The sequence below is a fragment of the Peromyscus californicus genome, unplaced genomic scaffold (genome assembly GCF_007827085.1).
Source record: "Peromyscus californicus insignis strain IS unplaced genomic scaffold, ASM782708v3 Scaffold_8__1_contigs__length_139910024, whole genome shotgun sequence".
Lineage (NCBI taxonomy): Eukaryota > Metazoa > Chordata > Mammalia > Rodentia > Cricetidae > Peromyscus > Peromyscus californicus.
In genome coordinates, this window is record NW_026294606.1 from 95654233 (window position 1) to 95942590 (window position 288358).

Here is a 288358-nt window from a genome sequence, read left to right on the forward strand (position 1 = left end):
AGACCACAGAGCATGCCAGGGCCATCTCCCTGCCCTGCTCCCAGGGTTTTCCATAGGGGCAGCCACTATATCTCCATGGCTGTACTGAGAGTCTTCTCCATGGAGAAGGGAGGGCTTAAACAACTAGCTGGCTGTCAAGAGCAAAGCAGTCATCAGACATGGTGGTTCCCACCTGTAATCTTAAGCTGAGGCGGGAAGGTGGTGGGTTCAAGACCATCCTTGGATTTGAGTGAGACCCTGTCAATAAACAAAGAAACAACAACAACCAGTGAAAATCCCTACCAACCAACCCACATGGGTCCACACTCATGAGCACATCCATGTGCATTCAACTCCTCTCTGAACATGCAGCCTTTTATGATGCCTTCAGAGTCTCCAGTTTGGGGCATTCTTTCTAATTAAGAGTGCTTGTACTTGAAGCCTTGTTCTCACATGCTTTCTTTAAAAAGAAAAAAGGAAGGAAAGAAGGAAGGAAGGAGGAAAGAGAGGAAGGGAGGGAGGGGGAAGGGAGAGAGAGGGGAGGGAAAGGAAGGGAGAGAGGGAGGGAGGGAAGAAAGAAGGAAGGAATACAGTTCTATTTAAAGTTCACCCTTAGGCTGATGGGATAGTTTAGTGAATTGCATTCACTTGCAGCTTAGTTCAGTCCCTGGAACCCACAAAGGAAGAAGAGAACTGACTACTGAAAGCTGTCCTCTAACCTACACACACACACACACACACACACACACACACACACACACACACACACACACTCACACACACTCATACACACAATTAAAAACTTAAAATTGATTCTCTTAAAGTGTGCAATTTGGTAGCTTTTAGAATATCTACGGGGTTGCACAGCCACCACAGTCTATTTTGAGAATGTTGGCCACACCAAAAAACGTCTCATAGGTTGGTTTAATGTCCTGTGCCCTTCCTTCCCTCTTTGCCCAGGTGGCCACCATTGATCTTCTTTTTGTTTGTGTGCTTTTGTGGGGTGTATCTGTGTGCTGGAGTACATGAAAAGGTCAGAGGACAACTCCTGTAAGTCAGTTTTCTTATTCTATCATGTGGATTCCAGGGACCAAACTCAGGCCAACAGGCTTGAGGTCAGTGCCTACTTGAGCCAGCTCATTGGCCATTCTTTCTGTTGGAATGGATTTGTCTCTTCCACCCATTTTCTCCAAGGGGTTCACACAGTCTATGATGCTTTGCTTTTCATCTACCTTCTTTCACTTGGTATAATGCTTCTGAGGTCCATCCACAAGGTAGCATGGTCATAATTTTACTCTTTTTTTAGTATATGCTAAGGATTTGTGCCAGGTGGCCCCGGCATGTTTAGAAGGCACAGAAGGCCCTGCCACAGGTGCCACCACCCACCCTTCATGCAGTTGAGCATGGTGGGATGCTCTTTGTCTTGCCCCCTCCCTCTGTCAGCTTTACACCAAGGCTCCATTGAGTAAATAACTCCAGGAAATCGTGCCCATCTTTCATCTGTCCCATGGTGTCAATGACAAGGATGCTAGATGCTGATCGGGGGGTTTATAAAACATTCAGAATTCAACAAAGAAATGCAATGCATAAATGCAAAGAGAGAGCGGTAATTCTTGCATTACACTGCTCCAGAGACTTCAGGAAGATGGACTGTGTTGCCATCTATTGCTTTCAAGCTCTCTAGTAGGTCAAGTATGTGCATATATCTAATGACAAAGCCCCGGGGCCACATTCCCCCGCTTTAAATGGGATAAGAGTTGCACAGGACAGTGTCAGTGATAGTGATTATGGGTTCTCTAGGTTTTATTATTAGTTTTCAATAAGTCAGCAGCACTGTGTGCTTGCTGTATACCTAGTCCTGGGATAGATGCTTTCCAGACATTCTCTTTTAATCCTTCTCCAAAGCCCATCATCAGCTCTGACATCAGATGCATTTGTTGGATGAGTAAACTGATGCTCTGAAAAGGGACGTCACACGCAGAGTTGGCAAACATAGAAGCTGGTCCTATGGTGGCCTGTCCCAGCACCCCCTGGATGCTCTGAGAAAAGCCACTGACATGTGTTGTCCCAGATCTAGGCTTGTTGGGAGCTGCTGCCTCTTGTGGCCTCCCCTCCTTCTTGGGCTCCAGCCCCCTACATTAGGGCTTATTATTTGGCATCAATCAACTCCCCAATTACATGAATGCCAGTGCCACGAACACTTGTAATTAAAACTGGGACGGATATCCTGCATGTCTGCCCCCTTCCCCACTCCTCTTTGTCCTGCTGTGGTATTATTGGAGAGAGAATGAGCACTCGTGGAAACAGATGCTTACAGAATATAATGGGGCTCGGCTCCTCAGAGAGCAGGCTGTAAGAGGGCACAGGGAGCAAACTTAAAGGAGACAGCTTTATTATTATTTACTCATGGCCGGAGCATGACAGAAGTAACAGGGAAGCCAAAGGTCTCAGTCATGACAGGGACTTGCCTGGCATGCTGTAGATGATTAAGGTCCTTCTGTCCCCACGTCTGCCCCACAGACTCAGCATCAGCTTTTCCCACCTGCCACATTCTTCGCACACTTGTCACCAAGTGTACCTGAAGTTGATCCTGGCTGGCAGCTCTGTCCCCAGCCCTGAGAACCCCACCTCTCACCTTCCATTCACCAGCAGAAGTGATGGCTTGGTACTCCCTGGCCTCTGCTTTGGGGCTTCCCTCTGCTGGAAGAATGTTTGTCCGTCTAGCCTTCTTTGTCCCTTGTCTACCACTCTTGTAGTGATCCTCAAAGTAGGGTGGTCGTAACGGCTGTCATTTGTCCAGCATTTACTGGGGAATGCAAAGGGATCTACCCGGGCCATCACCCTCAGAGCATGAGGAACACTGGGGCAAGGGTTGGACCCAGGTGACCTGATATCAGAAAACTGTCATTCTTCTTATAACTAGTGTCGACTTTTCTGGCCACTTTATCATGATGGCATCAACACAACCTAGAGCAGGTCCCTCATCTGAGCATCTGTGGATGGGACTCTGGGTATCTCGGATAGCCAAGATGCTAGATTATTCTTCTCTACTGTCCCTCTAAATTAAAATTTGCCTTTCCCTTGTTTAGGACACAAGCTGTCAAAACATTACAGGTGTCTGAGAGTGTGCTCCTTTCCTGTCTGTGGCTGTTATAACACACTCTGACCAAAAGCAGCTTAGAGGAGGAAAGGATTGATTTGGCTTACACTTCCAGGTCACTGTCCATCATTGAGGGAGCCAGGGAAAGGGCTCAAGCAGGAACCTGATGCAGAAACCATGGAGGAATGCTGTTTGCTAGCTCTATTTCTGGCTCACTTAAGCTCATGCCCAGCTAATTCCTTAAGTCCAGAACCATCTGCCCAGTGAATGGTGCCATCCACAGTTGGCTGGTCCTACCATATCAATTAACAATCTAGACAGTCCCTCATAGGCATGCCCACAGTCAACCAGATAAAAAAATATTACTCAATTGAGACTCCTGTTTTTTTCTTCAGGTGATCTTATACTGTGTCAAGTTGACAGTTAATGCTAAGTAAGACAGTGAATTTGTCATCATGAAATCATGGATAGCTTCCTCTTACAGCCAGTAATCTCAAAATATCATTGTTACCTATTTCATTGATAATAATAGATCCACCACTAACCAACTCTCTCTCTCTCTCTCTCTCTCTCTCTCTCTCTCTCTCTCTCTCTCTGTCTGTCTGTCTCGTGTGTGTGTGTGTGTGTGTGTGTGTGTGTGTGTGTGTGTGTGTGTGTGTGTGTGTGACAGAACATGTGTAGAGATCAGACAACTTGCTGGAGCTGGCTCTTTCCTTCCACCCTGTTGGTCTCAGGACTGGAACTTACTGATCATGGGTTTTCAAATGTTGATGACCAAATGATGATACAGCTAGCACCCTTTGTGAGCTTGTGTGCTCTATTTTATGCAGTCAAGACACTATTCTGAAGAACGAACTCGGTACAAAAATGGTGGAGATCCTCAGAATAGCGTGAGACTCTCCAGAGCAGAGCAGAGACCCTGTGCCTGTTATCTTCTGGAGCTCAGTTATTCCAAGCATGCCAGACAAGCCAGGCAGAACACCAGAAAAGCTCAGATTGCACATAGAACTGAAGATAGCGCTGCACTGTCTTTAAAGGTATATCACTCACTCATTCACTCTTCATTCATTCACTCATTCATTCATTCATTAACTGATTCGTAATAGGGGCCTTATAATTGCAAAGTGCTGGGCCAACACTCCAGATGTGGCTCTGAACGAACGGAGCAAGTACTCGTCAGCTGCCCTCCTGGCAAATGGCCTTTGCAGCTTCCACTCTCCCCTGATCTTCTAGTCATACTTCGGAACTTGGGGTGACCTATTTAGCGATCCACGATTCAGCGTCAAGAATCCCCTTCGAGTCCTGCCAAGCTAAGCTCATTAACACAGCCCTTCACTTTCATAAACAGTGTGTCTTCTGCTCTTTATACTTTTGTGACAGAACTAAGCGCTGCAGCTCCAAAGTGGCCACTTACGTTCGGGGACATTCCATCTTGGCGGACCCACAGGAGGGTGCCCTTGGTGTGTGGGAAGAGCCTGAAGCAGTGCCTTTCCCTCATACCTGCACAGAGTGCTGTCCTGCACACAGGATTTGATTTGTCCTTCCCTATCTGTTGTGTCACTGTCCTATTTTACATCTATTTGCCTGGGATGTCTCTTGTCTATCTCCCTCTTCCCACCCAGCAAAATTGAACAAGGACACATAATAAATATAATGGGAACTGCAGCTGACGCTGACCGGCCGCTTCTTCTGTATTGTCTTTTAAATTGGTGAATATATTTATAATCAGTGCGATTAATCACTTTAGCAACCATGGGGCTGGGGCTTGCCATCACCCTTACCTTAAAGACGAGGAAACTGAGGCACTAAGAGGTGGCTCATGGAGACACAGCCAGCCAGTGACTGAGCCTGGATTCACACTCAGTGGTTAAGACAGGACACTACACACACAACGGCAAGGACACTTCAAATGCCACTTCTCAAGGTATCTTCTTTATTGCTCTGGCAGCCTTCTCTGTCCTGTCTCCCCAGCCCTGGACCAGGTGCTGCTCTCCTTGTCTCCCTGGCTGATGCTACACTGATCATAATCTTTCTGCCTATTTTTTCTTCCTTCACCATCAGGCTATTGTAAAGCGCTGTCCCCAGAACTGAGCTAGCAGGTGATGGATGTTCATGACCTGTCCAGTGAGCTGCAACTCAGTGAGGGAAGAAAGGTGGGAGGGGGTACCACCTGGCAGATGAAGCATGCTTGCAGGAGTTAGTGGAGCAGTCCAACTTGAAGGCTGTCGAATCCTGTGTGCTTGAGTACTAGTTATTACGTATTGGCACACCCATGAGACAGAGGAGAAGACTGAAGTTCAGAGAAGCAGCTTAAATGGCCTGAAATCCTAAGTGAGGTCAAGGTAGAACTGGGTTTTGAACCTGATACGGAAATTCAACTTGGATCTTCATAACATGGCTTTTTCCTTTCCATTACGCCACTATCCAGGGACTGGAGATCTGTCCTTCATGGAGCACCAAAAGAGCTTGAAGTCCAAGTTTCCTTACTTATTGAAGACACATAAGAAGCAGTTTGACAAATATGGAGAACACCAATTCCTTTGTTTTTGTTTTTGTTTTTTTCTCCTAAAATGCCCTATTGTCTTGCGCTAGTCTTAGCTTTTTATTTTATTTTTATTTTTTAATTATGTGTGGATCTGACTGTGAATTTGTGCACGTGAATGCAGTACCCATGGAGGCCAGAAGACGGTGTTGGATAACCTGGTGCTGGAGTTACAGTCAGCTGTAAGCCCCCTGATGTGAGTGTGGGGAACTAAATTTAGGTTCTCTATAAGAACAACAGGTGATGTTACCATGGAGCCATTTCTATTAAGCCATACTCCAGCCTTTGATATTTCCGCTCCTCATATTTTCATAATGAGCCTTGCATCTGTGGGAAACCAAAAGCTGAAGCATTAGACTTAGCACATAACCATTTACTCAGAGAGAGGGGAGACCTTGGTTTAAGGTGCCTGTGGCTTGGGAAGTTCTGCTTGGTTTCATGAGGAAGAGATGACTTACTTTGATCAGGTGAACATTATACATTTGAGACAATCTCTCTGGCTTTGATAGACATGACCTCGATTCTGACAATTATCTATTTAATTGGATCAATACAGACAGCTTACTCCCCCAAACCACTGATTCAATTAATCAGACCATTGTCAAATCTTTACTCCTCTTGGGGTCTGCGTAGACACAGACCAAGTGGCAATTTCTCCCAAGATAGGCACTCAAGTCAATAGTCCCCTTTTGGATGAAGTATCTGATTGCTCACAAATTACACAAATCACATCGATTGCTGACAGATCACAATGTTTATGGAACACTATTTGGCTTTGGTTGTAGAGGATGGCTAGTATTTAATTAATGACTGTCAGATATAATATACACCATTTTAATGACCAGAAAACAGTTGCCTGCTGATTTTATGCAATAGAACAAATATTTTGCAACTAGCATTAGTGAGGATAGAATCAGTGGGGACACTATCACAGACCATAAATTGTCATTGTCATATTTAACTTGGAACATTCTTGGAAGCCATGATAATTCTAACTCCTACAGAATTTGTTTCTCTTTTTATTTTTGCTTTGACTACCAGGAAACTCAGATATCTCTTTAGTGTAAAACTATTAATTTACTTTATGCCAGGACTTGTGAAATATGCACTTTATTTTATCTGTTTTTTATTTTTGTATGTAGTATTACTGCTTTGTTGCATAATAACCATAAGGGCTAGATGCCAGCCAACTAGGGCCTACAGACCAAATCTAACCCTCCAGTTTGTCTTTGCAAAGCTCATGGGTTTAGGATAACTCTCCATGGTTTACTATGCCAACATGAAAAGATAGAAATATTTACATAGAAACTTGCCATGGCAATGGATTCGATGGCTTTAATGGTTTTTATTTTACCAAAACAATAATTTTACCACAGAAGCAAACTAAGAATTTAAGTTTTTGACATACAAAATCCCATTTTGGTTTCCATAACTAGTTTCATTAGAACACAGCTATGACCATCGACTGGTGTGTTATCCACAGCTATTTTTGTAATACAAGAGCAGAGTTGGCTTGTTGGCTAGTTCCAACAACTACATCTACAATAGACCATAATGTCTGAAGTATTTACCATGTGGCTCTTTAGAGAAACAGCTAGCTAACATGTGTTAGGCTATCTCCAGTGTTTGTAGACCTTGGGATGGGCTGGTCAGATAACTAGACAACACAGAGAAACATGGATCTACCCAGTCTGTGGTTAATGTCAGTGCATACCTTATTCTTCCTGATTAAGCTCTGGTGGCGATATTATGCAGGGGATCCAGGGGATCCAAACTCTGGTGTTTTTTTTTTTTTTTTTTTGAGCGAAGAGTGCTGCTTTAGAAGAAATATACAGCCTACTGGGTCCACTTTCAGGAGACTGAGTATAGCTGCTTTGCTTTCCCCCTAAACCTCCAAGGGAAAGGGTTGGGCCTACTGATCTAGAAGGGCATGCCTTAAGCCTTGAAACAGAAGCAATGGGGCAGGATGCCACGCTAATAAAGAAGCAAGTAAATGGTAACAAAAAAACTGTAGGAAAATGAGCATCTGCTGAGCTCAGATATGAAGATGGAGCATGGCAGATCCATCCAGACCAGAGGTGGGAGAGCCAATTTTAGAACAAAAAAAAATGTGAAGAGGCAAAGATTATGGATGTTCCTGAAGCTTGTGTTCTTGACCTAAAAGTTCCTTAAAGAGCAGGAGGTAACACTGTCATCTAAGAATAACAGGAGGGGGATGAGAAAACGAGAGAGGGACACAATGAACTACTCAAGTTCCTGCTCACCAGTGAATACAAGGTGGGCAGAGGACTGGCAGTAACAGAGAACACCTAGACAAGACAGCACCTCTCTGTTTCCCTGTGAGAGGACAGCTGAACAGTAGTTTCCATTGATATGGGGGGAGGGATTTCAGAAACCGTCTGAAGTTTCCAGAAAATCCTTTCTTTCCAAACATGCAGGGCCTTTGGAAAGCAACTACTAGCTTCATCAGAGGATGGAAAAGACAGTATGGAATTGAGAAACACGTGTCGGGCAGGTAAGAAACAGGAGTGTGTTTCCAACTGGGGCTACCGATGTAAATATCCAAACTGACAAGTGGCTGTGGGCAGTGCCAGCTCTCCTCCTGGAAGTAGCATGTCACTGGCAGAAAGGGAAAGAAATGGGCATCTCCTACATGGTACACCCTCGGGTTCTTGATTCTATGACAACCCTGAAGGAAAAGATTGTCTAATCTGCAAAAAAAAGGTCGGGGGGGGCAGGACAAGATAAGGCAGATGGCTACAGGAAAGTCACATGACTAGAGAAATACTTTGCTGCTCAATTCCTCTGACTCCAGAGTCTCAGTAAGAACAAAGGCCTTGTGGAGTTGGAGCCTCACATGCCCCGTTTGCTATTCACTCTCTAGTACCCAGGACTGGACCTAGAACACAGTGAGAATTCAACAATCAAATAGCAAGTCATGGACTAATGGATAAAAGTCCCAGTGACCTCCAAATGTAAGGGACAGAGATTCAGGAAGAAAGCAGCCTGTCTTAGTTAGGGTTTCTATTGATGAGATGAAACACCATGACCAAAAACCAAATTGGGAGGAAAGGGTTTAATTGGCTCACACTTCAGCATTGCTGTTCATCACTGAAGGAAGTTAGGACAGGAACTCAAACAGGGCAGGATCCCAGAGACCATGGAGGGGAGCTGCTTATTGGCTTGCTTCACATAGCTTGCTCAGCTCCCCTTCTTATAGAACCTAGGACGGCACCACCCACCACGGACTGGGCCCTCCCCCATGGATCATTAAGTGAGACAATGCCTTACAGCTAGATCTCATGGAGGCATTTCCTCAACTGAGGCTCCTTCCTCTCTGATGACTCTAGCTTGTGTCAAGTTGACACACAAAACCAGCTAGGACACAGCCCCTCATGAGTCACAACTGACCATTCACTTTCAGCTTGTCCTCTGTCAGCTGGATGCATCTTTCTCTGGCACCTCATGGAACATTCTTGTCTGGGTGCAACCACACTTGTTACGGGAACTTTCCTGAGGACCCATGAACAAATGTCTATTCATCAGATAGGACACTGACAGTAGACATAAGTAAAGATACAATGAAAGTCCCGCTTGTTGAACCAATCTTATTGGGCTTACTTACAGGAGCATGGGTGAGTCCAAACAGTTGCATCACCCCAAGGTCTCATTCCACTATGGATAATGACTTCATGGAAACTGTATCATGGAGTCCCACTTTCAATTAACCTTTGGCTTCCATGGTCCTCTAGCATCTCCCATGATCACTTGTAGTGGGAAGGGCCAGGGGGAAGTAGTGGCTACAATTCTAGGCAAGGGTCCTATGACCTTCCTCTTCCTCCTGCCATAACAGTGTCAAAACTCCATTACTATTACCATGGACCTAACTATCACTGTATTGTTTACCTCAATTAGTTGCTATGGCTACCAGGACATGATAATCTCTACTCCAAATGGCAATGGGTTATTACGTTAGACTGCGAGGAATAAAGCCATACTTCAACCATTAGTATTCACGGAATGAATGCTCACTGAAGCAGAGGATAACCACTAAGTGCCTGGACAAGAGAAGTAGATAAATATACATTGGACAAAAGGGGGCAAGAGACAGGAGTTAGAGTCTAGACTTGACAAAACCAGGCTGGAAGCACTCGCCAGCCCTGTACTCTGCAGAAAGGGCTTTATTTTTGCACCCTGGTCTGACCATCCATAGAACCGGGCATTCTATACCTGCCTTGAAGAAATGCTGCTATAAATCACTATTGGTAATACCTGCAAAGAAGGGGGAATTTGGTGGATGCTCCAAAAGCAGTAACAAGGATTGGGTTGTTTTTGTCAAGTCTGGTGATGCCCCCGGTAAAAACATTACCCAAAACTGGAAAAAAAAAAATCTCAGAAAGGTTTGCAGCGACTGCTGTAGTTGCGTGAACCAAATGCAGCCACATTTACATTTTCATACCATGGAAAATTGAGGGGACGACACAGGAAAACACAGACATCTTGAGAAAATTTAAAGGCTCCAAAGTGTTTTTCCATTCAGGGACAATAGAAAACAGGAAAACATTAATAACGTGTCCGTGCCTGGCTGCTGGCGGAACACTCCCCAGGAAAGTATATTTTGATATAAATCAGAAGCTGGGCACAGCGTGCTCTAGCCCAATGTGTTGTAACCACCCCTCCTACGATCCCATCTCAGCAAGATGTTGAAAAGCTTTCAAACTTGACAAAACCCAGGCCCTTCCTTAAATAGCACTACCCCTTCGCAGGGAGGGAGGGAGCTCCCTGCCAGCTCACAGACCCAAGGCCCGCTCAGGGGAGGAGAGAAGGAGACTGGAAGATGGCTCAGCTCCCCAGCGGCTCTGGAGAATTGTCAGTCTCTAAATTACTGCCGGAGAAGTGTCGCATGCCAACCGCCAGAAAGACAGGAGGAAGAAAAGCAGAACCTGGGAGTGAGTGGAGCCTCCTCTGGTCCCTTCCAGGGAGGGGGTCCCTCTAGTGATCTTGTTAGTCACTAGACCCAGAGACAGAATGAAAACCTGTGATTACAAACATCTGAGAGCAAGGCACTGGGTGAATAAAGAGTTGGGTGAGGGTACCCTTCCCTATGTAAGAGGCAATTTGACTTTAAATAAACAAACGAACGAACAAACAAACAAACAAACAAACAAATAAATAAATAAATAAATAAATAAATAAGAAGCAATGGGATAATAAACTTAACAAATGAACTTGCAATGGCTTTGCTCCTGGAAGCTCCCTGCTGACTTCAAGTTGGTTCTCCAAGTTTCTGGGTACATTAACACATCCCTGAGATGCAAGCCCAGATCCACGAAGACCTCAAGTGCTGGTACAAGACTTAATCCTTGGTGACTGGGGTGACAGTACCAAGTCCTGATAAGGTACAGTATAGTAAGTAGTGTCCTGGTTTGTAGACACATTGGCATGCAAGCCCCTTGTCACGGATGTTTGAGCCTTGAGTGTGTTGATGGGTGGTTCTTCCAGAAGAGCTCACAGAAAAAGTGAAAGGAAACAGGGAAAACTCCCGAGAAGACGAAAGAGTTCCTAGAAGTGAGCAGGGACCAGCTGCGTTGGGGGATGCTGTTCTCTGGAGGTGAGGCACACTGATGCAGGATGCTCCTCGCCCCAGCAGAGCCTGACTGTAGATCAGAGCCTACAAGGATGGGCATCTGGCTTTTCTTTGAAGTGAGAGCTTCTCACTCTCACTCCCATTCAAGGATATTGGAAAAGTCCCCTCTGTTCCCCTCAGGCACACAACCCACACAGAATTTGAGCCTGGGGATTCGAGACCCGAGAGGGTCTGAAACAAGAGATAGAGGGAAGAGTGTTTGGTGGAGGGAGGCTGGTGTGTTCCAATGTCTGCCTTCAGCTGGGCTGATGGAATGGCTGAGTCTGCCACAGACTGGGGAGGAGAGATGCTGCGGGGCAGGAAGGAAGGGAGCTGAAGGAAAGGGCAGCCGGAGTCGAACACCTGCTGTGTTCTTTGGTGCTGGCTTGCCTCCAGGAAAGGAAAAGTGCTGGTGAACAAAGTTAGTAGACCTTGAAACCCTTTGCAGGTTCCACTCCTCCTGCCTAGAAGTGCTCTGACCAACCATAACCACCTCTCAGCCTAGTGTCCCTTGCTCCAGGTCCACCCCGACAGCCCTCATGCAGCCTGTTGAGCTGTGAGTGAAATCCAGTTTCAACCCTCTTTCCCACTGCATGCTGTTCCTTCCATCCCCACCCAGTTGGACCTATGCCTCAGTTTCTTCTTCCAGTCGCTGTGACAAAACTCTGGCAAAAGCCACTGGAGAGAGAAAGGATTTATTCAGTTTGCAGTTTCAGGTTACACCCTATTGTGGCAGTGAAGCCCAGATGGCAAGACTTGGAAGCAGTTGGTCACATGACATCTCCAGGGAGAAGAGGAGAACGTTGAATGCATGCAAGTACTCACTTCCCCTCTCTATACAGCAGTCCAGGATTCCAGTCAGAGAATGGCGACGCCTACCTGGTGGGCAGGTCTTCCCATCTCAACACAAGATAATCCCCCACAGGTATGCCCACAGGCCCATCTCTCAGGTCATTCTTGGTTCAGGTCCTATCTACTTGACAACTAATATTAACTATCACAAACTAGGACTGAGCCTCCCTCATAAGATAACATAGCAACTACTCACTCAAAGAGGACACTAGACATCTGTCCCCCACCCCTGGAGTGCCTACTGGGTGAACAGAGTGAATGGGTATCTTCTGTGTGCACAGTCACCTTCTTAGCTTACCCAGGGTTGCCATGTGTACATTTTTCTCTTAGCCTGAGCTGTAGTCTAGCTGGAATCTTAGAACTCATGAGTGATATGGACTGGATAGAGTCCCACAAAAATCTCTGCCTAGATAGAACTTCAGAATGTGACCCCATTTGGAAATGGGGTCTTTGTGATATAATCAGCTGAGGTGAGATAAGGTTATTATACCAAATTGCTATGGTCCTAATTCCAATAACTAGTGTCATTTTAAGAGTACCTTATAGAGACACGGCAGTGGTGGAAGGGAAGATAATGTGTGCAGAAGCAGAAGTTGGAGTGTTGTTTCAGGTCGGAATCATCAAGGGTGGGCAGGAAATGCCAAAGGGCCCTTGCGCAAACAAGGGTGGAATCTGCCCCAGAACTTTCCAAGAAAGGATGGCCAGGCAAATGCTTTGAACTGCAACAAGGAACCTCTCAGACTATGGGAGAATACAGCCTGCTGCTTTGAGTCACCTAGTTCATGACCTCATGTCACAGAAGCCATAGGACACTGATATCTGCCACCATCCTTTGCTGCCAGCTCCTGGTTCCTGTGACTTGGCCTGTAAATGCAGGCAGTTGAGTCTGAGGTCCAGCTCTGCCCAGGTAGCAGCAAGGATCTGTGGACTTTGGTATGGGATAGGCTCTTGGGAACGTTAGCTAGAGATGGCTTAGAAAAATAGAGAGCAAGGTCAAAGACTGTATCCAAAGCCAAGGTGAGTGAACAGGGAAGGCAGGGCAGGCCCTGAGCCTTGCTGAGTCCTCTCTGTTCCATCGCGGGGTCAGATGTGGAAAGAAAGGCCAGTGTGTGCTTCTTCCCTCCATTTCTCCTAAACTTTTATGAAATGTAAGTGAGTGTGGAACTGCAATGCCTCTCTGAAATCCAAGGGGGGGCCCTTAACATCACAAAGGGCAGAATTAAGCTGTGAAATTAACTCCCCCAAAATATAAATAATAAATTCTCTCATTGGTGCCCAGCCCCAGCCAACATAAGGAAAACCTGAGTCCCTGCTGAGCCTTTTTATTACTTGAGGTATATGGAGTCTCTAATTTAGGGCTAAATATAAAACTAAAGCACACACAGCTGGACTTTCAAGTACTTTCAAAGCACATTTAATACCTTCCCGCGAAACTTCCAGAATCTGAGCAGCCCTCGCTTTGCAGCAGAGTAAACAGAAGTCGGGTGGACCTAACCTAACGTATGGGGTTCAGAAGGATAGTTAAGAGGGGTGGGGGACACACAGGCTGAGGGCCCACAGCCATCAGAATGCTGACCCATGCTCACCGGCACATGGTGTCCTTGGCCTTGTGGGCTATAATAGAAACCAGTAGAGCTTGGTGGAAGAGGGAGGTGGGGGGAGAGTGCCAAGGAAGGGCTGCCTTTTAACCACAGCTCCGTCTGCCCCTATGTGCTTTTCAGCGTGGTTCCTATACTCCCGAGCCAATGGAAAATGAGAAAGAGCGAAGGTGGACTGGCAGACATGAATGGATTCTCTGTTACCCGGGGAATTCTTCTTGAGGAATCCAGGGTACTGGTTTATGATTTTGTATTGCCAGAGACCTTAATTGATTTGCTAATGAGCCCTGAAGTCTCAGACTTCTGTTTTCGAAATGTGGTTTTAGGTAAATCCTATGTTATAACTGAGATATTAAATGTTGTCCGAAAGGCTCTTGTATTGAAGGTGTGGTTCCAATACAATGCTCAGAAGTGGAGCTCTTGGAAGATGATTGGGCCATAAGGACTCCGGCCTAAACACTGGGTTAATCCTTCGACAGATTCCAAGTTTGACAACACTATGGGGAAGTAATAGAGACTAGGAGGTTAGACCTGCGTGGGGGAGGCCGATATTAGGGAGCAGGCTTGGAGGGACAGACCTTGTCTCCAACCCCTTCTCAGCACTCCTTGTCTGGCTGCTTCCTGACCTCTCTGGAGAGGGCAGCTTGCCTCCTCCATGCCCTGATCCTGAGACAGCAGCCAAAAGCTAATGGACACATTCTGGGATAGCACAGGGAACAAATCAAACAAGATCAAAGTCCTTGTCTGTTGGAATTGTCTGTTACGGAGAGATGAATGATGAAGAGCATAGCTATCCAGATACCTACAAAATGCAGCTACGGGTTTGTCAATATACTTCCCACCAGGGGGTAGAGTCTGTGTCCCCTGTCTTTACTCATAGTGTGCCTGGGACGAATAATAGAGCAGAATAAGGCCACCTGCGTCTCCTCTTAAGGCAAGTGGAAGTGACTTTCTGTGATGTCTAAGGTCAGATCAGAAAAGACCTTGCCATGTCAGCTATGTGGTATATGTCGCATAAGATCCAACCTCTCTGAGACCACCATGCTAGAGAAACCACAGATGGAGCCCCCACGGGGCCACTCACTCTGCCATTCCACACAGACACTGGGAAAAGTAATGGTAGGCCAGCCCACCCGCCAGTCACTCACTGGCCTCTACCCACGGCCAACAAACTGAGAGATGAGACAAGGCCAGCTCTATCCAAAAAAAAAAAAAAAATTGAGCCAGAAAATGGTGGGATTTAATAAAAGAGTGGTTGCTTTCTGCCGGCAGCACATGGGGTACTTTGGAACTGGGAAACAGATAAATGACAGGGGCCAGACCTGAGTGATGATGGGATAAAATGAAACCATATACACTACATTCCTAGCACAGAGCCAGCGCTCAGCGGATGTCAGATCACGTCCCGTTCCCTGTGACAATAGACTTTGATTGCCTTTCAGTTTCGCTGCCTATTTTTATACTGTGCGACGCTAAATCATAAATTACAAACAGCTTAGCAGCCTCTGGTTCTTACCAAGCACTCTGGCTTTTATTGGGCTCTCAAAGTTAGAGAGAGACACACACGTGTAAATCGGAGCAGCTCCTCTGCTCTCCTCCTCCGGGGGCTCTGGAAGGAGGTTCTTCAGCGGGAATGTCCTAGGTTCTGAATGTGCTTTGGGGCCCGGCAGCAGCGGCAGGTACACTATGGTGAACTGGGGAGGCTTTCTGCCAGGAAGTTTGTAAGCGATCTTCTTTCCTAAGTATCAGTTTTCTTTCCTAAGCGGCATAGATTTGTGAGCTGCAGTGTGTTCCTGCAGGAAGGAGGGAAGCAGCCTCCCTTGGCAAGTCTCGCCATGAAGTTATTTCTCAGATCCACATCTAGAGAATTGGTTGTATAACTTGGTGATTGCCAGGAAGCATTTGGGAGCCAGATGGGCCTTGGCATGAACCCTGGCTTTTTTCCTTCCAGATGGAGAGAACTTGGGCAGATTTTTGTATTGCTAAAAATCCTCAGTTTACACCTTTGAGAAATGGGAATAATCACAGTGCCTTCCAGTAGTGCACTTGTGAAGCCTCAATTAAGTAAACATGTGAGGCCCCACTCGAAGGCAGAGCTCACAATAATTTTTCTACCAACGCTCTCCTCATCACTGGAGTCTGCCCTGGTGAAGGTTGTTGGATTTGGCACATGAAAACATAAGACGCCTGGTGAAATTAGAATTTCAGATACACAACAAACAGCATGGTGGTATGTGCTAGACACTCTGGAAGCACGGTGAGCTGACACTGAACATATTTGTGACTTTTCATAAAGCAAAATTTTCCCTGTTTCCCTACACCCTCCTCTGCCAGATGATCATCAGTGATGTTGGCAATGAAAACCAATCTTTTTGCCGTCTGAATGTGTAGGTCACCCAAGATCTGGTGAACGCAAGCTCACATCTCTGTTTTCTCATCTTTAATGCAAACCCCCACCTTCCCTCTTCCTTCCTCCAGCCTCCAGCCTGATTCTGAACCCCTGGTAATGAACATTAGCTGGGGGATGCTCTGGAAAAGACGAGCTGGGGAAGTTTCTCTGGATCCCCACTGCTGCAGTTATTACATAAGCAGCTCCCTACAGCAGCAGCATGAGGTTCGCAGTGGAGAAGCCTCCATTTGTACCCTTTCCAGCTTCCTCCAGTGCAGCTACCCCCTCCCTCCTTCCACATGCCCTCCCCTTCTCTTCTCTCTCTTCATGCCTGAGGTCTGGCTCCACTGGAAGCCACCCCCCCACACACACACACACTACTCGCTCATTTTTTTTCCACGTAATATACTGCAGTTTATTACATAAGTGATTTATTGCATGCGTCTTAATGTATAAGGGGCAAAAGTTGTTTAAAATAAATCCAACTGAGAGGATAATCTCTGTGGGCAAAATGTACTTGGACTTAATTTCTCTACTGGGTATTATACACTATATAATTGCCTTAAACAGAAGCTGCACACACAAATTTAGCTTGGCACCGATATCTGGCTACACAGAACACTCAAGTTACACGCTGGGTTTTGCTACAAATCCTTTTGCTCCCCCGGAAGGAACTCAACAGCATCCCTTAAAGAAATATTCAGCCTGCCTATCCTGCTGAGATTGGGGGTGGGGTAGGAGAGCAGCTCACGGAGGCGTGGATGGAGGGGTGGGGTGGGGGGGACTTTGTCTTGGAGAGAAAACAAGGCTGCCAGCTTATCTCTAGGCAGATCTGTTCCTGGGATTCCACAGCTCCCTCACTGGCCCTGGACATGGGATATGCACTTAATTAAAGTTGATGGTGGCTTGCCCTTCTTTCTCCTACAGATTAATTAATTAATGTATTCATTGACTCCTTCATGCATTTATTCATTCTACAAATGCTCTCTGAGCTGCTCTTGGGCCCCTGGGTGGTGGTGGGTCCTAGGAATATCAGAGTAAGCCGAACACTGTTCATGGCCACACCTAATAGAGAGACAGGCAGTAATTAAGCTGTCCTACCACACACCATAAGTGTGGCATGACAAACAGTGACAGTGACAAGAAGCATAGGTACATGGTACTCTGAGAGCCTGTAGAAGACAGAGAAGCATTCCAAGGGAGTGGCTTTTAGTGGGTATATTAGTCAGCTATTGCTGCTGTGACAAATAAACCCAAACTTAGACACTTAAAGCAATTCCACTCCTTATAATTGTGGAGGTGAGAAGTTTAAATGTATCCTTAAATCCATGTGTCAGTGATGCTGGTTCCTTCTAGAAGGCATAGGGAAGAATTTTATCATGGCTTTTTTTTTTCCTTTAGAAGTTACTGACTGAAAAAGAAAAAGTTACTGGCCTTTCTTAGCACATGCCCCTTCCTCCATCTGCAAAGCAGGTCTAGCCAAATCCTTCGCCTATGCAACTCCCTCTGATTCTTCAGCATCTCCATTCCTCACTGTAGGAAACTGATGATAAAACTGGGCCCACCAGATCATCGAGAATCATCTCCCAAGTTTGCTCCCAACGTCAGCCGATGAGCAACCTTAGTTTCACCTGTAACTTCAATTTCGTTTTCTATGTAACTTAAGATATTTATAGGATCTGGGCTTATGACACAGACATTTTTGGGAGCCATTATTCTGCCTACCACAGACAGGACATAAAGAGCGAGAAGGAAGATGGGGATTATGACAGGCAGAAGTGGAACCTTGTGGGGTACGGTGTTGACAATGAGTTGATAAGACACACCTGGGAACCCAAGCTAATGGGGTTGAAGAAGTGGAAAAAGAACTAACCCTGGAGAGCTGCGTTAGCCATATGAAGGGTCTGTCCCTTGCTCCAAAAGGCTGATGAAATGAACCATTTAAATATTTCAATTGAGGGATAAGACACTCAGATTTACTAAGCCGAAAGAGGACAGATGTAATTGCTCTATTACTCACTAAAGGAAGGAAAAGCACTGCCAATTAAAACATGGTATATGACATTGGTGGAAGCACACCTGTAATCTGAGTACTCAGGAGGCAGAGGCAGGAGGATCCTAAGTTAGAGGTCAGCCTTGGTTACATAATGACATTCTCTCTTAAAAACGAATGGCCAGCCCATTGCTTTCTCATTGCTGTGATCAAATACCTACCAAGAAGCAACTTAAGGAGGTGGGCGTGGGTTATTTTCCCTTACAGTTTAAGGGTGCTGTCCACCATAGCAGCGAAGCCATGTCAGCACAAGTCTAAAGTGGCTGATCACATTGCACCTACAGGAAGCACAGAGAGATGAATCCAGATACTCGGCTCACTTTCTCCATTTGGGGCAGCTTGAGGCCCCAGCCCATGAAATGATGCTACCCATATTTAGGACGGGGTCTCCACACTTCAGATAACCAAGTCTAGCTACTCCATCATGGACATGCTCAGAAGTTTGTCTCCTAGGTGACTCTAGAATCTCTCAAGTTGCAGTGTGTATTAACCACATAGCCGGGAATGTAGCTCAGTGGTAGGGTGCTGCTTGCCCAGTGCAGGCAAGGGTCTGAGTTTTATTCCCTGCACAGGGGTGGGGGGTTGGGGAGGTGGAGGGGATACAAGATGCTTTTATATTGCTTAGAATTTGTGGTTTATACTTATTCCAAGATCTCTTTTGGACTGAGAGCTTTGGTTTTACTATAGATAGCTCTTATGCATACAGTAAAAATATAAGTGAAAATAGGAGTGTGGAAAAAGTGATTACGGCATTCCTAAAATTTCTCCACCTTCAAAGTCCTCTATCCCCAGAATAACTGTAACTCTGAATCATCAAAGCCCAAGAGTCTGCAGGCATGGTTTTATTTTATTTTTTTTTTCTTTGCACCATCAGGGGCCATGGAGGTATGGTCTTTCCTAGAAGAATTCTGCAAATATGTGAAGCAAGCTAATTTTGATTAACCCTTCCAGAATCAAAATTTCTAGTCCATGGAACTTTCCGGAATAAAAGCTCTAGGTCACCAGACCTATCTGCCTGTCTCTTCCAATGACCATTTAACTCCTAGAAGGCTGAAGACTCTGGTATTATCTCCGAGACTTTCTTGCAAGCTGCTGACACTTTCGCTGTAAGTTTCCCAGCAGGCTCTTTGCTTGTTTTCATAATGCACAGACAGGGACAAAGCTTGGCATCACCCCTGCCTGTCTAAGGATGACTTCCGGAAATGCTCACATTTCAGAGATGCCAACAGGGAAGGATTTTAAGATGCACCTGAAGGCTAAAGATCAGACATATGTGTTCCAACAGTCATCCATTCAAGCAAGACTGTTTCACACACTGGAAGTTGCAAATATAACTTATTTACTTACTCTCCCTGAGGTCTGTGATGACCACATTGCTGCATGCATCAGAATCAGCTAGTTCTTGCCAAAACATTAGGGGTTTGACTATTATTATCATTATCATACCCATTGTACATACGGAGAAACTGAGGCTTGGATAGATCTATGAACTTGTCTACCATTAGATCACCAGGTGGGAGAAACCAGATGTGAACTCAGAATGAGTACTGATAGGTTCAAGCATTCCTCTTTCTTTCTGTCTCAGTTTCTCATTGGAGAAGAAGTCCTTAAAACTCTTCCAGTCCAAAGTTCCTTTCACAAACGTGTGTAGTACCAGCTGTGTAGACAGCAGACTCTGCTCTGGGCCCCAGGACAGAAATGTGGGGGAAAAAAAAAGCAAATAACAACAACAAAAAAAAAAAACCTGACAATTTCACTGAAAACCCTGAGTCTAAATAAGGAGGCAGAGGCTAGCTCATAGGACCAAAGAGGGTAAACATATACTCCAAGTATGTTTCGGGGTACAAGCCGAGGAAGAAAATCCCCCATTTTACTCATATTATGCAATTTTCTTTTTCAAGAATTTTGGAGGCTCAACATTAGCCTGCAAAACATTCAGACATTCTCAGGAAGGGAGCATGAAATCTGCATAGAAAATCTATTCTGGTCCTCAGCCCATTTTCAGTTGGTCTTTATAGTTGCTACCTCCCTCAAGCCTGCCCAAGCATCATCTTCTAGGGGAGCAAGAGAAAAGGGGTGGGGGTGGGTTAAGTACATATCCAAAATACATTTGGCTTCTTGGTGTGATTAATAACATAGGTTTATTAATAAGCACCACTGCATACACACACAAGTCTTTGGGTTAAAATTAAGAAGGAAAAAAAATGAAAGAGTTCAAAGAAGATAAAATTATGGTGTGTGTGTGTGTGTGTGTGTGTGTGTGTGTGTGTGTGTGTGTGTGTGGTGGGGGTAGACTTGCTTGCCATGCATGAGATCTTGGATTCTACCCCTAAAACCAAAATAAATAAAATTAAATTAAAATAAAAACAAAAACCTAGAGTTAAATCCCAGGGTATCTGGAACTACAAGGCTATATGGAGATAATGGTGAATCTGATTAAAAAAGAAAAAAAATCTGTAGGCTGTCACCAGGATAGGGATAAAAATCCACACTGTAGATCTCTCTGATTAGCTCCATACACATAGCAGGTACATAATCACAAAGCTGATACCGGGGTGGGTTCTCATGAGATAATTTTATCTATGAAAGTTCTTCCTAGGAACATTCGTTTTAGAATCATTTAAAATTTTATTTCGGTTGGCTTTGGCAGCCTGCTGCAGAGGTATCCTCCTCCACTTCCTCCTCTGCCTCCTTCCCGAAAGCAGGAGCCCCTCCCCACAAGCTCACAAGCCACTTGAACATATGTCTACATGGAAGAGCATTAGATTGTTAAAGCAGATGGTGGAATGCTTCAGAATCTGACAGCCTGCTCTGACGGCACTATCAGCAGACAGGGCTTGCCAGGGACTCGCATTGCAGGGAAGAGCTGCCAGGGAGAACAGATCTTTGCTTCACCCTCCAAGGTGCAGGGAGGGCTTATGTTTGAAAACAAGCAAAGTGTGCAGTCTCTCTCTCTCTCTCTCTCTCTCTCTCTCTCTCTCTCTCTCTCTCTCTCTCTCTCTCTCTCTCTCAACAGCAAATGAGGATGCAGCTCGGCAGCATTTATGCACATGTGTTGTAGGCTGGGGAAATATTTTGCGAGCCATGGTTTTATAAACAGTACTAAGCTGGGTGTTTTCCATCAGAGGCAGGTGGGAAGTCGGAGAGGAGGCAGTTGGGAGAATTCCAGAGTAGCCTGTTTCTGTAGGCTTTCACGTCCTTTCTTCAGTCTGTGTTTCCCAAGCTGTCCCTGTATATTTGGGGGCCATCATCTCATACTGTCCCTTGTCCTATAAAAAGGTATAGATGGGGAGAGAGAAGAACCAGTGATTCAGGCTGCTTGCCCACAGGTCTGGCTCTAGGCTAAACGCTTGACTGATGCGCCTGCCTGTGGAAACTCACCGAAACAGTCTTGCACATGGTAAAACTGGGGGTCAAGTATAAAGAAAAACTGAGCCAAAGCAGGTGAGCCTGGGTGGGGACAGAACTGTGCCCCATGGTTGATGCCTCTCTTCTCTGCCGGCTGCTTTATGACACAGTAGAAACACCATCCACAAAGCAACATCCACCTTTCCTGGAGCATCCGGCTGCAAGGGAGCCTGGCTCACTTCTTCTGTTTTCAAGGTTACTTCATCTTCAGTGTTTCTAAATGGAGATTCTATGCAAAGAAGATGAGTCTCAGGAAAGAAAAACAAACAAACAAACAATGTCTGAGCTGACTTCCATAGAAGGATTCACATTTTGCCAAAAATAACTTTGGAGATCTGGCTTTTGGGTCACTCTCTTCTCTTCCTCCTGAGAAGTGAAAATACCATCCCTTGGCGAGCCCAGGTTTCGCTCTGTGCTGGTCTCCACCTCCCTTCCAGTCACAGAAATATCCTTTAATAAATTAATGGAGCTGTCACTGGCACACAAATGCAAAATCATTCTGAAGTGGTCCCATCTGAGGTCATACCATCCACAAAAACAATCTATGGCTGGCATTTTCTAATTCCTTCAGGCCACCATGGGTGGGTCTCCTTTACACTTGCAATGGTGCCCCCTTTCAATTTGCATTTAAAAGACAGTAAATTGCAGGCTCCATAAACATTTTCATAGTGATTTATTGAAGACTAGAATGTCACTGGTGCTCTTCACACTTAACCAGGCCTGAGAATCAAATGCTGGCTGTCTATGGCATCTCTCCGTCCCCATCAGCCCTGTGAGGACAAGCCAGTCTGCAAAGTATCTTTTCTTTTTCCCTTTCCTCTCCTTTTTCCTTGTCCCTTCTCCCTTTCTCCCTTCTTTCCTTCGCCTTGCCTGCTTTTTGTGGAACTAGGTGCCATATTTATTTTGCAATTACAAGGAAGCACATTTCCCGTCACCAGATCCCAACTTTCAGCACTGGACTTTTCAAAGAACTAGGTTTTTACCAAAGAGCACAGTGGACAAGCCATTCTTTATCACAGCTGGGGGAAAATAAAACAAAGAGGTGAAGGAAGGAAGGGAGGGAGGAAAAAAGGAGGGAGGGAGGAAGGGGGAGGGAGGGAGGGAGGAAGGAAGGGCTTTCTTTTCCTCTTCCCAGTCTGTGCCCTGCCCCCTGGAAAGGGTCCTCCACCACAGTGGTAGGCTACAGGCAGGAGCCGCCAGGGACCTCCAGGGACCTCCGTCTCCGATGCTAAATCCTCAGAGCAAGGACTGGGCACCTGCAGTAGAACCTGTGATTTGGAAATAATGCTAGCAAAGTGGATCTGGGGTCAGAAAGCATTTGTGCTACTTCCCCGCCAGCTAAGTCACAAAAGGAGGTGCAGAGCCAAGACACGCTGTTTATCTAAGGGCACAGCGGATGCCTTGGCATCCTTCACCCTTTTTACCGGAGGGGGTGGGGGGTTGGGGGGCGGCACCGGGAACCTTCTGGGCACATTGTGTAGAAAGGAAAAGGAGAGGGGCTGAGGGAAAGAAAAGGAAGAAAAGGCTCTGCACCTCATCTGCCCTTCCAGTGTCCAGAAGGGAGTATTTCTTTCCATCTTTTTCACATTATAATAATGGCTTTGCGGCTTCTGAAAGGAGTCCCAGTATAAGCGCAAATGTTGCATGACCACGGAGAAACCCTGGTCTTTGTCGCACCAGTGAAAGTCCTTCTCTGCCTGCGTCTCCCTGCCATTAACTGAGATGAAATGAGTTTTTCCCCCTTTTGATTCCGCCCCCCACTGCCTATTACAGTGTGACGCGATTGGGCTTCCCGGCCCATTATTTCATGGAGGGTTCTTTTTATTCTGGTTTGGGAGTTCGCGCCTGCAAGGTTATCTGCACACAAAGCAACGCCTCACTCTGTGCATTCATTTTTTTTTTTTCCTTTCTGAAATCTGATCTCAGTGATAGGAGCAAGAGCATTGGCATTGCGTTTGTCAGATAAGTAGCTAGGTGCCGGAGTCGTAATTTTTGTGACTTCAGTCAGGGCTCCCGGTTAAAATATGTCAACCGATAAAAATGTAAGCTTTATAAAAAACAACCTTTGCATTAACAGTGCTGTCCTAGTGCCTTAAAAAAAAAAAGGAGAAGAAGAAGAAGAAGATTATGCCCCCCTTCTGGGGAGAGGCACCTCCCCAAATTCAGATGTCTGTTTCCTGATGTGTTTCTTAACGGTTCTTTTTGAATGGGTTGCCACTCCAGGGCCACCTTTCAGTTCGCTGGGAGGGAAAAACAAGAGACTGAGAGGGAGAAATGGTTGTCGAGACTAAGAGGGAGAAACGGTTGTAGCGCAGCTTGCCTGAAAGGGCACTGAGGAATCCCCATCCCCTGCTTTATCCTACGTTATTAGGAAATAATTCCCGATCATAATAAGTAAATAAATCAAATCCTAAATGGGGCTCCGGCTTGAAGCAGAGTTGAAGAATCTTAGGACAAATGTCTAGAGGGCACCATAGTGGCATCCCCATGTTTATAGAGACAGGGCCGAGCTGCCAGCTTACTCGGGGAACAATGCTTTACTGTGCCCACGTGAGAAGCGGTTAACTACAACCTCAATAATGTCTGTGTCCCTTGCACATGAGAGGAACACAAGAGGCCAGCTGGCTCCACGATGGACTTTGGGCTGCTCTCTGGTTCTTATGCCATCAAAGCCATCCCCACCCATGGGCAAAGCCACCTTGAGCCACGCTGGCGAGCTTGTTACATAAATATTAACAGGAGGCAGATTGCTGGAGCGGCTGTGTGTTTCTTTTCCCACTGGTGGCAGCCACACAAAGCCACCAGTGACAAAACTAAGCAGCGCAGGCTCACTCAGGAGCCGAGTGCCAAGGCGAGCAGGGAGCAAGGTCCTGTCCCCATCCCTGTTCGAGGGCCTGTACACCCAGGCCTGCAGCTGATAACACTGGAATAGTCCTCCTTTGAGAACCACGGTTCCCGCCTGCTGATTAGTCATTTATCACACCTGGCAGCATGGCCGAACTATAATTACTCTTCTCTTATCCTACGGCACTGTCATGTCCGAGAGGAGAGGTGCGGCAGAGTCCCCAGTTAATGACACATTACCCTCTTGACAAGCACTTAAAGGTTTTATTGTAAATATTCAAGATATAAAACATCCGAGATTCCCTTTTTAATTATAAAAAGCAATTTCATGGCCTCCCTTCCCCAACCCGCCCGCCCCCCACCCCCACCCCACACCTCCCCAAATAGTAAAGTTTCCGCCTCCCTTATCCTCTGCTTACTGCAAACAAACTGATGTCCTTTTGTCACGTAAACTCATTGCTACAAGTTAACTCGGTATCTCTACGCAATTATCAGACATATTGCCTATGAAATTGGTAATTTAAACACACATCACATTTCCACAAAAGTTAAATTTCCGCCCCGAAAGAAGGGGAAAATGTGCATTTATATGAAAAATTATATATGAAAAAAAAAAAAAGCCTAAAACGCAGCATAAATAGTCTGGATTTCCTCATCGGAAAGCGAAGGGGTGGGGAATCATGGCATCATTTTTATTTTTTTTTTAAAAGATGAGCCTCTAACTGAAGTAAAAATTATATGCATATATTTTTTATAAACTAAAAAATTGGAAATTTGTGGGTCGTTAAATCCTGATTGCCTACTTATAAGGTTTGGGGAGAAAGCCAATGTAGCATCCAGCCATGCCCAGGGCTATTTCTGTAGCTCAAGGAGGGTGCGGCAGATGCTTCCCTCAGGGAGAGAGAGCCCTGGCAGGCTGCTCCATCTTGCCACCTTCCTGCTAGTATTTATGAGACCATCTTTCTGCTGAGCCAACCTTCAGTTAGCTTTCAGGCTACCATGGACCCACTTCCATCCGGGGATTAGGACGGAAGGATGGGAAGGGGTGGCGAGCCAGCGGTAATTAAATCTTTCCTTCTGACAGAGGGAAATTAAATGCACCTACCCACTCACACACATATCCTCAGCCCCCACCACAGATACTAACACACATATACTCACCTCACCACGCACACATACATATCCTCACCCCCCCCCCCCACACACACACATATGCACACACAAATGAGCTCACTGGAGCCAAACTTGTTCTGACTGCCCACCCTCTAACACACACACACACACACACACACACACACACACACACACACACACACAGTTCCCAAGTATACATTGCTTTAGGCTGTGTATGTGGACAGGGATGCAGGGATGGATGGAGGTTCAAGAGTGCTGGGTTCTATGTGGTGCTCTGACTGATGAACTGTATGGACAATGGCAGAAGGCTACAGGAGTATGCAGTCTTTAAGTTTTCTCTGCTCTATAAATCCTTAGGGTTGGTCTCTCTCCTCAAGCCAGCTACTCATGTACTCCTTGCTTCCGGCACCCTTCATCCGATGGTCTTCCAGATGCTTTAAAGTTCAAGAGCATCTCCCTCCCAGATGCAGGAAAGTCTTTGCTCAAAGGTCCGTGGGATGGTGAAGCACAGTCTAGGGCTAGGAATCAGAACTTCTAGAAATGCTGGGAATACAGAGTAGCAAGACTCACAAAGGTATATATACAGCAGCCAACACAAGTGTACACTGTGGAATCAACCCCTCTTGAGCACTAGCTTGGCGGGGCTGGGGGTGGGGAGCTCGCCCTTCACTTTCAGAGAGGAGGTCTTCTGAGAAGTAGGGCAAGGACAAGAATAACAAGGAGATGATAATTTGCCAGCAAGGTGCAAAGAAAAGCTTCAGCCTTGCACAAAGACCCTAAAACTGGAAACCAGGGGGGATGTGGTAGGCTGCTGTCACCTCAAAGAACACTGTGCAGATGAGGGAGCTGGCCGTGCAGAAAAATGGAGAGAGCAAAGGTATGCAAAGACAAGCATACCAGAATCTTCCAAGTTTGGGGCCGGCATTCACACAGGCTGCGTGTTCGCTGTGGAGGTCTCAATGATAGGTGGTCCATTTTACTGCTGAATCTTCAGTGTCTAACATGCACAAGATACTTGAGTTTCAGGGATGAATTCATGCCTGAATTCAGAAGGAAGGCTCTAGGAGGTGAGCAGGGAAAGAAAAATCCCTCGAGGTCAGTAGGCTGTTATTAATATTATCAGCCCAGGTCTAGACTCAGCCAGTAGCAGAGGGTAACGCCACTCCATGGGCTGGGGATCCTGGCTCAGAACTAAAAGGAGAAAGCAAGCTAAGAGCCCGCCTTCATGGCTCTGCTGTCCCTTCCTGCCACCGTGGCTTTCTCACTACCAATGGAGTGCACACTTAACCCGTGAGACAAAATAAATCGTCCATTCCTTAAGTTGCTTTTGTAGGGTACTATCACTGCAATGAGAAGTGATGGTTTACACTACACACACACACACACACACACACACACACACACACACACACACACACACACACTCAAGCGCCCACTGAGAAGTACTGACAGGAATGTTACTAGGTGAGAACAAGGGAAAGTCGGTAGGGCCCCGTACGAACATGAACCTGAAGTGGGTGACGACAGGAAGACAGACACATGACCACTGCCGCTGAAGTCTGCCGAGTGCTCACACGGATGAGGTCGTGAGTCCAGCCCTTTGGAGGAGGCCAAGCTCTCCATCTCCATCTTGTTGGACTTTCTGCTCACCACTCAGGGGTGTTGACCCACACTTTACATTTTACAAAGGAGGAGACTCTGAGAGGTAGCAGAACAGGGTAGGTGGAGGACCCCAGATTCCACACAGACTCTACAATCCACATCCATCCACTCCACAAGCGGAGGACTGGAAACAAACCGGAGACCTTGCTTAGACAGTGGCTAGGATTCCTCTAACTTTCTCTCTGACTTTGCCTCCCAGGGCTGAATCACAACCACTGCTTCGGCCCCAGTCCTTCCCTTCACTTTTCCCTCACAGTGTCTCGAGACTCTTTGGGAAGCCAGCTGAGGGCTGCCATGGTTTTGCCTGTCCCCAGAGCACCCTTCCCTTCAAAGGCACTTTAAAAATCAAATGAAATAACCAAGATCTGAACATGCTGCCCTTCCTGGGGTGTTGGTCTAGAGACAAGCTCGCTCTGGAGACATGTTCCTCTTACTCGGCTTGGCGCCTCCTTCTCTTGAGGGAAAGCTGCTCACATTGTGTTCATCGGCTGTCATTTCTGTTTGTTTAATAGATGCCAAGTGAGCATGGGGAGGAAAGTCAGAAAGCCTGCAGCAGAGACGCATTGAGACAGTAGAGGAGTCCTGAAGATGTGCCACCGAGTGGTCCTTCATTTCTCTTTCTCTCTCCCATTCTTCCTTCTTTTCCATCTCTTCCCTTCCCTCACTCTCTTTTTTTTCTTTCACTTCATTCTGCTGCATTCTACCCGCTCACTCACTAAACTGTCCTACAACTTGGGTGGTGACAGAATTCCCCTGGGGCTCTGGGGGCTCCCCAGTGTCAACAAAGAGCTGCTGTCAGTGTGATGTGCTGTTTTGTGTTGATAAACTGCAAGCCACTGAGTCTGTAATAACACAGCTGTGGACCTTTAGTGTCTCAGGATTCTAGAAACCCACTGAAGCTAGACCTTGACTGTGTGCCCAGAACTACGTTGTCCAGAGGCACATGGAGGGGTGCCATGGGACCCAGGGCTGGGAATCAAAGTGCAGTGAGGCTCCATGGGATGAAGAGACTGGAGGACCGGAGGCACTTGGTCTGAGCGACCTTCCCTCTCAATATCTCGACTTCTTCACACACCTGCCGCATTATTCTCCTCCCTTCTGGGCAGCTTCCTGTTTGCAGGTTGTTTCTGTCCCTCCCACTTCCTTGAGTAGAGTCCAAAATTACTGCCTAAATCCCAGCTCTAAGACTTCTCAGTTTCAGTGTTTGTCCCTAACTGCTGATCTTTCTCTTAATTTCTCATTTTAATTTCTCCACGAGAGTTAAACACACTGCCCTCACCCCGGACACTTGCCCGATAAAAGAGGCACTATACTGTGGGCAAGGAGACCCAGACAGGGAACAGGTGAGGGCCAGGTGGCCCAGTGATCACTGTGAGGCTTTCCCAATAGCACCAGGGGTCACTCTATTTCAGGGATCCACGGAAGTGGAGGAGACCGTGGTGGACATATACGGAGCATGAAGTATCTGACTTAAGACTGAAGTCAGCCAACTGAAAACAGTACCTTCAGGTTTAACTAGAATTCTTTGAGATACGGAAAAGAGAAGGGTGGTCAGCACTGTGCAAGATCGACACTACTCTTCATTTGTTACGAAAGTGGAAGAGAGAAAAGGAGGGTCCAGTATCTACAGAAGCTCAAGCACGCTGAGAATGCTGCTAACAGGTTCCCTAAAGATCACTGTTAGTTCTTCAGGTGGGGTGGGTACCAGAGTCACTGAAGTCCCTAAAATTGCTTCCTGCCTCCTTCTCTCTGTGAAGATTCAAGTCTTCTTAGCATTGGGGAGACCTCAGGTCTTGTTTCTGATTAAAAATAAAGTCATTTTGCCACAGCTGGAAAGAAACAGGGCATCTGCCTTGCCCAGTCCCTTTGAGACAATGAAACATTGGTACCCTCCTATCAGCAGTCTGCTCCTGTGATGGGGAAGAAGGACAGTGACAGGCAAGGAGCAGGTCACAGACTGTGAGAGGCCTCTCTCTTTGGGAAGAAACTTACCCCCCAATGACTATGTTGGAATATAACATCTCCCCAACCATCTCCTCTTCATTCTTGGGTAACCTGCTCTATGCCCAAGAAAGCTAACCAATAGGAACAACGGCATTGATGACTACAGGCATTGATGACTACCTCTCAACTGTGGTGGTAGTTAGTGAGGGCTGTTTATTTCCCCCGGAACACTCTGGTGAGAGAGTACCAAGGAAAGTGAATTTAAGTCCTCAACCAAAAACTGCAGACCCCTGGTGGCTTCTACTGGCTAAAAGCCCTCAACTTCCTGAAGAACCTGACACAGATTGTTCAGGATGGTGACAGGCACCCGATCATTTGCCTGGAAAATTCACTTTCTTTTGAATTTATGGTTTCTCTACACCCTACCTTGACCTTCACAAATATTCTCTCCATTATTGAAGTGTGCTGAAATCCCCATGTGCCTTGCCTGCTGGAACTACCACAGAGGGAGATGAGGAGAGGCAGGATTTAGCTTCTGGCCTCACTGTCACCTTGCTCCAAGCACCAGACCCCCACAGTGCTGCACACACTGTTTAAACAAGGGAAAATCCTGTTGGAAAGTTTTGGAAAGTACGTTTGTAAAAAGTTGGATGATCCCAACAGCCTGAGAGGAAAGGAATAGCAGAGTCTGGGCTGATACACAGCAAGTCGCTCACTAACACAAAATGAATTCGCTTTTCTTTGCCTCTGGTTGAGCAGAGTCGGACCCAGAACTAAAGACTTATGCAGTGTCAAGGCAAAAAAAAAAAATTAAAAAAAAAAGACATCATGAAACATGAGGGACCACATGAAAAAGTCCTTGAAGAAGTCTTTTTCAATTGTCCCCAGCCCACATGTTTTATAGGACAGTCTAACTTTCAGTAAAACAAGGAATTTAAAAATGGAGGCGCTTTCGATGTTATAACCCATTTATCTCAACACTTTCCAAATATGCTTGAGCAAGCAAAGTTAGAGGCAAGGGCTCCAGAGTGACCATACAGAAATAATGTGACTTCACTTAAAAAGGTACGTGTGTGTGTGTGTGTGTGTGTGTGTGTGTGTGTGTGTGTGTGTGTGTGTGTGGTGTGGTGCTGGGTGTCTTCTTCAACTACTCTCCAATATAGTGTGTGAAACAAAGTCTCTCATGAACCTGGAGCTCACTGACTTGGGTAGACTGGCTGCCGAGCAGGCCACAAAGATCCTTGTGCCTTTTCCTGCCCAGCGGCACTAGGGTTAAGATGCCTGCCACTGAGCCCAGCTTTTTACATGGGGTCTGGAGATCTGAAGTCAGGTCCTCACGCTTGCACAGCAGACGTTTTACCAAGTGAGCCCTCGCTCCAACTTCTTACAAAGCATCTTTGGGGCTGGAAAGACAGCCCAGTGGGTAAGAGCATCTGCTGTGTATGCATGAGAACCTGGCTGTGAATCCCTACAACCCATGTAAAATGGCTAGGGAGGGCCACACAGGCCTGCAACCTCGGTGTTGGGAGGCAGCGGCAGGAGGATCACTGGGGTTGGCTTGGTCCCTGGCCTAGCTCCAGATTCTATGACACTCCGTCTCAAAACATAAAGTGAAAAGTAATTGAGGAAGATGCCCAGCATTGACCTCTGGCCTCCACACACACATGTATACATGTACACATACACTCACCCATACATAAACACACATGACAGAGTGGTGCCTTAAAATCTGTAATGACAGAAAGCGACAGTGTGGGGCTTTCAGCATGTACCCCAACCTTGACCTCTCAGGACCCTATATTAATGAGGTGTCTGGAGTCACGTTCCTAGTTGACTCACAGTTTATTCTCACAGTTTAGAAGTCACTTACACAAAACCATGACAGAAAACCTCCAAAATGGTAAAATCAGCATAGCCCCAACTTATTTAGGGGATCATGGGCCTGGAGTCTAAAAAGAGCTGCCAGATCGTGTCCGCTAATTGTTCTTGTGGTACACAGACAATATACCAGAGATGTGCCTTTCTGGGACTAGATGTCAGGGATGTGTACTCCTGGTGACTTTCAGAACTGCAGTCCTCCAAACCCCTCTGCCTATGGCTTCTTGTAAAACTGATTAACTAGTTTCAATAAGTTTCTCTATCACCCCATGTTGAAAATTGCAAGTGTCCTGCATATGTAAAAATATCAACATTTGACTCATCTCACTTAGGGAAATGCTGACAGAGCCAGGAGGAGGAGGGAGGTGGGGCTCCTGTCCCTGAGCCTGCCCCAGCTGATTGTGACATCCCCCCTCCCCCTGTGCCCATGTTCCCATACGATGTAGAACAAGCCTGTATTACATATCCTTGTGACCCTGGGATGTCTTGCAAATTCACTCGGCAAGGAGAATTGGAGGTCAGCATGATGCATTGTGGGCTCTGAGCCATGACCCTTTGCCACAGCATCACATTCCTGGTCCAGTCAAGGTCTTTGTCTCCTCTAAGAGATCCTGGTTGATTGAACAGGACGAGGCAGTCAGTTGGAACTCTGGCACTGGCTGTAACTTCTGCACTCCAGCTAGAGAGAGTGGTCAGCATTCTGAAGGGAGATTCCTGGGAAATCGGAGGCTCCTGTTCTGATCTCAGTCTACTCCTGGCAAGGGGAGATCTGGACCAGCTCTGATGTCAAATGATTAGTGGCATGGGGCCCCTGACATGGTTATTAGCCTTGTGGTTGTTGACAAGCCACATCTGAGACAACGCTACCCAGTGCCCTGTGTGCCGGTGACACAGACTTAGAGACTCGACTGTTTCCTCTTTCCTGACATAATGGGCCATGACAGAGTGACAGGAGAGAGTGTTTGCATTTGTGCCCATTAAAACCTTGAGGAAATGGAGGTCTCTCCAGAATTTAGCCCTGGGAGGGATCACATGCAGATGTCAGGCAGCCTCTGTTGCAGCTGTGGTTGCTGCTAAAATAGTGACAAAGTCTGAAACCTGGACACCAGAGCATGGCTCCTGAGAAATGGTGATGGGGGGGGGGGGCGGGTCAGAGACTCAGTGACCCCTGGACCTGAGCTAGGGCTGCTTTTTTTTTTTAATCAAATGTCAGCCAGTATCTTCTTATAATGTCAAACAAATTTCACTATTGGAACCCTAATGAGCCACCAGTAAAAAGTAGGAATTGTTCCCTTCCCCATCCCCCGTGACCTCTTTTCCTTACCTTTCTCTTTCCCTTCCATACTCAGCACATACTCAGTCCTCCAAATGCCAGGGACTGATCCTCAGACATGACTGCAGAAATCAGAGAGGCTGGGCCAGCGACACCTGATCCCTTCCAAGGAAGGGAAGAGATGAAAGATGGATGAGACCTCACATCGTCTTTGTTTAAAGATCCCCGAAGGGTTGCTTTGTGCGATGTTAAGTAAACCAGTGGAGACAAGATGGGTGTAGGGGCACAAGCCTGTAAACCAGAGCTCAGAAGGCAAATGACAGGAGGATCAACACAAGTTCAAGGCTGACATTGGCCTGCAGAGAGTTTCAGGCCAACCACAGCAAAATAGTGAGATCTTGTCTCAAAACAAAACAAAACTCCAAGGCAAACAAACACCAAGCAAGACAGAAACACTGATTTGGCTGAGGAGAAACAGACAATGTCATTGATTCTCTGCCTAGGATTCTCACACAGGGCAGATGTTAAGGAACAAAGCTGCAGTGTTCAGTCTGCTGTCTGTTTTCATAAAGTTTTATCAACACATGCCACATTCATTCATTGACATATTGTTGCAGCATCTTTTGTATTATAATAGGCAAGTTGAGCAATTGTAATGGAAATCATATAATGAAATGGTGGTGGTGGTGGTGGCGGCGGCGGCGGCGGCGGCGGCGGCGGCGGCGGCGGCGGCGGCGGCAGCGGCGGCAGCGCACACCTTTAATCCCAGCACTCGGGAGGCAGAGGCAGGCAGATCTCTCTCTGTGAGTTTGAGGCCAGCCTGGTCTAAAAAGCGAGTTCCAGGAAAGGCGCAAAGCTACACAGAGAAACCCTGTCTCGAAAAACTAAAATAAATAAAACAGATCCCTGACACAGAGGGCCCTTGGTGTGGGGTGAAGTAGGGCTCAGATAGAGTTTTGATTGCTGGTGAAGTTCAAGCCATACAGTGATTTTGGCAAGTGTGGATCAAGAGCAGGAGTCATGTGACCACACCAGACTTAGAAACAAAAGGCAACAGATAGTTCTCTAAAACATTAGCAGATCTCTCTCTAAAACCTTAGAGCCAGGTATGGTGATGTACCCCTGCAATCAGTGCTCAGGAGGCTGAGGCTGGGGAACAGTGGGTTTGGGACCGACCCTATCTGAAAAAAGGAAGAGGCAGAGGGACAGGGACAGGAAGAGGAGGAAGAAGAAGACAGGGAAAAAGAGGAGGAGGGAGAGGAAGAAGGGAGAAAGACAAGGAGGAGGGAGAGGAAGAGGGGGAGGGAGAGGAGAGGAGGAACAGGAAGAGTAGGGATACTTTACCAATTTTGCCTTTCCATATTTGATAAGACAATGTCACCCAAAACAAGAGAAAAATCTCAAATTCAGAGGCGTTATCCCTGACCAAAGGGAGATCTGGTCTACACCATGATCTAGGCCAGCTCCACCTACAATTTAGTAATGTGATCATGCAAAGCTCAAAACAAGCTGTTCTCTGAGTCACAGAGACATGCTGAGATCCCAGCTTGCCTGACCGACCCCAAACCACTACCTTCTCTGATTGTAATCTCATGGTCTTCTCTATGCTGAAAAGGAACGCACACGATACTCATTCAACCCTAACTGATAAACACACAGTACCATACACTTCCTGGGATGGTCACCCTAACAAGAATTGATGCAACTTAGGAAAGGTACCATGGAAGGAAGCTAAGGCCAGAAGGGGTAGACCCTGGTTCCAGGCTTTCCTTCCTTTCTAGCTTGTTAGTTGTCCCTGGATCCACTACCAACCTCCAGCCAAAGACTTCCCAGTAATGAAAGGGGTCAATGGTTTGGGTATGTGAAGTCTAACCCTTGGCTCTTTCTGATTCTGTGATTTGTGAAGGAATTCTTAGTGGTAGAGCTTGATACACCCATAGAAAAAGAGGTTCTAGGACGCCTCTGTCAGTCCATAACAGAAGGAAAGTCCACATCAACGTCGTATGCAAGTTAAAGACAGCAACAATAAATACTTCACAAAGAAAAACAAAGGAATACTTCATGCGGCCTCCAAAAGAGAACCCATAGCTCCACTCACTACTTCTCCAATTACAAATGGTTTTACAAGAAATCTGCTCAGGCTCATTTTATTAGTTTGGGCTGTTCACAAATAGCACTTGTTCACAATATCACCACAGAGAACCTGAAATCTGCTTAAACTAATTTAGCCAACACAGGACAGAGAAAGAGAAGCTCAGGACCTGGTATTCATTTGAGGGACACAATATACATACATATATATATATATATATATATATATATATATATATATATATATATATCAGAAGAGAATACGCTGGAAACCACTATTTGCGAATGCAAACTTCTTTAGGGTTTGGATTCAAAAGCACTCCTTCTCGTGACTAAACAAACATACATATCTGAGGAGCTTGGTCTAAAATATTAACAGTCTTTCTGCACCAGAGATATTAGTCCTTGCCTCCCTCTCTGCCTTGGTTCTGTCAGGAAGCCACGGAGCATACATCCACAGTGCCTAGCTAACCATGTAATTGAGAACTCCCCATTCTCTTCACTGTGGGAATCTGTCAGTTAAAGTCTAAGGATACATACACGCCGCTATGAAAATGAACTTACACAAATCTGTCTGTGGATCAGGAGGGGCTGGGATGCAAGCCGACATTTTGCTACTTAATTGGCTGGGGCCAGCTTACCAGTGCACGTGTGTGTTTGGGCGCTGGTGTGCTGTATTATATGACTCTTCTTGACAGACCTATTTAGTGAGGAGGAGGTGTTTTTTCCCCCTAGATAATTGCTCAAAATCACACTTTCAAAGTCAGAGTGATTCAAACTTGCCTGTCTGTATTTTGCAAACACACTCGGAAGGAATGCAAATATATCCTATTTCTCATTCGATGCACAAGTTTGGTTTTTTTTATTTCTCCCCTTCCTTGAGCAATGAAGGAGAAGGAATTCAAATACCCCAGAGTTCAGCCCATCCCTAGTGTGATTTACATGGACCAGATCTTTCAGAGAGTGTTTTAAACGCAGTGCAAGCCCAGCTGCTTCACTAAGAGCTGTTGAAAGAGACTCTGCCAGTCAAACAAAACACTGGGGTCCTAAATGTCCTTTTGCTAGGTAACTTGTTAGACATTAGTAGGGTTGGAGGTTATTGAGGATGGAGCCCTCCAGTGCTCCTATGTCCCTGGCAACACACACTAAGTTTTTAAATACAATATTAAGGTACCTCAACATGTCCTTCTACTCCCTTTCTGGCCATCCCCTCCTGTCCTAATCTACTCAATCCAATCAATGCTGCCTGTTAGGATGCTGACTGATCTTGTTGGATTGTTCCGGGTAACCACAGATACTCTGAGTTCATGAGTGCAACAGCCAAGATGTGCCCCAAAGACAGCAGTTCATGGCACTCTTCCATTCTTCCCCCTTCCTTTCAGTAGCCACACTTTCCCTTTGTCCTTGGTAACACTTTGGGTGTCTCCCTAGCAGAACAGGCCCTGTGGTAACCAAATCCTCAGAATGTTTAAGTGGGGGTTCTCTTTTTTCCTTTGGATGGCACCTGGCAGAGTGGATAGAGAAAGGGCATCTTCATCAGCCCATCTTCACATGTCCCCTAAAAAAATGATCTCTTCCCCCATAGGGGAGGAGCCACTTCTTCTCTATGAAAAGGACATTGCTGCAGATTTACATGACACTCAGCCGGGAAATCATCTGGACCATGGTAGGTGCTGCACAGCCAGCAGCCTGCTTTGTCACTGATTCCCTTGACTGTGCACTCAAGACCTCTGTTGGCATATTGTTTTCTTTTTGTATTTTCAAATATCCATGTAGAAAGCCTAAGACAGTGGATGCAGGCATTAACAAGATCAGAAACATCCTAACAAGAGAGTTAAGATAAGAAAGAAGCCATTGAAGGTGGCGGACACAACCAGGTTACCACGACGACCCACATACATTTTAGATGTCAGCAAAGCTCTGTAACGCAGGGACCCCACAGTTGGGACTCATCTCAAGACCAAGACACCGGAAGAGGGTTAATGAGGATTCTAAGGTCTAGACGGTACTTTGGACTAACACCAAAAAATAACCCCATGACAAAGAGAACTGAAACCATTCTAGGGATATTGCTGGGGTAAAACTCAGCAGTGAAAGAGTTCACCAGGAATAAAGAAATTAACACTGTAAAGGATATCAGCCACAGTGACACATGGCCTCGGTGTCTCCATCTAAAGTGGAGCTAATGTGACCTAGCACACAATAAAGGTTTACAACTGGAGGGCTGGAAGTATGAGGGATACTGTGGTCCTGTGTGCATTTGGGATGAGGATCAGGAAATCAGGAATTACCCCACAGTACCTCCTCCAGGTGGCAACCCTGTTTGGAATGCAATTCTATTTTCCAGTCGGGACAGTTAGTGCAGCTTCCCAAGATAAGAAAGGAAATCCCAGACCAACAGAGTTCCCCAAAGGTTCTTGGATATCTTGCATTTCAGGTGTGATGGCACACACTCTTAGAGAGGGTACTATCCAAAGCCTTTGAGAGGTTTTTGTTTGTTTGTTTGTTTTGTCAAAAGTTTTTCCTGTCAGTTTCTCCCTTCCAGGCAGGGAAGACCTGTGTACGACTTCACAGGTACCTCAGCCAACTCCAACTGATTTAAGGAGGAAAAAAATCTCTGCCCCGACCCTAACACAGTTCTGCGCAAAAGCTGGCAGAGACCCCTTGTCTAATATAGGGCCTTAGCATCCAAGCAACTCAAAAGAGAGTGTCCCCAGCCACCTGCCCTGGAACAGACGTCTATTCTTATCTTGTCATTGACGGTGGTATGCTAGTAATGGTAGTTTTTACTTCGAAGCAAAACAATGCCCAACTAATATGACAGGAAAAGAACAAGACTAGAAATAAATGAACAAATGAATTCCACACAGAGGGCGCTGCTGGGAATGTGAATAGTTTGTTACACTTCTGTCTGTTTTCTCCTTTGTCCTTCATATGCTCCACAATGACATGTACTTTTTTTTTTTTTTTAAGCAAGGAGACTCCATGCTTAGAGAACAAAGCAGAGGAGCTGCACTCTGCACCTCCTTTTCAGGGTATCCGCGTTAGAAGGTGCAAGGGAAGCTGCTCCAAGAACGGGAATGGAGCAAGGCTCTAGAGCAAACATACGGGAGAACCAGAGTGAGGGGCAGGCTTCTGGAGCTGATCTCTACCCACACTCTGCCTTTTGCGTGGCTTGGGGCTGGGGCAGAAATAAGTGAGCCCCAAGGCGTTCTGAGGCCATAACTAACCAGGCAAATCAATGCCATCTGGAGGAATCCAGGGTCTTCACAGGACCCTGCAAGGGTGTCTTCTTCTCCAAGAGAGGTCACAGAGATTTCAGAGCCTGCCCCATTCTCTCTCTCCTATGCCCTCCTCTTCCTCCAGATCTCTACTTCTTGAACTCCTGGGTTAGAGTATATCTTGTTGGGGGAGGAAGGGAGTTTCAAACAAATACTAGACTCGAAGACCTGCAAAGGGAACAGAGTCAACACTTTTCGGACTAAAGGAGACAGAGCAGCTTCCTAGAACTACACGGAGGCAGCACAGATAGGGCCCTTGACAAGAGCATGAGTCTTAGGTCACAGCTGACTGTCTCTGGTCAGATGACATTTCTCCAATGAGCTGACACGCTAGATACAAAAATAGAGTAAACAGAAAAGGGGGACAGATGTCAGCCAAGCCCTTCATTGCTGGTTGTACAGAGGTCCTGGGCAGGGATGGAAGCGACCACACATCTTAGATGATTCAGCCAAGCTGCTGTTCTTCACTTTCCATTTAAAGCAAGCATGAAGGAAGCCCAGTGAGACTGATTCCATGGGGTGGGGGGGTGGGGGTGGCATTTGAAATAGCAGTTCTGGTAGAAAGACCTAGTATAGACAAGACCAAGTATTATCTGTTAAGCTCGGGTGTTTTTTTTTTTTTTTTTTCTGTTATTTGGTTTTGGTGTCACATTAATCCAAGGGCCCATCTTCTCCTCTCTGGTACAGATGTTAAAGCTTGGAAATGGGTAGCCAGGCTGCTTCTGGGTTGAAGCTCCATGAAGGAGACCCGGATGGAACTGCAATGGCCAAGTTTGTGCTTCTCTTCCACACCATGACTCTCCTGCCCTGCTTCCTGGGTTCCTTCAGAAATGACTTACTCAGTTGTCCTCTCAAGCTCTACCAGAGTATGCTGGGTGGCTCCATTAGTCACAGACCCACACATGTCACATGCTCCGGATCTGAGATTCTGACCGCACAACCTGAATGCTAGGAGTGGGTGAGGACCCGGGGTACCAAGAGCAAAAGTTGCCGCTTTGGTTCTCATTTCAAAACTACTTGAAAATGAAGAACAGAAAGAGGTAGGTGTGTTTCACAGATGCTGCTGAGATTAAAGGGTACACGGAGTTTTGCAAGGACAAAAGCCTGTATTCACTCATCCGTGCAGTCATCCGCTCATGGGTGCATTCCTTCAACCAAGAAATAACTGTTGTCTATACTGTGCCAAGAAGTGGGGGGGGGCATGCAAAGGTGTACAATGAAGAGGTGATGTTAAGTCCACACAAATGGAATAATACAGTTTTTGATGTTACAGGACCTGAGGAGGGGCACTAACCAAATCTACTGTGGGAAGGTTGTGGCATCCTCATGAAGAGTCTTCATAAAATTTCTAAGCACTGTGGGCTAATGGGTCGGAGGGTGCCAGTGACGGCAGAGGGTTGGGGGACAGGGACACATATGGCAGCTGGCAAAGTTGGAAGAGAAGATTGAGTCCTTAGACCAAGGTCCTGCTGGGCCTGAGGGGCCACCTGTCTTGTCTATTCACCCCCCCCCCCATGGCTGCCAGATAGCTTTATGGCAGAAGTCCAGCACTATATACCCTAGCTCGGAAGCTCAGTAGGCTCCATGCTGCCTGCATACAAAGCCTTTGTTTGAGCTAGGCATTCCACTTCTAGAGCAATCAACACTGCCTTTTAGGATGTGTGGACAAACAACTGTACTCCTATAATTTATAAAGCACAGACATGAAGCTAGCGCATAAAGAGAAGAGATGCCAGAAATCCCTGCAGCATTCTGATTTCCTGTGTGGCAGAAGTAAGGGAACCATGTGTAGAAGGCTCCTGGGAATGGGAGGCAACAGACAATGAGAGTTTGGAGAACCCTCTATGTCAGAGGCCCTTCATCAGAGCATCCCCCGATGGGCCTGATCCTTTGTTGAGAGAAATTGCTCTGTGTACTATAGGATGGGCCCTGGATGCCCTGAGCACCCCAGTCCCCTTGCTCCATTCCAGAGCTGTGACCACCCACAATGTCTCCTGTTATTGCTAAATGTCCTCTGAGGGTGGGTGGAGGGAAACAAAACAGGCTCCATTTGAGCACCCGTGGTCAGGGTTATACATGTTTGCAGAGCATTCACTGTTAGGAAGTTCAAAACCATTGGGTTTTCAGTGGGTGCAGTGTGTGTGTGTGTGTGTGTGTGTGTGTGTGTGTGTGTGTGTGTGTGTGTGTGTGTGTGTACGTGTATACACACACACACGTACGTGCGCACACGATGCAAGCTTGTGCACATGTGTGTGGGGAGGTGTGAATGCACATGAACAGACATGTAAGAAGACAAGAGGGGGAAGTCAGGTGTCCTCTCTGTCACTCTGTTTTATCCCTTGAGACTGATGCTCTCACTGAATCTGAAAAATAGAAAAGGTTCCTCACTTTTTCAACTGGACTGGAAGGCCAGTAGGTCCCAGTGATCATCCTCCCTCTGCCCTCTCAGCTCAGTAGCCTTATCTGGCTTTGAAATGGGTGCTGGGAATCCCAACTTACAGCTTCATGCTTGCAAAGCAAGCACTCTTACCCACTGAACCACTTGCCATGCCCAATCAGAGTTAGTCTAGAGTAGGACCATGGAACCACAAAGGTAGCGGTCCAATGATGCCACTGTTAGAGGTCTGATCACACTTAGTAAAGGTCTCTCCAGAAAATGGAAAGGCTTTGAGTGCCCATTCCACAAACCTGACCATCTCTGTGTGTCCAGAGGGGCCTCGTGGATTTCAATGAGTCACTGGTGGAATCTGATGTGTGTTTCACAGCCTCTCGGGGCCTTGGATGAAAGAGATGTCAGGGTAGTAATTTGTCTCTGCTTCCAGCCTCAGAATCTTCCAACCTAAACATCCCATCCTGAAGAGGGAAGAGCTTAGGATGCCATATTGTAGCTCAAGTGGGGGTCTGGGGGTCTGATCACGTGGTAGCTTACACATCATATTATCGACCCACAGAACACTGTGCCCTACTCTTTGGGCTGGACCATCATATCACCACAGTCCCTAAATTTCAGTAATATCTAAGCTTGCTCTAAATAAAAACCAAAGCAAACTGTTCATGAATCGCCTGTGTATCACGTGGTTTTATTTAAACATATATGGAGAGGGGAGAGTGTACCTTGGCTTATGATTTTACCCACTAGGGGGTCACTGCATCATCCTCAATCTGGTTCTGGAAAATGAGGCTACACATCCGAGTGGAGCCAGCCTCTGAGGAAGCCCTCCTTTCCTAAGAATCTGCAGAAGCCGGAGCCTGTGCGGGGAAGGAGGAGAAGAGAAGGAACGAGACAGAAGGGAAGGAAAGGGACAGAAGGGGATATAGGGCTAGAGACTTTGCTCCGTTGGCAGAGTGCTTGTCTGTGGTACAAAGTCCTGGGTTGCTCATGCCTACAATGCCAGTATTCGTGGGCAGGAGATACACAAGGAGTTCAAGGCCAGCGGGGCTACAGGATACTGTCACCGAAAGAGAAGAGGAAAGAGGGGAGGAGGGAAAGCACTTCCTACGTTCCATCCATCAACACAGTGCTACAGTTGTTTGAAGAAAGCGGCACACTTCAAGGACATTTAAGAGTTCCTTTTAAGTTTGTTCATTATTTCCTGGCTCTATTTTTGTTGCTGCTGCTGCTGCTGTTGTTGTTGTTTTGTTTTGTTTTCTTCAAAAGTGAGGCTACTTCTAGAAGAATTCTATTTTTCTTCCCGTTATCACCTTCCTGGTCTACCCAGCCAGCCGCTTCCACCAGGGAAGCCAGCACCAAACGCCACCGTGACAGCCAGACTTTCTGCACAGCGGCTTAATTACTCATTATGAGATCCCATCAACAGGAGCTCCGGTCTGTGGTTTTGTAATAAGGGCTGTTATCTTTCCTAAGACTTTCAACTCCTTCACTAAGGGACTGTGGCAGAGATGTCCGCCACCCCACTTTCCACGGGAAGGGAGCGAAAGGATTTTAATGTGCGAATCTGATGCCATTAACAATGCCGACAGCTGTTTAATCCCAGTAGAAATAACAGCTGAGTCCCAACTGCAGGAAAAATAATTAACTCTTCAGTGGGTTCGGAGGAAGAGATCTTACGAATCAATTATGGAGCCCCATCCTTACCTGTGGTTTTTGTCAATTATTCAGCCATTCGGTCGGGGAGACTCCGTGGCTAATAAAATGACAGGAGGCCCTTGAAGCCAAAGAGACTTGTTAAGTCCAGAGAACAGATTTATTAAATGGGCCTGTTCAAAGTTCGCCATTAATTAAACTAAAGAACCATTTTTTCCCTAGGTTTTCCCTGAATCACAGGGCATAATGAACTAAGGGAAAGGGGACATGATAAAGTGAGAGATGTTGGTGACCTGCTGCCAGGGAGGAGAGCGGAGCTGGAAGCGAAAGAAAAAAACAGGTTCTGTAGCTGAAACAGAAACACATGGCGGGACTGGAGGCAGCGTGGTCCTTTAGGACACGTGCTATTTAATTTAGACGAACCATGTAGACACCTGCCGACAACAGTCAGTCACTTGGCTCCTCCAGTGATGAGCAGCCAGCCACTCTTTGAGGTACAAGTTCCCTTGCCCGCCCCCCCCCCCCCCAGTTTGCTGACATCCTTCCGGTGAGTATCTCCATTGCTTTTAATTTCTAAAATATTATAGATATAAATATGTCTGATTAAGACCCAGCTTTGAAATATGTGGCACTCACTTAGCGGCTCCCAGATAATAAAGCGCTCCTGGATCCTCTCCATTCATTTATAATGTGAGACTCCCGGCAGATGTCTTAAGCATCCAACGGTATAAACAGCAGCATTACACGCATTTAAATATGGCTCTTTGTCTGAATGCCCCTCTCCCTAGTGCGGCAGCTGATGACCCCTGGGGAGCTGCGTATCATCTGGAAATGACACTGTTTTGCCACATGACATGGCTTTGCCACCTGCCCAAGCCTCCTTCCCTCTGGGACATGGGGGGACAACAACCTGTTCTCTCCAGAGAGGTCTGAGGCTGCTGACTGGGGGAGGGAGGGTGAGAAGAGACCATTCTCAGTTAAACTGACAGGTGGCAGGAGAAGGTCCCCTGTCAACAGCAGGTGAGCCCTGGTGGAGCTTCATGAAGCATCTGCTGTACCTGTGCTATCATCCCCATTGCATTGATGGGAAAACTGAGGTCCTGAGTGGAGAAACGGGCTGGCTGTGTCTTCCCTGTGTTCTACTTAAATGCAATTGGGTAGATATGCCTGTAAAATCATTGGCTAAGCTTCTAAATCCAAATTCACAATGGAAGACTAACATGCAATGCCTGAACTTGACACAAAGAATCCCAGGGAACATTCTATGGAGAGTTTTGGATCAATATCTATTTTTTTCCTGTTCTTCAAGGAATCATTTACTCCATTTGATATGGGGACTTGTGATGATTAATTTTCATGACCAACTTGACAGATTTAGAATCACCCAAAAGTGTGTCTATGGAGGTTGTTTCCAGAGAGGTTCTAAGGAAAACCCACCCTGAGTGTCAGCAACACCATCTGATGTGCTGGGATCCAAGACTGAACGAAAAGGCCGCAAGCTGAGCACCAGCATCATCCTTTACTATGACACAAAGTGACCCTAAGCCTCTTGCTTCTTCATCCCATGCTTTCCCTGCCAGGAAGACATATTTGGATCCTCAAACAAGAAACCCTTCCACCCTTAAGTTGCTTCTGTCAATTAGTTTGCCACAGCAACACGTAAAGTAACTCATACATGACTTGATCACGGGGGCTCTTTCCTTCTCATGCTCACAGATTCATCACCTGAGCACGTTATTAAACAGTCTTCTTCTTGGCCACACCAATCAGCCTCTGGATAAAGTCTGAGCAAGAAGTCAGCTTTGGTTTTGACCTATGAAGTACCTAAGCAACATTCTAGAACTTGCCAGTGGAACTAATACCAAACCACTAGGACCAGACGCATGGAGGCTGTGAACTCCTGACCCCCTCACCCCCCATACACACACACACACACACACACACACACACACACACACACACACAGAGTAATAAACGGTTTCTGAGCCACACTGTGAAACAAAGGCTCCAAATGGGGAGGAGAGGAGAGGAGAGGATCTAACAGTTGAGCCCCTCCCCAGGTTCCCAGGAGTCCATCTGGTCAGATAATCTTCTTTCTTGCTTCAAACTTAAGAGTACAAGAAAACCAAGTTGGGAAGAAGGCTCCGTAGGTGAAGGTCCTTGCCGCCAAGCCTGAGGGCCTACTTTGATCCCTGAGTCCCACATAGTGGAAGGAGAGAACTGACTCACCTCTCTGCATATTCGCTGTGATAGTTACATGTACGCTCCATGTACACACATGTGCACATGCATACACACACACAATAAATAAATAAATAGAAACTAAAAATTTAAAATAGGGAAAGGACTGGGTAGTTCAACTTTTATTGATTCTTTGTGGATTTCACATCATGCATTCCGATCCCACTTCTCTCCCTGTCCCCTTGAATCTGCCCTCTGCCCTTGCAACTTCCCCCAAAACAAAACCAAATTTAAAAGAAAAACCAAAACCCAAACAAAACAAAGAGACAAAAACAAAAACACACACACACACAGAGAAGAATCTTGTCGTGGAAGCTGTCGTGTGGCCCGTTGAGACACACAGTTTACCCTTTAGTCTGGTCATCTTTACTTGCAAGTGTTCATTGCCTTCACCCACAAAGGGGTTATGTGACAAACATTCCAAGTCCCTTCTTATGGTAATACTGCGCTCTGCAAATGGCTGGGATCCAATCCAATTGAACATAATAAAACGAAACAATCTGGGAGCTATCTCCAATAGCTTTCATCTTCACCATACTAATGATTTCAAAAGCAATGAGCAGAGCTGAAAAAGGAGGATGAAAGAAATAAGCATGATACACTCTGCCTGGCTGGTCATCAGCCTCTACAGCTGGGGTGTGTGCCTGCTGTTGGTGCCCTGAACTTTTCCACAGGGCCTTAAGAAAAAGGTGGCCCAATGACTTTGGTGCTAGACTTTACACAGGAAATTGAGACAGTCTGGTGATGCCCATATGCATGTTAACTAGGACAAAGAGTAGAATCCCAGAAGATTGGTCTGTGACATTGGTGAGGGCTTGCTGGGGAACTGTTTGATCACATCCGGGACCCAGCTTCCCTGAGTATCAGCTACGAGGACTTCTGCCCATCTGCTCACTGGGTTCAGAATTCAGAACATGTGATTCCTGTCTGGGGTTGGAGGTCATCATCCCCTAAGTTAGGAGAGGGCTTCGAGAATAGTGTTGGGCAAGTCTGGAAGTCACGTACTTGTGCATTCATTTGTTCATTCATTCATTCCTGCACATTGATCCTGCCCTACAGGTTATGCACTAGAAACAGAGATAAGTAAGTTCCACACCTTGATCTTAGAGAACTCAGAAGAGTAGAAAGGTCCATAGTCACAAACAACGTTTAATGGCTTAGACTGTGTGCTAAGTAAAAAGGGAGGTCAGAGAATTGAATCAGTCTAGGGAGAGAAGGTTCTAGATCACTGGGCTTCTTCCTCCTCTTAGGCTAGCTAGTACACCCCAGCGCACTGCGATATGGCTTCTCAGAGAACTCCTACCATGTCGCCCCTTCCCTCTTTTACAAGCTCACAGCTGGGGGCCTCTTGGGCAGATCCTGACTGAGCCTGGTGACCCTTTATTAGATCTTAGTGATCTTCAGTGTGACTCTAGTCCTGGCTTTGTCCCTCTGTTCGGTTGACTTTGAAAGCCTGGACAGCTCAGGGGAGGGACAACAGACATCATCTATCAGTTGCCTTTGAAAGCCTGACTAGGTAAAGACAGGGGAGGGTGGACAGTACCCATCATCTGCTCGGAGCTGCGGGTGTTCGGGTGGAGCAGAACTGAGGACATAGATTTAACTCTTTCCTTCCAAATCCCTCTAGGCATTGGTGGACCTCTCCAGAGACACAGGTGAACAGAAAGAAACACATACCATGTATCTCAGGGCTGGCGAGTCACTATGGGAAAGTTCTAGGAGGGGAGGGTGAAAAGAGTGGATTTGGAAGGAAGGTTTTGAGTGCCTGGTGTATTCCACAGACCTTCCAGTGAAGATAATAATGCCAGCTAATACTTTTTTTAAATATATGCACAGTTACTGAGTCCTCCTTCTATGCCAGACCCACTGCTGGGAATTCATGCAGTCCTCAAAACAACTCCATGACAGGGGCACCCTCGTTTTCTCCACTTGAGAGCCTTGGAAGTAGAGGCACAAAGCAGTTCATGTCCACAAGGGCAGGTAAGTAGTTCACAGGATCTGAACCTGGACTACCATTTTCTGTGAAAACAACGTTGTGATGCACTTAAGGCCCTTTAACAAGTCTACCCTCTTTTATTTAGTATTCCAAGTTTTGAAAACCTGATCTTGGGATATAATTAAAGAGTATATATTTATCAATCTAAGCATTGGCACACCCGTTTAGCCTTACTTTAGGAAAAAAAAAAAGACAGAAGCAAATGAAATTTTCAATAAAAATGGAATAGTTAAAAACAAACAAACAAAAAAACAAGACATAGACAAGTGTGTAGAGATGGTTCAGGAGTTAAGAACACTGCCTGCTCTTACAGAGGGCCCAGTTTCAACCCCCATGGGTACATGGCAGCTCACAACCATCTGTAACTCTAGTTCTGGATGATATGACTCCCTCTTCTGGCTACTGTGGGAACTGCAAGCATGTGATGCAGGCAAAACACCCATACACACAGAGTAAAAACAAATCAAACTTAAAAATAAACAAACAAGGAAACAAAAACAAACAAAAATTTAGGCATAGAACACAATGTTGAGGTGTAGCCTGTGGCCTCAGCTATTCCAGAGTCTGAGGCAGAAGTATTAGAAATTCTAGGCCCTGAATAAAGAGAAATAGTTCAGCTAGACACAGCTCAGTGGTAGAGCCCTTGCTTAGTATATGTAAGGCCTTGAGTCCTATCCCAGTAGGTCAAAAAATAAGCAATAATAATATACCTAAACGAAAAGAATAAGGACTAGCCTTCACTAAAAAAGAACCTCATGCCAGGTGTGGTGGCTTATATCTGAGGCAGGAGGACTGCTATGAGTTTAAGGTTAGCCTGGGCTATATAGTAAGTTTCAGCCCAGTTCGAGCTGCAGAATCTGACCCCACCTTAAAAACAAACAAGGGTTGGAGAGATGACCCAGCAGGTAACGGCACTTGCTTCCAAGCCTTAGGACCCAAGTTTGATTTCCTGGTATTCACATCATGAGGAAAAAAACAAAAAGAAAAACAAAAATCATGTGCCATGCCCCATCTCAATAAATAGATAAAATAAATAAACAAATAAGTAAAACAAACAAAACAAGGTAGCTCATGAAGTACAATAATATCTTGAAACTATTATCAAACAAAATAGAAATTGCTATAGAGCAAAATTTAAGTATGTTTAGATGTCAGGTTCAGTGTGTATTATGAGAAAAAAAAGGGGAGAAGAAGTAACATTTGACATTTTCCATTTGGTTCTATTCCATGTAACCATGAGCAATTTGCTTTGGGTGTGCCTGTATTTTCTTCTAGCCCACAGTCTCTTAACGCAGTGCATCAAGAAAACTCAGCTGGTTCTGTTTTTTCTTCTGATTCTTCTGAGATATTACACGTGGAAAAATATGTTCTCTTTGTGGGTTTAACATCTCAGTTGAGCAGAGAATGCTGGGTATTTTCGCTCATGGAAAAGAAAAGAAGCCAAGTGAGAAAAAGCATTCAATTCTCCAACCTAATCACACAATGTATCCATCCAGAGTTGATGAGGCAGGCAGATCTCCCTGCAGATAACCTTTCCATACCTGTTCTCAGGCTCAGAACTAAATCACAGCTCCTCCCTCCTCCAGCTCTATTTTACAGCCATCGGATTCCAAATTAGATCACCTGCTTCATCCAATTGTATGAACCACAGCCATGCTGTTCGAGAAAACCTGATGGTGTTCATCTAGGGACTGCTCCTATGCCCACAATAGGATCAAACAAATGATCAATAAGCTTCTAAATTATGACATTAGTGATGGAAGAAACAGGAACAGGGTCCCTGTTTGTAGAGGGAGCTGCTTAGCTAGGATCACTTCACAGTGTGACCAGGATGATGCCTCAACAGAGAATCAGAATTTCGCGGCAGCACTGGAGTAGGCATCATGGCTTCTTCTATGGACAACAGCCTAAGAGTCTTTTTCTGGGAAGCGCAGACTGTAAATCTGAATGGGCAGGTATTTTATCAGGCATTTTAAAATCCATTCAGTGATCAACAGTAATTTAATCCTTTTTTATTTATTATTACTCTGTGTGTGTGTGTGTGTGTGTGTGTGTGTGTGTGTGTGTGTGTGTGTGTGTAAATGCAGGCACATGCACTTACATGTTCAAAGAACAACTTACAGTAGTCTGTTCTTTCCTTCCACCTTGGAGTCTGGGGAGCAAACTCAGGTTGTCAGGCTTGCTCAGCAAGTGTTTACACCCAGTAAGCCATCTTGAGGGCTCATCAACAGTGATTTTTTTTAACATTCTTATGATTGTCTTTGTGTTACTGGTGGATATTTTTGAGGTTCCTAAAGGCTCCAACTACTAAAAGGCAAAGATGGAATTGGAAAGTAAGACCCAAATGAAACCCAATTCAGGGGAATCCCATGAGGGTGTCTGGCTTTGGGAAAACATCCATCACCCAGGGCTGGTCCAAGTTCCCTATGATCTTAGGCAAATGGACTTCTTTGAGGTTAAGTTTCCGAATCTCAAAACACAAGTGACAACACATAGTTATGAGTTTGATACTTAGTGCAATATCTGGTACAACGTCCAGACTCAATAAACGTTGGCTCTTAATAGATTGAACATTTCATCGCTGTAGTTATTGGGGGAAAGTGTACATCCTAGTACAACCACCACAGGCAAAGATTTGAGTGTGGGCCGATAGTGCAATCACAATCTGCCTGCCTTAGTGTTCAGAAGTGAAGCGACTACTGTCTGTGATGGACTTTGAAAGGAAGGTGGATTGATGGGTGAAGAGAGGGATGGATAAGTGGGCAGAGACGCAGGGAGAAAGAAACATTATTTACAGAATGTAGGTGGTGTGCCTGTAATATATAGTGCTTTCAGCTTGTGTGCATGAGTAAAGTATTTCACAGTAACAGACTGTTGGGAGAATGGCATACTACATGGTGATAAAGAATGAAATACTGTGGGAGAGTCCTGTAACAGGGTGGTAATAAACAGAAGCAGTAAGGGAGTAAATAAGTTGTGCCATTGGATTCCATTTATCTGACACTCAAGGTCAGAATTTGATGATCTATGGAGCTGGGGAGATAACTCAGCAGTTAAGAGCTCTTGCTGTTCTTAGGGAGGACCTAAGTTTGGTTCCCAGCACCCATGCTGGGCAGCTCACAACAGGCTGCAGCTCTAGCTGTAGGGGACCTGACACCCTCCTCTGGACTCCATAGGCACCTGCATTCTTATGCATGCACACACATATAAAGATTTAAAACCTGAATTTTAAAATAATAATAATTTTAAAAAGATAGTCTAGAAATTAGAATAGTTACTAGCTCTTCATGGTGATGAGCCTTCTTGCTGAGAAAGAGATACGAGAGAGCCTCCTGGAGTGCTGGCAGCACCCCATGCCTAGATCTAGGGATGTGTTTACATGGGTACATTAGTACATCAACACCTCACTGAACTGTGCATCTAATGTGAGTACCTCACCCTAGGTAAGGTACATCTCTGTGTAAATTCTGACTCAAAAAGCTCACATTTTCTGAATGCCCTTCTCTTTCTGTACCAGGCATTCTTTCTAGGCACTTTCTGATGCAGTCACTTGGAAAATCATTTCAGAGAACTGTCTGACAGAATACATTATTTAAGCCTTTAAATGCAATGAGCAGCAGTCTTACTTTCTTAGAAAATGGCTGTCATCTTTTGAGGGTAGGCTTGGCCTGAAAGGCAGTCGTGAATGGATGACACCTACTCAGCCTCCTGGCCTCGGCCTGTAGCCCCAGAGTTTTTTCACCATTTCTTTATGATCAGGTTCCCTCCAACAAACAAAAAATATGTCTGCCTAATCCCAAGCCTCCACCCTCTGGGGTGAGACTGTGTCATCAGGATGCAGAGAGGCCAACGCTAACATGCTGCACACAGATGTCCTTATCAAAGGTTTGCCTTCCCTTTCCTGTTCCAGAAGACAGCTCAGTTTAGAGGGTAAATCTTTCTTGTTCCCCTTTCCCAAGTTTCTCCTTGACCTGACCAATGGGTCACAATTGCCTCAGGAGCATCCTGGGAGATGGTCCTGTTGGTGGATATAAGAGTTGTCTCTGACCACAAACACCTGGTTTCTGGGTCTACTCGAATCCCACCTGACTTGCTTCGGTACATATTTGAAAACAGAACCTTCTAAATACAGGCAGTGTAGAATCATGAGATGGTATCTGCTACATCAGCTCGGGAAGTAGACATAGCCGTGAGATAAGAGTAGAGACGGAAGGCAGAAGACTGCGTGTGGTACCAGGAGAACTTGGGGGCACTTTTCAAAATGCAAAGCTTCCTTTCTCCTCTCTAGACACACAGAATCCAAATATCTGGGAGCAAGCTCTAGAACACGGTTATTTTTAAAAAGCTTATGCTGGGCATTGTCTTGTATATAAAAAGCTGCAGGATTTGAGCTGGAAAGGTGGCTCAGCAGTTATGAGTACTAGTGCTTTTTAGAGGACCAGAGTTTGGTTCCCAGACAACCATTCACCACCACCTGTGCTCTAGCCCCAGGAGATCCAACATCTTTTTTCTTCTGTGGACACTCACAGACACATCTGCATAAAGACTTACACATACACACACATGCACACTAATGAAACTAAAATGAATCTTTTTAGTTTTAGTTTCAGGATCAAGGACTGTTTGTAAAGAGCTCCTTTAGGAAAATAGGTTTTTCATTTGTTTCTTTATCCTCCCTCTCCATCAACCCACTCCTCCACCATCCACTTATCCATATACCCACCTACCACACATCTAGGTATGACTTACTCATCCATGCACCTATCGATGTATCCATCCATCCATGCTCCCATACACATACCCACCATGCATACATATATCCATGTACCTATACATACATCTATCTGTACATCTGTTCATCTGCATATTCATCTATCCATCCATGTATCCGTCTATACATTCATCTATCCATCCATGTGTTCATCTATGCACCTGTCCATCCACATAGTCATCCTTCCATATGTCTGTACATGTATCCACCTGCCCATCCATATATTCTTGCATCTATCCATATATCCATCTACCTATTCACCCATCTGTGCATCCATCAATCCCATAACCATATAACTACTTAATATTATTTGTCTGCTATCCCAGAGACTGCATTTCCTTTGCTGCTCAAAAAATAAATAAATCCCTCTATCTCAAGTAATTTTGCAGCAACCATACCAAATTATCCATATTCACCTATATAATCGTCAACTCAGTTATATTACTATCATTAAAACAACTCAGAACACTTATAATAGTCATTTCTTCCACTGGTCTCAGTAACTTATCCAAGCCTGTTGCCTGATATCAGCATCCCTACACAAAAGATAGCTAGGACCTTAGGAGAGAATGATTCCTTGATACCACAGAATGCTTGACTTGAGACTCTTTTTTCAGGGAATGTGTACCTTTAATAGGGAACACCTGAGTCCCTAGAGTCTGCAGGTCAGCCAGCACAGATCTATGGAGCTGATTACTTTCTGAGACGGCCAATTACAAGTGAGTAATTTCTTTCCCCCAAGATACTCTCTGGAGAATACACTATAGATTCTTCTGTTTCCAGGAAGCTGAGAGGATTTGGGTACCAAAGCAAACCCCATCCATTGTGAAGTTCTTTGAACATAAAGCCTTCCAGAGAGCTCTGCTTGTATGGAACAACAATAACCAGAGAGGCAAGGATTCAACAAAAGACAGTGGTGGGTTAACAAAAAGAAAGAAAACAAATGAGGCAGCCTGATAGACAAGAACTCAAACCCAGACACATTCTTTTGGGGTTGACTTCTGTAGATCTCTACCACAGAGCCACTCAATCCAGTAACTCAGGAAAAGTTTGTGACTATTGTGCCATATAGAATTTCCCTGTTTATTTCTTTGTCTCTCCAGACCATAAGATCTGGAAAGAAAAAGGCATTTCTTTCTTCCTTACCACTGGATCTGATCCAGGTGTGAATCAAGCAGTCTCTGCTAGATCATGGCTGTACTTTCTCCATTGTGATAAATGCAACAGCATGAAACAGTTGTAGCAGTCTCCAGTGACCTTAACCCAAAGCTAGTGATGCTTTCCATATGGGACAGCCTCCTTTCATTTATGGGGAGACCCTGGTTAAAACAAGTGGATCACAAAATAAAGATGAAATCCAAACAAAAACACATAAAAGTGGGATGGAGACTTGGTAGGAAGGGTTGGTGGGGATGAAAGGGGTGTAAGAGATGCTGATGAGGATGAGTGTGACTAGAATGTAATATATACATTATGTTATTGTCAAAACTCAATTTTTTAAATGTCTGGGCATGGTGATGAATTCTTGTAATCTCAGCACTGGGGAGGTGGAGACAAGAGGACCCTTGGGGTTTGCAGTACAGCCAGCCTCGCCTAACTGGGTGAGCTCCAGTCCAAAAGAGACTGTCTCAAAGAATAAGGTGAACTGAATGACACCTCTGGCTTTCACTACATGTGTACATATGTGCACCTCTGCACATATGCACCCCCCCACACACAAAATGTCTGACCCACCATGTACCACACCCATTATTGGTAGCCCTTCCTTTTTCCACTTGTCTTGGATTCATTACTGTGTGTATCTGACCTTTTTATATGATGTTTGTACAGGGTTTCATCAGTTTCATGACATCTACTGTGTTGTTTTACAAATCTTGTTCGGCTCTTCCATCTGCACCCTGGAAATCTGCCTTTATATCACTAAGAGAATATCAGCACTGTTTCTGACATGATTGCAGTGGATAGAAGGGTATGTTGATAGATAAATAGATGGATGGACCGACAGAAGGATATATGGGCAGGTGGATAGTTGAATGGATGAGCAGATGGAAAGATAATTGGATAGATGAATGGATAGATGGGTGAGTGAAAAGATGGATAGATGGAATGAGTGGATAAATAATTGAAAAGATAGATGAATAAATGGATTAATGGGTAGGTGGATGGGTAAATATACAGACGGATGGATGGATGGATAGATGGATGGACGGACGGACGGACAGTGGGTGGACGGATGGGTCATTGAAAAGATGTGTATATGGCTAACTTCTTCACAATTTCCATCATAACACCTGAAGTGCTTCATTATTCATATCTTGTCAAATGTCTGTCTCCCTTAGTAGACTTCAAGTTCCATCAGACAGAGATCTTCTCTTGTCTGCCTTTGCTTCTGAGGGCCCTGCACAGCAGTTGGCAGCACCAGATGGCAAGTAGAGCAGCAGCATAAAATACAGGTTTTGAGAAAAAAAAAATGAATTTGCTTCAGTACTCGATTTTGTAAGGATTTCCCAGTAACAAGAAGACCGAGAACCTTGAAGCAGAGGTGCTCTGTCCCTATGTTACTTTCATACTGTCCAAAGAACTAGCTAGTGGAAGTCCTGATAAAACTTCTGACTGGAAGACGGCTTCACTGATCTCAAGGAAAAGTCAGCAGAGGAGCATTTTTAAAATAGTTGGGCTATTTCAAAACGGGCTTGCCATCTGGAACCTTCTCTTCCCACAGACGAGAAGATCAAGAAGTAATAGACACTTTAGGGTTCTGAACCCTCCACTCCTACCACCCAGTCTGGAGTTCTTTCCACTGTGGTATGTGGGACCTGTAGAACTGGATGTAATGAGTACACTTCTCTTTTGAATCAAGACATTCAAAAAATGATTGTGTGTGTATGTGTGTGTGCATGTGTGTGTGCATGTGTGGTGTATGTGCATTTGTCCATACACGGATATGCGAGCCTGTGCACATGCTCATGAGCACGTGTAGAAGTCAGAGGAGGATCTTGGGTGTCCTGCTCTATCACCTACAGCCTTATTCACTTGAGACAGGGTCTCTTGGGGAATCTAGAGCTAGGCTGCTGAAGAGCAAACCCCAGCTATCCACCCATATCTACACACACACACTCAGCACTGGAAGATGTTACAAGCACAAGAATGGCTAAATTTGGCCTTTTATGTGGGCTACAGGGATTTGAAATCAGGTCTTCATGCTTGTACAGTCAGTACTCCTACCCACCGACCCCCCCTTCCCACCCAGAAGGAGATCTTTGTTATTATATAGGCCTTTCCAGTTTGTAGATCCTACCCCAACCACGACCAGAACGTTCTAATCAAACTATTCCAAGTGGCATGGATGAGCTGGTATTTTTCATTTAAATAACTAGATCCTGATGGCACCAGCAGACATCATATGCTTTTTATTTGTGTTGTTGAGAATGCCAAAGGATGACTAGTAAATCCTTGGCTGTGCTAGTCCTGGTGTGGGAATGGACCGCCATGTTTAAAGAGAGATAAGTGCAGGACTACTGTAAAAACAGACCACCATTCCAGTTACTCAGGGAACTACAAGATGCCATGGCTTCCCAAACTGGCAAAAAATAAAATAAAGTAAAATACCTACCTGCTATGAATTGTAGTAAAGTGTGTTTTTAAATTATTTCAGAACCATAAAACCTCTCCATAGAGAGTGCTTTGAAACTGCAAATTAAATATAGAATGTCTATGAGCTGTAGCCATTTTTACAGTTAGTCTATATTTCCATGGGGGTTTGTACCATCTTTTTTTTTTTTGTCTAGTTACACTAGTTAATAATGCAGGGAATTTGCAGTAATAGAGTAAATGTTATTTTGATGACACTATCTGATTAAATTAAAGATGACATTAAAAAGACCATTTCAATAAAGAACCGAATTCTCCAGAAGTAACTGGGGCTCAGTGTTTTCAGTCAGCTAGTCTGGCAGGCTGAAAAGGACCAAACAGAATTTCTTTCACCGTGTGACTGATGAGGTAAGTTAAGGAAGGATGGGACTAAAGAATATATGGGAGGCTATGAAAGGCTTGGAGTCCAAGATCCGGGCAATCTTAGAGAACTGAGAGAGGCATGCCTCTTGAACAGCATCTGTGGCCTGGGAAAAAATGTAGAGGTGCATGGGGGGAAAATGAAAGCGAGAGGAGAGGGCACTGAGATTGGCAGTGGAATGTGCTGATGTGGTGACACTGTGCAGAGCAGTTGCACAAACAAAAAAGAGAGAGGATTAGTCATGTCCCTGCAGCCCACCCACCACCCACCCATCACCACCATCATCACCATCACCATCACCACCACCACCACCATCACCACCACCATCTTCTTTGCAGATTCTCCAACAAGTGAGTGCACTGACAGCCCCATGTAGGGAGAGGTTTTGAGATTCAAGTCTTAATGATTTTCCCCTTGGGGTCTTCATTCATAGGATACTTGCCAAATACAAATGTTTTTCCTGAGTGAGAAGTTCATCTACATAAATCAAGTGGCTGCTTGAAAATCCCTTGATTTAAGCTCTTAGAGATGGGATCTATCTGAAGAGATGTTCCTGGGCAACGTGACTGAGTTGTGAATTGTGGGCATTTTAGCCAGGAGAATATTCAAGATGGAAGCTGCAGAGTGGAAGAGGATCCTAGTTGCCACTGAAATACCTGCTCTGGTGTCTCAGCCTCAAAGACAGATGACATCTCTATTGCTGTGGCAGGCCACTGGCCGTTGACGTGTCCGAACCCAATGCACTCATATTTGGAGAAAGGAGGTAGAAAGAAGTAGTAAGAGAGAGAGAGAGAGCAGCTCATGATAATGAAATGTTCCTGTGATCACAAAAGGCCATGGCTAGGTGTTGTACATATTGTGCACAGGGGACAGTGGTGTGACTTGGAGGAAAGTCACATGCCCCACCCCACCTCAGTAAATATTGTGTCTTAGAGTGTCCCTTCCTCACAGTGCAACTTCCATGGTGTGTTCGACTCTCTGAGCACAAGCATGCAGTATCTATTATCTTCCCTGCAGTAAATCATGTAGAGACAACGCATGATATAAAATGCCACCACCAGGCAAGTCTATTAAATAAGCGTATGGACAATAGACATGTGGACCTGGAATCCTCAAACCTGCACAGAGCCCTCCAGGAACAAGCAAAGTCACCCTGGCTCAAAATGGGCAGGTGCCTGGAGCATCTCGGCTATTTAGACGACACAGCAAGCTGTTTTCAGGAGGCAACTCAGTTCCCAGAATTTTGAGTGGCTTGAACCTACAGACTTGGAGTTCTCCTCCTTAAAGTTCCCCAAACCATCAAACCCAGGAGACAACCTCTCTCTTTGCCTCACCTTTTCCTCCTTACAAAGCAGAGGCAGTAACTGATAGACACCCGACTTCTTACTGGTGGTAACACTTTGGAAATGCAAAGTGTGAGAGGAACTGTGGATGCATATGCTGAGAAATGAACTGTTGTGGGACAGGGATGTAGCTCTTCAGGTAGAGTACTTGCCTAGCAAGCAGGGCCACTAGGTTCAACCCTTGCATGCATGATATATACATATATGTATATATGTACCAGGCATGGGGAGGTGGAGGTAGGAAGATCAGAAACTCAAGGTCATCCTCAGCTACATAGAGGGTTTAAGGCCCTATCTCAAGAAAACAAAACAAAATTAAGCTTCGATTGTGTTAGGTAAGCGTTCTATCACCTAGCCTGAAAATCAAATTTACAACAGTGTAGTCCTATTGTATGATAACGATATAGGATATGATTGATGATATCATACATCACAGAAGATAACATGCCACTGCACATGTGTGAAGACCACAGGGCATATAGCACTGAGGGTCACCCAGATGTAAGCAACAGGCTTGGGGTGGTAAGGAGGCAGCAGTACAGGTTCCTAGGTGAACACAAACACACCACTCTGAATGAGGAGTTTGAAGAGCCGAAGATGGGAAGGCAAGAAAGTTGCCTTTGGGAAAATTTAGGCTTTCCAAATAGTTTTATGCTGAACCTAAAACTACTCCCCCTGAAAAAAAAAATTAACCTGGCTCTGATTCAATTGTTTTAACTAATGTGCGTGTATGCCATGTGTGTGCAGGTACCTGCAGAAACCAAAGGAGGAAGTTTGATCGCATAGAGCTGGAGTTACGAGCAGCTGTGAGCCACCCAGCATGGGTATTTTCTCTAGAAGAACACACAGTGCTCTTCAACTTCGAGCCATCTCTTCCGTCCCCAATTCTGACACTTTAAAAAAATTTAATAAAAAGGAAATTATAAAAAGTGGAGGCAAAAATGTCCAGTTTGACGGGCAGCCTGTTGTCCCCATTTAAGACAAACTGTTCAGTCTTGGCTTTGATTCACATTCACCCATTGCAATAAAAACAGAATCTCTCTTGGGACTCTAACTCTGTACCCCTCATTTGCTACGTGTGACCTGGATGTCACAGCACACCTGCCCCACCTTCTCCCATGATCCTTTGGGCAGATTTTACTCACACTGCATGTCCAGTTGTAAAGAGCATTTATCTCAGATCCTGAGGGACACAGGTGGCTCATCTGGGGAACATTATGTGAGCCCCAGGGCTCTGTCCGATCTGTCTTTGACATATGAAGTCTCTCCTCTGGTCGATCACAAATGCAATGTCTCCCTTTACATTCAGGAAAACCCAATACAACCTTGGACTCTCACTTCTCTATAGAGCATTTTGTCCACGAAAAGGCGAAGTGATCAAGTATCTAGACTTTCTGCACTTCTTTGTGTGTTTTATTATGGTACCATCACAACTCTTGTCTCTCCTGCAGGGTCATGTGCCTTTGCTTCTAGACACAGAAGTCAGTGAGGTCTGGTCTGTATCGTGTCTGCCCTTATTTCCAGTTGCAGTCATGGCCTTGGCACTTTGATGGTGCCTCACAAGTACATACATATGGGAACTTGGACATTTAGGTGACTATACTATTTGTGGCAAGCCATTAGAATATCATTGCAGATAGTCAGTAAAATATAAAATTTTACCATTTATCTACCTATATATCATTGATCCAGACAGGCAGCCACCCATCAAACCTTGAATCCATTTATCTGGCTACCCATCCATTCAACTAGCCCACTATCCATCAATCCATCCATCCATCCATCCATCCATCCATCCATCCATCCACCCATCCATCCATCCATCCATCCATCCATGTATTCCTTCATCTGACCATCCATTCAACTCTCCAACTATCCATCTATTCATCCACCCAGACATCCACATATTCATTCATCTAACCATCCATCCATCCACTCACTCACCCATACATACATATATCCATTCATCTGACCAACTAGCCATTCAACTATATAATTACCCATCTGTTAAGCTATCCATACTTTCACGTATTCATTCATCTAACCATCCATCTATTCATCTATCTATCCATGTATCAATTCATCTGGCCAACCAGCCATTCAACTATCCATCTACCAACTTACCCATCCATGTATCTCTTCATTTAACCATCCTTCCACCCATGCATACATCCCAAAATTATGCAGTCCTACCTGTTCTGGTAGGCCTTTTTATGGGATTTTTTTGGAAAAGAAAATAAGAATAGAAAACGAGCAAGACATGGTCCTTGCCTTGCCTTATGTCACTGCTTAAATAGGATAAATAACGAATGAAAGCAAGGACCGTATGTTGTCCATCTTTTTGTCCCCCACAGCATCTTGCATAGGGACCCCCATTCAGAAGCAATCAGTAAATGACTGCTGAATTAATGCATAAGAACAACTATTCTATAAGGCAATGAGAGAAAAGTGTCAAATAAATACAACAGACAAAAGGCTACAGAAGAGTGGGGGTTGGGTGGATCATGTCCAGCTGGGTACTTCAGGGCAGGTGAAATCTGAGCTGAGATGGAAGGAGAGGGCTGGCTCAGATGAGAAACAAGGAGATGATAGCAGGCCTCCCCAGAAAGTGTGCATGCATCCATGCGTGCAGTCTCTGCCCATGGAGATGCTAGCCACAGAGCCGGGAGCCCCTCTATAAGTGTTTGTTTTGAAGTGTGGTACCCGCTGGGCTGAGCTGGGCATTAAGGCAACAGAGAATGGAACACAGTCTCTGGCCTCATTGAGTCTCCTGGGGCAACATCTCTGGAGGAAGCTGATGGCAAAGCGTAGGGTGAGAAAGATGATGTGTTCATGTGTTGCCATAAAACAGCAATTTAAACTGCAGAGAATGAGGCAGAGGTCCTAAAGGGACCATTGATGAATAGCTTTCTAATTTGACGAGGTTTGAATGTGTGTTTGCAATTAGCCAGCACCCATTTGCATACAATTAGTGTGCAAAGCCCTTAAAAAGAGTTTGTTCTCTAAAGTAGGTTAAACATATCCCCACCTCCTCCACTGCCATCGGGCCTGCACTATTGATTTCTTTCATACATCTCCTGTGCTCCATAGGCCAAAGATAGTCTTCAGGCAGGTCAAGTGCTGAGGGTGACACACATCTGGCACTTCCCCTGCACAGGCAGAACCAAGGCTGGACTTTCCGGAGGCCCTAAAGAAGGCAGTTCTAGCATCAGCTAACTGTATACAGGTCAGATTCACAACTACTACTGACAACTCCTGTGGAGGACCAGGGAAATCCAAAACCACAAAGCAAAGTCGGGGGTGATGGCCGCTGGCATCACATCGCTTTTATAAAGTGCTGTGTAATCCAGGGATCTCATGATCCCGGCTCAGGTTCATCTTTGCTTCCTGCTTCCCTCTGTAGAATTACTCCAGGAGCCTGAGCCAGTGCCTGGGGAGCATGGCCTTATATCCCCTCATTTACTCATTTAATACAGATCTGTCGCCTGCTAAGCCCTCTGTCGGCTCTAAGGATCCATCGGTGATCACGTGTCCTATGGAGACAGCTATCTGGTGGGGAGGATCACTGATAAATAAACATAAAAATAAAGACATAACTGAAGCTTTTGCATGGCTGCCCAGAGGAAAAGCTTTCTACCATGTGAGCTTGTAGGAGAATACCGAGAATGAATGGATGGGAGTGAGTAGGGTAGCAGCATGTTCATAGTCCCAGAGGCAGGGGGTGAGAAGAAAAGTTCAGCTGCTGAAAGCAGGCCAGTGTGGGAGGAGGGCAGGGAGTGAAAGTGAGAGGGCACCAGAAATGAGACTGAGGAGCCGGGTGGGGTGAGCTCACTAGGCGGAGAGGTCAGAGGCTGTGCTCCAGAGTCCGTTTCTCTTAAGAGCAGTGCAGAAGCATTCGCGTGGTTTAACTGGGGGGTGGGAAAGTGAGAATCGTGCACTGACACATGAATCTGAAAGAGAGCACCGAGGCCACAGTTTGAAAATGGAACGGGAGCTGGCTCCCCTGAGTCATGCATGGCACATAGAAGATTTGGAATGATGATGGGTGGGACATGTCACAGTTGAGATTTCTCATGCTAGATGTGAAGACACAAAGCTTTTACCACCCCTCATGAAAGCCTTGAACTTGTCTTCTTGCCTCCCAGGGTGATCTGGGGCAGAGGGGGCAGTACACTGGCAAGAGACCACACCTCCACCTCAGTGCTTTGTATGGATGGAGTTAAAGTGAGGCTTGGAAGGGGATATTCAGAGACTAGAATGTGTTCATCTGTGAAATTAAACGTAGTTCTTGATGACATGCTGCACTGTGTGCTGGGCTTAGTCAAAAGCAATAATTAGGCTGAGTATGACTGTGAACATGCTCATAACCAAATAAGCAATTCCAGTGAGTGAGCAGGGCTGTTCCTTTTGGGAGGGGCTGGCAGGGGACAACAAAGAACAAGATGTATGGGGAGACAGGCGAGGTAGGCAGAGGGCTGGCTGGGCTCGCCCCACCCACGGAGGGCCCTGCCCCAGCGTGTGTACCAGCATGCTCAGTCGGTTACTATAACATTTACATTCCACTTAGCACAACTATCCCATTATGACTGTCCCCTCATAGTGGGACAGAGTTTGGGCACAGTGGTGAAGCTAGGATGCTTCTTTTTCTTTTTCTTTTTCTTTTGTTGTTGCTTTGTTTATTGTGGTATGGGAGACCACTGAACTCAGGGCCTTACGCCTGCTAGCCAAGTGCCCTACCACTGAGCTACATCCTCAGTACTTAAAAACAAAATCCTATTTTCTTTTTCTTTTGAGACATTATCTCACTGAGTTCCAAGGCAGGGCTTGAACTTGAAATCCTCCTGCCTCACCCTCTTGAGTAGCTGAGATGACAGGGCTGTGCCATTATGGCTGGCTCTCAGGTGAGTTTTCTGCTGAGGGACAAAGCCCAAGATATCTTTTATCTGGGGAAGGGGCTTCTTGGAAAGAGGAAAGAATCCATTTTCCAGCTCTTCCAGGTTATCTGAAGGCGCTAGTTCATGGCTTCAGTGCGGAGGCCCCCATCTTCTCCACAGCTTTAGGATGAAGGCACTAGCTTCCCTCTGGCTGTCCACCAGAGCCAGGACTCAGATTCTAGCCCATGCTTGCATTCTTGGCCCAAGTACCCCTCAAAGTCAGCAACCCTGTAGCAGATTTTCTTGTACATAATCTCTCTCTCACCTTGTCATAGCTCTGGCTATGATTTGACTTCCTCTGAAATCCTACTGTTTGGCCCACTGTCTTAAGTTCAGCTGAGCAGTTAACTTAGTTATATTTGCAAAGGTTTTTTTCTATGCTATATAACACAAGCCTATGGAACACCAGGGGAGAAAGTTACAGGCAAAAGGTCATCAACCTCAGGTCTCCAAAGTGGCTCTCCTGATAGAAGGTGTTGGGATCTCTTCTAGAGTGGGGACCCCTAGATTGAGAATGCCCCCAATAAACAGGCTGTAATGCACCCTGGGAGAGATGGCAAGAAAGAGTACGGACATTAATATAGCAGGTAACAGAAGTGTTGGAGCATCCTGGGATCTTTCAGGAGCTAGCATATTTCAGGAACCAAGGGCCTTCACTCATGAGAGAATTCCTTTTTCTCCATCTAGCCACCCAGCAAAGACAATGCGTCCTAAGAACTGTTAGGTAGTGAGTGCCATGAGCAACACTCTAGAAACTTCTAAAGGGAGCTGGGCAGCTCTCTGGTGAGAAGTGAATGAGTAAGCCTCATGCCTCTGTTTCAATGCAGGCCAGGTGAGCAGACATGGTTCTCTGAATTTCTCAGGAATCAAAGCTCAGCGAGAGGGAGGGAGGCAAGGTGACAAGGTCACAGGGCTACATGGGTGGCCCTGACCTCTACTGGAAAGGTGGAGCTCAACTCTGCTTTACACTAACCCCTCCCCCCACTTCTGCCTTTGACTCTTCACAAAATGTCCTTGGACCAACAACCTCAGAAATAATGATTTAATTATCGGTGTTTTCTCAATGACATAATTAAATATCCACAGTGAGGTAAATGAACCTGAACTTGTTCGGAGGATGCTTATGCACCACCTTGGAAGCTTTTTTTTTTTTTTTTTAATTCAGCTTTTGGCTGTTATGGATCTAAAATTAGGTTTCCAATTTAGGTCCCAGAGGCAAGAGGTACAAATGGCTATAAATAGCATGGAGGTGGCACACTGTCTTTGGGGTGCTTCTTTAGGAGCTAAGGACATGCAATCACTGCATTGAACAATGCAAGGACTCTCCTTTGGTTGATGAGCCAGGGTCACCGGATTGTGCAGTGTGAGGTGAGCGGGGCGCCACTGGGGACTGAACTGAAACCCCGCCCCAACAGGCAACTCTGCAGCTTGTGGGAAGGCCAATCCAAGCTCACACTGCACCCCAGCCTTATCACCATGCCCCTGCAAGCAGGAAGACACCCCCCTCCTTTAATCTCCTTTCATTTCCAAAGCTAGAGGCACCTGCTCTGTAACACGTATCGAGGGGCATTTTAAAAAAGTGGGGGATCGGGGTGAAGCTAACGACAGTTTCCCTGCCTTTAGTGCTTCAGGCAGTAACACAAAGTTAAAAGTCTAAGTGGCTCAAGAAAATACAACATTTAGCAAGCTTCCAGTTGTATTGTCCTAATTTATGTCGCGGCCCTGCTGTTTTCTGTTTGTTAGTTTTTTCTTTTTCTTTGGGGGACTTTTAAAAATCCCTTTTGAGTGGACGACTACTAATGTGTTTTCTTCCTTGTTTCCCCCCAATAGGGCTTATTGAGTAGGAAGACTTTTTTTTTAGAATCTCTCTTTTTCGTTGTTAATTTACTCTGTCGTGGGGGTGAACACAGGACAAGAGGAAGACACTGCTTCCTAAGCCAGGTTAATGCATGTGGTACTGCAGACAACAAAGCCACCTGGTGTTTTCTTCCTCTGAGTTTTCCAGGAAGGAGAAGCGTGCTGTTCACTTCCCTGAGGTCCCCGGCCACTGCAGCTATTGGGTCACAGTCTGGCCTTGGATCCAGTTACTCTGGGACTCATGATTATGTCCTATCAAGCCCTCTACACATGTGGCCCTCCTGATGAACACACCAAGCAGCTTCACGCTTGCCTTGTGTTTGCATCCTGTAAGACACTAACTATGGCCCTGACTCTTGTCCTTCAGGAGGAGAAGGCAGGTAGAGAAGAGAGGGGGAGGAAAGGAGGGAGGAAGGGAGGGAGAGGGACAGGAAGAGAATATGAGACCCACATGTGGGTGGGTGGAAGGCCTTTCTCCCCCTTTCTCCCTTGGCTTGGGTAAGTGTTCAGAATGAATTTTCCAGGGACAGACAAGATGGCTCAGTGGTTAAAGGTACTTGCCACTAAGCCTGAGGACCCGGGTTGGATCCCCAGGAGCCACTTGCTAGATTGAGAGAACAGACCTCCAGTTGTCTCCAACCTCCACACATGCACACAAGTGCACACACACATGCACATGAGTGCGCACACGCGCGCGCGCGCGCACACACACACACACACACACACACACATACACACACACAAGTCAATGTAATTCAAAGAAAGAATGAGTTTCTCTCCAGCAAGGAAGTTCTAGACCCTTCAAAATGAGAAAGGACAACAAGCTGAATTGTCTCTCCATTCTTAGAGGAGGAAGTGAAAAGTACAACTCATTTGAAGAATTTCTTGAAGCATTGTTGTACTTGAGTAAATCAATTATATCGCTGTACATTCTTAGGGCACGGCTTCATTTATTCTGTTCTGTTGCTCTTTTCAGTTCCCCAAGAAGCTCGTGAGAAAGGTGAGGTAGATATTAAGTAGCCCAGAGGAATGGATGAGAAAATTAATACCAAGTGAGACAAAAATCATATGTTCAAGGTCATGAGAGATATTAAATTAAAAGCCAGGCTTGACTCCGAATCCCATGGCTCTGAGCTGAGGCCCTCTCTGAGCCAGAGGCAGCGTCTGTGTTCTGACAACAGAATGCACGGAGAATGAGCCCTGAAGAATGGGAACACTCCGGCTATTGGAAAGTAGTAAGTAAAATAAGTCAAAGAGATTGTGGGACAGCGGAGGGGGGAAGGACAAAGGTTTACAGGAAGGGTCGAAATTTTTCAACTTGAAAAGAATCCTTAGAAGTGAAAACCAACTGTTAGCCTCAACAGGGACCAAACCAAGCAGACAGAAGTCCCTCACCGTGCTGTGGACCCAGCCGAATTACTGGGGTCAAAATCCCTACTTCTATCCTTGGGTCCATGACCGTTTAATGATATCGGTCAGGCCAAGGGCCTATTTTATAAGCATCAGAGGTATCCTAAGGTATCCTCAGATGACCCTCCCTGGATAATGTGACTTGCAAGCCCCACATACTGACACGTTCTCCATCAGGCCATCGGATCGGTGGCCTACCATCATTTCTAAATTGGGAAAAAGTCACTGAATTCAGGTTACTTCTTCTACGAGCTTTTCTTGACCTGGGACCTCAACCGTGGGATTTAAAATTAATCCCTTCCGGGTAAATGGACAGGAATGCTTGGATAGATCTCTCAATTTCTAGCTCACGTTCACTTGTACAGAGATGCTTTAAAAAAAAAATCTCAACAAGGAGAAATCTTCCCTTTGTGTCTTGGGGGTGACCATCAGGCTCAGTCAATCAAGTTCAAGGTTATATGGGTGGTTACCAAATTTGATTTGGCTGCAAAAATAAATCAGAGACAAATGGTAATGTGGCTTTTGTAGGCAACATTACAGGTGTAAGTTGTTGCAACCTCTGTCCCCATCACCTAGTTATAAACTGACCTCATTCATTGACGCAACACATATCTTGAGCATCCTGAAGTGAAAGTAGTGTCTTTCTTTAAGGAGTTAATAGTCAAGCAGTGGAATGACTATAACTCAGTATGACAGGATGGAAGATGTGGATGCTGAGTGAGGAGAGGACAGTCTCGATGATGGGGTCCAAGTCTGTCTGGACAGGGGAGGTAGAGAAGATGCCTGAGAGGGTGGTTTCTTTGTATTACATCATAAGAGACAAAAACCAATCCAAATGCAACAACAATGTATTCCAAGGCTGACAGTAACACAGCCAAAGAGAAATGCAGGAGGGATGCTCAGAAGTCAATAGGGTCCTATTTGGTTTCCTGGAAATGCCGCCCCCCCCCCCCCCCCCCCCCCCCCGCCGTGCCCAAATCTTGCTGAGCTTTTAAAAATCTCAGCCTGGGGACCTAGGAACAGACCCTCCCCAATAGAAAATCCAGAACTCTGAAAGTACTGTGGACATCATCCCCAAGGTGTAGGTCTCAGGAATTCTGGGTCCCCGTGGTGGGGACATCATCTCCAGGAACCTGTGTTGTGTGTTCAGAAGTGCAACGTTCACCTCTTTTGGACCATCAGGGAGCCATTTCACCCACTAGGTAATGATCTCTGGTGGGAAAGAACTTGCCTTCAAATGGGTCTGCCTTGAACCGCTGGCCCCAACCCCATGCTAACACTTCTCTCTGTTCAGAGATTCTTCACTGCTCTTGATTTGTCCAGATATGCCCGAGGCATTAGCAGAGAGCCATTTCCTTTCAGTCTGTCTTTGTATCAGGGTCAATTCGATAGGGTGAGACCAGCAGAGCTAAGCTGCTCTGATGAAGCCTGTGAGCATGCGACCGAGAGGTCCTAGTGACTCCTCTAGGCTGCTGGTTCTCACAATGGCTTCTCCTTGTGTCTTTTTGTTCATCGTTCCCAGCCCTGGTGCACAGACACAGATAGAGCACTCACAGACACATAGATAGATGGGTCACAAATAACAGCATAATCTTGACATCAAAGAGACTAGGGTTTCGATACTGGGTTGGTTTTTTTCTAGTTTAATTCACTTTATTATCCTTATCCAGAAAGTGGGTATAATAATGCCTAACTCAGAGACTGTTTTGCAAAATAAAATAGGAAAAAAAAAGGAGGGGACTTATTTATAGAGCATAAAGTTCAATGTATTCCCAGCACTTGGGGAGACTGAACAGGGGGACAGGGGAACCTCAATTTCAAGGACAGTCTAGACTAAAACATCGAGACCCTATCTTAAAATTAAAACAAATAAAAAACCAAAACTACACTGAGAAACCCTGTCTCAAAAAACCAAAAAAAAAAGACATATCTAAGTGCATGCCACTCAGAAAACACTCTATAAATGGTAACTATTCTTTGTTTTAAACTCTTACTGTGTGATTTCCCTTGATATGTTATCTAGATCCTTTATAATTTTTAGGGGTGTGTGTGTGTGTGTGTGTGTGTGTGTGTGTGTGTGTGTGTGAGAGAGAGAGAGAGAGAGAGAGAGAGAAATAGAGAGAGAAAGAGAAAGAGAATACACAAAGACCAAGGAGGATGTCATCTCCTTATCCCTTTGAAACAGGATCTGGCAATGAATCTGGAACAAAGCTGACAGCATGTGAGCCCCAGTGATCCTCCTGTCACCACTCCCCATAGTGTTCTGGTTACAGGCACATGTGCCTCACCTACTGTTTTATGTGGGTGCTGGGGATTTGAATTCAAGTCCTCCTACCTCTGCAGTAAATGATATTATCCACAGAGCCATCTATTTACTAGCTCTAGCTCACTTTTTGTAGCAATTTTGAAGAGCTGCTACCACCGTCTTCATTACCAAATTGGAAACAGAATTAAAGGAATAAGGTAATGTAAGCACAGGGTTGACACTGAAGCTGGTCTGAAACAACCCGAAAGACTATGCTAATGCGTAGTTGCAAATGGACATCTCATTTCCCTTGGTGAGAGGAGTGAATGGACAGGCAGAAAAAAAGACAGCAAAGAACACCTTCTAAGAGCCGTTCATGACCTGGGACCTCAGCCACCAGCTTTGGAATTAATCCCTTCCAGGCAAGCAGAGAGAATTGAAGTGTGTGAACAGATCTCTCACTTTCTAGATCTCACTTGCCTGCACAGTGATACCTCCAAAAATCTCAAAGAGAGGTTCTCCATTTATGCTTTTAAATGACCATTAAGTTCAATTAATCAAATTTGAGGTCATTGTAAGCATTCACTCTTTTTTTTAATCTTCTCCTGACACATATATAAGAAAAAAAAAAAACCCATGTCTTCAACTATCTGAGATAGAGCTATTTTTAAAAATGTAACCTATTTAGCTGGGCATGGTACTCATGTCTGAAATCCCAGCACTATGAAGCTGAGGCAGGAGGACTGCTCTGTTTGAGGCTAGATTTGGGTATAGAGCGAGTTCCTGTCTCAAAATAAATAAATAGTAAAGTATTTTCCTCAGGTGTCTGATATAATATATTTTGGCATGCTGTTAACTAATTCTTTCTTAATTCAAAGACAGAAAGACTAGGGGTGGGAGAGACACCAATTTTTCTTCTTTATTGCTATTGTCTTTGAGGAAATTGACCATTGTCCTCCGGCTGTTCTCCAGAGTATGAAAGGAGCCTAGAGAATGGACCACATCCTTAATCAGACAGGACTGAGGCCCTGCAGTCTTTCCTACCAAGGGGAAATTTTTCATCCTGGGCTGGCAGAACTGGGAACAAGTGGGGTGACTTAAGGAACCGAGTGCTTTATGGAAGCTGACTACCATCATGGGGGACTTTAATGATGTAAAGGGCACACGGAGAAGGATCCACTTTGTCTCTTCATGCAGATCAGATCCGGGTACCGGAAAGGAAGGAAGGCCCATGTTACAAATGCAACCATGAATGACGTGGCTGCAGGTGTGTTACAGGACAGTTCTCCATAGGCCACTGGCTGACAGAGGAAAGGCTAGCTCAGCTAGCTAGCACTCCAACCACTTGCTTTCCAGCTTTTCATCACTCACCTACTTTATCTTAATACAGCACAAGGATTAAGGTGAAAATTAGCGCCCCCCCCCAAAAAAAACCCTAAAGACAAAAAAACAAACAAACAAAAATCATTAAACTTGTGCCATAACTAATTAAATAAGCAAAAAGAAAACCAAGATTAAAAAACCAAAACCCAGCAGTAAAAAAAAAAAAAAAACAAAAAAACCCAGTCCTTGGCTTCTACGAAGTACTCTTCTATTTGGTTATAATTCTTCTTCTTCTGCAATTTTACCATAAGGGGATTAATTGCCTTTTCAAACCCAGGGAAGGCAACCTGACCATTCTCCTCCTCCGCAATGCTGGGGGGTTGCAAATACACGCTATGGCAGGAAGAACGAACGCTGGGTTTCTGAGCACTCGCCCATGATTTATGAAAGGTGTACCTCACTGTGGGAAGATAATGCCATTTGAAATGGTCCATTTCATAAATCTATCCCCCGGTCCCCAGCTACATCCAGGACTCCTGTGAACTCCTGAATCCAATAATGTTTTCATACTCTATTGATGAGAGAGAGGGAGAGAGGGAAGGAGGGGGGAGAGGGAGAGAGACACAGAGAGACTGTGTTTGGAGGAGTTACATGCCCTTACATGGAGCAGCCGCTAATGCTCCGCTCTATCTCCAGGGCTTTCTGTGGCAATGGTCACAGAGCTTCCAAAGCGGAGAAACTTGAATAAACAAAATGAAGAAATAATCAACACGTGCAGCATCCCTGATGTCCTTTTGCCGCTAGTGGCATTAATTACAGCCTGGGCTCCGTCCTCCAGCAACAGCACAACCCAGTGTTTCGCCTGAAGTCGCTCTCTAGCACATGAGAGATTTATCCTTTGGAACTGGTGTATTTCCTATTCATTCATGCATCAGTTCAGAATATCTGCTTGTTCATGTAACTGCAAAAAGAGGATTCTCTGCCAAATGTGATGGCAGAGGCAGGCAGGGACCAATCATAAACCAGTGAAATTCATGGTCGTGAGTCTTTCTGGTCATAAGAAGATGGTGATATATATGCAGCCATGCCAGGCAGGTTCCAGAAGGCCCTTCTGAAATACAAGCAGGGGACAGAAGCAGCTTCTTTGGGGTCCAATGAAATGGACAGCACCAACATGAAGACAGACTACAAATGTGTGTGTCATGTGACTTACTAGAAGAGAGCCACATGTGACACAGGCATCAGCTCCTCACCAACGACGCTGAGGGACAAGACAAAAGACATAGGACATTAACACACAGCCCCTAGGAGGCATGCATAGTGAGAGGGAAAGAAATTAAAGACTGGGCAAGAAATGTTTTATGATCTTTTTTTTTTTTTTTTTTTTGGTTTTTTGAGACAGGGTTTCTCTGTGTAGCTTTGCGCCTTTCCTGGATCTTGCGCTGTAGACCAGGCTGGCCTCGAACTCACAGAGATCCGCCTGCCTCTGCCTCCCGAGTGCTGGGATTAAAGGCGTGCGCCACCACCGCCCGGCGATCATTTTTTTAAAAAATTGGCCTAGATGCCCATCACCTGATGAATGGATGCTGGCTGTGTGATACATTTACACAACAGACTTTTATTCAGATGCAAGGAAAAATAACATTATGGAATTTGCAGGAAAATTGATGGAACCAGAATAGATGATCCTGAGTGAGGTGACATAGGCCCGGAAAGACAAACATTGCCTGTTCTCCCTGACCCCCACTGAATCATTTCAGGTTTGACTATTAAACTTGGAATGTGTGTACGGACTCGGAAGGGGGGAAAGGGACCATGGAGGGCAGGGAGGAGAGGCTCTTTAAGTGCACAAGGGTGGCAGAACATGTCATCTGAAAACAGGGAGGGAGGGAATACCCAGGTGTGAAAAGGTTTTTACAGAGACGGAAGTGGGAAGCGGGCGGAAAAAAGAGCATGCGGTTGGCGGTACCCGAAATTAAGGAAGTATGAAGAAGCCACATCGAAACCTACAGAGATTATAAATGAACTGGAAACTGTAACTTGAAAAGGGTTTGAATAGAGGTACCCTGCATGGGAGGGATACTGTTGATTCTAGAAGTCATGGGTTATTGAACAAAGAAAAAAATCTCACTGGGGAGGATTGACACCCCGGGAGAACCCCCACATTCCTACCCATCAGACACAGATGGACTAGAAAGCAGGTGAAAGCTGGGATACGGGATACAAATGATGCAAAAATATGAATCTGAAAAACTCCCAACACGGGATTTCCATCCAGATATTCTGGAATTTGCATATTTTGACTTGTATTTAAAAAGCAGTTTCAAGGTCAGCTTCAGTTGAGAAACACTGAGCTAAGGTGGGAAGGCGCCCCATTAAAAGTCCAGCAGTATTTTGCATATTTATTTCCTTTCTTCTATAGTGAGTGATGACGACTCATAAATCAAAAAAATCAGGGTAAACAAATACCATAGAGGTTATTTTATACAGAATGTACACTCCCTATTCTACCTATTTATACACACAAACATTTCTATTACTTGGATTTATAAAGTGTGTAATACATGCATGAATGCTTTAAAATCTGCATCTATTTACATAGGATAGAAAGAAGTATATTATTGTCCCAAGTCTCCAAAGACCATGGCCCAAATAAAATGACGACCACCTCAAAAGCATTTTTGTATACTGGGATGGAAGTAATTTTACTTTTAAAAGCTTCAAGCATGTCACACACACACACACACACACACACACACACACACACACACACACACACAAAGCTGGGAGTCTATACAAACATATATACATACATACATACATACATACATACATACATACATACATACACACAACTTCCTCCCAGTTACATAGATTCCATGGTCTAACCATGAATTTCCTAAGCAGATGGAGGTAGTTGAATTGGGTAACCCTCAGCCTTTCTAATAAGACAAGGAACTTCTAGCAACAGTGTGTCCAGATCTCAAAATCAATAACTATACCTCAATGTTAAACAGGTCATCAGGTCCAGGTCACCTGATGGGCAAATAGGAAGTGAGACAGACTGTCACAAATTTGGAATGAGCTGCAATGAGATTTGGAAAATTGAAGTCACCCTTCAAGGGGGCTGCATCACCTGGAAATAGAGATTTTCCCAGTAGACATGGGTATTCCCTATGAATGAATGGACCACTATGCCCAGAAACGGCTTTTAATATTTACAGTATTTCAGACTCCTGCAATTAGCCAACCTGAACCCTCGGATATTGAGTATCTAGTGGCCCAGGTCCACCCAGACAACTACCAAGAAAGAAGCCTTTGAGGGTTTTTACTTCCTGACATACTTCATAAGATGATGATATTGCAGGACATATGATTCAAAGTCCCAGGGTCTGAGTGGGATCCCAAGCTGGCTGCCTAGCCTTGATAAGGCCACTTACCCTTCCACAGTGACCATGAGACAACATGACCTCAGGAAAGAGCTTATTAAAATCTTGTGTGTGTGTGTGTGTGTGTGTGTGTGTGTGTGTGTGTGTGTGTGTGTGTGTGTGTATAGGTATGTATGTGTCTGTGTATTTTTGTATGTGTGTGTGTCTGTGTGTTTGTGCGTTTGTGTGTTCTGTGTGTGTGTGTCTGTGTGCACGTGTGTGTGTGTGTGTGTGTGTGTGTGTGTGTGTGTGTGTGTGTGTGTGACTAAGGGTACATGGGTGCTACGGCATGGTATGCAGGTCCAAGACAATCTCAGGTGTCGGTCCTCCCTTTATACCTTGTTGGAAGCAGGCTCAGTTTGATGTCCACTGCTGCATATGCCAGAGGCTCAGTCCCATGAGCTTCCAGCCATTCTCCTGTCTCTGCCTCCCACATCACCACAGGAGCAGTGGAATTATAGACATGCATTACCATGACTGGGCTTTTCAACTTCTCATTCTATATATTATTATTTTGTATGTGTGTGTATGATGTGGGTGTGGGTGTGGACACACGTGTACCACACTGTGCTTGTGGAGTCAGAGGAGAACTTTCTGGAATCAGTTTTCTCCAGTGTAAGTTCTGGAGATGGAACTGAGGCTATTAGGCTTTCAGACACTCACTTTTATTCTCTGGGCCATCTCTTCCCACACCCCACCCTGTTTCCAGATTTTGGATGGGTTCACGGGATTTGAACTCAGGTGCTCATGATTAAGCACTGTACCCATTGAGCTGTCTGCAAAGGCCAGGAGAAAGCTCTGGGGTTTAAAGCATAGACAAAATGCTTAACATAGTGCTGGGCATATGAAAAAGCCTAAAATAAAAATGTATGTTTAGCACCTCCATTTAATTTGTACAAGGACAGAAAACACAACCCTCAAATAAAAGAATCTTACTGATACTATATTTTTATATATGCATCAAATCAGTACGATGGAAAACATTGGCACATTAATAATTCAGAGTATTATTCTGGTAACTGTGTAGTAAATTTGAAATGCCATTAAATAAAAAGTTCTCTCCTGCCTGCCTCCCTGCCCCCAAAGACCCCATATACCATCTCTCTTGCTCTTTTCTTTAAGTTTACTTTTTAACACAGGACCTTGAAAGGAAGCCCAGACTAGCCTGGAACTCACAATCTTCCTGCCTCCACCTCCTGAGTGCTGGGATTACTGGTGTGTGCCATACCTGACTCACACATTCCCTCTTGATGGATACTTGATATAGCAATTATGGTTTTTTTTTTTTTAACAAAAATAGTAGTAGAGGGGATTATAACAGGCCTGCTGTGGAGTTCCTATAGTTTAAACTTGTATTTCCAAATCATTTTTCAGGATCAGGTTGAGTACATATTGTACCAAACATAAATGACCATTATTTTAAAAATCTAAATGGATTACTAATAGATTAATATGCTTTTTTAAAAAAAATCCTCACAAGATTGAGCTGTGAGCAGAACTCTTTCCCTCTCAGCTTCCATTTAGCACGTGACACCCTGTAACACTTACGTTAGAGAGTTACAGAAATTTGAAATTGTATATGATCCTGACAGTGATGGATGAGAAACATACCCCAGCCATACCTCCAACAGTAGCCCCGACTTTTTCTTAACTCAGGGTTGATCTGCTGCAGCCATCTGCTGCAGACTGTAACTGCCGAACTGTTGTCAGAATTCTCTCCTTGGCTAGGATGAGGGGACTTCCAAACCGGGAGGGAAAAGAACCCCCCAGACTCGGTCTGAAACTTATGTGGTCTATGGACCTTGCCCAGAGTACACCAGCCGGGAATTCAGATTCCTACTAAACAGCAGATTAACATCCAAGCACGGGCTGCTTCTGCTGCTGCTGCTGGCTCCTGTTCATGTCTTCATCTGTTCACTGTGTGATGAAGCCCACGGATCGCCCATTTCAATACTTAGCACTCTAATCAGGGGCTGGAGAGATGGCTCAGTGGTTTAAGAGCACTGGCTGCTCTTCCAGAGGACCCAAGTTCAATTCCCAGCACCCACATAGCAGCTCACAACTGTCTGTAACTCCAGTTCCAGGGGATCTGGCATACTCACACAGACATACATGTAAGCAAAACACTATAGCACATAAAATAAAAATAAATATATTTAAAAAAATAAAAAAGAACTCTAATCTATGCTGACGAGATGGTCTTCAGACCGTTTGGGATCATTCAGGAGAGGCTCTGGGAAAACTCATTCTTTAGATTGGTTTGTGGTTGTTGTTGCTGAGGTGTGTGTGTAGGTGGGTGTGGTGGTGTGTATGTGTAGGTGGGGAGTGGTTAGGTGTGCCTGTGTTTGTTTTGAAGCAAGATCTCTATTCCAAGCTCACCTCCTGCCATGAAACAGACAATGACCTTGAACTTCCTCCTGCCTCTACCTCTCGATGCTGGCAACACAGATGTTTACCACCATGCCTGGTTTATGTGATGCTTGGGGTCAAACCAGACCTTCCCAAGTGTGCTTCAAACACTCTCCCAAATGAACGATATCCGCAGTCCCTAAACATGTTTCCCATGGGAGTAAGTGCTCCCTGGAAAAACTCATGCCTTTGGCTCCCAAGCCCTCATCCTCCAACCCCATTTTCTATATTGTAGAAAGTCTTAGCTGACTCTAAGTGAGTCTACAAATCTGATGTGTGGGCATGATATCTCACTCAGAGGGACAGGAGCAGGGCTCAGCTCCCACCATGTTCTTCTGCTGGATGACTTTAGGTAACTCACATCTGTCCTCCAGTCAAGAGGGCTGGACCGGGTGACCTCCAAATGCCTCTTGGCATCTCACCTTGTATACTTGTGCTCTGGGAGGGGCCTGGGGCCAGACTGAGTCACTTCCCTTCTGGGAAGGTCCCTCCTAGAAGCCAGTACTTCCTGGGCTATGAATGACAGGTGGGGTGGGCTCTCTGTGATGTGGACAAGTGTGTTTAATTGCACTGGGTCTTCCTGTGGAGGGACTTCACCCTGGTGACCACAGCTGCCGGCTTCTCTTTCAGGGAAGTCAGCAATTCCAGTCTCCTTGGTTGGCACCTCTTGAGAACCACACCAGGAGCATTTCGAGGACAGCATTTTCTTTGGCAGGTGTGCCTGCAGGCAGGGCCCACTTCAAGGATGTCAGGAGCAGGGAAACGGCATCTGGGATCTATCTGTGGTTGTTGGTTTGCACATTTGGAGGGTGAGGTACAGAAGAACTGCTTTACACAGCGTGTTCTTACCCAGGCATAGGCCGAGTCTATATGAAGAAAAACACCAGGCTGGAAAAATAACCCAAAAGGCACCTGGGATGGGTCACCAAGTGGTCAGTTAAGAAACAGCTGGGTAGGTACACCCAGATACCTTCTGACAAGTTTCCATACTTGTGCTTTCTGAGCAGGTCAGAGGAAGGGCTGCCCCTGTTTGAAAGGCTGTGGTCCAAGCCCCCAGGCCTATGAACAACACTGGCTGGAAGTATTCTCAATCTCTGTCTGAGTGCATGTTTGTCTATGAACCTTTTCTGTATATTGTCCAACGGGGCAAACTCAAACCCTTGTCCTTCTGCATTCCAGCCAGACCCACCAATAATGCCACATCTGCAGATTCCACACCAGATTCAATCTAGTTACCTTAATACCTGCTTCTATGTGACCACAGGTCTCCCAAACTTGAAGACCTTGCAATCATAACCTTTGGCTTCTCCCTTTTGTTCTCAAAGCACAAGGCCAGTCACACACAGCTGTTGAGCAGAAGGGGTCCAGATCAGCAAAGCATTCTGGGTATAGCTGGGTTTCCAGTTCTGGCTGAAAGTTCTAGGTGTGTCATTCATCTCACCCTAGCATTTCCCAGTATGACAAGTGCCCACTCATCTCCACTCTCAGAAGAAAAGGCAACTTCCCTAGTTCCCAGAGCATGCAGGGCTGGGTCCCTATCCCCATGGTCTTGCCATTTCCCCCTTCTTCTGAAGTAAAGACAGCTTGTGGTGTGCACCATCACCCTTCTGAGAGTGTTGACTCCTTATGGGCAATGACAGAATCTTTCAAGGTGTTTTTTTTTTTCCATTAAAGTCTATTAGATTTGTAGTTACCACATACCACACACACTTACTATGTAAAACAATTCATGATGGTTTCCTTACATGATATCCACATGAACTACAGGAAGTTTATATTATATTACTATCCTTACTATCCTTATTTTATAGAGAGGAAAGCAGAGGCTGCTGGGGCTTGTCCATATTTGTAATGCTACCAATTGCTATGGGCCCAGAGTTAACTGAATGCAAGACCTGCACTCCATTTATCTGCTACTCAGCTTGCCTCTGACTCAATGCCTGACATAGCAACGAGGCTTGTTCCACAAAGATGTGTGAGGTAGGTGCCTTGGTGGTACAACAGAACTTTCTAGAGCTTTTCAGTGAATGCTTTTCCTTCACTTTTTCCTCATTTTCTTCATCATTGTTTGTCCCGATAAATCTACTCAATAAGTATCCTAATTTGCTTTCTGTTGCCGTGATAAAATACTGACCCAAACCAGCCCAATGGGGAAAGAGTTTATCTGGCTTACGTGACCTGATCATAGTCTATCACTGAGGGGAATTGGGGCAGGAAGTCAAGGAGGAGCAGACAAGAGCCATGAAGTAAAGCTGCTTATCGGCATCCTCCCTTTCCCACCCCCCACCCCCGCCAGCCATTTGCTTTCAATTCTGCCCAAGCTGTTCATAGAGGTGGCCTGTGGGTCTCACCTCCCAGGGAAGAGCACATAGGCTGCGAAAGTCTAGGGAGAGGAGGCTCCATCTACACAGGGACGCCATCACTCACACTGGTGCTTTCGGATCACTCACACTCCTGCTGAGACTCCCTTGCCCATGCTCTGTTGCAAGCAGGTCCAGTGAACCCATTGGTTCCCTCGGAGTGAGAGTTGGTTTGTCTCTGGGACCTTAGGAGGGAGGGCGAGATACTTTGCAACACTAGTCCTTCTTGGGTTATATCATTTGAAGTCAGGGTCCCATCAACTCTGCCAGATCCTAGGCTGTTTCCTCCTATTTTCTTTCCATGAGCTTGGTTCTGCTGTTTTTCTTTCTTCTTTTCCTTTTCTTGTATTTATTTGGGTTTTCGTTTCCTTTTACAGTAGTGGAGACTGAACCGAGGGTGTCACATTATTAGGCAAGCACTCAATTACTGAACCTTAGCCTTCTTGTATGGTGATATTTTATTTGTATTAAAATGTTATTTGTATGTTAATAAATAAAGTTGCCCGGGAGTCAGAGCTATTAGCAAGCCATAGGAAAGCAGGGCAGTGGTGGCGTACGCTTGTAATCCCAGCACTTGGTAGGCAGAGCTGGGTAAGTCTCTGTGTGTTCAGGGATACAGCCAGTATTGGATACACATGCCTTTAATTTCAATACTAATCATAGAAAACCTGGAGGTCTATACAGACAGGCCGTGACGAGGCGGTCATGTGGTTGGGTTTACAACCAATGAGAAGGCAGAACAGGAACTCTATATAAAGACTTTAACACAGGGGTAGCTCTGGTTCCGAGAGGTAGGACCACCGCAGGAGGAAGGGTAAGGTTTTAGCTCTTAGCTCTGACCTCTTGGCTTTCTTCTTTGCATTGGTTCTGTGTTTCTTATTTAATAAGAAGGTTGGTTACATCTACATTCTTGTTCCTATTTATTTTAAGATGAGGTCTTAGGAAGTTGCTAGGACCGGCCTTGAACTCACTCAGTAGGCCAGGCTGCCCTTGAACTTGTGACCTGCACATGTGCACCTCCCTGGTTGTTGGGATCACAGGCCTGCGTCACCAAGCCTGGCTTTCTAGCTGTTTTTTCCATGGTGGCTCTTCCAAGAACCCCAACAAGCAGTCCCTGCTGGCTTTTCTGCACCCTCCAACCTCCTCTCACCCCTGGAAATGGAAATGGCGTCTGGCACTCTTACCCTCCCTTCCTCCGTTAGGCTCAATAAATATTTTTGGAAGATAGTGACTCAGGAATGGCGGTCTCAGAAACCGGATCGTGCTTGGATACGATGCCAGGGTACCCCCTCCCCCAGCCGCTCCTTAGCATTGGAAATAGATTTTTTAAGCAGTGTTATATAGCAGTTCCTCTTCCAGATCCTCCTTTCCTTTTCTTTAGTAATGTCCATATAAATCACCGTTATAAAAATAAGGCAAGCAGAAGGAAAAATATGCAGTACCTAGAAACTGAAAATTCAAGTATTTGCTTTTTATGGGACACTTGAGGCTCTTAAAAAGGAGAAGTGCTAGAAAACTTAAATACAAAAAAATCACTGTATGATAGCATAAAAGCCCAACAGAACTGAATAGTTTATGAAAATAATTTGAATATTTACACTTCAATTTATGGTCTGAAAATCATCCTTGGACCACGTTCTTATTTTTAAATGGATTTTTCGAGAGAGTGTTAAATACGTTCTGATTATTTTGACACGGTGCCTACTCGGATATTCTGCGCAATGATTTGAAAGCCAAAAGGAAATTCCTTAAAAATCTAATGTAACTCTACGAGAATGTACATCTTATATATACAATGAGGCATACATGTATAAGCATATGGGGTTTATAACAAACATCTTTACTTAAAGGAGTCCTTGGAGCTGTTATTATTGTTAGGGAAAATAATAGTAAATTTAACTCAAATGAAGCAGTGAGCTGAAATACACCATAATTCTCTTGACAGGGAAGCTTGGGTTCAAATTCATATCTTCTCATTTTCTAAGACTGAGTTTTGCATGATGGCTTAAAGCATGCTTTATCCCTGGCACTACAGCAACACAGAAGCGCGGCCCATAAAAGTATTGATGAAACAGAGTCGGGTCTACCAAGCACTTTCATTTTGCCTTTTCTGTCATTGACTTTTCCCAGTAAGTCAGAGAGGATCTTCCACTCAGACTTTCCTTCATGCCACCTTTAGGAAGTGTATTGACATCAGTCACTCCCACTAAAGCATCAAATATCTAAGAAGTCAGTCTTCTGGCAAGAATAGAGAAAGCGCAATCCCGAACCCTTTGTTTCTAAACTCAAGGAGTTAACAAAACACAAATATGGAGAACAGGTAAATACACAGGGACAAAGAAAGGGCTTTTGAAGGCCAGGAAAGCACAGTATCCAGGATCTGCAATGGTGATTTCTTGTTTGTTTGTTTTTATTTAAGAACTTTAACGAGATCTCAACACACACAAGACCTTTGGTTTAGTCTGAAGCACAAATCTTAGCAACTCAATCTTAGCAATAGGGGCAGCTGAGGATGTGTGAGGGTGTGGGTAAAAGAATCCACTCAGGAGGTAACCCAGACCCAGAAAGACAAACATGGTATGTGCTCACTTATGAGTAGATATTAGCTCTAAAGTAAAAGATCATCATGCTATGGTCCACAGAACCAGAGAGGCTAAGTAACAAGAAGGGCTTAAGGGAAGGATGTAAGAATAGACTTCTTGGGTGGACTGGGAGTGGGTGGGGGTGAGAAGAGGAGGCATCAAGTGTCAGGGGGAAATACTGGGAGAAACGACTGGAAATAGAGGACACCTCAGGGATGAGTGGAAACCTAGTGCAATGGAAACTCCATGGAATCGACAAGAGTAACCCTAGCAAAGACTCCTCGTGATGGAAGACACAGAGCCATCTTCTGTAACCAGGCAAGGTCTCAAGTGGAAGGATCGGGACACCAACCCAGCCACAAAACCTTCCACCTACAGCTTGTCCTGCCTGCAGAGTGTTCTGGGACTGGAGCCTAGCAGAATCCTCATCAAAGAGATCAGAGAGACTTCATTCAGCAACTGACGGGAGCAGATGCAGAGTCCCACAGCCAAACATTAGGCTGAGCTCTGGAAGTCCTGCAGAGGAGGGGAAGGAAGGATCAGAGGAACCAGAGGGGCCAGGGACACCGCAAGAACAGGGCCCACAGAATCAATTGACTAGGACTCATGAGGCCTTGCTGAGATCAGGGAGTCTGTAGGGGTCTGACCTAGATCCTCTGCATATATGTTATGACCGAGCAACTTGGTGTTCTTGTAGGATTCCTAACAGTGGGAATAGGGGCGGTTGCTGACTCTTTTGCCTGCTTACGGGACCCTTTTCCTCCTACTGGGTTGCCTCATCCAGCCTTGATTTAAGCATTTGTGCCTGGTCTTACAGCAGCATATTATGCAGTGTTTGGTTGATGACCCTGGGAGGTCTGCTCTTTTCTGAGGGGAGATGGAGGAAGGGCGGATCTGGGGGAGAGGGGAAGTAGGGGAGAGAGACTGGGGGAAGGGAGGGAGGGGAATCTACGGTTGGGATGGAATATATGAGAGAATTAAAAAAAAGGAATCTACTCACTCACTACCCATTAAAGTTAGAAAGAAATACAGATAGGAAGAGAAATTCCTATTTCATCTGCCTTCTAAAGAAAGACGTCAATCCAAAGAGCCGCAAGGCCAAGTGCCCCACAACAGGCCATGAGATGAAACTGAAAGTCAGGAATGAAAGATACAAGCCTGGCACCAAGGAAGCACAGGGAGGTGCTCGATCGAGCCTGGCAACCACGCTTTCCTTTCCATCCTCCCCTCTGATTGGGATGTAAAGGAAAGCACAGCACTGTAAATGGGAGGTCACCTAACGCCGCTCACGGCACTGTGATGATCTACTGGGCGACTCCCAAGATCGAATATCCATCTCCTTCTCTATTGTAGCCACAGCTATGAACATTTACAGGGCAGACTGGGGTCTACGTGCTGGGGCAGTCAGGGGAGAGGGCAGAATCTCTGCCCCAGGGAAGTGACAAAGAGACCTGGAGACAGACACGTGTTATAACAACAGAATAAAATTGGCTGACCGTCTCTTTTGTGGCCAATACATTGCTGAGCCCTGGCATGTCATATCACAGGTAATGCTGGTAGCTACCCACCAACTGTGTCCTTGGGGTTATTTCTCCTGATTCACAAACAAAGTAAAAAAGCTATGGGAAATTAAAGCCTTGGCCAAGGCCGCCCAGACACAAGACACCTAAAACTGTTCTGCTGGAAGCAGGTGTCAAGGCTTAAACTCCAATGATTTCTAGGTCACAATAACAACCATCCGAGCACAGAAAATCCTGCTCAAAATTAAACCCATATTCCTTCCTCAAAACAAGGCTCATTTCATGAAGGAGAGAAACATAGGCTTTGGTGTTGGTCTTCGTGACATCTTCATACTCCCCCAGCTAGCTGGAGACAAAGTAAGAACTGGTACTTAGATGCTAGACCCTGGCTTTTGCCAGCAACTCGGGCTGCCTCCACCAAGTCTTTCAAAAGCCAAACCAAGTTGCACAAGAGCATGTGACAGGCACTGGCCATGCAGGCACATGTTGCTGGGTGTGTCAGCCTCAGCCCCTGTAGAAAACAGGAACCTGCCACCCACTTTGGCATCATGGAAAAGCCCCCCTTGTATGGGGTTGTTTCCTCAACCCTGGTTGCTGCCATCTAGTGGCAACAGGGATATGCCTTGATGGTTAGGCCTAAAGAGGCCTTGGTCACATGGCACATCTTACAGAGGTGAATACCATACTTACTTTTTAGAAACAAACACTGACAGCCCAATGTACATTAAAGCCACCGGAGGTAATTTGTACATTAAGACCTGTGTCCATATGACAGTGCAAAATCCCGTGATAAAGTGGTATCAAAAAGATGTTCTGGCTTGGCAAGTGGGTACCACAAGTGTGAGGTCCTGAGTCTGGATCCTAACGTGTCATTGAAAGCTGGGTGTGGTGGGTTGTGTCTCTAATCCTGGCTCTCTTACTGTGAGATGGGAGACAAAGACAGGAGAATCCCCTACACCATGAAAAACAAGGGACTCTCAAAGTTAACTGAAGTGACTGATACCCAAGGCTGTCTGACCTCTATATGCAGGCTCTGGCATGCATGTACCCTCCCTACACAGACACACAGACACACAGACACACAGACACACACACACACACACACACACAGAGAGACAGAGACAGAGAGACAGAGAGAGGGACTTACACATATATGTCCTATTAAAGGGGCATATAAACTGATGATAATATATAGGGAACCCTATGGAATGACCTGGTTTTTTTTTTTTTGGTTTTTCGAGACAGGGTCTCTCTGTGTAGCTTTGCGCCTTTCCTGGGACTCGCTTGGTAGCCCAGGCTGGCCTCGAACTCACAGAGATCCACCTGGCTCTGCCTCCCGAGTGCTGGGATTAAAGGCGTGCGCCACCACCGCCCGGCCGGAATGACCTGGTTTTAAGCTTACTCAGTGGTGACAGTAGTGGTGGTGGTGGTGGCGGCGGCGGCGGCGGTGATGGTGGTGGTGGTGGTAGTGATGGTGGTGGTGGTAGTAATGGTGGTGGTGGTGATGGTGATGGTGGTGGTGGTGGTGATGGTGATGGTGGTGGTGGTAGCGATGGTGATGATGATTGTAGGAGTGGTTGTAGGGATGGTGGTAGCAATACACCCTAACATTTTAGGGTAAGATTGGCCACTGAAGAAACACCAACAATTAGGCTTAGGGCGAAGAACGTTTTGTCATATGGTATCACCTGTCCTGGAGGCCGAGACCAGCTCTGTGGCAATCAAACAATCAACCATGCCTAGGAGATGAGGTCTCAGTAAAGACTCTGGACCCTGGGATTTGGTGGCCTTCCATGGCTAGCGGCCCTCCACGGGGCTGTCACACACATCAATACCAGGATGACACTTTGTCTAGCCTCACAGAAGGGGACAGTGGCAGCTGAGTATCTGCTGTCCTGTCTTCTGCCTCCTGTGTCTCCTTCACTGAGTAATTGTTGCTGGTGCCCTTCTTGCCCTGCAGTAAACTACGATCAAGCACTTAGCAGTTTCCAGTTAACCTTATTAGTCTTTCTAGCAAATTATTAAACATGAGGTTAGTTTGAGGATCCCTCCAAATATGCCTTTGGTGTCAGAAATGAGGACAGTGTTAAGGCTTGCATCCTCTAATGAGGCTGTCCCCTCCCTCTGCAGAATACTACTGAAAGTCTAGACCTGCACTCCACTTACTAAAACTGTCAGTATCTGAAAAAACATTCACCGGGACGCCACTTCTGATGGTTACTTCCTACTGTCTGCCTCATTAGATCAAGAAACACCTGGGGATGTAGCACAGTAGGTAGAACGCTCACCTAGCACGCAGGAGACCCTGGACTTCATCCCCAGCATGGCCTAAACTAGGTGTGGTGGCATATACATGTAATCCTAGCACTTGGGAAGTAGAGACAGGAAGGAGGGGAGTTTGAGGCCAGCCTGGGTTAGATAAGACCCTATCTTGAAAAGTAAAGGAAGGGTGAGACAGAGGGAAGGGATGGGGAGGGGAGGGGAGAGGAGTCTTCATGGCATTAATGAGGCACACCTTTGGCTTTTCCAGGGGTCTGATGAGAAGGAAGACCCACACAGATGTGGGTGGCATCACTCTGTGGGCTGGGATTCTAGACTAAAAAGAAAAATGCCAACTGAGCCCTGGCATTCCCTTTTTCTGTTCCCCATCAACACCACCATGGACCAAGCTACACCCACTGCCCTACCTTCCCCAACGATGGATCATATCCCTCTGAACTGTGAGCCCAAATAAAGCCTCCTCCCTGAAATTACCTCCGGTCAGGTATTGGGTCCCAGCAACAAGAAAGGTAACCCGCCGGGCGGTGGTGGCGCACGCCTTTAATCCCAGCACTCGGGAGGCAGAGCCAGGCGGATCTCTGTGAGTTCGAGGCCAGCCTGGTGTACAGCGCAAGATCCAGGAAAGGCGCAAAGCTACACAGAGAAACCCTGTCTCGAAAAACCAAAAAAAAAAAAAAGAAAGGTAACCCATACACCCTCCTTCTTGTGCCCACCCCTGACCTTGGCAGATAGATCCCACTTTCACGGTCCATGCCACCCCCCACTCTTCTTTTCCTCATCAGAGAAAGGAGGATCGGAGCTGCTCCGACCACGTGACAAAGTCATTACTACGGTACTCGATTAAGATAATGACTGTGAAAACTCTGTGGAAGTGGTCACTTCAGTTCTAATTACAAGACACTCAAGCCACTGTTACTATTACTTTAGACTTTAAATGCCTTTAGAATTACACATACTCTTCATTTTCTCATCCTTCTGTGGGCTGAGGAAACCCGATCTTGACTCCATTGGCAGGTGCCGGGCTTATGTCAGGGAGAACTTTCATTAGCAGGTGATTTGAGTGAGGGGGAAGGAATGGTAACACAAACGGGGGGGGCCTTTTGACGGGGCTGTATCTGTTCTGGCACAGCGCGCTTTCCAGGCTAATGTCTTTTCAAACAGCTCTGTTTTTGCCTGCAGACTTGAATACCCTCATTACAGTGTTTGAAAAAAAAGTTCCCTTATGTTTTTTTAAAGAGCGCCATTCTTCAAAAAGATGTCAAGGAGTTCTCTTTCTCCCCTCTGCTACAAGGTGTAATGTAGAGATAAGCACAAAATCTGGTTGGAAATGTCACCTATATTGGGACTGGGGAAAGCTTCAGATCTTGCAAACAGCTAGGTGGCGAGAGGGGTTTTGTCCTCCCTGGCTGCTGGGATTTGGAGGAAAGTACCCCCACGTATTATTCACAGGCACCGAGAACAGCCTGAAAGTCAATTATGGTGGTTTAGAAAAAAATTGGAATCATTTGTTCACAGAGTTCATGGGAGTTCTGAACGAGTCCCCGGCCGTCCTCACGACAGCCAAAGCCAGGTCTTTTGGAAAACATTTTATTTTCATGCTCAGCGTAATAAGAAGAGAAAAGTCGTGTTTTGCAGATGAAATGGGGCTGATAATGAAAAGTAGGTCACACTTTCTCTGTGTCTCCATCTCTTTAACTTTCCCTAAAAGACAAAGGAGAGTTTGGAAGACTTGAAGCAAGCAGGCCAGGCACCCGACCGGGTGCTCTCCGCACTCGGAATAAAAAAAAAAAAACAAAAAAAACAAAAAAAACTAGGAGCATATTTACTACGCAGGGCTGACATTTCATGAGAGCAAAGGACCTGGAAACTGAAATTGCTGTCTGGAGGGTTGCATGAAGAGGAGGGCAAGAACAGGCAGTCCACCTTCCAGCATTTGGAGTCAACCGAAAGCATAGTTACCAGCCATGACCTTAGGCCCTGGGGCAGCAAGACCTGTCTTCCTATTGGGGGAGGTGACACTGTTGGTATGTGACTGCTTACTTTGCTACTACATGGAAGGATTATACATCCCTGATTAGAAGGGGCTGAGGGCAGTGGTTTGAATGAGATGTGTTCCTCACAGACTATAGATGGCATTGGAATGCTAGGTCCCCAGTTGGTAGCACTGTTTGGGGAGGTTTAGTGGACATGGCCTTATTGGAGGAAGTGTGTCACTGGAGGTAGGATTTGAAGACTTGCTTCCTGTTCCTACCACCATGCCTTTGTTCCACAATCATTATCCCTCTGGAACAGTCAGCCCAAATAAACCCTTCCTTCTTGAAGTTGCTTTGGTCATGGTGTTTCATCACAATAATGGAAAAGTAATTAATACACCTACATACTTCCTTGGACCAATCAAATAAAGCTGAAATGACAAGTGCCCCTTCTAGAAAGATAGCTGAAAAACTTGCTTTTTGACTCTCCTCCTCCCTTTCCTTTCTCCCTCTCCCTGTATTCCTCCTTCATTCTTCCTCTGTTCTTCCATCCTTCTCTCTGTTCCCTTCCTTCCAAGCTGCCTTAAGGTGAACAGCGTTGCTCTGCTACCCAGTCCCACCACTTGATGCTGTGCCTCACCACAAACCCACAGCAAAATACTGCAAAATGAGGTCTCGGCAACCCTGAACCAAAAGAATTTCTTCATTTAGTATGGAGGTGCACCCCTTTAATCTCAGCACTCAGGAGGCAGAGGCAGGTGAGTCTCTACGGGTTCGAGGTCAGCCTGGTCTACAGAGTTCTAGGCCAGCCAGGACTACACAGTGAGATCCTGTTTCTAAAAAGATAGAAATGTCGCCGGGCGGTGGTGGCGCACGCCTTTAATCCCAGCACTCGGGAGGCAGAGCCAGGCGGATCTCTGTGAGTTCGAGGCCAGCCTGGTCTCCAAAGCGAGTTCCAGGAAAGGAGCAAAGCTACACAGAGAAACCCTGTCTCGAAAAACAAACAAAAAAACAAAAAAAGAAACAAAAAAAAAAAAAGATAGAAATGTCAACTCCTGTAGGTTGTTTGTCTCAGGCATCTTGTCACAGGCACAGAAAGTTGACAAACACACCAAGTCACATGGACTCACAGGAAAAGACGGTCTTCAACATTCAGATGTAGTGTAGAATTGATTGTTATAAGATCGTGTCAGTGCCAAGGAGGCACATCTGAGGGATGAAAAAAGGGAAGCTGGGTCCTGATCATTTATCCCCCAGAACAATCTTTGCCTGGTCCTCATTACAACTATTTTCCAGTTAATCCTATTTGGATGGGCTTCCTTCCATTTGCACTCAAAAGTGTTTGATACTATCATGTGCATATGGTGGAAAGTGGGAAACTCTTTTCTTGACCCTGGGCTATTAAAACTGGATAACATGGCCCAGGATTGAGGAGAGATTTCACTTAGAGCCTATAGAATCCATGACTACTTTGATTCATTTTCAGATCTGAGATGAACATGGCTGGCCTTGCCTTCCCTCTAACAGACTCTCTGGGACAGTTCAGTTAATATCTGTTGTCCCAGCACATGTGTCAATGTCTTGTCACTCTCAGAACTACGCAGGGTGGGATGGGATAATAGGACATCAGGTCATTCTCCGGTTAGGCCCCCTTTACAAAGATTGTTACTCTCCTTGAGAGCAGAACTCTCCAAATTCTTCTCAGAGATAACCATGGCTAATTATAACCCACAAATAATCTGCTCTTTCCAGTCTTCCCATGCTTGACTTTTGAGGGATTAATCATTGCTTTTGGTTGAACTGGGCTCTCGATGGCTGGGTATTATTGTTTATCTAAAGGAAACCCCTATGAAATGGGGCCTCCATCCATCATAGCTCCCGGAGTAGAAAGAACTGATTAACACTTCCTGGCCTGCAAACTTGTTTGTTAACACGGGGCTTCCTCTCGACTGTCACTGCAAGGCCTTCAGAGTGCAATGTGTTTAGGATTGGGCTGACGAGCTGTTTTATCAAGATGGGACAGTTATCTTTGCAGTGTGTGCAGAGCACTGGGAATCCAACCTCCTCTGTAAACACAACGATAACATCATGTCTGCACACTCCCAGAAGACAATGGGTCCAGATTCCCTTTTCCTAATTGGGATTTGAAACAATAGGTGGGAAATAGGAGACCCTGCTATCATTATCTATTGGCCTTCATTTCTGGGCATTGACTGAGCTTAGGCTGTTGTGTGTGTGTGTGTGTGTGTGTGTGTGTGAAGAAACAGCAAATTAAAATTCAGCCTTCTTCCATTTTTCTTCCTTGAATGTTAATCTTGTTATAAAGCTCAGGTGACAGAGATTAAACATAGGGAGTAGAAGATGAGAGAGTTATAAACAGTTGTGAACAGGATCAGCTTTGCTTTCAAAATTACTTAATAAGCAAAGGCTTGAACAAGACAGAAAGTTGAAAAAGAAATGTTAACGGGGGAGGGTGGTCAGGAAGAGAATCTAGGGCTGGAGGTATGGGACAATGCTTGCCTAACATATATGGAACACTTGCTTTCACCCCAACATCATAAACAACAACAATAATTATAATGGAAAAGGAAGAGACATAGACATTTCTCCCAAAAGGTGATGAACTATTTGTCTTGAATCCATGAATTCACATCTTTGGATTTCTTCTTTCTCACAGGAACCATCAACATCAAAGTGCCATTTTAAAAATCTGAAGTGCTCAGTACTTTGATAACATTTGATGTCATGATCTACAGGGTGTAGCATTTGCAAAGGTCAGAGTAGGTGCATTGGTGGGCATGTTCAAGGGAACAGAGCTGTGAGGAACCATAAGCCATTTCACGTCAATTTCCACTACTGTTATCATTTTTGAATGGAGAATTGTCCCTTTGGAACCTCAGCTAGTACACAACTCTTTTTTCTCATGGGATTCAACCAGGCAAAATGATCACCATGTGACTAAATTCTGTGTGATGACTACAGAGGTTCTGTATGTGCTGGAAAATTCCCCATTCATACAACTCAAACCATGTGAGTAGATGATGGTAATGGAAGAAAGGTGGAGGAAAATGGAAAGCAGTATTTTATCTGCATTGTAAGTCTGAGCTGTCACTGAACCTCTAGGGATCCAAATGAGTGGACATCCATTTTCCCCAGAGCCTCTCTCTAAGCCTCACAGGAGCCCAGGTTAACATGGTCATTCTTTGTGTGTCTGGTTTGAGCCACAATCTTATCACCTGATACCTTCATTTGATTCTACCTGGTTTCCCCCTCATACTTGGCACCTAGCACAGCTCCTGGCACACTGGGCACTCAGTGTATCTCAGTTAAACCATAGATAGAAGATTCTAATTCCATTACTCAGAAATCTTCTTCACTGAAAAGGAAAAAAAAAATTACACTAAAGTAGAACTATTGAAAAAGTAAAGTGGGGGCTGGAGAGATGGCTCAGCAGTTAAGAGCACTCATCGCTCTTCCAGAGGACCCAGCTCTGGTTCCCAGGATCTACATGATAGCTCACAACTGTCTATAACTTCAGTTCTAGGAGGGTCTGATGCCCTCTTCTGGCCTCCATGGGCACTGCACTCACATGGTACACATAAACATATGCATTAAAATACTCATACACATAAAATAGAAATAAATATTTGGGACGAAAGTAAAATGTGCAAGCTGAAACTCCTTCATTCACAAATCCATTCACATGTTCATTCAATCATCAACAAATATTTAGGAAGCTCCTATACATCAGGCACCATTCTAACTGCTGAAGATCAGGAGTAGACAGGACAGGTGAGGTTGTTACTTCCCTGCAGATTATGTTGTTGGATTACTCAAACAATAAGCAAGCAATAAATGAACCACAGATGTATGGATAGGATTAGGCAATGGCAAATTTTGGGCAGAGAAATAAAATCGCCATTAGGTTGAGAAAGTGTGGCTACTTTGGACAAAAAGGCCAATGTGAACTCCACCGAAGGAACATAATCCATATGGTAGAAAAATGGGATCACACTTCATTCACTCTGGGCAGGGTTTGATCTTCATTCTGACCAGCAATGTGGTTGAATTTACTGCTATAAGTATCTGCTCAAAATATCAATAAGAACACAGATAATAAGAGAATATCAGTTTCTGTGACGTGGTTCAAGATTATCATGTACTCCACAACCAGTATTTATTTTTTCTCTTTCTTCTTGTTCAGTGTGTGTGCATGTGTATGTGTGCGTGTGTGTGTGCGTGTGTGCATGTCCATACATGCATACATATGGAGTCCAGAGGTAAGCCACAGGTGTCTTCCTCAGTTGCTTTCCACCCTACTTTTAAAATTTTGTATTTATTATTGTTATTAGAATTGTGTGTGTGATGTGTGCATGCCACATGTACATATCGGGTTCAGAGAAGAGCTCTGTGGAATCCGTTTTCTCCCTCCACATTTATGTGGGTCCCAGAGATGGAATTCAAGTTGAATGGCTTGTGTAGCAAGAGCGTTTACTTGCTGAGCCATCTCATTGGCTGCCATCTTGCTTTTTGAGTCTCCCACTGAACTTGAAGCTGATCAGCTGCTCCACCATGCCTGGCTTTTCTTTTATAACCTGAGTTCTGGGGATGAAACTTGGGTCTTCACGCTTGCATGATAAGCACTTTACGTACCGACTGAGTCATCTCCCCAGCCCCAGAACTAGTCTATCTGATTAACGCTTGGCTTTGCTCTGCAGTGGCTCTATCACTCTGTATCTTATTATCTTGTAGCCCTTCCGTCTTTAACCTTCAGCTTCCAATGTCATGATAGCCCTCAGCATCTGGCCTGTAGGAGCAGGGAAGGGAGCTATACAGGGCTGAAGTTTATAAGTCAGTCTCACCCAACATTTCATTAGCCTGAACTTGGTCATGTGACCATGACGAACAGAAGAAGTTGGAAAAGGTAATCCAGGAAAAAGCAGGCTTGGGGATGGTGATGTTTCTAGGTCTGTCCATACGAACAGCAGCAAGAAAACTTGTGAGGAGGGCAATGAGAAGCCTTCCCGCTTCAAGTTCAGAGTTTCAGTCCTTAGATTGCATCGGCTACAGAAACCACACGATCTGATCTATCTGTTCTGACTGGGTGGGAGGCAGAAGGTTGGATGTGGCAAGCAAAAGCTAGCTGCTGAAGCCCAATGGGTTAATTCACTAAAGGGAAAGCCCCAGACATGGTGTGCTCTCAGCGCCTGAGACGGAAGGCTAACTGTCCTTCTGGGGTGCTGAGTTCTTTGTGGAGCCCTCAGAAGGGACCCCATGACCTTTCGGGGTTTCTCACTGCCCTGATCTCTGCTTAATGGATAGCATTTTCCAAGCCGATGGTGTATTAAAGGTACAGAATCTGACCAATGATAATACATCTGACCTCTTGAGGCAAAACCTTGTACATCTTACTCTCTTATTGGCCAATTACATAACTTGACTAGAAGTTGGCTTTAGAGAACCAATTTCACCATTACCTAATCACAAGGAAAGACCGTAAAGTTTTATGAAACCCGAAGAGACTGCCTTTTACAGAGGTGAACTTAAACGAAAATTAAAGGGGACATAAAATGGTAAGAAATGGAATTCCACAAGGTGTTTCCCCTGGACTGCAATCCTAAATTACAGGGTTGGGGAAATAATCTTACTGGTTATATCTTCCAAGGGAATGGAGGGAAGAGGAGAGAACCAACATTGTACAATCTCTGACAACACAATGAACAGACTCCTCATAGGGGGGTCAACAAAAGACGGGGAAGAAAAGCCCTCTATCCATCACCTCCTGATCACATGACCCTGGGCAAGTTCACTAACCCTCAGATCTGCACCATACAGACCATGACAGTGACCTCTCCAAGAGTCATTGTACAGATGCAAGTAGACTGTACTGTGAGGGTTAATCTTGATTGTCAACTTGACTGATTCTAGAATCAACTAAAAGGGAAGATGATGGGCATTCCTGTGAGGGATTTCCTTGATCAGATTATTTGGGGGAAGACTCACCCTAAATGTGGGCAATGTCTTCCAGGGGCAGTCCAGATAAAGGGGAGATGAAAAGAGAAACTTTGCTTTTTGCCTGCTGGCCTTCACTCTCCCTGGTAAATCCATCTATCCCGGTGCTGCTGTTGCATTTCTTCACTGATATTAGAACCCACTTCTCCAGGATTCCAACACAAACTAAAGACCAACAGCTCTCCAGGAAACCCTCGGGCCTTAAGCACCAGATTGGGACTGATGAGACATCTGGCCTCACGGATTGAGAAATTCCCAGATTCTTGACTCTCCAGTATGAGGTAGCCATTTTTAGACTGCCCAGGTTGTATTGTGTCAGCCAATAAAATAAATCCTCTCTCTTCCTCCCCACCCCCACCCTTGCCCAGAACTCTGACAAATACACACACCAAAGGTGCTCTCACACACTGTACCTGGCTTACAGTGAGACTGCAGTTCAAGTGGTCATTATCCCTCCTGTAAATTAGTTTTAAAAGATTCAGGGAAAAAAAAAAACCTTGGGGGATTTGTTCAGTTTCTATAAACAAGAACTGAAGTTAACTGTGGGCTGTTGTGTGCCAACACCTGTGATAGTGCCCTCTCCATTCCACGGATGAGGAGGTTGAAGTTCAAGGACAACAGAAAACTTGCCTGAAGAAACAATGCATGATGGCCATCGCCGGATTCAGAATCTGGTTGTTACGGCTCTGAAGGCTAGCAAGCCTTCAACACACCATGGCCAGGGCTTTTCGGTGTATGGTGCATTGACCAGGCTGTCATAATCAGCCATCATATGGGTGGCTGGTTCTGTTTACTGCCTCAGAATCCCCCAGAGGTGGGGGCTGGTGATCTGAATCCACAACCAGCATCGCTTGTGACTCTTTCACATCCTGAGCTAGGTAGGGGCTGCCTAAGGCTGGACTTTGTCTTACCCCACAGTGAGGAGAACACTCCTGAGTCTTCCTGCCTGCATATACCAAGAGCTGCCTCTTTCCTTTCATGTTTCTCATCCAACTCTCCCTCTGTCCTTCAACCATTGTAATTTCTGACACCTTTGTGCCTCTGCAGGAGGTAGAGGTTGCCCAATGTTAGCCAGCAAGAGAAATAAAAGATTACTTCTCCACTCCTAATAAAACATGAAGATACAAGGGACTGGCGGGATGGCTCAGTAGTTAAGAGCTCTTGCAGAGTACTTGGGTTTGGTTCCAAGCACCCACATCAGGTGGCTTACAACTGCCTGTAACCCCAGTCCCAGGGGAATCTCATGCCTCTGGCCTCTGAAGGCACTTACAGTCACATGCACACACATATACATAATTTACTTTTTAAAACTTAAAATTGAGGATACATTTTACAAATAATGTAATTTGTTGTAAAGGTGATCCATGCTGTGGAATGGGAACATGTTCCCATTATATTTGCCTCGAAAATACTATGCTGCTCTGGACTTAACTTCAAAGCCAGAGACTTGTTATCTCCAGACAAAGAAGGGAGAAATATTTGCAGAAATACAAAGGGTGATTACATTTATGAATAACAACAACAATAATAGCATAAATTCCTGACATGGGTTTTTTGGACTATTAAAGCAAGTGCATCTATATCTGCAAATTTTGATATTACTATCAAGTCAAAATGATACTGCATCCCTGGATGTATAAAGAAGATGAAAGTTAGAAATATCATTTCAATGAGAACAGAATCTTATTTATCAATGAATGTTTTGGTTCTTCCCATGCACTGTGTCTTTTACCAAGCAGCACTTAGCATTTCCTCCACAGCCACTGACTTGGACGTGGATGACATGGCCAATGCCTATTTGCCGGACTACATCTGGAGTAAACGAACCCATGGAACAACCTTATTCACACTCACAATAAGATGCAGGAGTTTGAAAACTGAGCTATCTGACCCTGGCAAGAGGCATGCTGGTGGAGTGGAGAGAGGCAGATGTCACATGACCTTGTGCCCAGATTTCTGAAGGTGAGCTGGCATTTAAGTGGAATGCCATTTCAAGGACACCTCCATGTGCAGCTGAGTTCTTCTTGGGGCTAATGGAGAGGCTGAGTAAGCGTTAAAACCAGCTACGAGGCAGATGATAGAGCCCTCATTATGACACTCATGTAATAGCATGGCTGGTCCCTCTCCTTGTTTCTGTGGGGCTTATGGTCCATAAAGTTTAATAACAGTCTCAACAGCCAAAAAGTGAATGCACAATGCTCGAAGGCCACTCGTTCAGAGAGGATCAGGAGCTTTAATTTCTTCTTCTTCTTGACATTTCATCATATACATATCCCTGTCTGTCATTGTTGGCCACACATTGTTAGCCACATGGCACAAGAGAAAAAGAAAATATTCTGCTGGTTCTTAAATAGAAAAATCAGCCCATACTTAGCTTTACCCTGGCTTAAAGCTTTGAGGAAGCAAAAGTTATGAAGCTCCGTTGCCCTGCAATTTGGGTACCATAAACATCTATGATATACTAGGGACTGATGTGAATAGCTAGACAACGGAACAAACCCCCAATTCCTTCCTCTGGTTTTCAAAGCTGTGAGCTGCTCCCAGCCCCCTTGCCTTCCCTGTCTGCTTACTGTGGTCAGGACCTCCAGTGCCTTGTAATAGGTGAATGCACCAACACTGGTCCTGCTAAGGAATTGGTATCTCTGGTACATCTTTTGGGTTCTTCTCTCTCCCAGAGATGGCTTCCATTTCATCTTCTGTTTAAATAGGATCTCTTCAGAGAAGCTCTTGGGTCTTAACTGAAATTACACACCTCCTGTTACTCTTTGATAACAAAGGACAGGGAGCCTGACATTTTGTACCTAGATAATAATGAATAGATCACCCTAGTGATACAAGGGATCAGGAGAACTCAGCACATGACTAAGAGTTAAAGGGACTTCCACACTTTAATAGTGGTACACACAGCGAAGGAAAGTTGAAATGACAGCCCACAGATCTACTCAGGGCTTGGCAGAGCCAAGCAACTAGGCTTCAAGAGAATTCCAGGTGGGTCTTCTGGGAGGGCTAGGATGGAGGTGTGGGGTACACAACAGCTAAGTAAAAGGAAATCCCTATGAGGCTCATTTACATATCGAAGAGCTCTTCCTGCTGGGCTGCCTTTGCTCTGAACAAAGTCTACTCTTTCAGAGCCTGGAGGCTTTCCTCTGGGGCTAAATTCTGAAGCCACTCTTACTTCTCCTTGGTATCTATATAAGAGCACCTATTACCAAAAGCCACCAGATCACTCATCTCTTTGGAGGCTTCCTAGGAACCAACTGTCCTAAAGTGAGTTGAGTTTTTCACAGGAGTCCTGGGATTAGGGACTTCTATGGGACTCTCTTAAAATCGCTGTTTACCCAGAGAACAGACACATTGGAGTCTATGGGATTCATTCATTGATTCATTCATCTGTTCATACATCCATCTATTTTCCACTCAACCTACAAACACCGAATGAATCATTCACTACTTAGTGCCTATGGAAAAGCTGTTTCTCCTTAATGGCACTTTGATCTTTTAACATGTGGCTGGCCTCTCCAACAGGTTTAGACAATTTAGACAATCTGGGAGATGCATTTGATGGAACCACTGTTAGAAATTCAGAACCCCTTTGGCCCAGCCTTCTAAGAACTTCTTTGTAAAATGAGGTTCATGAATAGGATTCTGCTCTTGCATTCTGGTGGCTCACATCTTATATGTGTGGAGGGGTGGAGGTGGGAGGAAGAGGCTCCCTTTCATATCTTGTATGTGTGTGGAAGGGTATGGTTGGGATGTAGATTATCGTTATCAATAGCTTTCCACCTTATTTTGTGAGATAAGGTCTCTCTGAACAGGGAACTCACTGTCCACCCAGCACTGAGATAACAGGTGCACACAGCTGTGCCAGGTTTTTACAAGGATGCTAGGGATCCAAACTTGGGTCTTCAAGCACTTCTCTAACAGGTCCATCTCCCCAGCCCCTCCACCCTATTTTCTGAGACATTATCTTTCACTGAACCTGGAACTTGCCAATTCAGGTAGATTAGCTGGCCAACAAGCTCCATGGACCCCCTATCCCCACTTCCCTCAACAATGGGATTCCAGGCCCACATAGCCCTGTCTGTGTTTTCATATAATGTTGGAGCTCAAGCTCAGGTCCTCAAGAGCAGGTGATAAGCAAGCACTTTACCAACTCAGCCATCTCCCTAGCCACAGGCAACAAAATCTTGAAAGTTGGCTATGTACGTATTATCACTGGAAGAACTCTTGGGGCAAGGGGACGTCAGTCTTCATCTGTCTTAGGTTTCTTTTGATAGACAAGAACTTTCCTAACTTTGATTTCCTTCTGGTAGTAAGTGAGTATGTGTAGCACCCATACCCAAAATGAGGATGCAATTTTCTTCTCATGCCCAAGGCAGCATCTTGGTACAACTCCTCAAATCAGATCAGTCCCAGGTCAGGATCACTAAAGACAGTGAGCATCAACCATCACAAGTTCTAGGTAACAAAGGGGGTGTCCAGTTTTGAAAGAAAGAAAACGTGAGGTATTTTTTTTAAGAGAGATTTTTTTTTTAAAAGTTGCTCCCACATCCTACTTAACTGTTCAGGATTCAGTGGCATAAGACCAAAAGTAACTAAACAACACTTATCAACCTCAAGATACAAACCCCTGAAATTTCAGAAAATAGTTTAATTCAATGGCATAGAGCCGGGTTGACAAGATGTCCTGATTCACATCCAGTGCCCCAGTGTCATCTCTTCCACTATCTTTCCTATACCTAAGAGGCCCCAGTTTAGATAAACAATCACATGGGCACTCTCATAACAATGTAAACGCCTACGATTGTCATTTTTCTCTTTGCTATGACAAAAATACCCATCAAGAGCAACTTAAGGAAGGAAAGTTTTACTTTGGCTCACAGTGTGAGGACACAGTCCACAGTTACAGCTCAGCTACATAGGGAGTGAGTCAGTTGAGCATCAGTACACACACATACACATACACAAACACTCTAACATTTCAAGTAGTTTGTGTATACATTGTTGTATGTGCATGTTTGTGGGTTTGCACCATATGTTGCAACATGTATATGGAGGTCATAGCACAACTTGTGGGAGTTAAATTTTTCCTTTTATCACATGTGTTCTGGGGATCAAATTCAGGTCATCAGGCTCGGCATCAAGTACTTTTACCCACTGAACCATCTCAACAACACTAAATTTCTCCTTTTTATTTCAATCTAGGACCCCAGATCATAGAATGGTACCACCAACATGCGGGGTGGGGAGGCACTTTCCACCCCAATTAGCATAAACTTGAAAATTCCTCACAGACCTGCCCAGCCGTTTACCTCCTTGGTGTCCAAGCAACAAGCAAAATAATCAATATAGATGTTCATGCCAATAATAATAGTAAGAGATAGGAATGTTTTTAGCAATGATTGGCTACCTACAGGGTGGTACGTGAAGTCTGAACATTCAAACAACCCTGTGTGGGTCAGTGACATTAATGCCTTTTACTGCCAAGGTAGAAGAGACATAGAGAGGAAAAATAAAACTGAGAAATACAAAGTTCTGTCCAGGAATTTGACCAGAGCTCAAAGAGTGACTAATGTTGAACTGACACCACTTTCTCACTATGCTCACATTTCAGAAACCCACTGCTTTTGAAAAAGGTATCTATGTTAAGACATAAAAATCTTCCATTTCAAAGGTGCTTATCAAAACAAGGAGCTAGAAGAGAGCTCAGTTGGCAAAGTGCTTGTTTTGTAAGCATGAAGGATCTGGGTTTGATGCCCAGAAAGAAAAGTAAAAGTGGGCATGGTGGCTCATGAGCATTTATAAGCCCAGCGCTGGGGGTGGAGCAAGGATCCCAGAGGCTCCCTGGACAGCCATCCTAACCTAATTGGTAAGAGGCCAGTGAGAAACCCTGTCTCAAGAAACAAGTTGGAGGGTGCCTGAGGGTGACATTCAAGGTTCAAGGTTGACCTCTGGCCTTCACACACACACACACACACACACACACACACACACACACACACACGCACGCACGCACACACACACACACACACACACACACACACACACACACACACACACAGTGGGTTCTCAATGTATGTTCACATAATGAACCTTTATCAAATTCTGGACTCTCATCATGATTGGACCATTCAGAAATTCACGGGTGATACATCCATAGGAACAACCTCAAGAAGCCCCATCTCCACTAGTGAGAGCCAGTGCACAGACCCTAGAATGTGAATCTCTGACCCTGGGCAGAATCTCTCATGGCTTTGCTCATCACTGCTTCATGGCAGAAATAGTCCCATCCTTTCTGGCTTTTCCCTCATACTTAGAAGGGAAGCTAAAAATAGGTGGGGAGGAGGGAAAGAATCATGCCAATCAAGACGGTGCTAGGAAGCGGAGGATGCATCAGATGAAGTTTTGTTTCTAAAGGATGATGGATCTCTACTAGGGAAAGAGGTATCTTTTCCCACCCAGCAGGAACTACTCAGCCTGCACTGATGCTTTCATTATGGTCTGTGGGCTTTAGCTCAAGAGAACAGAAGAATTTTTTGTCCCGGGGAAGCTCTGGTCTGGGCCTCTGCAGCAGTCATAGGGAATGGCCTGAGTTGCTGTAGTCTACCAAGCTGTCTGGTGTTTTGAAATGCTTCACCCTGGCTTTCCACTGACCTCTCAGCCTTTGCTGATCTTCCCAGCCCCACGTGGAGCTGTAGGATACAAAGGGATTCAGTGGGAAGAGAAAAAGTCACCAGGCACTGTCCTTGAGGTAATTAATCAGCGGTGACTCTTTACCAGGGGAATAATAAGATGCAGAATACATTCTGTCCCTGTAATATCACCTATGTAGTGGAGAGGCTGCTCCGACAAAGACACGGAGGGATTTGGCGGGGCCTTGCTGTAAAGTGAGAATGCCGGGCTGTGGACACCATTGCACAAAAGATCGCTTCAAACAAGACCTGGTCTGCTGCCAAACTGCCCAATTCTCTAGGAAAGTGGTCCTTCCCAAGTTCACTGTGGTTCTGAAATAGTCTGCTTTTCAGCTCTGAATCTGCTGCAGTGAGCTTTACAGCAGAAGGTGGCCTTGGCATACTCCTGGTGATCAGTGGTCCCTGTCACTTCTCCTCTCTCCTGTTTGCTAAAGCTTCAGTATAGAAAGCCCCACACCTCGGCCCAGGGTTGGGACCTCTCATCCTCCAAGGGAGGTCCTCACAGTTCACTTGAGGTGTCCTCTGATTATGGGTCACACAAGTGAGAATTGGTCATCCTTTCTCTGTACCAGACATCAACAGAATTAGAATGTACCTGGATGTTAAGAACACTGACTACCAGATAGATAGAAATCTGAGGTGAGGCAGGGGAGGAAGAGAAGAAGAGAGGGGGAGGGAGAGGAGAAAAAGGAGGAAGAAGGGGAGAAGAAAGAGGAAGGGGAAGAAGAAAGGGAAGAGTAGGAGGAAGAGGAAGGAGGTAAGAAAGAAGGAGAGTAGGAGGGAGAGGAGAAAACAGAAGGGAGAGAGACCAATAAAGGGATGGGGAAAGGAAAAGAAAAGGAAAGAATTCAAGCCCAAACTCAGCCCTCACCAAAACTCATCTCTGTAGCATCCATATTCTGCAGCTTGTTGGACACTCTGAGACATTGCTTACTATTACTGCCCATGCAAATCCAAACTCTCCGACCTTCCACTCTCTCACAAACTTTTGATTTCTTGCCAAGCTGTTTCTTCCACTCTATCTCCTCATCCTGAGGCTCTTTCCATCCTGTCTAGGGGATGGGGGATGGCACTGTGAAGATGGACTCTGAGGACCTGCTTGAAGGAGAAAGGCGTCCATGCATAGGAGCTTTGGGATGTGAGCAAATGCCAAAGAAAGGCTTTCTGAGAGCCTAGAGGAACGGGTCACCCTGCCGGATGCATTCTTCAAAGCCTCAGCAGAATGCTCACTGAAACCTGGGTACCCTTCTAGACAGATCAGCACTGGGCTCCTTGGGAAGGAATGCTGAAGAGACCATGGGGTGGAGCTGTGTTATAGCCATTGCCCCCAGGAAAAGCTGTCCTTTAAAAATAAAAATGCTTCTGATTAAAAGTCTAACTTTTAGAATCCCACCACTAAGTGAGGCTGTAAAGGCAGCATCCAGGGAAGCTAATGCTGATACAGTTGTTTAAATGATTCCCTTAATTCAAAATGAAAAGCAGCACTCACCAACTATCTCACCTGATGAGTAATAGACTGCTAAAGCCACCGAAGAGAAGAGGTAGACGGGAGAAATAACTACTGGATTCCATGATGGTCTTGTTTGTGGACTAGTTACAGATAAACTGCAGGCCACAAGATATCTCCTGGGTCCCTCAGATGGGAAATTCTATTGGGAAAATTCCATAAGAAGCAGAGAATTTTGATTTTTTTCTTTTGAGATCGAGGGAAGGTCTTCAAATATTGTTTTGCTAAAAGAAGATCTCACTGTGCATGGGTTGTACAGACACATGTTTGTGTTTGTGCCAGTGTAGATTCATTGTGTGTATCTATGTGTATGAATGTTCACGTGTGTACCTGTTCAGATACACATGTGTGTGCATGTTTATGTGTGTGCCAATATAGATGCATGTGTTTATATGTGTGTGTGAGGTTTACGTGTGTGCTAGTGTAGATAGATGCATGTGTGTATGCATGCATGTTCATGTGTGTGGTGTACATGAATGTGGGGGTGGTCATAGAAAATACCAATTGTTGTTCCTCGGCCACCATCTGCCCATCTTTTGAGATAAGGTCCTAATTGGCCTGGATCTCTCCATCTAGGCTAGTCTGGCTAGCCAGTGAAGTCCAGAGATCCACCTGTCTCCATCTCCCCAGTACTGGGATTATATGCATGTTGACATTCCAGCTTTTTTTTTTCCCCCCTTAACCTAGATTCTAGGTACCAAACTCAGGTTCTCATGCTTGCAAGCCAAAAGCCAGCTCTCTCGCCCAAACAATCTCATTATAAGAAAAAATAGACATAAATACAAATTGCTTGGGTGCCCAGTGTATTGCCTGTCTAATTTTAGATAATATCAAAGCTCATTCCTGAACGACAGATCCTTTGGTTTACAGCACAATCTTGGTTGTGTTTGGTGTCCAGAGAAAGTTAGCCAGCCACTTTCCATTCTTGAGTCTCAGCGGACCCGGAACAGAGGTGAGGGCTTTAATCTCCCCATAAACAGACGTGTGCATCTGCTTCATACCCTCCACTGGCAAAAATGGTAAAGGGTTTGTCACTGACTTTTTTTAATTAAAAAAATAGTAATAAAGGGATAAAATGGAGAGTAAACAGCAATGTCTTCTTCAGAAAAGAGATGAAATAGAGAAAGAAACTGAGGGAAGAAAAGATGGGAGTAGACAGAAACACAAAACAAAACAGAGGGTGGAGGCCGAAGACTGCACAGCTCCATTTTGGTAACCCAAAGAGGGAATATAAGCTTAAAGTCCTGAATTTAACAAACCTAATTATCAAGGCTTAATTAGTACCAAGGGTACAGCTCTGTGGAACACCTGCAGACTTAATTTATGTCCTGACAGGGAGGAACAAGTGTTAATGGGCTGTATTTATGTTAATACCTGAACCTTAGGAGCCCGTGGAACAAAACAGACTGTGTGCTGGTTTTTCAAAGCTACAGAACAAATATAAAAGATTTTCATCTTAATGCTAGTCTGCATGCAATTCTTTGGGGATCACACAGATCTACTTAAACTTTTAGAACTAGTCCACGGAAAAAGCAGAGCTGTTCAGGGTCTTTGTCAAAGTCTCGGGAGATCAACCCACAGATGAGAAGTTACATCTTGTCTTCAATGCATGGAGTGGAGAACTAGGCTAATATTGACAGTGTTTGTGGTGTTTTTAAAGATAATTATTGTTTAAAATTATGTGTGTGTGTGTGTGTGTGTGTGTGTGTGTGTGTGTGTGTGTGTGTGTGTGTGTGCAGGTGCCCTCTGAGGCCAGAAGAGAGACTAAGATTCTGGGGAGCTGGAGTTACCGGCAGGCAGTTGTGAGCTGTCTGACATGAGAGCTGGGAAATGAACTCAGGGCCTCTGCAAGTGCAGTACACACTCTTAAGTGCTGAGCCATCTCTCCAGCCCCAAATGGTGTTTTTCATGAAGTATTCAAGGTAAACACTATTGTTCCTATGAACATGGTAGGATTAAAATGATGGCTGGCATGGACAGAGAGATTGTCATATGTCCACCAACATGTTGAGGTGTTTGCAGACATGCTCTAGTTTACAGATGAAGAAACCAAGAGAGACAGGACAGAAGAATGTTCCCCAGGCCAGGCATCCAGGCAGTCTAAAGATGTAGAATATCACTTCCATCACAAACCTTATGACCTATGAGTCCAACTCCCTCAAATACACACCACAATAATAACAATGATCACAATAATCAGAATATTAAAAATACTTGTAAACGCTTATTTAAAATAGGTCTCAGCAAATTAGAAATCAGTGTAAAATGCTCACAGTAAAGAACATGTACACACACACACACACACAAAAAAAAAAAAAACCCTATTATTTGCATCATAGATAATGGAGAAACTCCTGTTAAGGCAATGATACTCCTCTCATCATGCATCGTCAGCATCATCCTAAGAGTATTAAAAAAGGAAACAAAAGCTGTCAAGTTGAAAAAGTAAAACTACATTCAGAGATGTGGAAATATCCTCTGTAGAAAGAAGCTAATAGCCAGATGGGGTGGCGCATGCCTCTAATCCTAGCACTCAGGAGGCAGAGGCAAGTGGAGCTCTGTGAGTTCAAGGCCAGCCTGGGCTACAGAGCGAGATCCAGGACAGGCTCCAAAGCTACACAGAGATGGCTCAGTGGTTAAGAGCACTTGCTGCTCTTACAGAGAACCAAAGTTTGGTTCCGAACACCCAAGGCAGGTGGCTCACAATTCCTTGTAGCTCTAGCTCCAGAGGATCCAATGCAGACTCTAGCCTGCACAGGCACTGTACTCTTGTGCACATACCCCACATAAGCATACATATACATAATTTTTTAGATTTTTTAAAAATAGGACAAAAGTTAAACATTTGACAATGGATAAAACAAAAAAAAAAATGTATATAAGACCCACCCCATTTCAAACTTGTAAGACATCATTGAAGCATATAAGTATAAAAAACACATGTATATGGGAAAGGGGTGTGTGTGTGTGTGTGTGTGTGTGTGTGTGTGTGCGCGCGCGCGCGCGCGCGCGCGCGCGCACATACACACAGGCTGAGACACTTAATATTGTTAGGTTGTCAATCATCCTCAAGTTAATCAATAGATTCAATTCTATACCAAGTAAAATCCAAGCAGGCATTTTAAAAAATTAATGGGGAAGTTGATCCTAAAATTTATGTAGGGAAACAAAGTATCTAAAAGAGTCAAAACAGCCAGGCAGTGGTGTCGCACGCCTTTAATCCCAGCACTCAGGAGGCAGAGGCAGGAGGATCTCTGTGAGTTCTAGGCCAGCCTGGGCTACAGAGTGAGTTCCAGGAAAGTCGCAAAGCTACACAGAGAAACCCTGTCTTGAAACACCAAATAAAATAAAATAAAATAGTCAAAACAATCTTACAACAAAAAGTAAAGTTGGGGTCTTTATATTAGCCAGCTTCAAAATTGACTATAAAGATACATGATGCAGTAGTCACAGGTATAAGAAAAGAAAAAACAATTGGATCGAAGGAGTACAACAGAGAAGTCAGAAATGGACCCAGGTCTACATAACCAATTGACTTTTGACAGAGGTGCTAAGGAAATTCAAAAAGGGGGAAATTAGACTCTGAACAAATAGCATTGAATCCACATGGGAAGAAATACAAACCTTTACACTTTACCTCACACCATACACAAAGATGAATCTAAGATGAGAAATAGGAATAAATGCAAAATCTGAACTCATGAAGCTTCTAGAAGGAAACTGAAAAAAAATCTCTGTTACCTTGGGATTGGCAAGGAGTTCTTAGAAAAATTAAACAAAGACACTGACAATAGAAAGAGAGGAGGAATTTGGTGTCATCAAAATTTAAGACAAAATACAACATTAGAGAAGACTGAATACAAAAGGCAGGTAAGGAAAAACCACAGAATGCCCAAGAGGCTTGTCTCTCCAATGTGTATAATTTCTACAGCCTAGTGTTAAAAAGAAAACCCAACTTTAAAAAAATGTTCAAATAAATGAATAGATATTCCACAGCAAGAACAAATGAGTGGAATGGCCGGTGAGATTGGGGCGGTGGGGGGAAGCATTAGTCATCAGGAAAATGCAAAATAGACCAAGCAAAAGAGAGCATCTCACACCTACTGCCAAGGCTATAATTAAAAGGCTGAAATTTCCAAGTATCAATGAGGATGTGAAGCAATGTGACTTCTCACACAGTTCCAGAAGGAGCTGAAAATGGTTCAACCACTTTAGACTACTGCTTGGTGGCACCTTAACTGAACACCCTGAGAGCCAACAATCCTCCACCTGGGTATAAATAAAAAAGAGGTATTGTACTGTACCAAAGAGACATCTATGGCCCTTGTTTACTGCAGCACTATTTAAACAGCTTTGATATGCAATCCAGGTGAGGTGAATCATGGATAAAGAATATGTGGTTCCTACACACAGTGGCTTATCAGTCAGCCATGAAACAAAATGGGGGGAGGCTGAGAGATGGCTTGGAATCTCTAAACTATAATAGGAGTCTGTCATTTGGGACAAAATGGATGTGACAGGAGGGCACTGTGTTAAGTGAAATAAGCCAGAAACAGGAAGGCAAATGCTATATTATTTCTACTCAGATGTAGAAATAAAAACCAGCAGATTTGAAGGAAGTAAACAGTAGAATAGTGGTAGGAAAATAGGAAGGCTAAGAAGGAGGCATAGAGGGAAGGTTATGAGTAGAAGACAATGGGTACACAGATGAGTGTGTTCCGATATCTATATAGAACTGAAGGGCAATAGCAGTTCACATTAATTAATTGTATAATTTATGAGAAACTGGAAGAAAGGAGTTTGAGGTTCCCAACACAAGGAGATGATAACTGAGCCAGCAGTGATGGCACATGCCTTTAATCCCAGCACTCAGGAGGCAAAGGCAGGTGGATCTCTGTGAGTTCAAGGCCAGCCTGGTTTACAGAATGAGTTCTAGGTTAGCGTGGGCTATGTAAAGACACCCTATCTGAAAAAGAAAAAAGAAAAGAAAAGAATGGTAAGTGTTTAAAGAACAAGAATGCTCATGGTTCTGATCTGATCACTGCACAATGATCACATAGATCACATAATCACACAGTGGCGCTGGAGAGATGGCTTGGTGGTTAAGAGCACTTGTTGCTCATGCAAAGGACCCAGTCTAGTTTCCAGCAGCCACATAGAGAAGGTTACAACCATCTGTAACTCTAGCTCCAGGGGCATCAATGCCCTCTTCTGGCTTCTGCAGGAACCTGTGTGTTATGGGTGTGATCTTGCTGGGACCATACCCAGAGCACATATACACACATAAGTAAAAAATAAGATAAATATTTTTTAAAGTATATTACACTGTGTCCCATGAATATGTGCAAGCATGTGTCAATTAAGTTTGCACTTTGTGCAAGACTATTTATGGAAACAGAAATATCCCAATTTTTATCAATAGGTGACTGGTTAATTAAATTTTAGCACCGTTTTCCAAAGGAAGAGTATTCCAAACTGGAAAAGAGAGGTATTAATGCATAAACCAATGTGCATGAGTTTCAGAAACATGTTAGTTGTTAAATAAAACAACAACAAAAAAATCCAGAAACAAAAGGTAGATACACCTTGCATTAAATGGCGTTTCAGAACAGGTAAGGCCATGGTGGGGACATGATGGATGCAGGAGCAGTGTTTGCCTCTGAGGGCATAAGGATATATTGGAAAATAAACTCAATCACTTATGGGGAGATAGAATGTTGTATATCTGAGGAAGGGTGATGAGCACACAAGTGTATGGACATGTTTGCCCAAGACTAGGGAACTGTTTCTTTTAAAATGTTAATTCTGTGGTAGGTAAATTATACTTTAATAGCGTATGTATATGTGTACACATATAAATATTCTCTCATCACTCATACAAAAATACAAACACCTGCTTGTAAGAGAGTTTATTTCACTGATGAGTTTTAGTCTATCAACTGTTGTTTGCTTGTTTATTTGTTTATTTCCAGGATCACACCCAGAGCCTTATACAAGGAAGTAAAACTTAAATTAGTGAAGGAGAGAGACCTTTCACATTAGGGGTAAAATCCAACCCACAAAAGTCCTCAGCAGTTTCATGTTAAGGTGACTTTAAGAAATTGCTTATGTTGGTACACACTTTTAATACCAGCACTAGGGAAGCAGAGGCAGGTGGATCTCTATGAGTTTGAGGCCAGCCTGCTCTACAAAGTGCATTCCAGGACAGCCAAGGCTGTTACACAGAAAAGTCCTGTCTCAAAAGAAAAAAAATAAAACAAACAAACAAGACAAATACCAAACAAAAAAGAAATAGCTTATTTTTGAATGTTTACAAAATATTTATTTATTTTTCTGTGTATGTGTGTGTCTATGTGAGATAATGTATACCATGTGAGTGCAAGCACCTGAGGAGACCAGAAGAAGGCATGAGATCCCCTAGAACTCGAGTTATATATAGGTGGTTGTGAGCTCCCATGTGGGTGCTGGAAACAGAACCCAGAATCTGCGTCCTCTACAAGAGCAGACAATACTCTGAACTGTTGAACCACCTCTCCAGCCCCTGAAGTTGTTTATGAATTCTGGTCTGAGTGTATCCAGCTTTGAAGAGAGAGATTGGGCTTAGGATTCAAAGGTTACCATCTTGGTTTCTCTTCTCATTAGCTGTGTGACCTTGGGCAAGTTAATCATCATGAAGTGCACTGGTTTTGTCGGTAGGGGATGTTCTGGGTTCAGTGAAGGGCTCGGCTTTTTTTTTTTTTTTTCTTCATCATCAGTCCATTTCTGACACTTTGTAAACATTGCTTGGCTTTGGGACAAAAATCACTTAAACGTTTATCCAAACTCCTGCTTCTGAAGATGACTAAGAGACTGTGTGAGAACAACCAAAACCATTCGATGACTTTCCTTTTTAATGAGTAAGTGGATTCTGGAAATACTTAATTATTTTAAAAACCTAATTTAGAACACATTCTTTTTGCCAGCAGTAGTTGACCTGGGGCACTAAGTTACAGTTGAGTCCAAATTCATAAGATTACTACTTTCTTGGAGAGACTGCTCGGGTAACACACATGAAATACTGGCATTCTTCTGAGCTGCAGCTGTATGTGGGGATGTCTGTAGATCATGTACAATTAGATTCTATGAGTCAACCAGCCTGTCCTTCAAAAGAAAAATCTTATTTTTGTTAGACACTCAGAATTCACCAGAACCATACTGTATGTAAATTTGTATTTCCCCATTGATCTGACCAGTGTATATTTTAAAGATCAGTGGGTAGTCTAGTAGCAGCAGAAACCAAATCCATAACGACAATAATTTCCTGGGGGGGGGTTTACACTACCAAACTGATCAGGCTCTCGATGGAACACCACTATCCAATTCTTAAGGTGAATAGGCCTTGGCCTGTACTCTGTGCAAGTTACATGATAAGTGCAAGTCAGAAGCTGGGCCCCTGTCATGCTGGGAGGTACGGCAGACAAGAGTTTGGGCTCTTTTAGAAAGTGACACACCAATCCTCTTCCGTGAACCCTTGCGTGTTCAGGTTACCAGGAATCAGCAAGGAAGATGCTACCATATATAGAAACTTGGGTCCTTTACTCCGTTGAGAAAGGAAAAGAAACCCACAGAAAGTTAAGGGAAACCCACTGGTGACTGGGCAGGTCTTATTTGTCTTAATAGGATGAGCGTGAGTTCTTGTGAGGGTTCCCAAGTTGACAACGCTACGGACTCTAAAGTGTGGTTTGCAAAAACGGATATTACACATTAACATATCTAGCAACTACCCTCACTATGGAAACCTTTACAGAAATCATTGAGCTTGCTTTCCTAACCCTGCAACCAAGGTAAGACACACACAGGGTTCTCGTAAACTGGTGCCCGGAGTGATGGGAAGTTGGGGCTCCGCAGGCCACAAGTGGGGATGCGTGGGACCTTGCTCTGGCTTCCACACACTTCTTCGTGGAAGTGCCTAGGTGGATCTGCTGGAACCTGGGTGGGTGTGCAGAATTGGTCCAGTCATCAGATAATTTCTGATTGAAAATTCTGAGAAGTAAGCAATATGCCAAGTTCAGTTAGTCACGGGGTTTCTCAAAAAGCTGCAGTGCAAAAAAAAAAAAAAAAAAAAAAAGCAAAGCCCATTTGGGGGTCACGAGGTCAGTCTTATGTGTTAGAACCCTCCGGGTTCAGGTTGAGTCCTGACTTTTCGCCCAACCTTCCCTCCAATGAGGCTCCCTTCCCTGTGACTCTGTTTCCCACAGCCTCATGCCAGCCCAAGGCACACTGAGAAGCCTGAGCAGGAGGGTTGGTTTCTGGACACATTTAAAAAATTGTGAAATGGAAGAGAAAAAAAGAAAAGAAAAACAAAACAAAAAACAGTGATGCTCATTAAAAATTTAGAACAAAGCTGGATGGAGATGGCCACAAGGAATTAGGGGAGCAGAGAGCCAATGTTAAAAGCCCATAGTTCTAACCAGTGGAAACTAAGCACGGGCAGCAATTAAAATGTGGGGTTGGGGTTAGAGCTCAGTTAGCTCTCAGAGTGCTTGTCTGGTATGCAGGAGGCCCTGGGGTTGATTCCCAGGACTGCATAAGCCAGGCTTGGTGGCAGTACAGGCGGGCAATCCCAGCACTTGGAAAGTAGAGACAGGAGGATCAGGAGGAGTTCAAGGTCATCATGACTACATAGTGCGTTCAAGACAAGTCTGGAATACTTGAGACCCTATCTCTAAAATAATGAAGAAGAAGAAGAAGAAGAAGAAGAAGAAGAAGAAGAAGAAGAAGAAGAAGAAGAAGAAGAAGAAGAAGAAGAAGAAGAAGATGATGGTGATGATTTAAACAAACAATTGCTCAGGGATTTATGATATACATACCAGACACCACTGAAAATTAGAAATTTTGATGTCCAAAGTACATTTAGGGGACACTATCCCTTTTTCTATTGCAGTAAAGAAAAGAAAAAAGACTGAATTCCAAATAGTCCCATGAACTCAACACTGTAAGAGTGCTGGTGGTGGTGATAGTGTTGTTTGGAGGGAACTGGTGTGTAACTTTTTTGTTTTTCTGAGACAGAGTTTTATTACGTTGCCCAGGTTGGTCTTGGACTATTGACCTGAAGAAATCACTGCCTCAGCCTTCAGAGTAGCTGAGTCTACAGGTATGCCCTGGTCAAGCTTCTGTGAAACTTTAAAATTAAAATTATAATAATAATAAGGCTAATTGCGGAAATGAAGGTAAACATTAAAAATTGCCACACAAAGGAAATTATTCTGCAGCGTTGGGTGGGGGAGGGAACTCAGAACAGGTTACACATACCGCTCATCCGGTGACAGATATGTCAAGGAAACTAGTGTGCGTCAACTCAAAAGACCCACCTAAACAAAGCCTGCTGCTCTGTCTTGGAAAACAGCAGGCGTGACTTCAGCTTCCTCTTACCTGTGTGAACCAAAAGTGTGAAGGAGAAGGTGAAAGAACCCTCCTGATTGGGAAGTAACTTAGAAGGGGCATTTTCGAGAACAAGAAAAATGGAAGTCGCTAAGTGCTAGGCAGCCTCCCTTAGAGAATAGCAGGGAGTCCCAGAGGAAAGAATGAGAGAGAGAGAGAGAGAGAGAGAGAGAGAGAGAGAGAGAGAGAGAGAGAGAGAGAGAGAACAAGCAATCAGGACAGGACAATATATAGAATACAAAGTGAAGGCAAAACACACAGGGAAATGGCAGGCGTGTGGGAAGCAGGGCAAGGGGGCAGAGTTGAGAGATGAGTGGGTGGGAGGTAAACTCTCTGTTTCTGCCATGGCTGGCTGGCTGGCTGTCTGGAGACAGTTTTCTAAGAAACAACAGATTTTTTTTTTAATTTTTTAAAAAAAGATGATCCAGACTAGCTAAAAATAAAGGGCACATGTTGATGGGAACCTGATGTGAGTGTCTCACAAACCCAGACTCTCACAAGAGAGACAGGCAAGAGGATTGGGACTTGTCCTCCTCAAGAACTGGTCTAGGCCAAGAGGGACTCAGGTTCTGATGGTCCCGGTCTCAGGTGGGACACAGCTGAGGTATGAGGTGTCCATCATACCGGTGAGCCTTGCCTGCCTGGGTAACCATTGTTCACCATCAAAAGACGACCCCTGATTCCAGACGCTTCTTTGGTCTTGAGCTCTGGGCTTCTTCCTGTTACCCTGTTTATGTTTTTGAGGTAGGGTCTCACATATTCTAGGCTATGTAGCTGAGAATGACCTTGAACTTCTGATCACCCTGCCTCCATCTCCTGACTACACTGCCACACTCAGTGTGGATGGTACCAGAGATGTAACCCAGGGCTTTGTGCATGCTTCGCAAGCACTCTAAGAACTGAGCGACATCGCCAGCCCCTTCCTAATGTCCCTCTTGTGGGGAGGAATGGAGGGTTATGGGAACTGGAGAACAGACATGACATCTTGCCACACTGTGAACTCAATCACAGGAGTGAACATTCAGAAATGCATGAAGCCAGCATGCTCAAGCAACAGAGCCCATCCCAGAGGGTCCAGACCATGTGTGACAAAGCGGAAAACAGCCCCCACAGTATCGGAATCCCTTGCCCCGAGTATCTTGGGCTCACTGACTGGGCTGTTTGGTTTGGGGCAGGGGAGATTATGTTCTTCTAGTCAGCATCTCAAAGCACCAAACAAGGAGGGCAGAAGCCACTTACAGTTCAGCAGTTTGGAGCACCGGCTGCTCTTCCAGAGGACCAGGGTTCAGATTCTAGCACCTACATCGTGGCTCACAACAGTCTGTAACTCTAGTTCTAATGCATCAATGCCCTCCCCTGGCCTCTGCAGGAACATAGTGTACTTAGAAACACAGAGGCAGCCGTTCCCACACATAAAACAAAAATAAACCCTTACACAAATCCAGGGAAAGATGTTTTGGCAGAAGACAATGTTGCTTGGCTCCCCGGGCTTCTGTTGTGAGTCACATAGGCCCGGTGACCTGTTGAAATCCACCATTCCCAATGACAGAAGAGCCACTCCTGGAACGTCTACTGTCCCCAGATGAAACCGTCTGTTTCCTTCTTAGACAACAAGCTTACCATAGGAAGCTCCCTGTCAGACTCAGACTCCTACATCCCTGCTGCTCTCCTCTGTGCACAGGTGTGTGTGTGTGTATGTGTGCGTGTGCATGTGCGTGTGCGCGTGTGTGTGTGTGTGTGTGTGTGTGTGTGTGTGTGTGTGTGTGTGCATGCTCATGAGAGGGCCTCTGTTTTATCTTGTGATCCATTCTAGCCCTTACTTGGCCACCTGAATGATCTGTTTCTGGAATCAGACAAAAGCCTGGGCTGGTAATGGATGACTTAACCTTTTCCTTCTGGCCCCTGAAACCCCTACTATTCAGTGGCCTGGATTTTTCAGCGCTTAGTGACACACAAAGAATTATCATGGAAGAGAAAGCTTTGATGTAAGCGACATTGTTTAAACAGAACTGGAAGACACAGATGGAGCGAGGAAAGGAATCACAGAAAGGTTTACCCGATTTCAGGCCTCCATTTCCCACCCTCTCTTCTCTCCTTCCTTCTTCCCTCTCTCCCTGTCCTTCCTTCCTTCCTTCCTTCCTCCTTTCCTTCCTTACTTGTTCCTTCCTTCCATTCCCCCCCCACACTTCCCCCTTCTCTCCCTTCCTTTTTATTCTCTCTAAAATCCTCACTGCTTACCTATGTTAGATTAGGATTTCTCAAGTCACTTAAGACCTCCCTTCGCCAAGCGTGGTGGTGTCTAAGAATCAACGGAAACACAATCAGGAGAACCCAAGGCGGGTTGTTCGTTTATTAGGACTGAAGAAATAAAATAGAGTGTTAGTTAGTGGTTCCCCAGCCCCTGCCTTCATCTGTAAATCTCTACTGGGGCATCTCAGTGTCCTTAGAAAACTGCCCAGCAGTGGACTCAGAGTCCTTGTCATCTTTCAAGATCCGAGAGTCTTTCTTGACCAATTTGTAACAGAGGGATGCTGTGGCAAACAGACAGGCTAGCTGCTAATGACGGGCCACACTTCAATATTTTATGCCACCTTAAAAAAGTTTCAGTAACTGAAGGTGTTCGCGCATTAATTCTTTGCATCAATTATTGACAGAGAATTTAATTTAAAGGCAACTAGTCAGTAACCTAGGGGTAGCGTTTTAAATAATTTATAATTGTGGCATGGATGTAATCATATTGCTATTGATTAGGATCCAGTCACTTCCATGGGTCCAGCAGGTCTTATGCTAATTACTTTTGGTGCGATCACCTTTTTAACTCCATATTCCCTGGTAACAGGGACTCATTATAAGGATAATTTAATGAAGTGCAATCTTCTAAGGTCTGTGCAGAGATGAAGGTAAGGAGGCTGGAGACTTGAACTTCTAAGATAGCCAGGCATTGTGCTGTGATTGGTAGATATCGGGTTGTAAATCGGGGTTTGCATATTGTTATCACCCAGCTGATAGGACAGTGGAGGTGAAAAGTGGTGCTTATGGAGCAGGGATCACAGAAAAAAAGATACAGGAAGACTTAGATAATTTTTTTTGTTGGGTACCTGTGCCTGTGTGTTTATGATTCTAGACGTGTGTGTGTGTGTGTGTGTGTGTGTGTGTGTGTGTGTGTGTGTGTGTGTGTATTATTGTAGACTTATTTTTGTGCATGTGTATGCATGCATGAATGACTGTAGACACTTCCCTCTGTGTGTATATGCATGTGTGGAGGCCAGACAACCACACCTAGCTTTTTAACATGGTTGCTGGGACCAAACTCTGGTCCTCTTGAGCACTTTACTGACTGAATCATCTCCCCAGTCCTGTGTTGGGTGACTTTTTCATTCTCTATGAAACAGACTAGCAGTCACTTAGAGGGATTTGGGAAATGCAATTGGTAATGTATTAGAAATGTGGACGAATGAGGCTTACTCTTCCCTTAGCCTTGAGCAACATGAACCATAAAAAGAGTTCACAGCAGAAGGATTCTGGAAGTCAAGCAGTGAGGGCAGACCTGAACAGTTGACAGCTGTAGGTGCCTTTTATTGAGAAGTGATAAAAAGATCTGAAACCTGGTTTTCTGTGAAGCGTTACCTGGAACGAGACTAAGGCTGGTGTTTACACAAACAGAAAGTGAATGAGAAAGTGATTGGTCAATAATGTCCCAGGTTAGGAGTAATCTGCTTAGGAAACCACAGTCAAGTGAGCAAACGGAGTCAGGACCCCCCGCCCCATTCTGGCTTTGCTCTCCTAGTTAAGACAGCCTTGTCAGAGCTGAAAAGAGAACAGGAAGGGGAGAAATCAGCACCATTGTTGGGAGGCCAGTTGGACAAGGGACTGTGGATGAGCTGCCATGACTGTGATGTGTGTCCTGGGGACAACTGCCCAAGACTCAGGGACTAAGGGTGGGATGAGTGCTCAGGGGGAACCTGAGAGGTCAGAGGAATGGAGAGCCACCCCTGGAGACAACAATAACAGGTTTTTGCTCATAGATTTTGTTTCAAATTTGTTTTCACAACTTAGGCTGGGGATGTGGCTGAGTGGACAGAGTGCTTGCCCAGCATGTACAAAGCCCTAGGTTCAATCCCCAGGACTGCATAGACCCTGGATAGTGGCACAGGGCTGTAATCCCAGCACTCAGCATGTGGAGGCAGGAGTCTATCGGAAAGTTCAAGGTGATGCTTAGCTATATAGTAAGATGGAGGCCAGCCTGGGCTATGTGAAAGATCCTGTCGTGTGTGTGTGTGTGTGTGTGTGTGTGTGTGTGTGTGTGTGTGTGTGTGTGTATGTGTGTGTGTGTTCTGATTTTAAATAACCATACATCAATAGCAAATATGAAATATGCCCCTTTTACCAAATGTGTCAGTGTACATTTGCTACAAAACTGTTGGCCTCACTTAGTAAAACGACAAAATGCCCCTATGTCACTGCAGTGGGACTTACAGAATAAGCACAGTGATTGGTGACGCTTGTTTTCAGGTGCTGGAGAACTCCTAATGTGAATGAGAGAAGAAAAGGAGGAGAAGGAAGAGGAATAGGGTGGTGTGTCTATAACGTAATCCAAATAATCCGGATGGCCTGGAAGCAGCAGAAACTAACAGGGGCATAGATGTTCAACGAAGACCGCACAGGAAACCGTTGCTCTGGAGGCGAGGACATGCTTGGAAACCTGACATGACCGCTATTGCTACAGCTGTGAGACAAAACACGGAGCTAAGATCTTGCAAGTTAAAAGATAAGGGGAAAACTCGTCACCTGCCCACACTGAGAGCTAGTTCAACGAATCCAGTTCTCACCAAGGCCTAATGAAAAGAAAACAACAGATTCAAGCTAATTCCATTTCCTCTGGGCCTGCATAACACTCTCACACCAGCCAGGTTTTCTCCTGAGAGGCAGTTCTCATGGCTAGTTTAGCTCACCAACATACATTTGAAGCTACGAGAGTACAGCACGTGCTGCCTAGAGACAGAGTATTCCCTGTCAGTTTCACTGGAGAGCCTGGGGTAGGGGCCTGGACAGCTGGAGTCAGGCTCTGGATCCAGGGTAGACACCAGAGTGTAGAGAGCCGTGCACGGCCGTGCCTCAAAGATGGCGCCGGCGTCCTGCTTCCGCCTTCCCGATGGCGGGTGTTCTCTGGGATAAACGACTCCTTATTTGGCTTGGGCGTGGAATCTGGCTTGCTTGCGTATGTCTGACCCTATCGGCATTGTCCACGAGGCACTATGGGGTTGGTTGCCCAGTGGCTATAAAGGGCGTGGGCTGGCTTTCCCCGGAGTCAGAAGATGGCTTTCCCCGGGGTCAGAAGATTGTTCAAGGTTCCTGAATAAACTGCTTGGAGAAGAGCCTGGTGTTGCGTCTTCCTTGCTGGTCGAGGCGGACGCGACACCAGAGGTTGACAAATTCCTTCCCTTCCTTTCTGGTCCTCTCCCCACCTTCCCTCTTCCCTTCCCTACTCTTCTCTCCTCCCTTCCCTTCCCCTCCTGTCCCCTTTCCTCCTCCCCTCTCCTACCTTCTCTTTCCCTGGCCACTCCTTCCCTTCTCCTGTCTCCTCCCCTCCCTTCTCCTCTCTTCTCCCTCCTCCCCCCTCTCCCCTCCCCCTTCCCCTCTGTCTTCTCTTCCCCCCTTTCCCCTCTCCCCTCCTTTCTCCTCCCTCTTTCCTTCTTGTCTTCATCCTTGGACCCTTTTTCTCCTCATCATTTCTCCCCAGGCCTTTCATGTCTTTCTAGGCCTGAAACTCACCATGCCCCTGCCTCAGCCTCTTTGGTGCTGGGATTACAGGCATGTACCACCATCCCTGACAAGTGTTCTCTATGAAGAGCCATTTGACAATGACTTCTGTATTGTGAGCCAGTGCCTCTGGTGAATACTCAGTTCTGACACTACAGCAATGAAGAATCAAGTTTTTTTTTTTTTTTTTTTACTGCATAAACCAGACAACAGCTGCAATCTGCCAATCCAGGTTTGAGTTGACACCTATCTGCAGTTTAGCAGTATTTCTGAAGTGAGGAATAGAAAGCAAGAGGCACAGGGCAGGCATTGCCAACATGAGCGTCAGATCCACAGGAACTAGGATTCTGAGTGCTAGGAACTGAGTGCTGGAAATGGACTGAGTGTTGAAACGGACTGAGTGCTGGGGACTGAGTCCTAGGAACCGAGTGCTGGGGACTGAGTGAGAGAAAGCATGTGGGCCACGGGAGGGAGATAACAAGCGGCAAGCCTTGAGGTCTTAAGAGACCGACGTTGCCACCAGGAGGAAACAAAAGAGAAATGAGATTCAGGAAACTGTACTATAGGGCAATCTGGAGAATATGGTTGAAAACATGGATTTAAAAGGAGAAAGAAATAAAAAAAAAAAAAAAAAGAAATTTTAAATCATTATCCAAACACCACTATGCCAATGGTGACAACTCAAAACTAATCCCAGGAAGCAATTGTATCGTCCAGACAGAGACCAGAGGTCACACTCAGTGGCAGAGACAGTTAACAAGGAACAATGTGTGTGTGTGTGTGTGTGTGTGTGTGGGGGGGGAGAGAGAGAGAGAGAGAGAGAGAGAGAGAGAGAGAGAGAGAGAGAGAGAGATCTTGTGCATGTACCATGTACCACTGCACATTTGTGGAGGTCAGAGGACAACTTTAGGGAGCTGGTTCTCTCCATCTACCGTCTGGGTCCCTGGGACTAGATTTAGGTTGTCAGGCTAATCGGCAAGCACCTTCATCTACTGGGTCATCTTCTCTGACCCAGGTTCTCGAATATTCTACAGGGAGATACTTAAATCTATGGTCAGACAGACAGCTCCCTTCACTTAACGGCTTTTTAAGAAGATGGATATTGTGGGCCTTAGGATCTGCGAACACAGACAGATGGCTGGTGACACCTGACAGCAGATGTCCAAGGGCCATGGCTGCCTCTAGTTGGGTCCCCAGAACTCAGCTCTGAGAGGAGCAGCAGCTGTCTAGGAAGACCTTCTCCTGGTGCTCATGTCAGCCCCAGAGTCCCTGATTTCAGTGGAGGGGTGGGAGGTATGCCGCCGGGTCCCCAGCCCCTCAGGTGGGGTGAGGCGTCTGCTGCCGTGTCAGCATCTTTCCCAAGCTCACCTTTTGAAAAAGGAGCCGGCTTTTTGTTGTAAATGGCACTGACACTACAACAAGAAAGTTCATTTCACGAAGATGATTCATTAAGAAATAAAATATTCATGGCTGACAGCTTGAAGGATCGCCATGGAGTTATATTCTAATGCACCTGTCCTCTCTGTCAGGTCCAATGTGGGATGTCATGTCGCCAAAGTTTTATTTAGAAATTGTTTGTCAGAGTGAGCTTTCTAATGTGAATGAAAAATTCATCCCCTCATTAAGAAGATTCTACATGAAATGTCTAGGATTTTCAATGAACGCAGGGACATGAACCAATTACTGTTAAACACTTAAAGAGACAGAGTCCTGAGCTCACTCAGCAAAACCCTTAATTGCTCAAGTGTGGAGGGGGAGAAAACCCAACACCTCGGAAGGCAAATGGGAATTGTGATTTGGAAATGTCTTCTCCTTTGTCATGTCTGGAAGACCCTTGTCTTTAAAAAGACTTGGGGGGATTTCAACTGAGCTCTTATATGGGATCTGGACAGGTGTCCCCATGTCTGGCCCTTCAGTGCTGACACACATACCATGAGATAGTCTCTGAGATGTTCATGAACTTCAACCTTCCAGAGAAAGTGATTAAAATGTTCTGGAAAACTTTTCAGTTGTTCTTAGTAATTTTTTAATATTCCTTTTGTTTTCTTCTTTCTAAATTATACTCTGTTGTCTTCATGTACTATGTACTACTTATGTTACTTTCATAGTAGGGTAAATATTAAACAGGTGTCTTCCAGGCAAATGACTTAATGATTCCAAAATGGTTGGAGTTGGGAGAAAGGGAAGAAAACCACAGCAGTGGGTAATAGACTCAAAGCAGTTCAGAAGGTCTGAGGCGCCTTAAGGGAATTGCTTATGTAATAAAATGGCCTTTTACAGCAGCGACAATGGTTTAGATTCAAATTGAAATTATGTCTTGATAGACAGCCTGGTTCAGTTTACTCTGTGGTAGGAAAATAGTTCATTACTCAAACTTATCACTAGAGTCTTTCTCTGTGTGTGTATGTGTGTGTATATATATAATTTCTAAAAATTTGAAACTGACAATATGGAGACTGAAATTGGTCCTCTTCAAACCAACAGACTCCATGGACTATAAGGACTCCATATTATATATGATTTAATGAACTACTTCAAGGAAAAAATTGCTTTGACACCAGAATTGTGTTTCCAACCTTTAAGGCTCTGATGATGCCCTCCAAAAAGAAACTACTGTGGACATACCCTGTACCCCATACCTCTTGCAGGTGGAAACCCGATCTGAATTTCTTTCTTTCTTTAATTAGAGTTGTCTTTGCAGTTTCTCTGCATTTGCTTGATTTTTATTTTTATTGTTTTGAGAGTGTCTTGCATAGCCCAGGCTGGCCTCAAACTTACTATGTAAGCTAGAGTGGCCTTGACCTCCTCATCCTCCCGCCTCTCTCTTCTGAGTGCTGGGATGACAGGCATGCGCCACCACACCCAGGTTTCTTTGCATTTATATGTAGATGTAGATATAGATGTACATGAAAACTTTTAATCTATCAATCTATCTACAAATATATTTCTTCATATATATATAGATATATATATATGTTGTGTGTATAGTCTCTCACTTTGTGGAATACATCAGATAGTATGTATGTATCAGGATCCTAAAATAGTTTTGATGTGAGATGAAATTTCACGCATCAGGCATCTTAAAATGTATATACAATTCAGATAAGGGATTCTGCACAGAGATATTCAATGACGTGTCATTTAAAATGGGAAACCGGGCCAGGGAGATGGCTCAGTGGGAAAGAGCCTGAGTTTGAATCCCTGGAACCAAGTGAAAACAAAACATAACGCAACAAAATGAAAAGAAGCGCTAGCAGCCTCCCTTGCCTGTAAGCTCAGCACTGTGTGGAGGAGGTAAGAAGGGGATCACTTGGGCTCGCTGGCTGATAGTTTCCCTCCAGGGTTAGTGAGAAACCCCTCTGAAGGGAGTAAGGGAGAGGGTGACAGAGAGGATACCCCATATCCTATTCTTACCTGCATTCACGCATGTTTGTGTATACACCAACACACATACTCACACACACACATACACACACTTGAAAACTTACATGTCCAAAAGAACTTGAGACATTCCTTTGCTAGCCCACTATTTAAAATCATATTTAGGGTTTTCTCACATTTAATGTTGAGTAAATAAACAATGCAGAATTCAGATGGTATTAAATGTACTGGGAGTTTCATGAGAAATAAAGCAATTGCATCTTTTAAAGAAAAAGATATATGTTTTAAGTGGGTGTAAGCATATGAGCAATAATTTATTTTCTTATTTTTCTTTTAAAAATGTTTTTCCATACTCACCCCTAAACATGCATGCAATTAAAAGCCAAGACAAATTCTTGACATTGTACACTTAGATAGCACAGGAGAAAGCTGTCTTTTTTCCCTCCTAAACTTATAGTCCTAAGAAAGAAGGGGAAAACTCTCTGATTCTTTTACAAAGTAAATTAAATTAGTACTTTACCAAAAAAAAAAAAAAGGCCCCTCAACTTCTTCCATTTATGAGATGTATCCAGTTACCTACACAGAAACTGTGGAAACTATTTGTGTAAGTCCTCCACGCTACTAGATTTCAACTTGCTCCAATAAATCAGGCATCCATCTCTGGCCCTCTTGAATTTTGGTTAGTGGAACTCTGCATTGGAAATCGCATCCAATACGTTTTTCACAATCTGCCCATAATTAGTTTCACTGGGAAAACTGCGAAGAAGTATTTTGCTGCTTTTAAATTCATAATTTTGGTTCAAGAGCCCCAGAATAAGATGTTTAGACAGAGTGAAAACTATTTTCTAACAAATCAATATTAATTTCTCTGACTGCTATGGTCTCAGGAGCCAGAAGTGCTCTCGTACTGAGCTGACAGGAAAGATTTTTATCCTGACCAAATGTTATTCAAATATTTATAAGACTGGATAATTTAGTAAAGAAAATACAGATGGAGGAGGCAAGAGGATTTTTTTCCATGCTCCTTTCCCATTTACAAATGAGAAGAACTATAGAAAAAGTATATAGAGCGATTGGCAGCCCCCTGCCGCAGCAGTGAGCTCCTGACAGCTGACGGCTAACACACAGAGATCTCCAGGCATTTTTCTGCTTGTGTGCCCCTGAATTGGGGTACCATTTCAGTCACGAATACAACATGTGCTTTACAGTGGAAGAAGCATGCTTGGAGAAGCATGCCAAGAGCTGGGTGTCATGGAGGGACCTCAGCAGGGTCGAAGTGAAGACTGTAGTTCTGGGTAAGAGTAGCAGAGAAGTAAATGAAAGGCATGGAGGCAAACTCACTTCTTATCCTGAGCTCTCTGAGGGAGTGTGAAATCAAAGCCTTTGCACGCACCTGGAAGCTTGCATTGGAATATGACATATATGTAACAAGAGTACAGGACATGTACCTGTCATTAAATGCATCTTTTAAGAGCCACGTGTAGTAGTGCACACTTGGAATCCCAGCACTGGTGAGGCTGAGGGAGGGAGTCATGAGTTTGAGGCCAGCATGGGCTATACAGTAGGATCTGCACAGCAGGCCAGGGAGGTAGTATTATCAGTTAAATGCTGGCTGCAAAAGCATGGAGACCTGGGTTTGCTCCTCAGCACCCTTATAAAAACATTGGTGCAGTGCCATGCACTTGTAATGCCAAAGATGGAGAGGTGGAGACAGGAAGGAAGATCCCTAGGGCTCACTGGCCACCCAGCCTAGTCTACTTGGCAAGTTCCAGACTGGTGAGAAACCCTGCCTCATGAGACAAGGTAGACAGCAGTCATTCCTGTGGAATAATACCTGAGGTTGACCTCTGTCCTCCATATACATGTACACACGAGTGCACTTACAGACACGTGAACAGGAAACAGCCTAGGAGCCTATGACAGTGACTTCCTGCCCCATCCATTCTCAACCCTAGCTAACGTAAGGACCATTAGTAAGCTCCTCTTAGTCAACGCTATGTAGGAAGCACCTTTGTCCTTGCCAAGTCCAGACCGCAATGGAGCAACTGAGTCACGCTGCTAGTTCGGTCGCTGGATTTCTTTTTCCTCTCCTGTGTGCACTCTGTCTCAGCACAGACTTGGGAGTGGGACTGCTAGGGGGCCAGATCTGTTTCAGGACCTTGTATTACGGTATTGTCAAGTCTTCCAGTTGACAGTATTCCTTTAAGCAATCTGTTTTAGGATACTTTTCATTTTACAGGCACTCCCAATGTGTTTGTTGAATGAATATTTAATTGTCTAATCCAAGTGGTGTGTAAATGTTGAGTCTATGAGTTTCACTAAAAAAAAGTCTTAATTAAAACCTATAAATCAGTTTTCTATAAGTTCTGACCGCCAATAAAAACCTGACTCAATGAGATGGCGCAGGTTTTTAGATTTTTACTAGCAATCAGTGACTATGTAGGTAAACGTTTCTAAGAAACTCCAAGGAAGCAGGGCATGGTGGCTCAAACCTGCAATCCCAGTACTTAAGGAGGCTGAGACAGGAGGACAACTGTGAGGTGGAGACTAGCCTGGGTTACATAGCAAGTTTCAGGGTAGCCTGGGCTACAGAGTAAGACTCTGTCTCCAAAATAACAATAACAACAATAGTAAAATGAATCTCTGGTGATTAAAGAGGAAACTCTCAATGAGAATCTGTTTTGGAACAAAGAAAAATGGGTTGTTAGGTTTTAGGGAGGGAAGGAGGAAAGAGAAGAGGAGGAGGGAAAGGGGAGAGAGGACAGGGAGCAGGGGACATTGAGTGGAACCATCCTCAGACAAGATACGTATCAGTCTCCAAAGGCAGGACAGCAAGGGTCTGAAGGAGTTTCAACCCTTGATCTAGAGGAAGCAGACTCAGTTAACATGGGACCTGTGCTAGGTGACAGAGGTGAGAGAGCGGGGCACACATGATTTAGGTTACATGACAGGCCTCAATCTTTCCCAGGGTAGGGGTGTGGGGCTCAGTTAATGTGTGACCCACGCACTGTGACAGCAGTCAGGCTGGGTATGCTCTTGCCCTGCTTGCAGCCCTGGCTGCAGAGGGTCTGGTTACCTGGAGGGCTGGGGTTCTCAAACAGCATCTGAATCATGAACTGATCCCACATAAGATCATGTTGAGAGGGCAAATTGTCTTCCCACTAAATACATCAACTTCTTTGAGCTCACTCTGTCCCGATGGTGATATTGTCAAAAAAAAAAAGAAAAAAGAAAAGCCGCTCACACTTCCATGGACTCTCAAATGGACCGGCCGTCCAGGAGAACATCAGCAAGTCAGACAAGTGAATTCCCCTGCCTATAATAAATAAGCAGAGGGACTGAGGAAGGGCACGCTGGCTGGATGCCAAGTGTGGAAACCTGCCTATCCACCTTCAAAATCATGCAAGATTGCAGTTTGTTTAATGTTCATCTGATGTGCTTAATTACCAATAGCGCTTGACTAATTATTTCTTGTTTTGTAGACGACTTAAACAGAGCTGGGGAAGCGGCTCCACACTTTGGTAGCGCAGGTGAGGATTTGTAACTCATTTTTGTAATCGCATAATTCCCGGAGGGCTTCATTACAGACGCGAAAGAAAACAGTATGCTCAAAGCAGGTGACAGTCTCATTTCCACAGGTACGGGGCTTGCGGAGGCGGGGGGTGGGGGGGGGCACAAGCATTAGAGTGAAGTGATGGGAAGTAAAGTAAAAAATAGCCTTTAGATGTTTCCGACCATGTAAGGTGTTTTCATGTTAATAGGAAGAAAAGTGCGAAGACAGCAGAGTCACCGGGATTCGGAACTGGCGTTTCTTCCGATGCCTGACTGGATCTAATGTCCCTGCAAGATGAGAGAGTAAGCCACAAAATAGACCCCAGCTTTCTTCCTCACACATGTAATTCTGGGTGAAGTGCAGACAGTACCACCAGGGCCATTTCTTTTTTTATCCTTTAACCAAACATACTTTCATTTTTTATAATGTATGAGCATGCACGCATGTGTGTATATATGCATCCAGCATGTATGAATAGGTTCATGTGCACATGTGTATACATGCATGTGAATGGCGGAGGTCGTCCTGGATTTTGTTCCTCAGGAGCCCCCACCTTAATTTTGAGACAGGGCTTCTCACTGGCCTGGAGCTGGCATGAGGCTAGCCTAGCCCAGCTGGCCTGTGAACCCTAGGGGTCTGCCTGTCTATGCCTCCCCAGCTGCTGGGATTTCCAAGCATGCTTATCACAGATAGCTTTTTAAAGTGAGTTCTGGGGATCAAACTCGGGTCTTCTTTCTTATGCAGCAAGCATTTTAGCAACTAAGTCATCTCTCCAGCCTCCTACAATTACTTTTAAATATAAACTCTTGGCCAGCTCTAACCACTGCTCTCCCCAGACTTCCCAATGTTTAGAAAAAGCTAAGGCTTAAACTCCAAAAATCATATAAGAGTCTATGAAAAATTCTCGAGGATTGTTGTTAGGTACAATGATGCTAACTCTTTGATGAAAATTAGGAGCCAAGCATGGTTATGTGTGCTTGTAATCTCAGTACTCAAGAAGAAGAGACGGGGGTGTCAAAATAAGTTTGAGACCAACTATATAGTGAGTTCCAAGGAGACATAGTGAGACCCAGTCCTCCCCTCACTGCTGTGGGATGGTCTGTATGGCAAATGTGTTGCTGATTAGTCAATAAATAAAACACTGATTGGCCAGTGGCTAGGCCGGAAGTATAGGCGGGACAAGGAGGAGAATAAAGCTGGGAAGTGGAAGGCTGAGTCAGAGAGACACTGCCAGCCGCCATGATGACAAACAGCATGTGAAGATGCCGATAAGCCACGAGCCATGTGGCAAGGTATAGATTAATGGAAATGGATTAATTTAAGCTGTAAGAACAGTTAGCAAGAAGCCTGCCACGGCCATACAGTTTGTAAGCAATGTAAGTCTCTGTGTTTACTTGGTTGGGTCTGAGGGGCTGTGGGACTGGCAGGTGATAGAGATTTGTCCTGACTGTGGGCCAGGCAGGAAAACTCTAGCTACACCTCACCCCAAAACAAAGCAAACACAGGACAAAGCTGAGCTCAGTTGCAGCTGATTCTATGTTCATGGTGGATGGAGATGTTTGGAGATGTGGGGAAATCTTGATAAAGCAGGCGCGTATATCTTGCCTTTAAATCCTGAACAAATGCATGGAGAATGTGAAATGTTTGAAATGACAGCAAGCACCATGTTCCTTTTATATTGGCATTGTGGAAGGAGCTGTCATCTATTAAAGATGTGCTGGGTCTCAAAGTAAGCTACACATACTCCATGTGGTGTATGATAACAAAATGTTCCTCACAGGCTCATGCATTTGAACATCTTGTCCCCGACAGATAAGGTAGTTAGGGGTTGTGGTGGTTTGAATGAAAATGGCCCCCATAGGCTCATAGGGGGTGGCACTATTAGAAGATCTGGTCTTACAGTAGGTGTGGGCTTGTTTGAAGAAGTGTTGTCACTGAAGGTGGGCTTTGAGGTTTCAAATGCTCAAGCCAGGCCCAGTGTCTATCTTTCTTCCTGCTTCCTGACTACATAGAACTTACATAGAACTCTCAGCTGACTACATAGAGCTTACATAGAACTCTCAGCTCCTTCTCCAGCACCATCTCTGCCTGCATGCCTCCAGGCTTCCTGCCATGATGATAATGAACTAAACCTCCAAAGAGTAAACTAACCCCAATTAAATGTTTTCATTTGTAAGAGTTGTTGTGGTCATGGTGTCTCTTCACACCAATGGGATCATGGAAGACAGTGGTGCTGAGTTTGATTTGAACTGTGGGGTCTCAGGTCAAAAGAGGAGAAGAATATTAGCATGTGGCCTAGAGATTGTTCTTACGACAGCTAGCAAAGAATGTGGTTGCTTTTTGCCCTTCCTTGTCCAGATAGTCTTCCTGAGGTGAAATTGAGACATGGGGTTCAGCTAGTGGGTCAGTGGAGAAGACGGGTTCCCAGAGAAAGAGACACTCAAGGAAGCCCTGGGTTGGAGAGGGGCAGTCCATGGGCCCGTGAGGGAAGTGCATTCCAGGAAAAGGGAAAAGTAGAGACACAGTCATGGGAACAGGGGCACAACTGGCTGTCTGAGGAATGGCAAAAATAGAAGGAGAGAAGAGAACAGATGGAGAAGAGGCAGAAGGAAGAGGCAGGTAGACCAGAACAGTTAGTCAGGTAAGAGGAGAAGACGGGCAGGTCAGGAAGAGGAGGCACACAGGCCAGAGGAATGAAGCAGGTAGACCAGATGGAGGAAGCAGACAGGTCAGGGGGAGGAGGAACAAGCAGGTCAGGGGGAGGCTCAGGCCTGAGGGCCGAAGCAGTCAGTCAGAGAGAAGAGGCAGGCAGGTCAGACAAGGAAGGTCTCCTATCCTATGATATAGATTTCGCCTTTTACTCAGGCTGAAATGGGATACAGTGAACAACATCCTAGACTGATGAAGCCTAGTTAACTTTCTTGGCTTTCCCACTCACCTGCATAACAGAAAAAGCAAGGGAATATCTAAATGCAAGACTGGCTTCCTTGCTCAGGTGAGCCTGTGACTCAGTTCTGAGAAGGCTTTCAAGGAAAAGCGTTTTCTTCAGAAGAGGCTTTTAAATGTTCTGGGGGCTCTTTGGAGCAGCAGAGCTAGGAACCACTTAACATAACAGGCACAGTAAGAAGACCATCGGAGGACTTTCACATTCTCATTCCTAGAGCCTTCATTTTAAGGAGGGATACTGCCTCTCCTGTAGGAATGCAGACTGTTATCTTATTTCATGCCCCAAACTAGAAAGTACATTCCACTGGGTCTGCTAAGCCCTTAAGATGAAAATATCTGTTTGAGCACAGTGTAATAGATGAGGTGTTTAAGGCATTTTTTCCCTTATATTTTTTGGTTAATCTTCTTTTAGTTAATTTTCGGAGATAAAATCCAGTTATAAATAACCTGAGGGGTACCCTGACTGGGATTCTCTGAGAATGGCAAATCTTTAACAGCCAGGATTTCTGCTTTTTAGAGATCTCTGGAGGAAGCGGTACTTTGAAAATTATCTAAAGCAGAGTAAGTAGAGAACATTAACAAATTAAAGAGCGAGGGAGAGAGGGAGAAGAAAGGGGCCAATGAGAAAGCTCCTTTGACATTCACAAGGTAGCAGATCTTACCCTTGAAACTCCTTTAGGAAAAAAAAAAAGTCAAACGTTCAAAATCTATTTGCTGATTACAGTGGAGAATTGGCAGGTTTCTGTCATGGGAAGGTACGGGGAAACTTATCCTTTTTACAAAAGGGAAGCAGATATGGATCCAGACAGGAGCCAGAGTGCAGGAGAATGGAGCATCCATTGCTGGAGAGAGCCATTTCCCTGTCTGAAGGACCAAAGGACTAACGTTAAAATAAGAAGTTTTGGCTCTGTTTTTAAAGGAAGGAAAGGAAACCTGTATGCCTTCTCTGTGTACAACATAAACTAAAATTTATAAAAAAGGACTGCAAGGAGGCCATATAAGGTAGGCATGTAATCTAGTTGAAATACAAATGTTTCCTCAGCCCAGAGATGAACTGTGGGCTGCTGTCCACCAGGGTGTCTATGTTACCACTCCATCTGTTCATGAAAATAAAACAAGATGGGAGACATAGAGAGGGCATCCCTCTGAACAACAACAACACAACACAAAATAAAATGAAACAAACAAACAAAAAACCCTGCAGGATTCCATAAGAAAACTGATTCTTCCTAGGTGCTCACAGGGTAAAGAGCATGGGGGAGGGGAGGTTACCACCAAGGTCTGTAAAGCTGTCAGAGTGTGGGAAATCTACCTTCTCATTTGTGGTGCGAGTGTGTGTGTGTGTGTGTGTGTGTGTGTGTGTGTGTGTGCACGCGCATATGGAAATCAGAAGACAACCCCAGCTGCTATTTCTCAGGCACCTTCTGTTGAGTACACAGCCTCTCATTAGCCAGGGCTATCACCAAGCACATTGGACTACCTCACCTGTGAGCTCCAAGGACCTGCCCATCTCCCCCTCCCACTCACCCTGGCTGAGATTACTTCTGCATGCTACCACAACCCTTTTTTTTTTTTTTTTTTTTTTTTTACTTAACTTGGGTCCTGGGAATCCAGGCTGCTGAAGGCCTTAAGCTTGCAAGGCAAAGCTCTTTAATCTTGGAGTCATTTCCCAAGCTCAGGGAATTCCTATTTTTAAAAAGTGAGACCTGGGGTTAGGGATTGGCTAGGTGGTTAAGAGCACTTCCTGCTCTTCCACTGGATCTGAGTTCAGTTCTCAGCACTCATGTCAAGCAGCTCACAACTGCCTGTGACTCTCAACTCCAGGGGATCCAGTGTTGTCCTCTGGCCTCCATAGGCACCCACATATACAAGCACATACCTCCATATAGACACACACATCTGTGTAATAAAAATTAAACAATTTTTTGTTTGTTTGTTTGGTTTTTTTTTTTTTTTTTTGGTTTTTCGAGACAGGGTTTCTCTGTGTAGCTTTGCACCTTTTCCTGGAACTCACTCTGTAGCCCAGGCTGGCCTCGAACTCACAGAAATCCGCCTGACTCTGCCTCCCGAGTGCTGGGATTAAAGGCGTGCGCCACCACCGCCCGGCAAATTAAACAATTTTTAAAGAGTGAGTTCAGGGGCTGAAAAGAATGCTCAGAAATCCTTTACCATTAATAGCATCAAGCACCCCTAAACCTTAGCCAGGCACTGTAGTTGGCAGAAAGCCAGTGATGGCTTAGACACAGAGGGACTTCAAGTGACACAGGTGGAATCAGCAAAACGGGGAACTAGTTTCAGAAGGGCAGTGTTCATTCCTTCTCTGGGTTAGCTCTCCTCATTAACCAGATAGTGATGCCTTAGGTTCCAGCTCCACAGTTACATGCCCACCCTAGAGTGTCCTTCTCTACAGGGTCCCTTCACTGTGGTGGAAAGTCACACATTAGTTGTAGTAGACTGTGGTTAATTTGGCTCCTCATTCTGGAGGCTGGCACATGCAGATAGCATGGTGCTGGTCTCCTGGAGAGGGGGCATAAGGCTGGCTGCTTTACACTGTGGCAAGACAGCAGCAACAAAAAGGCCATAGCAGAGGTAGACAGGACCATGTGTATGGGACAGTCCAACTTTGTAGTGCTGATGGTTAATCTGATGGTTGGCTTGGCTGGCTCTGGAATCACAAGCCTTCAGACACGTGTTTGAGGGAATTTCTAAGCTAAGTGAACTGAGTTGGGAAGAGCAATCCTAAATGTGGGCAACATCATTCCTCAGACTGCTGTCCTGGACTGAACAAAAAAGGAGAAAGTGAGCTGAGCACCAGCATTCCTTACTCGCTTCCAGACTGCCGATGCAATGTGACTGTATCTCTTAGACTGTGAGCCAAGATTAACCCTTCTTCTATCACGTTTCTTTGTCAATGTTCTATCACAGTGACAAGAGAAGACCCTTGTGACAACACTTCTCTTGAGTGATCTGATCTTGTCCCATAAGATCCGAGCCACTCCCAAGAGGTAGCATGAATCCACTCATGAGGGTGGAGTACGACCTCCTTATAGTTCCCAGTTCTTACAGGGACCACCTCAGCACTGCCACAGTGCAAACCAGGTTTTCATATCATGAAACTATGGGGGACAAAATGCATTCAAACCACAGCCCTACTCGAGATTCCTACGGCCAGAGCAACCAGCCTGGCAAATAAGAAGTACTAAGGATTCTATCATCTATCTATCTATCTATCTATCTATCTATCTATCTATCTATCTATCTATCTATCTACCTATCTATCATGTCAATCTATCACCTATTTATCAATGACCTATCTATCATCTATCAACCAATCTATCATCTATATAATTAATCATCTATCAATCAATCGATCATCTATCTATTTTTGAGGCAGAACCACATGTAGTCCAAGCTCTCCTGGAACCACCTCTGATCCTTTGGCCTAAACCTCCCAGGGGCTGTGATTACAGATCTGCGCCATCACACCCAAGTTCTGCTGTACTGTGGCTGATACCAAGGCTTTGTGCAGGCTAAATGAACACTCTACCAACTGAGCTACATTGCCAGTCTTGTTTACTGTCACTTTTGAGATGAGGTCTTGACACATTGCTCACACTAGTCACAAATTCGTAGTGTAAGTGATTCTCTTCCTTCAGTCTCCTAGACAGCTGGGAGGCATTTGAACAAATGGATAGTACACAGGCTGAGTTCTAAAGGGCAGACGTACATGCTTTCCTAAGACTTCTGCTGGGTAGAAGCATTTCTGCCACTGTTAGAAAGGAAATCAGCACCAGGAGGCAGTGAACTTGAAGGGTGATGACAGCAGCTCTGGGAAACAGGAGCCCATCAGTTTTGATTCTGAGTAGAGTCTGGGTCGGGGGATAACTAGTAATGTTTTCATCTTTATGGAAAACAGATTTTCAAGTTTTTTATGGCAGTGTACAGTACATGCAGACACATACACATAATAAGCACATATGTCAGAGTTTTCACAAACTGCATATTCACAGGCAGCCACCAGCTATGTGAACAGAAGGGGACCGTCATTTGAAGGGGGCTTGTGTCTACAGGTAATAGAGACACTAAGGTGACCACCAATGTAGAGGATAGCTCGGACATCCATTGAAGACAGTGTGCACACAGTAACAGCTCCAAGCAAATGTGCAGTGCAGGGGAAAAGGATGAGGTGAGGAAACTGAGCACCTATGGGATACGTGCCAGGTATCATATGGTGGTGTTTTTGCAAACATGCTTTCCTTCCTTTGTCTTTCTTTTCTTATGACTTGGATTATTCAAAGTTTATTTTACATATATTTATTTAGTTATTATGTGTGTTTGTCTCTCTTTCTCTCTCTCTCTCTCTCTCTCTCTCTCTCTCTCTCTGTGTGTGTGTGTGTGTGTGTGTGTGTGTGTGTGTGTTAACCTGTCTCAGTATACCTATGGAGGTCAGAGGATAACTTGCCATAGTCAGTTCTCTACCTTACCACGTGGATTCTGGTTCTGGCCATCAAATTCAGGTCATCAGCTTTGGCCACAAGCATTACTAAAGCTGAGCCATCTTGCTGGTCCTTGCCTTCTTTTCTCTTTTATAGAGGAAATGGAGGTGGAGAGAGGTCCAGGCCAGGTCCAGATGCACTATAGTTCTTCATTCTCCATGCTAACTCACTTCATTGCTTTAAACCTGGCATCTGCCTTTAATCTCTTCTTTAAAATACTGATTTCCTATTGGTGATATTAATAACAGGACTGAATATTCAATTCTCATATTGTGCTAATTGAGCTGGGAAGACTTACCTGAAATGTGGGCAGAACCATTCCACAGAACAACCTGCTCACAGCAGAATCCTTAAAACTCGCCTCCTGATCCCTTTCCTGGTCAGTCTCAGTTTGGGGCAGAAATAGTGGGGTCATTCACAGGTAAATTCCTTTCTGTTACCTCTGGCTTCTCAGACTGGCTTTGGACCAGAGGCAGAGGTACCAGTAGCCATGGGATTCAGGCTTGATGGGCAACCAGTACTGTGCCAGCTGTGTGTAGCCTGCCCGCATCCACACACCCTGGTCCTTCATAAACATAACAATCACTTAATCCAGGCATCACCCTGCTCCTGCCTCCTGCCACTGTGACATGGTTATTCAAGAGGTTCAGTGGTGTATCCAGGTTACAAGGACAAGGACAAAGCCATGGAGGGGAGGGGGATTCTGTCTCTCCCTGTTTTGTGACAGTAGCTGAGGTTATTATTCCTGACTCCCTCATTAAAAGAAATGAAAAAGCCTCAGAAATGTTGAGAATGGTTACATTCTGTGCTGAATGCCATTGGTTTATTTATTTGATATTCAACAAATATTGACTGAATTTCTTCTATGTGCAACCACATGTAGTGCTTTAAAAAAAAAAAAAAGCAGTACCTTGAAATTAATTTCTCTAAAGGAATTAATCCTAATCAGGAGTCTCTGGAAGCTGGGTGGAGATATGCCAATGTCCCAAGTATTCATCTTGAATGGGTAGAGAGTTTCCTATTTAAAAACACCAATCAGACGGTGAGAGTGAGGAGGGAGAGGAGGAGAGAAGAGGAAGAAAAATGTCATATTAAACAGATCGGGTTCATTTAAAACACACAGAGATAATATACACAGAAAAATAAAGACAGAACCATGAAACGGGGGCCACTGTGGCAGTTCTGACCATCACCATAAGAGCTGGTGACTCAAGCTCAGACCTCTGTCTGCCCGTCTGTTAAATGGAAGGTTAGAGGGGATTTCCCTCCCTGGGCCTCTGGGCCTCTAAACTTTGAAACACTTTAAGACTCTTTGTTTGTTTGTTTTTTGTTTTTTTTTGGAGACAGGGTTTCTTCTCTTTGTAGCTTTGGTGCCTGTCCTGGATCTCGCTCTGTAAACCAGGCTGGCCTCGAACTCACAGAGATCCACCTGCCTCTGCCTCCCGAGTGCTGGGACTAAAGGTGTGCACCACTACTGCCCAGCAGAACACTTACGACTCTTTGAACAGAGAGTCATAGTATGTGTCTGTGTATTTAGTTAAAAAGAAAGTAGGTCGTTGCCATCAAACCAAAAGAAAAGCAGATCCCTGAATGGAAAGGGAAAGGCTCCTCAGGGTCCTCCCACCTTCCTTGTGGTCAAGAAATGGAAGGACTACCCCTTCTGTCGGGTGTTGAAGCCATGCCTTATTAAAGCATGACATCTGGACAGGTGACAGACATTTGGGCTACAGACTTACAGTTGAAGAAAGAGGTTGCCCCACCCCCCTCCCCAGGACTTGAAGACTGGCCAGTGAGGAGACAAACTCATGCACTTGGCTTTCAAAATCAATACGCCCAAATGAGCAGATTCATGGGGCTGTGACATCAGTGAGAAGCAGCATGTTCTCCAGCGCTGCCAGCCCCTCACGCCATGAGTCAGATGAAAATGAACACATGCAGTGCATCCCCAGCAAGCAGCTCTGATCTTCTGCAAGCCCTAAGAGGGTATCTAGAGGCAATTCCTATTGATAAGGACACAGAAATGTACATGCCAGGAGCATGCACTCACACTCATCCATTCAGAGTTGGGGGCAGTACAAGTAGGTCACCACTCTGCAGTTGCTCAAAAATGGGGTAGGAGATGGGGTGGCATGGGGACGTTGGTTGAGAAAGTGCTTGCCACGCAAGCATGAAGACCTGTGTTCAATCCCCCTGAAACTTGTGTTTAAAAAAAAATTTAAGAGCTGAGCATGATGGTACTAACTTGCAATCTCTGTGTGGGGGATATGAAGACAAGTGGATGTCTATGGCTTGGTAGTCAGGGAGATTCAGTCTCAAAATCTAGGTGATGGCACCTGAGGAATGGCCACCTACATTGTCCTCTGACCTCCATATGCAGGTACACACACGTGCACGCATCTTGACACGTATGTGCATCTACACACATGCACAAATAACCTTTCTTGGGAGCACAGGTAGCCTTGGTTGGTTTCCATCACACCACTCCAATCGGGCATCTATAGTGGCCAGATCTGAATCACAAAATCAGCAGGGTCCTGTTAAATTTAATTGGTCCTGGATGAGCCAGGAGAATGGAGAGTATGTGCTTACCAGATTTAAACTTTCATAAGCCTTCGGGAAAACACTGTAAGCCAAGATGACTGGCAGCCTGGATATTTGGGTAAGTAGGCACAAACTGGAAGCTCTTCTACCTTGGGAGTCTTTACTCCTAGCAGGTACCTAAGAGAAATCAGTGTTCCCCCAGAATGTGGAAGAGCTTGGGCCCCATCTACCCATAGCATTTGTAAGACTCCAGTAAGATAGCTAATGGTTAGGTAAAATGTATATATAGCTTTAATTATCTACGCTAGTGTATAGATAATTCAAGTATAATTACATATTAGTGCATGGATAATTATGTCCTGAACTAATGTCATCTATACCAAGGCAAATAAATAAACATTTTCACATGGGTTACCTCCAAGTGAGGGCTTGTGGGTCACATTTTATTTTCTTCCTTTAGATAACTTAGTTTTAGGGCCAGGAAGATGACTCAGCTGGTAAAGGCAAATGCACCCAAGTCAGATGAACTGAGCTCAATACCTGGGACCTATTTGGTGGAAGGAGGTAACCAACTCTTATAAGTGGTCCTCTGACCTCCACACTAGTGCCATGGCATGTGCATTCCCCTAGATAGATAGATAGATAGATAGATAGATAGATAGATAGATAGATAGATAGATAGATAGATAGACAGATAGATAGATAGATAGATAGATATAGATAAATAGTTGATTGATAGATAGATAGACAGACAGACAGACAGGCAGGCAGATGCTAAATGGTTCAATAGGTAAAGTTGCTTGCCACCTGGCCTGACAAGCTGAGTCTGATCACCAACCCACATAGTAGGAGAGACCCAGCCATCTCTGACCTCCACACACATGCCATGGTACATTTGCACCTACAAACAGAGACACACGTAAAACAAGTATTTCTTAGATGCCTTATTTTCCTGACTTTTTACAAAGCACACATGTGACCGCATGCTTCAGTGTCCAAGTCCATGTTTCTTGAGGTCACTAAGCATGCTAGAGAGCCAGGAGAGAAGTGGGCTCCATAAGCTACGGTTTCTGACTCCGTCCACACAGATGCCTGCTTGCTGCTGTTTGAAGCTGCAGTGAGTGGACTTCAGGTGTGCATAATATGCCAATCTGAGCTCACAGTAGGCACAGCGTGCAGTCAGAGCTTCCAGGTAAAGCACCAACACTAGAGCCTCCTGACTATAACATTTCTGCAGCCAGTGGCTAGGGGACAGACGTGAATCCTTAGTCCAGAGAAAGACTTCACTCACTCATCTGGATGGGCCTCTGAATGCAGTCCTTAACTGACCTGACTAGTTGAAGAAAACCACACAGGGCAATGAGGCGGATATGGTCTTATCCCAAGACAAGAGACAGACCACTCCCACTTCCCTGGAGGGCTCCTGGCTGGGACGACTCACCAATGCCCTTAATCTGCACAACTAGCCATTTACTTGGGAAAATAATAGGTACATGGAAGCCAGGGCAACAGAAACATCTCCACGTGCAGATCAGTCACAAAGGGATGCACGGGTGGCCTGGTGGCCCTGAACACTTAAGTGATTTTGTTCCCTCTTCCAATTTCCTGTGGTACATTAACTTTTATTGATAGCTCATAGCTTCAACAACTGGTCTTGATTTTACTAACCTGAAGGGCAGAGGAATGAGAGGCACCCACACAGCCAAGGTGCAAGAGAAACACAGCGTCTTGTCAGCCCCTGTTTTTTTCTCCCCTGCTACAGCTTTTCTTTAATGAGGAAGGCACAATAATTGCAAGTTAATCATGTCTCTGGCCCCCAAAGGGAGGAAGGGAGGGAGGAACGGCCTTTTGGAATCTGACTGCAGTTGCCTGCAGGAGGCCCTAAAAGGAGCAGTGAGGCATTTGTGGAATTGCAAGCTCTGATTTATGTCACGGCTGGGGAGAGTGGCAGCAGGATTGTGGGTATTTCCCTAACACAAGTATTAAACAAAAATTAAGTCAGGAGATAAATGAGAAATCTATGTAATGGAAGACAGTAAGATCAATTTTTGCTTTGCTGGGAGAACTGAATACTTCCAGCTAGAATGAGCTTGTGCATGTATGGCTGTGCATGTCGTATTCGTCTATGAGAATGCACGTGTGTGGGGGCAGATGTGTGCAGGTGCACGTGTGTGTGTGTGTGTGTGTGTGTGTGTGTGTGGTGTGTGTAACCATGTAGAGACCAGAGGACAACTTTGGGTGTTTATTCCTCAGGTACTGTCTACCTTTTTTATGATGATTTATTATTTTTGAGATAGAATGTCCCATTGCCTGGAACTCACCCAGGACTGCGGGCTGGCTGGCCAGTGAGCCTCAGGGATTCACCTGGCTCCACCTTTGCAATGCTGAGATCACACAGATGCACCACCGTGTCTGTTTTTTCCCCATGTTTTCTGAGAACCAAACTCAGGGCCTTGTGCTTTCAAGGCAAGTGTGGTTTCCACTCCCCTGGCTCTAGAATTTGTATTTGGAGTAGTCCCCTATGTTTTTCATTCATTGATTCTATGAATGGTAAACACTGCCTTTTGTCCTTTGTAGGATGTTTTCACATTCGAGCTTTTTAACAGAACCATTGCTTTAAAGGGGGAAACTTGTGGTATGATCTGCTGAGCACGTTTAATGGGAAAGGCTCAGTTCTTCTCCCTCGCTCCAGTTTCCTTCTGTTGCTATGATAAAATACCCTGGCAAATGACGACTTAGAGGATAAAGGGATTTGTTTCAGCTTCCTGTTCTGGGTTACAGTTCATCCAAGCTGGGAAGTCACAGGCAGGAGTTTGAAGCAGCTGGTCACACCCACAGAACACAGAGAGAATGCATATATGCTCGCTTGTTTGTGCTCAGCCCGATTCTCCACTCTTAAACAGTTCAGGACCTTCAGCCTAGGGAATGGTGTTGCCCACAGTGGGCTGGGTCTTCCCACATCAGCTAACTCAGTGAAGACAGTCTTCCAACAATATGCCCATAGACCAACCCAAAGTAGAGACTCCCTCATTGAGACTTTCTGGGATGGTGATTCTTAGGTTATCTCAAGCTGACAATTAAAGGTAACAAACATCATGCTTAATCCATCATCCCTTGATTTATGTTCACAACTATCTTGGGAAATAGAGATTTGTCTTGCCACTGTGTGGCAGAGGGAATTGAGGAACAAGAAGCATTTGTAAATTGCCTGAGCTTCACTGGGGTAGAGATGGGGGACATCTAGGATGTATACCAGAGTCACCTGGGCTGAGAGAATACAAAGACCTAGCCATGGTGTTGGTTCCTATTTTCTCTTTACTCCAAGCTCTTTTAAAAATAGCCATTTAGTAAGGGTATTATGAGCTATTTTATATCAGTTTTAGGGATGGCAAGGAATACAATTTAGAAAAAGAAAAACAGAACTAGAAAAAGACTGACAGCCAAGAGAATACCTACTGTGTCCTAAATTTCATCCCCAAAGGTCTGCTCATCATCAACATATACATAATATCACCAGCAAGTTTAAGGTTAAAGTGCTTGGGCCAGCAAGATGACTCTGAAGGTAAAGGTGCTTGCCACTAAGCCTAATGAACTGAGTTCATGCCTTAGAATCCAAATAGTGAAAGTAGAGAATCTCTTCTCCAAAGCTGTCCTCTGACTTCCATAGGCATGCTTAGGCATGTACTCACCTACCTACCCACCACCCACACACACCAAAACAACTCTCCAAAGCTGCCCTCTGACTTCCACACACATGCTTAGGCATGTACTCACCCACCTACCCATCATCCCACACACACACCAAAACAACAATAACCAAAACCCAAGACATACTTAAAATTTCTAGGGTGCTATGAGCTGGGCACATAGCTAAGTAGGGAAAGCTCTTGATAAGCAAGGCTGAGCACCTGAATCTGATTGCCAGTGCCCAAGCCAAAAAGCTGAGCATAGGAGTACGCACCTATAATTCCAGTGCAGGGGAGGCAGAGACAAAGAGTCGGTGGCCAGCCAGTCTAATCAAGGTCAGTGAGAGACCCTGTCTTAAAAAATTTAAGTGGAGAGTGATTGAGGAAGACACCCAGCATCAACCTCTGGCCTCCATTTGCTTGTGCACATGAAGGAACACACACACACACACACACACACACACACACACACACACACACACACACACTCCTTCGAGTACTTATTGATTATTCTAACTTAGTTTTACCAAATGGTGTTTGAAATAGACATCCATCCAGAAGGCTTTATTTTTAATTAACCCAAGGCTGGGGATTTTCTAGTGGGACAAGGGACCCTGTGCTCATGGGACTCTCAGAGTCATATGGGAACTCAATAATCAGGACAGAATTCTACATTCCATAGGTGGTGCCCAGCCTCATTTGAAAAAGCCAAGCCCTCCAAGTCACAATGTTCCTTCAGACAACACAATGTCTAACATCTACACAGATGTCACAAAATCAACTTCACACCACCAGAAAGGAGAGGATAGGACCAGTATTGTGGGACAAGATGGCAGAGTATTGCTGAATCTGACCCTTCAAAGTCAGGAGCAAATGGGATACTGTCCTAAAATCCCGAGAACTAGGAAGAAACTCACCATTAAAAGAAAAAAAAAATCTGAAATTTGGTATGGTAGCACATGTGTCATCCCAATACTTGGGAGGCTGAGGCAGGAGGATTATGAGTCGGGAAGCAGCCTGGGATACATAGCAAGACTCTGTCTCAAAACAAAAGAGAAAACATTTGGTCCAGTGAAAAGGACCTACTTCATACCACATTCAACTATCAATGTTCACACTTAATAAGAAGGTACCTTGATAAGTGAAGCATATCATTACTGTATGGCTCGTCAATTGCACTTGAGGGATTTGTGCATGTGTGCTCACCCACATATCTGCATACTGAATCTCTAATATCTATCTGTTTGTCTGTCTACCTATCACTTATTTCTGACCCAAACAATTGAAAAATCAATGTTCAAACAAAAACTTGCACTTGTTCACAACAGTTCTATTCACAACAACCAAAGGGTGAGAACAACAGAAATATTCACCAACAGATGAAAAAAGAAACAAGATGTGGCATAGCTATACAACAGAGAACTATTCCACCCTACTGCAGGGTGGTGTACTGATACTTCCAGATCACCACGCTGAGTGACAGGAAACAGTCACAAAGGATCTCATTCACCACTCAACTCACCAAGTCCATGAAGAGTGGAACAACAGAGAACTGATACGACCACCATTAACTTATTCATTGGTTCAACATGCCTGACAAGTGTTTGCTGTGTGGAAGTCCCAGAGATGGACTTCAGGTACACTGAATAGATGGGGCCATCTTAGCTCCTACTTGAATAGAGATCCCAACTTCCAGAGTGAATCTTGGATTCTCTTCACAAAGAGTAGCCACAAAGGTAAAAGGTTATGAGAAGCATAGTGGCTTCAAGGAGCCAGACTAAAACAACAGGAACAAATGGGCCCTTAGAGACCAGCCAGTGAAAGCTAAGAACTATCTTCCTAGAAAAGGACAAATGGATGATAATGCTCCTCCATATTACCTCAAAGGATGCTAGGAGATCCAGGGGTCCTTTTTTAATGTCCAAGATTCAGAGTTGAGAACATTTGGCTTAGAGATTCCTGGGAACTAAAGAATGTGTGGGACCCACAGAAGAATGTTTGCTGATCCCACTGTCTTGCCTAAAGTTACATAAAATTCCATTAATTCATAACAATGTCAGATCCACATGGTAGAGAATTCTTTCTCTTTTTGTTGCATCTTCCCCCCTTAGAACAACATATGACAGTCTTCCCACCTCTACCCCCAAACGCCATGGCACTCATTTTTTGTGAATGAATAGATCAAAGTCTAGCCAATTCATTGTTACCTTCATTAACTGCCTACTACACATAAGGTCTTACAGAAGGCATTAAAATAGCACATGGGAGGTGTTCAGAACAGGGGTTAGCATGGAAAGAACAAAGTTTAGGAATTACTCAATTACTTATATAAGAAAAGACCTTCATTCATTCATTTACCCATTCATTGATTCACAAATATTTATTGAACATTTATTATGGTGGAACTGACACTAGTATATTCTCATATAAATAATAGCATAGTATAAAAAGTATTGATTAAAATCTCACCCCTAGCAAAGTTTACACTTGGGGATGTGGGTGATGAGGTAATGTTATAAGCTACTTCAGTTCCCACACTTTAACCAGAGTTTATGCATTTGTTAAGAATTACTGATATGTGGCTTGAAATTCAATGTATTTTTTTCCCTTGGGAACCACCTAAAATTTTTACTCTTGAGACAAAAGGGAGTAATAGCTGGGAGGTGACAAGCACACATGAATGGAAATATTATAATGCAACCCATTATTTTATATAATTCATAAACTTATAAAAATAAAATTTGAAACATGCTCTTGAAATTAAGAACTATGTGAGCAACTGGAATGATATGCCACCATTTTCATGACATGTCATCAAATCTTGAAGTTCATTATAATTTCTCATTTAAGCAAGAGGAAAGTGTGATTTCTCAGAGACCCCTTGTGTGTAAGCGAAATCCTGTCTTTGCAAAGCAAAGAGAAAACTTCCTATGTTCCCTCACATGAAATGGTTCCCAGGACTTTCTTCCCTTGAAAACAATTTGTCAAAGGCTAGAGGTGAGGCTTGGCTAGGAAAATGCTTGCTTCACAACCTTGTGGACTGGAGTTTAGATCCCAGGACCCATGTAAAACCCTGGATGTAGTGGCCCCCATGTGTACAGGTGCACCCATACACAGATGCACACACTCCCACGTGAACATATACAGAACACATACACACAGACACACTAGTGTTTTGTTTTTGTTTTTTTTTGGGGGGGGGCGTGGGGGAGTGCTGGGGAGGCTGTGTAACAGCCCTGGCTGTCCTGGAACTAACCCTGTAGACCAGGCTGGCCTCAAACTCGAAGAGATCCACCTGCCTGCCTCTGCCTCTCCAGTGCTAGGATTAAAGGTGTACACCAGCTGTCTTTGAAACTAACCCAAGACGACTATTACCACCCTGTCTGCCTAGTGTCACTTCCTGAGTCACAGCTGACCATGGCTTTTCTGAGTTTAATACTTTTCAAAGCCAAATGAAGCACAGAAGACCCTTTGTTTTAGGGGCCCCTGCACCCAATGACGAGCTAGACTCACTAAGGTCACCCCCCCCAGAACCAAATCTATTGTGACAATGACAATCTAAAGTTTTACCAACAGCAACTGGCCCTCTGAAATGGGTGCTAATGATAAAAACCCAGCTTTCACACATTCCATTTTTAATTAATTTTTAATATTTAAAAAAAAAAGTTTTTCTTTTTGCACCACAAGACCCACTTCTTCCTGGTGAGATTCCCAAAGGTATGCCTGCTCTTTTCTGGAAGGCACGACTCTACTAATTAATTAGAAATTGCACTTGGAGGGATCAGCAGGGGGTGAAGAATGGAATTCATTCCTGCCTTCTCCACTTCCCTTCCCAGGCAGCTTGCAGCTCAGCCAAGCAGGCGGTTTAGATTTGGAAAACAGACCGAAAACTGCTGCCCTGCAAAGCTGGCTGGGTCGCCATGCCTGAGCTTGGTGGTGGGAAGGGAAGGGGGCCTCTCTGCCGGGGCCACTCTGTCCATTAATGGATGTGAACTTTAGATCCACCCCCATTTCCCTTCCTGTCTATTTTTTCAATTTCAAAAATATTCTACGTGGATAGAAAGAAGTTCAAGCACAGCAGGGTTGCAGGAGGAACAGCACCTTCTCCGTTCCTGCCTCTCTTCACACTGCTGCTTAGCTCCTGACCGTTGGCAGCTCACAGGCACACTCTAGCACGGGATGTGCACGTGCAAATGAGAAAATTCCTGCACAGGTGTGTTTTCTCAGTTTAAAGGGGGAAAAAAGGTCATAATAATGGATTAGTGTCTACTTGTTCCCCCCTCCAGCCTTTATAATTATATTCCATAAAGTGGACACACAGATCTAATGTTACCTCCCTCCTTCCCTCCCTCTCTCCCCTCCCTCCCTCCTTCCCCCCTCCTTTTTTTCCTTCTCCTCTCTTCTTTCTCTTCTCTGTCTCTCTGTGTCTCTGTCTCTGTCTCTGTCTCTCTCTCTCTGCATTATCTAACACTTTTGAAAAACTTAGGTGAAAACTATCCTGTTTTCAGAACCTTTAGATTTCATACTTTCCAAACAACTAGGTAAGTGGATGTGGATGTGTGAGTATAAACTAATGCTGGGCCTGTGGGCATTGCTCAGTGGCAGAGTGCTTGCCCAGCAGATGCACCACCTGGGTTCAATCCCAGAAACCAAAACCAAACACACAAAGAAAGTGCTAAACAAACAGAGTCTTCTAAATTGGGTGATTTTGCTTCTCAAGTATTTCTGTATTTTCTAGTTCAAAATGGAAGTGCTTGGTCAAAAGTCTTATTTGAGTAAGTCTGAAACTACCACTTGTTTTCCATCATGACCAAAAAGAATAAATAAATGCCTCTATGGCTAGCACTCTTTATCCTGTGAAGGAAATTTTTAAAAAGGACAGTCTAGTTATGAGCACGAGTGGAAGTTTTACAGCAGTTTAATGACTAGGGGTGAAGGCCTGTGGCACAATACTGTAGGGATTCTCTCTGCTCGGGCATTTTGGAGGGAAATGGAATGATAAAACTGTTCAAGTTTAGGCTAAGTTTTGCTAGCCTCCTGACAGACAGTTGGCTGGGGAGACAGTGATAGACTTCCATAACAAATCTTAATCCCATTAAGATTTATCAGAAAATTGCTTAAGAAATTTATCAGGAGGAAGGCTGCAAATTAAACCCCAAAAGGGTAGATTCCAGACTAGAATGGGACACTTCTTGTTTTGTGCTTTTTAATAGCATGAATGCTCACCCGTGTGGGTGGTCATAGGTCTTTGTAACTTTTGCCGGTATCACGCTACAAACTGGCATCTCATTTTTCAATTTCCAAAGCCATAATTTTTTTAATGATTACGAATTTTTTTCATGTGTATCTATTGTTTTTCTGTTAATTTATTTGTCATTTTCTTTGGCTATTGTTTCTGTTGGGGGAGGGGTTCCTACTTTTTCTCATTTGTAAAAATTGTATATTTGGAGAAAATTATTTAATGTGTGTGTTGTATATGTACTTAATGTGTATGTTGTACATGTATTTGAGCATGTGCATGGACACACACACACACACACACACACACACACACACACATCCTATTCAATTTTCTAACATGTTAAACTTGAAAAAAAATATATGCCAGTTTACCACAGTATCTGAAAGAGCTGACCTTATTTCTATTTTACTATATAATTTCTGTAATTTCTTAGCTACTTTTCTCATCCCTGAGACTGAACACCTCACAATAAGCAGTTGAAGGGAGGAAGGGTGAGTGTGACTCACAGTTTGAGGGAGCAGCCCACTGTAGTGGAGAAGGCAGGCGTGGCGGCAGGACTGTAAGGCAGCTGTCCCACAACACCCACAGTCAGGCAGTAACAGTGCCGAACGCTGGTGTTCGGAGCTCTCTCTCCTTTTTATTCAATCTAGGGTCCACTTATGGAAGGCTGCCACCCACATTTAGGGTGGGTCTTTCCCCTTAATTAATCCAACCTAGATATAACCTCAGGGTTGCTTCCATGGTGATCCTAGAGCTTGTCAAATTGAGACTATAAACCATCCCATTTACCCTTGGAGCCTTTTTTAGCCTCTCTCCTACAAACTGATCCAGGGCCTGTTGTCAGGCCCTTCACAGTTCGGCCTCGGCCAAAGTACTGCCTGCGCAGAGGAAACACCTTGAAGGTGAGTGCTGAATGAACAGTCATGCTCCAGACACACAGGAAGAGGGAACAGAGGCAGGAGAGAAGTAGTGGCTTTTCCCCTCCTCCCACCAACACACAAGAGTTCATTTAACCTTGACAATGACTGAGAGTAGTCTCCATAGACTTGGCATGGGGAGGACTGGATACTTCGCATTCTAGACTGGGACTCTGACAGGTGGAGCTCATGTGGAAAGTGTAGTGTTAACATAAACATTATACACACACACACACACACACACACACACACACACACACCCCTATGTTTGGGGGGTGGATTTTATTGTCTGGCAGATTTACAAATTGGAATCGATCTTCCTTCAACCAGTTCCATGAAAGTTTCTATGAAGGGAACCAGCAAGAGCTGGGTGCCTTTCAGATCACCTGTGATTAAACTCACTGCACTAGTCTTCAAACAAAAGTGTTTTTTTTCCCCTGCCCGCAACATATAATTTTAGTCAGCTAACACTAAATTAGACACCCACTCAGATTTATTATGATAAGAACATTCAGTAAGCTAATTTCAAGATGATGACTCCTATAAATTCTTATAATTTATTATTTAGTACTTTGGTTTTTAATCATTAAGTACGTGAAGACTTTGTAGGTCAAACCTGTATTAATGAAGACAGTAATCTATTTTTCAAACTCTGCTTCTCATCCACCTTTCAAATTGTAAATTAACAGAAATAGATTTAAACACACTTGTAAGAACAAAGGCAGTAATTGGGGGAGTAGGGGCCCACCACCCCCAATTGTCTAATCTTTCTAGATAGACTGTCAATCACAACCCTGATTTATTTACCATGTGCCTCACTCCTTTCTTAATGAAATAATGAAGTATGAATTTGAGATGCTGTTGGTTCAGTGAGGAAATAAAACCCATAGCACACATTCAAAGTTTAATCTTAACAAAAGCGGCTCAAAAATAAACTGATACAGACCTCAGGAGGTGCCAGTCTTAACACAACATAGCCATTTCTGCTTTATGATTTGAGAGATCCACAGCCCAGAAGTAAAATATTAACTAAATAAATGTCTTAAAAGCTATTAATATCATCTAAATGACAGCCTTCTTGGTTCATTAGAACACATTTCATGATCGTTTCAAATATTTGGCGTTAAGACATACAGGTTTTATTTTGTGGGACAAAGGGATGTTATTTGATTGACTGCACAGATAAAAAAAAATACTGTTTGCTGAGCAGTAACATCTCATTTTCTCTAAAATAAACCAATTTTCCTTATGATGCCTCTAAGCTCATCACAAGCAATTTGAAAAAGAAGAGTAGGAAGAATAATGTTCATTGTGATGGTTTTATTTAGAAAAAAATCAACAAATTAAGTAGCTATCAAAGTCATGGATTGCTTAGAAAAATCTAGTATGAAATCTAATGAAATGGAAGTAAAGGTTATCTTCCCCTCCCCCCACATCACCCCCAAGCTGCCCTACAACTCCCTATGCAGCTGAGGATGGTCTTGAACTTGTGAATCTGCTTCCCCTTCCTGAGATTACAGGCTCCTCACAGCACACCTGGTTTGTGTGGCGCTGGAGGCTGAAGCAGGGCTTCAGTACACTGCACCTACCGAACTGTGTCCCCAGTCCCCAGCCCTCATTTCAGGAGGTTGGTATGCAGCCAAGGCTGAACTTGAACTCACAGCAATTCTCCTGCATCAGCTCTCTGAGTGATGAGGATACAGGTGTGCACCACTGCACTTGTCTTATTCTTTTTCTTTTTAACACAACATTTCGGAAATTCTTTCAGAAATAAAAAGGAATATGTATGTTTCCATAATACTGAAAATTTTAAATTACATTAGTGTCTGACTTTTATATGATAGATGGTCTCCATCGTACCTGAAGACTTATTGCTGATGGATTCTCTATTGAATTATGATACCAAGGACAGCTTGTGGTATCTCTTGGCTCACTGAAAACCTCCCTGGAATGGAGGCACATTCTTAAAAGCTTAGCTTAGTTAACAGGGAGCCAACTACATCCCATCATGCTATGGAATATCTGTTAAATTGTTAAGTGTTTTTCTTCCCCTGTACCCATCAAAGGAAAAGTGAAATTTCTAAGAATCTCAGATGAAAATCTTTGATGAGAAAAAAATATAAAAAGATTCTGCCTCCTGGTCAAGGGAATCCATGAAGAATGGATAGTGACTGTGATGGTGTTTTTAACTGGGCAGCACCTAGAATTACTTGGAAGATAGGTCTCTGGGCTTGCCTCTAGGGGGTTATCTAGAGTACGCTAATTGAGATGGGAAGCCCCTCCCACTCTGTGTGGCCTCATTCCCTGGCTGGGATCCTGGACTGTTTAAATGGAGGGAAGGAGCTAAGCAGCCTCCTGCATTCACTGTTCTGCTTTCTGAGGGCAGATGTAGGGTGATCAGCCAGCCTCCCTCTACTGCCACTGGGTCTCCCCTACCTGCCAGTGTTTTCTCCACTCAGACACACTGTATTCTCCCGAATGTAAGCAAAAATAAGTCCTTTGTAACCTAAATTGCTTTTGTCTGGGTATTTTGTCACAGCAATAGGAAAAGTAACTAAGACACCAGCAGCCAGGATGCACTTAACAAATGGAGTTAGCGAAAGTTTACTCAAACTGGATTTCTGGATTTTAATTGCTGATAACTAAATAAATGTGAACATCACAATGAAGACTACAGATACCATTTACTATGTGTTTGTAACAGCTTCGGGACTTTGAATAAATCTTTCACTCTGACTGACTTCCTACACTAAATGGATTGGTTATTCTCATTTCACAGATGAGAAAGCCAAGGCACAACATTATTAATTACCTATGTTATGTTCAGTTAGTTGATTCTTCATAGAGCCAAGATACAAATATCAGTTCATTAGATTTCTAGTGTCCTCTCTATATAAGGCAAGTAATCTTGCCACCATGAGGACTGGAAATATGGCTTAGTGCTTAAGAGTACTTAATGGCCTTGCAGATGACCTAGGATCTATTCCCAGGACCCACACGGGAACTCAAGACCCATCTGTAACTCCAGGTCTAAGAGATCTGACACCCTCTTCCGGCCTTTGAAGGCACCAGGCATGCACATGGTGCACATACATTCATACATGCAAACATACACATAAAAATAAATTAATTAATTATAAAATATTGCCTCTAAACACCTTTTTAAAAAAGTGATAGATGTAAGTGAGCAAGGAGGATTTAATAATTTGTACAAGTTTCTATCCACAAATGTGTAAATATTAAAGTCAAAGGTTGGATGAAAGCATTTTGAGAGGCCAACACGCTCCCTCATTCTAATGAGCATTTGTGTTGCTGTTTGGAGACAGAGTCTTTTAACAGGGCCCCTGCTGTCCTGGAACTCACTCTGTAGACCAGGCTGTCCTCAACTTGACTGAGGTCTGCCTGCCTCTGCCCCCAAGGTGTATGCTACCGTGCCTGGCTCATTCTAATTGTTAATATCTTGGATTATTGATGCTGCGGGCAGTGTAGACAGGCAACTTTAGGGTTGGTAACACATTGCTCCAGAACTTAGTACTTCAAAAGGGTGACAAAAGTTGACTATCTCACCATTTGAGTGGGCAAGGGATTGGGGAACAACTTAGAGGGCAGTTGGCTTGGGTCTCTCTTAAGTCAAGACGTTTCAGCTGTGGTCATTCACAAGCCTAACCAGGGCTGGAAGACGTATGTCCAAGATGGCTCATTAACACAGGGAGTGTCTTGGTTACTTATTTGACTATGGTGACAAAAATATTTGACAAAAGCAAGGGTCAGCTAGGAAAAGGAAAGGAAGAGGGTTTTGTTTGGTTTTGGTTTTGTTGTTGTTTCCCCTCACAGGTCAAGAGTACAGTTCATCACGGTGAGGAAGTCATGGTGGCAGTAGTGTATCGTGTAGGCAGTTGATTGCATCATGTTCTCAGACAGGAGGCAAGGAGAGATGAATGCTGGTGCCCAGCTTTCTCTGCTTTGTATTTAGTTTGTGAGCCCCATTTCACAGAATGATGCCACCCACATTTAGGGAGGGTCCTCCCACCTCATTTAACCTAATCCAGAAATTCCCAGCCCAGAGGTTGGCCATTTATGTAACTCTAGATTGTATCAAATTGACAACCATTGTCAATATCAGTGACTAAGCTGCTCTGGCTGTTGGCTTGAGGTCTCTGTCCTTGATACATGAACTTCAATTCTGTACTGCTTGAAGGTCCTCACAATGTGGTATACAATTCTCCTCAGAACCAGAAATCCAGGAGAAAGGAAGGCAGCATCTGAAGGCCTTGTCATCCGACCTCAGATGTCACATCTGCTATTCCCTTGTCAGTTACCAAGGTCTTGTCAGTTCAGAGTAAAAGGAGACCACCCTACTACATGAAACCCACTAGGTGAGGATCACAGAGGGCACCTCCCTCAGTGGCTGGTGACTGTGAGGTCTCTCCTCCCCTTCTCTAGACAGCTCCAGGCTTCTAAGTATTTAGAGGTACATCCTGACATTTCAGTGGTGAAATGAAGTCAAACCGGGTAATATGGGAGAATGAAGAGTTATCCTGAGGTGACCTATGTCTTGTTCTTACTCTTCCTCATGTGTGTGGGAAGGAGGGTCAAGTGGGGGAGCTGGGCACTCGGTGATGAGTTACCATATGGAAGTACTCTTCAGGCTACGGAGCAGATCCTAAAGCAGAGTCGAGAGTGCTGTCGTCCCCCTCCAGAAGCCAAGCATATTACAACACAGTAGCCACCCATCCATCTTTGACAGGAGGATACTGATTTTGTGAGGTATTCTGGCAAACCCCACTACCAAGTAGAAACAAAATCACGGGCAGCTGAAAAAAAAACCGCAAACACCCATCTGTGAGGATAAAAACTGTGCTAAACAAATGTGTTGGGTCATTAAGGAAATAGGGACTCAGAAGAGGTAAGAAATGTAGGGGTGTTCTTTGTCTAACTCCCGTCTATTTTGGGAAACCCTTCTATGAGATTGAGAACTGGTGGTTCAACCTCATCATTACCTTATTGGTGGGAGTTGAGCAGGCTGATCTAGGCTTCACTTTCTGCTTCGGGGTCAGCCTTAGGCAAATCTGTTAATTAGGCTAAATTTGGCCTGCTAAGACACTCTCCTGCTTCGCTCTTCTGCAGGGCACCCTCCTTCCTCCCTACACCAGGCCAGGCTCACTACACCCTTAGGCAACACCAGATAAAGGTCTTCCCAATCCCCAGTGTTTATATGCCCCAAATCTATAGAACTCTGCTTCTGCCTTGGCAAGGGCTGAAGAATACAGGCAGCCTCATCCTTACCTGGGCTTTTCCTGAAGGCACTGGTCCAGTCAAATGACCCATTCCAACAGTCAATATGCACACTCATCTGGTCAGATGAACAGGGATGGTAGTGGGGGGCTCTCAGTACTTGGTGTTTTTCTCAGAAATGACATCAACAGCTAAAAGCTAAGTTACTGAGAGTTCATTTTGTAAAGTTATGAGCTCCTTGTTCCATGTGTTCGTTCTGCATTTGTTAGCATGTGGTATGTACTTAAAGCGCTCCAAAATTCAGTGGGTAACAACAGCCACCTTCCTCTCTTCCCTGAGTCCAGTTCGTTTGTGACCGTACAAGAGCAGGGCTCCTTCTCTAGTGCAGGCAGTCTTGGTTGGTTTCTACAGTTAGCTTAGTTGATCATTCCATGATTCTAGAACAGCCTTCTTATATACAGGGGATCAGCAAGCTACCAGCTCAGATAACAAGGCTCCTTTCACATGGCCTGTCACCCTCTCGCAGGCCAGACCAGACATGATCTTACAGTGGTCTCAGAGTGGTAAGCTGAAGAAAAAAAAAAAAGAGGTCCAGGATCTAGCCACTTTCTGGCAACATTGACTTGGTGACAGTTCCAACTGGCCAATGCAAGCCATGTGGTCAGCCTGCTGGCGAGGGAATGGGCTTGACTTCTCGCTGTGGGAGGGGTGCAAGAGAGTGGGCAGACCTGGGTTGCTTCTTTCCCGTTTTGTAACACACTGTCATTTTCTTTTTTTTTTTTTTTTTTTTTTTTTTTTGGTTTTTCGAGGCAGAGTTTCTCTGTGTAGTTTTGGAGCCTGTCCTGGATCTTGCTCTGTAGACCAGGCTGACCTCGAACTCACAGAGATCCACGTGGCTCTGCATGTGTGTGTGTGTTGGTGCATCTGTCTGTGTGAATGCACATAAATGGGCACGTGGAGACCAGAGTGTCATCCCTCCATGTTTTTTGAGACAGAGTCTCTCACGAGCGCTCACCCACGTGGTGAGGTTGGCTGGTCAGTGAGTCCCAGAGATCTGCCTGTCCCCACCACCCCAGCACTGGGATTATAAGTGTACACCATATGCCCTCATATTTGACGTGGGTCTGGGGAATGAACTCGGGGCCCCATGCTAGCAGGACAAGCACGTTACTGACTGAGGTGTCTCCCCAGCTCCCAGGATTGTCTCATTCTAAAATCTTCCCTACTCTGTCTACCTCCCCATCTATACAACATAGACTGCTACCTCAGAACTGGTTTGTGCTACCCTAGAATACTCATTCCCCAAGAATTACTTTAGAGGGCAAACCAGTAGCACAATTAGCCACAAACCCATTTGCCTGACACAGGGAAAATGAGGCGCAGGCTCATTAGGATGCGAGTGCAGAATCGAGCTCAGCTCATGTCTTCACCGTCCAGATAGGCCAGTTTATCATCGTGCGTCTCCACTCCACACAACCCAGGTAAATTAGTACAGGACTGCACATCTCAACCTTCAACCATTTTGTCACTTAAAATGAGTGTCTGGAAGGGCTTCCTTCCGGGAATATTAGTTACCTTGTCCATTACTTACTTAATCATAGCTTGGAGTTATTTTTTGCCTTGTGGAGGCTGACTATAAATTATAGGCTATGGTGCAGTAAAGCCACACTTAGCAAATTATATGGCATGGGAAAACCCTTGCTTTGGGGGACAAATTATATATTTCTTTAAAAATATGTTTTATAAAATATTAGATGAGGCCAATAAAACAAAATCCAGGAGCATATTTTGTGGCCTTCCAGACATATCTGACAATTGACTAAAATAGAGTCCCTAATCTGTGACGGGGGAGGAAACGGAAGAATCCTGTTTGAATTCTTGTTCCTCTTTGAAGTTCTACATGGAGAAGATATGAGAAAAAGCTGGACACCTTGTTGGTCTATGCCCATGACTGGGCAGATAACTGAATCATACTACCTTATATTCGATTTTGGAAACTAACAGTAGACTAACAAGGCACGATTCTCCAAGAGTTATCAAGAACCTTATTGTCATTTGAAAGAGAAGTCCCTAGAAGTACCTTAAGCATGTGATTTTTTTTTTTAAGAAACAAGAGAGTGCATGAATGAAGGGTGATTCCCTAGAAAGAGACGATGATCCTTTAGGGATGAAAGTTTTTCCATTTGTCTGTAGCTCTGAAGCTGCATGTACATTGGCTGGAGACAGGTTCTGGGCTGTCCGAGCTGGTCAATTTCCAACTCAATAAGCCAATCTTTGTTGTCTTATTAGAGCTAGAGACCCTGAGGGTCACCCACCATTAGCTCCAGCCTTGCCAGCTCATGGCCTGTCCCTGCAACCGGCTTGAGGTCATCAGGTGAGTACTCATGGTAACATTGTTAATGACACCCCAACCAACCCAGGGAGGGGTAGAGAAGTTGAGGGTGGAAGAGGTTGGAGATACCCATACAAGATTCACTCTGGGATTCTTGGATAAAATCTTGTAAGGTAACCAGTTGTCTGGCTCAAAAAGTCTGCCAAAAAAAATTTTTTTTTGCTTTAAAAAAAAAATGTATGTTTTAATTTGAGGATATTAATTGCATAGGAATTATTTGACTCTATGATTTATAACCCCACCAGAATCCTGCAGTCTTCCCCTCCATGAGTGCCGGTGCCATCTTCCCTTTTGTATACCTATCATTTCCCATTGTTTATCTTCCCTGATTGATGTTCAGGCTCGGGATGTTTTCTATTATGAGATTCATAATTATGCCTGGTAATAGAGAAGGCTTCCCTATTATCTTCAGGGAGCCTGCCCAAATTATTCATTGTAGCCCACTGGTACCACACCGCAGGAAAATAAGAATTTATTTCCCATCCCAGGCATATGGTAGATAAAAGGATGTATTTATTTCTCCATGTTTCAAAAGGATTAGGCTTTGAAAAAATAAATATCACTTACACTGTCAGTAAGCAGAACTGTGGCTCAGAGTGTAGAGGGCTGCTCTTAGGCTAAGAAGAGCAAATCTAAGCTCTGTTTTTTAAAAAGAGAGGAGGGTAAGGAGGCGGGGAATCAATTACAGCTTTACTTGGCTAAATAAATGAATGCTATATATTTCAGCCGTTATATTGGTCTACAAGGCACCCAGCACCACCTTGGACCCCAACGTTAACTAATGCACTGGCTTATTTATAAAAATGTTACTGAATTCCAGCAGTCCTTGACCCCTGGCTATTCCAGGAGCACGTTGGATACATCATCTGGGTTTTGCCTAATTACACATAATTAGGAAATGTAATTATGCTTTTCAGTGTTGCTCTGCCATTAAGAACTGAGTGGACAGCTGAAACCCTGGGAAGGAGTCAGAGCTTCAGAGAAAACAAATGGAAACTATAAGCCAACCTCTAAAAATAGGGAATGCACCAAAGGTTAGTAAATCAAACTTATAAAAACATAATAAAAAATTGCTCTTGGCTCTGGCTAAATATTTGATGCTATGGCTAAGCTGCTGCCTTTGTATTGAGGACCTACTTAATGATGTGCCATTTGCATCCATGCTGAGGCAGAGACATGGAATGAATTATTTTTCTCCTCAATTACTTTGATTTGCTCACTTTCCCACATATTTATGCTCTTTAAAAAAAAAAATTGCCTCATCCTTTACTCTGGATCCCCAGTCTAGCTGAGCAAGAGAGTCCCAATTATCCTGGCGAAGAATTACGACATTTCATTTGTGGGTTTGCTACATGCAAAGGCGGCCAGTGCCCAAAGCTTAGGCACATTTAACAGTTATCTCATCCCCTCCAGCTGGGTAGCCTCAGTCCATGAGGAAGAGCGGGTAGGTCTGTAAGTCAACAAAATGGTCACCATCATCTTGAATGTGTTCCAAACCTGGCCAAATACCTACTGTCAAGCCAGCTCAAACCTGGGTGGCTTCTTACTCCCAAAAGTCAGAATTTCATGAGTGACTAGAGAATGTTCTAGAAAGGTTACAACACTTAACTTCTGGAGTGAGAAGTCCTTGTATGTTCTGGTCTTAGCTTCTATGTTTATTGAATTTTCCTCCACTGTTATAGTAGCTGAGAGCAATAAAGTCGCACACTCCATTAGATGTGCTATTTATGGAAACATGACTCTGGTGCCAGAAAGAACAAAAAATAATACGAGGAGAAATGATTGCCAAAAGTGAGGTCTCAAACACGAGTGCAATGTTAGTAGCATTTACAATGCAACCAGCTTGGTGACGAACTGCCTCTCGCCAATCCTGAGATGAGTGAGGGTGCACGTGCATGCACATGTGCATGTGTATGCACATTGGTGTGCACATGTGTTTGCATATGTGTACAGGTATGTGCACACATGACTGTGTATGCATGTGGGGGCTGCATTTGTGTGTGCATGTGTGTGCATACACGAATGCATGTCTGTACATGAGCTTTTTTACATTAGGTTTTTCTTTTCTATGTTTCTTTAAAATGCCACCCCACCCTAACCCATGGGATTGGAGAGAGACTCAGCAGTTGAGAGTACTTCCCACTCTTCCAGAGGAACCGAGTTCAAATCCCGGCACCCATATTGGTCAGCTCACAACTGCATATACTTCTAGCTCCAGGGGATCCAACACTCCTTTTTGGCTTCCATGTGCACTCACACATACATACATACACTTGAATTTTAAAAAAATAAATCTTTAAAATATCAATTTTAAAATACTTTAAAATCTACTTATTCTTTCACAATTTCATAAATATATAATGCACTTTGATCACCCCATTATCCTGTTACCTCCTTCCCCCTTCCAATGACCCTCTTATTCTTCTCAGCAAGTTCTTCTCCTCTATTCACACTTTTTTCTTTTTCTTTTTGCGACCCACAGACTTTATTGAGAGTTGCTTACATGAGCATGGGAATAGGCAGTGATTTATAACATAATTATTCTAAAAAGAGTGTCTTGGTGTCTTTATTGGGGACTTAGAATAAAATTCATGAATAACATAACCCATCCACACATATAACCAACCAAAAATTGATAGAATGTCTGATTTATAAAATAAAGAGGAAAAAAGGAACTGAAATGTCACAGCCAACCAGCTATTTGGAAATCCAGAAAGAAACAAGCACCCTGCTTGGTAATATTTGCCACTTTCCATGGTGTAAATACTCTAATGTGGTCAAATTCAGACTACCAGCATATCTCTGAACACAGATTTAAGAAGAAATAGGAAACACCTCCTCTCCTCGGGGGTTAGGGGCAGCTGAATGGCACAAGTGTTCACTTAATGGTAAGTACAGTAAGTCTCAGTACATGCAAGTGACATCATGGTAATTCAACTGCTGTGATCTTCCCAAGATGCCTCCTAAATCTTGGTATTTGGAACATAACACAGTACAACTTTTATCTAGAAGGCTCTTGCTTTTCTGGGAGACTTGGGGAGCATTGTGTTTCTGTGTCAAGAAAAGTGAATTCTGCATTCAGAGCCTCACAAACAAGTATCAGACTGACATGCACGCCCAGTGGCCCAGGGGTGTGTTTCGGTTGTGGGCAACTATGCTGTACTGAACTTCCTATGCATCACAGGATAGACCCATAGACATCATCCACTAAATGTCCAGAGGCCCCTAAATGTACACATTCCCCAAATGCCCCTAGCCAGCAATACTGACTCTGTTATAGAGTGTCTGTAAAGGTTTTGACTTAAGAACGTGTTCTCTAGCATCACTTTGGGGTTCTGTGCATGAAACATAGAATTCAAGACTTCTTGAACCAGAATCTTCATTTAACAAGATTCTATGGGCTGAGTGATCTGAAAGCCCATCATAGATGAGCAAGTACCAGGTAAGATGGAGAACATCAAGAGTGACCAGCAGGAATCTTCCTTAGTGTCCATACAAATGATACAAGAGAAACCACAGGCTCTGTTGAGTCTTTAATGGCCCTCTGGTAGCATGGTATCACACTGAGGGACTGCCTTCATCCCTCCTCATTGTAACCAACCTACATAGCCGTAACAACTCCCATGTCCATCACTTACACACTTACTGCATCTGTCACCCACAGTCCTATTGAGTCCTTACTGTATGTTACGCCTTTCACCGTCTTTCCCCAGATCAATGAATGCATAATCTCCCTCCAAAATCAGAACATGAAACAAATGACATACAAAGTGTCTGGCTTTTGTTCAGTGCCTTGGAGTTAGGGGTGTGCACTGTCAGGGTCCATGGTCATAAGTATTTTGATTAGAAATCATTGAAGCAAGGGACTAAAGAGACTGTTCAGTGGGTAAAGTGCATGCTAGGCAAGTGTGAGGACCCAAGTTTAGATGCCCGGAATCGATGCAAAGCTAGATTCTGTTGTATGTGTCTATAACTGACACTCCTATGGTGAGATGGGAGGCAGGGACAGAATACCTGGGAGCTCATGATCTGGCTCATCTGGCACATGAAGTAGCAGAAAAACAAGACCTTGTGTCAAACAAGGTGGAAGATGAAGACTGATGCCCAACATGTGTTCTAACTTCCACATGCATGCCATGACACTTATTCTCTCTCTCACACACACACACACACACACACACACACACACACACACACACACACACAAATCACGAAAGAACTGGGCATGGTAATCATAATGCCTGGGAGCTGGAGACTACAGTATTGGGAATGCAAGGCCAGCCCCAGCTACTTAATGAGTTTAAGGCCAGCCATAGCTACACAAGCTCTTTCATCAAAAATATTCTATGAGAATGCAAAGAAGGTGGAACTAGAAGGCACTGGGTCTTTTCATCTTAAACTGACGACTGCTTGGTTTTGGACACACCCTTGTACGTGTGAATCCTATTCATGTGTGTCAACTCATCTGAAACTTCACATGCCCTTTTGAAAGGTGAACAGCGTAAGGCCTCAAAAGGGACCAGAAGAAAGGCAGTTTGATCTTACGAAGTGTTTGTCTTAGTTTCTTTTCCTGTTGCTGCGATAAACATAACTTAACAAAAAGCAGCTTAAGGGGACAGGGCTTATTCTGGCTCACAGTTCAAGGGTACAGCCTGCCATGGCAGGGAAGTCAAAGTCAGAGGGGAAAGACTTGAAGCAGCTGGCCACATGACATCCACAGTCAGGAACAGAGTGATGAATGGATGCTTCTCTTCAGCTCCCTCCCTCCATTTATACAGGCGAGGATCCCAGCTGGGGAATAGTGCTACCCACAGTGGGTGGTCTTCCCACCCTAATTATTGTAATCAAGACAGTCCTCTACAGGCTTGTCTAGAGACCCATCTCCCAGCTGATTCTAGGTTCTGTCAAGTTGACAGCTAACAGTGCTCTTCACATTGTTAATAACAAAAAAGGAAACGAAGAGTTTCTGCTCTTGTCTGTGTTTGTTAGCACTTGGGGCTGAGAGGTCCTTTTGAGGCCCCTGAGACACTTGGGAAAAGGATCACTGTAGAGCATCGAGAGGTGCTGGGAACAGGGTTTTCAATGTATTTCCTAACTCATTCTGCAGTCCCAATTTACAATATAGACCGAGTGCTTTCTTTGGTATGAATATCACTGGGGCATAAACTCCAAACCAGATCCGACTCCAGTGTAAACTTAGTTTACTCCTTCCCTACTTCCCATGACTGCAAGAACCTGGAGAAATTAAAAATGAGAAAATAAACATGTCCTCACCATCTGGGCTGCAGTTCAATTAACAGCCATAAGCAATATTTATTGCAAAACCTTCACACCTATTAGCAAGAGGAGGGGAAAATAAGGTCACGGCTTTGTACATAAAATACATCCATTCTTGGTTCTCAGTGATCACAAGGGCTCCTGGCCAGGGGGTCTCATTTCTCTCTTTCCATCTGAATCAAGGCCAAGGTACCAAACTTCAGCATGACCTTCTGACCTTTCTGAGAATGGTCAGAGCTTGGCTACTGCCCAGCATGTAGGTGTAACTACATTTTAAAGCCTCTGCATTTTGTAATGTGCAAATGAGGTAGAAGTGGGAGTGGACTTGGGTAAGAGAGGATATATGTTATACACCATTGAAATGTTCTTGGTGGTTAGCTTTTTGCTTCCTCAAATGTCCAATAATTCTTTGTGTTTTAATTAAGCTTTAGGTTTAGAAGTACCTATACATGGAGATTCACAGGCAGTTGTAAGAAATAATGCAGCGAGCCCACACATCTTGACCCAGGTGCCCTAAAGGTAAGGACATGAAACTCTAGTACAATGTCACAGTGGGGACCCTGGCAACGGCTGTCAAAATGCAGAGCATTTGTGGAGGGCCCAGGATTCCTCAGTTGCCCTCCATAGCCGCCTTGCCCTCCTCACACCACCCTCCTCTCAGCTACCGGCCATTACCGACCTCCTCTCCATTTGTGTAATTTTGACATTTCCAGAATGTTATGTAAATGAATCCTACAGTATATCACCCACGGGGATTGGCTTTTTCCACTAGCTTTAGTTTTTTTTCCCCTCCAAAAGAAGACAATTTTTCTCTCTCTCTCTGTCTGTCTCTCTGTCTCTCTCTCTCTGTCTCTAGGGGTGTGGATGTGGGTGTGTGTATAAGTTTCACCATTCTAAGACTCAAATATGCCTGGACACAGAGAGGAAGGTATAAGGCCTGGGCAAAGCCCTGTGTCCCACTTTGCCAGTCTTCTTCCAAATGAGAAGTGGGCACAATGAGGAGAGACCTCTGTATCCACACATCATGGTCTTCACTCTCAAGATTTCCATAGCCTGGGTCACCGTGATAGATCAGTCAGTAAATATCTGCCTTCTAACCACGAACACCTGAGTTTCAGCCCCATAGAACCTATGTCAAAATGCCAGGCGTGGTGGTTGACACTTGTAATTCCAGAGCTGGGGAGGCAGAGACTGGCAGATCCTCAGGGTTTACTGACCAGTCAGCTTAGCCTGCTTGGTGAGTGCCAAGGCAGAATGCCATGTTAGGAATGATACCATAGGCTGTCCTCTGGCCTATACAGACACACAGACACACAGACACACACACACACACACACACACACACACACACACACACACACACACACACACACAACAGAGAGACACACACACACCACCCATACATACACCCATACATATTTACACACTAAAACAAATTCTATCTGTGCTATGAGCTGGTCAGAGACATGGTTTCCCCATCTGTAAGATCAAGATAATAACATCTGTTTTTATAGACTAATGTTTATAGACATTCTGTGCAAGGTGTTATGAAAATTAAGTTAGATAAAAGTAAGTCCTCTAACAGCATGCTCATCTATAATAAATATTGATAGGTGGTGCCTATTATTGCTACAAATAAACCATGTTGAAATAATAAATATTAATTGACCTTTGGGAATTTACTTCAGTTTTGAATCAATCTTTCTCAATACATGATACACAATCCAGGCTTCTCCAAGCAATACATTCTGGGCCCTGCATTTTCTGCCCTGTGTTCAATCTCCAATCTTGCATTGCCGGGGGTGTGGGGGGGGGGGAGTGGGGGCGGGGGAGAATGTCTAGCCTCTAAGAAGTGTTCAGGCTTTGAGTGATGTCAAAGGCCTTTGAACAAGCTTTAGAAATGACATCCATATTTGTCCATTTTTTTGACTTAAATTGCTTTTGGTTCAAGCGCTGCCGTGAATTGCCTTGATGCAATATCATACAGGGTGGACACAAAACACAGAGGAAGGTGCCGGTCGCTGGCGAGGGCTGGAAAATGAAGGAGTCACTGCCGCGCTTGCCTCCCTAAGTGTTGGAAGAAATGAACATGAAGCTCACGTTGAAAGGTAATCTCTATGAACCGTGATAAGAGCAAGTGGCATTTTACACAGCTCAAGTCTGCCGCTTCAGACCAGCAGTTATAATAAAAGCCATTTACATATAGCCAACCACTTTTTAAGCTTCCTACATGCTATTTTTTCCCCTCATTTTTCTTCTTCTTCTCCTCCTCCTCCTCCCTTCCCAGGCAGCCAAGTGCAATGTGAACTTGTAGAACTTCCTGCTAATAGAAGCTGGACTCTGATTTCTATTGAATGCAATACAGAATTGACTTCTCTGTGCTGATGCTTGGCCTCCGCTCTCTTCATTTCTTTCTTTTTTTTCCCCCCTTCACCTTCTTTCTCACACCTCTTTGCACAGACTCTGAACTTGGAAAAAGGAATGGGAAAGTTCTTGGCAAAGTTCTGTGATGAGGAATTTGAATCTCGGGGGGGCTTTGGATATAGAGAATAATTAAGCAGATCTGATTTGGGATCAGAGATCTGGAGTACCGATCCCATCTCTGTTATATGCCACCTGACTTCTGGTAAAGCTACTCTGGGGTCTATGCATGTCACTTTCTCCACCTTCAGGTGCTGAGAGGATCTCAAGCTGAAGGCAGCTGTAAGAGTAAGTCAAGGACCACAGTTAACCAGTTCCAGGGCATCATGTGTGGTACGATGCTTGTTGTTAAGGTTTGAATGGGAAACATCCACAGGCTCCTGTGTTCAAACACTTGCTTCCCAGATGGGGCATGGTTTCAGAAGGTTGTGGAACTTTTAGGAGTCTGGGCCTGGCTTGTGTAAGTGAGCCTTTGAAGGGGATTCCCACTCAAGTTTCCTGCCTAAGCTGTTTGTTTCTTGGTAGGCCACTATTGGAGAATCTCTGCCACCCAGGCCTTCCACAGTGGTGGTTCCCACCACCACACCTCCCCACCATGATGGACTAAAACCATAGGGACAAATACACCTTTTCTTTCTTTCTTTCTTTCTTTCTTTCTTTCTTTCTTTCTTTCTTTCTTTCTTTCTTTCTTTCTTTCTTTTTTTTTCCTTTTGGTTTTTCCAAACAGGGTTTCTCTGTGTAGTCCTGGTTGTCCTAGAACTCGATTTGTAGACCAGGTTGGCCTTCAACTCACAGAGATCCGTCTGCCTCAGCCTTCCAATTGCTGGGATTAAAGGTGTGCACCACCACGGGGCTACCTTTCATTTCTTAAGTTACTTGCATCAGAGAGTCGGTCACAGCAACCAGAGATGTAACTAATACAGATGCAAACAACATAATGTGACTCATTAAGCACTATGACAGGCTGAGGTGTGGGAAGAGTCCAACTCATTAGAACAGTGGTGGCACATGTTTTTAATCCCAGTATTCGGGAGGTAGAGGCAGGAGGATCTCTGTGAGTTTGAGGCCAGCCTGGTCTATAAAGTGAGTTCCAGGAAAGCCAGGGCTGTTACACAGAGAAACCCTGTCTCCAAAAAAAAAAAAACCCAAAAAACGAAACAGTGGATGATGCCATTTCCTTGGATTCCTAGTGCCAGGACTCTGTGGTGATATTTTGTTTGTGCTCTAACAAATAAAGCTTGCCTGGAGATCAGAGTGAGGAGCTAGCCACGTAGAGGCCAGGTAGTGGTGGCACACACCTTTAATCCCAGCACTAGGGAGGAGGAAACAGGAAGTGATATGGCTGGGCAGAAAAAGGAATATAAGGTGGGTGGAGACAGGAGGTCCATTTTATATAGGAGTCATTGTAGGCTGAGGAGTTGTCAAGGTAAAAAGTAACTGTGGCTTGCTCCTTAGTCTCTCTGATCTTTCAGCATTTACTCTTTTATCTGACTCTGGGTTTTTATTATTAAGACCAATTAGAATTCATGCTACATGTCTCTGGACACATAAGCTTATGAAGAACTTGGTCCTGAGAAAACCATAGTCCAGGTCACAGAGAAAATATCCTATCTCTGGCTCTGACCAATATGCTTAGTTTTGCATATGACCTTTGGAACATAGGACTTTGACCTCACATGTGCCCCTCCCAGGCCACACCTAGGCAATTTACAGGCCCTTCCCTGGGACCCATGCCCTTATACTACAAATCCGTGCAAAGGCAAAGTAAATGCAGGTATTAAAACAGTCACTATCTGCTCTCGTGCAACACACTGCTATGGAGAAGAGCCTAAGCAGTATATATAGATTTCTTCCTTTTCATGAGCACACACAAGGTCACTTTCTCCATGAATCAATAGCACAATCTGAATACACAATTTTCGTGTCACTGTGTATTTTGGAGTTGATATACATCGAAGGGAACAAGAATAACAAGGCTTTGAAGAAGTGTCAGCTCAGATAGTATAATAATTTTATATTTTCTTATTGGTCTCAGCTATATCTGAGGATAAAGATGAGAGATCTACTTATATAAAATGTCAGAAATAAACAACATACGCATTGCATTAAGGTTTGAATTTTGCCTTTTCCTTTACCAAATGAAGTCCAGGAAGTTTCACTGGATATCTGCTAAAAGCATTTTAGCAGTGTTTTCCTTTTTAAGTCCCCTTAATACCACTAGCCTGGTTTACTTTATGAGCAGACTAGAGAAGGCAGAGTTCTGGGGCTGCTGTGTGCTTTCATGTAAGTTACCCTGCCTCTCTGTTCTTTCTAGGCCAAGGTGCCATGATGACTAGTCTGGCCAACAGTACTGATCACAGGTTGCGGGCTATCTGTGTGGAACAAACCATGTGAATATTCTTAAGCATTACATTGTGAGAGTTCACGAAGCTCACCATAGTTCTGCTTTCTCTTGAACATGCCTATAATGAAATGGCCTATAAATATACTCAAGGCACTCCTTATTTGTGTTTACTTTTAAAGTTATTTGTTGGTTTATTCATTCATTGTAAAGTAGGGTGTCATATAGGCCAGGCTGGCCTCAAGCTCCTTATGCGGCTGAGGTTGACCTTGAACCTCTGATCCTCTTGTTTCTACCTCCCAAGTTCTAGGATTATAGGTGTGTGCTACCATGCACCATTTAGGCAGTGCTGAGGATCAGCTTGAACTCCGGCCTTCAAGCATGTTAGGAAAGCACTCTCCCAACTGTGCTATGTCCCAGTCCTTATAGTATTAGATATGGCTGTTACATGTGTGTAGGGGGTAAAGGCTCTGTTCACTACCAGGTGATTTTGCACATGTGTTCAACTGTCATGAATGAATGAAAGTTGCAAACTAAATGGCAAGTAAAAAAAAAAAATCAAAAAACAGTTGCTTGGTGTACAATAAAAACCTTCAACCTACCCCCAGAGAAACCACCCTTTAGAAGACTGGAAATAAAGTTTGTACAGAACTTAACCTAGCATCTGGTTCATGGTTGGTCCTCAAAACACATGAGGTGCTGTTATGATTAATTCAATTTGAAGGACACACGTCTGGTTACGATAAGTAGCCATGGTGAGAGATGCATGTTCCCAGTAATAATTGTGGTTCTGGACAAAGCAGCCTAATAATCTGCAAGATTTTCATGTGCATAATCCTCAGGTCAGCCATCCCCCTGACCCTCATCGCCCAGGATCTCCATCTGTAGATCCCTCTGCAAAAGACCAACTGACTAAAGTCTGTTAGAGTCAGTGGAATATCCACACACAAAAAAGAGAGTTCCCGGAAGCCAGCCTCCAGCTGCCTCCAGCAGGACTGAGCTTTGGAATCTGGGGTAGAGGGGATTTTACATTTGACTCTGCAGTCTCGTCCTTGCTACCCGTCTCCTTGTCTTGTTTACTGATCTCTGGAGGACACATTTCTCTCATTTACTATGTTTCCTTGGACAGCAACCTATGCACCTCTCAATAAATTTTGGTTTACCCAGGAGCTGACGGGCACAGAAACCTAGATTCAATTTGTGCCGATTTATGAGACATAGGCACGACAATTCTGGAAAATTTCCTGTGGCTCACTTTATAAATTAACCCCTTATTTAAATATTCTGCAGACTTAGCACGGGCCAGTGGTGGATGGGGACTCGGTCCCAGATCAGCTTTGCTGGTCTCCTGGCATTTGTTACAGGAACGCACAGACCCTTCGGCACAAACAATGCAGATGTACCAGATTTATGACAAGCTGGGAAGGCTCACATGCTGTTGTTATTCAGGCCACAGCAGCAGCCATCTGAGTGGGCTTCACGCCGCTGAGTCCCAAACCTCTGAAAGCTGGATTTGGGGAGACTGTGTGAGCACTGTTTTGAATCGACTGATGGCTTCAGTCATTCACTCTACTGGAATATTGTGAGACACTTTGGTCTTGCCTGCACTCATGTGTAGAGGTCATTGGTACTGTACAGGTGGCCATGGGCACCTGGGCACCCAAGTAGGTTCTTAGTGGCTACTCAAAACCAAGGATCAACACAGCTTGTCTTCTAACCACACCACACGCTAGTAGGCATGAAGCAGATTAAAGTCTTGTTGTGGCATTGACATTAACACAGGTACCTGTGTAGAATGCAAACTTTTCCAGAAGCTTTTAATATGAGTCTTGGAGGCTGCGGAGGACCAAGTGAAGGGATGCTGAAAGTGTCAGGTAAGATACAGCTTTTAGATAAGGCAAGGAGGCCCAGGGAAAGGAAGTGACCTCTGGAATCAAGGGTCTGGCACATACTGAGCCAGGATCCCCAGCTTTCAGGACCTGGGTGACTCATGCCCCCTGGCCAGCCACCGAGCCTGTGGCTGCTGCAAAGCCTAGGGTGGGGTGGGGTGGGTGAAGCTCCTCCTCTCAAATTTCTCCTCCTTCTCTTACAAATTCATATCCCCTGTCCTTCCTGCCCTTCTCCTCCACCCAGGACGGAGGTTCCAATGGCATCACTAGAGTCCTTGCAAAGAACAGTTTCCAGGTCTATTTAAACATGTTTGCAATGATTGTGGGGATCTGTTTGATTAATAATTAAGGAAGAGATTTTTGAACTGTTGGCTGCAGGGGGTGAAGATGGAGCTGGAAGAGGAGGAAAAGGGATGCTTCCAGAGAGACAGGGACGGTCATTTATAGTGGCAAGGAGGTAAGGGACTCTGTGACTCCCAGGGGGCCTGAGTGGCTCAGATGTTCCCTCCAATCCTAGCTGATGCTGTCCTGCTTGGCCAAATCGACCTGAACAGCCCAGAAGGCTATGCGGCCGCACCTGTCAGCCCCAATCCGCGCTGCAGAAATTTTGTTAGGAAAATAGATGTACCAAGATTCAATTTTTCGATTGTCTGAAGGCTTAATTTAGTGACCTTGGAAAATGTCTCTTGGAGGTGAAGGAAGAAGCTGGGAATGTGTCGAGGAGGGTATGTGGGAAGGACAGGGCTTCTCTGGTAATGGATAATTTATTTATACTTAATTTTCAGGCCTTTGGGGGAAGCCATGAAAATAGTCAGATAGCAACTATCATTTTCTTTCCAAATCAGAATGAGGGCTATATGAGAAAGGGAGGCAAGAAAGAGGGATAGAGAGAGAAGAAGAGGAAGAGAGAGTGAGCCTGAAAGAGAAGAGGGAGAGAGAGAGAACAAAAAAACCACACATTACTACTAAGCTAGGAGCAAAGAGGTTTTTTTTAATACATTATGTTTTTATTTTTTATTGATGTGTGTGTGTGTGTGTGTGTGTGTGTGTGTGTGTGTGTGTGTGTGCGTGCTACATGTGTGCAAGAATCTGTGGAGGCCAGGGAAAGACACTGGATCTCCTGGAGTTGGAGTTACAGGCAGTTGTGAGGTGCCCAACATGGGTGCTAAGTCCTGAACTTGAGTCCTCTGGAAGCACTCTTAACACTGAGCCACCTCTCCAGCCCAAGACCAAAGGCTTTAAGAGAACACATGAACCAAATATGCATACATGCAGAAGAGAACTAGAATACCATAAGCCCTTCTATGACAGTTCTATGTCACCACACTCACATGCAAGTTCTAGGATGGTATTCACTCCTTTCTCCTTCTGTCACAGCTGCTGTCACTGGCATAGTTCACAGTGAGCCTCATCCTATGTGTGTCATGCCTGCTGACTGGGTGTGTCGGAGACGTTCACAGGAGGCTGTGCTGCTGTGCTATGGGCAGTTTCACTCCTTGGCATGACCACCAGACAGAAGGCGCTCATGGGAAGGGGGAGCTTCTGGATTAGGAGTTTCCATTCCCACTCCAGCCCTCCTGGGCTATAGGATCCTGAGGTCCTGCCCACACTCTCAGTCTCCCTCAGCTGGGAAGGATAGTGACACATGGACCTACTGGGGATGGACTGAAGATGGTTCTAGAAGCCTCAGAGAACCTGGCAGGGGGATGATGGTTAATTTTATGTGTCCACTTGAGTAAGCCCCCAATGGTGCCTGTGATTTCTTGGTGTGGCCAGTGAAGCTATCTATAGACGAGCCTCACATTTGAATCGACAGTCTAGATTCCCAGGTGAGAGTGTCTTGTGGAAGGCTTGAACCGAGCAAAAGGCTGAGTAAGAAAGAATGAGGCAGTGGAGCGATAGTTCAGCTGTTAAAAGCTTTTGCTATGCATGAGATCCTGAGTTCAGATCTCAGTTACCGACATAAAAAGCCAGGGGTGTCCCTGTGCTCTGTAACCCTAGTACTGGGAAAAGGGAGGTAGTAGAGACATAGGAGGATTGCTGGGACCTGCTGCCTGCCAGCCTGAAAAATAACGAACTCCAAGTACAGCAAGAGACCTTGTCCCAAGGGAATAAGGCAGAGATTAATAGAGGACTCCTGACATCCTCTATACCCACCCCTATGTTTTGCATGTCCACCTCACCTGTGCCACATGCACCCTCATCTATATGTAGACACTCATAACATACACCACACACACGTGCGCACACTAAAAGAAAGACTGCGTATCTTTCTCTTTGTCAGCCCTTCTCTACGACTGCCTTTTTAGCTGGGACATTGGTCTTCTGACTTGAGACATACTCCACCACTGGCTCCGTTGCATCTGTAGCTTCTGACTACAGGTATTGGGACTTCTCAATCTCCATGGCAGCTGACTCCCCCAGTCTGTATCCATGGCGTCAATGATAGTATTGATATCTATGCCTGTCTTCCCTCTTAGTTCTGTAACTCAGAAGTTCTGACTAGTACAGACGGTTAATTTTTATATTGGGTGTCTGTGTGCCAGATGATCCCAGTAAGAATATACCAGGTCTCTAGACTGGTATACTATTGGCATTCCACCACAGAAAGAGGGGGTTGGGGAGGGGTATCGATGAGCACTTACTTACCTGAGGTCCAGTTACTCCTCTCAGACATTTTAATGCAACCTAGTCTTAATTGCTTATGGATGGGGACTCTGGGAGGTACTAGAGTATATAGGCTGGAGAAGGTTGAAGGAAGTGGTTCCATCTACGCAACTATGGGGATGCCATCATCCAGGGATGGAGACTTTCTAGTGTGACTGCTCGAGGATCACCTACACTTCTCTGTCTGTAACTCACTCACGCTCTATAAAGAAGCCCAATAAATATATTGGTCAATTTTGCTGGCATCCTACTTAGTTTGTCCTTGGAACCTCAAGAAGAGGGAGTTGACATTCTTCACAACTTCCCGCAATGCGGCAGAATGGCAGAGGAAGAGTGCAGAGCCATAGCTCCATCCCTCCAACAAGCTCCTTCATCTCTATGGTTTTTGATTTCTCCATTTGGACAATGAGAAGGGCCACAGCCACATTTTAAGATTAACCCAAGGGTGCCTTACACAGTGTAGGAAATGTAGCTCAAAGGACAATGGCTTTAGTGAATCACAAGCCTCTGAATCCAACTGAGTCTCAACCTGCTCAATTGCAAACTGAAATAATACTGCCCACTCTGTAGGTTTGGAGGGTTAGTAAGGATGGTGGCAACAGCAGTGAATGAAAGTTCTCCAAACATACTTGGTATATAACGTAGGCCATACTGATAGAGGGTACAGGAAGGGGCCTGGTGCACAATGACATGCCAATTATGCATTTATTATTAGTATACACGTGCTAGTGTCTGGCTCACAGTAGGACCTTTACAAATAGGATTTACTATAATAAACTGAACTGCTATGTGCTGGACACATATCAGATGTCCCCTAGATTCCAAGAAGCAGTAATAACGACAGGGGTAACGTCAGATCTTTACACGCGGCCTTCCTTGGCCGTCCCCCCAGCCCAGCTTCCTCCACATGTCGACAGAGTCACTTCCAGTTTGGCATCCCCCATTTTCGGTCCCCCCGTCACGTCCATCCAAGGCCCCTGTCTCTGGAGGCTGATCTGTAGTGTCATCTTCTTTGCCACCATGTGACAGGCAACAGGAGCCAGGCCTTGGGAGTTCCCGGGCCCCATGGGGTATTCGGCTCAGATTAGCTGGCATCTTTCTTTGCGTCTGTCACTTGCTGCCTCTTCTGTCGTTGGCAGGGGTGTCATTAAGGCCTCATGGCCTGAGGAGTTAATAGAGACACCAGGGCTCTCAGTCACCAGTGCCTGCAGCAATTTGCACCTATTGATACCTGGCAGCTAACTCCCCTTCATGACTTGACACTTTCACTGTGGCTCCTCTCCCCACTTGTCAGCCGGCTAGCCCACCCCCTCAGACTCACAGATATACCCCCCAAAGCCTACTCCTAACAAGGTGGCGGGGTGGGCCTGCCCCTGACCTGCAGTAGCACCACTCCCTGGTACATGAATGTGAATTCTCTTTGCTTCTCTCCCACTTCACCTTGCAAGATGCCTCCAATCCTGGGGTCTCCCTGTCCTTAAATTGGCCAGAGGTATATTAGGAAGGCAGTGAAGATCAGGAGAGACCTAGAGATTATATCCCTGGCCCTAAAGCCACACTGACCCCGCCTACCACTTCCACAGTGAGTTGCAGGGATACTTCCTCTTCTTATCCCCATCATACCTCAGATGCCATTTCTAAAGAGCTCTGAGGCCAGAGGCCAATGACAGGAAGGAAGGAAGAGCGGGAGTTAAGGTCACCTTTGGATATAGACGGTTAGAAACCATGCTGGATTCCATGAGATCTGGTCTCAAAAACCAAAAGGAACTAGAAAATAAAATAAAATATTGGATTCAAAGGGAAGAAAGCTAGAATGAAGTGCTGGGAGCATGGGTCAGCGTGTAAAGCACTTGTTGAGGAAGTACGAGGCTGTGAGTTTGGATCCCCAGCATCCACATGATAGCTGAATGTGGCTGTGCACTCCTGTTATTCCAGTGCCAGTGGGGCAGACAGGTGCATCCCAGGGGCTCACTAGCCAGTCTAACTGAAGGGGTGAGATCTAGGGTCAGTGAGAGATCCCATCTCAAAAGCTAAGGTGAAGAGTAATAGAGGAAGACATTTAATGACAATGTTGATCTCTCTCTCTCTCTCTCTCTCTCTCTCTCTCTCTCTCTCTCTCTCTCTCTCTCACACACACACACACACACACACACACACACACACACACACACACAAAGCTACACTGCAGATGTCTTAAAATTTGAGACAATGCTTCTTTTTCCTAAGGATTCACACCAGCCTGAGCTCAGCTAACATTAAGTATGCATTTGCATAGATGTGTGTACATTCATCTAAGTTCCCTACTATGAGGGCCACAGCTGTGTTATCAAACATTGTCTACCAAACCTCAGCTGAGGCTGTCATTAAACATTTCTTGGAGTGGATCGTATTTCAATTGTTCTGTGTCATTCTGCAGACAGGTGATCCTTCTCTGTCCACAGCATCCTGTGATGGTGACTATGCAGCCAGGACTGCCCTTACATTTTCTACTTTAGGAACCATTTGCCTATTTCAACATGGGATAGCGGGATGTGGTAGGATTCCATATTATTTCACACAAGGGGCTGCTGATACAATGACGGGGTGAGCAAGCCCCTCCCCTACACCCTGATGCCCCCAACCCCCACCTCAGTGCCTGGCAGCCCCAACTGTGGAACGCAAACATCTGCTGGCATCATAAAGGCATTCTGTACACCAGCAGCCAAGTCCTGACCCTGTGACCATTTCCACCATTAGATTTGAATGACCTCAGCAGCCAGGCTGAAAGGCCTGAGTATTAATTCACGGAACCACAAGCTCAATTTAAGATTTAATTTGAGATAACGAAGAGCTACTGAAAGTGTATTCAAACTTCTAAGCATGCCTTAGAAGGCCTCTCCCTGTTTTTCACGTTGAATATGAATCGAGGATTTGCTTTAACAGATTTATTTACAAATTCACAAACAACGAGGCTTCTTCCTTTTTTTTTTTCTGAGTTCTTTGTGTTGTGGCTATTGTTTAAGGGCAGCCATGGAAGAGGTTCAGTTAGAATCCTTTCTCCTTTCTCCTTTACAAATGGCCACTCTTTAAGGATTACCTTTGAATTCCATTCCCTTCTTGAAGAGAAAGCAGGCTTCCAGAGGAATCTCCCCCAACCTCCCCCTGGAGTCCACTCTAAACAGGAGGAAGTGTCTGTGGGTTCAGTGGTGACAGTGTTTCTGGAAATTGGCCTGTGGTGTAGGTCTCAAAAGAAAACAAAACAAAACAAAAAGGTGTGTGAAGAGTCCAAGCCTTGTGCCAGCCATTTGGTACTTCTTGGTTCTGGTGAATGTCTAAATTCTGAAGATCTTAGTCCTAACATATTTAAAATTCTGGTTGGAGATGGGAATTTTACTCAGTTTCATCAGAATTTTCCACGCCTGACAGTTTGTTCTAATATGGAAAATTCTAGCTAGAGTGAGGAATGGTTTGCTTCAGGCTGAAAAGCCAGAATCCAGGATGCTGGATGCATCTGGCACTATGCTGGGCTGGGCTTATTTTGCAGTTTTTTCAAGGGTTTGGTCCAGTTTTAGAAGCAGAGGCTTGCAGGGTCAGCAAGACTGTTCAGTTGGTAAGAGTAAGCATGAGAACCCAAGTTCAAATACCTGTCACCCACATGAAAAGTAAGGTAAGGCTAAGCGTGTAAGCCCAGCACTGCATGAGGATTTCTGGGTCTTGCTGGTTGTTAATCCAGCTTCAGGTTTGAGGAGAGTTCCTGCTTCAAGAGAATGAGGTGGGTTGTGACAGAACAAGACACCTGGTATTGTCATCTGGCCTCTGCATGCATGCACCTGCACACATATGTGCCCATACACCATGCACACTCAGAAATGTGCTTCAGGAGCTCAATCAACAAGGGATGCAGAACAGCTCCTACCAAACTTAATCCACAGAAGGGAAGTCTGTGTCCTGGAGGAGGTGATGGTGTGGAAGAGCTGGGCAGAGCAGAGTTGAAGCAAGGATAGGGGTGTGTTCATGCCAGACTCTGACGTGGAGCTTAGGCCTCCTTACCAGGAAGGCTTTACAGACTCTTCCAGAGAGTCTCTGACTTCAGAGAGATGGTATTCTCAAGGTCCTGTCTTTCCTGAGGCCCAAAAGTATGGCTGTACTAACCCAATGCAGATCAACTCTGGTGGGCCCTTGGAGCTCAAGAGCTTCCCAACAGTTAAGCCGAGGCTTGCAGGCCTGTATCTCAGTTCCGCTTGGCCTCTGTCCACTCCATCTCCACCACCTTCCCTTTCGCAGGTAGTAACTCATCCTAAGTGATGCTATACATTATAAAGTCTATAGACTTCCCCAACTGCCCAGTGAGGTTTCTCAATCGCAGAGATGATTGTGAAGGATTGGCCTCATCAGAAAATCTCTCACTGGGGCGACCTGTCTGTCTTTCTAAAACCCTTGCTATCCAAGATAGAGACATGAGTGGCGTGCTCCAGGGGCAGTAGAAAGAAATGGTGAGTCAGGAGGTCTTGAGAGATTTAGGTAGAAGCCAAGAGAAGCTTATCTGCACAGGGCCAGTTCGCTTACACACCAAAGGCACAGTCCCGACCCCCAGGAGTGAAGGACTTAACAGGGGCCAAACTTGAGCTACTTGTTGACATAATTAGTGCTGGCTCCAACCAAGAGATTCTGGAGCCAAGTTGGCAGGGGCTCCTGAGTTTTGATTGGCAAATTTGAAGCAAAGTTCAGCCAAGTTCTATATCTATTTTGTAGTGTGCCTTATGCATGTCGAGAGACGCCAACCCTTCCAATAGATTTCCAGCTTTATGGTTATTGGTAGCTGAAGATATTAGCTCTTTACGTAGACAAATGCTTCTGGCAGACCAGCATGCACTAGGAACGGGAGGGATGCCTGCAGGCTTCTCAGAAAATTAATATAATATGCTGCATTAATCAGAATTCTATCAAGTCTACACACTTGGCCTGGGCTTAAGAGGCAATACTTTGAAATTGCAGTTGGATAAGCTTCCTTATTCTTTGAGAATAGGAGTCAGAGTTTGCGAGGAAAAAAATAGAACAGAGCTGGCATTTAAGAACCAGAAAGAGGAAGAAGGCTTAAGCAACTTTAATTCCTTAGCTCCACCAGTCCACCAGGGGCTTCAGAGGGTGATGGAAGATTTGACCTCTGCATCGGCACAAACTTACTTCAGATGGTGGGCTCAGAGGCAGTTGGATAGACCCCCAAGCCAACCTGGGGTGCTGTGAGCCATGTCTCAGGCCTTGAGACTGACTCGTTTGTTTCTGTCTAATGACAAGTTACTTACAGGGGAATCTTGGCGATGTCTTGCCTTTGGATACATGTAACCAGGTGATGGAGAACATTCAGAAAGCAAGTTTGGCAACTGGCTGTACATGGCTGTGAGTTTAAGATGGGGCTTGCAGGGGTGGCTAAGTGGATAAGGCAGTTTCAGCACAAGCTTGAGGTCTGGGGTTCAGAACTCAAGAACCTATGTAACAGCTGGGCAGATGTGGTGGCCACCTGCTATCCCAGCGCTTCAGACACAGTCAGGAGTTTTAGGACAAGCTTGCTGTCTAGAGCTCCATTTTCAATGACAACCTCTACCTCAATAAAGAAAGTGGAGAGCAATTGAGGATGGTACTTCAGGCCTCCACACACAAGTGCACACATTTGTACCCAGACGTGAAATGTGCCCATCCATCCATATTTCAACATGCACACACTCATACCAGACATACATACATATGCATTAAATTAATGAATGAATGAATATAGGTTGTCTTCTCTAAAGCACAAAAGACTCTAAGCCACCACGTGAGAGCCACCCGGTTCCTCTATGGAGAAGCTGCATTTGTAGGCAGCAGGACATAAGACAACATGACACAATGGTGCCCTATACATTGGCATTTGGTCATGCTTTATAATGTGACCCAGCTACATCTGTGTTCATTATTATAACTCAGTGCCTAAGAGATGGATATTTTTAAAGACAAAGGGCCAGGCTTTTGTGGAAATGCCCCCATCCTCCCTGCATGAAAAAAAAAAAAGTGGCTCCTTCTTGTCTGGTACACTTCAGTAATTGGCAGGATTTTGAGTAAGCTCTTTTAAAAGCCCTCCGTTTCTATTTTCACATTAAACACACTTGCAATATCTATTAAAAGCACAAACACTGAGGAACACACCAAGACTACCAATGAGCCTACATCTGGAGGCTCCGATACATCAGGAAGAATGAAGGGAGGGCTCGTGTACCTTCATGTCTGGGTGTGTATGGGGGGGGGGGGAGTCAGTGCTGTGAGAGAACAGGGTATACCTCTTGCCTCCTCCATCTGACCTGTGTCCCGAATTTTTATATGAACTAACTCTGTATCTGAGGGTTCAACAGAAGAGGTCAAGTTCAGGATTTGATGACAACAAACACGGGTCTGGCCTTCATGTGGAGGGGTCTTTTTGCCAAAGCACACAGGGAAAGCAGAATAGATGCATGGATATTCCTATTCTGCCATGTTTTCTAGAACTCCTTTGGTTTATAGTCCTTAAGATGATTGACTGGCATTCCACGGAGGACACACAAGGTCACACAGGGAACTTGGGAACATCTGGGAGAGGGCAGGGGCAGTGAGTGGGTTGGAGAGAGAGCCTCTAGGCCCTGAGGAGATCATATAAGCCATTTTCAAGGTTACATTTGGGTAGGCAGCCAGCCAGATGTGTGTGCGTCACTGGGACCCTGGCAGAGGGGCTGCCAGCAGCTACCCTGAGCTCAGACACAGACACGGAGCTTCTAAAGCTCTTCTGCCTTTTCCAAATGTCTGTAAAAGGCCAGCACGAAGAGGGAGGATTGAAATTCAGGAGAAAAAGGAGCTACAATTCTGCTGAAATCTACTTCTAGAAACTTCCCCTGTTCCCACAAATATGTGCCTTGGATGACAGATCGTGCACTGGGTAAGGAAGATAGTTCATGATCTGAGATTTCCAGTGGTATCTGTCAGTCAGGGTCCAGGCAAGATGCAATGGGGCAGCGTATTCAAATATGAGAAGTACTTGATAGAGGTGCTGCTTGCAGAGGCTGATTGTAGGGTTTTAGGAATGTGGGAAAGTTTCCTGCAGTATCATGAGCTTCTAAGAGCAGGCACGGCTGCGGGGAGAGAATCTTCTAGAGAGGGAGGCAGTCAACTCCACCTGGAGGGAAGGAGCCTGCAGAGTGAAGAAGCTGACCCTGCTTTGCTATCAAGCCCTGGTGGTTCTCACTCTTGCTTACCCAACCTGAGGAAGAGGGTAAGAGGCCAGGCTTCCAGGCCGGGCAGTGGGGGAGACCTGGGGAGAGAGGTGCACACCGGTGAGGACTGGGGGCTTTGGCTAGGATGAGGTTAGGCATGTTTTCTAAATGGTACCTGTTAGCAAATAGCACTGGTGTGTGTGCCTGTGTGTGTGCAAGCGTGCACACGTATGTAGGTCCTCTGGGTATCTGTTAACAAAGAGTGCTGGTGTCAGTCCTCACCTTCTACCTCATTAGAGACAGTCTCTTTATTTACTTCCTGCTGTATACCGCAGGCTAGCTGTCCTGTGAGCTTCCAAAGGTTCTCCTGTCTGCCTCCTATGTCCCTGTAGGAGAGCTGGCATTGTGGGTGCTCCTCATATGGATTCAGCTTTTACATAGGTTCTGGGGCCGTCAGGCTTGTGCAGCATTTACTCAGTGAATACCTCTGGAACACTGAGCCCTCTTTATCCAAATCCATGTGACCCCCTTTCTGATGCAGATGTGAAGAAAGTCAACACTTTCAAGGGTTTATTTAATTTTTTAAAAGAGGGACTATTTTTGTAGTTTTAAAAGTAGGCCATAGGGGATCTAAAGATTAAACACACACACACACACACACACACACACACACACACACACACACACACATACACACACACACACACACACACACACACACACACACACACACACACCCCAACCACACAATAGTTCGTTTCAATTAGGATGGAAGATGCCTTTCTTTCTTTTCTTTTTCTGTTTTCCAAGATTTTTAGGAAAAGAGAAAACAGTTCACGTAGGGGATAAAAAGGAGAAGGAAAGACAAAAGAAAATAACATTCTAGACAGATGCACACTGAAAGCATTTCAGTGGAAGCATATTTTGCCAAAATTCTCCAGAAGAAGGAACTAGAAAGGCTTCTTGGTCCTGAGCCCAGTGGCCAGCAAAGGAGGGGTCCAGCCGAGCTCTGTGGCAGCCCATGATGACAACTGTCAGGCTGATAGTGATGACACCATGGACACAGTCTCATGTGCCCCCCCCCCCCCCGTGTTGTTATTAAATGCAGACATTGAAACACACCAGGAAAAGGCCAACTCGGGACAGAAATGGCAGGCATTTTAAACCAAGGGAGACACAGAATCATCTGCAGACATGGGGAGGGGCTGCCAGCCTCAGGAAGGTTCGAATCCTCCACATTTTCTAATGTAGATTAATGGCTTGCTCAGGCGTGCGGCTAAAAACTTGCTAAATGTGCTGACCGCTTGAAATTAGCAAAGGTGGCTGCTAAGGGGAAAAAAAAAAGAACAAAATAAAATGAGCTGAATCTGGATGTGCCTCTCTCATCCTCGCCTGACATATGACAAACAAAATTGGCTGTGACAAAGAGGCAGCAACAAGTCCTGGGTAGCAGGAAACAAATGTCTAGTGAATGTGAGTGGTCTCCACGGTGGTCTTTGCTTGCTGTGGGTAAGAGCTTGGGGCTGGTACTGCAGTTCGGTGGTAGAAGCTCGTGGCTTACAATCACGATGCCCCTAGGTTTAATCTCCAGTAATGCCAAACCAAACCGAAACGAAAGTCATAGGCTTGAGGTTACAGTGATCATGATTTATGGCTTGGGGAGATGGATCACGGGTAAGAATGCTTGCTCTGAAAGCATAAGGACCTGAGTTTGTATTCCCAGAACCCATATAAAAAGCCATCATGTGCTTGTAAGGCCTAGTGCTGGGGGGGGGGAGAGGAATGGGCAGAGATAGGAGATGGCTGGGGTGTGCTGGCTACTCGCCTATCTCCAGGTTAACTGAGAGAGATCCTGTCTCCAGAGAGTAAGACTGAGAGTGATGTAGGAGAATCCACGAAGCCTTCCTTTGGCCTCTGCATTTGCATTTCATGAGTATGGTGAAAGCATGCACACACACACACACACACACACACACACACACACACACACACACACTAATACTGTCCTAAAGTCATTTCTGCTGCTGTGATAAAATAACCTGACAAAAAGCAACTTCTGGAAAACAGTTTGTTTCAGTTCACAATTCTATAGTCAGGAAAGTGTGGGGAAGCCAAGGTTACACCAAGTTAAACAGCTAATCACAGAACATCCACAGTCAAGAGCAGATAGAAATGACTGCATGCACGCTTATGCTCACCTTGCTTTCTCTACACTTAGACCGACCGTTGAGGGGTGGGGGTGGAGGTCCAAACTAGGGAATGATGCTGCTCACGTTCAGACTGGGTCTTCCCATATCAATCAAGGCAAATCAAGACCATGCCCCACAGACATGCCTATGGGCCAACCTGATCTAGACAATCCCTCCCTGAGACTCTTCCATGATGACTGTAGGCTGTGTAAAATTGACAATTAAATTAATCCATCACAGGGCCTTTATGGACACATACATGCACACACATCCATTATACACATTGCTACACACACTATACACTTTGCTATTCTTGCATTTATATATTTTGAAGCCAAGGCAGAGCAGAACTCTACTGGCATAATGATATATCTTTCTACTCACTACAAAAATGTGTGTGTCCCCAGAAATTAGAACACAATATCCCAGATGCTGCTGAAACTCAGGTGAAGAATTGCACTCTGTTCCAGTCACCACCTTATAAAAACATTAGTAATCTAACACTTGAAAAGTATTAAGGATAGTGTGGCAGTTGGTTGGTTCTCTAGCTTAAAAGTCTCAGTGTTCTTCAAAGGGCTGTATACCCCTGGCTTAGCCATGGGGAGGTGGAGGCAAGGAAAATTAGAAGAAAGAAAATTACATGGGAAAGTACTTAGGCTCTGAAGTCTGTAGGGTGGAGGTGAAACTACAAAATTCAGAAGCAGTATTAAAGGGAAATTTGCCTGCCACCTCAGCACTAAGGAGTCTGGGGACTGCTCGTTTCAAGGGCAGCGAGGCTACATAGAGTTCAAGGCCAGCCTCTGAGTCTTAGCCAGAGCCTGTCAGAATGTAAACAGTGTAATGTAACAAAAAATGTAAACAAAAAACAAGGTAAATTTAAGCTGCCAAGTATTTTTTTCCTTGAAAGCTATCAAGTAATTATGAAAAAAAAAACTCTATATGCAAATTGAAAATAACAACTCACAGTGAAGTAGGTATTTTGCCCATAGCTAGCTGGAAATCAGGATTTAGCACAGAGTTATCCTTGGGTGGATTCCTTAATTATGTTTACCACCGAGATTCACAATATTTTTATATTTTATTTTCATTTTTCTACTTTTCAGACAAATCTAAAAGTGAGTCAGAAATCTTTTTTTAAAACTCCATCTGCTTAGGGGTTGGGGAGATAGCTTGGCTGGTGGCTGATGCACGAACAGGAGGACCTGAGTGTGGACCCTACATTTGCACGAAAGGCTGCACTTGGCAGTGGATGCTTATAACCTATGGCCAAGGAGGGAGAGTCGGGAACACTGCTGGAGCTTTAACCCCAAGTTCCCAGGTCTTCTCATGTCACCCTGCCTCCTTTGAACATTGATAGTCACCAAGTTAGACACCAATGGCTCTTTGTATGTGGTATGACTGGGGCCTACTCTACACTGGGCCCCATGATGACTGGGAGCATTGGAGTTCAAAAGAATATGGGACCCAGTCTTGTCCCCAAAATCCTTGTCGTGGGACAGGGTAAGTAACAGCAAGAACAAGTGGACAGCTTTGATGGTTGCCCTCTACTGAGAAATTACTATCGACTTAGTGCCACCTTTTGGAAAAACCCCATTTATTCCTCCAAATCAGCCTAACAGATAAGTCTTAATATGACAAGTGAAAGAAAAAGTCCACTTGACCAATGATAATAGATTGAAAGTTTGTCACCCTAACCCTGATGTGATGGTATTTATACATGGGGTCCATGGGAAGTGCTGAGGCTTAAAGGAACTCATGAGGGTGACATGATCTCTCTCTCCGATATCACTATATGCTGCCCTTCTCAGACAAGGGGTGGACAACTCTGCTATTACCTCTCTAGGGTACTGTACTTCCCAAGGGCTCTCCCACCATGACAAGGGGCACCCTTGAAGCAGCCAGAGCAGGTCTGTGGTGACGACCTACCTGAGAGCACAGATGGAGAAGCATACAAGTCTTTGTGATAGGAAGTAGTGATGCTTGAAAGTCCCCAAAGTGATCTGAAGCTTTCCTGAGTTATTAAAAAGGTGGGGATGGGGAGGGGCTAGAGAGATGCCTCAGCTGTTAGGAACACTTGCTGGTCTTCTAGAGAACCCATTTTTCCCCTAGCACTCACATTAGGAGGCTCACAACTGTCGGTAACTCCAGCTTGAGGGGATCTAATATGTCCTCTGGCTTCTGTGGGCACCTATACAAAAACACACAAATAAAAACATAGAAAAAGAAAGAAAGAAACGATGGCAGAAGTAGCAAAGGATCTCCAGGATTGAACTGTAGAGCTCTAGTTACCAAATGTTCTGTGCAATTTCCACAGGTGATTGGTTGAGGTGAATTTGTTCTGATTTAGAGGGAGGAGAGAGAGAATGGACGTAGCAGATGCAGTGAATATATATGCAGTGATGGAGGTCTAGTGATTTGAATGGTCTAGGAGATAGAATTGTCCCAAACGACTTATCCAGTTGTGAGAGCCTGTGATTCATGCAGACAATGGGGATGTAATCGACAGTTATGGACTTCTTTGCATTATACACCTGTGTGCAAGTGCATGACCATGTCTCTATATGTTGAAACTGAACGTCACAAGCCTCTACACCTTTCTTCCAGCTTATGACTGAAGTCCCTGCAGACTTATAAAGGTGGTGCTCTCTCACACACTCATCTTAAAGTCAGAGTGTGGGAGAAGTCAGGCCTCACTGCTAACTGCTACTCACCCCTTCCCTTGTTCATAAAGCGCAAGAGAAGCCCTGTGATGCACCCTAAGGTCTTGCTGATTCGAGCAGACTGGCGGGTTAGTGAGTCCAGGGATCCTCTGTCCCTACCCAGCTCTGGGATGACAAATGTGTGCCACCAAACTTGACTCTTCTGTACTTTTTATTTATTTATTTATTTAGTTAGTTAGTTAGTTAGTTAGTTAATTAGTTTTTTTCTTATGTTTTCAGTTTTTCAAAACATGGTTTCTCTGTGTAGCCCTGGATGTCCTGGAACTTGCTCTGTAGATCAGGCTGGTCTTGAACTCAGAGATCTTCTTGCCTTACCTCCCGAGTGCTGGGACTAAAGTAGTGCGCCACCACCTCACAAACTATTTTTTCTTTTAAATGTGGGTGCTGGGATGGGACATGGGTCCTCAGGTTTGCCAGGTAAGCACTTTCCCCACTGAGTTATACTCACAGTCCGGACATTCAAATGTTTACATTTTAATTCGTGTACATTTAAACATCCGCACGTGCTCTGTGTCTACTGTATTAGACAACAGCTCCTGGGGAGGTAACAGTAGGCGCGTCTCTCTGAGCCTCAGCTGATGCTTGTTAAAGGTTGGCACCCTTCCGCCTAAGGGAACGTTCCTTCATGCCAGCCAGAAAAATGTCTTTAGGTGAAATTGAGTTGCTTTATCTCGTGGCACCTCGCTTTTTGCCACATCTGAAGCAGGTGTTAGCCCCTGCCATTAATTAAGAACAGTGTAGAAACAAAAACATTTCAAAGAAACCCGGGCACTGGATGTTAAAACTGTCATATTTTTACATGGCCTCATGATTCAACGATTAATGGACCTTAAAACAATCATAAAACATCAAGGCCTCTGCTCAAGCTTAGGACAAGGGTAGTTTTACTTCGGCTCCAATCTTCTCGTTTGAAATTCATTGTGTGTCACAGGGCTCTGTAAACACTTTTAAGGATTCTGACATTGTGGTATGAGATGCTGTTAATCTGTTCCCTCCCTGACCTTCATTGGCCAGTGGTGTGGTGTGACTGGGTGGAAAATTCATGAAAACAGCAAGGATGCACTCCGTGACATAGACTAGGGCACACTAAACCTAAATAATGGCTATCATGTGCAGATTCTGATTCAGTGAACTGACTCGATGCAGATTCATTGAGCAACTGGGCTGCACTAAGGCCTCAGTGGTAGAGGCTTATGCACTGTGTACTTTATATGCAGAAACCATAGAGCAAACAGATGAGGCCAACATGACTGCCCCTCCCATTTCATAGAGGAGCATACTGAGGCCTGGATACATGGTTAATAAGGGGCAGAGGTAGAATTCAAACCCAACTCCTCTCATTCCCTCTCAAACAGCCCTTTATTCTCATATACAACTACTACATGCTTAGTATTTGCTGATGGTCAAAAATAACACTGTATTTTCTTTCTTTCCTTTTTGAAAGTTTTCTTTTTTTATGTGTCTGGGTGTTTGGCCTGCATGTATCTATGTGCGGCATATGCCTGCAGTGCCCACAGAGGCCAGAGAGGACTTTGGACCCCTCCACCCCCATCCCAAACTGGCATTACTGATGGTTGTGAGCTGCCATGTGGGTACTGGGAACTGACCCTAAGTCCTCTGCATGAGAAGGAAGTATTCAGAACCACTAAGGCATCTCTCTAACCCCTACACATATTACATTTTTCAAAAGAATGGTAATTTTCCAATGCCACATTCTTTTCCAGAACCATCCTAATGCCTTGTGAGGAGGTGGAACATCCTTCCTCTCCCTGTACATCTGAGTGGGCTTTGGGGACTGCCTGGACAAACTGAACAGAGAAGAAGTGGGGAAACACATGACTTCTAAGGCTGAGTTATAAAAGGCAATGTAGAATCCACTTGGCTCTTTCTTGAGATGCTCACACTGGGGGCCCAGCTGCCATACTGGGAGGAAGCCCAGGCTACATAGAAAGCAAGGTGGCCAATAGCTAGCATCAACTTCTAGACCTAGGAGAGAATATCCGTTAGATGACCCCTGTCTTGGGTTTTGTTTTTGTTTTGTCTTCAAGCTCCTTCAGCTGATGCTTCTGGGGGTGAACAAGCTGTCTCCACCAAGGCTTGCCAAAACATGTCATCTGAGAGCACTACAGTTTGGGGTGGTTTGTGATAGATAATAGTGACTAGAACACAGTCAAACTTTAATGAAACTCTAGAATAGGGGATTGGTTCAGTTCCCCCATCAACTATATCCAAAGGCCAAGTGATGGCTTCCCACAAAAGATATCCTGTGAGGGAAAAAAAGATAAAGGTCTTGGCTTTGGAGAAACACTGAGATTTGAAAAACTTATTATAAAAATGATGTTAAATGAGATGTTTGAAGGAGAAGAAAATAGAGTGGCTAGTAAACAACTCACCAGGCTTACATTTACTGCATTGACTGGTAAGATCTACACTGAATTAATTCAGTAATTTGACTCTGAAAGATTTCATGGCTTAAGCTGGTATTGGGTGATACCCCAGTGTTGGGAGGATGAGCAAATATTCCTGGCATGCTAGGAAGGGGATCTGACAAGGCAGAACATCTTATTCTTACTGTATTTACAGCCTTTAGCCCTGCCCCTGGCAGCTTGGGAAAAGACTTGAAAACAACAACCAGATAGTCCTATGGGGAGACCACTGCAGAGACGGATGGGGAGGCTGGCAGAAGTGCTCTGACTTCTGCTTCACACATACATGTTATACAAAACAAACCCTTGCATTTTATTTTTCTTTTAAGATTAATTTTATTTTAGTTACATGGATGTGGAGGGTGGGTATATGTTAGTGTTGTGCCCATGAAAGCTGGGCATCAGATTCCCCTGGAGCTGGCATTACAGATGGTTAGAAACTGCACAAGACATGGATGCTGGGAACCAAACTCTGGTCCTCTGCAAGAGCAGTTCAGATCTCTTAACTGCTGAGCCATCTCTCCAGCCCCCCTTGCTTGTGTCTTAGCAGTGGATAACCTACATCCCCAGCATGAACCACAACTTTCTGTCCACCTTCAATATGGCCCACATCTGTATCCGCTTGTCCTTGATGATCTCAGGATACTGGGAAGTATAGCAGGCCATTCTCAAGTATATATTTTTCCCTTTCCTGGATGAGGTTCTTTTGTCTGTCTTCAGCATTAATTATTAAATCATCTAATTAAAAGATTAAACACTATCTGGTGGCGTTATTCCTCATTTCATTTACACGACTATATACACTATATAAATACTTCTATTTTTAGTTATGTTACAAATATCAGAAGACAGAGACATTTTGAACAAGCTTCCCAAATACAGATGGAATTATTTAAATCTTTGAACTGTTACTTTTCAAGAAATTTGGATTAATCAGGGTGCATTTTAAACCCATAATGCCGTCACAGTAACATCCTTAGAATCACGACATGCCTAAGGTATAAACAGGAATGTTTCCCCCTCTCTTTTTATTGATAGCTATGAATTTTCTCTGCACACCTGTACCATCAAGGTAACTTTTGCTATAAACAGCATTTTAAAATTATCACATAAAAAACTATCAAGCACTAAATTAGAAAAAAACAGAAATTCGAAAGTGATAGTGAAATTTATGAAGCAATTCTGCTACACTCAAAGGCTCATTGCTTGGCATGTAAAAAATTTTGAGCTGCTTGCAAGACCTGGGTAAGAATTTCTCCTCGGTGGGGAAACCGCGCTCCACAACAGGCTCTGAATGAGAGCCACATGCAGAACACACATGGTGCAGATGCAGATGAACACACATGCTTGTTTGCATGACTAATAGAGATAATATTAAAAGTGTTCTCTCATCATTTCAATTTTTTCATTAAATTTTTTTTTTTAATTTGGCTGAGTGCCTTTTGTCCCCCTACCTCCAAGAGCTGTTAATTCCGTTCACTGCCGAGCAAAAGTCAAAGTCAGAGTCTAAACAGCTTGTAATGAGTTTTCAATGGCCCATCTCAATGAAATTGAGGGCAAAGACCAGCAGGCTCAGGCAGTGTCGGCCCTCGGAATTTATTAGCAAGGGCACATTGTGTTCAGGGACAGGTGCAGCTGAGGGACTGAAGTTCCTGGGCCTTTCAAGGGGAGCCCCAGGCCTTATTAAAAAGTGGTGCTGGCAGGGGCTGGGGAGACGGCTCAGTCAGTAAAGTGATTACTGTACCATCTTGAGGACCTGAGTTCAATCCCTAACACTCATATAAAAACTGGGCATGGAGAGTTGAGGCAATGGATCCCTGGGGCTTGTAGGCCAGCCAGCAGAGCCAAATAGGTGAGTTCCAGACGTTGTCTCACAAATTAAGATGGACAGCATCTGTGGAATGACAGCCATGGTTGTGATTTGGCCTACACACACACACGGTGATGGCCACAAGGTTCCCACTCTCATACCTGCCTGTCACCAACCTATACTCTGGATTATATGTGGTTGGGATTAGAGAGATATCACCCAGAGTGAAAAGAGTTTTCAACTCAGTAATAGGGCATGCCCATCATGGTTCCACCACCAATCAGGAAGGATGACTTGCTCCTTGGTTAATCCAGCATCACCAAGACCAGCATCTCCTCTAGCCGTGTACACATCTCAGTCTGCTGACAGTGATGGACACCAAAGGGAGTGATATTTCCTTCTGAAATTCTAACCTCTGTCTACATGTGTAGGTGTATGGGTGTGTGTGTGCGCATGCATGTGCACCCATATGAATGTGCATGCATTTGACAGCCCAAGGTTGATGTCTAGTGACTTCCTCTAGCCATCTCCACCTTATACAAGGCACAGTGCCTCCTGAATCTATTGCTCACTGTATCATGCTCTGGGGATCTCTTTTTTTTTTTCTTATCTTTTTACCTGAGTGCTATTACCCAGAATTCCAATCCTTAAGCTTGTACATGAGCTTTACCTGCTGAGTATCTCTCCAGCCCAAGTTCTTGCTCTTAGCTGTTGAATTTCGGTTGAGTTTCCCTACTGGAATGTTGCCAAAAGATTCTCCGTGACTATGCTTCAAAAAATATCCTTTAAACTTACACAATACCATTCTTCACAGATGCAGAATTTCCATATAACACAAAATTATTTCTGAGTCTGAAAAATAAATCCAATTTTTGAAAATGGACAACAATTTGACAACAGGTTCTTTGGCCAAAAACGTTCACAAAGCCAATACAATAATACACATGAGCAAGCAGTGGCCAGGGAGAAGAAATGACTTGCTTCTTTATAGACACTACTTTTGAAATTTTATTTTTGAGCTAGTCTCACTGGGTAGCCTGGCTATCCTGGAACTCACTATGTAGACGAAGCTGTGCCCAAACTCACAAAGATTCACTTGCCTCTGACTCCCGAGTGCTGGGACTAAAGGTGTGTATTACTACGCCTGGCTTATAACTTCTTATTGAAGGGAAAGCCATGGGACTTATAGAAATAACTTGCTCTATGAATGGAAGTTGTGGCCTCAGACACCAGTTTTATATTATGGATATTAAAATATCACTGACTCTAATGCATGTTTGAAAATATACCAAGAACCTGGCAAGTGCTAGGCACCAGAAAGTCTGTGCTAGACCTGGTGATGAACATCCACTCTTCCTTCTTGCCTCTCCATTACCTGTTCAATAATTCATTCATTCATTTAGTCCCTCACTACAGATTTCTTAGATCACTTGACCTACCAACTTGTTTGTCTACAGAGTTTTCTTTTACCGTCTTTTAAAGATTTATTTATTTTTCTTTGATGTGTGTGAGTGTCTGCATGCATGTATGTATAACCCATTCCAGGAGCCCACAAAGCCAGAAAAGATATCAGATCCTCTTGGAACTAGAGGGACAGATGGTTGTGAACTGCCATGTAGGCACTGGGAACCAAACCTGGGTCCTCTGCAAGAGCAGCGAGTGCTCTTAACTGTTGAGCCATCTCTCCAGCCCTGTCTACAGGTTTCTTAATGTGTTCTAGGAACAAAAATATGGATGAAATTGTGGGTGGAAATGGATGGTCTCCTTCTCAACTCATTTTGACTCACATGGAAATAGTTTTAGAGCAGCAGAGTATATTTCCAAAGTCTTCCACAAACTACTGACTTCCTGTTATTAACTACATGCTTCCGCAGCATTCACTCTGTTACTTCACTTCCACTCTCACACCTATCCTGGCTCTCCCCGGACCAAGTCACGTCTCTTACCATGTCTTAGAGCACTGCTGGGAAAATGAAACTCATATTAAATATCTTACACAGAGCCTATGGCAGCTTGTAAATATCAGACACCCCCCTACCGCATCCCCCCCAAAATACTTCAAACCAACCACACACACAGAAACTGTTGCGTGTTTAAAATGTACACATATATAAAAGGCATACCTGATACAAGAGTGACATGCACTCCTGTGTACATTCTTAGTTTTCTGTTTGTTTGTTTTTTACACTGACCGCACTGCCAATGCCAGGGACAGGCAGAAGCTGGAAGACGTTGCTCTGTTAGTGAAGTGCCCGACACTCAAACATGACAACTGGATACTTAACAGCTACATGAAAAGTTAGGCATAATGGTGCTTGTCTGTAACCCCAGCACTGGGAGAGTGGAGACAGGAAGATCCCTGGAGCTCACCTGTCAGCCAGCAGAGCTCAATTGAGAAGCTCCATGTTCAGTGAGAGATGCTGTCTCAACAAATGCCTCCACTAGTGCACATACATGTACATTCAGGTACATACATCATATACATGGGGGGGGGAGAGCGGAGAGACAGAAAGGACAAGCAGCAGCTGCAGAACTAAACACTCTCCAGAACAATTTGATGAGGTCACTTAGGATAGATTTCTTAATAGATGTTGTAAGTAAAGCTGTGGACTGAATTGTGGGAAAATAGGTATCTGACATCAAGTAACTTTTGAGTCAGACTACCTGGTATACCCTTCATCTACATCATCATATTTAATCCTGTATCAGGCAGGTTCTCTATTTGTTCTATTTTGCTGATTAAATGTTGACACAAGTTAAGATACTTACTCCAAGTCACAAAAAAACCACCACATCTTAGATCAGAGGAATCTGACCCAAATACCTATATTAGAACTACTGTTAAGACTCAACCCATAAGCTCAGCACAGCTTTAGCTTTTTAAGCAGAAAAGAGAGGGACAGTGTATGAGTGGGTAAGATTTTAAGAAGCCGGTACCTGTCCAGTGTGGTGGTGGACATCTTTACTCTCAACACTAGGGAGACCAAGGCAGGTAGATCTCTAGGAGGCTGAGGTTAGCCTGGTCTACATAGGGAATTCCAAGCCAGCCAGAGCTACACAATAAGACTCTGTCTCATATAAACCAGCTAACTAGCTATGTACCTAGCTATCTAACTAACTAACTAACTAATTAACTCCATACCTAAAAACTCACCACCAACTTTAGAATTCTGTGGGTAACTCTGTAAATAAAGAAAAAGCAACAACCTGAGGTGTGGGATGAAAATTCAAAACCTGCCACCTAAGGATGAGATTCCTCACTGACTTCAGCTGCTAAGAGAATCAGCACACCGATGGGAAGGAAACAGGCAGGTGTTTTACCACCTGAGTGAGAGAGAGACTCCCATTCAGAACACAGAAGTCCACGGCAAGACAGAAGTCAGCTCCTGCCTGCAGCCAGGTCTAGGCCCACAGTTTCCTAATTTGTGTTTTGTTTCTAAAGGGGGCCTTAACGGGGTCTTACCATGTAGCCTAGGCAAGCCTGGAACTCACTAGGTCAAACAGATTTGTGTAAAACACATACAACAATCCTCCTGCCTCTGCCTCCCAAGTGTTGAGATTATAGTTAAGCACCACCATGCCCAACTTTTTTTTTAAACACTTTATTTTACAGAATTGCCATTAGGGAGCCTGGTATTTAATGATTTGTACTGGGAAATATCTTGCCACAACTTTCTCAACTATCAGCCCCTCTGTGGACAGCAGCAACAGACAGAGTGAGGGCAGATGGCCGATGTTGTTGTCTTCAGAGAGTTTGATATGAGGGTCACGTATTTGACGTCAACTGGACACTCAGACCTTCTTCAAGAACATCTCTCATTCTAAAACCGGTCGGCATCTAGGAAGCCTCTGGTGTTGGCAGTTGAGTCTTTGATTCTCTTGGCTCCTCCTCAGGTTATCAGTGGCCACTGCAAACCACTGATTCAGGGGAGCCAACAACAGGTCCTACCAATGAGGACGGACTCTGTGGTGACTCGTACCACAGCTAGTTCTGAGTGTGCAAATAGACCCTCACTCTCCAATTTGTACAAGGAAACGGTACAAAGCAGCTTACTACTTTTTGTGGCTTCTGTGATAAAATATCAACAAATCATTCAAGAGAGAAAGGGTTCTTTTTGGCTTCCAGCTCCAGAGACGGATAAACTCTATCAGGCTAACAGAAGCATGAGGTTGTCCTATCACACTCTATCAGCACGCGCAGGAGTAGAGAGGCAATATGAAGCAGGGCCAGACTTGAAAATTTCCAAGCTGGGCCCCCTGTGACATAATTTCTCCAGCAAGGCTCCACCTCCTAAATGTTCCGTGACCATCCCAAAGAGCTCCAGCAGCTGGGGACCAAATGTTCAAACACACGATGAGGGACATTTTGCTTTCATAGCACAATATCATTTTGCATATTTTGGAACACAATTCAGGTATCTAGTGATTCTAAACAACCCAGAACTTCCAGACACCATTCTCTGACATCTGGCCACCCATTTTCCAAGCAGATCCTCAGACTGAATGTTTATCTCTGGGTTGAAAATGCACAACATTCATTTGTGGAAAACCTGTCCCTTCCCTGGCATCCCTCTGAAATATTGGGGCTGAAAACCTCAACATTTTTTGGCCACGGAACAGTGAACATTCACACAATCATTAAAATCGCATCTACCACAGGATTTTCTCTCCTTCCCAGTTTTAATACATTTTTATAATTGCGTTGAAGATATTCTACCCCTGTTTTTAGTGCAAAGATAAAATTTACGGACCGTGACAAACTTATCCTCTCAGAGCCTTCCCGAAGGATAACAATGTTTCGTGGCGAAACCCAAATGCCTGCTCCTTCCTGACCATTTTAATAGAGCGGCAGGACAAAAAAACAGCAGGAGCCCCATCCTCAATTCTGGATTGGGGAGGGGTACCCTCAACTGGTGCCAGAAATTCTGGATACTTTCACAGTATTCATTATCCAGTTACTTTTCTTCTATAGTTCCCCAAAAGGAACGTCCACTGCAGGGCAGTCTGGCTATACCTGGTGTCACTGGGGCAGTTCCCATCAACACAGCCAAAGACATCCAATCAGATCGTTTCCTCCAATGACTCGGCCACTTGTCCCTCTTTCTCCTGGGGAGTGTGTTTTGTGACAGCATCAAGGGAAGAGACAGCATAGAGGAGGAAGGGGGTGCCAAGTTGCCAGAGAGAGTAAGGTTCAAGGCTCAGCAAGACCCCAAGAGAACTGTGTGACCCTGGAGGAGTCCCTGGCCTTCTTTAGTGCTTGTTCTGTACATCTCGAAAGGGAAGGATTTGGAGCAGATTTTTGATCTCTCAGACGAAATATAATGAAGATCTATTCAAAATAAAGCACAAAGCCTCCAGCTTTCAGGCTCTCTCACTGGTATGACTATCATTTTTTCCTGAGAATATCTTCATCATGGATGAGTTCTTAAAATTCTGACCATCACATCTGTTTGAACATGAACTCGGATGGACCCCAGGAATCTATTTTTTTTTTTCCATTCTGCCTGCAAGCATCTACCCTAAGGATTTTCTCTGCATCTTGCAGAGTATACCCCGACCATGAACTCAAGGCTGAGAAGCAGAGACTAACTCCAGATAAACTTTTCTTGCCACCCCCTCCCCCTGTTTCTTTGGGCAGGCCGAGTTTTAAATATTTCCTAACTTTACATAATAGCTTTGCACGAGACACCCATTCCAGGGATCATAATGAAGTGAAGGTAATCTACACAATTTAAAAACACTTATTGTGACAGAAAGGATTGGCAAGGTAGAGGCCGTACAAGCACACATAAATGAAATGCATCCCACCGGAAAAGCATCTCGCTCACACTGTCATTTACCGGCTCCTGAATTAATAGACCAAGAAAGGCACCACTGGCCCCAACAAAATGCCGTAAAACCACGGGCAGCGAGTGGTGTCTCCAACTTTCATTCCCTTGGGGAGAAAAGGACACTGCCTAATCTGTATTCAGTCCTGACATTGGCTGCATCTGATACGGAACATTAGCTTCTAAGTCTCTCAATAGACCAGTGTCCTTCAGTTTATATTACTTTATGTTAATAGTAGAAAAATTACACACAACATCATTTATCATTGTTATACTCGGCTATACATCCCATAGCTTATTGTAATATATTTATTTACCCTAGAGACGGGGAGAAATTAAAAATATATGTTTCAAGAAAACCCTATAGGAAAAGAACCGTTGTAAATCTCTTTAAAACACACACACACACACACACACACACACACACACACACACACACACACACACCCCTCCCTTGGGGGCAGGGAGTGATCTATTGTCTAGCTCAATTTGTGAATGACAAGAGCTTTCTGTCTAAGGCCCCTGTACAATCATTCCTGATATATGCATATAACAAAACACTTCATATTAATAATGTATCTTTTGTTCACTAGTCTTCCTGGTTTTTCTTTTTCTTATTTGCCTATTACAACCTTGGGTCCCTCCGATTCTGTTCACGGTTCTGACATCTGGCCTCTAACCAGAAGGTGGCAAGATTTTTATACTTTTCCTTAAGTTCTCTGGAAGAACAGTGACTACTGAGTCATCCATCTCTCCAACCCTCAAGACCCATTTCTTCTCTTCTGCTTCTTTCTTCTTCTTCCTCCCCCCTTCTCCTCTTCCTTCTCCTTGTCCTCCTCTTCCTCCTCCCCTGTTCTTCCTTCTCCTTCAAGACAGGGTCTCACTATGTAGCCCTGGCTGGCCTAGAACTCACAGAGGTACACATGCCTCTTCCTCCCTATGCTGGGATCAAAGCCATGCACCACCATACCTGGCTCAAGAGTCGTACTTATCCCTCTATACAATATATAGTACATAGTATATAGTATATAGTATATAGACCCTCTTGGAGCAAGTGTGGCTAGGAACAGACCTGCTGTTTCTGGGGTCTTTCTGGACAGACATTCACAAAAGATTCTGCGCCTTTTCCTAGAAATCACCCACTTTTCTTCATCAACCATCTCTGGTTTTGTTTTCTTCTTCAAGCCTTGTATTTTTGCTTCCATCTCACAAGAACCACAACAATAATAGCAAACATTGATTCTTGTCAGTCATTCTACTAGAGACAATGGCTTCTCTTGTCCTTTCTTTCTTCTTAGTAGATGTTGTTGTTGTTCCCGTTTTACAGATGTGAAAACTAAAGTTATAAAGTATAAGAGACATACCCAGTACACTCAGTACCCAGAGATACACTCAGGGTGCACTGTGTATATGTTGAGTGAAGCAACAACAATCCAAGAGCAAGGATGGAAAATGAGTATGTGTTTTTCATTAATGACTGAGGTGTGACATTCCCAGGCAGCATTTTCTCAAAGATTCATGTTGTTGTGTTTTGGCTCTTTGGGGGGCCTGCCACCCAGCTCCCAAATAAATTCACTCATGGAGGCTTATTATTACTTATGAATGCCAAGTTTTACCTTGGCTTAGTTTCTAGCCAGCTTTCCTTAACTTAACTTAATCCGTCTATCTTTTGCTTCTGGGCTTTTCCCGTTCTCTTACTTCTGTATCTTACTCTTACTTGCTGTATGTGTAGTTGGGTGGCTGGCCCCTAGAGTCCTCCTCCTTCTCTGGCTGCTAGATATTTTAATCTTCAGATTTCTCCCTCTATATATCCCCTCTGCCTGCTAGTCCTGTCTATCCTTTCTCCTGCCTTGCTATTGGCCATTTAGATCTTTATTAGACCATCAGGTGTTTTAGACAGGCACAGTATCACACCTTTACAGAGTTAAACAAATAAAACATAAACAAAAGTAACATACCTTAAAATAATATTCCCCAACAGATTCGTGTGAAAAGCAATACCCTTTATTCTTCTTTAGACTCTTAAAGACCTATCAATGTCCTTAACAGTGACATAGAGGTCTTTTTGTGTACTCTATCAGGTCAGAAGTCAGAAAAGAATCTTTCCTTTAACTTATAGGTAGCACTCAGACTCCAAGGGTTTCCTTTCACGAAACAGTCAGGTAGACAGAGGCATACACAGCTATAGAGCCAACTTTCAAGGCTCAGGTTGCCTATAGATAACATCTTTCCTTAAGAGCCCATGTAATTATAGAGTATTGTGCCTCAGTTTCCTTGCCTATAGAAAGAAAATGTCCACAAAGTAAAAATGACACAATGCCAACAGATCCCTTAGAATGGTATCTGGCACCTTTTGAGAACTCAGTAAACTCAAGTAATTGTAATTGTCTTCAATATTGTTGCCAGCATCTCCACCAGCATCAGCTCCTCCTCCCAGAGAGGACCTTCTTAACCATCAGCAGGCAGAATGGGCTGGCGAGAGAAACAGCTAGTCCAAAGAGCATCCTGAAGACTCTAGCCCTCGGAACTGGTAAATGTTTTTATGGCGATGTTAAGATTCATTTACCAACCGTGGAGACTTGCAAAATGAAAGGCACAGGGCAGGTGCACAGGGGAAAGTAATTTCATTGTTCACCATCACAGCCAAGGACAGGCATGTACCAGAAGCCATGGGTAACAGTCCTAAGGTTTGCTTGAACCTTTTGCATTCTCAGGGACTGCCTGCACTCACTTCCCTGTGACCTGGGTCTCCATCTTCTGTGGTCTCAGTAAAACTCTGACAATGGAGCTGACGACAACCATTGGAGCAGCGACAAGACAGCATCTGTAAGTTCCTGAGACTGGACAGACCACCTACAAATGGTTTCTGTAACTCTGAGATGTTAGTTACCAGAGTAGAGAGAGAAGAGAAAAGGAGAGAGACAGACAGACATTGATATTCAGAGAATTGAAGTATTTTACCCAAGGAGGTACAGAGGAAATATTTGACATGGTCCTTTGATTGCTGTAACAAATACCATGGGCTTATATACCATAGAAATTTATTTCTTGTGTTTCTGAGGGTTGAGAAGTTCAAGATCAATGTACCAGCAAATCTGATGTCTGGAGATGGCTCACTTCTTTTCATGGTTAGTATATGAAATGTTACCCAAAGACATGATTGCCAGCCACTACTGAGAGATGGTGGGCTGCCAGGAGGTGGAACCCACTGAGAAAAAAATTGGGTCATTGAGCAGGGGATGTCACTGAAGGGGACATTAAGATGTTGGTTCCTCCTCTGTCTCTCTGCTTCTGAACCACTAGGGAGACCAACATTCTCACCATGATATACTACCTCACCACAGGCCAAAGCAACAGAGTCTACCAACCACATACCAGGGATGTGGAGCCTGGGAGCTAAACAAAACCTCTCCTCCATTCTCTTTAAGTTGATTTCCTCAGTTTTTTTTTTTTTTTTTGGGGGGGGGGGCTATGGAAAGCTGGTGACACAAGCTCACACATGATCTTCCTGACATGTCCCCATGTGATGGGAGAGGCAAAGAAGCTCCCTGGGGCTTCTTTCATCAGGAAGCTGATATCCATAAAGGTTTTGCCCTCATGATCTGACCACTTCCCCGAAGGGCACACTTCATAATAAATGAAGTTGGGGACACACATATTCACTTCGTAACAGGGGATATCTAAGTCGCAATATAGTTTGTCATATGTCCTGGGACTTTTGGGGGTCCAACCCATACTAGGTATTTTTCCCTGTCAGAAATGGCAGTGTCTCTGACATGGGTTCCCCTTGGAAACTCTCCTAAACAATGTTTACCCTTTGGAGGGAATAAATATCATTTCTAGTATTTCTGAATGAAACCCTAAGTCATTTCCATAATAGCTGCATAGTCTAAAAAAAAATTTTTTTTGATGTGTGCTATGTGACCACACTGCATAATATTTAAACAATGAAGGTAACCTCTCATGTACTACAGCTGTGTTTTATGCTAATAACCAGAATCATTTAATCATTATGGGCTAATGACCTGAAAAATTTCACTTTAAAAATGAAGTCATATCTGGGTCCCGGGAAGGCAAAATTGGATAAAAAATGAGAAAAGTGGATGTTCAATTTGTACTCTTGCGTGGAGAGCAGCCAGAGTCTATACTGAGCCTCACCAAATTGGAGCTAGAAAGAATTGTGTACTTGGACTAAAAGGAGCAAGGAATTCTGCACATTGTGGGGTCTGGCAATATTACTTGAGCTTCTTAGTCTTTGGATCTTAATCAGGGCTGGATTTGTGTGTTTCTTGCTGGCTGCATAGCCCTCCATCCATCTTGTTTGAGCTCTGTCATTACTAAACTTTAGATTTCCGAGTGAACAGAGAACAGCATTGTGTCTAGTCATGGCACACTGCTGGCATGTGATCTGGGTCCTTCTGGGATTCCCTTTCAGAGATGGGTGCTAAGCCATCCTGAGCTACTCCACATCTATTCAAATCCCATTTTAGATTTCTACTAAGGACATATTCCACAGATATACACAGTAAACTCTACCCCCCTCAACACCCCATTCCACCACTAATGGGTAGCAAAGCCCTGAGGGATGGATCACAGTCGATCTGAACCAACTGTGCAGTAAATTTGTGTGTATGGTCCCATATCCATAACCGCTGCCGTACAAACTCTCGGTCTGCAGGTGAGACATAACTGCTTATACCTCAATTTGACCATATGATTTCCTCCAGCCTAGAAGGAATCCCATGTGATGCGGTGCCAGTTCTGAGATTTGTACGTCTCTCTCTGTTTCCTGTGTTTCCACCATTTGTGAAAAGGCTCAGCATAGTGGTTCACCCTAACACAGCCAATATCAGCCACTAATCAGCCAATCCCAGACTCATGAGCGAGATTAGCAAGCACTCCAAGTGAGCTGGACCAGGCTCAGGAAAATCCAGACACGGTGAGAATAAACCATTAGTTGCTACATGCATCTGAGATTGTAGCGTAACCAGTGATTCAGTAGCCTGTGGGACCTGCGGGCAGATGCATGGCATGTTCTTGATTTCTTACACAAATGTCACTGGTCTAGTGGTGACTGTATGAAGTACCTTTGACCAGTCTGAGATAAGATAAAACCCACTGCTGGCTTCAGGGAGGAAGTCCCCTCCTTTGCACCAGTGGAATCCATCTGGTAATCACAAGAGAAGGGATGCGAAAGTGGCACAGTGCCAAGCCAAGAGCCTTGCGATCACTGAGTCATTAAGCCAGCCCTGGAACCAGCTCCTCTAAATTACATGTTTAAAGAGATGAATGGTGCCTCCATCACTCATGCTGGTCCCAGAGAGCCTGTTCCTGGCTACTGAACACTTCTGAGTGACTAAGCCCCCATACTCTTTACAACCATGGATCAGCCATGAACAGCCAGTATATTACCAGACACATACCAGCATTCAATTCCTGGTAGAGGGAAGAGAAAGTGATCTATATGTATAATGCGACATCACAAAGGTGTCTCCTCCTGAAACTGTCCACAGCACACAAGCACAATAAACCTAATGCTAGCTTAAGATACCACTAATGACACTCTACTCGTCCCCCTTCCCTCATCCTCTTTCTGAGGGAATAGGGACTCATCTGAAGGATCATGAGGACTCGAGCTGGTATTTTCTAAGATTTGTAACTTGTAATCCTGTGCTGATTTTTTTTTCATTTTTTTTTTAATGTGCTGATTTTCTAGAAACATTTGTGGTTATGTTTCATGGTCAGTGTATGAAGGGAAGATAAAAACAATCCAGCTACATACACACACACACATACACACACACACACACACACACACACACACACACACACACACACACACACACACACAAGCTTTCAGCTTCTACTCATTTTCTCAATGTCCAAGATGGCCATCCATGCTAGCAGATGTTTATTTCCCTGGGCAGAATTCCTCGGGCTGTACATAGAGCATCTGCTTCTCTGAAGTGGATACAAGTTTACTGCATGAGGATAAAAACTAAACACCCTCGAATAATCAAAGGATGTGATTTGTTTTATTTACTGACTTCCTATGTGCCTGGTGTTATAAATTCCCTCTAATCCACTCAAGAGCACAATGAAAGGATAACAACTGTTACCATTTTATAGTCAGGGAAACGGGATTTGAGGGGCTGAAGTATCTTGCCCTAAGCCACCCAGCTATGTGGTAGAAGCAGAGTTTGAGTCTAGGTCGTTCTGCTGTGGAATCCCAAGATCGTAGCTATGATGTTCTGCTATAATACCTTTTGTAGAACAAATGAATAGCAGGAGAACTAACAAATACATGAATACCAAGGGCTCAAAGTGAGAAACACGAAGTGGATCTGGGTGTGCAAGGGTACTTCCCGATGAGCAGAAGCTGTTTCATACTGGTTCACAGGAGCTGCACTTTACATTTCAAGGGGTTGTATAACCCAACTTTTGAATGTAGCCTTGATTAAAATGAAATTTTCCAGATTCTAAAATCCGTTTAGAAACACAAGGGATCCCTAAAATCCAAACTTATCCCAACAAATAAAGTCAAATGACTCACATTTCCAGATTTAAAGATCATTTCAATGGGACAAGAATCGAAACAGTGCAAGGCTGGCATCAGGAGAGACACAGAGGTCAGTGGAATAGGACCGAGAGTCCTGACAACGGTCCTTACTTTGATGGACAATCAGCCCTTGCTGAGGTTACAAAAATCATTTGATGGGAGAAGAGCAGTCTTCTCAGTCAATGGTGCTGGGACAAGTGGACATTCACATGCAAAATAATGATGGCGAACCCCCTCCTCATTCCACATACGAACATGACTGTACTATAGGTTAACAATCTAACCGTAAGAGCAAAAACTGTTCATCTCTGAGGCTAAAACTGGGGGTAAGTCCTTTATGACCTTGAATTTGGCAATGGCTTCTTGGATACCGCACCAAAAGTATAAGAACAGAAGGCAAGACATAAACTGGACTTCATTAAAATTTTATATCTTGCTACTCAAAGGACATTATCAATATTATTAAGACAGCTTTCAGAATGGGAGTAAAAGCTTGCAAACCACACAGTAATTATATGGTAAAGGTATCATGTCCAAAATATATAAATAAATGTTATGACTTAATCAAAATGACAAAGAGCCCAGTTAGAGTGGAGGACAAAGAACTTAAATAGGTAATGCTCCAATGTATTTATACAAATAACAAGCAATGGCAAGATGACTAAGCAGGTGTACACACCTGTTGGCGGCCTGACAACCTGCATTTGATGCCTAGGAACCACAGGAAGGAAGAAGAAAACCAGCTTCCATAAGTTGTCCTCTGACCTCCACATGTACACCACACATGCACACGCGCATGCACACACACAAATGTAAAAGAAAACTACAAAACTCTCCCCCAAACAAATAAGTAAGAAACACACAAAATGACTTAACACTATTAGTCACTAAAGAAAGCAAAAGCAAAAGCACCTACTGAGATGGTTATAATTTTTTAAAATACAAGTATTGCCAAAGGGTAAGGGGAGGTTATAACCCTCATACATTCACCACTGGGAATATAGATGGTGTGGCCAACATGGAAAAACCATTTTATATCTCTTTAAAATGCTTTATATAGGATTACCATATGACCAAGCTATTTCATTCCAATGCCCAAGTGAATAGAAAACAGGTGCCCACAAGAGACCAGAACATAAATACATATAGCAGCATAATTCACAATAGCCCCAAAGCAGAGACCACCCAATGCCCAGCGACCAGTGACTGGATAAATAAGGTACAGTACGCAGTGAACATTAGTCATTCAGAATAAGAAAAATGCAATAGCGGTATATTCTCCAACATGAATAAACCTTGAGAACATTCTGCCAGTGGAGGAAGTCAGACACCACAGGTCATACACCTCATGCTTCCATGTAAACACAATACCCAGAATAGCCATGTGCATGGATACAAATATTAGATTAGTGGCTATTGGGGGTTGGGGGAGGGAAATGAGAAATGACAGCCTAATGGGTACAGGACTTCTTTGGGGAGATAAAATATTTAGGAATTGGCCGGGCGGTGGTGGCGCACGCCTTTAATCCCAGCACTCGGGAGGCAGAGCCAGGTGGATCTCTGTGAGTTCGAGGCCAGCCTGGTCTCCAAAGCGAGTACCAGGAAAGGCGCAAAGCTACACAGAGAAACCCTGTCTCGAAAAACCAAAAAAAAAAAAAAAAAAAATTTAGGAATTGAGTGTTGATTGGAGTTTAGTATTGAAAATGTAAGAAAAGTCACTGGATTTTATACTTTACTGTGTAAAAGGGTGATTATTGTGTCAACTCTATCACAACAAAATATATTAGAAAAGTTCCCGGCATGAAAGACATGCTGTTCAGCTGCCAGTGACTTACAAAGATCAACTCTGAATGACAGCTGTGAGTGAAGAATTTCTTCCCCCCCCCTCCGTGTGTGTGTGTGTGTGTGTGTGTGTGTGTGTGTGTGTGTGTGTGTGTATGAGAGAGAGAGAGAGAGAGAGAGAGAGAGAGAGAGAGAGAGAGAGAGAGAGAGAGAGAAGACTGTCTTCTCCTTGCACTTTGTTTGATTGAGGCAGGTTCTCTTGTCCACCTCTGCACATGCGAGGCTGGTGGACCTCTGAGTTTCCTGTCCTTGCTTCCCATTTTATCACAGCCCTGGAAGTACAGATGTGTGCTATCAGACATCTGAACTTGAACGGCAAGCCCTTTACTCACTGCACTATCCCTCCAGTCCCAGCATTTCTTTTATGGAAGACAGGCAGGCCGTTATAAAATTAGACCATGATGAAGAGGGCACAATCCCATGACTGAATTGCACACTTTTAATGGGTTTGTTGCAAGGTATGTGAGAAATAGCTCAATCATACCAATGAAAGTAATAATTACACTGTGTAACCTGATAAATTATGCTACTAAGAAGTAAAAAACAAAACAAAGCTCAAAACTCATAACATCAGTGATTTTATTGTTTTCCTCTTATCTATGCTCCTGAGGCTCCCAAGGTCACTGTGCATATTGTGTATGCATGGTGGAGATAGTATATGAAGATGCCATGTCTCCCCACCCTCTGTGTGGTAATGTCACACTAATAACTTTAAAACTGGCCACAGTGGCATCCACGCCATGGAAACAGTAGGTAGCCTCTGGAGACTATTATGATTCACAGTTTTATCTAGTGTCTGGACTGAAGAGTGGGATGCAGGATGTTATCAATTCAGATAAAGTGTGACATGTCTATTGATGGTTCACTGTGAACAGCAATTCAGCAAGGAGGTCACATCTGTAACAAGCAACCAGTGTTCCAGTTCATACCTCAAGCACTTCACATTGACTTTGACTTATTATGGCAAATGAAAATACCAACCAATATTCATTTTGGAGACACACGTCCCAATCACATACTCAGTGATGGTTGGGCAACACAGGTGCAGGTAGGGAAAATTTCAGCAAAAGCACCAAGTGAAAACTGACCATCTTGACTTTACAAGGAAGAGTACCGTGTCTCTTACTATTATTTGTGAGCTGTGGGTTGTGCCTACTTCATGTCTGTACTCTGTAAGACTCTCATGCTGGTGTGTCTATGATGTAATAAGGACACAGCTCTTCCTCAGAAATCCGTGCATTTACCACCACCACCGGCCCTGGGTGAGCCTGTCACCTTGGACTCTGAGAGACAGCCTTAACTGAGTCTCTCCTAGCATCTGCCCCTCAAAGAGCCCTGCAGAGTAAGGTACTGAGAGCTGCTGCTAAGAAGTGACGATTTCTGCAGCCAGAAGAGGCCCCCGGCCCTCGGTGGTGGGAAGAGCGAGGAGTGCCACAGCCCTTCACTGGGAGTGCCCGCCAGTGAAGATGTTTCGTCTCACTTAGCTTAATTCTTAGACAGCCAGTCACACTTGGTTATTGTTTTTAGCTGTACATACAACTATTGAATTATTTTTATGGATGTTATTTCTCAATTAGTGTATTCCCTGGAGACAGTGCAAGCCTCTAGAATTTAGTTTCTCTCTGGCTCTAATCACTATGGCTACTTGGACCACCTGGGAGCAGGTTTAGGCTCCTTTACCTGCACTTATCCAGCCAGCCTGGCCCTTGGGCATCTCTAACCAGCTGGCTACATGGCTTTTGTCCATGGGGCCACAGGCTTTGAATATAATGTCAGGCATTGCAGACATAGTCTTCCTCCTCCAGAGAACCTCTATAACTGCCAGCCAAGAGTACCCCTGGGCAGCCTCAGGCCTGATAGTGGATGTTTATGGATAAGAAGAGAGGCCTTGGAACAATGGGTTTGACAGAGATTTCAAGCACTTCTCTTCTAGACTGTTCATTGGGCTCTTTCTCATAAACCCCTTGTCTAGGAGTACCTAAAACAATGCTAGTAGGGCTGGGAGACGGCCCGGTAGGGAAAATGCCTGGAATCAAGCATGAGGACCTGAGTTCAGATCCTCAGCACTCATGTGTAAAAAGCTAGGCGTGGACACACATCTCTACACTCTGAGCACTGGTGGAGCTGAGGCTAGAGGAGACAAGCAGATCCCCAGAGCTCACTGGCCAGCTAGCCCAGCCAATAGGTGAGTTCAAGGTTAAGTGAGAGACCCTGTCTCAAAAAGCAAATTAAATTCAACAGAGAGAGATATCTGATGTCAATTTCTGGCCTCTATACATACACACATATGCACACACACACACACACACACACACACACACACACACACACACACAAATGTGTGCATGCACACATGCATACACACAATACTAGTACACTCATACATTACACACACAATCAACCAACCAACCAACCAATCAATCAATCAATCACAGTGACAACGTTATGGCTGCCACTGACTGAGAGTCTGGCAAATGTCAGGGTGTCATCTGGGTGCTTAGTGTGCACTTCCTCATGTAATCCTCACCAATACTCTTTGACGAAGTCACTGTTGTTATTTCCTCCCACTCTGCAGATGAGGAGACTGAGGACCAGAGTGATTCAGCATGCTATTGCACACAGAGAATTGGGGACATTGCGTGAGACGGAGTGAGTCCGGAGAACATGTCACCCCAATGTCATCATTGCTACCATCAACATCATCGTCAGAACTGATATCACTGTCACCAGCATCACCGTTACCATTGCCACTGTCATTACTTAGAAGACATTCATGTCTTTGCGAAACAAAACAAACCAACAACAAAGCCCCACAAGCCATGGCAGGGACATCCTTGTGCCTAGTAAATGCCAGTTATCTCCTCTGCTTCCCTATGTCCCTTCCAACTTTTACAAACTCCTTCCAGCCTGTCCCATTCCCTGTTGGGGGCCCTTGCTTTGGTGCAGAGTGACCTGCTAGGCAGAGGTGATCACCTAGCATGTCACTGGGTGTGGGTGCAAATTCTCTCTGTCTTCTTTCTCTCTTGGCAGTGGCATCTTACAATCTGCCTCCTCCTCAAGGCCAGGCATGTCCCCATCACCCCAAACCTGCCTTTGTTTGCCTTGTCATGCCATGGTAGCACTAAACTGCACAGGTGCCGTGTCCTGTAGCAAGAGCTCAAGAGAAGCCCATCAGCATCTATACGTGTGATGTTAAGAGATCAGAAAGTTCTGGTGTAGATACCCTAGATAGCATGCAACCATTATAATCCATCTCTCACCCATATAAAGGTTATTTTTTTTTTAATGTCTGAGTCATAGTCTCCATTTTGGTGTCAATAAATACATCACTGCTCCCCACAATGAGTGCAACATTGGAAGTGTCTTCAGAAAGACGGTGCTATGATTAAGGTTGCAATCCCAACACTGGACTTGCAGAAAAGCTTGAAAAAGGCCTGCTATATAATAAAGCTTCCCTTTGCTGTAGTTCACGACTGTGTTCTGGAGACGGTGGCCTTGGGGACATGCAGTTTAGCTCAAAAAGGCTCGCTGCAGTGGCTCCTAATTCTTCCTTTGTGTCTCCAGTCTGGAGCCTTTGGTTTCAAGTACCACAGGAGGTGAAGAGGTGAAGAGGGGGAAGAAACCACCACGGAGTCTGCCCGCTTTCCAGGCTGCTCTCCTTTTCCTGTCCTGTGAAGACAAAGGTTTAAATCCCACCTTTGCCCCCAGCTTGCTGCCTGGGATTTAGGAAAAAAAAAAAAAAAAAAAAGGATGACTGTGAGTGGTCCCAGTTCCGACATTTATTAGGACTACTCCGCCCTAAAGTGGAGATTGTAATACAGCCTGTAGCTACACAAGTAAGGGTTAAAATATCTACACAAAGTGGTGTACACAGACCTTTCCACAGGGCAAGTGAGTGGTGTTGACTAGCCTTACTGGTAGCAGCCTTTTCTGGACTTTAATATCTTATTTTTAAAAATCAAAATGACCTGTTGGAGCCATGTCTGTGTTTCCCAATGGTGGGATATGCAGGACAGATAATTTTAGACACTACAGAGATCTCAGTGAACCCCTTCCAGCTACAGCATCCCACAAGAAGATTAAGTTCATCGCTTTAATTCAGACCTGTCAACTCCCCCCAAAATAGCTGGGAATCTAAACTAGGATTTGGAATGAACCAAGCAGGTGACTGCCGGGAGGTGGGGAGGTATCATACCCCTGCCAAGAACCACCTTGTGGGAAATGCACACTGCTGGGTAAACGTGGGCATTCCTTAAAAGAGCTAGCCTGGAGCTGATGCTGGGGGCTGACGGACCAGTGCCTTCCAGTGGACAGGACAGAAGTGGCTCAGGCCTTGGGGGGCGGTGGAGCGGGGACACAAGTGTAATAGGTTATATGGTTTTTCCAGAGAAACGTTCCTTCTAAGAGCGCTGTAAACTTTTCTTTGTGCACTCACATGGGAGAGGGGAAGGTGAATGAAGCTCTCACCTGATGTGCTGAGAAAACACAATGGAGAAGGTGCTAAGTAAAATGACTGGGAGATCACACCTTTAATTTCATACCTTGAGTTTCTATTGCGTTGGTCTTCTGAGAAGCTTGGAACGCTCACCCAGATTGTGAAATGACTTGGCCCCATCCTCACAGTCATCTCGAGACTAGGATGACAGCATGAACATGTGACACCCTGCTTTAACAACACACGCATCAATCATACTGAGGTCCGGCATGAGGTGAATACCGGTGTATTTATTAGCTTGTGGTCTTGCTGTCACCGCCTTCTTTACCAAGTGCTAAGCCAGTTCTATGAAACTTGCCTTCCGCAGGGGTGAGGACTAACGGGGGTGGATCAGTGGTTACCCAGAACTGGAGTGAAAAAGAACCCAACAGAGGAGCTGGAGAGGTGAAAGGGTAAATCAGGCAGCAGGCTGCGAGGGGATCAGTCTCCCCTTGATAATAAGCCAAAGTTGGGAAAGAAGAGAATCACAGACTTGAATCTCAGAAATACCATCTATGTGGCTGGTAGTAATAGCCCCAGTCAAGGGGAAATGTGTTGGCATTTACAGAAAGTGGCTGTCCAGAGATTTGGCAAGTGAATGGCATTTGCCATGTGCCATGCAACCTGAGTTCCATCCCCAGGAGTCACGTGGTGGAAGGAGAAAACAGACTTCAAAAACTGTCCTCTGACTTCCACACACATGCACATAAAATAAGTAGATTTTTGTTTTTAATTTCTCAGGCTGGGGAGACGGCTCAGTCAGGAACACACTTGCTGTACAGGAACAATGCCTTAAATTCAGATCCTCAGAAGCCACACCAAAGCAGGTGAGTTAGTACACACATTTACGAAGCAGCAGCTCCTGCCAGGAGATTGGGGGACAGAGACAACATATGAGAATGCACAGGCTAGATAGCATGGCCTATGCAGCAGTGACCGCTGAGAGAGATCCTGTTTCATACAACGTGTGCACCACAGCACACATGTGCTTATATTCACATATCCCCCCCACACACATGCGTATGTGTGAGGGCTTGTACACACACATATACAAATATACACACACAAAACCACACACAGGTAAAAACACGATTTCAGAACAAGCAAACGGACTGGAGAGATGGCTCCATAGTTCAGAGCAGTCATTGCTCTGGCAGAGGACCTGAGTTCAGTTCCCAGTACCCACATGGAGTGGCTCACAACTGCCTATAACTTCAGTTCTGGGAGATCTGATGCCCTCTTCTGGCCTCCACAGGTATCTGTACAAATGTGGTGTGCATAACCCTCACTCGGGCACACATACATACACACAAGTAAAAAATAAATCTTAGGAGAAAACAGAACAGAAGTTCACAGAAGCTCTGTACCCTGTGCTAGCATCTTCTCGGATACTATGGCCACACCAGTTTTCTCAGCACCAGGTACCAATCTCCATGCTCAGGAACGTTCTGCTGCTGATTGTCACTCAGGATGTCTGACCCCTGTAGGACCAGAGGCCCTCAGCAGCAAGGCACAGATTGCCTTTCGTCTGAGTCTGTAGTGCCTCCATGGTATTGTCCATTCCAACAGCCACCAGGGACATCTGGCTGCTTAAATTATTTAAATTAAAGTCAATTGAATCAAGCTTCAATTGTCCCTCGGTCACACTAGCCACATTTCAAGTGCTTGGTAGCTATGGGTGACCACTGAGCTGAACCATACAGACATAAAGCACCTCCAATTTATTATACAATGTCCTGCTGGGCAGTGTGGACACATGGATGGCACAGGCTCAATGTCAATGTCTGTTATATAGGAGAGACAGGGAGGAGAGTGAGGGAGGACAGCCAAGAGCATGATGAAATAAAGAAACCAAGCAACAGTGATTCCTAAACACCAATCCCCGAAACATGCCTGCTCTGCACTCATGCTCATATATCCTCCTTTTCCTCGGAGGTATCTTAAAACTGCACTGAAAATGTGAAGACATTCATGGTGTGTAAACATGGGATTTGGCGAACTAAGTGCCCACGAGGACTCCAAGTGAACTAAACCTCTAAAGGTTACAGTTCTGGGCTGGGGCAGCAGTTCAGCAAGAGAGAGCTTGCTCGGCATCGGCAAAGCCATGTGCTCAACCCCAAGGCTGCTAAAAGAGAAAAACTTGCACTTTTCAGTGGGTCACACAGACTATTGCTGAATAGGCAGTCACTCTCACGGTTCGTGGGTCCTCACTGAGACCTCATAATTACAGTTGGGATCCTGTGTTGATTAGCTTTTGCCAACTTGACACAAATTAGAGTCACCTGGGAAGAAGGAGCCTCAGCTGAGGAATTACCTCCGCTACACTGGCCTGTGGGCATATCTGACTTGACTATCGATTGATGTGGGAGGGCCCAGTCCACCCAGTCCACAGTGGGTGGTGCCATCCCTAGGCAAACCAAGAGGAACAAGCAAGTAAGCAGAGTTCCTTCATGGTCTCTGCTTCAGTTGCTGCCTTGATGTTCCTGTCTTGACCACCTTCTTTGGCTTCCCTCAGTGATGAACTTTAACCCGTAAGCCAGATAAACCCTTCCCCAAGTTGCTTTTGGCCATGGTGTTTATCATAGTAACTGCAAGCAGACTAGGACAGATTCCCATTTGGCAGATGAGAAAACTGAGGCACAGTTTAAGCTAAATCAGAATAAGCGAGTACCCAAGGCAAGCAGGCCTGGTTCTAGATGCCAGAGCGCCAATCTCTATGCTTATTGTCCAATCCAATCTAGGAATCACTTGGAAAGTGCCACCTCATATCCTTGAAACATGCTATACATTTTCTTCTTCCCCAATTCACTTCTCAAGGGTTTTCAGTGTTTGGAAGCTGACCTGGGGCCTTCTGAAGCCATAATCTATAGGGCAAACATCTGATCTCCACAGGGAAGAGTAGTCAGCATTATGACATGGTCCTGCATTTAAGAGTGCTAGTGGCTGCCACTGACCTTGATTCAGAAGAACACAAGCTCACTATATACTAACTGAGCAACGTCAATGAGACCAGGCTGAAAGGAGATAGTCTGCTCTTGATTCTGGAGGAAGCGGTGAGGCAGAGGTCAAAGCTCCTTTGGCTAAAGGAAACAATAGCTAGAGTTGCAGAGGAAATGATGGTAGAGATTATGAGAATGCTTCTCGTCCAATGGACTCCCACTTCCTGTGTAAATTACTGCTGCTACCTTGTTGTTAAGGTTCATGTCCTGTCCATAAAGATGACATTTCTATCCTGACAGGAGCAAGGTGGTAACAGAGGTTAAGAACTACCTCCTCCCCCAGACTGCAGAAAGGTGGGAAGCCTCTAAACCCTTGATACCCACCCCTAGCCCAGAAGGGTGCCATGGTGGCTTCTCAGTTTCAGTTAGAGATGAAGAATGCGCTTGAGTATGGCTGTTCTTGGAGAAGCAGACAAGCCACAAAAGAACATCACTTTGGAGGAAAAAAAAAAAAGAGGCTCATTTTTACTCATCAAAAAGCCAGACAGGGTGGGGGTGGGGTCCACACTGTGACTCTCAAAGAGTCTGCTGGGAACAGTCAAAACACTCCTAAGTTGCAAATCCATGAGATATTTTGGTTACATGTTATTATTGGTGAGGGCTGAATATAGCCCTGATAATTTCTCAGTTCAATGAACAGAGAGGCGAGGAGCCAGGGAGGAACTGAGGTATTTCAGGAGACAGACCCTTCTAAAAATAGGACCATGTTTGATGGGGGGAGCTGGTGACCATGCCTCCTCTTCTCATCTGTCAGTGATGTGGGCTTTGAGGTCCCTTCCTCTCTGTCCAGCTTCCCTGTCTGTCCAGTATCCCCTGGACAAACTGGACATGTCAGCCATGGAGGACTCTATGCTATTCCCTAAATGTGTCAATGTCCTCAGGTGTCCCCAGTTTGTTCAGGCTCATGCCTTTGCATGAGGAAAGCTCTTCCCAGTCCTCCTGAGATTGGAAGATTAATTAATTTGCCTCCTCAGTGTCCTCTGATGTGGTATCTACATGCAGATTACCCCATACCCCCATTTGGATGAACTGTTCTCTTCTGCTCCAATGCCTTGAAACTACAGCAAGTGACCCCAGTGCTCTGCTCAGGACCATGAGTACCAGTGCCATGGGTTATGTCCAATTTATCTTTTTTTACAAAACGGTGACTTCTAAATGAAGAAGTACATTTGGTACATGGCTCTGTGGGGGGGATTTGGAACATCTCTTGCGGGTGCCTCAAAGACCAAAGCAATGACATGGGCCAGGGATTGCCTTTTGCACACACACCACATCCACATATAGAAACACACATTCACATGGAGTCTTTCAAGCATCTGGCTGAAAACTGACATAAGATTATGGAGATGTGGATTCCAACAGCTAAGTCACATCTCATTTGAATTAAAGTCTCCAGCTTTCCTCTGAATGAGTCAGAATGGCTTTTCCAAGGAACCAAATAGCACCAAGTGAGACAGAGTTGTCTACAATGTGGTGGTGGTAGTGTGTGTATCAATAAATTCGTGAGCAACTTGAACGTTTAGAAAAGACCTCTTTTGCAATCCTGTTTTCAAATTCCTTTAAAGGCCCGGGCGGGGGGGCGGGGGGCGAGAAATGTGTTAAATTCAAATTGTGGCTCTTCCGTGGAAGTATGTGAAGTATGCCAACAAAGGTTGAGGCCAGTAATTATGTCGCAGCCACGCTCTTGTTCAGCATTCTCATGCAAAGTAGCGCCTGATCCCAATTAGCACAAACTTGTTTTTGCTTCTCTTGGTGCGCGCTGCCTCCTGCCCACCTTCCTGGGACTCCTCCCTGTGGGTTATTTGTTCAGAGGCAGTTCCAGACACACCACTGTGATTTCCTTTTTAATAAACACGATCCAGTGAGGAACGGAAAACAATGCGAGGCACCTGCGCTCTATTATAACTTCTCATTCCACCCACAAGCAGAGCCGAGCTATGAATAAGTGAGAACCGCCAGTCTAAGAATAGTAACAGCGTTTTCCCATAAACACAGAATCATAAAACTTCAGCTCACATGAAGGACAGCGTACACGGCTGCCACCATTGTTAGAAACATGGTAGGAACGTCTCTCCAAGAGCCAAATGTTTGTTGTCCGTGTCCCAGCCAGTGACTTAGCATGAGTGGGATCAGGGACAGTCCCCATTCCATGCTAGGAAACAGCTGGTCGTTCCTGAGATTGCAGGAGTGGGGAGTCCTAATTAATGACAGTCCAGGAGGAGCCAGAGACAGTGGTGACAGAGAAAAGATCATGGGCTGTACAGTTAGAAAATATACATTTAGGTTTGTCTTAGGGCAACAAATACTGAAGTGGAGCAGGTGGAGATGGCTTGGCCAATAAAGTGCCTGCCATGGAAGCATGAGAACCTTAACGTGGATCCTCAGGACCCACAAAATCGGTCGCGTGCTGTGGCATGTTCCTGTGATCCCAGCATAAGACGGGCAGAGACCAGAGGGTTGCTGGGGCTTGCTGCTCAGCTGGTCTACATGAATACAGTGAGAGATGCTAGTGATGCCATAGTGACAGCCACTGATTTTCTACAGATGTGTTATCTATAAGGAGAAAGCGTAGAGGTGAGGACCATCTCTACACTGGCCAAGTGATGGAGGTGAGAGAAGGTCCAGGGACAGTACACACACACACACACACACACACACACACACACACACACACACACACACACACACTGTTAGTCTCATCAGGAAATTGAGTCATGTTGCTGCTTTTCTGTTTAAGTGCCTTGTAGTGTGGGAACACAAATGCAACATATAATTTGCCATTTCCATCATTATAAGAGTCCTCATGAGTGGCTTTATGTACACAACCTCTACCTTTATTTCCAAGCTCATTCATCACCCTAAACAGAACTGAAACCACTTTGACCTTGTATTTATGTTGGCTCCAAGGTCTTTTCTAAGTTGGATCACTGCAGAGCTTCCGGTGGGGTCTCTGTTTCCATCCACATCGCCCCACCCCTCGCCAATCTACTCAGTGGCTCTCTGGGAAGAAGAGGAAGCAGTCTAAGGAGCTTCCGTACACCAGGCTCTCCAGAAGGAAGCCTTCCTCTTTTAGTATGTATGCTGTGGCCGCACACTAACTCTCAGGCATCTCTAAGTCCTCACTCACACCCACTGTGTCACCGATGCCTCTTCTTCAAGCATGTCATATCATCTCTGACCCAAGGGCCTTTGCACTTGCTATTTCCTCTATCTGGAATGCTCCACCAGTGACATCACTCCCTTAAGACCACATTCAAATGCCACCTTTCCAGAGAGGCCTTTCTTGAATACTCTCTATCAAATGGCACACCTGGCTCTTCTCATTGTCTTCATTTGGTTTATTTTCCCACAGTACTTATGAACATCTGTCCCAGTTGTCAACTGATGACCCGTCTTTGACATACCCAGCTGCTTTGGCCCGGATTAGGACCCAAAACTGCTTTCTCTCTGCCAGCTGGCACCATGTCAAATTTAGCCAGTAGAGGGCACTAGAGGGACACCGAAGGCCTTAGGCTCTAGTGTGAAGTTCTCTGGAGGCATCACCCTGTGGGCAACTTAATTCTGTCCCCCTAACCAGGAACCTTCCTAGCTACCCCTACTGGCAGATTCCTGGTGGCTTTCAAGGTAGGGCACTCCAGAGACATCCTTACCTGGGACTAAAGAGAGTGGCTTCCAAGAGAGTCACATCTTCAAGGGACCTCAATGAGAAGGAATCACCATCTACTGGGAAGATCTGCTCCAGTCTTACCCCAGGATCCCCTGCTTGACTCCTTCCTCACTTGGGTGCACTGCCTCAGCACTCCCAAAGTTAGAGTCCTAGAGTTTTTAGAGAGTTCTCTGTCCCTTGGTTGTCTACAGCCTACGGTGGGTAATAATTTTTTAATTTTGAACTTATCCTGTTAAAGGAAGGGTGAAGTTTCAGGCTCCCATCTGGTTCCTGGCTAACACCGTAAATGATATATTAGAAACAAATAAATAAACATATAAGAGGATTTCAGTCGAGAGAATTGTATTTACTAATTACCCGTTTTATCTAACAGCCTCACAGAATACAAAACCTTGTTTTGTTTACTCACTGTGTCAGCAAAGGCTAGGATGCATGCGCACTGTGTTATGAGCACTGAGCGAATTTTTGTAGGTAAGAAGTAACAAAGTGAGAAAGAAAAGAAAGGGTGGGAGTAAGGGAAAACAGAAGAATAGAGCATGGATGGAAAATGGATGAATGAATGGGAGGATAGGTCAGCTGGGTGGATGAACAGATGAATGAGTAACAGGATGAACTGACTGATGGATAGGTGGGTGGACAGTAGGATGGATGATTGGTTAGATGGATGGACGAATAGATGGATGACTTCCTGGCTTTCTGAATGGATGGATGGATGGTTGGATAGATGGGTGGACGGATGGATGGATGAATGGATGGATGGTGACCCTCCCCTAATCTCTCAGTTGTCAGTAGATGGCCTAAATAGCACCTGGGATATACTAAGCACTCACTAAATATTAATCTCTTTGGAGCCTTCAGATGATTTCCATTTAACCTTTCCATCCTTCTACCAAATGTTTGGAATATCAAAATACCTCACCATGAAATGCCAGAACCTAAGGACCAGACCCAGTCTTGTGATGCTCTTAAAGCAGCATAACAAAGCCAAAGTGAGCAGAAGCTGGAAGAGGAAAGCATCTTCAGTCCATCACCAGACCTTCAGGGGCTTGTTTCGATTCTGATGGTCAACACAGATTGGTGACAATCTGCCTCGCCTGCTCTTTGGTGCAGTGACCATCTCCTGCCCGCACACAACGGCAGTGAGTCGTGTCCTCCTTTCTCTTTGACTGGACAGTCCTGCCTATGTGGCCACCTAATCTCTGGTGAGAATATTCACTTTCTCATTGCACAGAGAGGTGTTCCAGCAGACTCTGAAATGAGCATTTCATAGCAGCATAAAACATGCCGGATAATTAAAATGCTTCGCAATTAGAGCGACAAACTACATTCCAAGTGACTGAGCTCAATTGGTCACCTCTGAAAACTGTAGAGAAAACCTATCTGGAGATTAGTAACCTCTGAAGGGCTGATTTTTTATTTCTGGCTTCCATATCTCTTCTAGCTTGCTTGAGACTTCATTCTCCTTCATCTTCTTTTTTTTTTTTTTCTATGAAGGCCTGGTTCTTTTACACTCACGCTGCTGTCTGTTTATAAAATAAACCAAAAAGAAAGCTACAAAATCCCAAAGCCACAGATTACAATTACCTAGTAAAACACATAATAAGAACATAATACAGCTAATGAAAGAGCACCAGGGTGTGTAATACCAACCTCCCTGATGTAAATAACGACTGTCTATTTCAATTACTGTTTTCTTTTTACCTCAAATTCTAAACAGCAGCAGAAGAAATTAGCGCCCTTGAAACTCAAGTTGTTGGAATGTAGCCACAAGCCAAGAGAAAGCAAGGAAGAGAAATGGCCTCTGAGTGTAAGATGTGGATGTTACTTTCTTCAAAGAAAATGGAGACTTGGGGAGGGGGGAAGTAACGTGGAAAGATGCTTGACATCATTAATCATTAGGGAAATATAAGAGAAAGTCACGGCGAGCTATCCCTTTTTAAACTAAGAAGGCAAGGGCTGGTGAGAGGGTCAGCAGTTTCGAGTGCACACTGCTCTAACAGAAGACCTGAGTTTGGTTCCCAGGACACACACGCGGAGGCTCCTGTTTCAGGGGTTCGATTCTGGACTCTGGAAGCACCTGCACTCACTTGTGCACATAACCACACACAGACCCAAACATACATACATACATACATACTTAAAAACAAACCTTAAATAAAAATGAAAACCAAGGTTAAACTTAAAAAAATAAAGGGAAGCCAAGTGCTGTTGGCTAGCTTGTGACAAACTAGACTCTCGCAAGCTGCCTGTGCAAATGTAACGACACAGTCACGACATCTGGGAAGAGGTGAAGATGCAGCCAGCCTACCTCCCAGCAACTTCACTCCGAGATCAATTTTCAAAGGAACCGAGGGCAAGATTTAGACAGCTGACTGTGTGAAAGTGTTCATAAGAGCATCACTCACCCTAGCCCAAAGTGAGAGGAAGTCCAACCATCCGCCAACTAAACTGCCTTTTGTACAAAGGAGTATTACCAATAGAAAAAAAAAAATGAAGGAACTGCACCCTGTTTCCCCCAAGGCTCAGGGAATATCATGGATGATGGGGAGAGGAAAGACTGTAAGAGCCAGTAGGTGGGGAGGACTGCTGCTAAATCATGTCTTCTGGAAATGACAGGGCCATTGCATTCACAAACTCACAGCACCTATGGCTGTCAGCACAAGACCTGCATGGCATCAAGCTAGTCAACGCTTTAACAGGAAGAGGGAAGGAATGCACAAGTGGGAGTATGAGGGAGATAGGATCTAAACACACTGTCTTCATGTACGAAATTACCAGAGAATAAACAAATAAAAGGGTGTAGCAAATAACATATGCTACAATAGGGATAGACCTGGATGGTAGGTGTTAATTGACCAACCTGGAGCATATTGTCAGATTCCATTTATATGCGATACCTAGAAGGAACAAATTCACAGAAGGAGGAAGTAGAGCAGAGGCTATCACAGGGATCAAGGAGAACATTACTCATGTCTAATACATACAGAGTTTGAGACAATGAGAGAATATTAGCTATGCAATAGATACCCTCCCTTATCTACAGAGATACATTCCAAGATGTCTCATGGGTGCCTGAAGCTGCAAAGAGCATGGCCCTACATGTAATCACCATGACACTGTGGATATTCCATTGTACATTCAAGATGGCTGCTAAGTGACCAACAGGTGGGTAGTGTGGACAGTGTAAATACGCTAGACAAAGGGCTGGCTGATGTCCTGCGTGAGATGGAGCAAGACAGCATGATATTTCATCATTTTACAGAAGGAAGTATGTTGTTTGAACTTACAAATTGCTTAGTTCTAGAATTTTTTACTTAGTAATTGCAGAATATGGTTTACTATGGGTAGCTGAAAGCATAGAATGCAAGTGAAGAAGAGGAGGGATTCTCACAGATAGTGGAGATGTAAATGAACATAATGGCACTGAATAAGTACCCTCACATAGAGTTAACATGCTATGTCATGATATGATATGATATGATATGATATGATATGATATGGTATGATATGATATGATATGATATGATATGATATGATATGATATGGTATGATATGATATGATATGATATGATATGATATGATATGATATGATATGTTTGGACATAATAAAAAAAATAGCCACCATACAACCTGAGTATTAAATCCACAGAACAGATTAACAGCCATTGCTACGAGTCTACTTCCTCTCGAGTTACAAAAGACTAATAAACTGAATTCTTCACCTTGAAGACAGCTTAGACACAAGGCCAATGAACAGTTTCTAAGTTTGGCAAATACCTGGGAGGGATGAAGAACATCCCTTTCTGCCAGTCTTGGCAGGTTTGAGTTTATCAGGCAGAAGGGCATCTTCCCTCAGTCAGGAGCTCTTTCTCTACAAGGCAGATGAGTGACTGTCCAGGAGGTCTGGACTGGAGGCTTTTTTAGGTCAGATCCACAGAGAACTAGGATCTGTAGGCTTCAGATATGCTAACCAAAAAGGTATCTTTCACTGATCTGGATGGGCCTCCCTCTCCATGAAATGATTCTTTCTGACAGGAACATGGAGCTGTTTAATAACAGGCAGACACATTTGGAAACAGGCGAGCGGGGTGTGGGGGGGCTGGAATAGTAAAGACAATATGGCACCCCATAAACTGCTGAGTGCAAGAGAACACGGTGCCTTTTCTACAAAGATGGCAAAATGACGCTCATCCTGAAGCACCAGCTGATGCTACTCAGGTCTGCTTTTGGACCCCTTAGAACAAATACTGCTCGCATCCTGTGCAGATGGTGCACTCCAAGCACAGCCTGGCGGGGATCCAACACAGCCCAGAACTTGATGGATGGGAAGCAAGGGAGAGCAGACCTCTCTGGCTCTAGGTTCGAGGGTCTGCATAATCCCATTCAGAGTTGCCAAAGACAACGGACAATGAGGAAAGGGAGCGACAGCTCCACCATGCCAACAAACAGGCCCTGGATTGGTCTTCACCAAAATTGGGAGTATCAGACAAAGTGAGAGGTGCCGAGAGAATAATCAAAAGAAACTGAGAGGAAATGCATGGTACCAAAAACCAGCCAATTACTTTCCCATCCTTCTTCCCTCCCCCCTTCCTCCCTCATTCCCTCCATTTCTTCTTCCCTCCTTCCCTCCCCATCTCTTCTTCCCTCCCTTTCTTCCTCCCTCCCCTTCTTCCTCCCTTCAAGACAGGGTCTCATAAAGCCCAGACTGGCCTTGAACTACTGATCTTCTGCCCCGCCTCTCTAGCGCTGAGATTAGAGGGATACAACAGCATGCTGGGTTTTATGTGATGCTGAGGATGAAACTCAGGGCACTGAGCATGCTGGGTAAGCACTCTGTGCAGGCGCATCTGCAGCTCTTAAGTTGAAAGCTGCAATGAATGGACTCCTCCTCCAGAGCCTCTGGCAGCCAGGTCTGCCAACATCTTGACTGTAGCCTGGTGAGGTGGGATTGTGACACTAACACTAAAAGCGAGTAAAATCTGTACTGTTTCAAGACACTGAGTTTATGCTAATCTGTTTACTGCAGAAACAAGAAACCAATGCAGGACACACACCTTCAACCCCCCAGTTTCCATGTCCTTGTCCACAGGGTGAGAATTCTGTAGACTGCTCCTTAAAACGATCCTGAGGTCCTAGCTCGGAGCCTGACCTATCAGGTTTACCCACTGCTCCTTAATGACACTGTATATAGAGGCATCAAAATGCTCATTGCCTTAGTATTTTAGGGCAAGTCCCACTGTGAACATCAGGGAGTTAAGAGGAAGCAGTGAGAAAGTGAAGGGATCTTGTGTGTTGGAACAGAGGAGAACATCCTCTATATTCCACCTGGCTTTTCATAATCAATGCACTTAAGAGTTTATTTCTTATAAGCTTGGCACCTTCTTTTTTTTTTCGAGACAGGGTTTCTCTGTGTAGCTTTGCGCCTTTCCTGGATCTCGCGCTGTAGACCAGGCTGGCCTCGAACTTACAGAGATCCGCCTGCCTCTGCCTCCCGAGTGCTGGGATTAAAGGCGTGCACCACCACTGCCCGGCAGCTTGGCACCTTCTTATTAGCTACCCACCACCCCCACATTTCCCCAGAGTGCTCTTGAGTAGGAGCAGTAGGAAATATTAGATAGAAGGATTTCGAGTGGGGAGAAACAGAAAACACAGGATAGCCTTGAGAGGGCCTGGAACCTATTCCATCAGGGACTGACTGTCTCTGCCCTGGGGTATATAAAGGAATGCCAGAGGTGGAGCAAAAGACTTTCCCCCAGCACAGCCAAGTGCAGACCATCTCAGACACCTGCACTCAGGCTCGTGGTCCAATCATCTTTTCTATGCAGACCCGCTGGGTAAAGCCACTTGGAATCCTGAAAATGGGCTCCCACAGGCACCAGGTTAGTTCTCTGCTATTCCCACCCTGACAGCATCCTGCCATTCCCAGGGGGTGGGTGTCAGTGGATGAACTTGTTCTGATGCTTTTCCATGCAGTCCTCTATTGCTTCTCTCATGCATCACCCTTTCACTGCACTGGTAAGCAGGTAAGTCAGCAGAGATCGCTTGTCAGAAGCCAGGTGCAACCTGAATATCTAAACCAAGTGTGAGGAAGTTCTGACCATGGCTCAGCTGGTATTGGAACTAGAGATGCCACTCACAAAACCTATAGCCCTGGTGATTGTCAGAAAGGGAAAGTTTTCTTCAAAAAAAAAAAAAAAAGGAAAGGAAAGAGGGAAGGAAGGAAGGGAGGGAGGAAGGAAGAAAGGGAGAAAGGAAGGAAGGAAATGTAGGATGCTTTCCTGGAACTCAAACACAGTATCTTCAAATGCATGTTGCGAATATGGCGCCAGAGATGTAACCTCTTTATAGTGAAGGCAAATGTCATATGCACCATGACCCTTGATCATCTCAGCAATCCAATGAGCATTTCTTATCATCTTCATTTACCAATGGGCTCAGAAATGTCCATTGCCTTGCTCAGAATCACACAGCGAGAGCAGGCAGCATATGTACCACAGCTGGAGTTCTCAACTTCCATGGTCCAGACCAGGAAAGAATATGATTAGAGCCCCGAGGCTGAGGGCTTGCATCACGCAGAGCTGTAGCTCTTGCTTGGAATGGTATTGACCAATCAGAGGATACACAAGGGAAGCACACTTGGGGACACCTGCTTTGATGTGAGTTGATGGAGGGAGTGCTCCTCCAGTCTCCCCATGGTTTGGGTGGTAGTCGGACTCCACGTTAAGTGACCGTGCTCCGTCCTTCTGATTGGATAGAATCTTGCTTTAGTATCAGTACATCTCTACCATCACCACCTTGCCCACCTCCTTACATGTGAAGAGAATGAGCCTTGGTCTTCAGCTCTCTTCTGGCTCCCACAGCGTCTTGGAATGAATAATATCTGTCTATTTTTTACAGCATTTAGTTTTATCCTTATCTATTTTTGGCAAATCATATTGATCTTCCCTTGGCAACAGAGACAGAAAGATTCCTTTTAAAAACAAAGTTAATAAATCTATGAATTGATTTAGAGAAAAATTTTCAATATTAATGAAATCTTAAAGGCTTTAAAAATTAAATAAAAAGGGCATAGAGGGAGTGCAGGAGAAGACTGACAGGAATTTGGAAAGGAGCATCCTGCATGTTTCGGCACAAGGTCAGTGCTGTGAGCTGAAGGTCTATGAACCACTAACCTCCAAGATGGTGGCATTGGGAGGTACAGCCTTCTGGAAGATGACTAGGGCATGAAGGTGGAGCCTCCCTGGATGGCATCACTGCCGTATGGAAGAGATGGCCTCTCACTCTTTGCCTTCTGAGGACACAATAAGAAGGCAGCCTCTGGTAGCCAGGCAGAGTGCCTTCCCAAGAACTTTACCATGCTGGCTCCAATGGTTGTGAGCTTCTGGCTTCTAGAGTTGTGGAAAGTAAGGCTGTGACACAGCATTCTGACTGTGAGGTTAGTGTCAGAAATGTCACAGAAAAGGCTTCAACAGTCCTCTACATTGCTTAGCAATGAGGTGTGTCAGCTGCTGTTCTCATTAATCGGGCAGAATGCCTGACAGAACATTAAAAAAGGAGGATTTGTTTTGGTTCACAGCCTCAGAGTGCTCAGTCCGGAGGTCATGTGACTCCAAGCACTTGGGCAGGGCATCACGGTGGTGGGAACAGGTGACAGAGAAGCTTCTTCCCCTCATTTCTGACTGGAAGCTGAACAAAGAACAGGAACGGAAGAGAGCAAAATATAGCCCAACCACACGCCCCAAATGACCTACTTCCTCCCAGCTGGCCCCACCTCCTAAAGTGTCCCTGACCTCCCAAAAATAGCACCACCATTTTGAGACTAAGCATTTAAACATAACCTTTGTGGGACACTTAATACTCCAACCATAATAACAGGATATGCCATGTCCCGTACAGCTGGCACCTTCTGTCTTCATAGCCACCCTTCCGGCCTCACATAATGGTGATCCAGAATCACAGAGAATACATGATAAACTCCATCTGCATGGGAGGGAGGGGGTCAGTGGTAATCCCTTGAGAGGTTTAAACTAAAACAAACTTAAATATTTACAAGATAGCACTTGCATAATTAACCCACCTGTTTGTTAAATAGTTAAACCCACCTACCCATAAAATGTAGTGTCTTTTTGTTTTTTTTAGGACAGAGTTTTTCTTTGTAACCACCCTGGTTGTTCTGGAATTCTCTCTGTAGACCAGGCTGGCCTTGAACTCACAGAGATCTGCCTGCCTCTGCCTCCCAAGTGCTGGGATTAAAGGCATGTGTTTCACGTCACCACCGTCAGGCTAAATGTAGTGGTCTTAACAAGCTCATCATGTAGCCAGGGTCCTGGATGGTTTGTGGTAACTAGATAAACGCGTGGAGGGGGGGGAGTGGCCCAGATGTACACAGTGTCTGGAATAAGGTGTGAGATCACACTTGCTAGAGCATACTTCATTTTTGGTTGGTAATTCCAAACAGAACAGTTTGGACGTTCTACTTGGGCAGCCAGAACTGGTCTTTCCTAGTTATTTTGGTTATCTATTGATGTGTAAAGAATCATTTGAAAGCTGGACAGACTGCACCAGTAACAGACATGCATATTTCACACAGGGCGTCTGTGAGTAAGAAACGGAGGAGTTGCTTAGCTCAGGGCCACCATGGTAGCTTCTGTCAACACTGGAGCCAGCTGCAGTCCTCAAGGGCTTGGCTAGGGCTCTGGGAATTCACTTCTAAGATGGCTCCCTCATGTGGAAAGAGGGAGTGGCTGGGCTCTTCTCCATGCAGGTGACCTCACAACATGGTAGCTTTTTTTTTTTTTTTCTACAGTGAGTGATCCCCAAGAGAGAAAGGCAGAAAGTTGGTGTCTCTGATGGGCAAGACTGAGACATCTCATCCTGTGACCTCTGCAGACCCTACTGGATGTACAGTCAGGGGTGTTCAGTGGGGAGACAGTGCCAAGACAGCAAGACCTGGAACAGAGAATCATGGGACATCATGCTGACACTGGATTCCTTGTTTAATGTCCTAAAGCTCTAGGCATGGTGGGTGCTTAATTGTGGCTTAAAAGAGAAATGTATGGCAGCAGAGGCATGGGCATGCCTTTAATCCTAGCACTTGGGAAGCACAGGCAAGCGGATCTCTGAGTTTGAGGCCATCTTGGTCTACAGGGTGAGTTCAAGGACAGCCAGTACTACATAGGGAAACTCCACCTCAAAAAAAACCAAAGGGGAAAAAAAGGAATGTATGAACAAAAAGAGTGAAAAGGAAGGCTTGAAGATACTGAAATTGTCTGGAGAGATAGCTCAGTGGGTAAGAACATTTCCTGAGTAAAGTGAGAGGACTTGAGTTTGGTTTCTCAGCATCCACAAGCTGGGGATGGCCATGTGTGCCTAGAACCCCAGAGATTGGGGGAGGGAGGCACAAGAGAATTTCTGAAGCTTGCTGACCACACGGCTTAGTAAAGAAACAAGCTTCCGGTTCAAGAGAGACTCTGACTCAAGAGGAGGGTGAGAGCAAGGTTACTCCACATCTTCACCTAGTCTCTATGGGCACACACACCTGCATACACATGTATCTACCTCAGACACACATGTGTCTGTACACATACTCATAAACTCATACATGCATGTATACACACACACACACACACACACACACACACACACACACACAGAAAGAGAGAGAGAGAGAGAGAGAGAGAGAGAGAGAGAGAGAGAGAGAGAGAGAGAGCTTTATCCATTCAGTACAAAGTACCAATAACTAATGAGCCTCCTATAGGAATATTATTAATACCTCAGAACACTAAAAATAATTCCTTCCTCCAGCTTTGCCCGGTGTTTGGCAGGGTGTTTGGCTCCAGTCCATCTTCTAATGGCCTAAGGTAAACTATTGCCTAACTAATCTTTTTATAGAATCCAGGACTCAGTAAACTTCAGAGCGTCCTGAATTATGCCTACGGGACCTCTGGAGTTCTGTCCTTTCTCAACTGCCTTCACTCTGGCTCCCAGAGCTGTTCATTTCATTGATTTTTTTTTTTTTTGGTTCCAAATACACATTAAATAAGCCCAGTTTTGAAAAAGAACAAGAGCATCCACAAAGTGACATGTGCTTTGCCACTTGCAGTGACAGGGCTAGCTGGAAAGGACAACAAAATGCATGAGATCAAGATCCCTGCTAGGGTTGAAGTGAAATGCACCCCAGGTTCCCCTTGTTCCAAGCTGGGGGCTCTGTTTGGTGAGTTTGTGAAATGGGGTCTACTTGGAGGGCGTGGGCCAAAGGCAAGCTGGGTGGGACTTGAGGGTTACAGCCCAGCCTCTGCCTTTCTCTCTTGGCTTCCAGGTTCTCAGAAATGGGAGGAGTCCCAGTCACATGCTCCCACTGCCGAGAACTCTGCCAGGCCTTCCCTGTCTGGATGGATCCAAAATAAACCTTCCTTGAGTTGCTTCAATCAAGTAACTGATCACAGTGATGGGGAAGAATGAATGCATCTGTAGTTGTCAACGGTGGTCCATGTTCAAGTTCTCCTAGCCTGAGTTCCTCATTCATGATTGTTCCCTTCTCCTTCCCACCATTCATTCTTGCCAGGCTGTGAGCTCTCATGTAAACTCAAGAGTGGGGTCTTCACGATTGAAAAGCTGCTATTAGACCAAGTGGCTGGAGCGGGGAGAGGGGCAGTGGAGGTTGAATAATTGGTACCAGAAGACAGTTATGTTCCAGTATTCCACAGCAGAGTAGGGAGATACTGCTCCACACATGTTGTTTATATATTACAAACAAACAAACAAAACCAAGAAGAGCGGAGTCTAAAGGTTTCCCAACCCAAAGAAATGATAAACTAGTACGGAGAGAGAAAGGTTAATTATGCTGGCTGGAACACTGCACACAGAATCCATGAACCACATGATCACACTGGACTCCACAAACATATGCAAGTATCAAGCACCAATAAGTTCCCAATCAAGAAAGATTTCAAAGAGCACTGTTTCCTTTTCAAGGACCCATAATATGTTAGAGATGGACTCTGGCCCTGTGTTTTCCTCCTCACTCAGTCCCGAGAGCAGTCCTGTGAGGTTGTATCCTCATTAACAGAATTAGCGCACAGAGAAAGATACAACACGGGTGGTGACTCAAGGACAAGGCTCTTCACTGGTGGAACGGGACCAGGAAGGTCTTGAAACTGCTCCTATGTGTGACCTTTCACAGGGATGACATTGACATATTTAAAAATTGCTGCTGCCCAATTTGAAGGAGCCCTGATCATGTCTCTGGAAGGTTCCCTCTAGTAAAGTAGTATTAATTCTTCTGGTGGTGAGTTCACTGAGAATCCTGGTGGGAGGTAGGATGTGACACTTGAGCATCTCAGGGCAAGACGATTTACCAACAATGTGGGGGTGATGGACAGTATACGGGCAGTATGGCCATCCTGGTAGGTACCCACGTAAAGAATATTCTTACTCATTCCACATCATCACACAGATTTCAAATAATTAGCATCCATAGGTCCTACCATACCAATATAAGACATGGCCCAAGGGATGAGCAGCAGCGCCTGCTACCCCAAACGTAGAGCCTCGAATATGTCACCCAATGTGTTCTTTATCATCATGTGCAAGTGTTTTAACACACCCTAACTCCTGGGATGATGTGCTCTAAGAAGCTTCTATCTTACTTTTGTTTTTTTAGGTTTTTTTGGGTTTTTTTTTAACCTGTTTACTGTTTGAAAGCAATGGCAATGATAGGGTGGTGGCAACCCTGTACCCAGGCATGGCACCACCTCTCCAGCCAATAATGGACACAGTGGGACACATACTGCAAGTGAGTTATCAGCCATGTGCTAACCAGTGGAACTCCTACCACGACCACTCAGCTCTTCAACAAAAGGCTTGTAGACCCTCCCAACCAGCTTACCAGGGTCAGAAGCCCTGGTGGTCATGAGAAGATCTCCTTTTGTTTTTCTAGCCAACCAACCAAACAACAACAAAGAACCAAGGGCTATATGGCTCAGGGGTTACAGCACTTCCTGCAAAAACATGAAGACCTGAGTTTGTATGTAAATACTGGATGCCATGGTAACAAGACTAGCCATATATGTGAATTCTGGGTTTGCTAGAGAGAACCTGCCTTGATGAATAAGGTAGAAAAATGATCAAGGATGGTGGATATCAACCTTGGGCCTTCACTTGCACATGTATATGAACTCATACCTATGTAAAACAAACAAACAAAAAATGTGCACACATATACAGAAGGAAACCCATAACTGTACCAGTGCATTCAATTGTACTGAGGCTCTCTCTGCTATATAAAATGTCCAATTTCCATGCTTTAGGATACCATCAGAACTTCCAAAGGCTGCATCTTTAGTTGGTGGACCAGAATATGAACATTTTCCTTAATAAACACTAATTGTTTGAGTAAAAGAAAAATATCCTAAGGATGCAGCATTCCAGAAGAAAAGGGAAAGAAAGCAGTACATGTGAAGAAAAGTTAGGATTGTTCATTCTATGCCGATCTTTTCAGAAACAGTACTCCAGGAATGTGTAATGACCTAGCCATTCACCTATTCAATCGCTATGACATGGGTGCTGGCTAACCCAGCAGTCACATTGATCTCCAGCTGTCTGCTCCCTGCAAATGCATTAAGGACATCAGCTGACTGTAGACAGAGGAAGCCAGCAATGATGGGAGAGGAGGTGGGACTTCCAGAGCTCCATCCTCTGTGAGTGAAGATAGAGAGGATGGCTTCTCTGGGGCTAAACTCTTCAGACAGAGCTTCCATGGGACAAAGGGAAAACACCCAACTCAGTCCTTGGAAGATTTATTAATCCTCAGCAATGTACTGTGAGACAAGGCTAAAGAGAGTTAAGAGTGATTAAAACATTCCTATTGATGGCAATTTCTTAATTGCTCATTTTGGCTCATCTCTGTTCTCAAAATGGGGAAGTCAAACTTCACTGGACAGACTTCCTCTGTCTCTGCTACTTGGTTGTGTGTGTGTGTGTGTGTGTGTGTGTGTGTGTAGAGCGGGGGTGGTATTGAAGTCCTTGTTGTTGGGGTGACAGGCCACTTGATGTAGGCATTGAAATCCAAACTCCAGTCCTATGAAAAAGCAGCAAATGGCCTTAACCACTGAGCAATCTCTCTAGCTCTCAACTGTATAATTTTAGTTTTAGCATTTGTAAGAAGAAGGATATGGAGTTGGAGAGCTCAGTGAGTAAGATGACTTGCCACTCTTCCAGAAAGATGTGTTCCCAGCACCTACATCAGGTGGCTCAAAACCACCTGCAACTCCAGATCCAGAGGATGTTTTTTTTACTGGTGCATGCGTGCATGTGTACACACACACACACACACACACACACACACACACACACACACACACACACAAATGAATCCCAAATGCCATTTACTGCAAGACAAAGCTTCTCTGATGGGAGTTGAGACATGCACTAATCTATGGGCATACGTCATTAAGAGTCACTTTAATACTATGTTCACTTATCAGACTAAGAGTTGTAGGTTTTCCCCTGGGGCCAATGACCTATCTCACCACAGGTTCTTGTTTACAAGAATGGTGCCAGGGACAGGGTCTTACCTCATGGAGCAGACTTTAAATCCAATCAGAAAGTGGTTGGTACCCTCATAACATCCATGCCACTATCACACCACTGGGGATCTCTTGCCAGGACAGTCACTATTATAGCTCATAGGGCTCACAGTTAGGTAAGATCAATGATTTCTTTTCTCCTCAGATAGCATACTTCATGGCATAAATAATTCATCTAGGTTCCTGGTTTGTTCTTCTCATCTTTTCTTCCCACTAACCTTTGACATGTTGCCCAAAACATAAACATGTGTGTCGTGTCTTTCATATGTACTATACTATTCTCTTTGAACTCACTTGAAATTTACTTTAGAAATAAAAACGTGGTGCTGGCCATTCACCATCTGTCCTCTGAATGACACTGTTCTTTCTAGACATTTCCTAAGCAAACTGGGACCCAGGCATCCTAATGCGAGTTTTCCTTTTCTCTCATGAAAGTAGGAATCCTGGTTACAAACCTCCCCTCATAGATCCTAGGAGTGACGGGACAGCTATGAAACTGTCATTTCAGTCCTCCAGAGAAACTGAGGCACCGCATAGGAATTATAAAGCACCCACCCTCCTGTGCTGGGCACCAGGTATCCCTGCCTAGTGCAGCAGAGCCATGCTACTTACAGGGCCCCCAGGAATGGTTCACTCCTGTTTTCTGCTGCGTTGCTCTAACGTCTTTGTTTAAACAATGAAAAGGGACTTGGCACTTCTTTCTATACACCAACTTGTTTTTCTCTAGCTTTTGGTTCATCATAGACTATTTACTATTGATGGGGAAAAGGAAATCTAAGGAGAGAATGAGAGGAAAGGAAAAGAGAAATGGGGAGGGGAGGAGAAAGTTGGAGAGGGGAGAAGAGGGGAAAGAGAGGGGGAAGAAGACTGGGGGGAGTAGGAAATGGAGAAGGGAAGGGAGAAGGGGAAGGGGGAGGGGGAGGGGGAGTTCACAGTTACTAGGCCAGAAAGCACTTGGCTGGTGAACAGCAGAACCCTTCTGGAAGGCTGACTTCTAGATTTTCTGTTTACTTTGAGGACCCTCAGAGTGCAGACAGTCAGACTTGGTACCAAACAACCACGTGGGGTATGGTTGTCAGCTTGAGGTGTTAAGGGGATGGTTTATAAAAAGCATAGTTAAATATAGGAAGTACAGTTGCATTCCAGGTAACTCGAGATTTGAACATCCAATACGGCTTTAATGCAGGCAATCTAGTTGGCCCATTTTCACAGCTGTATAATATATTACACCTATTTTAAGATCTGTAATTTTCCCTCCTTAGCTATTTCTCAACGAGACCTGAAAACATTTCCTCTTGCCTGATTCATGCTCCGTTATTATCCACATGCACATTCTTCACTTTTATTTTTCTCTACTAAAATAAATATTTACCTTGTTTACACACCCCTAACAGTAAGGGGGAAAAGCAAATAAATAAACATCCAATGCTTCGTGCGGATCTAACAGTCCATCAACTCCAAACCCAAATTTTGAATATTTTAGTCCCCATCCCAAGCACTATTGTTAACATGGTAATTTAATGTAAAAGGCTGTGGGATTTTAAACTTTTTTATGGTTTTAATTGGAGCTCTCTTAAAAGCTTCCCCCTTTCCTCTCTGTATGCCAGGGAATATAAGTTCTCTGGGGCTCAGTTTCCTCATCTATGTGGTGGGACCACTGCCTCTCATGCAGGCAGCCCTGGCTTATGGGGAGATAGCATCCCATAAATTTGGCCAACCTACCCAATGAGAACTCCCACACAGCTGGCCTGTGTTCAGTGATTGATAATTTTAGAACGCATTTGGCTAACTGCGCTGTTCTCACTGTTACGAATAAACCCCGTGGTCCTCGGTTTCATTCAGGTTTGGATTTCACTGTGGCCCCGAGGAGTATAAAGATGAATTATTTGATTGTTAGGAGAAATAAGAGATCATGTGTCGGGCTGCTTTGCAAATCAATTCTCCTTCCAAAGATGTTCCTTCCTGCTTAAGATATACGGCTTTGTAAAGATTCGGGCGGCATCTGTGTTTGTCATGTCAGAGGGCAAGGTACATGTAGATGGAATATCACTGAGCTATGTAATCTGAGTGCACATGAAAAAATAACTGCAGAGGGGGAACCCTTCACAGTGGGCCCTGACAGCACCTCAAATAAGCATTTACCTAATCTCCCTGCTGATCCCTATCTGGGCTCAGTGACTTCACACAGCTGCCATCTGCTAACCAGTTAGGACACGCTGATGGTGTTGTCCACACTGTAATAAGAGCTAGGGTCTTTCCCATAGAAAATTAGACTTGGTGCTGAGGTGGAGCAAGACCCTGAGAAGATCAGTGGAAAGTAGCAGAACAGTGAACTTCACAGCCAGCAGGGGCCATGTTAAGCTTGTGTTTTATTTAACTCTGAATCCCCGGGGGGTTGGCAAGGAGAATGCCCAGCAAAGAGAAGGTGAAAAATGAATGACTGGCCAGCAAGGTCTCATTACCAATGGGGAGTGGTAATACTCACTTAGAGCCATTGGACTGCTTTATAGAGGCTGGTGATGAGCTGTTTGTAAGGGTGTAGACAGGAATCATTCAGCCAATCATTAAAAGTCTATTGATTTGTCTTTTTTAACAAACTGGAGACAGAGCTAGGACATGGCTCTGGCATGTAGGCTGTATCCTTAGTACACCTGCCAGATAAAGTCCTGGACTTATAGTCTAGGTCAGAAGAACTAGAAAATGGGGGAATATATATATATATATATATATATATATATATATATATATATATATATGAGAGGTTTATAGGAGGATATGTTTGGAGACTTGCAACAGAGGTATGAAAGTAGGGAGCATTCTGAACCCTATTTTCATGTAAAGGAAGGTCTTCAAAGCTTTTTCCACATTCTGGATTGCTGGCATCATTACTTTTGTGCTAGTAAGTAAAGATGGCTTGAACACAGTACTATACTGCCACAGTGGATGGTCTGATAAGTGAGTGACTAACAGGAAGGTAGTGCATACAGCATGGACACACTGCATAGCAGGATATAAAAACCTGAATGAGACAGAGCATGGTGGCCTGGGAGTTCATCGTGTTGCTCAGAGTGGTACACAAATTAAGAATGATGGATTACTCATGTCTCATTCTGGAGCCCAAGCAACATTCTGGATTGGTTGTGAGAGAAGCATGACCAGTTGAGCAAGCATTCTTGGAGGACTGGAGAGATGGCTTCATGGTTAAGAGTACTTTTTACTCCTTCAGAGGACCCTAGTTTGGTTCCCAACACTCACGTCTGAGAGCTCACATACCTATAAATCCAACTCCAGGAAGGTGTGACACCCTACAAGAACACTGAACTCACATGCACATGCACATATGCACAGTTCTCAGTCTTTGAACACTTGGTTCAAACAGCTGGTGGTGGTGTTTTGGAAGGTTCTAGAAAGAGGTGGGTCAATGGGACTGGCCTTGGGGTTTAAAGGCTGTTACCATTCCCTATCCACTTTCTGCTTCCCGTTCACAGATGAAACTCGATCACTTTTGCTGACAAGTCTTCCCCACTATGATGGACTGCATCCCCTTGAACTGAAGTAAAAACCTTTCTTTCCTCAAGTTGCTTAAGGTATTTTGTAATAGTAATTAGAAAAGTAACTAATCCACCCCAGCATGATCATGCTGACAATTTGGGACCCAAGGAAGTCAGCTTTCTTTTTTTTTTTTTTTTTTTTTTTGGTTTTTCGAGACAGGGTTTCTCTGTGTAGCTTTGCGCCTTTCCTGGAACTCACTTGGTAGTCCAGGCTGACCTCGAACTCACAGAGATCCGCCTGGCTCTGCCTCCCGAGTGCTGGGATTAAAGGCGTGCGCCACCACCGCCCGGCGGAAGTCAGCTTTCTGTTGGGCCCCTGATTTGATGGATAGCCCAAACCCCAGGCATTATCTAAGCCGAAAGATGCTCCTGGGCCAATCCCAGGCTGGCTTTTCTGAGTCATGACTTCCTTAGAGTCAGTTCTCCTTCAAGCACAGTTGTAAGTGGAGACACATTCTGGGTTTACCCTGTGTCTGTCTCAGGCAGGGCTGGGGCAGGACTCTGCTCACAGGGGCTCAAGCCAGGGCTGGAAGGAACAGCGGAGACTTCGCTTTCCTTGGCTGGGCTCTGGTACAATACACATTCCTCCTATTAAAATAGAGTGTGTTTTTCCAATGGTATGATCTACTTCAACCATCATATTTTATCTGTCATCTAGCACTCTACCCACCCTGAACATTGGTCTTGGAACCATTTGAGGAGAAGGGATATAAAAAGAAGAGAAATATATGATGGGGGTGTGGTTGTGAGGGGGTGGGTGTCTATGAAAATTTATGTGCTGAAAAACAGCTGTAAAATGTTTAATGTTTCAATGAACGTTTTATGTTTACAATAAAAAATCCTCTAGCCAAGAAGGACTTTAAAAGTTATAATTCTAGGCAGTGCCAAAGAAAAAGGCAAGGGGAACAGATTCCACAAAGCCTTCTCCACAGAGTGACAGCACCCCACCCCCACCCCAACACACAACATTAAACAATAAAAAGAGGTTCCTTTATGGGACGGATTTAGCACCCAGCTCAATGGTGAGTGAAACGGAAAGACAGCCATGACACCAGGGGAGATTAGCAACGAGAATGGAAATTTTACTTGTTTCTTCTGAGGTTAAGCACCCATGGCATGAAGCCTGGGGAATCCAGGCTCTGGAAGGAGGTAGAAGCAACAGGTCAGGACACTTGGTTCATTCAGTCAGATGCTTGTTCAGTCAGTCAGTTCACCAACAGTGGGACTGATCATGTACATTAGTCTGGGTTCTTCCAGGAAAGAGCCTGCCTGAAGAACCCCTGACTTTGATAGTGAGACTCAGGTTCAAGTTCAAAAATCCACTGCAAAGCTTATCAGTGTGGCTCCGTGGGTACAGGCATGTGCCACCACACCTGGCAGTCTGCGTTTAATCCCTGGGATACACAACGTGAGAGGTGAGAACTGTCTCCTAGATGCTGTTCCCACTTCCCCGCACATGGACTTAGCACTCCAATTAATGTCCAGTGAAATGGGAAAACTATTGGTGAAATTATTAAGGCCACTCCACGTAGTTAAAAGGGAGGTTTATTTAGTGGGGAAACTTACAAACGAAGGGATAGGTAGGTTGCAGGGTCTGGGAAAGACGTAGCACGGTCTGGTGGTGTTCTCTGGAGAACTTGGCTTGGTCTACTTCCAGCATCCAGGGTCCGGGAACCAAGAGAGCCCGGCGCATCCAGATCTTGGGTCCTCAGGGTCCTCTCTTGGCCCCGCCTTGTAGGCGTAATAGTTACCGAAGCCTCAATGGGGGTTGGAACTTCCAGACCAAAGCTGGAATGGCTACCCACTACAGAAAACACCCGTGAGACTAGGGAGACTAGCAACAAGAATGGAAATTTCACTCGGACACATACACCTGCCCTTAAGCACTAAAACAGAACAAAATCCCACTCTAAACTGGGTTGGCTCTTAATGTGGTTTTTTTGTTGGTTATGCTGAGTATTGAGCCCAGGGCTTTGAGCACACCAGTGAAGGGCTCCACCACTGAGCTGCATGCCCGGTTGTTTGAGACAAGGTCTCACTATGTAGCCCAGGCTCTCATCATCCTCCCTGGGCCTGCTGAACGCTGGGATGGCAGGTGTGAACCATGCCCCCACCCCCTGTTTTAGTGAGTTCTTTAGCCACTCAGGATCGTTTCTTCATCAACCCAAGGCACACGGAAACATAATGGGCACATTCTCAGCACCAGTCAACTGCCATTACCCCGCTACCCATCACACCTCTCGGGCATGTATTTAGGTCTCCAATTTCTTCAGTGAACACTGCTTCTTGAGAGTATCTACTGAGTCTTCACCACCTTGGCAAGGCTTGTCTGTGATACAGGGTACAGGGCAAGTTAAAGCCTTAGGATAATTTTACAGGTGAAAGAGGAAAGGCGGAAAACATCATCTCCACGATGACGGAGGATAGACCCCTGGCCATTAGAGGCTAACGGAGCTCCTGATTGCCACCTCCCTCCATAAGACATGAGACAACATTTACTCTCTTGTGCAGAATGGCTGTGGCCTGTGTGGTGGTTTGAATGAGAGTGGTTCCCCCATAGACTCATGTTTGAATATTTGATCCCCAGTTGGTGGAACTGTTAGGGAAGGATTAGGATGTGCGGCCTTGTTCAGGGAGATGTGTCAGTGGGAGCAGGATTTGAGGTTTCAAAACACTGGCCATTCCCAGTGTCTCTGGCTGCCACTTGTGGATAGATGTGAACTCTCAGCTGTTTTTGCTGCCATGCCTCTGCTCTGCCATCAGGGACTCAAATCCTCTGAACCCATAAGCTCAAATCTAAATTGCCTTGGTCATGATGTTTTAGCCCAGCAAAAGAAAAGTAATTAAGACACCTGCCACCCTTCTGGCTTGAGAACTATACCAACTATGAATGATCTGCTCTGTGCTTCAGAGATGAAGCCTTAGAGAATGTCACCACAATCCAGTGACAATGCAAATGTGGCTCTAGGGAGAAAGGAGGGTAGAGATGAATAGAAATGGGTTAAGTTCTAAGAGCTAGCTAGGGAGAAGCTTGAGCCATAGGCCATCCACTTCCTAATTAATATAAGCCTCTGTGTACCACGGCGGGAATCCACCATGCTGTAGGTCAAGCCCACATGCTGTGGCATCTCTGTATCACTGCTTGCCTGAGAGACACAACTAGGAAGCTGCTCTTGGCTCCATTTTAGAACCCTTTTTTAAAGTTTTTTAATGCTTTGGGTAGAAATTCTTGTTATTGCTACCACAATGAGTGCCAAAATGTAGTCGGAAGTTTTCCTAGTCCCACAGCTACTTGGACCCAAGTAAACACACAGAGGCTTCTATTACTTATAAACTATATGGTCTAATGGCTCAGGATTCTCACTAGCTAGCTCTTAAAACTTAACTCAGAACATTTCTATTAAACTATGTATTCCCACGTGGTTGTGGCATTGCCATGGCATTACAAGTCTGCTGGCATGTTGCTCCTTAGGCGGCAAGCTTGTGTCTCCTCTGCTTCTGCCTTTCTTCTTCCTATCTCTCTTGGATTTCCTGCCTGGCTATAGCCTGACTCACCATAGGTCAGAGCAGCATCTTTATTAACCAATCATAGCAACACACATCCACAGTATGCAGAAAGACATTCCATAGCAGGAGGGGGTTTCCGTTCCCTGATGCAGTGCACTTCCAGATCATGAACCTGCATATGCCTGGCTCCTGGAAGGTACCTGGATCCTGGCTGGGCTGGAAAGACACTCAGGGACTGAGGCAGGAAGATGATACTCATGAGAGACTCTGAGCAAGCTCCACATGCTGACTCTATTTCCTTCTTTTCTCTGGGAGGACCAGGAAGTGTGTGGCCATCCCCTTGACAGAACACCATATCCAGAAAGTCCCTGGCTTTTACTATAGTAGGATAGTCCCTGTGACAAGCTGGCCAGTTGCTCAGATCTCCAAGAAGATTCACAAGCACAGAAGATACCAGAAAGATGGTGGATAAAACTCACATGGTAAACCAAAGAGAAAAGAAAACCTGGTTGCTGAAACCCTTGGAAACTGAGGCCTCAGGGCCACATCAGGGACTGTGCAGACATAAATGGTTTAACTCATGACTCACTGTGGGCTGGATAGGCTGCTGCAGATGGCCTGTCTGAACTAGGCATAGCACCCAAATACCTGTGTATTTCTTTATCTACACATGACATATGCACTACTACATGTATAAATATGAATAAAATAGGCTTGATGAAAGGTAAATGCCAAGTAGGAGATTCTAGTTCCTTCTAATACCCTTGCTTAGGGGTCACAGGGCTTCCCTATTGAAAATAAAAAAGGTACAAGCTAGCCAGTTACATTTAGAATGCTTCTTTGCTAAGAAATGATTGTCTGTCTGCAATTCAAATGCACATGGGCATCTTTTTATTTGCTAAATCTGGGAAGCCTCATGGGTCAGTAAATGCTTTTTGTTACTACAGAAAGGACCATGATAAATAGTCTAGGCTTTTGCAGAACTATCTCTGCTACCTATTGAGCTAACTCATCACAGTGTGAAGGAACATTAGGCAGTCCCTACAAAAATAATCTAGCTCTGTTTCAATAAAACTTTATTTATAGAAGGAAGAACATACAGGTATTCACCATAGGCTACAGCTGTGGAGCCCCTGTCCTGGAGATCACAAGGGTACATCCCATGTGGGAGACCCCTGGTCTGTAAGACTCAGAGCCTGTAGTTTTACATGTCTCCAATAACATGGCCTTACATTGCATAAAAGGATATATTGTGCTTTCTACAGGGTTTCAAGTCAGGGCCTGTGAGTGGTCAGAGAATGCTAACAATTCCATTTAAAACAGGGGAGGCTGAGAAGAGAAATGGGCATATCTAACCACACATACACATGTACTCTTGCACACACACACACTCATACACACACTTCATGCATACATGCATACACATGTATACACATACACAAACATGCACACACATACACACATGTGCCCACACAGGTGCTGTCTTAGTGAGGTTTTTATTGCTGTGAAGAGACATTATGACCATGGCAACTCTTATAAATGAAAACATTTAATTGAGGGGGCTTGATTGAAGTTTCAGAGGTTCAGTCTATTATCATCATGGCGGTGAGCATGACAGCATGCAGGCAGATATGGGGCTGGAGCTGAGAGTCCTACATCTTGACTCAGAGGCAACAGGAATTGATTGACAGTCACACCGAGGGAAGCTTGAGCAAGAGACCTCAAAGCCCACCCCCACAGTGACACACTTCCTCCAAGGCCACACCTCCCAATAGTACCACTCTCTTTGGGGGCCATTCTCTTTCAAACCACCACAGGTGCGCGCACACACAAATGTGCACATACACATCTAAAGCAAGATGTGTGCTCTGGTGGACCTGCCTTTAGTGTATCAAATTAAAAGCTTCCCCTACCTCAATTACTAGCAATTCAATCGGCCAATTGGCAGCCATAACACATTAACCTTTCTGCCAAATCAATTTCACCAAGTCCCCTTCCAGCACTCAGAGAAATTAAATGGCACCCCTATGCCTGTGAGGAGGGGCACGCTGTCCACACTGCCTACTCTAGATTCCTCTCCTCACCTGGAACTCTTAGCACAGCTCCTGACTAGGGCCCTTCTCCTCACCAGAGTGCCAGAAGCCTGCCTCCAGTTGTGTCCCCTATCCTGTGACCAGCTGGGTACAAAGGCCCAAGCCGGTGGATGCTGCCAACCACTATCCACAGCACAGGCTTTACAAACCTCGGCGGCAGTATTGGTTCTGTTTGGGATAAACCTGCACAGCCTCGCTTTCAGAGCCCCAGCGATCAGTGCATTCACCTGGACACTGGCCCAACCCCCTGCTGGAGTCACATGGGTACTGTAGGTAGACCCCTGGAGACTCAGCCTTTCCTAATCTTCCTCCTTTCACCTCAGGCCTGCAGTATTGGGGCTCACTTCCTAAGAAGGGGAGGTCTCAGAATATGAAGCTCTTTTCTAACTCAGCAGCACTGGCTGACTCAGCTGCAGACACTGGACATGCCTGGGAGCAGCAGAAGCAAGACTCCATGGGGTCACTTAGGTGGAAGGATCTGGTGAGAGAGAAAGCCTTCATGGCCTACCTCTGGAAGCAGTGTCTGTTCAGGGGATAATTTGGGAGACAGTGAGGTTTCTGTGTGTGCCTGTACACTTAACAATAAATGCTTACTTTTCTCAATTAGGCCTCTGTTCAAAAATACTTTCTCTTTTTCTTCTGTAAAGAGAAATCTCCCACAGCCAACCCAACCCAGTCCTCTGATCAACAGGGTAATTTTCATGCATCTCAATTCTACCCTTCTTCCCAGAATTCATAAGGACAGTGAATGTTTGAAGATGGGCCATTTGCTCCCTAAAAGCAAGTGGCACCCAATAAAGACTGGCTAAACGTGACTCTGGTATCCACACAGGCACACACTGATGGGAATAGCTGGGTACCAGAAAAAGGTCCATTATCACCTATTCTTGCTTAAACCACCCACAAGAATTGTCTTCAAGATCCCACATTCACTCAACAAACATCTTTTAAGCAGGTACTTGAGATTTCAGAGGTAAAACCATACCCCTGACTTTGGCCAAGTCACAAGGTAACTGAGAGGTTATCTAGGGTCAAGAGGGGTACTGTTGGCCTCCTGAAAATGATCATGTCTTCCAGACATGGAGTAGAATGCCAAACACTGTATGACACCCAGACAATAGAAGGTTAAGAATCTGGAGCTTTGGGCTGTTGAGTTTTGCCCTAATCGTCCACAGCTGCCAGATGCCGGGAATAAAACTGATGGCATGGGAGGTAGCACTTAGGGCTCCCCCAGTGACAACAAAAAAATAACCCTGGATCAAAGCAATAACATTGGATAACTGGTAGAGTCAAACGAAGACTGGGACAATCTCCCTCCCCCAATCCTTAAGGTAAGCACAGTGTGGTTGTGTGGTCCAAGTTGGCCACCCTTTGTCCCCTCCAGCTGTAGCTCTGTCCGAATTCACACCTGTCAAATGAGAACAGGTTTGCCTGACTCACCTGCCCACCTGGTCCATCCGGGAGAGGCAAGGGCAGTCAAAGCAGCAAGGATGTTGAATTACAAGCAACAATCATAAAAAGTGTGAAGGATTGTTCACGGGTGAGCCAGATCTGGAAGATGCTCACACACAAGCCACCATCTGATAAAGGTGAGGGAACACATATGCATTTGTACTATAAGATGCCAATAGCTTCAGTGCAGTAAAAGTCTCATTATTTCAAAATTCTCTTATCTCGTGATATCTCACTGGCCAGGTAGAACCCAGATTTTCATTTGTAAAGCCCAGAGTCACACACAGAGAGAATCTTCAAATTACAAGTTATCTAGAAATGCCGATTGTATGTCTAATTATGATGGTAATGGAAAAGCAGTCAGGATAACAGCACCATCACATACATACCTCATATTTAATTTTTGAATGGGAAACATGATCTCCTCAACTCTGGCAGCTTCCCGAATCTAGAAATGACTGCCACTTCCTCTCCAGTGACAACCTTAGGCACTTGTATGAGACACACACAGGGCCTTGAAAAATGTCACTTTTGCCTAACAGAGCTGTTTCTCAGGAAGACAGAATCAGAACCTCTGACTCTGAGGCAGTTGGCAGCTGCCACTTAGAAGGCTACCTCTAGTTGCTTGAGACCACAAGAAGCCAGTGACAGCAGAGCCCTTCCCTGTCGGTCTGAACTCACAGAATCATGGTAGCACCTGTCTTTGGGGATGGGGGAAATGTATTGAAAGAAAATATGAGTAAAGGTGAAATGGGATCGTGTAGCCTGTGGAAAGGACAGATGAGGGAGTGGACAGTAACCGGTCAGCCACCGCGGTGCATTACAGACACCACTTCCATGACCGCGGGCTGGAGTTCCTGCCAGGTGGAATCAGGACAGGAAGAGCAATGGCAGTCACTAGAGGAGCAGGATGCCCCATGTCCTTTGTGACACTTGGCTTTCAAGCCTTCTTCCTCTCTTTATATAACCCAGTAAAATGTAAGTGCTTCGGGTCACCCTGCCCCCACTCTTTGCTTTGTAAAGTGATTCTCTGCTCTGGAATCTGTTTATGGGCTTCTGTGGTTAAGGTAAGGAGGAAGTGTACAGCAGATGTCAGAAAGCTATTCTGTGTTGTGGGTGCTTATAACTAAGTGTGTGTGTGTGTGTGTGTGTGTGTGTGTGTGTGTGTGTATGCACTCATGTGTGTACAGGATGTGAATAGGCATCCAAGATGAGAATGGTGAAGGAAGACGTGTGTATGTGTGTGTGTGTGTGTGTGTGTGTGTGTGTGTGTGTGTATGTGTGTCTATATGCATGTATGTATGTATGTATGTATGTATGTATGTATGTATGTATTTACATGACACCTCGTGACTACAGGGTCCATATAAATGGAAGCCATTTGTGCTCCCCATCTGACCCCTTTTTCTTGCCCACAGCAACTATCTGGCTGGGGAGCGGTTGAGGGATAGAAGGTTAGGAGGCCCTGAGCTTTAAACTCAGCTCTGGAGACAGAGACAGGCAGAGACCCTGAATGGAGAAAGCCAGAGTGAGAGGAAAAGAGAGCTCAGTAGGATGATGGAAGCCACAGCGCCCACCACCAGACCAAGCTAAGCCTACCCAGTAGATCAGGGCAGGTGTGGAAATGATACCCTATGGCAACCCAAGCTAACCCCTCTCCCCTTCACTTTGCCAATAAGGAAACTCACTCCTTCTATTTCCACAAAACATTGCAGACTACCTGATTGTATAAGCCCCTTCCAGCACAGAGAACCCTGGGTTCGGGGCTCTGTCTATTCAAATAACCTGTAGTCTAAGGCACCTACTATGTGCTAGGGCTCTTTGCCTGTGGAGACCCTAAGGAGAAAGCACCAGGAATGAGATACATCTAGAGATCTCTGCACATAGAAAATGTCATCAAGTCATTTTCAAGTGCTCCCCAGAAAAACACCACTTTAGAGTCCAGAAAACAGTGGAACAGTGTTCACCCAGGGCTTACAGTGTGTGGCTTTCAATCGCAAGGGCCGTGAGCAGAGAAGGGATTGATGGAGATCTTTCTCCAGGATTTCTGTCTGTCTGTGTGCTAAAGGATTTCATGTGAGTGGCATCTGCTTCCCCAAACTTCCCAGGCCAAGGGGCTTACGCCTGTCCTAGCAAACAGAGGCAGCGTGTATTCTAATGATACTGCTCACAGTGGGTGCCGGGTGCTAAAAGTGATTCGTCTTGGAGTTAGGCAGGTGGCTCAGATGGCAAAGTGCCTCCCATACAAACATGAGGACCTGAACCTGGATCCTGAGCACCCACAGAAAAGCTGAACAAGGTATGTGTCTGAAACCTTAGTACTGGGTGGGACAGAGAGAGGCACACGGATTCCTGGGGCTTGCAGGCCAGCCAGTCTAGCCAATTAGGGAACTCCAGGTTCATTGAGAGGCCCTATCTCCAAAAATACTCGAGGTCTATACAAGGCTGGCCCTGTGAACCATCAGTCATGGATGGGCAAGGGGCTTATGGGCCTTTCCCCATTCTGCCATTGATAGGATTCTGGGAGAGAGGGGGGTCATTGTCTTCAGTTGTGCCCCTATACAATTGAGCCCTCGAGGCTCCAAAGAACAGCTCCAAACCCACAACCACACAGACAGCCCTGGTTAAACGCAATAGTCACAAAACAAAACTCGTAGATATGAGCGGGGGAAAGAGATCAGTAGGGAAGCAGGGTGACAGGAGTAGTAGGGAGATGAGACAGGAGAGGTGTGTGAGAGAGTGGTCAGAATATACTACGCATGTATGTGAAACTATCAAAGAACAACTTTAGTTACTGAAACAATAAAGTGGCAAGGAAGATAATAATAAAGGAAGATACTCAATGGTGACTTCTGACCTCTCCATGGGCACATGCACCTAGGCATGCACACATCATACACACACAGATGCACACACACACACGCACACATACAACAAAATGAAATAAAACAAAAATGATTTGTATTTAGTTCTATAACAAGGAGGGGCATGATTGGAGGAAGATGTGAGACACTGCTCACAGAAGTTGTGAAAAGTTACATGGAATCTCTGCTTTCCTCAGAACCCAGCAGAAAACCCAGGCTGCTCGTTAACCGAAGAGATAACAGGGTCTTAGGATTGCACTGGATCACCTGAGGCTTTGTTCTTCGCTGGAATCCAGGGCTCTCGAAGAGTGTTCACCTAGTGACAAGCATTTGCCACAGATTTAATTACAGATTATGAATGGAAGAGTGAGAGCCAGAACAGGGGGATGTGGCTAGATTGTCACTAAAGCCACATCCCTCTTCTTCCTGGATGGCCTGAATTCTTACAAAGGGAATGAGGATGAAATAGAAAGATATTACTTCTTCAGGCCTGGCACAGAGATGTGCTCACACTGTGCTGTTCATCCCTTTCCTCTCCTCCAAGCCCAATGGGGACAGAGCAGGCTGAGTACCAGGCAGATAAAGTCTCCACCCAGCAATAACCCACATTACCGTGTGTCGGCAGCTGCAAGCAAATCCATACTATATTGCGGACTGAACGCAAAGTCATTGCGATTTGCAGGCTGTTACATCACCTGGCTCTGTCTGATACAAGAACACAGAGCAAGCTGGCTTCTGACCATGACACACGGGGAATGCAATGAGCAACTGTCCGGCTGGACCACAAAGAGAGCTCTAGGGGCCAGATGAGCAGAGAGGGCACTGTGCAGATGTTCTGGGGAGACTGGAAGACTGAGCAACTGTGTAGGGGAGAAGCAGGAAAAGACATAACACAGGAAAAGACAGCAGAAACACACAGGAAAAACAAGGCAACACGTGTTTGCTGTGGCTGTAGTTTAAGTCTGTTTGTTATTATAGCCTGGAGCAACCAGAGCATCTAACAACCAGCTTCCCTTCCTCCCTCCTTTCTTCTTTCTGCTTTTCCTTCCTTCCTTCTTCGCTCTCTCCATCCTTCTTTCCTTACCTTCTTTCCTCTTTCCCTTCCTACCCAGGAGCTCTTGCTATATAGCCCAGGCTAGCCTCAAACTGGATTCGCCCTGCTTACCTCATAAACCAGAGGGCTGAGATTACAGATATGGTCCACCACATCTGGCAAAAATACTTTTGTTGTAGACAGACATAGAATATATAAATTAAGGACAGTGGGCTATAATGTATCTATGTCACTTGTCTATTGCAAGACACAAAGTGGTACCCACATCATTAACAATGCTTTCTGAAAATTGTGAGCTGAGAGTCATAGAAGCACATACCTACATGCCATCAGCACTCAGTGGTCCCTAGGGCCTAAGCTAAAAAGATAAAGGAGCCAGCAACAGTAAACCCAGATACTGAATAGCCCAGCTCTGGGCACAGTCTATCCTGCTGTGCCACTAAGGGACATGAGCTCTGAGTTGGACTATAGAGAAAGGAGAATGAAATTTTTTTTTGGTTAAAACAAAATGAAATGTGCATGTGTGCATGTGTGTGTGTGTGTGTGTGTGTGTGTGTGTGTGTGTACAGAGAGACGACAGTGAGAGACAGAGAGATGTCCATGCCAGGTATGTAAGCGGAGGACAGAGGACAACTTGTGGGAGTTGGTCCTTTCCACCATATGGGTTCAGGGAATCAAACTCAGGCCAGCAGGAGGCAAGTGTCTTTACCTACTGAGCCATCTGACTGTACTCCCTCCAAATTAACTATAATGAGCGTTTACCTGCTTAAAAAGCTGTAAGTGCTCCCTCCCAAAGAGGACGATCCAGTGTGCTTTTGGAGGGAGCCACTGTGGCCACTGCTCTGACAGTGGAGCTGGGGAAGAGCCCTAAGCATCAAGAGAGATGAGCACCAGCAACCATGGACATTTATGCACGCCCAGGCTTGCAGAACCACAAAACCTGAGAATTTGCAACACTGGCAGACTCCCTATGAACAAATGGGGTGGCCCAGATCCTCGACATATGGCTGCATTTCTCAAAGATTCACTGACATGTGAGTGCCCAATGAGAAACAAGGGGTTCCTGAGGACTCTTCCAGAACTACAGCCACTTAAATAAAAACAAGGAAAGAAGAAAGGACACTGCCTAATGTGAAATAAAATGAAGTATGAGGGGTTTTTTGTGTGTGTGTCATAACTGATGTGGCCACCGGCAAACAAAATTTCTTGGGAGAAGAGAGGAAGCAATTTAGAAAGAGCCATATCCCTGCCATGATCGGACTGTTATGAAGATGCTCTGTGTGGCCCACACACGTCACCTTCAAGTCTATGAAACTATCGGCAGTGGGCCTTACGTCTTACTGGGAGGGTCTTGAAGACACGCATCCATTTCCAGTTACTAAAGTCCGACAAGAAGGAATATTGTTAGGGAGACCAGAAGCGATGGGAAAGCATTGTGGCCTGCAGGATAACAGTACGATTAAACTGAATTCGTTGTTTTTCTGAACACAGTCATTTCATAAAGTGTTCAGTAATGCTTTTATATGTAAATTATTGAAACTCAGAAAAAAAAAAGCCTTTCACTTTAAATTGAATTGAGACTATCTTAGAGGAGAACAGTTTGGTGAGGACGTGCTTAAAATGAAAATAAAACAGTGTAAGTGGAAGGAATCATATTTTACAGGAAAAAAATTGCAAATAAAGGCTGTGGTGGTTTTTTTTTCTTATTTGTTTGTTTTGTTTTTGATTGCTGCACGCTATACTGAGAGAAAAAGATAATACCGCTGGCTACAGATCCATTCTTAACTTGCTGCTTAAAGCTAAGTGATGTTTCCATTTGGTAAATTATAACTGTTAGCCAATACACCTCAGAGGAGGAAAGGCTTCATGGAAATATTATCAACCCAAGTAAGATGGGACAAACTTACTTATTTGAATAAAGATGTCTATTTCCAAATGTTCTTTCAATGTATCTGGGGAAATCTCTTTTCTTTTGGAAACAATCATACTTAAAATTCCCCTCCCTTCCTGAAACAAAATTCGATGTTACCTGGATAGCTGTGGCAAATGAGGTCTCACAGAAGGAATGCACAACAATGCCCAATGGGCCCTCCCACTGGTGGGATCTAACTCCTCGGCTACCATCTTTCTCACGGTGTCTAGGACCGTTGCTATACACATTACACGTACTAAGAGCATCCATGAGCACATCACAGACAAGAACCCAGGCTGTGAGAAGTATGGGTTACCTGATGCCCCAGGGACAGGATGTGATTGGCTTGGACCTAAAGCCAGGTATGCATGCCGTACTGGGGTCATAATCTCAGCCAATGACCATTAGCTCTGCTAGAGAGGAATTCAGCTGTTCCAGTCACTCGCCACCACTGGTTCCCACGGTGCCTGGTACATTACAGGTCAGCAATTATACAGAATGAATGAAGGTTGTTGGCAACAGAGCCATGGGTGGCACTGTTTCCAGCTCACGGCTTGCTCCTCCTATACACCCTATGTCCACTCTTCACCACCACTTTCTTGGTCCTAATGACCTCTCTTCTCTCTTCCCCATTCCCTCACGCAAGGTAGCAGAAACATTCCTTGCATGTACTAAATGCTCAATAAATATTTCTTAGTACTAAAAATTTCCTCAGGGAAAAAAAAAACAATGAGTCCTTTAAATTATACACATATACATATATATATATATATATATGTGTGTGTGTATATTATTCATGTATATGTTTGTACATTTTATAAAATGCATATATTTATATATTTAATATACAGTCACATATGTAGACATCAAGAGATGTAGAGGGGACTAGGCATGATGGCACATGCCTTTAATTCCAGTGCTGGGGAGGCAGAGGCAGGCAGATCTCTGAGTTCAAGGTCAACCTGCTTTATATAGCAAGTTCCAGGCTAGCCAGGTCTACATATTAAAACCCTGTCTTCAAAGGACAAAGATGAAGGACACATACATATGTAAGTTCTCTATTAATATAAAATATATGTATATATATAAGTCATATAAACAGTCATATATTTTAGAGTATCAGCTACCAAATATATGTATTTATGAATCATACATATATCACCTATAAAGAAGATTATATGTATGGGGTTCAGCAAGATGGCTGATTGGGCAAAGGAGCCTTCTGCTAAGCCTGAAGAACTGAATTCAATATCCAGACCCACACATGCAGGAGAGAACAGATTCCCTAACGTCGTACTCTAACTTCCACTCACCAGCCTTGGCAGATGCATTGCGTGTGCACATGCCAACTAAGTGAATGAAAATAATGACAGCTATGAAGGTACGCACACAATAGATCAATGTTATTAAGTTATTAAAAGGCATGATTTCCTAACTGGCTAATTCATTTTTGGGGAGCATCACATCTTCCATTCATGTGCAAAAAGCAGGAACACCCTTCAGATCTAGTTACAAAGTTTAACTCCAAATCTGAAGTTTCAAAAAAAAAAAAAAAGTATTACATTCATTTAGCTTCTAATACTGGGGGCAATGAAATGCCTGTGCTGGTTATTTCTTTTATGTTTTGGCATCGCAGTGATTCCTTCGTGAGGATATTCAACGAGAGTCCCTTGTGGAATCTTCTCTTGACTTGACGACACATATGGCCTCTGTGGCACAACAGCTGCAGAACTACATAATTGTTTACAAATGTGCAAAATAAGTACCCAAACCAATAAAAAATAATAACTTGGGCATCCATAAAAAGAAATACTATAAACACACAATGGCCCATACTTTATAAATCCTGTGGAGGCAAACAGCCAGCCACCCCAGCCCCTTATTTAAAATCTCCTTCAATAAAGCCAACGATGTCACTGGCAGTCTGGTGGGCCAATGCCATGCGCTGTATTGAGCAAAAGGCTTCTTTATCGTTATCCACAGTTATCACTGTGGTGTCATTGAAGGGACTGAGGAATAATTGGATTTGTTTACCATGAGTACCTTGGCGTTCAGGTCACCCTGTTCTAACTAGTTTCAAAGCAAAAAAAAAAAAAAAAAAAAAAAAAATGGCTTCCCATCACCAAAGAGTTAGAGAAGGCAGAGAGATACATGCAGCTACAAAGGGGAAGGTGAGGGAAATGGATACAGCTTGGAGAGAGCCTTCCTAATAGTCACTACTTACTAGGCATCTTACTGCCCCCTAAGATCTGCGCAAAACCAACCTGAAGGAATTCCACATTGGAGCATCTATAAAAAGGGCTAATAGAGTCTTGTCCTTTAGCACTTCTTCCTGTAAAAAACCCTTTTTCTTGCTGAGCAGTGGTGGCACACGCCTTTAATCCTAGCACTCGGGAGGCAGAGGCAGGCAGATCTCAGTGAGTTCGAAGCCAGCCTGGCTACATAGTGAGTTCCAGGAAAGGCGCAAAGCTACACAAAGAAAAAAAAAACTTTTTTTTCCATTTTATTTGCTTTATTTGTCTGGAAAGACTCTTATTCCATCATCAAAACCCAACTCAATTATCGCCTCATCCAGGTTAATAGTGTTATCCATAATCAGAGAGATCCAACCACACCAGTCTCAGCAGCATCTCTGAGCCCAGGACTCTGAATTCAAACACTTCACATGTGTTGATCAGCTGAGGACTAAACAGAGGTCAGAAGATGCTGCAGCTAAAGCAAGGTGCAGGGCAGACTGAGTTTGAGGTCTATACACAATATAATCTCCTATCAGGTAGAGATATATCATGTTAATTATGTTATTCTAGGTTCCATACTTACTGCAATTATTATGCTACTACCATCCATAGTCCATGAAGTCTCTCTCTATGTGCATGGCCTTTCAATTTATCAATGTTCACTACTTTGATTTAAATTTGTTTTTTTAAACATACACTCACATGTGCACATGTGACATAGCCTGAATCAAGCCCTCGGGTGTGGTGCAGAAGAGCTGACAGCCAGTGCTTGGGCTACTCTAGTTATGATCACGTGATTGGGTGTGACAAACTCATCTCCCTTTTGACACTTTTCAGAGAAAATATGACTGCCTGATATACCCACAAACAACTATCTGTGTAAGATGTTATGAGCCCCGTTTTACAGCTGATAACATCAAGGCATCTCCTGTCCCCTGAATTTAGGGAAAGGAGCATGATATTTCCTTTTCTTACATAAAATTTATTGGTTAATTAAAATAAACAAGCTATTAGGACAACATAAATAAAAGCTGGCTGAAGAGACAAAGGAGTCAGGTAGGGTGGTGCACTCCTGTAATCCTAACACTCGGGAGGCAGAGGCAAGAAGTTCAGGATTTCAAGGTCATCCTTGGCTACATAGTGAAAGTGAGGCCAGCCTGGGCTACCTGAGCCCATCTCAAACTTAACAGTAAGACAGTTGCCCATAAGAGAGAGAGGTGGTGGTTGTATGGATGTGTAAACTGAGGCTACAGTCCATGAAGATGCTAGGACATATGCACCCATACGATAAATGAAGGCCCTGTAGTTTAACAGAGGTGTCCATGTAGGTAAATCTCTGTGAAGTGGGTCTGCTATGGCTTGGAGAAGTGTCCTTCAAGGCCTTATATGCTAAAGCCTTGTTGTCAAGTCTGAGGTGATGGAACCTTTAAGAGAGGGGACATGTCCAGGAGGTGACGTCATGAAGATACAACCTAGTATCACAAAGTAGATATGAAGAGGCTCAAGGAGGAATCTTCCCTTGGTTCTTAAGCTTCTGATGTCCCCAGACACTCTCAGTTAGTGCCACATAGTTCCAGTGTCTGTCGCTGCCCTCAGATCATGTTCTTTCCATGTTCCTTCAGGTCATCTTTCCTCTATCTCATGCATTTCACGACATTTTCATAGGACATTAGTAAAATGGTATTATGGACTTCCCTATGAGCTAATTTTGGCTCAATATTCTGATTTTCCTTTTTATTTGCAGTCCCTGCTCTTGATGACAACAGTTATTGACATAGACCCACTCTGAGTCCACCATGATTCCTTGCCCAAATGGTTGATGGTGGACACTTTGGTCAACTGTTTCCCACACACTGATGAACTCTGGCGGGTTTTCACTCACTTCTCCCAGCATTTCATGAAGCTCAACAGTCATGTGACATAATCCCCACTAATCTACACCTGACCATAGCAGAAGGATTCAGGAAAAGCCCCTGCTTTTCTGAGGGGAGGACTAGACCAAGCTAGTCCGTTTCTCTTCCTCCCCCTCACTTTGAACCTGCCTGGGATATGCAGTGCTGCGGGGCCTCTAACTTATCAGAAGAATGATCTAGAGCATCACAGGGCTGATGACCCCGAACCTGACAAGTGTCCAGCTGCAGAGCCAGCAGAACTGATAACAGAAACTGCTTCCCACAGAGATTCTGACTAGCAAGAAAGGCAAAGCCTGTATGTTGGAGTCAAGCTCGCTTGTGTTTTAAACAGTAGTAGAATGCCTTCCTGGCTGATAAATCTTCTAATTGGTTTGTGTTCCCAATTTCAGTGGCATCCAGTTTTTACCCAGTAACTGTGACTTAGGCACAAGTCACATCAAAACATAGAACATGTCATATATCATTTCAAAGATATATTTATCATTTAACATATTGCCTTAGCTTCATTTCTGTTGTTGTGATAAAATATCCTGGCAAAAACCCACTTAGGGGAGAAAGGGGTTTATATTAATTTATAATGCCAAGTTAAAGTCCATCATAGTGAGAAGTCAAGGCAGGAATGTCAAACAGCCAGTCACATCCTATCCACAGTCAAGAGCAGACAGAAATGAATGCATGCTTACCTGCTTGTGCTCTGCTCCATTTCTCCCCTCTTACACAGTTCAGAACCCACTGCATAGAGAATGGTGCTGCCCGTCGTAGCCAGCGTCTTCCTATATCAATTAACTTAAGACAATCTCCTACAGACATATCACAGGCCAAAACAATTCCTCCCTGAGGCTCTCTTCCGAGGTGATTCTAGGTTATGTCAAGTTGACAATTAAAACTATCCATCACACATTATGATGCTAATCATATCATAGCAATCATACATCATACCAGATCATATTCCTTTGTCTTGGACCCATCCAGTCACTTCTCACTGTAAAGAGGGTAATGTTTCAGATCATCAGGGTGGCTCATAAGGTTTCTTGTGATTTACTGTCCAGGAGAGTAGTTGCTGAGAGAATGCCTCTTCCATATTCTACAACATTTGTTCTGAATTTGGACTAATTTCAAGGTGCACACACAGGAGGGATTTGTAAAGTGTGTTTACAGCATAATTGAGATCAATGCCCATGCGTCTATCTGGGAATGAGTGCAGGACAGGCTGTAGAGGGGCTCCCTACACTCACTTCCCGAACACTGACCAATACTCAGGCTCAAACACCAACCTGAGAATCTGAGGAACCACTTATATTCAAACTGTGCTGTGCCCCCTTATGGAAGGTTCTTTCACTAGATCTCTTTGTCTCAAATACATCTATCAGATGGTGTTACACAGGGTGGCACTATATAAATATATCTGTAAGTGTTAAGCTTTATCATTTAGTCATCTGTTCACACTTTAATCACCAAGATCTTTGGGGCTAGCCTTTCTGACTATTATTCACAAACACTATATGCTCTAAAATTGATAGTCTTCCTAGTTGTTGGATTTAAAAAAAAAAAAGCTTTGATACTCATCAAAGCTATGAATGGCTCCACCCACTTAGTCTTTAAAAATGTTATTTAAAAAAATGTGCCTGTGCATATGAGTACAATGGCATGAAGGCCAGAAAAAAAGCATCAGATCCCTTGGAGCTGGAGTTACAGGCCATTGGGAGCCACCTGACATGTTAGGAACTCAATCTGGGTTCTCTAATAGAGCAGTACGCTACCTTAACCACTGAATCATCTCTCTAGCTCCAACTCATCAAGTCTTAAAATTCCCTCTGAAGCATAAATAATTGGGACATCTTGCTACTATTTATTGACAAAATTCCCAGCTAGGCTATTACTGATAAAAATAAATGGTGAGTTTCCAGGAGAAGAAAAGTACTGTCATCACATCCACAATGCTTGAGCCTCTCTAGCAACTTACACAAGCCTACAGGTGTGTCTACTTCACCCAAAGGCCAGGCACACAAAGACAGAGAGGACCCAGAATGTCTTGCTTCCTTTAGCTAGTTGGCCTTAAAGAAACTGGATGGAATAGTCTCTCATTTTGACATGTATCCTCCAATTTCTAAAAGTCCTCTGGAATTGCCTTTAGATCCTGAAATTTGGCCTCAGCGGGCAAGTTGATTATTTATAGTCTACTTGTCAATGAAAAACAAACATGGCTGGTGAGGTGGCTAAGAGGGTAAAGGCACCTGTTTGGCTGCTGGGGGGGGGGGCGGGGTGATATTTCATCACATTGTGAACCCTGAGTTAGCATTTGTATTAACTAAGTAAAATTAACCTTGGGTCAGGAGGCTGAGTTAGCAACTAGTTGACAGAAAGTATTCAAGGAGCATCAGAGGGCATCTGGAAAAGACGGAGACAGACTGGAAGTAGAAGGGAGGGATTTTGAGTGGTATGGCTTTTTGTTTGTTTGTTCGTTTATTTGTTTTGGCAACGCAGAAGAATGAGGTTTGGGGGAGATGTCAGCAAGGAGAGAAAGTTTGCTGGTTCCTACTCAACCTCTCTGAGCTAGCAGGTTTTCACCCCAGCCTTTGAATCTTAAGTTTTATTTATAAAATGGAATGATAGAGATTTAGTTAAAGGTACCTTTAGTGGCAGCCACAGAGCCAGTGCCTGTAGGAACAGAATTCCTGCCAGGCTGCTGCCTGAGTGGCCGGGCCACAGCCAGAGAAGCAGGCCAGTAACTGTGGAGTCACAATTGCTGGCTGAAACAGCAGTAGATTAAGGTGCAGCCACTGTGCTGAAGATGAAACAACATTTGGCAAGCCTGGGCATATGAAGTTGCTCCCCAGAATCCACATAAAAGTATATGGAATGGACTCTACAAAATTTCTCTCTAACTTCTACACATGCAGATGGCATGCATTCCCCCCAACCCAACACACATATCAAACAAAACAAACCAAAAATATTTTAAATGAACAAGTGTGAGAATGTTTGTGGAAAGGAGAAATGTTCTATAAGGTCTTCTGGCTTTCTGGGCATACAGGTGTAGTGATACACATCTATAACACTAGTGCCAGCAAGGACAAAGACAGGTCGATCCCTGGAGCTCACTGGATAACTAGTGTAGTCAATTGGTGAGCTTTAGGCTCATTGAGGGATCTTGTCTCAAATGAGGTGAAGAGCAATTGACAAAGATTTGGAACATCAATTTCTGGCCTCCACAAGTATATGCACACAGTACATGCCCACCCACAAAGGCAGATGCATACATGCACACAATCACACACTCACATGCACGGCACACAGTCATACACACACACAATTTTTTTAAAGCGAAGATAGAAGGTGTGCATGCTCGCCTCCACTGGGTGCTGTCAATGCTAGAATACTAGAAAGATGAGAGGTGGCTGGCATGAAAGGAGGGAGAAGCCACGCCTTTCTTGGACATGCTGCTTTCCTAGACAACCCTCTGAACAGCTCATTGTATGTGTACCAGCTCGCTGTGTGTGCACCAGCTTGCTGTGTGTACACCTTGGTGATTTTCAGTGCCAATCATCACTGAGTTCCAAATAGTCCCAAATGCATCAGTTGAGATAGAGGACAGTTTAGTTGCAGGAAAAGCCTGATCTCTGGGTGGCAAACACAGACAGGTGACTATGTAGAATGTCTTTGTGGTATCTCATCCTATCAGAGAGAGGATACCCCTGAAATGGAATAAAATAAACTAAGATGCTTGGGTGGACTGGAAAAACAAACAAACAAACAAACAATAAACCAAGAAACAAGACACCTGCTTTAAAACAAATTCCTAATAAAGCCACATGATTGGGGTCCAAGGTGACTCATTATGATTCTCTGTTAAGCGGTCCATAAAGCAAAATCCCTGGAGCATCCTCATCTGGGAGGCTCCTCATAGTTCTATGTGGAAAGGAAGGTGCTCAGGAAGATGATCTGATGAGAAGGAGGTGTAGCCAGGCCTGGTGGCAAAGGCCTGTCTGTTCAGTCACTTAGGAGGATACGGCAGGAGGATCAAAGGTTCAACGCCAGCAAGGGCTACTAGGTGAGACCTTGACTCAATATAAAACTGCAAAAGGACTGAAGATGTAGCTCAGTGGTGGGGTACTTGCCTAGCATGTAAGAAACCCTGTGTTTCATTCTTAGTACTTTGAGAAAAAAAACAAGTAAGGACATCTCAAGGTCCTTATCCAGAGAGAGGAACCATGTCAGAGTTGAACTGCATCTCTGGTACTATCCTTGTCTCCAAGCTGTGTCACCCACAGGCTCAAGGACTTCCCACCGATTAGGCCTGCTCCTCAAGCCCCGGTCCCAGTGGCCCCGGATCCACAGGCCCCCAAAGCTTCAGAACTCCAGCAAGCTGACATCTCTGATCACCACTTAACTGAAATGAGTTAATCTTGTTTTCCAGATGAGTTGGTACCATGTCTCCTGCAAGCTGTGATTACGGGATGAAAGCTTTGTGTGAACAGGAGGGCTGGGAGCTTTTCCCAGCCCCACTTCACACGTATACGCCCAGCCAGATTTCCTGTCGGCGGGCTTCCCTCCCCGAGCCGGTGTGTGACGAACCGGTGTGTGACGAAGTTAGAGACTGAGAAGAATAGTGAGGCTTTCAGACTGACGTGGGAAGCAATAAACCTTTCACGTGAAGGATGTCACTTCATGAGAGGTCAGGGGCCAATCCATCTTCAGGTCTGGAAACACAGCTTATGATCCTGACAAAATGGAGACTACTTCTAGGGCAAAATGGACAGAAATGACATTGAGTTTGCAACTTTTTTTTGTTATTGTTTTGCTTTGAATTTGTTCTTAAAACACATCAGTCAAGAAATAGCTATGCAGCAAAGAGCCCCTGCACAGCAAGCATTTGCTAGGTGCTGGGGAAAGATGCGGGGTGTGTTTCTGTTTGTTTGTTTTAAGACCAATGCTTGGTACTTGCCTCAAGGAGCTTTATACCTCCGTGGGTGGCTGTAAATATTTTATTTCATTAAGACAAAACAAAACAAAACAAAAACATGTTTTAGGCCTGGAGAGATGGCTCGGTGGCAAAGAGCACTAGCTGCTCTTCCTAGAAGACCCAGGTTTGGTTGGTTTCCAGACCCTCCTTGGGCTTCTTAAACCCCCTGTAACTCCAGCTCCAGGGTGTCTGTAGACTTCTACTAGTCTCCATGGGTATCCACACACATGTAGCAAGTGCACACACATACACATACACACACACACACACACACACACACACACACACACACACACACACACACACAAATAAATCTAAAAGAAACCATTGTACATGGCCTGGTGTTCTGCACATGTAAATTCCAGCACCCAAGAGGCTTTGAATCAAGAGAACTGTTAGGTCTAAGTAAGTTGACAAAACCCTGTTCTAAGGAACCTGGGTGAAGAGAATGAAACAGTAAAGAGAACAGGAGGGAGAGGAGGAGAGAAGGGAGGAGAAGGGGAAAGAAAGAACCTGTTCTCAACGGCAAAGCCACAGGACTGGGGCCTCACTGTCCCACATCTTTACTCTGGGCGAGGACTTAAGTGAACTATTTAACCTCTTTCGGTCCTGGGTTTTTTGTTTTGTTTTTTTCCTCCAATCTGGAAAGAGGAAATAATTCTAACCAACGTTCCATTGTTGTTAAGGACCTGTGGTACTACAGGTGGGAAACACAGTCAAGAGCAGATATTGCCCAGGTTAGTTCAGACAGCATCAAGATTGACCGACCAGCAGACAGGGTGGGGACATAGAGAATCGATGCCACAGATGCCAGCCAGAGCTAGCAACTACAAACACAGGATGGCCAGGTAAACCTGCGTTTCTCCTAAACAACAATCATTTCTTGGTATAAATATATCCCGTGTGACTGTTTTTAAAGTGTGTATCCTAAATACCGGATACCATTTTATCTGAAATGTGTCATTGATCGGCGATTCAGCCTGAACTAGGAGGCCTGTATTTGACCTAATAGCTCCAGCTACAGGAGTTGAGGTCAGAAGGCTCAGGCTAAAATATTATTGAGTAACTCTGTGTCTTGGGGACAGACACTGCCATTCTAGCCTCAGCTTCCTCATCTGTGACGCTATGCTAAATGTACAAATAATCTGTGCTTAATTCATATAGCCGTGTGAGACTCAAATAAAATAATGTATGTGAGTACTGTTGTAATCTGTAAAGTGTCATTCATTTACTGTTTTGGTTTGTTAGCCATGGATTAAGTAGTTGGATGAGAACATAAACTTACACCTTGTTTTTCCAAGCCAAACCTCATTCCTCAATGAGACAAGTCTAGGCCCAGGAGCTCCTGTTATCAGTTGTCATGGGTAGGGAGGGATTTTTGCTTGTCTGTTTTTGTGTTTGTTTGTCATGAGACAGGGTCTCACTATGTAGCCCCGCCTGGCTTGGAACTTACTTGAGACCTGGCTGGCCTTAAACCCACAGAGATCTGCCTGCTTCTGATTTAAGGGGTGCACCAGCTTGTGATGGTTAGTTTTAATTTGTCAACTAGACACAAAGTAGAATCACCTCTACAGAGAGTGTTAATGAAAAGTCATCTACATCAGGTTGGCCTATGGGCATGTCTTTGGGGGACAGTCTTGATTATATTCATTGACGTGGGAAGACCCAGCCTAAAGCAGGCTGCACCATGCCCTGGGTTTCGGTTCTAAATTGTATAGGAATATAGAAAGTGAGGTAAGCATAAGCAGGCATGTGTTTATTATTCTCTTTGGTTTTGACTGTGGATGTGACGAGCTGCCTTGGCTTCCCTGCAATAATGGATGGTGACCTGGACTTGTACCCTTTTCATCCTTAAGCTGCTTTTCACAGGGACATTTTATCACAGTAGCAGACATGGATGCCTTCCTCCTAGGAGACACGGAGCACCTCCCCAGTCCAGCAGGCATCACTGGCACCCAGCACAGCCCCGCACCTGACAGAACCATAGTTCCTCTCAACCACAGTGACCCTGTAGAAGGATGCCCCTGGGTATGACACCAAGGGACACTGAAGTGGATCCTGCCTAGAGACATACATCCCAGCTGTCAGTCACTGTTGAAGAACTACATCCACCTGCATTGTTACTGTTATCTGTTCTCTAAGGTGGGAATAGATTATTATCTGGAGGTGCCAGACACCTCCAAATCCAAGATTTTTATATGGTCAGGGTGTGAATTCTGGCCTACCCACAGCTGGATAACCTGTTTAATCTCCCTGAACCATAGTTTACAAGACGAACCAAATGCCACAGCAAACATGACGGAAGCTTTACCTCATTAGCCTCTGCATCAGCTTACAGAAACCAACAAGTGGATATTGACCTTGTTTTCTTCCTCTGCAGGTATGTAAGGGACAGATGACAGACTATGGGGTTAGGAGGTCAGCAAACTTGAAAATGCCAGCGATTCAGAGCAGCCAGGCCCTATTGTTGAGTGGGCATTCTGGTGGGGCAGATGGGAGAGCTGATGCACAGACTTTGCCAAAAAAGCAAACACCGGGAGCTGCTCCAAAAAGCCCAATGAGGACGTCTGCTACCTTGGGTAGCTGTTTGGAGCTGCGGGTGGGAAGTCATGGGGACACACATGGACACACACAGACATACATGGGTTTGGGGGGAGGGAGAGAGAGCATGAGCGAGTATACATCTGTATTTCTAGGGATTTATACAAGGCCCCATGGTTCCTACCCTTAGCTTCTCCCAAGTAGACAAATTGAAATATTAAGGAAGAGAAGTAAAAAGCTTCAAAAAGAAGGGACAGAACCCAGGGAAGCTCTAATGTATATTTTGGGCACACACATGGTGCACACACATATACTTAAAATAAGACAATAAAATGCCTTTAGTTCCAGCACTCAGGAGGCAGGGGCAGGTGGGTCTTTGTGAGTTTGAGGCCAGCCTGGTCTACAGAGTGAGTTCCAGGACATGCAGGGCTACATAGTGACATAGTGAGAGCCTGTCTGGGGGGTGGGGGGGAGAGGGGAGTACCTTGGGGACCGGGCAAATGGCTCAACAGTGTTCTCTGCACAAGCATGAAGACTTGAGTTCAAATCCCCAGCAGCCACCCAAGAAGCCCAGGATTGGTGCCTGTAACCCCAGCACTGGAGCGGGTGGAGAGACAGAGGAATCCCTATAGCTTGGTAGTCTGCTGTCCACCAGCCTAGTTTTAGGTTGCTGGAGCTAGCCTGTCCCAGGGAACAAGGTGGAAAGTGAAAAAGTGGGGTACTTGATGCCTTCCACTGGTCTCTGAGTACACAAGGGCACATGAGTTCATATACCTCATTCATACAACACACACACACACATATACACACACACACATACATACACACACAGTATATTTTATAGGAGATTAATGAAGAACCAACTGTGCTAACAAGAAAAGTTTGGTGCTTTTTTTTGTTTTCTTTGTTTGTTTGGTTTGGTGCCCCCCCACTCCCGCCCCCCTTCACACACACACAGGATTTCTCTCTGTAGCCTTGGCTGGCCTCAAACTCACAGAGACACGCCTGTTTCTGCCTCTTAAGTGCTGGAATTAAAGGCGTGCACCACCATTACCCAGTCAAGCTGTTTTGTTTTTAATGTATTCTTATAAATAAACTGTTATCCATCAGGTTTATGGTCAAAATGAATCGATGCTATGAGGCTTAGCGGGCAGTTTTCCTTAATCAGGATGCACTACTGCCACCTGGTAGCAAAGTACCAGAATTGCAAGAATAGAGCCTTGTTTTCCAAATACATGCACGTAAAAGCAATACACTGGGCTGGTATTTGTGGCATTATGCAAAGTCCTTACAAGAAAGGAACTTGAATAAATTAAGCAAATAAATCTTAACATGTTTTGCATAGATGGTCTCAAATAATATCACCGCCCACCTGAAACTCCTTTTCTGTTATTTTAAGATTTTCATGAAACTCTCTCAAGATGTTGCAGGCTACACAATAGCAGCAGGCCAATGCCTCTCAGGTTACAAATACATAAGAAGTGGAGACACGTGATTGACAGATGATAAACAAATGGCAAAACAGCAACAGCCCTAGCTTGGGAACACAGCTCATTTTTATAGCCACACTCACCAGGTTTCCACACCCTCTCAAAAGAAGTCACTTTGACTCTTCTAAGATTTGTTTTGTTTTGTTTTCATACAGACCACGATTGTCAGCTAAGTCCAGAAGCCATGATGAATATAGAGCAATGGGCAGGGCCATATTTGATAAATGTAAACAATATTCATAGAGAAACACTCGCAGATGAAAAAACCCACATATATTTTTAGAGGCTGGCCGAGTGAATGCAAATATCGCTTTGCGAAATCTAAGTGCCTGGCGTTTTAATATCCAAGAAAATCACAGGCTTTTCTCTAACACAAAAAACACTGCTGTGCTGAAAAGGAGTAAGGGACTAAATCAACCAGTCAGCTGACTCTCCAGCATGCAAAAGTGACCTTAGAAGCCATGCTGTGCTTCTACAGTACAGAAGAATGAACTGGAAGAAGGCTGCTAGTTTGGGGGAGGGGAGGGGTTCCCTCTTTAGAAGGGAAAAAAAAAGACACAACAAAACAAAACAAAACCAGGCAGGTTGTGTTTTAGAGGAAGAAGCCTTTTAAAAGTGAAATAAAAGAGTTGGTTCAGCCTGAAGAGAAGGCGCACAATGTCAAAGCTTTGAACTTGTTCAGCCTTGCTTATTTTCCGAGTTAATGCACTAGTGGTCTGGCCTGATAGAACAGAGTCAACGGGGAGAAAACAAACAGAGCGTTTGCAGAGCTCGCCCAGCAGCCTCCTGGACTGTCTGCTTACTATTACCCCATTTTAACATGTCATAATCGCTCTCATGGTGAGGACACCCTTCCTGCAGCATGGACCGAGAATGCATGACTAATTTTAACCACTTGTGCACATCTCCCGATAGAAATTTCAAACAGCTTCTATGGATTAGAGTTCTGTAAACTATACAGACAGCAGCAACATATATTACTGAGTTGGGCTGCTCCTCGAATCGGTCCACGGATGTCTAATGAGTTGTTGAGCGACCCTTGGTGCCTTGTTATCTTTGTAGGTGCTAACGTGTATCCTGAGTCATAGTTATGAAAGGTAAAAACCAGGACTAGAAGGATGGCCCAGTGGTTAAGAGCACATACAGTTCTTTCAGAAAACCCAGTGGTTCCTGGCACCTAATGGGGTAGCTCACAGCTGCCTGTAACATCAGCTCCAGGGGATCTGATGTCCTCTTTTGGCCTCTGCAGGCCTTGCACTCAATCTCTCTCTCACTCACGTGCACACACACACACACACACACACACACACACACACACAGTAAAAGCAAGGGTAGGAATGTGCAGACTCATGAGAGAAAGGAAGATGGGTGGTGAGCTGGCACTTTAACCCTCACCACAGACAGATGGAGTTGTGATAGGTTGCCCTGTGTGGTACCCATCTCCAGGTTCAGATCATCCCATGCTATGGAAGGAGGCAACATGTGTAGACACAGAAGCTCAAAGAGGTCAGCTCATTGTACCAAGGGAAAACAGCCACCCCCTTGTGAACTTAGTCCTGAAGGTGCCAACCACCTGTCTCAACTCTAAGATGCTTCTCAGCCCAGCATGTCACGGTAGGAAGGAGAGTCTGAGACTCTTGTTTGTTTACTTCACCCAAGCATCTGACTCGGCTGCTGCAGGGCACAAATTTGTGCCTAAAGCCAGAACCAAGGAAGGTAAGGGCTTAGGAAACTGGTGGGGGATCCTAAGAGAGGGCTCTGGGTTCCCAGCAGCTCCCGGCAATCTCCTGCAGGGAAGGGTGGAGAGAACACCTGAAAGGAAGTCAGTGTCCCAGTGCCCACAGCTCTTTCTGACACACTCTGGAAATGTGTACCCCAAACCCTGAGTCTACCTGGATCTTTTTAAAGACTCCAGTCTGGCAGGAATGAATATATTCTAAATAAACTCTTGCACTCTTTCTTTGGACAACAGGCTCCCCTTTCCCCCTCCCCCCAGGAGAAGTCTGGAGGCCTGGGGGCAGCCGGAGGAAGAACTTGTCTACCCAGAAGGATTTACAATTTCAACAAACCTTTCAGGAGAGACTCTGGAGGGAGCCTCACACCTGGAGCTCAAGCTGACCTGCTGGGTTAGGACCCCAGGGTCCCCCAAGCAGAGCAGACTGGAGGATGAGGGGGAGTGTGGGGAGTGCAGAGAAGGAAGGATGGGGAATGGAAGGAGTGGAAGGAAGGCAGACCAGGGTTCAAATCCCACTGCCTCCCGCTAGCTCCTCACCCGTCTAGCAGAGGATGACTGCACATCCGCCTGTTGCAGGCTCCACATGGTGCAAGAGCTTCCCATTCCAGGACCCACCTCATTCTCCTCCAGCCCGATCGAGAGACTACCTTATCTTTATCGATACATTTGAGATAAGTAGATTATGCACAGAGAGGCTGAACCACTTGCCCAAGGTCACACAGCTCTACCTAGCAAACCCTGGATTCAAACCAAGGAGCCTGGACTCCATGCCCTGTCCTCTTGGAACAGTGGGCTTGCTCCTGCAGCATCCACTGAAGACCCTTAGAAGATGCCAGTGCCCTGCCCTCTGCCTTGGGGGATGCTTTTCACAGTCCATTGTGGTTGATATTCAAGAAACTTCAAACCTCAGCATGCTGTGCTGTCTATTCCCTTCCACTGGGCAGACATCACCCACTAAATTCTCATCAAGCACTCACTCTCTAGTGCCACCATTTAGATGAGTGATTCTCAACCTGTGGGTTGTGACCCCCTTGGGGTTCATATATCAGATAGCCTGCATATACAATATTTACATTACGATTCATAACCATAGAAAAATTACAGTTAGGAAGTAGCAACGCAATAATTTTATGGTTGGGGGTCACCATGACATGAGGAATTGTGTTAAAGGGTCGCAGTATTAGGAAGGTTGAGAACCACTTTTATAGATGATTCTCTTCCAGCCTCTAGTTCAAACTATGGCTAGTGTGACCATGGGGTGGCTAAGGCCAGGCCACTGAAAGCTCAGCAATGACACAAGAAAAACAGTATAGTGATGGAACACAGTGGTATCTATGTTGGCATGATGAGGCAGGCACCTTCCCAGAATTGGAGGTGGGCCTTGCATGCTGATGTGGCCCCACCTACTTCCTGGTTTCAGTGCCCCCCCCAGACTAATGTGTTTCTAGCCTGTACAGTCCACACTGTAAACTGGGGGGTACTTAGCTGTGCATCTTAACTGTATTTATGCACACACACTTCCAAATTCATACGCTAAAGCCTAAATCTTCAAAGAGGTGGTATTAGAAGCTGGAGCGTTTAGAGGTACTTAGAGCATGAGGGTGGGGTCCTCATGCGTGGGGTAAAAGAAAATAGAGCTCCATTCAATAAGGACACAACAGGGGCACGGCCATCTATGAGCAGGAATACAAACACACTAGAACCCTAATCTAGGACCCCAACCTCTGTAGCTGTGAGAAAATAACCAGAGATTGTCATGGCAGCACATGCAGACTGAGACAAGACAGGATTTCTCAGTACAGGGACATCTAGCTTCTTGCCTTCTGCATCTCAAACTCAGCCCTGCTCCAGAATCCCCTGAAGGGCTTCTTCACATGCACTGTAGTGGGTTCTGGAATGCACATCTCTAAGAAGTCCCCAGGTAATGCAGATGTTGCTATTTGGAGAGCTCACATTGAAAACATCTGGGCTAATTCAGCAGAGCCCCTTGAAAGAGTCACAGCTCCCCACTTCCATGGCATATTTGATGTATGCTCGTGGGCATTCGAATGTTTGGGTCTTGGGCAAGGCCCCACGGATGGCTAAGTGTTTATGAGGCTATGTTGTGCTGTTGTGTTAACCAAGCCCTAATTCACCTGAGGCTTGGTTCTCTCAGCTCACAACCTGATCCCTCTTTCTTTCGATCTATCTGAACTTTGTACCTCCAGCTTAAAAAGTGGTTTCCTTTTCTGATGTGACCTTGGCTGCCTTCCACGAAGACTCTACCTTCCCAGCCTGGCTCTGCCCTCTCTGATCTAGCCCCCTGAACCTTCCTTGGCAGGCAGCAGCCTCCCAGGTGGGATGTGCATGTAACTATCTGATGAAGTCAGCTAAACTCCCCATGACCTATCTCTAGTCTGAAAGACAGGCAACTCTGCCCCCCAAACAAGGGCGTCTGTGTGCCCTCACTCATGTCAGAGATGCAAGGGATGTGACAAGATGGGCAGAAACTCATTCACTGACTCTGATTTCCTGTTTCCTACCTGTAAAACCAGGCGGGAACAAGAAAGAATTTAAGCTCACAGGCCCCAGCAGTGAATCTACTACTATTGTTTTGCTAAATAGACAGTATCAAACTACCATTTAAATCCCTGTCTCTCCAACCATAGGTTAGCGCAGCTCTCAGACTAAATCAGCAAAGTTTCTTGGCTCATGGTAAAAGCAAAAACTCACAATTAGTCCAAGTGCAGAGAATAAAAGAATCTGAGGAATGCAGAGTCAAAAAACCCCCAAAACATCTGCATAGGCTCTTCCCAAGGCTGGGAACTACGGAGGAGGAGGAGGAGGGGACAGAAAGATTGTGAGAGGCAGTGGTGGCAAAACAGAGACTTCTGGATTTGACAGGACACTGAACCCACGAACTCACAGGAGCTGTGGCTGCCTGTGCAGCGTCAAACCACTCAACATTTTAACACGGAGTAGGAGGGAGCTCATGGGCCCCCACCCCTAACTTAGAAGCCAACAGTTGATGACTTCCGGGGGAAGGTAGATTCAGTTTTCTTTAAGTGTGTGGCTCCTGGTGAGTCAACCACAGCCCAGTGGATGCTCCACACCCAGAGGTCTATGGGCAGCACAAACTGGAGTTGATGGGCTATTAAATAAATTAAGAAAAGGTGACATGAAGTTGAAGGGGACAGGAAGGTGGGGGTGGACCTGGGAGGAATTAGGGGGAGGAGTTGGGGTGAATATGATAAAAATGCATTGTATGGCATTCTCCAAGAGTTAATAGAGTATTTAAAGCAAAACATAAAGGAAAGGAGAAAAGAACTAAAAAGGTATGGGAGCAGGAGGGAGGCAGAGCTTTGTTTCCTAGGACCTAGAACATAGGAATGTCTGTGAATATAAATATCATAATGCTAATACTCTAAGAATAATAAAATGGAATGGATACTAGCAGGGCTTTCAAAGCTTAACAGTGGTTTTGACAACAAATATTCATATTTCATCTGAAACTTATGAAACCTTTGCCTGTAATCCCACGAGCGGCAACATGGTAAATGAAAGCAGCAGGCAGTCGAGATTAATAATATTCTGTCTCACATCGGAAGAGCATTTGAAAGACGAAGCTTGCTTTATCTATTCCCTGTCTTAATGGTCCTCATATTGAAACAGACTGAAGCTGCTAAGATGGGCTGGGAAACAGTCATAGATGTTTTATTAATTTATGGGAAAGTGAAGGACCCACCTCGAGGCTTAAGTAGGCCATTCTGAAACTGTGAGAAGTCAGTGGCGTAAGGAGACAGAAGGTGAAAAGTGTGCAGTGTGATACAGAGCTTAAGCTGGGACCACAAAGAGTGCCTTCCGTACGCTACAAAGGTTGATAGTCTAACAAGGCATTCTTACGAGAAAAAGCAATCTGTTCTCATGTGAATTCTGCCATATGCTTCTATCTTTCCAGAGTCTTGAAGGCCATGTCAGTAATTTCTGGTACTTATATGGCCACGCAGGATGCTTTTGCTGGTTAATGGGAATAAATGGGCTGGATTTACTGTTTTTCTAATGTTCCATGTATATACCATGCTGACTGCAACCAGAGCAAAGTGAAATTTATGGACATGCACAGAATTTCCAATGATAGAGCAGCAGAGCAACAGAGAGCAAAATTGACGTGCTGTCTGACATTTCCCTGCAAAGACTTGTTTTTGCCTAGACTAAGTAAGTGAAGGGCATTGTTGTTTTTTTAGGGGTGAGCTACTAGGCATATGGCTTTTTTGTAGGATAGATACAGAAGCAAGGAAGGTAGCATTCAGAGTTTGGGCACAGAATCCCCCTGTCCATGGGTCTCTAGGCCTCAGGTTTGACCCCAGCCCTAACTCATGACATTGTCATTTCTCAAACACATAAGTTCTAATGGATTGGTTTTAGTATTACATGACTTAACACCGAGTGTCTTAAACCATGGAGCGTGCTCTAGCTTCATCTCTGTTGCTGTGAAGAAACACTGTGATCAAAAGCAACTTAGGGAAGGAAGGAGTTTGTTTGGGTTACACTTCCACTTACATTGAGTGGAAGGCAAGGCAGGAACTCCAGCAGCTAGTCACAATTACATCAACAGACAAGAGTAGAGAGAAACAAATGTATTCAGGATGACTGCTTGCTAGTTTTCTTCACTTTTACACAGCTTACGTCCAGCCCATGAAATGGTGCTGCCCACAACAGGCTGGGTCAATTGATAATGGAGCTGCTCCCCCTGGACACACCCATAGGCTAAGCTGACAGTTCAAACTAAGCAATACAAGAGAGGGTCTTCAGGAGGGAGAAGAAGTTTAGAATAGCTGTCTCTTACTGAAGCCTCTAGCAACTCTGGGATGCTCTTAAGTTTGGGGGCTGGAGAAGTCTATATGGTTGGGGACTGCCTTATTCGTTACAGAACATGCAGTAAATACCCCGACATTGTCCCACAAATGTCAATAGCAATGGCCTGCACCACTTCCCTGTCATTTCTTTTACAACCCCAAACACCTCCACACCTGGCCAGATATCCACGCAGGAAGCCAAATCTCTGCTGCCCTATAGCGGTACTCAGCATTTGAAATACATTTTAAACAAAGACAAGTACTCCCATTATAGTACATAAGTGTCACCCCAGCTGGAGATTATTTAGCTGGAAGATTGGGACTAAAAAATAGATATAGTGTAGCTGGCAGGGGGGAAAACTGTGCAGTTGAGCTTAGAAGCGATAAGAGAAAGACCAGGCCAATGAACACAGGTCAGTATATGTTATGAGTACATGAGAATAGAGGCCTGTCCTAGGACATATAGCAAGGCGCACTGAAGGGGATGACGGTGAGGAAGTATGGTCTTGGCGGGGTTGAGGCCCCTCTCCACAGGAGGGAATTCATGCCTAATACTGTAAACCCAGTCAAAAACCTATGTTCAAGAAGGCACACGCCTTTAATTCTCAGGAGGCAGAGCCAGGCGGATCTCTGCAAGTTCGAGGCCAGCCTGGTCTACAGAGCGAGTTCCAGGACAGGCACCAAAACTACATAGAGAAACCCTGTCTCAAAAATTAATAAATAAATAAATAAATAAATTTTAAAAAGGTCTTTGGCCCCAGAGGGAAACCTAGCTCGAGTAAGATGGCATCAAACTTCCTCTAGATATCTATGTTCAAAGGCAAGTGCTATACCTAGCTTCCATCAGAGAAGCTCTGCTTCTCAATGAACTCTGGTGAATGCAGACTCAGACAGCAAAGGAGTTCAGAGTAAGTGATAGTTGAGTGTTTAGCCCTCAACAGGACACCGATACTACGCTCTAAGGCTCAGAGAACATAGAAAAAGAGGGGCTTGAGAGAAGGTAAGAGCCAGGAGACGGGGAAAGGCTCTGAAATGCTGCCTTTGAGGCACGACACAGTCACCATCTCAGAGCAGCCATGGCTGCCTGCATTGTGTCTGTATAAGATTGGACCTGTCAACAGCCAATCATGGATCAGCGAGGAACTCACAGGTCTATACCCTGCCCTGAGGAACAACTGGCTACAGGCTACTAATAGATTTTGGAGAAGAGGCAGGCATTGTCTTTATTTGTATACCCAGTAGATGATCACATCACGGTCACACAAATGGTTCTGGTTAAACTCAATGGGTCACAAGACAAAATATAAAGACATGAATATAAGAAAGGGACTTGTAAGAAGGAAGTGTGTGTGTGTGTGTGTGTGTGTGTGTGTGTGTGTGTGTGTGTATGAGGAGTGGGATCAAGATGGGAAAGGATGGGGGTGAGAGTAGCCAAAATGAACATATACATGTACATACATGTACAGAATTACCTAAGAAGACAATAAATGAGAAGTTGCATTATTAAAAAATAACAACAAACCTGAAAAGCAGTCAGCTTTTGAATTGAGAAGCCAAAAGGGGAACAAATATCTGCCCTTCATCTTGTGTGTTTCCTACACCAGAGCAATGCACTTTCATAGACACTGTGCTGGAACTCTGGAGGAGAATCGTTTGAAGCCTGGCGAGCTCTAGAAAGTGGATGAAAATGAAGAAGAGAATGTCCATATGGCCGTGCTTTCAAACTCCCCCACAGGCAAATCCCTCATGGCGAGTCTGGAATCACAACCACAGGGGAAATGGGGTGTTGAAAGACCCGTGTTTTCTCTTGAACGAGCCAGACAAAGGATGCCTTCTGTCATGTAATATTTGCATTTGCTCTTGCATGGTTCAGTCATCCAAAGAGTTGTCTCTTTGAACCGGCATGCTTAGATTTCCGGTGACCTTTCATATACTTCCACCAGCCCTCCTCCAGAGGGAATCAGCAAGGTTTGGTTTTGTTTCGTTTTGTTTCCAAGGCTGAGTCTCACTCTCTTGCTCTGGCTGTCCTGGAGCTCAACTCTGTAGACCAGGCGGGCCTTGAACTCACAGCTATCTGCCTGCCTCTGCCTCCTGAGTGCTGGGGTTAAAGGTGTATTAACAATTGCCTAGATAAAGATTCCTTAGTCAGACTCTCTCAAGGATTAAAAATCCTCAGATGATAAAAACCCATTTCTCCTCCAATCACTGTGATCTATGCCAAGCCCTGCAGACAAGGGCAAAGGTCAAGTTCAACCACACTTTGATTTTGGCATGTGGGTTTCCTTCTCTCCTGACTGAGAACCCATCACAACTCTTTCCCAGAGGGTTGCAGCAAAGATCCAGTGAGAACCCTCCAAGCCTCTCCAGGGCCTTCAGAAAACAAGAAGGGTTTCCCCCTTTCATCTCACCATGCAATAAAACTAGTTTGAAGAAATAAAAGAGAACCAAACCTCTTCCAGGGAAAGAGTGTTCTCCAGAAACAAGACAGAGAGAGCCATGTGTGGTCTCTGCCCACCAGAAGGTGTGAAGTTTGGTATCACAGACCACAGAAACACAACAGGATCTCTATGCCCCTGGTAGACAGTTACTCCCTCATTGTCTAAACATCAGGGGAAACATGTCGCTTTTGCTTTTATGAACTTCCAAGGCAATAAAGACTTGTATTCAAAGCACTCTTACTTTCAAAAAAGAAGTCATTAATACTTTGTATGAAGTCAGAACCCATTAGTGAAGATATATCAAATATGTCAGCTCAGCGGGGATCCTCAAAGGGGGTCGAGGGACGGTGTTGGATACACAGACTGGGGCCAGGCTTCACAAATGGATGATGTCGATGGAAACCTGAACACAAAGGCTCAAAGCACCTGCGACATTTGAAAATCCCTGGGTATTGATGTAAGGCTGCGCGATAACGTCAAACCCTCCTGGATAAGCTGACGGGTGCTCTGAAGGCATCCGCATACCCAATACATCCTACCGTAAGGCATATTCCGACTCACTAGCAGCGCCTAAATAATTCAAGGACTTAATGGTAGAAGTTTATTCATACATGCAGCCAGGCTGGGACAGGAAAAGGCTGAGGTGGAGGGGGAAGACAACAGACCAGGCTAGGAGCATCCTTTTGAGTTTGGGGCTGAGTGCACTGGTGTCTGCATCCTGTGTCTACTAATGTGCTTTCATCCAACAGCCTTATTTTATTTGTATGCCAATGCCATGGCATGATCTGTCTGACCCCAGACTGACGGAGTTGCCACCTGCTGGGGAGGGAAGCAGGAAAGAAATATCCTGACACATTTTAAAATGGTAAGAGAGATTTCATTCTGGATTACAGCAGTGTAGGTCAGGACTACCTCAGATGGGAAGAGAGTCAGGGCACAATCCTGAACAGGGTAAAGGCATCAGGGGATTTATTTAAAAAAAAAAAAAAGCCAAAAAGCGGAGCTGGGGGTGCAGCAGGCAGTGGGTGCAAAGTCACTAGGAGGGGACATCAAGGGTAAAGGAACCCATCATAATAACACTTCACCAGACTTGCTGCAGCTATGCCACGGTGAGCCAACAGTAGATGGGTTCTATTTACACTGCCTTAGACTGGACAGCCAGGTGTGGCGGCCGCATCTTTAATCCCAGGCAGAAGCAGTGTATGTCTCTGTGAATTCCAGGCCAGCACGGGATCTATAGAAGGATACTCTATACAAACAAAACCCACAAAGACTAGGCTATGAAGATTCCACGCTGACAAAGGGGTAAGATCAAGGGTCAGCTGAGAACAGGGCCCAGGGGTGCTTAGCTAAGTCTGCTTAAGGATGATCTTTCCAAGAAAGACAGGGAAGGTGCAACAGGTCACTTTAGGACTTGGCAAAGCGATCTCTCGCTCTCTTTCTCTCTCTCTCTCTCTCTCTCTCTCTCTCTCTCTCTCTCTCTCTCTCTCTCTTTTCCCCAACCGTGTCTCTCTGTCTCTCTCTGTCTCTGTCTCTCTCTGCTCCCTCATGTAGCACAGACTAGCTTCAAACTGGCTACACAGCCAAGAATGACCTTGAACTTCTGCTCCTCCTGCCTTTGACACCTGAGGGTGAGGTTATAAGTGTGCACCACCATGCCTGGTTTTATGTGGTGCTGTGGACCAAACCCGGTGCTTTTTGCATGCCAGGCAGTTTGCCAACTGAGCTACATAGAGTGCCTGGGACATCAGCAACAGGGACTAGAAAACGAAACGTAGGGCAAGCAGGCAACAGCTCATGTGTCAAGCAGAGTTTGGTAAAGGCCCAATGGCTCCACATGGCAACAGACCTTTTCAGTAGGGTCACTACAGACAATTGGGACTGGTGGGGATCTGATGGCAGTCTGTCCTGTGCATTATGGGATATAGGACAGTCTCCCTGACCTCCCCATCCTGGATGCCAGGAGCACTTGCTTACTCTGCCACTTGGACCAATAGAACTGTCTCTAGGTATTTGTCAAAGGAAAGAATGTCGCCAGAACAGAAGGCTAGAGAGAGGAGAATGGACAGGGAGTACAAGAAGGACCAGCAGGGGAGGGGATCGTTGAGCAAAGCACAGGTGATGGGTTGTTAGGTAACCAAGGCAGATGCTGCTAGTTTCTGAATATCACTATTTAATATTCAAAAAAGGAAGAAAATACAGAGGTGAGTTCACAGACAGAGACCTGAAGAAAGCCAAGTTTATTAGAATCTCCACTTAAGAAAAACAGCAAGTGACAGAACCACCCATCTGAAATGATCTTTATGAACTGAGATGTTTTGGCAGAAAAATATTCCTACATCTGATTAACAAGCAAGGATGGAGATGAGACAAGACATCAAAGTGTCTTCTAGGGCCAGCCAGGTGGTTTACTGGTTAAAAGTACTTGCCTAATGATTTCAGTTTGGTCCCCAGAACTCACATGGTGGAAGAGGAGAACAGACTCCCAAAAGTTGTCTCCTGATTGTCACATGTGCTGGGGCATGTGCACAGGCATGTGCACACCCGATACACACACATCACACACCATACACACAGAGTAATATATTACATTTTTTAATGTTGAAAAGTGTGCTTTCTAGGGCTAATTTAGCCCCTGTTTTGAAAACATTTGCATGTATGGCCACTTTTCACTTTATAATTCTATTTTCCATTTTATATTTTACATTATATCTCACCTTTATACTTACATTCAAAATGCATTCTTATTGCTGAAAACTTAAATATAAAGAGGAAAGAGAACAATTCCCAGTCTGTGTACTTGATTTGTACGCTCTGTGACACTCTATGGAGATTTCACAATTATTTACTAATTTAAATAACCCCAATTTCAGCAGACAATGAGCAGGTGGCAAGTTCGTTGGCACATCCCCATCTGACCTCGCTTGCATTTTCTTTTTTCATTCTCAGGCACAATTAGCAAAGGACAGAGAGCCAGTTATTTAACAGGCTATTCCAGCTAATTTTTAATCTCTTCTAATGCAGGAATTTAAAAAAAAAAATGCCTGCTTGAGAGCTTCAGGGATTACTAAATAATAAACCCTGAAGGTTCCAAAATCTGGTTAATAGTTAGACCTGGAGAATATGAAATATAGTGTTAATTTAGAATAACATAATGCCTAAAAATGAAGCAAGTAAGGTCTAATTGAGCTATGAACTGCTTGCTTGGTATTGTGTAATATGGGCGATGCTAACCCCGGGTTGCTGAGTTGTAGATAACCATTACTCTTAGCAAATATGTTTATTGGGGTCTCTCGCTCTTCATTACCCAACCTCATAAAGTATACGTCTGCATATTCCGATAAAACATAAAACGGCAAGGCCGAGGCACAATTAGGACGCCAAGAGAAGCGGCATCGTAAACTGGTATCTGTCTCCAAATGATTGTTCACTTAACCGTGATAAATATTTATCAGTGTGCAATACAACAAACCCTTGAACAACTATAGCCCATGCTGAAAATGAAGGAGGACTTTTAGACTTTTGATTTTCCCCTTTGGATAAGCTGCGACCCTTTAGCTCAAAGTGTGACTTGATGAGCTGCAATGACTTTTACTTTAAGTGAAAATTATGTTAGGAACCCACCAGAACATAGTGGGTGCATATGGCCAGGATCTGCTTAAAGCAACTTTGGTTTCCTGAGCACTGCGAGAGAGGACACCAGGATGGAGAGAAGAGGATCGAAATATAACTGCTAATTTGGGTGGCTGTTCAGCATAAAACCTTTTATGTCCTTGGTGCTCTTGTTGGAAAAATTTGTTTTAAATGACAAAATAAAGATGAAAAATAAACTCTTTAATGGTCCTTAGTCTCCTGGCAGCCATGATGTGCTAACTGGGGACACATGAAGAAAAGTGCAATATATAACTCCAGACTCAGGCCCTTGTTGCCCAGGGAAAGACATTGTATGTTCTCCAAAGCATAAGGCCACAGGAGAAAAGGGCTATTTCTGCCTTCCTGGGGGAGGTTCCAAAGTGATGCTCCTCTCCTGGCAGGAGAGAATGGTTTTCTCTTCCTAGAAAGATGGTTAGGGGGAGGAAAAGCAGAGAGTAGGGGTAGCATCCTCTAGAAATAGAGAGAGCTCCTAACTGCTAGGCCAATCCTGAAAGCAGCTGGAGTCATTCAAATACAAAACAGCAATGGTTCTCAAATTTGAGCCTACAGAGCTGGGGCTTCTGCTGCCCAGTAGTTATTGGACTCAAGACATTGTAGAGCGGCCCCAAACCAGCTTGAGCACACAGCTGCCATGACAGGCTTAGAGGCCCAGACACAGCTTCTGGCAGGCAACACCTCTCGACCCAGGAAGAGCCATAGGCCGACCCCACCCAGTGGGGCCTGCATCTAAGAGGAAATATCTGATATTCCAAACATTCCCCAAACTCCTAGACAAATGTCAGCCAATCAGGGTCCTGAAACCTGGAAATCCCCTCCCCCCAACCTCTAGCTCCCCTCACCACCACCCCGCCCCAGCCCTGCCTAGGCTCTGGGCTTTCTGCTCTCACTGCTATACAGACCAAGCCAGGAGCTTGAAGATAATAAAGGCTTTTTGTTTTTGCACACGGAATTCGGTCTCCATGGTGGTCTTTTGGGGGTCCCGTGATCTGGACATAACATTATGGCGGGCAGTGGTGGCGCACGCCTTCAATGCCAGCAGTTGGGAGTCAGAGGAAGATGAATCTCAAATCTCTGAGTTCGAGGCCAGCCTGATCTACAGAGTGAGTTCCAGGATAGTCAGGGCTACACAGAGAAATCCTGTCTTGAAAAAGCAAAAAACCAAAAAAAAAAAAAAAGACATCTGGAATTTGGCCAGAGATGTGGCATTTCATTTCCAGGGGCTGCTGCTGACATTGTTGACCTTTGAACCACACTTGGGGAACTGGAATCCTACAGCAAAGGAAGGATCTAGAAGGATCTCTTGAGGGGACCATCTAAGATGAGAGTATGGACGTCTCATCCCAAATCTCTCGTGCTTTCTTTTTCCCTCTCATTCTCTCATTCATTTTACTTCTTCCCCATCTTCACATCGTTCATTTGGTTTATTATTTTTCATGTCTACTCCAATTCTCAATTTCCATATCTCTTATATTCTGTGTCATCCTGTCCTTATCTCCTTCCTTATCTTTTTTCCTTCTCTTTCAACCTTGCCCCGGACTCTGTACCTCAGTCATAAGTAGCCCTGTGCCAGGCCCTTCACAGTGACCAATAGTGTCAGAAAGGAAGTGGACACTGAAGTCAGGATCTTTTTCTACAGCAAGCAGAATGAGAACACCGTCAGAGCGGGGGTGGGAGTGGGAGTGTGGTTGGTGTCAAGACACGCAGGAGCAGGATGCTACTTTTACATCCAGCATCCTATAAGCAAAATCACATACTGTGTGTATGATTTTTTTTTTTTATACATACAACAGTCACTGTGTGTATACACTGCTGGTGGACTGAGCCAGTTCTCAGCATTCATTTTCATTTGGGGCCATTCTTACATTTTAGGATAAATAGTCTCGAGGTCTACTTACAATGTGCACTCAACTCCCACACTGCATGAAGATTTATAGCAAAAATGACTATCAGAAGAACATCACGAGGTGCAGAATCATTTTGGGCAGACTTAGCTCTTATAGCCTTCTCCTGCTAGCCTCTGAGGATTTCTTTCATACACAACAAAAATCCACACAGCAAGAGTTCCCTGGCCTCATCGGTGAGTCATTTGAAATGAGACTGAACCAAATACATGACTACATCATTAGGGAACAATCCTAGGCTGGCTGAGGCTGGACAAGATGACCTCATACATCCCTCACGTCCTTCCTGGATCATAAAATCAGAATGGAAACTCTGACTAGAACCGGAGAAGAGAAGTGGAGATGCTTAGGGTCTAGGCAGCAATATTTCAGGAGGTGGACCACGTTGCAATGGACATCAAAGAGAAAAAGAAAAAAAAAAAAGCCCTTGTCACCAGAATAAAAATCAAAATGCTTCTAAATAAGGCCCTTTGTGAATATCTATAGGCAGTGGGGGGATGGGGAGAAGATGCTGGCGCTCTGGGTCGCTGACACAAACTAGGACCTTCCCCATTTTCCACCTCTAGAGGAGTGGACAATCAGCTTCTGTCTAGGTACACTGTCTTGTGAAGATAGGGGTGCCTCAGACAGGCATGGTGACTCATGCCTAACCTCCCAGTATTCTCAAGTCCATCTTCAGGGTCCTCACGTGGGGGGGGGGGGGGGGGCTAAACAGAAAGCAAGAGCTATGTATAACTAAACAGTCCCTCAAGGTGTGGTCCCCTGTCAGCCATACTCTCAGCTTCAAGTCTCTCCAGCAAGGGCATCTAATGAATGGTACGCTTTTCTATGGGAGACAAGTTCCTCCTCTGACTGGCCTCAGGCCTCAAACCTTTTTTCTCCAAGAAGGAGGTTCCTGGGAATATTCTTTTTTGGGGGTGGGGGTGGGGGGATGAATGCTGGAAGATCAGAGAAGCAGGACAAGCCACAGCTACCTCACCTTGCCAGTTCCTCAGCTGATCCTGTTTCCTCAAACTGGAAGCTTCTGAGTCCCCATCCAAAATGGATCTCACCTGAACTGTGCTGCTCAAAGCCTAAAAGCTTAACCAGCCAAATGCTTCTAGTTTCTGGTCCTCACGCCTTATATACCTTTCTGCTTTCTGCCATCACTCCCTGGAATTAAAGGCTCACTTCTTGGGATTAAAGGCGTGTGTCACCATGCCTGGCTGTTTCCAATGTGGCCTTGAACTCACAGAGATTCCAGAGGGATTTCTGCCTCTGGAATGCTAGGATTAAAGGTATGAGTGCCACCATTTTCTAGCCTCTGTATCTAGTGGCTGTTCTGTTCTTTGACTCCTGGGAATATTCTAATGTCTTGGGGTTCATCCTCTCAATAGTCTAATAGCCAGACATGAGCACTCATCTCCTTAGAATTCATTCATTCCTGTTCACTCTGGCTAGTTTAGGCCACATACATCATAGCACGCCCCCATTCACATACATACATAATATACACAAAATTTTTTGAAGGGAATTTTTTTAGAAGGGAAGAAACAGCTGCTTACAGAGGGCCAAAAAGTCTCATGCTGAAATTATCTCTATCCTCCTTGGACCAGATGTCTTCAAGTTGAAAGGTTCTTGGGTTGTTAAAAAGCTATGATATTAATTTCGTGATAGAATGGTGGTATAGTAAGCTAGGTCCAATTTTCGACTACCAATCTACCCTGACAGGTCCCACTTCCAAGAGTGAAGTGGCTGCTAAGCTACTGAGTATCTACAATGACTCTGGCTGTAAACATTACATCACAGGCTTTTGTCTCTATCATCACCTAACTGTGGGCATGAAGGAACCACTCTGTAAGGGAAGAAACGGAGGCAGCCCACAGGGACCAAGAAGTCTGAGAGCTTCAGCAATATTTGGGAACTGGCTAGAAGGGAAACCTCCAACCCCCACCCGAAGACTCTGACAGAAAGAATGCATAGCAGCAGGGTGGGGCTGGACATTTTGTTTTAATCAGCTATCCAAGAGATTGTCATCCAAAACCAAGTCTGGGAAAAGAAGCTCCAACCTGGAGAGCAGCCTGCTCAGGAAGCCACTAAGGCAGAAGTGGCTGACTCACCAGGCTAAGGTTTGTGCTGAGCATTAGAAACTGTCCTGTCCACTTCAGGCAATTAACGGGGAGTCGGCCTGGCTAATCAAGTTAACACCTGCGACACGGAGTCCCCTGAGACCAGGCTTTCTGGCCGCCAGGTCCCAGTCTGTCCACAGAGACTCCATCAGGCAGAGAGACTTTCACAGCCTGACTCTCCCTCCTTTCTCTGCTGCAAACAAAGGAACAACTGGGGACCCCAACCTCGAGTTTGTTGGAGGGGGAATCCTGATTAAAAGGGCACCGGTTTGAGTATCTGGGTGCCTCCTGTTGTTTCCTTACCACAAAAGCTATTTAATTAAGAACCTGTGCACCTAAACTGAGCCAATTCCCACTCCGTGTGGTAGGAAGCTCCACAGAAATCCAGCAGTTCCCAAGTGCGTGCACTACCTAGTGTGCTAGCCGCTTGCTACAGGAGGCTGCTGAGCCTACGCCTTATTTACATCTCAATTCATTTCAATGTAAAGAGTGCACCCAGGCCACTGGCTACAAGATCTATTAGATAGCCCAGGTCCAGATGCTCTTCTTAGTCTAACTTCCCATTCAACCAAGGAGTGGGTAAGGCAGAAGGCAGCTCAAACTGGTGGTGAGTCAGTGAGTTCAAAGTCACTCAGCCAGCTCACCAGGTCTCCTCTGGCTCCAGGATTCACAGAGCTAAGAGGCTTCACTGCCACTGGCTAGGCAGTCCTCGGGAAGTCACAGTTCAGAACTCTGTCTAAGCAAGGCAAGGACAGTGACCATCTTGATGGGACAGAATAGTAGGGGAGTGGGAGGGGCATCCAGAGCAACACAGGAAGAGCTACAGAGATGGCTCAGTGGTTAGCACTTACTGCGCTTGCAGAGGATCCTGGCTCAGTTCCTAACACTCACACTGTGGCTCACACAAACACTTATAACTCCAGTTCCAGGATTCAACACACACTTCTGGTATTGTTTCAATCAGCTTTCCAAGAGACTGTGGAAATCTATAGGCGCCAGGCATACGTGCAGTGCACTCACATGCAGACAGGCAAAACACTCATACACATCAAATAAACTATACATGAGAGAGAGGGAGGGAGGGAAAGAGAGGGAGAGAGAGAGAGAGAGAGAGAGAGAGAGAGAGAGAGAGAGAGAGAAACAGGAATGAAGTCAATTGCCATAGAAAGATTGGAAACTCTCCCCAACCTGGGCTACTTGTAACAAACAGCAGGTGCAAAAAGCCCACCATATACAAACACAGGAGAAGGAGAAGTCCGGTGTTAGAGCTCGGCTCTGGAGTGTCTGTCTGTCTGTCTGTCTTTTTCCCAGCTCACTGGCCAAGGCCACCCTCCGGGGTACCTTTCCCCCTTTTTAATAAGCCGCCTCCATTTGCATCCTTATCCATCGGCCCCTGGTCCATTTCATTGCTCTGGGCTGAGGGAAGCTGGAAACTGAGGTGCATCCCAGACACTGATTCTGCTTCCCTAACATGGCCCTTGACAGAACTGATCTGGGATACCTCTTTCTGCAGGCAAGATCTCCGGCACCTTCTTGGCAGCTGTCAATGAAAAGATCACATCGTCCTGTTAAGTGTGCATTTCCATTTATATTTGAGTAGCTTCTGCCACAAACGAGTTCTGTGGAAGCCATGCTTCTTTTTGCAGGGAACTACAAATAGAGTTTCTTATTCATGTAAACTAGAGAAAAAAAAAAAATAACCAAGCACTGTGCTGCTATACTATTCTAGCATCACCATAAATTCCTTGAAGAACTGACCCACCTCTCTACCCTTGACTCTATCATCACCCTGATCAAAACTGGCTCCAAGAGTCTCAGGTGCCTGGAAGCCACGTCCATTTACCATTCAGCAGGTTGACTGGGGACTTGGTCCTCCCTGTCTCCATCTCTGGACTGAATATAGAGGTATCCCACAGTCATTGTACCAGCCTCAACCTCATCAAATGGCCTTTCTGATATCCTAGAAACAGGTTCACACCTGCCATCATAACTTCTCACCTCCACGGATGGAGATGGTATAGAGCAAAAGCAAAGCAGAAAGCCAGGGAGAACTGGTCTGCTCTGAACAATGTGTGTAGGGTGGCTAGGTGGAATCAGAAATTTCCCCAGTGTGAAAATGCTGATGGACAACCAAAAGTTTCCAAAGCCATGATATGGGTCAGAAGTGTGTGTGTGTGTGTGTGTGTGTGTGTATGCGCACACGTGCATGTGTATAAGACCAAAGACCAGAAGTCTATGTCAGTTGTCTTCCTCTGTTGCTCTCTAATTTTTTGTTGTTGTTGCTTTTGAGACAGGGTTTCTCTGTGTAGCCCTGGCTGCCCCGGAACTCTTAGTAAACCAGGCTGGCCTCGAACTCACAGAGCTCTGCCCGACTCTACCTCCTGAGTGCTGGGATTAAAGGTATGTGACACCATGTCTGCCGCTCTCTAATTTTTTTGAGGTGAAGTCTGTCACTGAACCTGGAGCTCACAGATTCCACAAGACTGGCTGAACCCCAAAGATCCTCTCAGCTCTGGGAGGACAGGAACACCCCCCTACTCCTGGAAGCTTTGCCCACAGATGTCAGATCCGAACTCGGGTCCTCATGCTTGCACGCAAACACTTTCCCCACTAAGCCGTCTCCGCAGCTGCCAGGTCCCCTTTTCAAAAAAAAGTTTTCAAAAATCACAAAAGGTCTGAACAGTGAATTTTCAACTCAGCCATTAAAAATAGGCAATGAGGGTCTGGAGACATGGCTCAGTGGTTCAAAGCACTTGCTGTTCTTGCAGAAGACCCACGTTCAGGTACCAGCACCCACATCTGGCAGCTCACAACTGCTTGCAACTCCAGCTCTAGGGGATCTGAAACCCTCCTTTGGCCTCTGTGGGCTTTTGCATTCATGTGCACAAACCCTCACCCAGACCCACATACACAGAATTAAAAATACATTTTATTAAAAAGAATAGGTAATGAATAGACAGGAATCCAAAGCCTTTGTATTGAGCCTATGAGCCTTGAGGCAGGCATAACACATAACTGAAAATAACTGGACTTTGTGGTCCTTGCAGGAGGGTGAGATATACTGGGATTTGAACACAAAACCAGCTCATGGTTCCTTAGGAAAAGTACAACTAGGCATTACTAAAATAGGCTTCTGTTTCTTTTTTCAAAATTTATTTAGTTTTATTTCTATGTGTGTGTTTGTATCTGTTTGCCATATGTGCAGAATGTGTGTGTGGTTAGGGTGTTGTATCCTCTGCCACTGGAGTTACAGGTGGCTGTGAATGCTGGGAACTGAACCCAGATCTTCTGTGAGAACAGCAAGTGATCTTAGCCACCTCTCCAGCCCCCTGTTGCTTTTTATTATTTAATTATGCTCAGCCAATAAAAGTGCAATTGGCAAAATCATCCAGAGGAAACAGTCTTTGTTCAGACCTGTTTTTCTTCCTCTTTCGCTTGATATTTCTAAATTAACTTATCAATAATGGATTAAAGTAATACGCAAAAGTGGAACAATACTGCACCTTTAAGGAAATATTATTTTTCCTCAGGTCCTATCAAGGTAAATTTCATCAGTATTCGAAGAATGAGCAAAGCACTTCAACAATTTATTTCAATAAAAGAAGACTTAGCTGAAAGGAGTATAAATGATGAGAACTTGCTTTAAACTGATTTATTCCCTGCAGCAATAAAAGGAATGTTTCTTCACTCAGCTGTTTAATATGCAAATATGCAGAACATCCAGCCCCTGACAGCACATCATTAATAAAACCGTGCGCTGAGCAGAGCGCCCGATATTTCATCCTGATGAAAATGCATGATGATGATTTTAGACTGTGGGCTTTCGGAGTCCAACAATGTGCCTCCCTGGTACTGAAGCCCACCCTTCACAGAGAGGGCTCTGCCCACAAGCCACTGGGTTTCTGCAGCAGGAAGTCACGAAAACAGGAGAGTGGGCAATCATCCATGCTTCGGTGGCAGGGGGACAAGATTCTGTGACTCTTCTTTTAGGGAGGGTGGCATGCTAATTTTTAAATTTTTATTTGCTGGTTTTATGCCCACTTGGGATAAGACAGCACCCGTGGTAAAAAAGACACTGGCCTCAGGAAACTGAACCACCACCTTCTCCCCCTCTTCAGTGGCCCTGGTGTAGTTGTAGAGTAAGACTTTGAAGGGAGCCTAGTGTAGAAGAAGGTGGAAAAATTCTTCATACAGCTCTATCATGCACTCTCTTTCCAGCAACACCTTGGATGGATGGAGACAGTGACAGGATTTTGAAGGTACTGAGAAAGGAGTGTGCGAGGGTGTATATACATTAGCACAATGTTTGCGAGTGTGTGCCCAAGTGTGCCACAGTGTTCATGCAGAGGTCAGGGGACAAGCTCCGTGTCAATCTTTGCCTTCCACCTTATTCCAGACAGGATCTCCAGTGCTTCACTACTGTGTCCCCTTAGGATGGCCCTCCCATCTCCTGAGGATTCTCCTGTCTTCCCTTCCAGCTTCCTATAGGATGCAGGGATTATGAGAAGGTACATTAGTGGTCCATGAGGGCTCTGAGGATCTGAACTCAGGTTGTCAGGCTTTCATAAGAGCTTCACCAACTGAGCTATCTCCCTAAGAAGGTTTTATCCTTTTTTTTTTTCAAAAGTTTATTACAACTTTTTATATCTTTCACATTTTACTTTATCTTCCCGTCCCTTCCTTTCTTTCCTTTCCTTTTATTTTATTTTATTTTTGGACATGGCTGCATGTAGCCAAAGCTGGCCTTGAGATCTCTATGTAGCTGAAGATAACCCTGAACTTTTGATTTTCCTGCTTCCCCTTCATGAGTTCTGGGATTACAGGGGCACACTACCACATACCTGGTTTATGTGCTGCTAGGGATTGAACCCAAGTTTTATGCATGTCGAGCAAGCACTCTTCTGAGTTACATCTCCAGCTCTCTTTGAAATTTTACAGTTAATAAAAACATATGAATGATTAGAAAAATCATGTTTTTTTAAGAAACATGGTTGTACACCCACCCCACCCCCATCTTCCCTATACCCCTACCCAGTAAGCCATCTCAGGATTATCAGCACTGTGAAGGGCCCTGCCTCTGAACATCTTGGGAACTTCATACAAATTCTGATCGCTGGCTTAAAACATACACAGATGTGACAAAGCTGCATGGATTACTAGTTGTAGGTATTTAGAACACCACCTGGAATTTGGTATAGTCCAGAAAAGTATCTGTTAAATCAATACCAATAACTCAGATTAACTCTGAAAGCAAGAGTGAGTCTTCTGTAAATACTCCTTGTCTAAGTAGATAAAGGATATGGAAATTTGCTTCTTTTTTTAAAAAAAAAAACTTTCATTTACAACTTTATTGTATGGTTCTTGTCTGTAAGTACTGCTCCCACTTAGGGGAAGTTTAGGAAACTCTAATTCTGGGGTTGGCTGGCAAGATGGCTCAGAGGCTAAAGGGTTTGCAGGCAAGGGAGAATCTCTAAAGCCCATGTCGAGGAGGAATGCGAGAATCAGCTCCACAAAGTCCCCTGACCATGAATACACTTCCACACCTCATGGACAATACAACAACAACAACAAAATGTAAGCCCTCTAGCTCTTACATCCATGCTGTGCGACCCTTACCTAGGCAAACCCCATTTCCTCATTGTGAAATCCGTAGGATGGTATCTAATCTTATTCACTTTGCCTTCAGAGGGAGTCCCATTCAGTCCAGCGTCTTGCCCAGAGCAGACGGTTAACTTCTACTCATACAATTCACTAAACACTTACTATAGACTGAGCACCATCCATAGATCAGCACAGATCTTTCTGACCACTCTGGAGCACAGCCCTGCCCACCACGTTATGCTCAAGGGGGACTAAGCATGGGAATCTCAAACAAGGCCACCAGCACAGCTTGGCCTTGAACTTGAGCTTGTCTGTCACTAACCCCTCAACTAAATACTATCTTCACACCAGACCCGCTATTTCCTTCCAGGAGGGCTGGGGTGGGGGACGAAAAAAACAAAAGAATCCAGATCCCCTCATGCTTCAAAAACAGAGAGAAAGAGAGGAGATTTTCTTCTCTCCTTTTATGTTCAGTCACAATTCATCTTCACAGAGTCTGTCCAGAGGCAGGTGAGGCAGGTGGGAGCTCTCAGCTTCACAGGGAAAAGTAAGGGCCTGTGAAGTTCTCTGAGGCTGCTCTGTCGTTTCAAAAGCACATTTATTAGAGAAAGACCATTCACGTCTGCAATTTGTGAAGGTTTTTTTTTTTTTTTCAACTTTAGATAACTCCCAGAAAAGAAAAAAAAAGCTTATTTTTCAAATCTGTGATGGCAGGTGGGGCAGAAAGACTTCCTTCCACTCCTTCCTGTCCCCACGTCCCTCTCTCGCTGCCATGTGTGTCCCCTTCATTCAGCCAGGAGATCGACTCTCCCTGCCAACAGGAAGAGAGCTGTTGGCGTTGATTTCCAAATATTTCAATTATAAATCAATCGTTTAGCCAGATTCAATGAAGTTTGCAAAACTTCCCTTTGAATCAGCTCCCAGTGAGAATCCACGAAGTCTTGGGGGCAGAATTTGCAGTGGCCTCTTGCAGGTCCTGTCCATGTTTCTGATTTTATGTGCTTAGTAATACGCCCTCATAACTCAGAGGGGATGAACCAATTAAACATTTCCCCATAGTCTGTGAAAGCGCTGCTCTTGGCATGTTTTTTGCATGGCGCAAACCTCCGCGGGAGGATACGATAGAAATCTTGCACTATTTAAATATAGAATTGGGACATCAAAGAAAGGGCTGTATTGAAATAACATGGATAATTAAGGAAGTGGAGAACAGCAATAACTGATTTACATAAATGCTAATGAGTCTCTTGACTTGTTTGGCAATTTGCACTTTAGGCTGGGTAACCGTGGCTCCAAATTTATGATCTAATTTTTACTTTAATATTTTCTTTTAGCAAGTTGTAACCCGCACTGAGGAGTGCCTGCCAACATCTAACTTCTTTGCTTTCAACCATCCAAAAGTCCCTCTTTCTGACCCAGCACTGGGGATGGATGCAAGGGGTCATGAGTTTCCTGAACACCCTGCTTTAGATAGGTTTCTTTTTATAAAATGCTGCTGCTGTTGTTACTGGTGGTCAATAATGTTTGAGATATCCAGAGTTGGCTATGATAACCAGGTTAGCAAACAAATATCCTGTCAGAGAGAGAGTAAGGGGTTTCTTATATACCTACTCCTTGTCATTTGGAGGAAGACCCAGGGGCAGGGATCATCAAGTTTGAGGTTAGTGCTTATTCTGTACCATTCCTCAGTGTCTTTTGCTTCAGAGAAGAAATTACATGCATTGAAAATTGTCACTTTACTGTACTCTTCTACGGATCTCACTCCACAGGGCCACAGCCTCCCATGCATGAGAATGAGAGCCTCGGCTGTCCCCTCCAGACACGCTACAGGCTGACCTTCAGTGTACCCTATTTCCCTCCGAGCCCTCTAAGCATGATCCATTGCTTTCTCAGGCCATTCCCCCTTCACCCCATTGATGGGTTTCGGAGCTGCTTCAATTTCCAAGCCCTGACATGCTGAGGCGATGGCCAGGGCTCTGTCTGCGCTGTCTTATGGATTGTGCAAGGTCACCGCCGGGGAGAAGAAGGAGGCAGGCAGAGCATTTATCAGGATGTATTGTTTTACTTTTTCTATCCATCACCGAGGCGATGATTCTATTTTAGTGAAAATCCATTGAACTCCGATCAAGTCAGATGGCTGTTATCATTGGAGACTCAAGAGCTGTCAGACAATAATCGGTACAAATGTTGGCCCTCCAGATGGGGGGCTCGGGCCCAACCACAGTCTTCCAGGGATCTTTCTGGTCATTCTTGCTTTTAAAATTTCATCCCGTCATTTTGATTTACGTATCTTTTCAGCTGTTCTTGCAAGAGATACAAATCTGGTTATGCCACTGGGAATGAACCGGTTACACGCAATTTAGGCCCAGCGTAGAGACACTATGGCCTCTCTAACCATGGGATTGCTGCTTGTTCTGGGTCTAATAACTGGCTCCCTGTCAGCATGAGTATGCACCCCTAAGTGATCCCAGAAGCTGAACACGAGGATTGCATGTGCACACTCCACTCCCAGTACAAAGCACCACATGCTTGCTGCACTGTTTAGTGGTATCTTGAATATATATATCTTCAGATCATCATACTTGGTTCTAGAGTACACCATGAATAGGCACATCAGCCTCCAGTGAGATATATGTAATATACTATATATACACTATATAGTTATATACATTATATATTATATAATTATATATAATACATTACATGTTAATATATAATATTATAAATATATATATTTAAATGTCCCTACTTAATTTACAAGAGTTTGGGGAGTTTTTTTATGATACAATTATCACCTCAAACAGGGAGAGAGAGAGAGAGAGAGAGAGAGAGAGAGAGAGAGAGAGCGTGCTCTGAAAATTTCTTTTTGGCTTGCTTCAGGAGATGGGAGTTAATTAAACCTGACATTTGAATAACGTCCTTTAAACACATCTTCTATTCTGCCCATACTCCAAACTTTTATAAAAGGAGACCTTCTGACAGAGGAAGACGGGATGGTTTTTAATCAGGACCCTGTAGTTTGGAGTGAAACTTAACTCTTAACCACCCAGAAAAGCAAATGAAGCTCTCTGTAGACTGAGAGATTCTGGCTTCTACCCTTGTCCCAGTTTACACTGAGCCCAGCCAAGCTTAAAGAAAGAGAGGGCAACACTTAAGACACTCCAGACTCAGAGCCTTCTTGTATCTCTCAGGATGGTTTAACATGTAAAGCAACCCTATTTAGACTACTCCCTATTTTATAATCTCTACCCTGTTCCTCTTATTAGCAAGAGCAATTGAATATTGATGGGACATTCTTAAATATATTTATATTCTAAATAATGGCAACAATAATCAGGGAAGTTATTTATTGGTCACTTACACTGAGCTAGGCACTGGGCCAAGTGCTTTACATATGTTGTCCAGTTTAGGTCGTAAAAACACATTCCAGTGAGGGCAGAGATCTGGACCTTAAGGCAAGAGCACCAGGGCTCTAAACACCCTAACAATGAGTCAGGTTACCACTGAACTTAGAAAGAGCAGCTGTGTGAGAACAGTGCATAGGCCCACATGACAGAGCTGGAGTAAGAGGATGACACCCAGAAAAGCATGCAGGGACGTGGCCTTGAACTGAAGACCAGCAGACCTCTCAGCACAGGCTAACCAACCTTGCTTAAACCCATCTGATCCAGATAGTTAGAGCTTACAGCACTCTGCACATAAAATGCCCTCCACAAGTTCATGTGCTTGAACATTAGGTCCCCAGCTGTTTTAGAAGACTATGGAGCCACTGGAATGGGGGACATGGATGACTGGTGTTTGTCACTGGGGGAGAGCCTTCTGAGACTGAGAGTTGTAACTCAGTCCTGCTTCCAGCCCAAGTTTTCTGTTTCCTGATCTGCCAAGTTGTAAGTTGTACATCACAGTCCCACAGCCATGGACCAAACCACCCCTGTTTCCAGGAGCTCCCCTGAGACACAGTGAAAATAAATTTCTTCTCCCTGGCATTGCCTGTTTGGTACTTGATCACAGCCATGTAATGTAGAGTTGGATCAGCTACTAGGAGAAAAAGGAACTGAGGTGGGTGGTGAAGAAGGGTTTAGCTTGGAAAACCAACACTGTGACAGCAAAGAGGGAGCTACTGAGGACATCTGGGAACAGAGAGTCCTCAATTTTGGTTACCAGTAAGCCCTTGGTTCTCACTTCTTAAGGAAAAGAGAAACACCCCCCCCCCACACACACACACACCTTACCCTTCCAAAAATCAGCCCTGAATTACTGATGAGGGAAGATGAAGGCAGTAAAGGGAAAGTTCTAGAGAAGTGGTGCTGTAATAGTTGAAGTGGTAAAAGCCCAAGGAAGCACTGGGAAATGGTGTATGGGGTGGGAATGGGGATGGGGAGGGCACTATATTTCTTTTTCAATAAACCCTTCTTAGAGGTTGGCACTTTGATATTTGGGACTGGATGATTCCTTCTTAGTTGGGGCTTCCCTATACATTATGAAACTTTAGAAGCCTCCCTGGCTTCTACCCACTAGACCAGTAGTGTCCCTCCCTATCCTCAGTCATGATGAAAAGAACAATTGCAAACACTGTGAAACTGTAACACTACTCCTGACTTCTGTTACTCTAGGTGGAGAGGATAAAAAGCTAAAACCTACTCTTCCAGGCCTCCCTTGCAGCTACAATTCCAGATATAAATCTCTTCCCTCCATGGCTAGATGCTAGCATGTGATATCTGCAAGGAGGGGGGCAGGCGTGTATTCTGCTTGTTCTTAGATTACTCTCTGTGCAAGTGCAGCTTCCTATCCTGGTGAAGATGTCCAGGCCTTCTCCAGCCTACCTTTCTGGGCCTCTTTGCCAGTGTACATACTACACTGAATGTTGTCATTGTTCACAGGCCTTATATAACCTGCAGGGCTCTAACTCATTCTTATGCTTTTGGTGCCTAAGTTAGAGCAAGAATCTAATGACATAAGGTTATACCCTAGATATATCAGAGAACAGGATAGAAAATTGTGTATGACGAACAGATGGCTAGAGAAAGGGGTGGAAAATTGTAACATTATTCCTCATTGTCTAATGATGTGCCATCTCAAAGAACTTGACTGTGAAGCACTAAGTGAACACCCCAAGGGACTAAGGGAATCAGAGAAAACAGAGGGTAAGATGGGCTGGCTAATATAGGGAGTAAATTAGGTGGTTCTGATGGCTAGTGAGTTTAAAAAGAACTTTGGCTAAGACTAGGCCAAGTGCAATGTAAGAGAACAGAGGAAACAGCTTGTACAGAACGAGGAGAGGCAGCATGAAGCAGAGCACACAAGCGCCAAGCAGTTTAGCAATTCCCCATGCCTCAAAGGATGTGCAAACAGACTGGATGTGACCTCAGTGCAGGAGACATGGGGAGGAGCACAGGGAGGAGCACAGGGAGGAGTGCTCACAAGAGGTCACCAGAACCACAAAACATGGCACGAGTGGATAGGCTCAGCAGCAGCCTTTATTATTCAAAACAGTCTCATTTGTAATCTTCTACCAAAAAAAAAAAAGTACCCAGAAAAATATTAACCATGTCGGCCTGTCCAGCCTAGAGATGATCTCATAAGAGACCTGCCACTCCATCAGGAGCAGAAATCAGACAGGCTCACCAATGTGTCCCTACAGAGATTGCTGGCAAACACATGAAAGAGTGTGCTTCTCCCTATCCAGCAGATCAGAAAAGTTACTTGCAAGGGCTTTTATAAGAAGGAAAGAACAGAATCTTTCACTGATCAATCATGTTTGTATTGATGGCAGGTTTTTAAAGCTATGCCCCTTATTTTTTTAATTAAATTTAAGAACAGACCTTGGGCATTATTTTGCACTGGGGTTTCAGAGTCATAGGAAAGTATGCTGGAAGAAAAGAACGCCAGAAATGAGTTTGTGAACATGTTCCACAAGACAGCAGAAGGGCTACACTGGCTGAGTACATACCCTGCCTGCTATACCCAGAGAAGACTTGCCAACAACTTACTGTGCTGAATCCACTGTTATATACTTAACACAGAAGCTCTTCATGGTCATGACCAAACCATGAAGTTATCATGCTCACTAGGTTCATTTTGCCGATGAGAAAACTGAGGTTAGAGAAGCCAGTGACTTAGTGCTGGCCTTGGAGCCTTTAAGCTTTAACAATGCAGATTTGGGTTAAGTTTGATCTTTCCATAGAGTCCACACGTCTCTACTCGGATCTACCACAAATAGCTTAGGACAGTTGCAGGGAGCTCCACCTTGAAGACATTTATCCTGAGGAGAGTCAGGTTAAGGATCCTGAGCTTACTTACACCCAAGCTGCTATACCCAGGATTTCTGGGGCTGGGCACCCTGACCTAAAATAAACAAAAAGGGTAGAATAGAGCATGCCTGCAAGCCTGCACTGTAGAGGTGGAAGCAGAAGAATCTTGAGTCCAAAGCCGTCTTGGGCTACCCCCTCATGAGTTCCAGGATACCCTGGGCTATGCGGGAGACCCTATCTTCAAAACAAAGAACCATCAACACAGCCAGCATCTGACTGCTTGCTTGTCCCTTTGCCCTCCTGTGGTTACTAGGGGACGTCATGCCAAAGTCCACCACCCTTACCTGCTAAGAAGAGGGACAACTGTTGGAGCTGGAAAGATGGCGGCTTATTAGGTAAAGTGCTTGCTGCATAATCATGAGGACCTGAGTTCAAAACTCCAGCGCCCAAGTAAAACCAGGTGCTACAGCGCATACCTATAACCCCAGTGCTCTTAAGAAAAGAGATGGGGGATGGCACCAGAATCCCTGGAAGCTCACAGGGCCCTGGCCTATACAGTGAGTAATGAAGAGACCCTGTCTCAACACCCAAGATTGTCCTCTGACTTAGACACACCTGCTGTGCCATGGCACTGACAGCCTGACTGCTGGCCACTGTCCTCAGCATTTCAAAACACCTTTTGGATCAGCACTTGCAATGACCTTGTCAAAAGAGAGTCTATGCTTAACATCTGTGAAAGCAGGAAGGTCTACAGACAACTGCCGGTTGTGAAACCGGAGGTGGTGAGCCCAGGGGAGGAGGGAGAAAGGAAAACTGTGGTTTCAGACTCATAGAAAGTCGAAGAAATAAAGGCACAAATATTGGCCATTCAAGCCCCTTGATCATTATATAAGGCATTTTTTGTTTGATTTTTAATTTAGCCAGCATGGGTTTTAGGGTTCAAGCAAACAGGCAAGACACTTTACTTCCTCTACATCCCTTTGAAGCCCCTTGCAATGGAAATCTCAAGACCTGGATATCCAGGCTCAGGAGAAGATGCCCCTTGTCATAAGTTCAAACTTCCTATGGCCTCCTTCTGCAGCCCCTTACAGGATGCTGAGAGAATTCAATTCGAACTTTCTCTCTCTTTTTAAGATCTCTTTTCACTCGCTAAGCTCCTGGAAAGAACACAACTAAAGAGTCTCATTAGGGGAGAAGCAGGCAGTGCAGACCTAAGGTGCCCCTGAAATTACCACACATGTTCTTCACTCCACCAGGACCCTTCCCAAGACGACCTTGTCAGTTAGCCCATTTTGTGTCATCTATGTTGTCCAATGACTCAGGGTCCCACCCTAAGACCCAGGAACAGCTTCAGATCTCACAGGGATACATTATAGTTGTGAACTAACTCCATATAAATAAAGAACAACCAGGGCTAGGTGCAAATGCCCCTCTCCCAGATCCCCTAGGATGTGGTGACCAGGATGGGACAGGGAAAGAAAGGATTCCTCCCATGACTCCGGAAGCCCTCATGCTAGCTTAGAAACACATTGCCCATGATCACAGCCCATGGCTCTGGTAACCCTGAACACGGCAGATAATTCCACAGGGCCCTGGCCTCTGCTATCTTTTGTCCCCATCACGTTTCCCTAATAGATGATCCCACCGATTCCCATTGGCAGCCCTTTGTAGCGTAATGAACAGGATGTGGGCTGATGAATGCAGCCACCACGCAGAAAACGTCAGTTCTTTCATTAAGCAAGCCTCCCCAGGTTCATTGTATTGAACCAGGGTTTAGGCTATTATGCTGACACATGACAGAACCAATTCTAGTCACATTGTAAGTGCCTATTCATGTTTGGCAAATTCCGCTTTCCGCACATGCACACATTTAGAATTGGACACTGGCTGCCTGTAACTTTTTTCCCCCCTTGAAATCTATTTTCCTATTTTTAACTGCTAATAATTAAGAGAAATCCTGCTTTAATAACAGACTCTCAATGAACCTAATTCAGCAGAGACATAATGGATCGTCACACCAAGTTTCTATTCTACAGCTGCTCTGCAGGCTGGCTCTTCCCAGGCACACAGATATTGACAGACTATGTCCATTCGCAGAAGGGAACATAATAAAATATTTGCACACAGGGTTTTGACACTGCCGGCTCTTCTTTCTATTCACAATTTAAAAGAAAAACATTTTTTCAAGCTTGTGAAAGTGGATGGGACTAAGGCCGTTACTCTGATGGAAAAACTGTGAAGCAGTTCCTGCCTGACCAAGGAGCAGCTTGGGGCACCAGAATCATGAATACTGACAGTTCTTCAAGGCACCCCTTCTTAGATAAGTGGTCTTCTCCCTAAATGTGCTGGGTGCTAACCTGGCGGCAGCCCAAACTGGGTACTAGGATATGGGCAAGAGGTTAAGAGGCTTATGTTTCAGTGGCTTCATGCTGTGGTTGATCACCCTCTGACTTCCTCACCCACCACCCTGACTTCAAACATAGTGGCTGCATCCTCTCCTTCCAACAGGTCAAGAGTATTTCAACTCCAGAATCTTTGTGCTTACTATACCTAAAATTCTGTTGGCATTTGCTGAGATCTTTGCGTGACATCATTATTTGGGATGTGGTTCAACTGTTGCCCCCTCAAAAACCACCCTGGACAGCACAGACGCATCTACAGAAATGGAAAACACATTAGTGTTTGGTGGAGGCTGGCTGAGAAGTGTGGAGTGACTGCTAACAGGGACAGGGTTTCCATTGGGAGAAGGAGAAGGAAACTTTGTGGGATGTAGTAGGGACGAGTGCGACCTTGGTGACCTTACTCACTCTGATATCAACTTTATTCCATGTGCAGACAGGAAGCAGTTTGAGATTCAGCCATGACTACTGAGACGTTAGTCACCTAACACCGGACTGTCCATCTTACAGGAGAACACTGACAGAAGGGTTCTGCTGTCTCTGAGGCACTCCATTCTCATATCCCACCCCCCAGGTTGAGAATATCAGCTACTTTTAATAACAGGTAACATCTGTCCAGAAGCGATTCATGCAGCCCGTCCTTGATGCACACCCCAAACACTGAGTGCACACACAACACCTTAGCCTCTCACAGCTCCTCTGTGGCTCATCTCACTCAAGACAGATTTATTACAGGCTTGTCAACATAAGCCTACCTTTAAGGAAAAAGATAAAAATAAGAAACACCTTACCAGAAGATACGGCCGAAGCTAAATCATAAACGTTTGATAAGGAATGGCCAGATTTAGACAAGCAGCTGCCCGACCCCACTTTGTATTAAGCAGATAACGTCACACAGAAAATCAATGTGAATTATTGAAAAGGGTCAGGGAGGCTGGTCAGACTTGGGGATCAGGCTTCACACTGTTACATACTGGTGACTTCAGAACCCCAGAACATGTGAGAACTACATAAACTTTAAAAATGGACTGCTGATTCTCAATTTACTGGGCCTGTCTGTCATTTTAATCTCTTTTATAGTAGGTGCCAACTCCTGGCACGTGCATGGGGCGGGGGGGGGGGGGGGGGGGGGGGGGGGGGGGCGGGTCATAGGTATTTCTACATGAGAAGAGTAGAGAGAAGATTGCTATGACATTTTAGTTGATAATTTGACAATTCTTGTTAAACGGATTATCTCAAAGATGACCATTTAAAAAATACTACTACTTTTTTAGTGTGTGTGTGTGCGTCTGTGTCTGTGTGTGTGGGTATGTCCACATGAGTGCAGGTACCCCTGGAGGCCAGAAGAGGATGTTTTATCTCCTGGAGCTGGAGTTACAGGTGATTGGGAGTCGCCTGTGAGCTGGGAACTGAACCCAGATCTTCTGCAAGAATAGCAAGAGCTCTTAACTGCTGAGCTATCTCTTCAGCCCTCAAAAGATACCAGGAAAGCTGCCTTCTGGTGCCCTTGCTCAAGTGACAACATATATGTGCAGGAACATTCATGACAAGCACTACTATGTCCTGGTCTCATTTCTCCAATACATTGGGAAATGGTTTAAAAGGAAGAAGAGAGGCTCGAGTACCACCTTCTTGTATAGGCTTGAAAAGCATACCTTGAAATACATCGCAACCCCATCAAATACAATCAATGGAAAAGGGAGAAGAAGCCAGGTGGTGGTGGCGCACGCCTTTGATCCCAGCACTCAGAGGCAGAGGCAGGTGGATCTCTGTGAGTTCGAGGCCAGCCTGGTCTACAGATTGAGATCCAGGACAGGCACCAAAACTACACAGAGAAACCCTGTCTTGAAGAAAAAAAAAAAAGAAAAGAAAAGAAAAAAGAAAAAGAAGAAGAAAACCAAGTGATTGACACATAAAAACAAGCAGGCTTACACACAGAGATGGGGGGCTGGAGAGAAAAGGAACACACGCAGTCCACAGGGACCATGCAAATCAAACCACGTCACTGTAGTGGGGTCTAAGTTCTAAACACGGCTTCAAATCACAGATTTGTTTACTTTCACTTGGTGATAATTGTTCACGGCAGAACGTATCAGAAACTTCTATAATAGGAACCACAGCCAGGAAATAGTAAATAATTAATCACCTCCCTCTCAGCCTCTTGCATCTCTGTTGATATAAATGGCCGTATAATTCCAAACCCAATTATCACTACTTAGCCATTCCATTTTGTAGTTAAAATCCCGCAAAATTAAAGCGCATCAATTGTTAATGGCAATAGACCAGACAAGGGATTAAAGATTATTTTAATGTTTATTTCCTGTCAAGACATCTTTTGGCAGGAAACACCACAGACAAAAGGCTGCAACGCTCAGATGAGATTCATATATTTAAATCTTCTAACTTCTAAAAACATTATGGATATAATTACTTGTTTAATTTACTTGTTCCCCTAAGATACAAGCTGAGGAGAATGAGCCAACTTTATAATGTCAAGTTCTGAGACAAGAAAGGCATGGCTCTATACCACTTTATAAGCTGTTTTATTTAAGCAGTCAACTAGAATTTAGTGTTCATTCCCACCCTGCTGACGAGGGAGGAACAGCAAAGGCAGAGAGGAGGGAGAAGGGAAGGACTCCAGTTCAAGGCTCCTCTCTGCCACCTGGGCACATGTCAGTCATGGCCTCTGCTTGGGTCTCAGTTTCTGTCTTTATAATACAAGGTAGAAAAGGACTCTGTGTAGAGCAACCAACCTGCCCAAAAACTGTGTGTGGAGGGAAAGCCACATAATTCCACCAAGATAACTTACAATTTGCAACATCATATACACATATATTGATATGGTGGCACTTACCTGTAAAAAAGTTGACAGGAATGACTTATACAGTTCACCCTTCTCAGTTATCAATGAGAAACACACTTGTGTGATGTCTCACACATCCCTGCCCCCCAGCTCCCCATCCTACCCCAAGAAGACTACAATGACGACATTCAGAGGACTTTGTAATCCAATTTAAGGAACATTGATTTGTCAGGTAGGGTAGTTCATGTCTGTACTCCCAGCACTCAGGATGCTGAAGCAAGAAGATTGCCTCACAATTTTCAGTTTAACCTGGACTACATAGTGAGACCCTGTCTCAAACAAAACAAAACAAAACAAAAACACTGATCTGGCTGGGTGGTAGTGGTGCACACCCCTTTAATCCCAGCACTCAGGAGGCAGGGAAGCAGGAGGATCTCTGTGAGTTCAAGGTCAGCCTGGTCTACGGAATGAGTTCCAGGACAGCCACGGCTGTTAACAAAGAGAAGCCCTGTCTCAAAAACCAAACAACAACAACAAAAACATTGATTTGTTGCAAAAATCAAGACCATAGTAAAAGTAAGTTCCCAATCAAACTATTTATTTAAGATCTGTGTTAAGAAAGGGAATTGGGGCTAGAGAGATGGCTCAGAGGTGAAGAGCATTGCTTGCTCTTCCAGAAGTTCTGAGTTCAATCCCAGCAACCACATGGTGGTTTACAGCCATCCATAATGAGATCTGTTGCCCTCTTCTGGCCTGTAGGCATACATGCAGACAGAACACTGTAGTATACACAATTAATAAATAAATCTAAAAACAAAAAGAAAGAAAAGAAAAAGAAAGAAAGAAAAGAAAGAAAGAAGGAAGGAAGGAAGGAAGGAAGGAAGGAAGGAAGGAAGGAAGGAAAGAAAGAAAGAAAGAAAGAAAGAAAGAAAGAAAGAAAGAAAGAAAGAAAGAAAGAAAGAAAGAAAGAAAGAAAGAAGAGTATTAAGGGCTGGGAGGATGGCTCAGCAGGTAACATTTGCTGCTCTTGCAGAGAGCCTGGGTGCAATTCTCAGCGCTTGCATGTTGGTTCACAACCGTCTGTAACTCCAGTCCCAAGGTATTCAATGCCCCTTTCTGGCTATCTCAGGTACTGCATCAGGCACTACATTCCTGTGTACACAGATATACAAGCAGGCAAAACCCTCACACACATAAAATAAACCAATCTAAAAAAATTTCTATAAAAAGAAGAGATATAAAATTGACATTTATATTATATACATACAGCAAAGAAGAGATGGTAGGTGGGTAGATAACTATATTGATGACAGAAAAATGGATAGGTATATGATAGATGATTGGTAAATAGAAGATGCTAGATAGAAAGATAGATAGATGAATAGATAGATAGATAGATAGATAGATAGATAGATAGATAGATAGATAGATAGATAGATAGATATAGAGAGAGATAGGATAAATAATTGTTCCCCTCAAATCACTATTGAAATCATGGAGAATCAGAATTGGAATGAGTCTGGGCCCTTTTCCAAAGTACTGTGTTTATTGTTTATCTGTTTCATTAGAACATAAAAACTTCACTAGAATATAAAAGAAATTTCATTAGTGTATAAAAACCACAAAGGAAGAAGACAGCCTCTGCTTTGTTCAATGATGTCTTGTTCAAATTTAAAATAGAGCTTGATACCAGGTTCGTGATAAGCATCATGGTACATTTTATTTTCACAAAGGAATTTGTATCTTGTAATTCCTGCTATTTGTGTATTAACAGCAGAAAGCTTACAGCCCATCAGGGTTCAGAAACTTATCCACATCAAGAGCCCAGGGGAGGGGCAAAGCCACTGTGAGCCGCAGTTTTCACATTGTAAGTCCTGGACATGGCATGTGTCATTACTCAGGACTTGAGTTTCTCTATATGAAGGGGCTGAGGGAGTGCATGTTGCTTCAAGTAGCAAAGTCATAACTTAGGAAAAGTTTCTAGGGTTGGGGAGAAGGCTCAGTCCATAAAGGGCTTGCTACACAAGCATAAAGACCCATTAAAAAGCCAGTGTGATGGCACCTACTTGTAATCCCAGTGCTGGGGAGGCAGAGACAGGAAGAATCCCGGGGTTTGCTGGCCAGCCAGCCTAACCAGTGAGCCCAGGCCACATTAAGATACCGGGTCTCAAAAATCAGGGTAGGACCTCTCAAGAAACAATGCTAGAGACTATCCTCTGGCCTACACATGTGCATCCACCCACACCCACACACCCATATATACATACTCACTCACTCCATGAAGTTTTTTCAAGAGTTTAGATTCCCCAAACTGAATGTGACCATACCTCATGCTCAGAGAGGCTGTATTCTTCAAGCAATAGCTGCAATTCAAAGCCAAGTTCAAGCTTCTCCTCTGTGGACCCCTGGGGCCCAGAAGCAATAAAATCAAGAGCTACATCAGAATCTCCATAATACTACCCTGAGCATAGGTTCCTTCCATCTGTCCTCTGTCTCCATCAGGCTCAGCTCTGTCTCAGGCTGAAAGGGGATTTGATTGCCCATCAGATGGCTCCTATGAGTCCAGCCTGAGCCAATGTCTAGAAGCAGCAGAAACCCTCCTCCTGGTGCACCTAGGATGAGCTGGAAATAGTTCCCACACATGTCTTCCAAGAACATTGGTCAGGGATGGGTCACATGTCCACTGCATAACCAACCACTGGCTGGCATACAGGTTTGCCAGATGGACATAGATTAATCATAAGAGAAGGAACGGTATCTAGAGTCATCCATCATAATTGCTAAGCCAGTTCAGTACAGCAATGGTCTGCTCTGATTCCAGCATCACAAGGCTCAGTCAAGACGGTGTAAAGTTTGAAGCCAGCCTGGGCTATACGGCAGGTTCAAAGCAAGCCTCAGCTACATAGTGAGGAGACACTGTATCAAACAAAATGCTTAAGATAAAACAAGTAATAAACAGCCTTAATTAATTTTTAAAAATTCAGTATTCACCCTGTAAACACCGTAACCATAAAAAAAAAAATAGGGAATGGTTCAATAAAACACAATTCTTCCATATGGTGCCATATTAAGAGTCATTAAAACATTTTCCAAGAAGTGTTTAATGATTCAAACATTTTTATATGATAGATAGTTTATGAACTCAGCTTGCCAAATGCTAGCATTCAGGAGAAAATAATAATATACAAGATATTAAGAGGATTTATCTCAGAGTAATGAAATTGATAGAACATTTACATTTTCTTCTGCCTAAGTTTCTAAATTTTTCTACTTCTCATTCTTCTATAATCTACTACCAAAAATCAAACCCACAAAAGCTGATTTTTCAAACAAGTGATATGTGAATGCAAGAACCTAACGAGGGCTGAAGAATGGCTTCTTTTCTAAAATACTTACCTTGCAAACAGAGGACCAGAGGTCTACCCTTAGAACAACACAACTCTTACAGTTGTGCTGTATTCCCAGTGCTGGAGAGGTAGAGAGACCCGTGGACCCCTGAGGCACATTGGCCAGACAGTCTAGCCTTATTGGTGAGCACCAGGTTAATGAGAGACCCTGCCTCAAAGTGGGTGGATGGTGCTGCTAAGGACAACGCCTGAGGCTGCCGAGCCTCCACATGCATGTACACACATACATTTACACACACATTTAAAAATCAAATTCTACTGAGGAAAAAGCAAGTCAAATCAAGGCAGGAGATGGCACTTGTTGCTCTTTCAGGGGAACTGAGTTCAATTTCCAGCACCCACGTTGGGTGGCTCAGAACCAACTCTTACTCTAGTTCCAGAGGATCCAAAAGCCTCTTCTGGCCTCTGTGGGCACTTGCACTCACATGCACACCACACAGATGTACACAAACTCACACACACTTAAAAAAAATGAATGTCTAAAAAGAAAAAAAGAGAGTGCCAGTCAAATCAGTCTTTGCGCTGAGTCTAATCAAATCATTGACTGAGGTCATTAGTGAACGAACACAGGTTTGGAAATGCACAACGCCACATGAACAGATACATGCATAAGAATAATAGCTGCTTACCTACTAACTTTAATTACAGAGGAGCCTGGAGCTGGTAAGAAAAGAAACTAGACATTATGATATACCCAGAGAGGGAGAAATTAGACGATGGTAGATGACCGCCACACACATCGTATCCATGGAGCCATAGGCACATGTGTGTTATCTCCATGATAATCCAGAGGACTGACTGGCATCTATCTGTGTATTGGGGTGGGGTGTGATACAGCCATAATCCTGAAGAACTGGGGAGCTTGGCCGAGGAAATTTGGTCAGAAGAAAATTTACATGTTTGACTAATTCAGTGGCATCACTAGGAACCCCAAACAGGTAGAGGAACAGCTGTGTCTAGGGAACTGGAGAGAAGGTGAGCTGCTGAGGGGTCTGCATTATTTAACACATTTTTCCCTTTTTCTTCTTTCTTTTCTTTTTTTGGTTTTTTGGGGGGGGGGATTTTGTTTATTTTGTTTGTTTGTTTGAGACAGGGTCTTACTATGTAGCCCTGGGTGGCCTGGAACTTACTTTTAGACCAGGCTGGCCCTGTACTCACAAAGATTTGGCAGCCTCTGCCTCCTGAGTGCTGAGATTAAAGCCACTAGTGCTACTATGCCTGGCTTATTAGGGCTTTCTTTATAGCATGTTGTGGGGTTCGTGGTCATATGTGATATTCCTGGCTTGTACATGTGCTTTACATTACCAGGGGGCTTGCTCCTGAGCTGCCTTCAGGACACCTGGCTTATCACCAGGCTTCATACACATTCCTCTAAGACAGTTCCAGCCATGCCAATGCCACCTGATCTTGGTAGATAATAAGAGTATAATTGATCACAGCCACCATCTGCTTTTGGCATCCTGCTACTGTTTTATTTATAACACATCTACCTCTTTGGGGTGGTGGCTAAAGGCATACCCTGCCCCATTCTACAGATGAGAAAACTAAGGTTTAGAATGAGTAACAAACAAGGTTAGCAAATCAGATCCTTAGAACTCCCTTTGGTGGGGTGCAGCTGTACCTGATTTAAAAGAACCACTCTGATGGTAGAGAGGTTCTTCTTCATGGCTTGGATGTGTTGTAGCTGGACTCCTTGCCCATGCCCTAAAGCTTAACACCTGTGCTGGTGGAAGGAAGGGAGGCAGGGGTCTGGCCTGGGGACAGGCATGAGGTGAATCCCTGGAAGTGTGAGCATCAAGGTTCTCAGTAAGACGCAAGGTGAAAGCCAGAGCTTCGCCCCAGACCTTGGATAGGCATGAAGGATAGACTCTGGCATCCTTCCAGCCCAGATCTGAAACTGTTTTAACAATCTGCTCACACTTCCAGGGACCCACATGGCTTCCCACCTCCAGGGGACTTGTTCTCTTGCCAGACTTAAAGCACTGAATAGCTACTTGTATTCAACCTGACAGCCATAGATATTTAAGAGTCTAATTCAATCGTTATATCTTTTCTGTAGACACAAAAGAACCACAGTCTTCCGACACCTCAGGGCTCTCTCTCTCTCTCTCTTGTTTAAGCATGCTGGGGATGCACACACATGATAAGGAGGGATGATGCATGCTGGTGTTACTGTGGTACTTTCTACACAATGTAAGATATCTTTGCTACTTCCCAACACCAGCTGAGAGATGTGAGGTACCTAGACATTAGGTTGTGTGTGTGGGGGGGTATCCAACCTCCCCCAGAATATGATGCTGAACAGATGGGCAACGGCTTTGCAGTCAAGGGGCTATCAATTGAACAGAAGAAAAGCCAAGTTTCTGTCAGTGCTGGGCTTAGGGGCTGCTCCCATAAGGAGAGTCACATTGCTATGAGGACTCAGCATATAAACCCAAGCCACCTCTTCCCATCACATTTTCAGTGGAAGATGCAGCATATAGGCAAGAGTGTAAACTTTGAACTTATCTGTGTACATTAATATGACCAGCTTTCGAAAACCCACGGTGAAACACGGTAGAGCAGCTGAGATTTGTGGGATGGGGAAGACGTGCCATGGAAACCCATTCCATAACCTTTCACCAGGCATGAAATTTACTGTGAATGGAATTTCTATAAGTTCATGTTGGCTTCTGATTTAAAACTATTAAATCTGGTTTCTGGAGAACACTTCCATTACAATAAATACATCATGATGACAACATATGCTAATTACACAATCTCAAAGACCTGAGTGAACAACCTATACATGAAAAATGCATCTCCACATGGGCATCCTGGATTCACAGTGGAGCCTCTAGTTAGGGGCTGAGCTTCAGGGGCAAACTCAAGCATCTATTGGTTGACGGAGTAGGAAGAAAGGCACCAATCTCATACAAGTAATAAATGTATATGTGTCTGTCTGTGGGGTGTGGGTGTGGTTTCCAATCTATGCAATGTAAAAGAGGAGTTATCTGTAATTTATAGATGAAAATATAAAATCAGAGGCCAGCCTGGTCTACAAAGCAAGTTCCAGGACAGCCAGGACTGTTACACAGAGAAACCCTGTCTTGAAAAATCACCATCAACAACAACAACAAAAAGGATATAAAACAGTGTGAAATACATGTGTGCACTTCCTCATCTTCAAAGTACACCAAGAAGAAATGGGAGATGCAGTTGTGCAACACAACTTTCCAGGAAACAAAGCCCTTTCTAGCCTTGATTCTAAACTTATTAAGGAGCAAAGCCGAAGGCCATGTACATGCTAATAACAACTAGACAGAAGAGTTCACAAAGTGGTTTTCACAATTTCTTATCTGTATTCTTTGTGTGTGTGTGGTGTATATGTGCATGCATGTTCACATGTGTACAGGCCCATGTGTGTGTGCAAGTGCTTGTTGTGTATATGTATATATTTTCAAAGTTTTCCTTTTATCATTTTTTAAGATTTATTTATTTATTTATTATGTATGCAGTGTTCTGCCTGCATGTATGCCTGCAGGCCAGAAATGGGCATCAGATCTCATTATAGATGATTGTGAGCCACCATGTGGTTGCTGGGAATTGAACTCAGGAC